Genomic DNA, 288,358 nt, shown 5'->3' on the forward strand with positions numbered 1-288,358 from the left:
AGAAACCAACAACAAATGAGGCATTTTTTATCAGTTTCAAATATGGTTGTGACATTAGTACAGTAATGAACCTGTTACAGAGACAGTTGTAGAACTTAAACCAGGGATCACTTGAACAAAGATGACATACTTTTTTCAAAAAGTTATTATGTAAACTTACATAACAAGTACTTCAGAAAGACTGTAAAACACTATTAACACCTTCACATTGCTTTCTCAGGATCTCAGGACCAACCAGATACAAGAGATTATGAAACATCCAGGCAAACAGACAAAATTTTTCCTTGGTTCATGAAAGAAGATGGACTAGTCCTTGGATGAAGTAATTTCCTCTCCCCCAATATGCTGCACACTAAAGCACAAATATAGTTTCAAACACTAAATTAATCTACAAAGCAGCTAAATTAATTAACAGCTTTGGTGTGGTCACCTTCACCAGAAAAGCATGGTTTGTCTTGGAAGAGAAGAAATGACCTTGGCAACAACTGTGTGTTACTATTACTGGAGCCACACACTGAGGTGAGATGAAATGAATTATTACAGTTATTAACTTAACGTAAGCTTCCAGATCAGTTACTGAATAATTGAATATGTTTGGGGATACTGATATACAGCACTCATGTTATTACAAGGATAATCATCATCAAGTAATTTACAGGTAAATGACATCAACACTGGTCTTGGAAAGCAGAAGGGAAAAGAAGAATTTACAGACCATACTGTAGCAGACTAATGGTCTAACAGATAAAAATAACACATCAAAAATATCTTTCCTGACAGCAAAGACTGGAGCTAACTGGCCAAGTTGCGAATTGCTTGGGAGAGATGAGATCATATGCACTTCTTAGTGTAGTTAAGTATCACCAGATTATATTTATGGATTAGGAAGAAAACTTCCATTACTGCATTTAACGTCAGAAGCGCAGGTGGTATTCATTGCAGCATGTCAACAAAGCATAAGTGAATATATTGCACACATTTCTGAAGAAATCTCACATGTGATACCAACTTAGTAAACAGTTACAGACTGTTCTTAACTTACATCAGTAACTGCTGAACGAAAATGAGAAGACTGTGCAGAATACTGCTCCAAGTGTGAGTAAGCCCCATATCATGGAAAAAATACTGAAATATTTGTTAAGTCCAAGTCAGAAAAATATGTTATTGTATGGTGTTGACAAAAATAGTGTTTGTTGAACTATGATGGAGTACCATGAAGTACTCAATAACAATCTTATGCTAAATTAATTTCTCTGCGTGGTTACAGATACATGTTTTCCTAGCTACTCTGAAATCACAGACCTCTTGTTTAGTTCAGGTTCATTGATATCTTCAAGATCTGGACCTTGGGCCAAGACACTATTCTCATTTCTCCACAACCTTATCATCATCTCTCCCATCTGCTTCAGCTGGTTCTCCTCAGCCCAGCATGACACCTTCCTTGACACTAACTTTTACCTCAGTGACAGTTCAGTAAAAACCTCTGTCCATATCAAGCACACCAAACATTGACATCACCCCCATTCTGATAAATGTACTCCCTTCCAGTGCCACATCCACAAATGCCCTTAATCCTCCAACAATCCAAGTGAACGAACTCTAAAAGGAGCAACCCCCTCATTATCCAATATCACCTCGGACTGGAACAGCTTAACCACATCTTATGTCTGGGTTCCGACTACGTACGTTCAGCTATCAACTCGAATGAATGACAACTGTCAAACTGTGGCCAAGAGCAGAGTTGACCAACCTGAACATGCTACTGAGCACAACACGATAAAACTTCAAATAAGGCTGCATTGCAGCACACACCATCTTTATGACCCCCCCCCCCCCCATAAACACTAGCTTCACTGAACTATTTAGAGGGGGATTGTCTTTGAAATACATTCACCAATCCCACAATTCTCCTTCTCTCAATCCCCCCCATTCTGAACCTCTCTCTGTCCTCGACTCCATGCTCACAACTTACTCTAAACTTACACCCTCCTCTGCAGTCTCCATCTTCCTCTGCTATATATCCATCCCCCTTCCCACCTACTTACATTCCTATCTATTGTGTTCGCTGCCTCTTGCTTGCAGCTGTGAGCCAGTTCCCTCCAACTGTGTCCTTACCCCTCTCAACTTTCTTTCTTCTCTCCCCAACTCCACTTGATACACACCTCTAGCTATACTGCCAGTAAAATGCAGTTGACCAGGACAATGCGGCAGCCAGCCATGTGTGTGTGTGTGTGTGTGTGTGTGTGTGGAGGGGGGTGAACTACCAGATACTCTAGCTATTGAATAATCATCAAAAAGTTTATCAATGTCTTTCTTATGTGTCCATCATCAAACACACAATGCTTCAGCTATATAGTGTCTTTAAATTTACTACTTTCATTTATATTTCGATTCTTCTGATTATACTGCTTAACTAACATGCATCCAACAAAAACTGGTGCACCAATAAAGAAAATGGTCAATGAAAACTTATTTATCAGTTGCTACACTGTTACTCTTCAAGGTTTTTTAAATCACCGTTCAATTTGTTTCACATAAAGATGATTTTATAAAATTTTAGATCTCTTTGACAAATATAAGAAAGCTATCAACATCAAATGCACAAACATTACTAGAGGAAAATGTCATCATAGATTTGTTTTATAAGTACCATAAAGATTTTACAGTAATCTAATACTGATGGTGATACAATGCCAGTAACAAAATTCAGCTAATATGAACAACATGCTGATAGAGAACAGTTTTAAAAGAAATAAGTTGTAAAAATAAAGTTGTAATATTTAATATACATTGAATACAGAAGGGAACAATGGCATATTTGCCAAAACTGGATTTGAAACATATTAAATGTTGTTTTATAATGCTCAGATCTTACAAAATTTTCTTCTGAGAAAATAAGATGTTGCTTTTTTTTGTTTCACATGACTGATAACCAGAGTTGTCAATCACTACATTGTTACAAATATACTGACCTGGCATTTTTTTTAAACATAGTAGTGTGGAAACATCTGTTGTATCTTAGTTGTGCATTTATTTTACCAAGCAATTACTTTTAGTTCTCCAGATTTCACTTTGTACTATTATACATTGACTAGAAAAATTTTGTAGAGTATTTCAGCAAACGAAATACCTGTATTACAAGGTCGTTTGTAATGCCTCCTTGAGGTCTGAAACCTTCTCCGTAATTATACTGAAATAATCACTTAGGTTAATATAAAAGACATCAAAGAAGAAACAGGATGATCACAAAGTAAAGTTTCAGTTACATGAGTAATCTAAAACACCTTGATTTTTGGGTAAAACATGAGTATTTCCTTTTGCAGTAGAAAAGCTACTGGTAACAGCCATCGCATACATACTTCCTCTGCTGGTTGCTGAAATGTCTCTAACAAATTTATTTGCTTCTCCTATGTACTATCCTTTAACTGAACAAGATGTTTGGAGACTATTACAAAATGAATCTTGAAAGTAGGACCAGTGTCATTTATACAACTGCAATGGTATTTCAGTTTACATTTGGCAAATTGTAGCATATAAATCTTTACTTATTATAAATTCCTAAATACCTAGTAGTAAACACATAGATCAATGGAAAAACAAGAATGTGAACGTTGCTTATACTTAATACTTTGTGATACACACACGTCCTTTGAAAGATATTGTGGTGTTTACAAAATTATTTCGCCCCATGCTAAATTTCTCCTTTGACAGTTGACCTTAATCTCTGCTAAGAAAATTCCATAGAAACAGAACTGAGTGTCTGCAATAAGCACCAAAATTTTACACAAAAGATTGGCCTAACACACACACTGATATTTGAGAAAATTAGTTCTCTGTCAATCCTTATCTGTAGAGAAGTAGCCACATGACAATATATAAGAAAACATACTGCAGTGAACAGCACACAATTCCATTACCACAAAAGTTCACAAATTATATAACAAATAAATGAAACACTGTTCACTATACTAATATCAGTGGCAGTCTAACATTTTGTTCAATAGGAAACGGGGAAAGAAAATCAATTTCATCATGACATTACTATAACCTGCTGCTCATTCCACATAAAATTATACAAAGTTAGACAGCATTGCTATTAGAGCAGAAGAGATCAACTACATTATGCTGAGCAAGACAATTTTTGATTTTATAAAAAGTTGTATAATACAATCTTTTGAAAAGTCATTGCATTTTTGTTTCATTTAGTCACATGTGAGGTAGGCAAGAGCTTAGGTACTTCACAGTCCTGCATGCAAAGCACTGGTAACTTATACATAAATTGAGAGATAAAATGGTAATGAGCATTTAAGTGTTATGAGCAGTTCGTGCTTGAAGACTAACTACCTGTCTATTTTCTCAGCAAGTACTCAATGTGCGTATTAACATTACTCTGACAGAGCTGGACGTTTTTGTGCATTGAAGCAATGACTACAAGGCCACTGACAGGTTCAGATCATTTGTGCTTCTACATATAAATACTTGGTTCAATTATAATAAACATAAATCTTGGAGGCAAAAACTCACAACCTAATTTTGTTAGAAAATTATGACTACTGGGTAATTACACAGAACTTTCACACACAAATTGCTCAAGCAAGAAAAACTGTAATTTTATTTGACCTACTTAGAACTACAAATCCTGTAGAACTTGCAATCAATGGCAGTGACTGATTACACAGAATTTGACTTATTTAAAAAGTCATCTGTTTGAGAGTTCATTACAAAACCTCACTAATGTAAGGAAACATTTCCATATTTATAAGCTGGAAAAGATGCAATTTTCGGTTCCATTGAATGGTACACTTATAGTGGGAAAAAGTTTAGAAAGAATAGTTGAGATTCAAATATTAAATTTATAACTAGTGGATAGACTCCAAACATGAGGCAACAACAAGCTGAATACTTTTTACAACAAGTAAAAAGAACAACTTATACATATTTCTCTTGGACATAATTTATATGTATCACAGAAAGATGAAATGAACTGCTAAAATTGCTTACAAAATTAAGCTCAAACAGTAAAACATTGGCAAATAAAAATGAAATCAGTCAACATGAAAATAACTATGGGTAGTTATTCATAAGATTTGTACAATCTGTATTAGGAGCAAGCCAAGAAATATGCTTTAGTAAAATGTCTTCAGCAGTCTCAGCAACAAACCAAATTAAAGCTCAACCATACAAGCTCCAATATGACTGGCATTCTACTATGCAACTGGCCCATTCTCAACTACAGGTGCAGCATCTGTGTTTGCTTTAACACAAATGTTACCAACACTTTCATGGATTGGATTGGAATATTGGGATGCCACCAGTAATCCTTCATCGTGCTCTGGTGCAGAACAGCCACTCTCAACAGTAACTTCCATCTTCTTCTGTGAAATATGTACACTGTCCTCTGTCCCTGAACACTCTACCAATTTTTCTGGTTCCCCATTGGCAAAAACATTATCTCCTGGTGGCAAGCACTCTGGAAGAGTAGGTGCAACTTCATCCTCTGGCAGTGAGGCACAGCTTCCAGCAGCTGTGTCACTACCTTGTTCTGCAACTGTTCTCAGAACGCCATCCACCAAACTATTGGCGAACTGTTGTACCGATTGTTGCTGATCAAGATCACGAGGACTCTGGGATGGACGTGATATAGGCAGTGATGAAGGGCGGTGTGGTCGACCATACGGGAAACCGGGAACACTGTCTGTCTGTGGTGTATGCACGGCTACAATGTCAGTCTGTGTACCGGCAGTGTCAGCAGAGAGGACCCGCCTTGGCTGCTGTGAAGCACAAAGGAGGGACATGCGTTGCATCATGCTCTGCATTGAGCCCTGCAGCTGCTCCACCTGTAACATGCCAACATATATTACTCATATAATATTTCTTCTTTATAACAAGAATATCCAGAATTCATTTACCAGGGACAAAACAAGATGGTAACGTGAACTTGTTTTTAATAACCAAGAACTGTTCATTAAGATGCCAGTTATGCAATATGATCCATTTTTGTGAGTTTCTTTATGAAAATGTTAAGGGAGGAACGTCTTTCTGCTCCTGATTAAATATTCTCTTTTGGCAAATATCTTTCTTTATCTGTTGGAATTGTGTACAGAAGTTTTCAGTGATTCATTATGTCTCTTCCATCACTCAAGCTCATTTTTGTGTGTTTTAAAGTGATTTAAAATTTGGCCGGCTGATCACTGGATTAAAAAAGAATAAGTCACTTTGCAACACACTAAAACTGAAAATATATTTGTCAGTCGTCCTGCTAGCATATGAAGCTACAATAGAGCCAAATTTGAAGGTGGTTCTGAATAATTTTGTCCCATCACAGTGACTAGTATGATGTACACCACTACCAGACAAATGGCTTAATTGATGCGGCTTCTTATCTCTCACTGTCTGCCACAACTCCTCCCGCAGGAGACAATACTCGGCAGGGGTGTTCCCACTGTACTTGTATTACCTGGCTTCCATATCTGCTTGCACATTCTCCTAGAGCTGTATGTGTGCACTGGGTACCTAGCAGAAGTGTATTCTGTATACTTTTGGTAATTTTTCAGCTGAATACATTTGTTGTGATGTTTTTAACGCAGAAAATTTTTATTTCTGCGATGGTCTATTTGCTCCATCGCCCCCATGACTACATACTCTGTCTGACAAAAGAAGGGAAACACCCAGAAGGGAAGGAGAAAACAGAAATGTAACTTCACAGACCAAGAGGTTATGTGATGTTATTCCAGTGATTACACATTGAGTGAAATTTCCACAGAACTTGGCAGTATGAGCCTATTTATCTGTATGACACTGCAATCCCTTTAGCCTGAATGGGTGTGCACCAATTCAGTTGGGAAGGGCATTTTAAAGTCACTATAATCCTGGGAGGCAAGCTGGCCTACAACTGTTTCAACTGGTCCTTCATATCCTAGATACTGGCACTGGGACACAGTTGACACCTAAGGTGGTCCAACACATGTTCCGTCAGAAACAGATGTTGCTGCCCAAAGAAATACCTCAACATCACACAGACATTTCAAAAAGAAGTGTGCCATGTGTGGATAAGCATTCTCCCATTGAAAAATGGCATTACAATTCTGTCACATGAAAGGTAACATGAGAATGCAGGATTTCTGTAATGTACTGCTGTGCTGTCAGAGTTCTGTCAATTGCTACCAGACAATTGCTCCTCACAGCATGATGCCAGGAGTAACACCACTGTACCTCTACAAAACATTGGAGGACTGTGACATCTCCCCACGTTGTCTCCACACTTGCAGATGATCATCTAGGTAGGAGAACTGCAATCCATCACTGAACTCAATGCGACACACATACAATGAAGGCTTTCATGATCAGGTGCCTTAGCTGCAAGCGAATCTTTGGAGCTGTATAGCTGTGATCCAGTTATCAGCAGTCTATGCTGTCATGAAATCACTTGAAACGTTCTCAGGTGGATGGTGCACAATACGGCGATCTGCCCTTGTGGTAGAAGTAGTCAACTGGAAAATTGTACAAGTATGACAGCCCTGATGTTCCTGTGCAATCCAACATCAAGCCACTGTTACTTCCAAATGCCCCACAAATCTGTAAATTACACAACTTAACCGATTGGCCAAATGGTACCCACAATGAGGCCTCTTTCAAATTGTCAGGTGCTGATAATGCTGTCTCACAGGAGTATACAGAAACACTGTGCCCTTCGCAGTGACCACTCAACATTTGAAGCTATTCATGCCCTTATATATCTTACCAGGGCTTGCAACAACACTAAACACAAACAAAACCCTTGCACTCTGCTGACCGTACTATTTGTCAAGGACAACTGCAATTCTTAATATTTTACAAAACCACCAATGATGTGTTCATATATGAAGTTACAGTGACAATCAACTGTGTTTGTCAGGCACTGTTATATACAGGAAATTCCTTAGGAAGGGGAATACTGATGGCACACTTATCAAACATTTTTGAAGAGCCAACCCAGTGCCCTTGTTTGGAACTACCATTACATTCTACAAAAAAATTGTGGGGCTTATCTCAAATATTACAAGTATAACATAAAGACTTAGAAGATGAGCAATGCACTGAATTCAATAGTTCGCACCCGACAAGTTCAGAATTATCTTTGCTAGTTAGAGGGTCTTTGGTGCTCTCTGGTGAAAGGAAGGAAGTGGGTTGCGCGAAAAGGAAGGGGGCAGTCGGAACTGGGCAGTTATGGTGGATGGTAGATCCAATGGAACATAGGGGCATCCTGGAGAGCAATAGGGCAGCATTGCCTGCACACCATTTTTCTGGTCTGATGGTAGTGATTGGTTGGTATTCTCCATGCAGGGCGATGTGGCTATTGATGTACTATGCTGGGCCAGCCTAATCCTGTCCTGGCTGTATTTGTTCATGCAGTACCCGAGTTCCTCCCAGGGAGTTTGAAGCAATTTGGCACAGCCCACCAGTTGTGACCCCTTCTGCACTAGACAAACGGAACGCCTTTACCACAGGATTCTGCAGGGCACTGGGTCAATGTCTTCTTTGGGTTCCGTGGTCAAGGAATGAGCCCAGTTCTGCTTTGTGGTGAGTGTCATTTGTATGTTCTCCAGTGACTTGTCTTCATTGCTGCTGTTGGTTGTGTTTGAAGCAGCTTGGTTCTGGCCTTCTGTTTGCTTTCTCAATTTTTTTTTGTGCTACGCTCCCCCATTTTCATTTAATGTGATTTTGAAATGGTTTTTGGCATATGTTCAACTCTCTCTCCCATTGGGATATTTACTTGTGTTTAGAGTAAATGTTTTAAACAATTTTGGGTGACCAATTTTAAGTAAAGTGCAAACAGATGTTTTCATGATTTAATTTTAAGACCTTGAGGCAGTGCCTAATTCTAAGTCACATCTTGTCACAATGTTGGCCTTTATAAAAGACGTTAGCTTTGTTTAGTAGCATTAACTTGTTTCTTGCAGTCACTAAGTTTTTTCTTTCTGCTTAGATTCATAACAACCTTTACAAAGAATACGAGGAATTTTTTTTTATATAATGCTTAAATGATGCTTGCCTCTATTAAATTATACATAAACTGTGCCAAACACAATTTCATGATAACAACAGTTCTTAAGAACATCTGATTTGACTGTGAAGCTAATAATTGGTCATTGGTGTATCTTGGGTTGTGAATGTTAGTTTGAAGGCTGCTTCTGCATTTATTAAGTGTGTGATGATATTGGTTCTACCTTTAAGATATCACTAATTTGATCATTGGCCAGTAGCAATTCCGGCTTTAATTTTGTATCTTACCTGACCCTGTTAAAGTTAACTAGCGTCACGAGGGGAGTTAACATTCAGTGCACTTTTATTTTAACTTTGTCTTAGTTTTTGGATTTCCTTAGAGCTGGGGCAGAGGCTTTGGTATAATTTAACCAGAAATTTGCTGTATATGTTGCAGTGCACTACCTATCATGCCTTGGCTTCTTGTCAGTAGGGGGCTGCTATCATGCCTTGGCTTCTTGTCAGTAGGGGGCTGGGTCCCGATGTTTATGCCTACAGTCTGTTGTGTCGTCTGTGAGTTTGTGCCCTGATCTGATGCGAGGGGCGGGCGGCTGTTCTATTACTTCATTGTAATTTTCAGGTTATGCTGTGCCTCGACATGACTTTCAATGTAAATTATAAATATTTAATGTTTTGATTAATTTTAACTTTTTGCAAAAAAAACTTTTTAATCGTTTTTTTAGCCTTGTATTGTTGGTTAATAAATAGTTTTAAAGAGTACTCAGTAACAAATGATGTCCAATGGTTTTCCCCAGCCCTTCCCCTAGGACCTGTTGGTTGGTGTCATCCTACGATACAAGGTTTTGTTGCCTGTGTCAGAAGTTAAGCATAAAGTGCATTTATTTTTAAACCTTGTCAAATGTAAAACAAATCTGAGGCTGTCAAGAACACAATGTGATCTTCTGCTTCATCTTGACCGTAAAAAATGAAATTAAGTTCAAATCTATTGATACTAGTAGTTTCTGTCGATATCAACAATTGAAAGCCTGTGTTTGTGAATTACTGCCACCAGAAAAATCATTTATAATTGTTACATTATATAGATTCCCACTGGGAAAATTTCACATATTCTTACAAAGCTTTGAGTCTTAATCATGACACCAGTCAGACACAATAAAGGAAATTATGGTATGTGGAAATTTAAATATGAACTTCCAGGAAGAGTACGATAAAAGGAACAACTTGGAAACTAAACAAAACAGCCAAATAATAAATTGTAGCCACCTGGTAGCCAACACATTTAATAATCACTTCCTAGAATTAGTTCAGAAAATTGGTACTGGCGTTTCAAGGCATAAAGAAATAGAATATATGCAAGAAGCAATGCCTCAGACATAAAGGCAAATTTCAATTACTCCATACTCTGTCAAAGAAATTAATATAAGTAACTCCCTCAAAACCATGAAGTCTATGGAACTTAAAATGAGCATTAAAATTCTGTGGCATGTCATTATCAGAGGGGATGCATCCACACATATTGAAATTAGCAACTGTCAAGACCCCTTTACAAGGAAGGCTGTAAAACACATTAGTAATTACCAACCAGTTTCACTACCTATCACCTCCTCAAAGTTACTGGACGCTATTATGTATGCAGGGATAACAACACACCACTACAGAACATTATTTTTAAATTCACAAATTAGATCCTACAAAATCTGAATGACAAAATACCACCAACTGGCATTTTCTATGACTTGTCAAAAGCATCTGATTGTGCAGTTCACAGTACTCTTGGAGAACCTCAAACGTGGCATCACATATCTCATTCATCGTTTCTCATCCAATTTAACTGAAAGAATGCATACAGAAACTTGAGAAGTGCACCCAATGAAACAGAATCTCCAGAATGGGGGGAAAAAATCTTTATAGGTGTACCACAGGGATCAACTTCTGGTCTGCTCTCGTCCCTGTTGTGTGTGAATGATCTTCCATGGCATATCCAAGAAGTAGAAATAGTTCTCTTTATCACAGATACAAGTACTATAATCAAGCCTAACTTCAATACATGAAAAATTTGTAAATGATTTTGCAAGTGGATTGAAACTGAATTTAGATGAAACAATATACATCCATTTCAATACTGCACAAGGTTCAGCACTTCATTAGAAATAACACATTAGGGTACATCAATAAACAAGTATAATGTGTGTTGTCCATTCTAGAACCTCTTTTAGACAGTTCTTAAAACAACCGTGATACTGGCAACAGCCCCATAGTACATTTTCTCCCCTCTGAAGGTTGTTGTCAGCAATCAATCACAGAATGACAGCAATAGTAACATTGATAAACATGACACAAGAAGGAGAAAGGGTTTATACTGACCTTCAATTTGCTGTGTCACAGAAAGGAGTGAGATACTTAGTCATAAAATCTTTGCCTAGCTACCCAGTGATATAAAGAATTTAATAGACAAGAAAATAAACTTCAAAGACTAGCTGAAATGTAACTTTGAATAACAAGTACATTGTCTTTGTTCTGCTGATGTTTGTTTATTTTAAACTAGGTTTTGGCTTATCAGGCCATTCAGGACTAGGTTCTGGCTTATTAGGCCATTCAGAAAATAATGACTAGTGTCTGAAAGGGGCAATGGTTCTTTAGTAACCAAACATTATAAGCAAAGAGACAGTCCACTTGCATACAATACTGTGCATCAAACTTGTTTCTCAAAGTTGAAATTACACTTTACACAATGGACATTATTAAGCACAATTAATACTTAAACTACACAATATTACAGGTTAAATGGATATAATGCTAAAGTTTGTGAGGTCTTGACATTGGCTGTAAAACTGTTAAACAGTGCACTCTTCGTTTATGTTTTTGCAACAAACATGATTTTAAACACTGTAAACTAAACTTTAAGCAATGGACAGTATTATACACAATAATCAAAATACACATCCTTACATTATTACAGGCTATAGGATTATGACACCACAGTTTGTGAGAAGGTGACATTGGTTGAGAACTTAAGTGAGCACTAATAACTTATGTTGTGCAACAAACATGTTTTACACATTGTCTTTTAATTTCCTCTTCACTGCCAGGAAATGGTTGTCACCAAAGGAGCTCCGCATTTCTCACTATGAGGTACAACAATACAGTTTAATGGATCCTGTAATGACCAGGTGATATGTAATAAGCTCTAGACAATGCAAATTCCAACTTCCACATGTAAGAGGTGAAGTACCACCCTGTCCTTTCTGTAACAACACACTGCATAATGTCAGAAGACTCAATCCTGATTGGTGGCAGTCGCAACTGAATTTATACATTCATATCTCTCTCTCTCTCTCTCTCTCTCTCTCTCTCTCTCTCTCAGTACAGCAACAATCAAGTGAAACCTCCTAGCAGATTAAAACTGTGTACCAGACAGGAACTCAGCTGAGGTACTGCCTGAAGTAAAGTTGTGAGGACAGGTCATGAGTCTAGCTCAGATAGCTCAGTTGATTAGCACTTGCCCATGAAAGGTAAAGGTCCCAGGCATGATTCCTAGTGTGAAAGGCAGTTTTAATCTGTTACAACATTTCAGTTCAGCACACACACTGCTGCAGAATGAAAATTCATTATGGAAATAATCAACGATCTTACACCTTTTCCTGAAAACATTGTAATGGTCTTACATTGTAGAACATGCAGTGCTGATTGGCAGTAGGCTGTTGCCCTGATTCCTTCTTGCTCTTTGTAATAATTCTGTGACATTTTGCCCCGACAAAGTGCTATGAAGTTGTTTGTACAATGAAGGATCAAAAAAGTTTCCATTTGAGGGTATTGCTACGCAGCAACACGTAAGCAAGAAATGTTAATTATGGCAACGTTATTAACGAATGTGTCCAAACAGAACCAATGTGCTGTTATTCTTTTCCTGTCTGCCAAAGGACACACCAGTAAGACATACATTAGAGAATGAAAAATGTGTATGGGGGCACTATGTCTGTTGAAAACTACTGCTGTGGAAAAGTAAGGAAAAACTGCAACAAGGAGTGCTGCTGCTTCATGATAATGCACAACCCCATAGGGCAAATGTTGTACCAATTGGCGTACCAATGCTCGACTGTACAGCCTTCGAACATAAACTTTTTGAGCACCCCTCATATATGGCGGGGGGTGTATACAGGGTGTTACAAAAAGGTACGGCCAAACTTTCAGGAAACATTCCTCACACACAAATAAAGAAAAGATGTTATGTGGACATGTGTCCGGAAACGCTTAATTTCCATGTTAGAGCTCATTTTAGTTTCGTCAGTATGTACTGTACTTCCTCAATTCACTGCCAGTTGGCCCAATTGAAGGAAGGTAATGTTGACTTCGGTGCTTGTGTTGACATGCGACTCATTGCTCTACAGTACTAGCATCAAGCACATCAGTACGTAGCACAAACAGGTTAGTGTTCATCATGAACGTGGTTTTGCAGTCAGTGCAATGTTTACAAAAGCGAAGTTGGCAGATGCTCATTTGATGTATTGATTAGCACGGGGCAATAGCCGTGGCGCGGTACGTTTGTATCGAGACAGATTTCCAGAACGAAGGTGTCCCGACAGGAAGACGTTCGAAGCAATTGATCGGCGTCTTCTGGAGCACGGAACATTCCAGCCTATGACTCGCGACTGGGGAAGACCTAGAACGACGAGGAAAACTGCAATGGACGGGGCAATTCTTTGTGCAGTTGACGATAACCCTAATGTCAGCGTCAGAGAAGTTGCTGCTGTACAAGGTAACGCTGACCACGTCACTATATGGAGAGTGCTACGGGAGAACCAGTTGTTTCCGTACCATGTACAGCGTGTGCAGGCCCTATCAGCAGCTGATTGGTCTCCACGGGTACACTTCTGCGAATGGTTCATCCAACAATGTGTCAATCCTCATTTCAGTGCAAATGTTCTCTTTACGGATGAGGCTTCATCCCAACGTGATCAAATTGTAAATTTTCACAATCAACATGTGTGGGCTGACAAGAATCCGCACGCAATTGGGCAATCACATCATCAACACAGATTTTCTGTGAACGTTTGGGCAGGCATTGTTGGTGATGTCTTGATTGGGCCCCATGTTCTTCCACCTACACTCAATGGAGAACGATATCATGATTTCATACGGGATACTCTACCTGCGCTGCTAGAACATGTGCCTTTACAAGTACGACACAACATGTGGTTCATGCACGATGGAGCTCCTGCACATTTCAGTCGAAGTGTTCGTACGCTTCTCAACAACAGATTCGGTGACCGATGGATTGGTAGAGGCGGACCAATTCCATGGCCTCCACGCTCTCCTGACCTCAACCCTCTTGACTTTCATTTATGGGGGAATTTGAAAGCTCTTGTCTACGCAACCCTGGTACCAAATGTAGAGACTCTTCGTGCTCGTATTGTGGATGGCTGTGATACAATACACCATTCTCCAGGGCTGCATCAGCGCATCAGGGATTCCATGCGACGGAGGGTGGATGCATGTATCCTCGCTAACGGAGGACATTTTGAACATTTCCTGTAACAAAGTGTTTGAAGCCACTCTGGTACGTTCTGTTGCTGTGTGTTTCCATTCCATGAGTAATGTGATTTGAAGAGAAGTAATAAAATGAGCTCTAACATGGAAAGTAAGCGTTTCCGGACACATGTCCACATAACATATTTTCTTTGTTTGTGTGTGAGGAATGTTTCCTGAAAGTTTGGCCGTATTGATTGGCAGGAGTGGCTGACTTTATGAAAACTTCCAATTTCTGTCAACTAGTTTCAAGAAGTCCGAGGGGTTCAAGTCTATAGGGGGGGGGGGGGGGGGGGGAAAGGATCCCACAAATGTTTTATGTGATTCGTGTTAGGTGATCTGGGTGGCCAAATCATTTGCTCAAATTGTCCAGAATGTTCTTCAAAACAATCCTGAACAATTGTGGCCTCGTGACACGACATCGCTGTTTCTTACATGAATGGCCACAATTGGTCTCCAAGTGCCAAACATAACCATTTCCTGTCAATGATCAGTTCAGCTGGACATGAGGACCCAGTCCATTTCATGAACACACAGTCCACACCATTAGAGAGCCACCACCAGATTGCCACAGTGCCTTGTTCACAACTTAGGTCCCTGGCTCTTGCCAATTGAAACTGGGACTCATCTGACCAGGCCACGGTTTTCCAGTCATCTAGGGTCCAAACGACATGGTCATGAGCACAGGAGAGGCACTGCAGGCAACATCGCGCTATCAGCAAAGGCATTTGTGTTAGCCATTTGCTGCCACAATCAATTAACGCGAAATTTTGCCAAGTCCTAATGGATACGTTGGTTGTACATGCCACATTGATATCTTGCAGTTATTTCACACACTACTGCTTGTCTGTTAGCTATGACAACTCTACGCAAACAATGCTGCTCTCGCTAGTTAAAAAGTTTGTTGGTCGCGGTGTTGTCTGTGGTGAGAGGTAATGCCTGAAATTTGGTATACCTGGCACACTCTTGACACTGGATTTTGGAATATTAAATTCCCTAACAATTTCCAAAACGGGATGTCCCACACATCTAGCTCCAACAAACATTTTGTGAGTCTGAATACCTGTTGAGTGGCCATAACCACATTGGAAACCTTTTTACATGAATCATATGAGTTCAAATGACAGCCCTGCCAACACGCTCTTCTTTTTATACCTTGTGTATATTAGACTATCACCATCTGTGCATGTGCTTATCACTATCCCATGACTTTTGTCAACGTAGTTTAATTGTTTACTATTTGTCTGTAAGGCATGTAAAAGTTTTAGTGAGCTCAGCCACACTAGTTCTAGATTGTGATAGCAGATGAATAGTAAGAAGTGTATGTTGTTAAAACTCAACAAAATGGCCAAAACTGCTTTCTTCTGCACCACCTGCCTCCTCATGGGAGTTTATGTGCTCTGAAACCTCTCCTCGCAAACCTCTAACAACCGAGTTCACTAAAACTTTTACAGACTATATAGCTCGCCCATCTTTCTTATCCCCTGCTTGGAATTCGGCAATACAATGTGGAAGCCTTCGTGTTGTTTTTAATTGCTGCCAACTTAGGCGATCTACTACTGTATGGCACGGCACTGCACAAGCCATTATGCTGTGGATAGCTTATTGTTCATCACTGAGTTGTGTGTTAGGCCACTTTAGAAAGGTGTTCACAAAATGTTGTTACTTCTGTGCATCACTTCCACTGCAGCAAGTGATTAGTATGAGCAATGTGAGTAGAGAGTGTTGCCAGCACAGCAGGAAATAATCTCACTGCACCATTCTTCAACTAGAGGTTCACCCAGTCATCTTCAGACCATTGATTAAGAACCTCCTTCTGGTAAATCGCAGTTTGAGTAACACATCGATCACTGTTCACTCCCACAATGTATTCAAAAGTAATTAACATGAAAAGAGTTTTCATACTGCAGCAGTGAGCCTTGAGGATCATAGCAAAAGTAAAACCAGGAACTTCTTGCAAACCCCTATTCATTAGACACAATATTCACTTAGTTTATGCCATGTATATACTAGAAACTATAATGCTAGTGAAAGAAGACACTAAAATCACAAAAAGAAATATGGATATTCACAATTATGAAACAAGGTGTAGAAAAGATTTTCATATGGTTAACAGAAGATTAACAGCGAAAAGCCCGTATGTCAAAGGAGCTGTTTTTAGTAACTTGTTACCAAATGAATTTAAGATATTGACAGGGGATACTTTTTAAAAGCCAGTCAAGCAGTGGATTACCCAAAAATGTCCTTATAACTTGAATTTATCATGAATTAAAATTTAATAGAAATAATATAAACTAAAAAAAAATTGTAATTGTAAAAACTTTATAATTAGATGAAAACGCACATACATGTACAATTACGTGTTGTGGGCAATAAATTGAATTGAACTGCACAACAAGAGTGAAAATTAGAGTACAATCTTACACCTCTTGTCACTTAGTACTATCCTGGTCTTGAATGTATTAATCAGCCACTTTGAAAAGGCTATGACTTCCCAAAATCATGCCCTGAATATGAGGTCCTTTTGTCTGACATTTTGCCTACCACGCCTAGAATAGCAGGGCCAGATGAAGAAAACGAACAAGAAGGTGTTGAGGTTCTGGAGGAATGCGGAATAGGGTATCCTCACCCTACCAAGTTCCTTAGTGGTCATCTTGAAGAACTATATCCTTGCCCATGATAGCATCACCTACGAACACATTCCTGGTATGGCAGTGGACACTCACAAGGCACCATCCTATGTCAACCCATTCATGGGCTATCTAGAGGAATCATTCCTATCCATCCAGAATCCCAAAACTCTCACCTGGTTCAGATTCAATGATGACATCTTTGTGATCTGGATCAAGGGTGAGGACACCTTATTCACATTTCTCAAGAATATGAACACAATCCTCCCCCATTTGTTTCACCTGGTCTTCCTCAACCTAAGGAGCCATCTTCCTCAAATACTGACCTCCATCTCAAAAGTGGCTACACACCAATCAACCATCAGCAATGCCTCCATTTTGACAGCTGATGTCCATCCCATACCATGAAGTCCCTTCCATACAGCCTAGTCATGCATGGTCATCATACCTGAAGTGATGAGCAGTCCCTTCCAAATAAAGCAATGATCTCAAAATGAGGCCTTCACATACTGTAATTACACTGCTAACCTTGTACAGAAACAAATCTCATATTCCTTCTCTCCTTTTCTGTTTTGTCGCCCCCTCCCTCTCCCTCCCATCCAACCTTCTGACTGCAGCAAGCTGCCTACCCTTCACCGCTACATCCCTGCATGCCCCCACAAGCAGCACTTTACTGTCACCCATCCCTACCCAATTACTGCTCCTGATAAAGATGAGTGTGTCACAGGCATATTTTTAGATCTTTCTAAGGCCTTAGATACAGTAGACCACAAGATTCTACTACATAAATTAGAAGCACTAGAAATAAGAAGGGTAGCTAATGACTGGTTTCGATCATACGTAGCAGATAGGGTACAAAGAGTACACATGCCACATACTCCACAAAGATCTAAACATTTAGTAAACCACTTATCAGAATCAAAATACATTAATATAGGGGTTCCGCAACGTAGAATATTAGGACGAATACTATTCTTGATATACGTCAATGACTTTCCCACTAGTGTTACTCATAGTGAAAAAATTTTCTTCACTGATGACAGCAATATTATAGTCACTGAGAAAACAAGAGAACTCCTTGCAGAGAAAACAAATGAAACTCTCTAGGAAGTTTATGATTGGTCAATAAGCAATAAAGTGACATTGAACATAAAGAAAATTAATGCCATGAATTTCAGTTTGAAGAGGAAAATGACAATGTTAATTAAATGTAGATGGCACCTTTATAGACTGTGTAACAAATGCAAAATTTCTAGGAATGAATATTGATTCTCAGTTGAAGTGGTGTGAACACACAAAGGTACATGCAAACAGAACGTCATCAGCTTGTTATGCCCTTAGAATACTATCATCAGTGTGTAACATGCAGTGTCTTTTAGTTACATACTACACTACTGGACATTAAAATTGCTACACCTCGAAGATGAAGTGCTACAGACGCGAAATTTAACCGACGTGAAGAAGACGTTGAGATATGCAAATGGTTAGCTTTTCAGAGCCTTCACACAAGGTTGGCTCCAGTGGTGACACCTACAACGTGCTGACATGAGGAAAGTTTCCAACCGATTTCTCATACACAAACAGCAGTTGACCGGTAATGCCTGGTGAAACACTGTTGTGATGCCTCATGTAAGGGGGAGAAATGCGTACCACCACGTTTCCGACTTTGATAAAGGTCAGATTGTAGCCTATCGCGATTGCGGTTTATCGTATCGAGACATTGTTGCCCGCGTTGGTCAAGATCCAATGAATCGTTGGGTTCAGGAGGGTTATACAGAATGCCATGCTGGATCCCAACGGCCTCGTATCACTAGCAGGCATCTTATCCGCATGGCTGTAACAGAGTCAAGAATGGGTTTGCAAGACAACAACCATATGCACAAACAGTTCGACAACATTTGCAGCAGCATGGACTATCAGCTCAGAGACCATGGCTGTGGTTACCCTCGACGCTGCATCACCGACAGGAGCGCCTGCGATGGTGAACTCAATGATGAACCTGGGTGCACGAATGGCAAAACGTCATTTTTTTGGATGAATCCAGGTTCTGTTTACAGCATCATGATGGTCGCATCCGTGTTTGGCGACATTGTGGTGAACGCACATTGGAAGTGTGTATTCGTCATCGCCATACTGTCGTATTACCCGGCGTGATGGCATGAGGTGCCATTGGTTACACGTCTCGTTCACCTCTTGTTCGCATTGACGGCCCTTTGAACAGTGGACATTACATTTCAGATGTGTTACGACCCGTGGCTCTACCCTTCATTCGATCCCTGCGAAACCCTACATTTCAGTAGGATAATGCACGACCGCATGTTGCAGGTCCTGTACGGGCCTTTCTGGATACAGAAAATGTACGACTGCTGCCCTGGCCAGCACATTATCCAGATCTCTCACCAACTGAAAAGTCTCGTCAAAGGTGGCCGAGCAACTGGCTCATCACAATATGCCAGTCACTACTCTTGAAGAACTGTGGTATCATGTTGAAGCTGCATGGGCAGCTGTACCTGTACATGCCATCCAAGCTCTGTTAGACTCAATGTCCAGGCGTATCAAGGCCGTTATTACGGCCAGAGGTGGTTGTTCTGGGTACTGATTTCTCAGGATCTATGCACCCAAATTGTGTGAAAATGTAATCACATGGCAGTTCTAGTATAATATGTTTGTCCATTGAATACCTGTTTATCATCTGCATTTCTTCTTGGTGTAGCAATTTTAATGGCCAGTAGTGTATCCATATGTACACTCAATTCTTTTTTAGGAAACAAATGCACAAAATATGAACCTAACTTTAACAGGATAATAACCAAAAATACTGGTCAAGCTCATTGCAAAGATCTATTTAAAACAATGGGGATTTTAACTGCTCCATGTGAATACATTTACCAGTCAGTTGTACACAGCAAAAATAAAATTAGTAATTACTGCACAGCTCTGTCCAAGACCATGCAACAAGAGCTAGATTCAACTTACATTTACCAAGAAAAAATAAACCTAAAACTCTAAACAGCATTTTCTACCATGGAATAAAACTATACAATAAATTACCAAACGAGAATAAAGAAATTGCAAAAATATACTTATTTAAAAAGGCAGCTAAAAAGTACCTGTTATGCAATACATTTTATACATTGAAGAAATACTTAGATAAAACAGAGTAGGTGTGTGATAAAAAATGTTATACAAATAAACAATAATTATGATCATAAAAAATTCGACATTCCACAAAAACACCTTCACATTATGTTTTTTCCTTCCTAAAACTACTTACCCCCAAGCTATGCATAGCACAATACTAACACCTCTTCCTCTTTCTGAGCTCAACACCTCACTCATTATAGACAGACACTGACTCTGCTTTTCAGGATAGCAAATGGGAAGTTGTGGTACAGAAAATGGCCCAGAGATCACCAGTGTGTGTGTGTGTGTGTGTGTGTGTGTGTGTGGGGGGGGGGGGGGGGGGGGGTAGTGAGTGAAGTGTTATGAAACAATGTGTGTATAGTGTGTGCAGTGACTAATAGAGCGATATGAGTGAACAGTGTGGCATTACATTATTTTAATAAGTTATTTGCAAAAAAAAGTATTGCATACCAGGAGTAAATCTAATGATTATTGATTATCATTAACTAGAAGTCTGTAAATGTACACTGTCCTCCATAAGTTTGGAAACACCATACTGCGTATTACAATAGAGTAAGGTGAAAGTAATCTATGTGAGTTATTGGTTAGAATACGGAATAGCAAGCTCAAATAACTGTTAATAATGACACGTACAGTATTGTACACTTCATTATTGTACATATACACACATATTGGAACATACTAGTATTGCTCCATATTATGTAAACTGACGTTATCTGTCCAAGCAGTTCTATTAAACACGCCAGGTGACATGAGTTGACTGCATGGCTATGTAGAGGTATGATGTTTACATTTCTGTTCACTTGTTGTTGCGTTTGCATAAAGATATAAGATGCCACGAAAGTAATTAAAAATGGCCCCAAAGTGCCAGACTGCTTATGAATCACAGGTAATGATAATCACTTTGCACCCAGAAAGCAATAGTGTCCGACAAATAGCAAAGAAACTGATGATTTCCATCAGTGGAGTTGTCAAAACCATACACCGGCATCGAGAAACAGGCTCCTATGGCGATCGTCCTTGCTCAGGAGCACCCAAGAAAATATCAGAATGCCAGGAAAAGTATTTGGTAGTGACCAGTAAACATAGCAGATTAAAAACTGTCCATGAATTGACTACTGAACTAAACGCAATGAGGGATACACTGGTGAGAGTCAACAGTGAGACGATGCCTGGCAGACAACAACCTCCGAGGTTATGTAGCAACTAAGAAACCCCTGTTGCGCCCTGTCGACAAGAAGAAAAGGATTCAGTGGGCTAAGAGACACCAACATTGGACAGCGAGGGATTGGGAAAGAGTCTTATTCACTGATGAATCCAAGTTCAAAACATTCAGAAGTAAACGCCGTCAATTTGTACGCCGTTTGCCCCATCAACGCTTGAATTCTCAGTGCGTAATTCCAACTGTAAAACATGGAGGGGGTTCTGTGATAGTATGGGGATCCTTTGGAGGGAATAAAGTTGGAGATTTGGTGAAAATAGATGGAAAACTGAACCAAAAGGATTATCATGCCATTCTCCAGTGACATGAGAGTTCTGGTTTGCATCTGATTTGGAAAGGGTTTGTCTTGCAGCAAGACAATGACCTGAAACATATGTCTCGCTTGTGTCAGAACTATGTGAAGTTTCTAGAGGTTCGTAAAATATTGGAAAACATGGAATGGCCACCCCAATCCCCCGATTGTAACCCAATCGAGCTGCTACGGGATGAATTGGACAGGAGGACCCGAAAATGGGAAATCATGAGTGGGTCACAATTGTGAGAGGACCTGCAGCAATAATGGAGATTAATTCCAACTGAAACCTTGGCAAAACTGACACAGCGCGTGCCAAGAGTGTGCAAGGCAGTGATGAAAGCAAAGGGTGGCTATTTTGAGAAATCTAAAATTTAATTGTTGCATCTTCCTGTGTATTATTTGAGCTTAATAAACATTTGGAAAACAACATAATGCACTTTTATACTGTATTTCCTTTCCATTGTCCTTAATTACTCAAAACTTATGGAGGATAGTGTATGTGTATATGAATTAGCTTATTTTAAATTGGTCTAAGCTTGTAAATATTTTGACATGTCCCATATCCTTGTAAATACTACTTATCAACCACCCTTTGACATTACGTGCTGTAGAATCCTGCATGGTGCTGTGTATGGCCCTATATAATGTACTCATGGCTTTACTTCTATCTATTTTGTGTGGTTGTGCTGAAATGTTACTCCCTTGCACATCAACTACTTCAACGGTCATTGCATCCTTCTTGAGGCAATTTTAATGGCCAGAAGTCTATTTTGCTGTTTCAGTGTACTGCACATCTTAAATGGAACCTATAACTATCTTGGGACTGGAATGTTGTACATTACTTCTTGTAATTAATGTTTTAGCCCACCATAGTTTATAACCTTGGAGTATAACGTAAGGTAATTCAAATTAAAATCCTATTTTCAAGCATAAATGTGCATGCTTCTTAATAAATTGAGATGAAATGTGTATGGGAAAATATAATCTACTTTTATTCAGTTGCACTTAGACATAACCTCAGTATCACAAACATAATACAGCTACCAACTGAGGAATGATAAGTAAACAACAGTTAATGTTTTAATTGAGTTTCTGTACATCATAATTTAATAGTCATAGATAATTCAATTTTAATTTTAATTTGATTATTACATTTGGATCTTGCTGTCAAACATCCAAATCCAATGAAACTATGCCTATAAATCTGTTACAAAAATAAAAAAACCATTCTTGTAAAGCATGAATTGTTGGTCAGTTTCTTTCTCAGTAATATAAACAAATAATTACCTGGCTATGCAGACGTGAACAAGTTTCAGTAAGTTCTTTCATTGTGTCTGCGTCTGCTCCTTTACTGCTCCCACTAGGTTCATTCTTAGGTGATGGCTGGAGATTAACCACCTGTTAAAAACAAAGTCTTGTTTTACAATATTTCATTTTATTGTGTTCCACAAGTTGTTTATTAGAATATATTTACTTTCCAAGCAGACGAAGTTAAATGAATCCTTTTGCAGCTTTATTGTAAATAAACATTTATCTTTGACAATTTTTTTTTATTTTACTTAGGATAAATTCTCTCTCTCTCTCTAAAATGACATAGCTCTAGAAACTGCTCATGGTATTGTCTGCAAGCTGTATTGAATGTAATAACCTGCAGAAACAAAGGATATTTTTTATGCTAACTAGTAGAACAGGATCTACATTAGATCTGTTTGACATACACTCACAAAACCAACACTAGCAGAATTGTACTACTTTCTACAATTTGTTACGAAGGACACAAAGCTTAGGTTGTTATAAAAAACTCACATGTTGCTTAACCTTACTGAAGTGACCTCTTTAGTTCTCCACTTATTACACAAAGTCAGGGTCGTAAAATGGTGTCTGTTCATTGAATTTGGACCTTGATGGATCCTAAATGTGCCTATTAGATATCCAGAAACAAATGTGGACAAAGAAGACCATTTAACACTTCCAAGTTTTCAAAGTACATACAAAATCTAAAAAGGAAAGAAATCCAGTGACCTAATCAGATGCATACAAATACGCTGTTAACTGATCATTCCAGCTGACTCTCGGAGATTTGATCAAAATTTCCAGTAGAAATGAAAGCTGTTGACATTGTTAACCAAATCTTCACAATGCAGTCCATTGTATGGACAACAGTGAACATTTTGCGTGAAATTACAACCAGAACATTGTGAAACAAAAATCTTGAGGTACAAAATTATGCCATTTTTGACCATCCAAATTGATGGATTATAATGTAACAATGGAAAGTCCAGGATGGAATAACAATATTGAATACATTCTACTCAACACACAGAGGTGGTGTTGAATCAACAACAGGCACAATGAAAAAGAACACTAGAAACATATTTAGCTTTTGGATAAAGATCATCTTCAGAAGCAGAACTCTCATGCATTCACACAACAGCAACAGCAACAACAATTACCCCCCCTCACACACACACACACACACACACACACACACACACACAAGTCTACTAAGACCCAATTGCGACTACATCTGACGTCAGCAGCGGTCTAGTTGGGGCGGGTAGTGAGGTGGCAGCATGTAGGGAGGGGGAGGGAGAGCAGGGTAGGGATGGGAGAAGATGTTGGTGCTGCTGTGCAGGTGTGGAGGGGCATGGTAGCAACAGAACAGGACTGCTACCTGCAACGGTGGCAGGCTGTGATGGGGGAGGAGGAAAACTGAAGAGAGGGGAGAAATACCGAAGGTAAAAGGTCTTGTAGGTGTGTAGGTGGGATAGATGGCAGGTCTGTACTGGAGTGGGTGCAAGAAAGGAGATAGGCAGGTGGAGGATAGGGATTAGCGAATGTTGAGCCCAGCGGAGTTAAGGGAACGAAGGATACATAGTGTTCCCACTTGCATAATTCAGGAATGCTAGTGTTGGTGGGAAAAATCAAAATGGCAAAGGCTTGAAAGCAGTCAATGAACTGAAGCACATCTTGTTGGGCAGCATGTCGAACAACTGGGTAGGTCGGCTGTGTCTTGGCCATTCTTGCAGACAGACAGTCTGTTAGTTGTCATTCACATGTGGAATGCAGCAGTGTTTACAGCTGCCTTAATGACGCACTGTCAGTGCAACTGAGAGCTAAGCTGGCAGTAGCATTTGTTCCGTTATGGTCAACCCTACCAGACAGGTCTCAGCTGAGGAGCCAGGCAAAGTGTTGCATATCAGTCTCTCTTCAAATACCTTTCCCATAATAACCCATCTCTATACCAACAGGAGCTAACAGGTGGACTGAGCAACTAAGATTATCAAAATTATCCTTTTTCCCTGTTCCCCCTTGATTAAAGTATGGTAACCCTAGCAGAAAACTCCCTTGTCATCTACGTTAGAGGTTGTCTGAAGGGCTGGTATCAAAATATTCTACATTACTCAGAACAGAAGCCAACAAATTATGTGATTACAAAGGAAACCATAAAGGCTAAATGATTTGGAATCTAAGATATACAGGCTGTTTCAAACCCGCTATTACAGACTTCTAATAGTTGTAGAGGGGACATAGTAGATAAATATTTGATAAAGAATCCATGTTCGGAAATGTGCTTATATATATGAAATAATTTTGAAGATCTAATCACTTTCAAATCTCCCACTTCACAGTAGGTACTGAGCACTACGTACTCTGCGAGAGGCCATGACAAGGGCAATATTTCAAGTACTCGTTGATGGTTCTCTTCTACATGGTGAAGGACATCATCTTCAAACGCGAGAGTGTGGTGCATCTATAAAGTGCCACAATCAACTCTCCTAGATGTGAACCTACTGCTTTCTCACATCTATTGTTGTAGTTAGGCGAAAATGATATGTTGTTTCATAATTATGAAAGTGACTGACGACACCTGTATCTCAGTTTGTGCATGTGCCGTGACATGGGAGATATGAAAGTGATCCAATCCTCAAACTCATTTTATACCCAAATGGTAAATTCCAGACATGGGTTCCCTACCAAAACTTTATCTACTATGTCCCCTCTACAATCATTGGACGCTTGTAATAGAAATTGTGAAATGCCCTGTATAGAAAGCAGGTATTTTGAATCTAAGAGCTGTAAAAAACAAGAAGGAAGAACTTGCTGGGAAGCTGTTTAGAAAGGAAATTGATATTACAATAATAATGAAGACAAAAAAGAAAATGAAAGGAACTAACGAAACACAAAAATAAACAATGTTTGACAGTGGAGCTGCCTAGTTAGAAAGAGCTGTTTCCATAGTGGCAATATCAGCAGAGAGAAAATGGAAAAATAAAATGTTTTTAAGTTTCACCAATCTAAGTGAACGGATTTTAACTCTTACATCAAGAACAGAGAGAGGAAGCCTAACTTTGACAGCCATACATGCCGCAGAGGAAAACAAACAAGAGAAAGCTAAGCAGTTCCAGGAGGATCTTCATTCAGTTATGGATAAAATTTGTAAGAATAATTTCCTTATTGCGTTGGAGATCTTGGTGCTCTTGCAGGAAACACGCCAATTCTCAAACTAATAAAAAATAAAAGTGGAAACACATTAAATGAAAAGCATTAATCATTGAGAGAAAGAATATTCACAAGTTTATGACAGGAGGACAATGATTGACTGTGTGATAGAAAGTAAAAAATTAAACCTACGTGTAGTAGACACCAGGGTACATAGAGGTAGTATTGTTTACATTGATCAGTTCCTAGTAGTTTCTAAAATGAGAATTTTTGCTGAAAGCAGTACAATGCTATATAAAATTACACAAAATGAATGAAAAATTTACAAGATATATTTACAACAAGTCAAAGTGATAAAATATCTGTATTAAAGCCAACTACAACTGTTGTAGAAATTGCTTGAAAATCCAATAAGTGGCGATATTAGCAAAGAATGGAAAATCGTAACGTTGGCAATACTGAAAGAAAATTCTGTCTAAAGCCCTACTAAACCGAGCAGAATCTCAGCTGGATTCAAAACTAGGCGAATACCAAGGTGGCTTCAGTAAAGGTCGATCATGCGTAGAACAAAGCCTTAACTTGAAAAACTCGATGAAATATTTGCATAGTACTTCAAACAAAAGCTATGTCATCATGTTTGTTCACTTTAAAAAAGCATATAACAGTATAGACCGAGAATCCCTTTTTGAAGTGTTAGCAGAATTTGGACTAGATCAAAAGACAACAAACATCATAAAAGAAACACTCACGGAGACCAAATCCAAAGTGAAATTTATGGGAGAATTGAGCATAGAATTTGAAATAGACACCGGAGTACGACAAGGGGATGGACTGTCCCAGTACTCTTCAATTGTGTTCTTGAAAAAGTTGTTCAAGAATGGAGAAAAGCAGGTGCATCAGCACACAGATTGGGACCAAATCATAAGGGCATAGAATTAGACTGTTCAGCATTTGGTGACAACATGGGACTGATGGCCCAAGACATTACCAATGCACAGAAACAGCTAGAATTATTACAAGAGCAGGCAGCAAAAATAGGATTACAAATTTCATTTGGGGGGGAAAAAAAAAGACTGACATCAAAGATGCACCTTCTAATCTCAAAATTGGTAATAACTACACCTCTTGAGTAAAATAATTTAAATATTTAGGTGAATGGATTGCAGAAAATTGTAATGAAAAGAAATCTGTCAGATCAAGAGCCTAGAAAATGGAGATGGTGTTTCAGTTAACAAAAATCATTTACAACAAAAAGTCTCTCTCGTGGAACTGCAAAATACAACACTACACAACAGTAATTAAAGCAGAAGCTCTCTACATATCTGAGACACTACATCTTCAACACAGAACACTAAAAGGGGAATTAGAAGTGAAAGAATGTAAAATAATGAGGAAAATCCTAGGACCAAGAACTCAAGATGGTGTGCATTATCCAAAACCCAATGAGGAAATTTTTAAAAATATCTCCAAAATAACAGACACAATGCGCATGATAAGAATCCAAATGGTTCAAATGGCTCTGAGCACTATGGGACTCAACTGCTGAGGTCATTAGTCCCCTAGAACTTAGAACTAGTTAAACCTAACTAACCTAAGGACATCACAAACATCCATGCCCAAGGCAGGATTCGAACCTGCGACCGTAGCGGTCTCGCGGTTCCAGACTGCAGCGCCTTTAACCGCACGGCCACTTCGGCCGGCCTGATAAGAATCCAATTCATGGGCATTTAGAAAGAATGGACTAAAACAAGTTAATGCACAAAACCCATACATTTTTAAAGAACAAAACTACAAGACCAAACTGGTACAAGCAGACAGAAAAAGACCTGAGAGAATTAGGGTCTCCAAATCTAAATGATAGAAATGAAATCAGAAAAATCACAAACACACAGGAATTTGAGGAAGAAGAGAGAAAAACTAATGAACATATGTGGTCTACACAATGAATGATAGCCCATTCGTTGCTTATGAAGGAATAGTGGGCGAAAAGGAAGGCCAACGAATGTTGATTACGCTTGGTCCTAAGTGATACATCCGTAAAGAAGAAGAAGAGGAAAGAAGATATGGAAATTCCAGAAAAAATTCGAACAGAACGATATATATATAAAAGGAGCATAGCGTCGTCAACAGGCACACACAAAAGAGAATGAAGACTTGTTAGCTTCTGGAACAAACCCTTTGACATGCTAGAGTAAAACACGTGCACACACACACACACACACACACACACACACACACACACACGTACGTACGTACCCCTACAATATGCTGGCTGAACACATTCTCACATGATATGGATACGAAATCTGTTATGTGCTTGGAAATATTGGCTGTGTTCTCAGGTTCCACTGTAATCACAACCTTGGAAATTGCAACATGTTCTGAGGAAACAGCCAAATATTTCTGATAACCAACATTAAATTTCACTGCTACTCGAATACAGAAATACATTGCCTCTTTCCTCATCTCCCATTCGTTAGTGAAACTATCATCCAAGATGATGATGATGATGATGAAAAATAGTGATACCACAGACAAATGGCTTAAATAGAAAGCAAAAATGGAAGTGAAAATAAAAAAAAAATGTAAACTATTTTTTATTTTTTGTTTATTTATTTATTTTCGCTCCTTTTATCAGAATGTAGACCATCAACAAAATTTAAAGTTATAAAGTATAACGTTAACTTTCTTATGCAGATACTTTACATCAATAAAACAGTTTGCAATTTTGATTAGTCAGAATATGTTAAAATAAAATTTTCACAAGCCTCTTAAAAATGAGGAGAGTAAATTTTATGTTCAGTGTATACTCGGATAAATGCAGTAATTATCGAGGAATAACTTTTTTTAAACTAATGTAAAATATATGTGAAAATAATATATAACAGGCTCAATATGATAGCACATGCTCTTTTACTGGAAGAACAATGTAGAGTTATAAAAGGTAGATCCTGTGTAGATGGTGTATTTAGACTCAAACAGATATTGTAGTAAAGACGAGAGTTTAACCTGAGAACGTACATTTCCTTTGTTGATTATGAAATGGCTTTTGATTAAGTAAATATGGAAGAGCTGTGGAGCATAATGCAAAAGAAAGGACGTTCAAAACATCTGATTTGTGTAATACGGAATTTATATAAATGTCAAAAATTGTGTTAGATCTGGGATACATAACTAACAGAAGAAATTTTCATTAACTGATGTGCGTGGCACAGTTGTAACTTCTCACCAATTCTCTTCGACATATATATGGATGAAGCAGTTAGAAAATGGAAAGAAAATGCTCATCGTAGAAAAGAAGTGTATAATACATGCATAATCACAATGCTATTTATGGATGTTCGAGTAATTCTACAGGAATATGAAAACAAATTTCAAAACTAATTTTGTTTTTAAATTTTGCACATGGCTATAAAGAAACCAAAAGTCGTGTCATGGGTAGGGAAATATAAAAGCTTAGGCTGGAGTCATCAGCTGAAACAGATAGCAGATCCCCACAGAAATTCTATTCCATGCACTCATCATCACAATATAAAATGGACTCAGTTAAAATGTGGTGTACAGTAATTTGCATGCCACAAGCATCACAGAGTGGGGGGAGGTTCGCTTTCCAGTGTACAGGGTGATTCAAAAAGAATACCACAACTTTAGGAATTTAAAACTCTGCAACGACAAAAGGCAGAGCTAAGCACTATCTGTCGGCGAATTAAGGGAGCTATAAAGTTTCATTTAGTTGTACATTTGTTCGCTTGAGGCGCTGTTGACTAGGCGTCAGCGTCAGTTGATGCTAAGATGGCGACCGCTCAACAGAAAGCTTTTTGTGTCATTGAGTACGGCAGAAGTGAATCGACGACAGTTGTTCAGCGTGCATTTCGAACGAAGTATGGTGTTAAACCTCCTGATAGGTGGTGTATTAAACGTTGGTATAAACAGTTTACAGAGAATGGGTGTTTGTGCAAAGGGAAAAGTTCTGGACGGCCGAGAACGAGTGACAGAGCACTTCATCACTGGCCTCCAAGAAGCCCTGATCTTACCCCCTGCGATTTTTTCTTATGGGGGTATGTTAAGGATATGGTGTTTCGGCCACCTCTCCCAGCCACCATTGATGATTTGAAACGAGAAATAACAGCAGCTATCCAAACTGTTACGCCTGATATGCTACAGAGAGTGTGGAACGAGTTGGAGTATTGGGTTGATATTGCTCGTGTGTCTGGAGGGGGCCATATTGAACATCTCTGAACTTGTTTTTGAGTGAAAAAAACCTTTTTAAATACTCTTTGTAATGATGTATAACAGAAGGTTATATTATGTTTCTTTCATTAAATACACAGTTTTAAAGTTGTGGTATTCTTTTTGAATCACCCTGTATAATGCCATACATTAGGGATCAGTGCCCATTTTAGAGACAGCACAGAGACGATTCAACCCACCACAGTGACTGGCAAGCCACAGCCAGGTAGTTGGCTTCAAGTGCAGCTTATTGTCCCTCACTGCCATCCACTCCTCCTCCCACAACTGTGTGGCTCTCTGACTCCCCAGTGAAATGATAACCTGTAGACGAAGGCACAATGTGTAATGACAAGATGTTCCCTGCAGGCCCCTTTGGCGGCTCTGTCTGTTTGTTTATTCTTCTAAAGTACCATGTGTTCTGGTGCCCAGACGTGGGAAGCAGGTATTATTCTGCTGAACACCACCTGCTTCCCATGTCACTATAGGACATAAAGTTGGTCGTAGATTAATCGGACCATTTTCTCTGCTGGTTACATGTCCCACAAAAAAAGGAATCTGAACAGAGAAGAAACTATTTGCCCGGACAATGACTCTTCTGCTTCAGAACTTTCAGGGTCGAACAGAGCCCTGCAGAAAATATAGTATAATCACAGGAAAGATGAATCCTGAAGACATGGTAGAGGAACACTACAGATCAGCTAAAAGAGTTCCCTTATTTGGATCCATCAAAGTACACAATTTTAAAACTGTCAAGCCAATTTAAAATGCGGAGATTTACATGTGAAATGTGGAGTGCAATTTTTATAAACATTTGTCTGTTGTTGTTGTTGTTGTGGTCTTCAGTCCTGAGACTGGTTTGATGCAGCTCTCCATGCTACTCTATCCTGTGCAAGCTTCTTCATCTCCCAGTACCTACTGCAACCTACATCCTTCTGAATCTGCTTAGTGTATTCATCTCTTGGTCTCCCTCTACGATTTTTACCCTCCACGCTGCCCTCAAATGCTAAATTTGTGATCCCTTGATGCCTCAAAACATGTCCTACCAACCGATCCCTTCTTCTAGTCAAGTTGTGCCACAAACTTCTCTTCTCCTCAATCCTATTCAATACCTCCTCATTAGTTACGTGATCTACCCACCTTATCTTCAGCATTCTTCTGTAGCACCACATTTCGAAAGCTTCTATTCTCTTCTTGTCCAAACTGGTTATCGTCCATGTTTCACTTCCATACATGGCTACACTCCATACAAATACTTTCAGAAACGACTTCCTCACACTTAAATCTATACTCGATGTTAACAAATTTCTCTTCTTCAGAAACGATTTCCTTGCCATTGCCAGTCTACATTTTATATCCTCTCTACTTCGACCATCATCAGTTATTTTGCTCCCCAAATAGCAAAACTCTTTTACTACTTTAAGTGTCTCATTTCCTAATCTAATACCCTCAGCATCACCCGATTTAATTTGACTACATTCCATTATCCTCGTTTTGCTTTTGTTGATGTTCATCTTATATCCTTCTTTCAAGACACTGTCCATTCCGTTCAACTGCTCTTCCAAGTCCTTTGCTGTCTCTGACAGAATTACAATGTCATCGGCGAACCTCAAAGTTTTTACTTCTTCTCCATGAATTTTAATACCTACTCCGAATTTTTCTTTTATTTCCTTTACTGCTTGCTCAATATACAGATTGAATAACATCGGGGAGAGGCTACAACCCTGTCTCACTCCTTTCCCAACCACTGCTTCCCTTTCATGCCCCTCGACTCTTATAACTGCCATCTGGTTTCTGTACAAATTGTAAATAGCCTTTCGCTCCCTGTATTTTACCCCTGCCACCTTCAGAATTTGAAAGAGAGTATTCCAGTTAACGTTGTCAAAAGCTTTCTCTAAGTCTACAAATGCTAGAAACGTAGGTTTGCCTTTTAGACATTTGTCTAGCCTAAAGTAATTCTGGGCTTCTATAGGAGCCAAGGTGAAGGTCTGCTCCAACCTTGGTGTAAAACATTAAAACCAGCAAAACCGATCTCTAAAGGCAACCTTGTGCACCAATTCTATACAGCCTCACCAGACAGTGTTGAGCACGAAAGACCATGCAACAGTATGGTATGCAGGTTTGTATGGCGTGGACAGTGTTCTATAGGACTTTCAAGTCAAGAGGAGTCATTGCCTGACATGAAATGGCGGCTCACTAATCTCAGTGGCAAAGGTTCAATATGGTGCTGGTATTAAAGGCCCCACTTGACCAGCGGAATTCCTTCATGGTCCAACACGTCCAGCATCATGCAGACCCATCCACTGTGCACCCACAATCAAGCCATGAGTACAAAATGATCCTGTAAAACTGGAGCAGACATGCTCGGTCTGCTACCCATGAATTTTCACTAAAATAGTGGTTGCTTGAAGAGACTGTCTTTCCATGTGCCTAAGGTGTGGTAACTATCCACGTTTAGAGTCAAATGTGAGACCAGAAACCTCACTATGTCATTAAAATTAAAAATAGTCCCTCTTCTTTGACTAAGGACAGTTTAAAATGGAATGCAGACATCTTACTTATGCGAAGTTTATTACTATGACAGGGCATATACGCGGGCAAGGAAAAAAAATTCCTGGATTTTTCCCGGATGGCCCGGTTAAAAATACACTTTCTCCCGGGTGAAAACACATTTTTTTCGTGTTAAGTGACAGTATATTTTCCCTCAAAACTGCAAAACTTCTTTGAATGGTTATGGTTTTATACACAGGCATAAAATTTCCCAGCACTTTAGAAAACGAAACTCAGGGAAAAAGACACATTTTGGAAATATCTTTGATATGCAGCAACGTGTATGCTGTGTATTTTCGTATTACAAAAGTATACATTGAAATTCCACCAAACACCACATGTTACTTTCCGAATCATTGAAATCGAGATTGCGATGCGCTTTTGTACGCCAGTCATAGCTCATGTAATGTGATCTCGCCAGGCGATGACAGCAGATATTCAGAGCATAGGACACGTAATGTAGTCAGCCAACAGCAACATCACTGTTCAGTAGAATAAACACACAAACAGGGAAAGTTAATAGTTTAAATTAATATACATAGTGGTTGCTACAAGAAAAGCAAAGCTTTTACATATAATATTGGTCTCTCAGGTTAATAAGCTGCAAGAGAAGCTAGGCTTTCGCATATAATGTTGATCTTTTTTGCGTGTGTTACACTAAGATATATCACACAAATGAGCCAGTAAAATTTTTAATAATGACGTAAATGTCTAATCTTCAGGGTTGTAAATTCTTCTAAATGGCTCATTATCAAAGAGTTGATTTTTAAATGAGAGTCAAACGCACTGTGATTTAAGAAATTCACGGTACATTCTCGCACATAGTCCACCTTACGTAAAAGGATATTTACTTTGAAAGTAACACTTTTCAAACCACCACTCACAATATTTTCTCACGACCTGTCAGTAATAGGTTCGTTTCAGCAGTTGCCAGAGAGCGCAGGTAACAGGCGACACCGCGCTTGTGCAGCTACCATGACGTAGGAGCCTGTATGTACGTATATGTAAAATGCTTGTGTCTGTGTATGTGCGGATGGATATGTGTGTGTGTGCGTGCGAGAGTGTATACCTGTCCTTTTTTCCCCCTAAGGTAAGTCTTTCCGCTCCCGGGATTGGAATGACTCCTTACCCTCTCCCCTAAAACCCACATCCTTTCGTCTTTCCCTCTCCTTCCCTCTTTCCTGATGAGGCAACAGTTTGTTGCGAAAGCTTGAATTTCGTGTGTATGTTTGTGTGTCTATCGACCTGCCAGCACTTTTGTTCGGTAAGTCACATCATCTGTGTTTTTAGATATATAAAACACTGAAAGATCGTACAATATGTCACAAAAGAAACAACACATCAGAGGATACTTCAAGAGCATTGGAATTTCATGAACCATACTAAAATGTGCACATTTAAAGTGCATACTTAAAGTGCACATTCATATGTCCATATTCCTGAAGTAGACCTCGACCTGATATTAAGCTTTTCAGTGTGGTTTTCAGGATGTAAATTTTCTTGGTGTGCCAGTACTGTATTATATCATGTTTGGTTCTTTATTATGGCGTAATGCCATGCGTGCTAGAAGATGAAAAAGTGCACTTGAAATGCAATGAACAGTTGAAACTAGCCAGTACTGTGGAATTAAACATTTGATTTCAAATACATTGACTGCCTCTGCAGAAAAGGTTAATAAAAGTCAAATTTCTTTAGCAGACAGACTAAAATAACTTCACTGTTCTGCAAGGTCATTAATGCTTGACTGTCAGGAAGGTGGAAATAAAACAAAATCTGAAACTAATAACATATTTTAGCCTTTCGTAATTATGTGAATGTATTTTAATTCACTTGATAGCTCCCAGCTGCAGATAACCATTTTGTTTTCATTTGATGTGAGAGTAAATGAAGGGGAAACAGCAAAATCACCAAATGTAAACACGGGTCACATGGAGACTACCCACTATAACTCAGACTGCTCAGCGCATCAGCCCCAGATCTACAATATTTACTAACTGGGTCAATACTAAAAAAAAATCGAATTTTCAAAAATATGTTCATCCTGTAGCGCACATCTTCCTGTAAAGTCTTAAATATAAAACATATACATTCAGGGAAACGTAAGGTATGTTATTTTGTCTCAAGTGTGCCAAAGTGCAGTGACATGCGTTTTCATACAGCATTGTTCTATCGCACGTCACTGTATTTCGTTCTGTGGAATTGAAACGTGTATATTTTGTAATGAGTGCCATCAAACTATATTCAGGACATGGGGAGAATAAGAACTCTTCAGAAAATTTGCACTCTTTAGTGTCTATTAGCTAATAACTTGCTGTTTTGTGTGGCATAAAATTAAATATAGGACACATAACACCAATAAAGACAAGAGACAAGCAAAAAAGTACACATTTCTTCAATCCTTAGTTCCTAGCATTTTTTCCTATCTAATCTTGCTACAACTTTACATAGCGTACTTTCCTTTCTGCGGAAGACTATATTACCTTATCTAAGTTTGTCAAACGTTTTGCTACACGAAAAATTGAAATGTTGTTATCTAATACTGAAAAAGCTGTTAATACAAATAATACCCAAGACTGGTGTGGTTTCTCAATCTGATTACATCTATTTTGTCACTGCCTGCAAGCTAAAATAAAATATTCTAATATTGCAGCAATTTTGTAACACACACCAAATAAACGAGACTGTTTTGGCACAAATGGTCATTTTTATAACACGACAGAATATAATTCACGAAGTACCAATATCAAATGCCTATTAGGCCTACTACAAGCAAAAAGCTTTATGTTTCACATTTCATTCATATGCATCAGTTTTTCAAGCATGAGATCAAAAAGTAGTATTATAAAATTTTTATATAAATTTGGAATCATCTTATTCTTCCATAATTTGCGTGATGTCCCCATTTCTTCTGCTTCCTCATTCTAACAAACAATCTTGTCATCACAAATTCCGTAGCTATTCCTGCCATTGCCAAAATTTGTTCGCCAATTAACTAACCATGCCAGAATCACAGGTTTAGTTATCCTGTGATTATTCTCCGGTTAGGTGTTGTTACATGTTTGTGCAACACGTTTTCCACGTTACTCCCCGACTAGAACTTAAGCGGCTGCTAGCCGGGGACTGTACAACTGGTCCTTACTAGTGTAGTGATCTGGCCAAAAATTTTCTGTCCAAATTTCATTTTCTTGGGTACACCGAGAAGATAATACGTAATCTGTCTCACCTGGTATTCCTGTTAGTCATTTATTTCCATTCTGTTGTCTGAATCTATGGATTTCGCTAGTAATTATAACAACGCTGATCATTCACAAACCCAATCAACCACATAACCAGACATCGATTGGCATCCATCCGTTTGGCTTTACTCTGTTCAGCTCATATAGCTCCGTACCCTTTTGTCTGCGGAAAGTTTGTTTCTAGATGCAACAAGGATTCTCCTGACAGAAACATCATGTACACTATGCAGGCATTCAAAAACCATTCAGAAATTAACTTAAAATGTGTTCAAAATGTTCAAAAACCAACAGGGATGCATTTCAAAATCATATGAATAATCGATAGACCAATGTGCGCTGGATTCTAGGCGGTTTGTGAAACAAGTTTTTTTCCTCAAGAATATGAATTTGGCGCCCCTTTTTCCCAGTAGAATCTAGCTGCGACTGCGTGCAAAGCCAACAGCCACAGCCACAGCCACATCCCTGTAGCCAGAAGTGGGAGAATCTGCTACTCAAACGTGACTCATCTGCGCATGTGCATGAGCCCGCTCATAACTGCTAAAACAAATCTAATATAAACAGCTGTGACTTCACACTCATCGGAGGCAATTTGTTGTTATGAAGGATTGCATAGTCTTCCTAAAGCCTTTGACACATTTTGCTGTTGGCAGACACTTGCATGAGCATTGTGTGTCATCGTAGTATACAGCGCGTTTCCTTTGCACAATTTAAGCTATTTTCATTTTTTTCCTCTCGTTTATGTTTTATTGTTGAAATATTATTCTGCAGTAGCGGGATACAGTAGCATCCTTTGATAAGAGTATCGGTTCTTACCAGTCAAAATTACAAAAGTTTAACAGAAAACTACAACAATGAAAAATTTCCGGAATTCTAAAAAATTCCCGGGTTTTTCCTGGATCTCCCAGGTCGTATACACCCTGTATGAGCAGTTGCGCACCAGATGTCATTCCACTTTTGGGCAAAGAGAGATTTACACAGATCCACATATCCACAGCTGGAATCATAAAAGGGAATGGGGGTAAGTATCTGCTTCTCTAGCCAATTGGTTAGCCAGTTCATTCCCTGGGATGCCCGCATGACTTGGGACTCAGAAAAAGACAAATGAGCAGGCGGCACAGACAAGGGCAGAGAGGTGGTCATAGATAGCAAGACCAAAGGGTGAAGAGAGTAGCATGGTTGATAGCCCGCAGGCTGCTCACTGTGTCGGTACAAATTAAAACACTGTGGAGGGATGCCTGAGAAACCAAATGGAGGACCCTGTGAATGGCTAGAAGCTCTGCTGTGAACACACTACATGATCCTGGCAGGAAATGGTATTCTAAGCCAGTAGGAGATGTGAAAGCATATCCCACCTTATCTATTGTTTTAGAACAATCAGTGAAGAAGTTGGTGGTTACAGGACTCCGGAACACCATAGGAGTGACAGAGACCTTAGGACCCTCAAATAGGTTGGTCTAAATCTGTGGTCTTGACACTATCCCAGGGGAGGTGTGGGAGAAAATACATGGAGTGCATTCCAGTGAATGGAGATGGAGATCCCGAAAGATGGAAGTGAGGTGCATGCTGACTGGCATTCCCACCCATGGGTGGTTGTCAGGAAGGAGACATCACTTGTTTGAAAAGAGGACGGGGTACACAGGATGGTGAGGGAATTGGCGAATGGCGATTGTGTAAGAAACCAGGAGTTGGCTCCATCATATATTGAAAATAGGAGTTGGCAGGCGCTGCAGTAAGTTGAAAGCGTAACATAGCATCGAACTTCCTGAGCTGGAATGTCTTTGTTTGTCCTTTTGAAGGTACACATTGTCTGCCTCAGTGCGATGAGCAGCTAACTCTGTGTCAAGTTGTTCTATAGAAGTATCTTTCACTGAAGCAAATTTATTTCTAGCATATAGAACACCACATTTTGTGATACATATCCATTTTAGGCGCTTTAAATGTAAGGTTCACCTTACATAATTCACTCTCGTGTATTCCTCTCGAAACTGGCCCATCCTTTCTATCACAGCAGAGCTTGTACATAGTTCACAAATTCAGATATGACGGTAGAGAAACTGTAGTAACATGGTTCACGTTTTCCGTTGCACTTCAGAGTAGACCGGGAACTGTCTCATAGGCATGCCCGATGTGAACTGACTGGGCACGGCCCGTGCTGCCTGAGTTGTTGTTGTTGTTGTTGTTCCACTGGCAGAGGTTGCGGCTGAATTCTCGCGTGCCCTCTGGTGGACGGGACTCTATTTGTGGCAACTACCGTCCGTGACGCACAGTGCCGATGTGCGCCTCCCGCGATCTTTCTGGTGACTACTGCACTCCTCCTCCTTCGGGGGGTGAAGTCACTGTGATCCACTGCGTTGGAAGGTGGAGCGTTGTGCAGGAGTGATGACCTCTACGTCCATCGGAAGGCTGGAGTCGAGGGGATCTGCCAACCCTCGAGCCGGAACCTTCAAATACGGCTGGAAGTGACCCACACGAAGAGGCCCCCGTCGTCCCACCACCGGAACCCAGGACAGAACGTGTAGCGGGACTTTGAATTTCGCCGCGCTGCACTCGTTCCCTCAGACATGAATTGTGTCGTCGCAGCGGTATGAGCGCTCGACGGCAGAGAAAATACTAAAATTGTAACTCTCTCTTTGTTTTTTCTATCCGTTTCTTGATTGTCTCTTGATAGCCGAAGCTTAAGGCAGACGTGATCTGATGAAGATGTTAAAAAAAACTTATTAGCTAGTCTTGATCTGATTTTAATGTGTAGACATATTGTGGAAGTTGTTAAGAAATTCGCCACAAGGACCATCCCAACAATAGCTTTTCCAAATCAGGAAGTCCGATAGCTTTTCTGTAACATGAAGTCCGATTTGCATTTCTTTCTTTCTTTCCCTTTTTTCACGGTCATTAACGATTTTTAAAAAAAAAAACCCATTTTCACTTACGATTTCTTCCCACATTTTCAACCTTTTTTCTTTTTCTTTTCTTCTCTCTTTTTCTTTTTTTATTAACCACTACAAACGGGAGACAGGCCGTCGAACTCTGGATCCTGATCCACCCCGGGAGGGGCAAGACCCAGTGGCGGGGACGATGGGGAAGGGACGACCACAGGTGAACCAGCCTGCTGAGAAACCGGGCCTGCGAGGGGGGCCGGCTCTCGCTGGGGCATCACGAACGATGACGATGCCAGTGCTGGAGCTACTGGAGGCTGCCAAGGCTAAGAGCCATCGCAGTGCGGTGGAATCGGGGTGGTAGCGTCCCCTGAGAAACCGACACAGGTGCCGGCAATGGGGAAGCCGGTGCCCGAGGGGTCGGAGGGTGGGTGCCCAAACGTGGACGTAGCTGATTTTGGTGACGGCGTACCTCCCGGTCCCCTGTCTGCAAGGTATAGAGCCGGCGGCCATTTCAGCGCAGGACCACTGCCGGTATCCAACGTGGATTGCGACCAAACCCACGTGCCCAGACCGACATACCCGGTGGAAAGCCGGGTACTCCGTTTTGCGAAGACTGGTGAGGACCGGGCCGAAGGAGGTGCAGCAGAGTCCTAGGTTGGCGCCCGTGGAGGAGCTCTGCAGGGCTGCGTTCTCCCATAGGTGTGGTCCGGTATGCCGTCAGGAAAAACGTCAATGCCTCCTCCGCAGGAAATTCGGGCACATACTTTTTCATCTGTGTCTTAAATGTGCGCACCATGCGCTCGGCTTCCCCATTCGATTGTGGATGAAAGGGGGGAGAGCAAACGTGCCGAATACTGAAGCGCCTACAAAAATCCTGGAAGGTCTGCGACATAAACTGAGGTCCATTGTCCGAGACCAGGGTGACTGGCAAACCTTCCACAGAAAAGATTTTTGTTAGTGCCTGGATTACAACCTCTGAAGAGGTTGAGGAGCAGCGAACCACATATGGAAATCGGGAATAGGCATCCATGACAATGAGCTAAAAGCCATTGAGAAACGGGTCCACAAAATCGATGTGAACACGTTCCCATGCCTGGGTTGCAGGCGGCCATGAAGAGAACGCTGACCTGCGAGATGCCTGTTGGCTCGCACACTGGGAACAGGCGGCCACCAAGTGCTCAATTTCTCTGTCAATACCGGGCTAGTACACATGTCTGCGAGCCAAGGTTTTAGCACAGGAAACACCCCAGTGCCCCTCATGTAATAATGTGAGGACTTCCCTTCGCAAACTTGCAGGAACAACCACGCGAGGAGCTGTATCATCGGTAGCCAGGAGAACTCCTTCCAAGACGGAGAGGCGGTCTCGTAGAACAAAATAATTATGAAGAGGGTCCGAGGCCCGGCCTGGAGGTCGGGATGACCACCCCTGCTGAATGAGGCGAACTACTTGCCGGAGAACTGGGTCAGCTGCCGTTTCCCTGGCGACTCTAGAACTAGTAATCGGGAAGCCATCAACCGCTTGGCGGGACGCCACATCCAAATGAAAACACATAATCTCCTCTCGATTGAACTTAGAATCCGGGCCCACCGGAAGACGGGAAAGAGCGTCTGCGTTGACATGCTGTCCGGTAGGGCGAAAATGAATGTCATAATGGTACTTAGAGAGGAACAAGGCCCAGTGCTGTTGTCTGTGGACCGCCCTATCCGGAATCTGAGAGGCGGGGCCAAATAACGATATTAACGGCTTATGGTCAGTGATTAACTGAAACTTCGTGCCATACAAGAAAGGGTGAAACTTGGTAACAGCGTAGACAATGGCCAAAGCCTCTTTTTCCACCTGGGAGTAATGGGCCTATGCGGGACTAAGAGTTTTAGACGCAAACGTCAGTGGCTGCTCGGAACCATCTGCGTTGCGATGGGCCAGGACCGCCTTCACCCCATACTGCGAAGCATCTGTAGCCAGGACCAACGGCTTGTGGGGGTCACGGCGCTGACGTGAGGAGGCCTTTCAACGAGGAGAACGCTCGCTCGCATGCAGGTGACCAATCAAAAGGAACACCCTTGCGCAGAAGGTAGTACAGGGGGCGGGCGATGGTGGAAGCCCTGGGAATGAACCGGTGGTAATAGGCAATCTTGCCTAAAAAACCTTGTAACTCCTTCAGTGAAGCGGGCCACGGAAGGTCGACGATACCTTGGACCAAACTTCCTAGCGGCTGGAGGCCGTACCGAGAGATTGTGTAGCCCACATACTCAATGGACGGTTGGAAGGAGTTTGAATTACGCAGTTTGAAACGCAAGCCCACGGACCTGAATTTGAGAAAGAGGGTGCGAAGGTTGTGCAAGTGTTCCTTCGTGCTGCGGCCCGTGACAATTATGTCGTCCAGGTAATTAATACAATGAGGGATTGTCAATGTGACGTGCTCAAGATAACGCTGGAATATCGGCGGGGCACTGGATATTCCGAAGGCCAACTGCTGGTATTGGTAAAGGCCAAACGGGGTGTTGACAACCGCCATCCGTTTGGAGTCCTCATCAAGAGGTATTTGATGATAAGCCTCCGAAAGATCGATTTTCGAAAAATATTGGCCTCCCGCTACGGCAGAGAACAATTCATCAGCACGAGGCAAAGGATAGGTGTCCACCACCAATTGGGAATTAATGGTGCCCTTGAAATAGCCACAAAGACGTAATTTTCTCGAGGGTTTCCTGACAATAACGAGGGGCGAAGCCCACTCACTAGAAGAAATGGGAAGAATGAGCCCTAGGGCTCTCAGCCGGTCGACCTCTTCTTTTACCTGAGGGCGGAGAGCCAAGGGGATCTGCCTCGCGCGTAGAAAACGCGGGCGAGCCGACGCCTTCAACGTTAAGTGAGCTTCAAAGTCTGAAACACGCCCCAGGCCCTCCTCAAAGATATCCGGAAAGTCAGAGACCTAATGATTGATAGGGAACATCTTCGGAGACCAACTGTATGGTGTCAGTGATAGAAAACCCGAAAGCTTGAAAGGCATCCAAGCCAAAAAGGTTATCGGAGCTCGCATCACTGACAACAATAAAAGTAATAGGCAGAGTGACTGATTTGTAAGTCATGTCGGTAGTGAATTGACCCAGTAGGGGAATGAACTGTTTACCATAACCGCGTAGACGCCGGTAAACTGGCGCCAACGGGGGCGACCCAAGGTCGGAGTAAGTTTGTGCATTCAACAGAGAAACTGCCGCGCCCGTATCTACTTGCAGTTGTAATCAGTGCGACCAAACCGACACCTCGATAAAGAGTTTGTGGGCCGATGCGTCGGGAGCCTGGCCCGATGAAACTTCCTGAATGTCAACGTCCATGTCCTCTGTAACTGCTTCCTTCGATTCTGTCGAGGCTGAGTGGCAAACTTCAGCAATGTGTCCTTTTTTATTACATTTGCGACAAACAGCCCAACGCTGGGGGCACTCCGACTGATCGTGATGTATATAGCACGACGCACAGGACGGTAACAGGGGCCGGCGGCTGGAACTCTGTTTACGCGCCATGTGGGAGCGGCCGTAAAGGCCAGATTGTACCGCTCGCACGTCGTCCACCCCGGACGCAGTGGACGCGGCCGCGCCGCCCTGAACCGCTGCGACGTCGCACCACGCTTCCAACTGTTGATCGGCGGCGTGAGAGACTTCATACGATTGAGCAATGGACAGGACTTCCTCGAGGGAAGGGTCTTCTAACTGCAGGGCCCGTTGCCGGACCTCCCTATCAGGGGCCGAACGAACAATGATGTCGCGCACCATAACGTGGGCATACGACTCTTGCGACTGTTCCGTGACAAAATGACACTTGCGACTAAGACCGTGCAGGGTAGCAGCCCACGCCCGGTAAGACTGATGGGGCTGCTTCTTGCATTGATAGAACTCGACCCTAACCGCCACAACATGCGTGCGGCGGCGATAATATGAAGACAGTAAGATAAACAATGCGTCAAAAGACAAGGACGAGGGTTCCTGCAACGGCGCTAGCTGCCGCAAAACTTGATACAGCGAGGGAGATATCCAAGACAAGAAAAGAGCACGACATACCTCCGCATCAGCAACATGAAATGCCTGGAAATGCTGCTGAAGGCGATGTTCATATGTGTCCCAATCCTCTGCCGTCTCGTCATACGGGGGAAAGGGAGAAGGGAACGGCACTGGAGCAGACGGCGTGGAGAGCAACGCCGGAAGCACTTGTTTCATGGTGGCCATGAGCTCCATCTGCTGCTCAACCAAAACCCGCACTAAATCCTCCATGCCGCAGATAAGCTGCGAAACCAGAACAACGACGCAACACGCGAAAGAACGACCCTACTCGTTGTGTAGTACCACGGTTCACGTTTTCCGTCGCACTTCAGAGTAGACCGGGAACTGTCTCATAGGCATGCCCGATGTGAACTGACTGGGCACAGCCCGTGCTGCCTGAGTTGTTGTTGTTCTGCTGGCAGAGGTCAAGGCCGAATTCTCGCGTGCCCTCTGGTGGACGGGACTCTATTTGCGGCAACTACCGTCCGTGACGCGCCATGTCGATGTGCGCCTCCCGCGATCTTTCTGGTGGCTACTGCAGAAACTTTATTACTTTCTTTACATGCGTAGTGTGATTTATAATGAGGATATAATGAAATGTGATGTTTTTCTTTCTTTTAGTTTCTCAGGAGAGTGTTTGTTACCAGGTGGCATTTTTCCCTGATATCACTTAAAGTTCCAGACACATTAACCTGTCAATTGGTATATGCAAGTTTAATGAACATCTGGGACTCATCAATGATATTCATGAAACATCTGCAAACACGAAATAATTCTCCTTTTTTTGGAAATGTAACAAATGAGTAACCATATGTAGTGATGTAAACCGCCCGGGCGCATATAAGTTGGGGCAGATGCCCAACATTCGTAAATGCACAAGCATTTACATATTTTGAAGATTATTGATAAGTGTCGCTTATAAAAAAAATTTAAAACTGATATTTTGCATTGGAAAAGGTATTTTGCAACACTGCGCCTGTAGTGGTTGGGTACACGAGTTGAAAAAGCTGTTTGATAGATAGGAAAGAGTTATTAGGGGAAATAAACTGGACTGTAAACGTAACTATACATTTTTATTGAGGTCAATTCTTGGGGTAGTGCGACCAAAAAAGAGAGAGAGAGAGAGAGAGAGAGAGAGAGAATTGTTTTAATAAGTACATAAAAAAGAGTAAAAAAAGTTTGTCCATAGTGATTTTAATTATGCACGAGTGGTGTCGATTCTGATTTCTCGAGTTCAAGAATTGCCGATTCTCTAGAAATTGACTAGTATCATAATCGAATGAGTACAGCATCTTGGGCATTCATTCTTAGTTAAATCTTTTTTATATTAGTGTTCTCATTTTATCTTCACAGCAGTGTAGTCATACCAAAGTAAGATAAAGAAAGGAGCAGAATAGAAAACCATAGTCTGTCTCAAACGTTGCTACATTTGGCAGTACCGTCTCCCCCCCCCCCCCCAAGTGAAAACAGTTTTTAACATTTAAGAATATATTTATTATTAAGAAACACATGCCACCTGTTTAATACATTCAGTAATAATTCTGCTATCAATAATCATTCTTCAGTGATATTCAGAGATTTGACAGGGATTATAAAGTGTGTTACATTACAAAGTGATGAACCAAGGAAAATTTTTTTTTATACTGGCTTATCATAACGCAACTGTTCAGTGTGGTGCACGCAAGAGAGATTGACCGAGTGTGAAGAGCAGAACTTGCAGAAATAAAAAAGGACATTGTAAATGATAAGCAGCTGTCAGTAGTAACTAGTAATATGTTCCATTCCTTGGTACAGCAAGTTGGAATGCAAGTCAAAAAACTGCTTCTCTCTTCTTTCCTTTCATTCTCAGTAATAAAGGCAATGAATGACATATGTATGTTTCATTGTAAACATTTATTAACTTTTAATATTGGAAGTATCCTTCCATCCCTTATTTTAATTAGTAAATTGTACATTCTAGCAGTAAAAACTTTAAAAAGTACTTTTTTATAAATGCCCTGATTTTGGACATTTTTATAAACGTCCTGTTTGTCGGGAACCTGGGTTCTTTTCTGTGATGTTGCAGGTGCTTTTGAGTCAAAGAGGCTGAAAACATAGTTTTCTCTCGTCTCACCTCCAAGAGCCCAATATTTATTAAACATTTGTGTCTAGTTTCTTTCTTTCTTTCTTTTTTTTAATGGCATATTTTCTGAAGTTTGGAGTTCTAGCTTTAACTTCTCCCCCTTCAGCTGTTAAATATTTTCGTCCTTTGTTCCACTTTTGTTTTTGTTCCAGTCTTTCTTTTCAAGAATGGGTACCTTTCACAGCATTTGATGCAGAAATTTTTTTCTGATTCTGCAGATACATTGCTAATTTCCTGTGAAACACTGTTAATTCTCTTCCTTTTTGAAGGTCTCCTGGCAGTTGTACACATTTGTATCTTCATCCCTACTTGACTCAGTCTCTTCCGGTACATGATCTTCATCAATATAACAATCAACAGATATGTCTGACAAAGGGTCACTATCATTGCCTATTGCACCCTCAACATCCTGGATTACTCCTAACTGCTCCTCAGTTAGCTCAAATGACTCATGTGAGAAAGTATCTTCCTGTTTTCTCACGTCAACTACCAGCTTTCTCCAAATAATTTCATTAAGAGCTGAAATACACAGAAACAAGTTCTAAATAACAGGAAATCCTGACTGTGAAACAGCTCCTTCATGTATTCATTATTTAACGTTATCAAGAGCACTTACCCGTTTCATAATTTTTGTCCAGTGTTAAGAATTTCTTTACATGTTTTAATGTTCTTAATGACCTAGCAGACATCTTCAAATGTATATTGTCTTTTGTTTTCTTTATTTTGTCTTATTTACATGATTGAACCACAACACATCACTATACTATACAAAAATTAATCTGTTTTCGTACTCTAAGCAAATGTTTACAATATTAAATAGTACTTAGAGTGGCAACTACATGTCACAGATATTGTATAATGGTAGAATGCATTGTGCCAATGAGATTAAGTCCTCACGTGCATCATTTTTCATGGCCAGGTCCAAAAACATAACAAAACTTTTACTATGTTGCACTGTGACCCTAATAGCATAAGTTGACTTGTACTATTTTTCCTCAGATAGATATCAACATGTTTACTTGCTCTATTAGGACCAAATGACATACAGAATATTCTATTCAATTCAGACTTAAAAAACTTGACGAAAATATCGCAACTCCTTCCAGGACTCCGGCTGGGGACTTGGCTTCTTTTGACAATTTTCTAACTTATACTCTTTTTCCCTGGCAGCCTAGATTTAAGACAGGAAAAATATTAGCTGCTAATGATTCACCATGTGAATCAGGAGGGTGACAGACAATGTGTCTGGGAGGTGCGGAGATCAACCTTCTATGGTACGTATGTATTACACTTCACACATTGGATGTAGACGACATTCAAGAAATGTTAAAAACACACTATTAACTTGTGCCATAAAAACCGAATGAAAAATGGGATACCACCATGATCACAAGATTGAAGGTGAACATCTTGAGTTACAAACCATTCAGGACACACAGCTAGGTGTCCACTCTAAAAGAATGCATACAGAATCACATTGGTGTAACAAGGTGATGACAACTGATGGAATGTGATGGCACGCAACCGAATGCAAAAAAGTCAGTAGTGGACCTTATCGTGAAGCTGGTTAGCCTTTAAGGTGTAGCTGCAGATAGTACGGTAATTGATTTTATAGGCATGGAAAAAAACAAACATCCAGAGATTAAATCTGTCCAGTGTTGAACTGCAATGTTATACACTTTCCTGAAGGAATATCACTTTTACACGCAGACCAGAAATCACGCAAAAGCACAGTATTTTGACAAGTTATTCGCCAAAAGCATTGCTCTTGCCATACTTGTAATTATCTTATGCCCATTTTGCCACTCATGCTTGCTGTGATTTAAATACTCCCATTACCCTTGCAATATCACGCACATGTGAAAGAATCTTAGGGACAGAGCACCTCCAACTTCTAGCACCATGACAAATACCTTTCCAGTCAATTTACCATCCAGATAACAGTTGGCGTAATTGTATATGAATGCGTTAAGGCATTGATGTTGATTTATCTTGATACAGTTCTCTTGGTACCTCTATATCCATAATTCCTTTCATATACATTTCCTCTTCAAATCCTGAAACACATTCTTTACTTGACAATGGGATAAAATTGTTTATCTCATCTACAAATTTTCGGGTCGATTCCGCAGTTTGCTGCGCATCAATAAGCTGACATTTTATTTGAAATTTCATTATTTTACTCCTCCCAATTCTGTAGCACTGTTTGAAGTTATGCGACCATCCGCAGCTTCTCCTGAAATCACTGTAATCTATGTCATCCACAGTTTGATGCACATAATGTAGTAGGTCACTATCGTGCATGTCCTGTAAGTTGTACACTACTGGCCATTAAAATTGCTACACCACAAAGATGACGTGCTACAGACACGAAATTTAACCAACAGGAACAAGATGCTGTGATATGCAAATGATTAGCTTTTCAGAGCATTCACACGAGGTTGGTGCCGGTGGTGATACGTATAACGTGCTGACATGAGGAAAGTTTCCAACCGATTTCTCATACACAAACAGCAGTTGACCGGCGTTGCCTGGTGAAACATTGTTGTGATGCCTCGTGTAAGGAGGAGAAATGCATACCATCACGTTTCAGACTTTGATAAAGGTCGGATTGTAGCCTATCACGATTGCGGTTTATCGTATCATGACATTGCTGCTCACGTTGGTCGAGATCCAATGACTGTTAGCAGAATATGGAATCGGTGGGTTCAGGAGGGTAATACGGAACGCCGTGCTGGATCCCAACGGCCTCATATCACTAGCAGTCGAGATGACAGGCATCTTATCCACATGGCTGTAATGGATCGTGCAGCCACGTCTCGATCCCTGAGTCAAGAGATGGGGACGTTTGCATGCACGAACAGTTCGACGACGTTTGCAGCAGCATGGACTATCAGCTCGAAGACCATAGCTGTGGTTACCCTTGATGCTGCATCACAGACAGGAGCGCCTACGATGATGTACTCGACGACAAACCTGGGTGCACGAATGGCAATACGTCATTTTTTTGGATGAATCCAGGTTCTGTTTACAGCATCATGATGGTCGTATCCATGTTTGGCAACACTGTGGTGAACACACATTGGAAGCATGTATTCGTCATCGCCATACTGGCGTATCACCCAACGTGATGGTATGGGGTGCCATTGGATACATGTCTCGGTCTTGTTCGCATTCACGGCACTTTGAACAGTGGACATTAAATTTCAGATGTGTTACAACCCGTGGCTCTACCCTTCATTCGATCCCTGCGAAATCCTACATTTCAGCTGGATAATGCACGATCGCATGTTGAAGGTCCTGTACGGGCCTTTCTGGATACAGAAAATGTTCGACTGCTGCCCTGGCCAGCACGTTCTCCAGATCTCTCACCAACTGAAAACGTCTGGTCAATGGTGGCCGAGCAACTGGCTCATCACAATACGCCGGACACTACTCTTGATGAACTGTGGTATCGTGTTGTAGCTGCATGGGCAGCTGTACCTGTACACGCCATCCAAGCTCTGTTTGACTCAATGCCCAGGCGTATCAAGGCCGTAGTTACGGCCAGAGGTGGTTGTTCTGGGTACTGATTTCTCAGGATCTATGCACCCAAACTGTGTGAAAATATAATCACATATCAGTTCCAGTATAACATATTTGTCCAATGAATACCCGTTTATCATCTGCATTTCTTCTTGGTGTAGCAATTTTAATGGCCAGTTGTGTATTAAGCATCTTTGAAACACACAAACACCCTGTTTTGTAATAAGTGCAACTCGTCCTCCCTCACATATCCGTAGTTTTTCCTATGTACATATGGTCATATTGCTGCAGATTTATTCGAAATCTGTTCATAACTGTTCTGTTACTAAGCTGCAAATGATCTTAAATGTACCTAATTGTGTTTACTATCTGCTCCTTGGGCAGTGATTGTCCTTTACTACATTTCACTGGAGACAGGATTCATTGCTCCCTGTCAGACAAGAATGATGAACTACATGTTTGACAACTGTTTCAATATCACTTTAGTTGTGAAGTGCATTTCGTTGTCACTGTGCTCCTCACGTACCCTGTCCACACATTTGAGTTTATACAACACCACGCACTCCACTGACTCATCTCGCAGAATAGTTATTCTTCCACATCTTTTTCATTCTGCAAAATTCCTTGGGTTCCTTTCTGGTGAAATGTCAACTTCCAGCAACTGTTGCAATAGATACAGCGCAGTGTTTGGTTTGTTTATTTTTGTCATTGATCTGCTCTGTATCAATGCTACTAGCACTGTAGCACTGTTGTGAGTTACTCATCAAATAAGCAGTTCATAGCCTCATGCTGTACTCACCATTGGATACTTCCAGTCCTGCCCCCTGTTGCCATTAGCAGCCAATATTGTGATTGCGTGGTACACTGTTGTGGGGCATCAAAAGCTGTAAACATCATTGGCCTTTTGCAATCTCACACTCAAGGGGTTCATTATTATTTGGATGGTTTATGGTGGTCAGGAACTGTTGCAACTATCTCCTTCTTGGTTTCTCTAGTAATTCAGCACCATTTTGCCCTTGCTACCTTAGTGGCTGTGAGGTTCTCTGCAGCAGGCTGACACTTGAGCCTACACAGTCACACTGGTCCTGATTGCAAAGTGGCAGTCTTCACTCCACCAAGGGACTGGCTGCTATTTCAGCTGGCCTGAAGACTGTTGAATGGTTGCTCCAGTGACATAGTGGATTATCTGGTTAATATGATCCACCCATTCTTGGATGCTGCAACGGTATTCAAACACAACAAGTTGGCTGTAAAGCACCCACATTGCCCTGCTGAGCATTCACTGTGGTAGCTCTCTTTCGGGCACCAAGGTGCCTGGAAGGTGAATCCAGATCAGGCAATTATCATCTGAATGCAGTTCATTGACCACTTCCCACAGAGAGGTGTGTGTGTGGTCTGGAGAGCATACTGAGGGACTGATAGCAGTGAATATCCCTGTTGTAGCACTGAAATGCATATATGTTGAACAAATATGCACTTGTTGACAGGAGAAGTCTCCATTGCTCTACTCCTGGGGCAGGTGGTTGCTCACCTCCAAAGCACATTATGTGAGTTACAATCATCACTGAGGACGAAGCGGTGGTGGAGCTGAGTAAGGTGGTCATGTAGAGCCTCCTCATCCAGCACCTCACATTGTCAACCTATGATGCACAACTGCTGTTACAGCAACTGCTTGTAGGCCGATTGTCGATTGTGTGGGAAAGAAACTGGAAGTGGTAGGAACCATTGAAGAAAACAGCTACTCCTCCTTTAACTAAGGTCACCTTTTTGTGGAGAATGTAGCCACATAGTAAGAGAATTTAAAATATGTCTCTTTAAGGCCAACACCCATGGGTCTTCCCAGAGCCAACAGACATAGCTTCTCCATGTGTCCTGAACCCACTCAAGTTCCACTAAAGTATGCAAACCATTTTAATGGTAAGCCTTTTCCTTTGTCTTTCCCCCTGTAATTCCTGTGTGGTAGAGACAGTTGTGTTACTTGATTGACTTGCCAGTTCTCTCAAGAAGATACCGACATCCATACAACGATATTACCATCACAGTCTGATCCGTAAGACACGATCAAGGTCACATCATCTGATGGCGTCGGACCTGATTGTTTTGGTTGTTGGTTTTCATACCCAGCTTGGATTTTGGGGATGTTGCCAAGACTGTTTTAATAGGAACGATTTGATGTGTCTGTTCTACTGTGTGTTACTCTTCTACTGTGTGTTACCGTTATTGACATTAGTTTCAGCAAACACCAGAATTTCATTGGTAGGAAGGCTTGGTTGTGGGACTAATGGTACCGATGCGTAGCTGCATTTACAAGTGCAGGTTAATATACTCTGCTCCGCTGTCAAAATCTGGCTGCCAATACTAGTCTTTTACATATGTTGCTTCACTGCTGAGGCAAACGACCTCACAAAAGTGAGTGCCTGTGAGGCCTTAAATGTCTTCCTCACATCTGAATAGGGGATATGTTGGGTGACTAATTTCCAAAGTTTCTTCTTTTCAATGAAGACAGAGAGTTTCTTGTTCCAAGCTGAATGGGCTTGGGAGCAATTGACTGACTTGAATTGACTCACTTGGGTCGAAGGAAGGAAAATTAGGATTTAATGTCCCATCTATATCGAGGTCATTAGAGACAGAGTGCACATTTGGAATGTTTCAAGAATGGGGAAGGAAATAGGCAGTGCCCTTTAAAAGGAATAACCCCAGCATTTGCCTGGAGTGATTTAGAGAAATTGTGGAATACCTAAGTTGGGATGAGTGGATGCAGATCTGAACCACTGTCCTCCCAAATGCGAGTCCAGTGTGCTAATCACTGCACTGCCTTGCCCAGGAAGTCAGTCAGCCACAGACAATGGGTAGACCAGTAAACTGAATACCTGGTTCATAGAGAGCAGAGTCAGATCTTCCATGTCTTGTCTGATCTTAGCCCATAGTGTTATGACTGAAGCAGTGACACATAAAGCAGTGTATTGTATTAGGTACACAGGCTCTAACTTTAAGGCAGAAAAAGCCTGCCGCAATATAGTTAGGCACCTTCTGGAAACTGAAGGTCAGGATAATGCATGATGACTTATGGAGCTCACCATCAACCTTTTTTACAAAATTCTGTACTTTTTCAGTGACACCTTGGATTTCTCATTCCTGTTGCAATTCTTTGGTATCTATGTCCATGTCTTGGCATGTCACAACTCCTTTACAAGGATTTAGCCATATGCAGCTCACTGTTACTAACATGTTTTCTATGTAGTTTAGCATGTAACACTTGTTCAATTGGTTAGCTTTCAGAATCTTGATCGATAATGTACCACTGCACAGCCTCTTGTTGGATTTACGTTGTCCTACAAGACCCTCTTGAGCTCTATGTCTGTAGAAAGGTATCAATTTTTCAAAGGAACATTCTACATATTTAACAATAAACAGATTATCTACCTCACAATGTGATCCATTACTATTACAGCTTTCTCATACATTCCCAGACATCTCAGGTGCATCAGCCATGAGGTCTCTCTGCGTTTGCATGCTAACACTGGCCAGCAGACCACTCTAACCACTGGGAGTAAAGGTAAGGATTTAAGCTTCATTAAAGTCTCAGGGGCAACTAGGGAAGTAATCGTCTACCCAGAGAGTGCCCTGCTCAGCTGGGTAAGCCTTATACAATTGAGATGTAGCAGGTTCCCCAGAAATTGCCCACTAATGACTGTTATGCCGTAACAGCCATGCATCTGCAGCATGCCTTAAGATTGACGGTTTCTTTACAGAGGTTTATCCTATCCTTGCAGTACGGGTGGTTAAGCCAAGATCCCTGTTCCCCATCATAACGCAATGTTCCACCTCCGCAACACATGGTGGTCGCTGAAGTACGCCCAGAGCTTATGGTTACAGAGGACTTGTGGTTCTCCAGCCCCCAGCTTAGTCTGTCAAGCCCATATCCAGCAAACAATTGCTGAGCTCCTTAAGATGCTTGCCATTAAGAGTGATCCAGGGGCAACATCTGGCTTTATTGAAAACATCACAGACATGGCAAGTATTACCGTATTTGCTCGAATCTAAGCAGCACTTTTTTCCGATTTTTGTTATCCAAAAAACCGCCTGCGGCTTAGAATCGAATGCAAAGTAAAAGGAAGTTCTGAAAAATGTTGGTAGGTGCCGCCACAACTAACTTCTGCTGTCGAATATATGTAGCGCTACACAGGCATGCTTTGCCGGCACAAAGATAAATACTGGGGCCAAAACCTCTGCGTCAGTAAATAAATTAAAAAAGGCTAGAAGACGAGCTTTTTTCTACGCCCCGAGTTTCGACTACTGCATTTTCGTACATTATCCAACGAAGTAAATAGAAATTCCATATTCTGCATCTTCGAATGTAGCAGCCTTTCAAATATTCACAGCAACAAAAATAAATTTCTTTACACAAAAATACCAACAATGCACAAGGCTTTAGGATATCTGCACGAGTTGATATGCTGGGGCTCATTAAGATTTCACGTAGCGGCACCTATTGCTTCGTGGGATTTTGTGAAGAACTTTCATTATAGTGCCAAATTCAAAAGGGGAGTTATTTCTTTTGCGGAATGAAGTTCTAATAGTGCTGCAGGTTTGCGATACAGGATTGATGAGACCAACATCAGGCGATGGCGACTGCAGAGAGACAAATTATTTTAATGTTCCAGTAGCAGGAAAGCATTTAGTGGGCCAAAGTGTGGCCGATATCATGCACTAGAAGTGATTTTAAATGAATTTGTCAAGGAACAGCATCAGAAATTCCTGCCTGTGAATGCCGAAATTTTAAAAATTAAGGCACATGAAATTGCTACGAAAATTTTAAGGCTAGTCGCAGCTGGATTGATCTGTTTATGAAGCACTGGGGTTTTTCACTTTGGAAGCAAACTTCAGTTGCACAGAAGCTGCCGAAAAATTATGAAGAAAAACTTGTGGAATTTCAGCGCTTCATAATTAGGCGGTGCACAGAAACGCAATACTTTCTTGGTCAGATAGGAAAGCTGACCAAACTCCCGTATATTTTGACATGCCGTCAAATTATACGGTTGACGCCATAGGAAAGAAAGACGTTAAGTGTTCTTACTTCAGTGGGTGAAAATCAGCGGATGTCCGCCATGCTTGCTTGCACAGCAGATGGACGTAAATTATCCCCATTCATAGTTTTCAAGCGAAAGGCTTTACCGATATCTGAAGTGTTTCTAAAAACTGTAATTGCACAAGCAAACGAAACTGGGTGGTTTTCGGACAACATGGTGCTGGAATGGATTGGGCGGGTGTGTGTGGAATCATCGTCCTGGCGCAATGCTTGGTTTACGCAGTCTTTTGGTATTAGATGCGTACGCAGGCCATACAACACCTGCAGTAAAACAAAAATTACAGGGAAGCAAAACGGACTTGCAGTAATTCCAGGCAGGATGACTTCAATTCTGCAACCACTTGACGTCTGTTTGAATAAACAATTTAAGGGCAAGCTTAAACGCATATACACAAACTGGCTCTCGAAAAGTGACAGACAACTGACACCAACAGGACGTGTAAAACACGCATGTTTGTCAATGGATTTATGATGCATGGAAGTGTGTTTCAAATCAGACTGTGCAACAAGCATTTACAAAATGTTCGATATACAATGCACTAGATGGTACGGAGGATGATGCTCTGTATGAAGAAATGAGCAACAAAGAATCTAGTGATAGTGACTCAGAATCATGACTGACATTTTAAACATTTCGTATAAGATGTATTACAAACCTAATAAAATTTTCTTTACGTTTCAGTGTTTAATTTCTAAGTTATTTACATTCTTATGGACAGGACAGAAAACCGCGGAGAGCTGCATCAAACCAGTCTACGGACTGAAGACAACAACACACTCTGCATTTAAACTCATCACTAAAAATCTACTACGAAAATCCGACTGGCAAGACTGTTTGGGACGTATGTCAATATGGCCAACTCTACATTCTGAATTGTTTCCTACCTGTTGCTAATAGGAACTTTTATGAATCATGAATCACATGCAGTACTATCTTCACCTTAAGAATAATACGAATGTAAACATTATGCCATGTATTCTTTTGTGTTTGCTGCTATCTCATTTAAATCCTGTCTGCCTAATAAACTACGAAACTAGAGTGAGACAACTGCAAACATGGAAGAATATACATATCATGTCATGTTTATAATCGTATTATTCTTATGCTGAATAGTGATATAGTCAGAAATGAAGCACGGCAACTGACTAGATTTTTAATTCTAATATGACTAATTTCTGTGCAGAATGTAATGTACTAAAGAGACGTCTGCAAAAATTATCAAACGGAGAAAAAATTTCCGCTAAACTCTCGTTCAGAACATCTTCTGTCATACGCAGTCCATTATTTGGTTCTTGTTTATCATTATCAAGAAAGCAGCAGTGTAAGTAACAAAAAATAGCAGTCTCTTGCCATTGTTTCGCTAATGAGACAATTCCTCCCCCTTTTTTTTATTGTAAGCAGCAGTATAGCGTGCACAAAAGCAAGTCATGCCGCGAGCGGCGACAGGTCATGAACACTCATTATCAGAATGCGACAAACAGTGCACGACACAGTACAATAATGCATTTTCAGCTTTGAGTTATGTAAGCCCTTATAACAATGAGAACGGCACTTAACAGATCAAAGCAAAATAAGCAATCGATTCAAACCAGACGAAGCACATGAAAAAGGAAGGGCACCCGTATAAATATAGACGGAGCGCCTGACATAGCAATGGTTACCTGGTAAAGCTTAACTGCGAAGCCTACGATTCGAACCAAACTACTGTAGCTGTATCTTCATCCATTCGACCTAAATTGTCTCTCATGTTACAATGGACCAACTTTGTTTCGATTTGGAGGTGCGGTCTAAAACTTCCCTCTCCCCTTGAATTTCGAGTCTCAAATTTCAGGTGCGGCTTAGATTCGGGAATTTTTTTCCCCCTTGATTTCACATCTCATTTTTCAGGTGCGGTTTACATTCGAATGCGGCTTAGATTTGAGTAAATACGGTACCCCCACAAACACTGTAAGGTAAAGAATAAGAGATTAAGTTCTGCAATACAATGGCTATACTGAGTCTGCTGTATATAAGTGAGATGCTGATGAATATAAATAACAGAAATAAAATACAGGCATCTGAAATGAGATTTCTGAAAACATTTAAAGATTACTCTATAAAGGTTAAGGATGGACAACAATAGGTTCTTGAAACTTGCTGTTGAATAGCCTCCCTGGGAGAAGAGACATTGGTTATACTGTGAAAAGATGGTTGTGAAATCTGAGGTCGAAACATGCTACAAGCCAATCCATAAAGGGGATGTAAGTACCTCATCAGACCAAGAAGTTTCAAGACTGGGAAAAAAATAGTTAAGACAGTGGTTTTAATGCTTCAGGTGTTCTATACAGTCTCCGCTCACTGGAGTACAAGGCACAGAATGTTCATAAAAATATCTGAAACTGACAGCAAAGTCATTCTTTGGGATGTTGTTTAATTTGTGCATTATATGGGCTTCAATATTGCTCATGTTGTCAAGGCATTGTCCCCTCATGTGTATTTCAGCACACTGTAATTCTGCCTTGGTTTGTACTGATTACACCAACTCTCATCACCCATGGTGATTTTTTTCCAGAAAACGACTGCCCAAATTTTGAATTTCAGTCAAGTGGCAGGAATCCACGTGCTGTATTTGTTTGGGAGTCAAGGTGTGCAGGCCTAACTTTGCACACATTTTTCACTTCTCTCAATCATTCTAGAGAACGTCTTGAAAACCTGATTTAGAGACTTTTCTCATTGTAATTGTGACACAGTACTGTTGACATACTATGCCCACACACCCACTATTTAATACTGCCTGCTCATAACAGATTTGTCAAACGCATATCTGTTGTTTACAGTTGTTAGTTAAAGCTGCCTCCATAGTTACTGTGCTCACATCACTTACAGAACAGGAATAAAATCAGTACTGGAACTATTTGGGCGGATGGTGTAAGCAAATAAGCAAGTAAGTAAATATGCAGCATTTACAGTGGCACCGACAACAGTCATAAGATGTCGTTGCCAAAGGTTGCCCAATAACATCAGCCGACAACTTTGTCACTGTGCTTCCGATCTCATTTGTCAGTTTTTGATGGGATTGAGGACGTTAGGTTAGGTTGGAATCTATTTTATGAATGAAGTAAGTTATATTTTAACCTCCACGGATGGGACGGATACCACGATGCCTCTGTGCTTGGAGGCAAGTGCTGCAGTGCACTTTTGCCATTAAAAAATGCATGTAAATGAGCTATATCTGTCTTGAAAAGAACATGGCGAGTACAGAAAGTATTGTCCTCAGTTACTGGAATTATCAGACAAATTTTACAAACATATGAGATTAAGGAAAAAACACCATCCAACAATAGTTAAAAATGCTTTAACTTTGTGATGCCACTTTCCTTCTCTCACCAGCAATTTGTGTCAGAATGGACAACTACCTTAGAAACTAACAGGCCATTATGGATGTTTTTCATGTTTAGACGTATGTATTATGAAAGTATGTAGTTTTAGTGATAAAATGCACTAATGATCTCTCCAAAACACATTGTTCAGAATGTGGTTTATTGTGGTACTGTGGCAGGATGTGCAACTGTGGTGTGTTAAGTTTTTGCCACTGAGGGTATGCACACATAATGGTTAATTTATGTGGTAAAAGTACATGTTTCTATTATATGGTACATGGATAAAAATGTGTGTGTAAGTAAGCAAATATCATCTAATTGAAAAAAGGTAGATCTGTGGTTTCGCAGCAGCTCACTTTATTCTAAAAATTGTGAAAATTAATGCAGTACTGGCAGGACATTCAGATAGTCTGATTGTAGTACACTTCTCTGCTCTCTAAACACTTACCCAGTGGATTTGAGATAGGAAATAATAATATAACTGGAGGCAATATTATTTCAGATTGAGTGTTGCTTTTAATTTAAAAAACCAACAATACTGCATTGTCTTTTAGTGCATCTTTAATGTGAGAATCTGATTTTTTAATAGATCTCTAATCACACTCCAAGTAGGGGCCTACTCGAAATCTGTTTTGCTGAATTTAACATTGTGCAGGCGTAGGTCACTTAACCTTCAATTACTGTCATTCATTAAACATATGAAAGACAAATATGAAGTTTAGTGTAAGATACTCTGAACATCTAAAGCACGGCAAAGTGGAAACATATACGTACACCACATATGCAAAGCACTTCATCTAGCAGAATCACCACCCTACTGCCATAAAAATTACGCCAGTAAGCAGCAACAATAATTTGTAGACAGCTGATGTCCACCTACCACAACCCAAAAAGATCCACTTCAGTAATTTTAAGCAAAGATAAGTCCTTTTCACTTGAACAAATTATTTTTTTAGGTTATAATCCACACCTAAAAATTTCTGATGAAGATTTTGCCCACTTGTGGTTTTCAATAAACCAGCAATTTCAGTCCATAGATCCCAAACTATATTCCGTTTATGATATTTTTTATGCTCAAGATTCCACAAACTCCGCCTTTGACTAAACTTATCAGCTTCTCATGAACAGTTCATGTTTTGTGTCGTGTTGGCTATTATGGGGGTGGGGGGAACTATTTGAATTTCACTGGTTGTAGTCTGAAATATGTAAATTCAGACGATGAGGTCAGCTACACTGTGACCACGTACAGGTAGTGGCAAACTGATTACAAATGATCAGCTGTCCTTGTCCGATGTCGGTCATTGGCAGAATCTACTGATACCGGTGCCACTGTGATGCAGCCTAAGTATAAATTTAGACAACATGCAGAAAACACACTATGAACCACTTTACTTACTTTTTTCCAAAGAGCATTAATTGCTTGCATCTGCAGGAGTTGTAACTTCCGCTCACTTTCCAAAGCAGCTCTTGTTGCTTGCATATCAGACGAAAGTTTTCTGTAAGTTGTAAAACATATTAAATCTTTGTTCCATAAGATTGTCCACAGGTTTTTATTTAAAAGCTTGTATTAGATGCACAAGAATAATGCATAAGACATAAGTGCAGTGACAAGCTAGCCAAGCCTGCAAATGACCCAGTAAACTCAGTTTGCAAGTGACACATTATATATCTGAATAATCCATAGTGATAACAGGATGTGAAATTATGAACCATCATTAGCTATGTTTTGTTCTTTGATGCTCCTTGACAAGAACTTTCCTTACCTTACATCACCAACTCTTTGTCTTACACAGTGAAGGACAGATCCATGACTTGTGATGTTTCACTTTCATGAACTTTTATCCATAATTTTTTGCCTGTTTCCCATCTACCTTTTCCTCATGACCTCTGTCCTAGCAGTTAAGCTATACACCAGCTAACCAGCAGATGCCTTTTACTGTCCTTAGGTTAGTTAGGTTTAAGTAGTTCTAAGTTCTAGGGGACTGATGACCTCAGATGTTGAGTCCCATAGTGCTCAGAGCCATTTGAACCACTTTTACTGTCCTACAATGTATTATTTTTCTAAGTCAAGGATAATGAAATGAACATTATACTGTGAGGGTACAGAGATGCAAATTAATAATTTGGGAGTGCCATGTATCGCATGATGGAGCCCCTCTATGACGAAGTTTCTTGATGATGGTCAACAATGATCTGTAAAATGGAGTAAAGAAGAATTTTGTCAATAGCCTTGGAACAGTTCATTGATGCTTGTATTACTAATGAGTTGTAACTTGAATTGTGATTAAAGTCTGTTTGTAATCTGGCAAATAAAACCAGATCATCTTCCAGAACACTTGAATATTTCTGCTTTCTAAAAAGCAATTTTAAAAAGAACTTATGGAAGAAGTGGGGAGTTCTGCCAGCTGAAGGTAAAAGTGAGCATAAAGATGGCGAAACCCTTATAAAACATTTTCCAAATCACAAGAATCAAGTAGCTGGTGATAAAAGAACTTTTGCTGGAAAATTTATGAAACAGGTTACACACATGAAAGGCCAAAGATAGCACAACTCAGCTTAAAAGCACAACATTCTACTGAGCTTCTAAATAATAATAATAATAATAATAATAATAATAATAATAATAAATAAATAAATAAATGTACACGCAGTAGAACAAATACAAAGCATGGGACTAATATAGAAAACAACAAAAAATCATTGCCTAAGAAAAATAAATGAAGTCGAGACGTTTGTTCGAATAAAAACTGATACATGGTTTCAATAAAATTGGCCTGGGTGTGTGAACACATCGCTATGTGATGAAAGTACTAACAGCTTGAATGCAGGACGCCTGTGAAAGCAGCTGGAATGTTAGTAGTTTTATCACATCATGATGTGGTCTCACACCAAAAAGAACTTTACTGAAACAGTTCCTGGTAATGAAAGATTCACTCTGGTATTAATTTACTGACCTCAAACTGCATAATGGGTACAGTACCACTGACAACAAAACCAACTTTTAATATTATTGCTCGAACAGTCCATGAGTGTACTGTCGATCCATAGTGTCCAACGGGCACAATATTTCGGTGATCAGACATGTCACCATCATCAGGTCCACTGACGAACTGAGCTCCTCAGGGTGGGCGGCCGTCCTAAATCCCCTTCCCCCGCGAGGCATTCTTCCCGAGGACCGCGTCTGCGGCCCACGTCGGCAGTCGCTGAGAGGCTGGCGTCGGCGTCTGTGGTGGCGTCGGTGTAACTGCCTCGTCTGCCCTGGTCGCTTGAACGACACCAACGCCAGCCTCTCAGCGACTGCCGATGTGCGGCCTGGGACCTCAGAGAGAACGCCTCGCAGGGGAAGGGGATTTAGGACGGCCGCCCACCCTCAGGAGCTCAGTTCGTCAGTGTACCTGATGATGGTGACATGTCTGATCACCGAAATAATGTGCCCGTTGGACACTATGGACCGACAGTACACCCGTGGACTGTTCGAGCAAGAAATACACCGGGAGAAGTTGAAGAATCACATTTAATATTATTCATCACAGTTGGTATACGAGACACAAATATATTAATTTTTTAACATACAGGGAAGAAATCTGCCTAGAGTAACAAATCATAATATCTGAGATGTTCGCAACTTTACGAGCTCAGCTGCTTAAAATCTGTATTTTGTCAATGTTTGTAAGCAACAGTTTTCATCTCTCTCTCTCTCTCTCTCTCTCACACACACACACACACACACACACACACACACACACACACACAGAGGTTAATTACAAATACCAAAGAAGGAATGTGACGAAATATTTACTGCTAAATCATCAGATTAATTAGTCATAGTTGTGAAATAGTAACATGACTCACCAGAAGAATGGCACAACAATTAGAGGCCACGCTGGGGGAAGACCAACTTCAGATGTAGAGAAATAGAGCATGTGAAGCCATAGTGACCCAACAACTCATTTTAACAGATAGGTTGGGGAAAAAAAGGAAAATCCAAATTTATACCATACGTAGATTTAAAAAAAAAAGGAAAGAAGAAGAAGAAGAAGAAGAAGACTGCTAGCGCGCATACAGTCTTTGAAATTCAGACAGTAGCATGAATAAAATACAGGGGACAAAAGATTATTTACAATTGCGAAACTGAGGCAGTAATTAAGAATGGAGTAACACTGGGTTGTAATGTATCACTCACATCGTTCCACCTGTCCTGAGAGCAAGCAGTAAAAGAAATCAAGGAAGCATCTTAATAGGGAAAATGTGAAATAACTGATGGCAGAAGTAAAGAAGACTGGCAATGCCAAGACAAGTTTTCCTGGAAGAGAAATATGTTGATGTCAAATGTAAATTTAATAGTGAGGAAGTGTTTTTTGAATGTATTTAATGTGTAGCTTTATATGGAAGTGACATGTTTATAATAAGCAAAACAGAAAAAAAAAATCTTTTCAAAGGTGGAGCCATAGAAGTACGCTGAAAACCAGGTACTGTAAGTAGATCAAGATACTAACAAAGATATACTGAATCAAAATGGGTATGAAAGAGCTTTATGGCACAATTTGATTAGGCATGAACACAGTAAGAGGGTTCAAATGTATATTACAAAGTGGATATTTCGGAACCCGATACCAGTTGCAGATTGCCCACTATCCAACAGCTTCCAGGGACAACAAAAATTTGTTTTGGATATTTCATGTAATTATTGCCCAAATTTAAACAGTCATAAACTGCTCATTAAGAGTTATAGTCTTACTACTTCCAACAAATATTACACGCAATTTCAAACTTTTATGAAACTTTTTCTCTCCAACACTCCCACAAAGTGATGAAAGGAAAAAGCTTCTCACTTAACTACATTTTCTAGACACAAAGGAATTAAAGACATTAGCCGTCGGTGGGCATTGATTTATACCAATGGGACAAGCTGAAAATTTGTGCCATGTCAGGATTTGAAACCAAACCTCCTGCTTACTAGGTAGCTGCGCTGATCACTATGCCATTCGGACACAATGGTCTCCACAACCACATGGACTACCCTACCATGTCATCCGTCAAACACAAGCACTTGCACAGGTCCTGAGTTCAAGTCCCAGTCCGGAACACAGTTTTAATCTGCCAGGAAGTTTCATATCAGCGCACACTCCGCTGTAGAGTGAAAATTTCATTCTAGAAACATCCCCCAGGCTGTGGCTAAGCCATGTCTCCACAATATCCTTTCTTCCAGGAGTGCTAGTTCTGCAAGGTTTGCAGGAGAGCTTCTGTGAAGTTTGGAAGGCAAGAGACGAGGTACTGGTGGAATTAAAGCTGTGAGGACGGGGTGTGAGTCGTGCTTGGGTACCTCAGTTGGTAGAGCACTTGCCCGCGAAAGGCAAAGGTCCCGAGTTCGAGTCTCGGTCTGGCACATAGTTCTAATCTCCCAGAAAGTTTCACAAATTATCAACTAATACCACACACTACTGATGTAGTGCCCCTGCTCACTGGCCTCATTACTTGCAGCATCTCGCCAATTGCCATTAAGAGTTCGAGCTTGGTATGCATCTGTACTGAAGGTATAACTGGCTGTCATCGCCTTAAATATATACATGTGGTGTCTGAAAGAATGGACACCACATATATACACTACATTTTGTCCTTTCATGCAGAAAATCTTCAGCATCAAACATGCTGTTTTAATTTATTAATTCTTTACTACAAACTCTATTTGCAACCTAGTTTACAGACAGTATCCACATATACCACTGACTGTAGCTGCACAATTACATCACTGTTTGATGCATAGTTCAGGAGATATGACGTGAAACACTGAGACTTGTGAAAAGTTTACTTCTGCTTAAAAAAGGAGTGCAAATTAGCCAGGCTATATTCACCCGGTGTTTTATAACGACTGTGCTCAGTGACTTCCAACAAACTTTAAATACAATTTCAAATCTCTTCTAAATTTTCTCTCTCTTACAGGCCTATGTTAAATATTTAACACGTTAACTGATTCGTTAATGTATAGTGCAATTGGACGTAACAGACTTCCACAAGACAAATTATCATGGAGAACAGCATCAAAAACCAGTCTTCTGACTGAAGGCAGAAGCAGCAGCAGCAACAACTAAACTATGACAAAAATGAGTACTTTTTATAAAAACCAGCTATCTGGAACTAGTAATGATTGCACAAAACTGAAGCACAGAGACTTAATGAAACACCGTTTTGCCTAGTACTGTAGTTTCCTTATGTGGACTGTGTTGTACATCACTACATCAAACACTGTTCCTTTAAACTTCCTGTGCGAGTGCATTCTGTCTTGAAACAACATTACCTATTTTGGGTGGAAAAAAATCCCCACTGTCATTGCAACAATTGCCATGAAATACTGGAAACTAATAAGTGCCACTTCCCCTAGGTTTGATTTCTAATTCTGAATCACAGATCCATGAGCCACAATCAAATTGTAATTCTGAAACACAGATAAAGCTCTTCTTACCAGTTTCTGGTCAAGTGATACTAAATGGATCATGTTGCAATGCTGGTTCACATAATCAGGTGTGCGCACGTATAAAGCAAAACACCTTCTTTCCTTCATATGTGGGCTGTGTGGTGTTTACAGACCTAATATTAAGTTGAGTGCTAGTTGGTTGGTTTGGGGAGTAAAGGGACCAAATTATGGGGTCACCAATTCCTCTTTTCTCATTTAAAAAGGTCTCGAGTTAAACAGTCCAAAAAGGAATAGCGGAAAGTAAAAGGTGTAAAACTAACGTTGAATCACATTGAAAGACAAAACTACATAATCTAACAGAAAGGGGATAATGTACACTAAAAGGAAAAGATAATGGAAGGTATTAAAGTAGCATAGCAGATGGCCTGGGCTGCTCGTTCACAAAAATAAAAAAGGATGAACCAGCCACCCTACAACACACTAAAATCTCAAGCTTGAAAGACAAGCTTAGAGGAACAAAGATAGGGAAAAGATGAACACCAAGGCGAACAAACAGCAAAGAAAGAGTGAGGAAGAGTTAAAATAGAGGGAGGTGGAGGCGTGGGAGCGAAGGCCAGATGCCCACCCTTAGATTGTGTGATAAGTGGGCAGTGAAGATCAGTCCCAAAAAGCACTAAGTCTTCAGTTCATAAAGTAGTTGGTCATTGAGGTAAAGTTCTGGATAGGGGTGGACACTATGACGACAACCGTGCATGACGCAAGTCTTGGCAGCTGAAAAATGAAAGCTGTGAGAGAGGGCCCACAACTGCTGCTTCCATATGGCTCCCTGCAACTGGAGTTCAGACACACCAATGGAAGCGGAACAGAAGGAAATACAAATATCATCAGCATATAAGAGAGAAGATACTGAGGACCCTACCTCTAGAGCGAGGCCATTAACGACAGTTAAAAAGAGTGGGACACTAAGAACAGAGCTCCGCGGGACCCCATACTCTTGTATATGGGGCGCACTGTGGGAAGCACTGCCGCGGAGACCCCACTCATGCAAAGTAGCAAGGATGTGGTGTCAAAAGGCCTATCGAATGGCAGACTCCAGGTGCACAAAGTTGTCAATAGTGAAGTGCCCCTGGCGAAAACTGCCCTTGGACTGAGCCAGAAGGTCCCAAACTCTAGGAGCCAACACAATCGCCAGCTCACCACACATTCAAGCAGCTTGCATTGATCGTTGGTGAGGTTGATAGGATAGCTATCCATATCTAGCGGGTTCTTACCTGGCTTTAGCACTAGAACAATGACACTTTCCCACCACTGCGATGGGAATTTGCCATCGCTCCAGATACGGATGAAGATGGCAAGGAGGTGGCATTGGTAATCCACTGACAGTTGTTTAATCATTTTGGAATCAATGTGGTCTGGGCTAGGGGATGTGTCAGGACATTTGGAAAGGGCACTGAGAAATTCCTGCTCACTGAACGGAGCATTATATGGCTCAGGGTAGCTTGGAGCAAAAGAGAGATGATGTCGTTCCACCTGCTGTTTGAGGAGACAAAAGGTAGGGCAGTAATTTGCAGGCGCAGAGGTGCAAGTATTATGTTCAGCAAGACACTCTGCAATTATGCCTCAATCGGCAGGTACACCTCCACGTGTGGAAATTCAAGGTACCAGGTACACTGCAGGGTCTGATAGCTGTCAAGTCATCTGAGCTTGGTAAAATTGGGAAGGAGAGGTTCGTGCTCCAATGGTGGAGAGATAACGTTCCCAACAGTCCTGCTTCCACCGTTTGATGAGTAGGCGCTTATGATGTTGGAGGACCCTCCTATGGTCTCTAATGGCTGCAGTGATTTCTGGCAACCACCAAGGTATGGACTTCAGCCAGGGACAACCTGGTGAACTAGGGACTGCCGATTCAGCTGCAGCAACAATGGTAGTAGTAGTGATGGTGCTGTTCACCTCATCGGTATTGCCATGCAATGGAGATTCAACAGTGGTAGCGGAGGTGAAAAAATCTGTCAGCTTTGGTAAGAGTCCACCAGAGTGGAAAGTGGTCACTACCAGACAAGTTGTCATGAGCTCCCCAGTGGATAGAGAGGGAGAAAGCCAAGACTGCAAACAGAGAGATCAATCGCCAAGTAACGTGCCAAGTGCCACACTGAAGTGAGTGGGGGCACCTGTATTTAGGAGGCAAAGGTTGAGTTGAGTTAGTGGGTCCTCAACATCTTTATCACAGCCAGTGACCTTGGTTTCACCCCACAAAGGGTTATGGGTGTTTAAATCGCCCAGAAGAAGAAAAGATGGGGGAGTTGGGAAATTAGTGCAGCCTATACATGGGGGTGGCACTTCACCATCTGGAGGGAGGTAGATGTTACAGATGGTAATTTCCTGCGTTTTCTTCATCCTGACAGCCACAGCTTCTAAAGGTGTTTGAAGGGGGCACAGGTTCGCTAAGACAGAGGTATGGACATAGATAAAAACTCCACCTGACAGTCTGTCACAGTCACTACAGTTTTTGTAGTACCCTCGATAGTCACAAAAAACGGAGGTGCGCACTGTGGGAAACCAGGTTTCCTTGAAGGGCAGAGCCAAAAGCAGGTGTAACGCTTAAAGAGTTGTCTTAACTCAGCCAGGTGGGAGAAGAAAACCACTGTAGTTCCACTGGAGGATACCACTTTTGGTAGTTGGGGAAGGCATGAAGCGGCCAAGAAGGCAGTTTATGCCTCAGCATCACCTGCTGCCACTGGTTGAGTATTTGTACCAATTTCCACTGTGGGTGAGGCGTCGGCAAGATCCAGGTTCTCAGGGGATGCTAAAATCTCCACCTCATCCTCCGGGACAGAACTTGTAGGGAGTGGCAGTGTTGGGGCCACCAGAGGGTCCCATTTCTTAAATTCTTATTAGACTACCTCTTCGTCTGCTTGTGCTCTCGCTTCTCTATAGGGGCTTGCTGGGAGGACTTCTCCAAAGTCACTTCAGGCATGGATGAAGACTGCGAAGCCCTTCATCCAGCAGCTTGTGGCTCCTTCAGCTACTGGTGAGTGTCCACTTTTGCATTAGTGGAGACCTTGGAAGGGAGAGAGGGAGAGTCTCAAGCGACCCCTTCAGTGCGAGAGGAGGCGGAGGAGACTGTAGTCTATCCAGCTGTGGGAAGTGGACTGATGTCCCCGGCACTTGGAGGCATATTGCTCCCAAAGTAGGTGCTTTGGGAGCAACAGAACAAGAGATGCACCCAACACCAAGGGGGCAGAAGTATTCAGGTGGTCTGGACGACCCGCTGTACAGGGCAAAGATGTCAGAGTGCAAGTGAAGGTGATGTCGACGTAGCTACAGCATACATAGATGTTGAGGGATGGAGTGCAACTGTTCAAATTTACATCTAGCCACTTGGTAAGTCAGCCGGTCCAGCATATTGTACTCTATAATTTTACACTCCTTTAGAAGTACCATGCAGTCTGGCAAGAAGGAGAGAGGTGCTCTGAACAGTTGACCCAAGTGGGAGGAGGCGCACAGGGAGTATTGGGACACAGTGGACGACCGCAGTCTCAACATGTGGCACTGGAATTGCAGCACGAAGAGATGTGCCCGACACTTAAAGCACAACATAGGGGGAGGGGTGTTTGGCTTTATGTAACATAAGTATACCATCACCTTGACCTTTTCAGGAAATTAATCATCCTCAAAGACCTAGATGAAAGCACCGGTAGCAACCCCATTTTCTTTGGGTCCCCTATAGACCCACCAGATGAAGTAAACACCTTGTCTAAATTGGTGTGGAGATTGTACTCAGACTGCAAGAGATCACAATGGAAAATAAGCCCCTGGACCATGTTGAGGCTTTTATGGGGGGTGACGGAAAAGGGAATATCACTCTGCTGGTCACAGGTGAGCAACGCCCGGGACTAGGCTGGAGATGCTGTCTGAATGAGGACTGCCTCACTTCTCATTTTTGACAGCGCAGCCACTTCCCCAAACTTGTCCTCAAGGTGTCTGACAAAAAATAGAGGCTTTGTAGCCAGAAAGGAGTCTCCATCCATTCTGCTCCAGATTAAATACCTTGGCAAATAAGGCTCACTCTTTTCCACAGTTCTACATTCCTCCAATGGTATGGCTAGGGAGGGGAACGATTTGGGGTAATATCTCTCAGCATTAAAATCGATTTTTCATTTTTAGAGACTGCTGGGGCCATTCAGTCCCCAGCAAAAGATGACTTGGTCCACTTCATTGTGGGTCATCCGCACTGATGGCACCCAGTCCGACCAGGGGCTCTCCCCACAGCCACCACCTGGCCACAGCAAAGGACACATGGCGTGATGGCCATTGCCGGGAGCCCCCATGCCCCAACAAGATGGGCATCTACTCCTTGGCATACGTAGGGAGTTTGCAGTTCAGGTATCAGCAATGTGATCCCTGTGTTGTCAACCAAAATGGACTGGCTACTGTGCTGGACATTGGATGCCAAGAAATCCAATATTGTCCTGGGGTTGAAAGAGGGCAGTGGACTAGGGAAGTAGATGATGTACCCTGTAAGCTGTCCTTTCCCAGATAACTGGATTGCACGTGGAGTTGCAGATCCAGGACAATATGAGGTGCAGAAGGTCTAATTGCACACTGGATATACGGTGCACCACATAAGGCGTCCTTCCCCAAATGGCCCGCACTTCACATAATTTTGAAACATGTAGGTCAAACCCTAAAAGGGGACAATAACTGTTTAGGCCAAAAAGTTTCTTTCGGAGGGTAACCTGAAACCCACTCCAAACAGACATTCTGTTCTTCTTGCATTCTTTAGGGAGTGTATACATCCTCAAGTGAGAATATTCCAACCAAAGATTCTTCTCTGAATGAAAAATAGCTATAGCAATTATTCAATCTCAGTGCAGTAGGTCAAGACACTGTCCATTGGGCTGTAACTTGTAATGAAAATGACAACTGCAAATGTAGCAATATCCACGCTGACAATGATGGAAGGCAAATAAATGTAAATGAAGAGATCCCATGCAGCATAATGTGCCTACTAATGATGTACAAAATAACATTCCTGAATCAGATAGAAATCAGTTATTTAAAAAAGGACAAAACGAAGATGGAAACATTAGTACGAAAACCACAACAGGGAGACCAGGAACAAATGTTGCATCCAAAACAAGGACTATTTTACTCAAAGAAATGTCTTCTGTCCCTGCAAATGTTTCAAAAGAGAGAAGACATTGCTAGGACAGAATGAGACAAATTTTTTAATGCTGAATCTCCTAATGCCCAGCAGGCATATTTGCTCATTGCTTTCCGAGTTCGAAAACATCAAGCAAAGAAAGTTTAGTAGGTTATATGGACTGGTCATATTTAAACCATTCTTTTTACGGACGTTAAGGATATCAAGTTGTAAAGTAAATAATGCTTTGCAAAAAACAAAATGTCCTGAAGGACTTTGTGATTGTCGTGGAGTAGGTGGTGGAAAAATAAAATTGGTGCTACTAGTCTACAGGAGATAATTTAATACATTAAGAAAGTCCCCAAATATAAATCTTTAATGTTATTTGCAGTGTTGAAATTGTTTTGTGTTTCATAAAAATCAATGAAAGATATTCCCATGCAACAATAATGACAGTTTTCTTACCTTCAGTATGTTTTTCAATAATGTTTAGGTTAGAAAACATTTACTATTTATTTAAACTTCGATTACAATATAGTGTACCTCATCAAGTTGTGAAAGCCATTGTTCACCACTAATGCCTTATTGTTACAATAGGCCTAATGCCGTGTTTGTTATGCATAACGAGACCGACGAACTTTGAAGTCTTTTAGTCTACTGATGCCTAACAGAAGCTTACAAGCAGCAGTTGAACATAAATAGGCTAACGATCATTTTCATTATTTTTTCGTGTTGTTTAGAATGTAATTACACCGAGGTTCCACTCCTAAGTGAAACAGTACTAAGCATGCTTCAGTATAAAAAAGGCTCAACAATAAATACATTTTGAAAGGAGTGGAAAATTTGGGCTCCACTATCTCACTCATGATATTTTGGCACTTGGTCCAGTGATCACTGTCCACATATGTTAACACTTTCAATACCTGTGCACATTAAAATATAAAAAAATTACAGAATAACGGTACACAAACATATTATACTCTTCTATGTACTACAAGGTCACTATTATTAAGATAATAGTTTCCTGTCAGTTTCAAATGAGATCTGTACATTGTAAGTGATATCAATTTTTAAACCGATTATTATCAAATAGTTTTTGAATGAGCTTTTTTTCTCATGTACTGGAACATCAGATACACTCACACACTGACTCATAAGAAAAGGAGTAAAAGGAAGATTGCAAAAGGTTGTGTGTGGGAGTTCTGGTACTTTTTCACCACCTGCGATAATTCTTTAATTTGAAATGATGAATAAATCAAAAATTATGGTACATTGTGTCATTGGCCACAATTTTACTCTGTGCAGTCTATGAAAGCATGTTTCTTTATTTCCCATTTTTCCTTTTCCTAGGGAATAGGAAGCAAAAAATTTGAATATTTTAAGGAAACAATAGTTATCTTCTGCTCATAATACAAATCAGCACATGTGCTGTGGCTGGGAGGTTTTTAACTAACTGAATAAATAAATATATTAAAAAAAGATGCTTTGACTTACCAAACGAGAAAGCACTGGTAGATAGACACAATTAAAAACACACAACACACACACAAATTTCAAGCTTTCACAACCCATGGTTGCTTCATCAGGAAAGAGGGAAGGAGAGGGAAAGACGAAAGGATGTGGGTTTTAAGGGAGAGGGTAAGGAGTAATTACAATCCCGGGAGCAGAAAGATTCACCTTAGGGGGAAAAAGGGACAGGTATACACTCGCGCGCACGCACACCCACAACCACACAACACATATCCATCTGCACATATACAGACACAAGCAGACATATATAAAGGCCAAAAAATAAATAACTGTGCAAAAAAATGGAGGTTACTGTCATAAAACAAAGCAGATTACAGACTTTTGTCTATACACGATCATATGGCTGAACACAAAGCTCCCCCCCCCCCCTCTCTCTCACTCTCACACACACACACACACACACACACACACACACACACACACGTGGTACCACAAATATAATACAGTTAATTTCACTGGTAAATGTGACAACTTACTGAATGTACTGGTGTGTTCTGGAATCATGAAGAGTGCGGTATATGGCCTGAACACTCTTATTAAGATTGCGAGTCTGGTAACCACGCCACATTCTTTGTATGCATGTTGCAGCTTTCTCTGTTAGGATACAAAAACTACAATTATTTTCTGCATTAAATCACACAAGATAAATATTCATGGATAAAACAAATGGTGCACACTGGTACAATCAGTTTCTCTCCTGGTATTTACTTCTAGTTATTTGAAGAGGCTGTTGTGTCATGAATTATGATTTGCTTTGTATAAAATCCTGATGTAACAGCAGGATTTTAGAAGATTACTAGAATAGTTCTGTATGTCTGTTGATCCTTTGCTCTACAAGGAGGCAATATTTCTTTCCTTCATTCCATGGCTTTAGCTACAAATCACTGCAGCCTAACATTCAGTAATACTCACTGATGAATTTTGCAGTAAATTCTTGTCTGTTCATATATTTCTTCAGAAATATACATAACAATGTCTCTGTATTAGTAAATATTTCATCGATCTTTCATTGTTATATTACAAACTGTGTTGATTTTAGCACACATTTTGTTGATTTCGATCTGAAACAAACTATTTTAGATTTCTTAATTATTTTGCTCAATATTTTGAAGACTTGTTTGTCAAGATTTAACTGAGTGGAGTTGTCAATGTTTTTGATTTAACATATCATTCTTATATTTACTTACTTATTTATTTGTCCTTTGAATCATTTTTTATAGGACATGCACATGGAGATGCACACATACATTTGTTATTGGACAATTCGTAGCATCTGTGATGGTTTGACAACATGAAGTGAAGTGATTGGAATGTGTGAGAGCTGTTCAAAAAGTAAGTTGACTTTTCAAATTGCGCAGCTAATGTACATTCGATTATCGATTTTTTTTGTTCTGTTGGTACACATGTTCTGAACATATGTTTACAGTTTCAAGTGCACAGCATACTTCGTTTGTTTTTGATAGATAGAAAGGTTAGACGTGTTTTGGTGTGCTCGGCGATTTTTGATTATTATAAAAAATGGAGCAAAGAACTTGCATCAAATTTTGCGTGAAAAATTGAATCAATTACTCTAAAACACTTGAAACTTTGACAGTGGCATATCGTGAGTCTGCTGTAAGTAAAAAAAAATGTTTACAAGTGGTAAAAGCTCTTCCAACATGGCTGAGAAGATGCCAATGACGAACCTTGCTCTGGACACTCCAGCATATCAACAACAGATAATAACATTGAAGCTGTGAAGAAAATTGTTTTGGAAAATTGTTGAATTACCATAAGAGAAGTTGCTGAGGATGTTGACATATTGGTCCGTTCATGTCATGCAATTTTTTCAGATGTTTTGGACATGAGACGTGTGTCAGTGAAGTTTGCTCCAAAACTTCTCAATTTTGATCAGCAGAACTGTCACATGAGCATCACTCAGGAGCTCTTGAATGATGTCAATGGCGATCCTGATTTGCTCAAAAGGGTCATAACTGATGACAAAACAGGGTTTTACAGTTACGACATCGAATGGAAGCAATGGAAGCATCTCTGAGAGCCACGACTGAAAAAAGAACGTCAAGTTCGATCACATGTCAAAGTTTTCAATTACTGCGGTCTAGTGGATCATGAATTTTTGCCTCAAGGTTGTACAGTCAATAAGGATTATTACCTTGATGTTATGCGCCATTTGTGAGAAGCAATATGCAAAAAAAGTCCGGAATTGTGAAAAAAACAATTCATGGCTTTTGCATCATGACAATGCACCTTCTCATTCATCGTTGCTTGTGAGAGATTTTTCGGCCAAAAATAATGCAACAATCATACCTTAGTCAGCATATTCACTGGATTTGGCACCCTGCGACATTTTCCTGTTCCCAAAACTGAAGAGAATGACTGAGGAAATAAAAGCTGCACTGCTGGAAGTACCAAAAATTGCTTATGAGAGTACCAAAAATTGCTTATGAGAAGTGCTTTGAGGATTGGAAGAAGTGTTGGCACAAGTGTATTCTATCTGAGGGGGTATTACTTTGAAGGGGACAACACATCTCATACACACGGGGATTTTACAAAGTTACTAATTATTTTTTTCCATTTCTTTCTCACATATATACAAAACACATGCCTTGTTGGCATAATTAAAGTACAGCATACATGTTGCATATTTTTAGATAGTATAAACACAAAAATATTTTGCATATACTTTTCATTAACATTTACTTCTTGTACAAAATTTCAGATGCTGTGTAAAAGCAATGATCTAGCAGGGGGGTTTTCAGAGTCTTATTAAACAAAGGCAGAAACTTCCTGTGCCTCATTTCTGGCGGCCGACTGTTGTACAGTTGGATGCCTTGGTTAAATGGTGAGTTTTTGAAGGTGGAAGTACACATATTTTGAACATGGAGTTTTTTTTAATTTTGTACTTCTTACTAACTTACATGTTTCTAATATATAGAGACTACCAAGAGAAAGAATGAGTGAACTTTGGAAGAGAGGTCTGCAGCTGTCAGTTGGCTTTGCCCTGTTCGTTATTCACACAGCGCTCTTCTGGGTGAGGAGAATGTCTTTTCTGTGTGCAGAGTGTCTCCAGAATACGATACCATACCATTTTACACTATGAAATTGTGCATAGCAAGCAGTGCAGACAGTCTCTGTACTTGTGCAGTGTATGAGGATATGTAGGAATAGCACACTTATTTCAGTTTATTATTTGTTTTGCTGATGTGTTTCCCACTTTAAATTGTCCTGAATCTAAAGGCCAAAAAACTTTTTTTCTCTGTTGTGGGGGATATAACAGAACCATGCATTCCATGTGAAGTATAAGTTTTGTGTTTCTTAGTTGGAAGTTTAGAAAGGTGGTTTTCTTTGTACTGACTATCAGATTACTTCTGTCAAACCAATCGCCCAGCTCATCTGCATTTTAAGTTACGGCCTCTTGCAGCTCATGGTCATTTCTACTGGTAAGGGGGATACTGGTGTCATCTGCAAAGAGTGTACTGGTAGTGGTACTTACATTCAATGGTAAGTCCTTAATGTAAAGAAGTAACAGAATTGGTCCAAGTACTGAACCTAGTGGAACACCTTTCGCGACATAGTCATTGTGTAGTTTCAATATATCCATGATCACTGTTTGTTACTGGTACTCTTTGTTTCCTGTTTGAGATATATGAACTGAACCAATTCAAAGGAATGCCTATGATGCCACATGATGGTAGTTTGAAAAGTAGAATATTGTGATCTATGACATCAAATCCCTTTGACAAATCTACGAAGATCCCAATTGCTTTTCGTTTTGTCTAGAGTGTCTAGGGTGGAGTGTATGTATTCATACCTGTTGTTGTGGATTTATTTTTCCTGAAGCCACACTGGGCATCTGTGAGGATTTCATTATTTTACAGAAAGTTTGTTAATCTTTGATAGATTAGTTTCTCCCGAAGTTTACCAAACACAAGTATCAATGATATACGTCTGTATTTTCCCCACATTATTTTTCTCATCTTTCTTAATGACTGGGATAATGTCTGCCACTTTCACACTATCAGGAAATGTATCTGTCATCAGCGATGAGTTGTACACATTACAGAGGGGGTGGGGGGGTGGGGGTGGGAGCATCTATTTTATTTGTGAAGTTCTATAAGAGGAAATCTGGAATGTTATCAATTCCACATGATAGATTGTTTTTAAGGCTCTTTTTGATTCATGTAATTTTGACAGTAGTAGTTTCCCAGAAGAATATAGAGTCTATGGACTTTTTAGTATATTTTGTCTATTGGGTGTGGGTGTGGGCCTGTTCATACTTTGTAGTAACTGCTTTACAATACGTCTGTAGTAATAGTTGAAAATAATTGCAACTTCTTGTGGATTAGCAACTCTGGAATTATTTTTGGTCAGTGTTGTATTTTCATGTTCAAAGGCAGTTGATTTGTTTAATTTCTTATGATAGTGAACACTGCCTTGGCTCTGTCTGAGGATGTTGCCACACAGTTGTCATTTGCCATTCATTTGGCTTGTGCTACAACTATTTAAAGGATTTTGACATATTGCTTGATATATCTCTCTCTTGGGAGAGGGTGGGGCTGTCATTTTTAAGTACTTCAGCAGGTCTCTCTTCCTTCTGCAGGAAATCCTTATGCCAGTTGTTATCCAAGGCTTCTTTTTGGGTTCTTTTGATTTAATATGTTTTAATCTGATAGTAAAAGCAACATTGGACTGATACAGCAACCTATTTAAGAAAAATTCCATTTTTTTGTCTGTATCATTTGCTTTGTGTACCATATTTCATTTTTCAGCTGCTAGGGAATCATAGAACATTTTCAAGGTATCTTCATTTCCACAGTAATCAATGACTTTCTGTGGATTCTTCGAGGGGATTCCTTTAAATGTTTTGAAAGACAGCTTCATTATTGTTCTGTTTAATTACTAAACAAGTAGCACTTGACTTGACATCTATTTGACTACAAGAGTTTCAGATTCTTCATTTTGGAGGGCTTGCATGGTATATCACATATTTAACATCTCATCATAACTGCAGCACAAGATCTCACCTATCTAGAATCTTTGCTGTACTAATCTAGAAAATCAAAATATTCTCACTGGTTGCATTAAGAATGGCGGAAGTACTTCCTAATGGCAGCTTCAGGAATTCTTCATATAAAATTAACACATATGTTGTCCAACAATGACGATTATACTTCTTGTTCCCATGTGACACGAACATTTATGTATAATGTACTTCTCACTATGTTAATAAGGGTAACATTACTCACATAATTCTGTTTAATCAACATTTTAACTTCCATTATTATTATTATTACCACTTGGTGTAACTAATTGTCTACACTCACTTTAACATTATCTGCAAAGAAAATACCTTGGAATGCCTCATAGTGACCTAAAAGAAAAGGTATGCCCCCAAAAAGGTTAACTCTTGTCTCTCCTTTAAACAAAACCACACTGTTAAAAATGTAGTGTGCAGTAATATGTATGGTGTTTAAGCACATATTTGATTTCAGACAATTTTTTTTTTAACAATGACTAAGTCACTGGACAGTACCAAAGAAGAATTGCCAAGTGGAAAGATAACGTATATATTGAAACAATAGCAGATATTTCTAGTTGCTTGTTAGTGTGGCAATTTATACATTTAAAATGTAAACAAAATTATGTATAAGCAGTGTGTATGTTTTTTCGTTAGCTGAATCATAGTTGGACCCAATTTCTGTTGAGTATCTAAGTGTTGAGAGATACAAAATTGTTAAGGCTTTCGTGGCCACTTGTTGACAAACTGCCTATTGGCTTCTGTCTCGGGTTCTTCAGCCGATGTTCATCTAATGATTTTACTGACATTTCGCCAGCACGAGTGGCTGGCATTGTCAAAGCTTCACCCTCCATTGCTGGTGATGAACTGGAGCCGAGCTCATGGCCACAGACTATATGTACCTGGCATGTCAACGTCCGAAGGCTTCTCCGCAGTCATTTCCGGTGTGGTTCTCCTCTTGCTACCTGCGACGGTCGTTCGCTTCAGTACGGGAAGCCAGGATGTGTTTACCTTAAGGCTTTCCTCTTTCTTGTTGAAACTGTTCGTGCGTTTTTGTATTTCTACAGCTTCTCTGAACAAGCACGTGTGATAGTGCTTCTCTACAGCCAGAAATTCCGTGTCGGCGAATTTTATTATTTGGTCGGTCTCACTTCAGTGCTTGCTCTGCCACGGTCGATTTCCCCACCTGCCCCAACCTGCAATGTCGCTTATGTTCTTTGATCCCGGTGTTAATTGATCGTCCAGTCATTCCGACATATAAACTTTTCCGCATGTGCATGGTATATGGTATATTCCCGACATTGCAAGTGGGTCCCTTTTCTCCTTCGCCAAACTAAGACACTCTTTGAACTTCCTTGTCGCTTTGAACATCGTCATCACGCCATGTTTGCACAATATATGGTTGATTCTGTCCGTCACTCTGGGAATGTATGGCAGAGAGGCCATACCCGACATTTCTTTTTCCGATTCCTTACTTCGCTCGAGTGTTTGGCTCTGTTTCACTTCTAATATAATTTGTGTAGTACCCATTGTTCCTCAGAACACTTTCCAGGTGTTGCATTTCTCGTTTGAGGTGCTGTGGCTCACATGTTCGTCCTGCTCTGTTACGAGCGTACTAATCATGCCTCTTTTTCTGGCTCGGGTGGCGGTTTGATAGTTTGTGCAGGTATCAGTCCATGTGTATCAGTTTTCAATACACGCTGTGCCCCAGGTTTTCACCGTCCCTTGTGACCAGCACATCTAGAAATGGCAGTTTCTTGTCGTTTTCTACTTCCATGGTAAATGTTATGTTGGCATGGAGGCTGTTCAAGTGTCTTAGGAAGTCACCGAGCTGTTCTTCACCATGGCTCCACACCACGAAAGTATCATTGACGTAACTGTACCACACCTTAGAATTGCAAGTCATCAAGTGCAGTGACTGTGCTTTGAATTGTTCCATGAAGAAGTTGGCCACCACTGGACTAAGAGGACTACCCATGGCGGCGCCTTCCAGCTGTTCATAGACATCGCAATTCCACGTGAAATAGCTCTTGGTGAGACATGCATGGAAGAGCTTTATGATGCCTTGCGGGAAAATGGAACCGATGTGCTCCAGAGCGTCACTGAGTGGCACTTTCGTAAACAACGAAACAACATCAAAGCTGACCAGGATGTCGTTTGGTGCAAGTTTCAGTTTCTTCAGGTTCTCAATGAAATGTCCTAAGTCCTTTATGTATGTGTAGGTCTTCCCCACATGTGGCTGGAGCATGGAGGCCAAGTGTTTTGCCTGTTCATGCGCCGGTGAGACAGGAGTGCTAACGATCGGTCTCAGTGGAACGTTGTTCTTATGGATCTCGGGTAATCCATAATGTTGGTTCAAATTAATGTTCATTTTGTTCTGAGTATTATAGTGATTTTTAAATATATGTTATGAATTCAGGGAGAAATACAATTCTCAGTTATATGAATACCTCATACGTGCTCCTTGATAATCTTTCATGAGTTTGAAAACTTCCGCCGTAGAGCACAAGGCAAACCTTAAGTATGAGACTGTTGGGTTCAATGTTAAACAAAACTGTCATCACTGATCATAGGTATAGAGACAAAAGCAACAGCATTTTTCAATTTGTGAAATGTCAGAATTCTTATCAATTACAGTAGCAAATAATGCTTAATGTTTTGCTGAATAACTGTGCCAACAAAGAAAGTGGAATGTTATCCATAATAAGAAGTTTGATGGGATATTGTATATAATAATTAAAATGGATTTAGTTTTTAACAGCTAAATATCTGTTCCTGTGGGACAACTTTCATTCATTTAATTTATCTACCGCATCACAGATTTCAGAGCTATTTCCCAATCACAGTTACAATAACATAAGTAATAAAAAGGTAGAAAAAATTGTGGCTAATGTCAGCAAATAATTTGATGCTGGAAACAAAAACATAAGTGCTGTTTGTAATGATAACTGTTAGTGGTGAAACAGAGAAGAATGAGATTAAGAAGTTATGTAACATATCAAAACAAGAAAGCCAAACAACTTTAATCACTGCATAACTTTCAGCAAAGCCTGTTTGTCTCACAAAATAAATAAATGTGTACCTGTGTCAAAATATGTTAAATATTACAATCAGAAACACCCTTCTGTTGACTTTCGATTAACCCTTCTGTTGACTTTCGATCATGCAAATCTTGTGCATGTCTTGCCAGTTATATGATTCTAATTAAGTACACAAGAGAGATTCAGTTTCTTCCCACACAAGAAAGAATTTCTTTCATGAGGACACATTTATGGGATATTCATTTACAAAATGCTATGATCTAGATTCCATAAGCTTGGTTTCTTCTTAGTGCTAAAAATTAAGGCATGAGCGAAATTACATTTTTGCATTTTCCTTTTTCACTGAGTTCACACACACTGTATACAGAGCTGAAACTAACCACAGAATAATAATGAAACATGTTTGTGTATTACTATAAATTATGGAGTATTGAGATGTCTTGCTTACCCTGTTGGATGTCAACTGTCATTCCTTGACTGACTTCTGTGTTTGACTGTACCCCATTGGTGTTCTTCCACTGGGTGCATTCAGTTGCTGGACCTAAAATGGATATGCAAATCAAAAAGAGTGTTACCAATACAGCATATTATTAAAAAACCACACAAAGAGGGGGGAGACAAGGAAGGAGGAATGGCAGAGGGGGGGGGGGGGAGGCAGGGATGATTTGGGACAGAGGGAGGATGTGGGTGGAGGGTGAGTTATGGGGAAAGGGTGAGTAGGGGGAGAATGGAGAGAAGGGAGTGAGGGACAGGGAAGGAGGAAGGGAGGGAGCGAGGGAAAAGGGAAAAGACAGTGAGGGAGAGAGGGAAGAGAGAGAATGGGAAGGTAGAGGTGAAAGTGTGAAGATGGGGGAGAGAGGAGAGTGGGACAGAGCAGTGGAGGAGGGGGGGGGGAGGGAGGGAGAGGCGGCATGCAGGCAGCACATGAAGCAGGGGAAGCAGGGAACAGGCAGAGAGTTTGGATGCGGATGACAAGGACAAAGGAGAAAAAATGAGAGAGAGAGAGAGAGAGATTATATGACCATTAATTACCAGTAGCTGAGAGATCTGCTGGAGGCACAGCGTCTTTTCTTTGCCAGCGCTCTTGTGCTCTGTGTCTTATTGTTTCTAGTTTGGATGCAGACATTTCACTATCATCATCGCTACTATTGCTAACACGAATGCGACGTGGTGAACCATGCCGCCCACTTCCAGCACCGCCCCTTCGCGGTCTTGCTCTTGGGCTAGAGTGCGCACTCTGACAACGTTCTGGAGATCCTTTCCCTCCAGGGGGTCGAACTCTATGTGGCCGACCAAGTATTGCTGCAGTCACAGGTCGATAGTCTGGGCTCATCAGAGATTCTGGTACAGGAACCAGCTTAGTTGCAGCTTGAAGTGGGCAACCACTGTTAGCATCAGCATCCACAACACCTTTAACAATAAAATTTATGGAAGTTAATGAGTGGAAAATAAGCCATTATAGATGAAAGGTTTACAGGGTGGGGGTGGGGGGGGGGGGGGTGGTAATCCGATATGTTGAGGTCTGATTTCTCATTGATCCTACAGTGATTATGCAAAATGCTATTTGAACTCTTTTTCCACATTACTCTTCATCTATATGACTGCCCTGCAGTTCACAGTTAAGGGCCTTGCAAATGGTTCATAAAACGATGTTCAAGCTATTTTTCTAGCATGCCACTCTAACAGCACACGGCAAAAACCAACACTTAAATCTTTCTGTGCGAGCTGTGTTTATTTTATAATGAAGCTCACTTCTCCCTGTGTAGGTGGGAGCTAACAAAATATTTTTACATTCGGTGGAGAAAGCTGGTGACTGAAATTTCAGGGAAAGATCCTGCCACAGCAAAAACTGCCTTTGTTTTAATGATAGCCACCCCAACTTGTGTATTATATCAGTGACACACACTCCCTATTTTGCAATAATAGAATATGAGCTCCCCTTCTGTGTACTCTTCTAATGGTCTCTCTCAATACTACCTTATGCGGATCACATACCACACAATACTCCACAAGAGGAAATATGGCATAGTGTAGGCAGTCTCTTTAGTAGATCTCTTGCGCCTTTAAAGTGATCTGTCAATAAAAGACAGTCTTCAGTTCACTTTCATCACAATATTATGTTCGTGACTGTTCCAGTTTAAGTAATTCAAAATTTTAATCCTTGAGTATCTAGTTGAATTTACAGCCTTTAGATTTGTGTAAGATGTCATGTAACAAAAAAATAAAGTGAATTCCTTGTAGTACTCATGTGGATGACTTCACCCTTTTTATTATTTAGTGTCAATGGCACCTTTTTGCATCATATACATACCCCATATAAATAATTTTGTAATTGGTTTTGATCTTCTGATGAGTAACTGTGATGGTAAATGACAGCATCACCTGCAAACAATCTAAGAGGCCTGCTCAGATTGTCTCCTAAACTGTGTATATACATTAGAGACAGCAGAGAGCATACAACACTTCCTTGGGGAACATCAGGTACCACTTCTGTTTTACTAAATGACTTTCCAACAGTTACTATGAAATGTGATTTTTTTCTGACAGGAAATTGCAAATACAGTTGCATAATTGAACTGATACTCAGTTGGCCCACAATTTGCTTAGAAGTTGCTTTAGAAGAATGGTGTCAAAAGCCTTCTGGAAATCTAGAAATATGGAATCAGTTTGAGATTATCTGTTGATAGCACTCATTACTTTGAATAAAGAGCTAGTAGTGTTTCAGAAGAATGATATTTACCAAATCCATGTTGATAATTTGTCAACAGATTGTTTTCACCCAGATAATTTGTAATTTTCGACCACATGATATGTTCCAAAACCCTACTACAAATCGACATCAGTAATATGAGTTTGTAATCCTGTGGATTACTCCTATTTCCTTTCCTAATTATTGGTGTACCTGTGCAACTTTCTAATCCTTAGCTATGGATCTTTCACCAAACGAATGGTTGTATATAATTGCTAAGTGCAATTGGTATACAATCTTGACTGGAGGACTTGCCTTTATTAAGTGATTTAAGCTACTGTGCTACACTGAGGATATCTACTTCAAAGTTAATCATATTGACAGCTGTTCTCGATTCAATACCTGTGTCAATATATATGACTATTCTATGCCTTATACATTGAACCAGTTGCCAAGTATGAGGAAAGAAATGGCATACACTTGCAATATAACATCATCTCAAGGGCTTTCGTGTTCAAAAATCAATATTCTTATTTAACTGCTTTTTGCTTTCACAGCTTCCAAAGCAAAACAAATAAGATGTTTTTTATACGAATTAAGTCTGGAAAGTGTTCTTTTCAGAATAAAAGAAACTTTTAACTGATCCTATGTGAAATGAAATTTTAACACACCATCTTAGATCAAATACATATTAAGTATTACTGTTTAAAAAAACTTACTGTGAGTAAAATAGTAAGCCTGCATATAGCTCTTGTGAGTTGGCATGATGGCACTTTTATGTTAATTGCCCTAATGTCAGGTCAAATATTGGAATCACACAATTAAATACTATTAATGCAAATAGCAGAAATGGAAGTAGCAAATAAATTATGTAACATAAAGAATTGAAGAACACACAAATATGAAGAATTTCACAAAAATACAGATGCTAGCTTGCAGATCTGTGGACCCAAAACTAGAATGTTGAAATAAATAGTAAACTCATCAACTGATACTGGTATTTGCATGTGAGTGTGTCGAAAGGTGTTGAGGTTCTGGAGAAAAGTGGATAGAGCATCATCACTCTTGATCCAGATGATGAAGATGTCATCGATGAATCTGAACCAAGTGAGAGGTTTGTGATTCTGGGTATTCACGAAGGATTCCTCTAGATGGCTCATAAATGGGTTGGCACAGGATAGTGCCATGCATGTGCCCATAGTCATACCCCAAATTTCTTTGTAGGTGATGCCATCAAAGGAGAAATAATAGTGGGTGCTTAGGAAGGATGGTGTAGGTTTGGAATACATTGGCACTGGGAAAGGTACTGTTCAACAGCGGTATGAACGTGAGCATTAGGAATGTTAGTGTAAAGGGAGATGGCATCAACAGTGACAAGCAGGGCACCATGTGATACAGGAACAGGAACTGTGGAGAGTCGGTGGAGGAAATAATTGGTACCTTTTATGTAGGATGGTGAGTTGCGGGTAACTGACTTAAGGTGTTGGTTTACAAGAGCAGAGATTATCTCAGTGGGGGTGCAATAACTGGCTACAATGGGGCACCCTGGGTGTTTGGACTTATGGACTTTGGGAAGCATGTAGAAGGTAGGGGAGTCGGGACTGGTAGGGGTAAGGAGAGAGATGGACTCCAGACTCCAGGGAGTGGTCCTGGGATGAGCCTAAGGATTTGAGGAGAGTCTGTAGATCTTGCTGGACTTCTAGAATGGGGTTACTGTGGGAGGGTTTGCAGGTAGATGAATCTGACAGCTGGCAGAGTCCTTCTGCCAGGTAATCCTTGCGGTTCAAAACAACAGTGATGGAGCCTTTGTCAGCAGGTAGGATTACGACATTGGGATCAGTTTTTAGGTGGTGGATTGCAGTTCTTTCTATGGATGCAAAGTTAGTTTGCATGTTCAGGGATTTGGAGAATGATGGTGAGACAAAGTTTGAGGTTTAGCAATTCTGGAAAGTTAACGGGGTGATTTGGAGGCAGGAGGGGTGGATCACCACCCAAGATGCTCCTTTGTGGCTGGTTACTATGCCCCCACTGAGAGAAATTTTGCCGTTGTAGACCAACACCTTCGGCCTATTACCTGCAACCACTTTCTTATATAAAAGATATCAATCATTTCCTCCGACTCTCCATAGTTCCTGTTCCTTTACGTGGTATCCTGTCACCTCCCTTTACACTAACATCCCTAATGCCTATGGCCTTACCGCCACTGAACACAACCTTTCCCAACACCCGGTGGATTCCAAACCTACAACTTCCTTCTTAGTCGCTGTGACCAACTATACACCTTCACCGACAATTACTTCTCCTTTGAAGGTATCACTTACCAACAAATCTGGAGTACAGCAATGGGCACATGTATGGCACCATCCAACCTATTCATGGGCCATCTAGAGGAATCCTTCCTAACTGCCCAGAATTCCAAATCCCTGGCGTGGTTCAGATGAATTGATGACATATTTGTGATCTGGACTGAGGGTGGGGACACCCTATCCACATTCCTCTAGAACCTCAACACCTTCTCCCCATTCGCTTCATCTGTTCCTACTCAATCCAACAAGCCACCATGCTGCACTTCAAAGATCGCTACATTAGTACCTCTGTCCATATCAAACGTACCAAGCACCAGTAATACATCCATTTCAATGGCTGCCACCCACTCCATATTAAGATGTCCCTCCCATACAGCCTTGTCACCTATGGTTGTCACATCTGTAGTAAAGAGCAGTCTACCTCAAAATATACGAAGGATCTCACTGAGGCCTTCACCGACTGCAATTGTCTCTCCAACCTTGTACAAAAGCAGATATCCCATGCCTTATCTCTCCAGACACCCACCACCTCCAAAATTGCCAATGTCTGCCCACAGAGGAGCATTTCCCTTGTGACTCAGTACCGCCCAGAACAGGAGCAATGGAATCACATTCTCTGCCACGTTTTCAACTAACTCTCATCATGCCCTGAAATGAGTACTGTCCTACCCACTATCCTTCCCACCCCTTCCACAGTTGTATTTTGCTTCCCTTCAAACCTACACAATATTCTTGTTCATCCCTACACATCTCCCGCTCCCAACCCCTTCCCTCACAGCACATATCCCAGTAAGAGACATAGATGCAAATCCTGACACATATATCCTCCCACTGCCGACTACTCCAGTCCAGTCATAAGCATAATCTATCCCATCAATGGCAGGACTACTTTTGAAACCAATCATGTGATCTACAAGCTAAGCTACAGCCACTGTGGTGCATTCAACGTGAGTACAACAACCAACAAGCTGTCCCTCTGCATGAATGGCCACCAAACTACTGTGGCCAAGAAACAGCTAGACCACCCAGTTGCTGAGTATGCCACCCAACACGACATTCTTCATTTCAATGACTGCTGTCTGTACCTTCTGGATCTTCCTACCAATGCCAGCTTTTCTGAAATGCACAGGTTGGAACTCTTCCCTGCAATATACGTTCCCGTAACGCTCTTAGCCTCAACCTTTGTTAGTCATTGTCCTTACCCGTCTAGCCCCTTCTGTGATCCCATTCCAGCACTACACAGGCCTCTGTTCCACCAACGCACCCACATTCTTTTTACTTCTCTCCTTTTCCGTGGCCACCCCACCCCACCTCCAACCCCTGCCCCCGTCTAATCTCCCGATTGCACCTTGCTCCCTACCCTCTCTGCACCTCGCCCCTGTATACTCACACAAGCAGCACTTTATCGTCTCCCTATTATCCCTCCCCTTTCCCACCCCAGGCTCCCCCTTATCCCCACTACCCAGCTGCTTCTCCCATCATGCACTGCTGCTCACAGTCTGGCCTCAGCGGTCGTGTGTGTGTGTGTGGGGGGGGGGAGGCACTCTATTTCTGATGAAGGCCTTGTTGGCCGACAGCTTACTCTGTGACAGTCTTTTTGTTGTGCCTATCTGTGACTCAGTATCTATACTACATGGTGAGTGGCAACTATCCTTTTCATAATACTGTCATATTCCATCCTGGATTTTCCACTGATTAAGGACAGATGTTTGTGTTACTGGTTCATCAATATATCCCTCTGATCAAATAACACACAGTTTTATTGATCAATACCTGTGGCTAAACATCACTTGAATGAATGAGTAGCCATACTGCTGACAAGAAGCAATTCTGACACACACTTCACTTAGCACCTTTACCATACAATAAGAAGCCGACATGCGAAAGATTGCTCACTATGGATTACTTCACCATAACAGCAGTCAAGATCCCTGTTCCACTTCCTTGGTAAATAGTGGTTGGTAAATAATGGTTGCTGAATAATGTCTGCAGTTTACAATTATAGGGAATAAATGAGTCTGAAGATTCACCAAACTAGCATGCCAAGACCGAGCGAGTGCCCTGAGGTGTTCACCATTAGTATGTCCCAGGGGTAGCTCGTAAAATGTTACAACACATGATACTTATTCCTCCTCCTCCCTCTTCATTGAATTTATTTTGTTTGCAAAATAGAATTTCCAACTTTTACTTAAAACAGTATCTCTTTAAATTAAAAAACTCAGTTTTAGGTAACAGTACATGCACTTCCTTTGTGTATACCCTCCCTTTGAATATCCAGGAATGAATCCCTTCACTGTTAAATTAATTTTTGGGAACATTGAGGAAACATCTGATATCCTATCATGCAAATACACAAAATTAACAAAACATGTGATCCTTTTTCTGCCCAATAATTATGTATTTACTTGGGTTCGTTGGTAGGGGCATTACTGTGGATGAGCAGCTAGATGCTTATACAGTGGAACCTCGCTTACCAAGCACCTCCCACAATGAGCAATTTGCATAACAAGCAAAATAAATTGTAAAGAAATGACTCGCTTAATGAGTGATGTTTTGCATAATGAGTAACGACAATGCATTGGACATCACTAGCCGTTCAGGCACGGCAGGGGGGATGTTCAACATTATGAACACTTTTCACTGTCAGCAGCAGTATTTCTTTATTATGTACTGCAGTCTGGGTTTAGGCCCTTTCTGCTACTGCCTTACTACAGCTTGTGATCACACGCTTTTTCTAAACTTGTGTTCAAACAGTGTTTTTTGTGTGCAAATTTTAATAACCTTCACAGAAATGTCCCCAAAGATAAAGCTGAAAGTAGGCGACCATAAGAGAAAGAAATTGACCTTAGAAATGAAATGTAAAATCATTGAAAAACGTGAAAGTGGAGTGAGCATTGCTAATTTAGCACACAAGTACATTCAGTCTACATCAACTACTGGCACTATCATCAATAAAAATAAGAAGATTAAAGAGCCAGGTGCTTCAAAGGGAGTGACAAGAGTATCTAAACAAAGGTTTTGTTTTCTGGACGATGTCGACAGTTTGCTCATTCTATGGATAAAGAAAAAGCAATTGCAAGATGACACTTAACGAGAACATCATTTGTGGGAAGGCGAGAATGATTTTCATTTACCTTGTTACAACGATGCCACGATCATCGGTAGCTGACGATGTGTTTAAGGGAAGTCGTGGGTGATTTGTGAAGTTTAAGGAATGAACCGACATCCACAGCATTGTGAGGCATGATGAAGCAGCCAGCTCTGACACAAAGGCAGAAGAGAACTTCATCAGCAACTTTAAGATGTTCACAGATTCTGAGAGTTATTTGCCATGGGTTACCTGTCACAACAGGTTTTTCATAGTGACGAGACGGATCTGTTCTGGAAAAAGATGCCAAAGAATATCTTTAAAATAGAAGAAGAGAATGCACTGTCCAGTCACAAGCCAATGAAAGACCATCTCACGCTGCTATTATGTGCCAATGGAAGCGGTGATTTGAAAATTAAACCACCGCTTGTTCACCATCGAAACTCCACGAGCCTCCAAGATGTGTAAAGTCCAGAAGAGCAGGTTAAATGTGATTTGGAGGTCCAGTGACAATGCATGGGTGACATATGATCTTTTTTGTGATTGGATCAATGCAGTGTTTGGTCCTTCGGTGAAAACATATTTGCCTGAGATGTATCTGCTACTCCATGTCTTGTTTGTTACAGACAATGTTCCTGCGTATTCTCCAGGCCTACAATACCACCACCTTGAATGGTTTCAATTCCTCAAGATCCAATTTCCGCCTTCCAACATCACTCCATTACTCGAGCCTATGGACCAGCAGATTATTTCTAACTTTAAGAAGATTTACATGAAAGCACTCGTTGAGCATTGCTTTGAGTTTGACTGAAGCTACCAATCTTACTCTCAGAGTTTTGGAAATATCACTTCAACATCACTGCCTGCATCTTGATGATCGAAAAGGCATGGAAAGGGGTCACCAAGAGAACTCTCACTTCAGCTTGGAAAAAGCTTTGGTTGGAGGGTGTTGTCAAATGTGACTGAGGCATCTGAGTCAGTACCTGTAGAGCCTGTAGTCAATGAGATTGTGTCTTTGGCCAAGAGCATGGAACTAGAAGTGGATAAAGATGATACTGATGAGATTATGGAAGGTCACAGCGAAGAAATGACCACCGAAGAGCTTATGGAGTTGTAGTGTGTTTCACAGAAGGAAGTTGTGGAGAGGAGTTCTTAGGAGGAGGAGGAAATCTTCTGGCACATTAAAATGCTGAAAGCATGGGAATCGATTGCATCGTACACTTGAAAATCATCACCTCAATAAAGCAGTCGCTACGTGCGCTACAAATTTATTTGACAATAATGCTGTATCACATTTTCACCAAGTGTTGCAGTGTCGGCAGAAACAAATGACTATAGACAGCTTCTTAGTAAAAAGGAACTAGTTATGTATTGTAACTAATAAAGTACATAATACTAGACATGTAATTTTCTTTGAATAAATGGCATGAATAAGATAAAACTTTCAGTACTTTTTCTGCGTGGAATACATTCTCATATTTTACATTCATTTATATGGGGTAAATTGTTTTGTTTAAAGAGTGTTTCGCACTATGAGGACGATTCTGGAACAAATTATGTTCACAATGCAAGGTTCCATTGAATCTTTTTTCACCTCAGTGAATGATTTTTAAAGTGAAAAAAGGCAAGATGCGCACTGGTATTGCGTCTACTTGAACTAAAGATCCCCACTATGAGTGGCTCGATTAGTTGGATGGACAGGAGACGGCAACAGCACGTCACCTCCAATACCATCATGTAGCTAAGCCCTGTGGTGTTCAAGCCATCCATCGTGTTAAAATAGCATTGTGTTACACTTGGGAAAACTTAGTTATGAGGGGACTTCAAAAAGTAAGTTACACAAGCTGTACATAACTAAGACCATTACACTATAAGAATGGCATATTATCATAAGAGAGTAAGTGGTGTTCTGGGTTTCCTACAGACAAAGTCCTGCTGCCGTACGGGTAACAGGTGCATCGCAGTGTGGGGGTGGAATGATGTGGCAACTAGAAATATACTCCATAGTTAAAATATGTGGGACAATACAAAACATGTTGCAAAATGTTTAAATTGAACACAGATTCGGCATGAAATTCTGGAGGTATATGGACCAAATGCAATGTCATGTCCAGCCATAGCAAATTCTGTCAAAAATTTGAGCAGTGCTGCACAGACATACGTGACCCTGATCAGCAAGGAAGAAGATTGACATAAACCATGGATGACAATATCCATGCAATTGAGGAACTGATTTGCAGAAATGACCACGTTCACACAACAGTTCCCACATCTCTCTGTAGGCAAAGAGCAGATTTCTATTGTTGAGGACTAACACCTGATAGAATGATCTGATCGCTGTTTACAGATACTTAATGACTGTTGAAAAATGGTGTCATGTATCTGTGTCACTCTGAATAGAAATGCTGCATTTAATAAAAGTTACTTGGCCTGTCATGATGATGTGCAACTTATTTTTTTAAGTCCTCTTGCAATAACATACATGTTATGGAGCTACTGTGCCATCTATTATCTTAATTGACAAAATGCCACATCTAGACAACTTACGTTTCTTTAGTTTTGTTCACAAAGGTATTTTTTCCAATTGTTTCCGATTACTCAAAAAAGTGAACTGTAGACTCGCTTGCAGTGGAACTAACTTGGTCATGTGACAAGATACAACCACATTACACTTCAAAGTAGTGCACATTATTTCTTCACAGTGTACTTGTGGACAGTGATTCCAGAAAATGTGTTTGTGGGCAGCCACATTGGTTTGTTGTTGATGTAATTAAATTTACAGACAATGAGAAGGAGAAATTGGTGACAGTACTAACAGAAAAGACGGCTGGACACATCAGCAAAACGTTAAATTATGTTGATGGCATGTAAACTAATGGAGTAGGGACACAAAATTGAGTGGAGTGTGATTCAAATATTTACCCTCGCGAAGAAAGAAAGGGCACAAAATAAATACTGCATTGACAATATGGATATATGTGTTATTTTCCAGCATTACTAACATGTTATGAACAATACAAAGAAATTCCAATTGTGTGAGAACTTCACAGGTTTTCTTACACAGAACTTACAGGCTAGCAAGGAAATTCTCAGAAAAAAATTTCCTGTCTTTGAGATTTGGTCTTAAAATGTGCCAGAATACACAAGTTAACATGAGTGAATGAGATGATGAAAGTTTTTTCGTGTGAAATGTCGATAAGACATATTACACAGTCAATATATTTTCTTTTTCAAAGTAGCTGTGAGGAAGGAATACTATCAAAAGTAGCAGCCAATGTTTAATCAGCTGTGTAGCATTTGACAGTTCCGCTTGGAAGGGAGATATACACTCCTGGAAATTGAAATAAGAACACCGTGAATTCATTGTCCCAGGAAGGGGAAACTTTATTGACACATTCCTGGGGTCAGATACATCACATGATCACACTGACAGAACCACAGGCACATAGACACAGGCAACAGAGCATGCACAATGTCGGCACTAGTACAGTGTATATCCACCTTTCGCAGCAATGCAGGCTGCTATTCTCCCATGGAGACGATCGTAGAGATGCTGGATGTAGTCCTGTGGAACGGCTTGCCATGCCATTTCCACCTGGCACCTCAGTTGGACCAGCGTTCGTGCTGGACGTGCAGACCGCGTGAGACGACGCTTCATCCAGTCCCAAACATGCTCAATGGGGGACAGATCCGGAGATCTTGCTGGCCAGGGTAGTTGACTTACACCTTCTAGAGCACGTTGGGTGGCACGGGATACATGCGGACGTGCATTGTCCTGTTGGAACAGCAAGTTCCCTTGCCGGTCTAGGAATGGTAGAACGATGGGTTCGATGGCGGTTTGAATGTACCGTGCACTATTCAGTGTCCCCTCGACGATCACCAGTGGTGTACGGCCAGTGTAGGAGATCGCTCCCCACACCATGATGCCGGGTGTTGGCCCTGTGTGCCTCGGTTGTATGCAGTCCTGATTGTGGCGCTCACCTGCACGGCGCCAAACACGCATACGACCATCATTGGCACCAAGGCAGAAGCGACTCTCATCGCTGAAGACGACACGTCTCCATTCGTCCCTCCATTCACGCCTGTCGCGACACCACTGGAGGCGGGCTGCACGATGTTGGGGCGTGAGCGGAAGACGGCCTAACGGTGTGCGGGACCGTAGCCCAGCTTCATGGAGACGGTTGCGAATGGTCCTCGCCGATACCCCAGGAGCAACAGTGTCCCTAATTTGCTGGGAAGTGGCGGTGCGGTCCCCTACGGCACTGCGTAGGATCCTACGGTCTTGGCGTGCATCCGTGCGTCGCTGCGGTCCGGTCCCAGGTCGACGGGCACGTGCACCTTCCGCCGACCACTGGCGACAACATCGATGTACTGTGGAGACCTCACGCTCCACGTGTTGAGCAATTCGGCGGTACGTCCACCCGGCCTCCCGCATGCCCACTATACGCCCTCGCTCAAAGTCCGTCAACTGCACATACGGTTCACGTCCATGCTGTCGCGGCATGCTACCAGTGTTAAAGACTGCGATGGAGCTCCGTATGCCACGGCAAACTGGCTGACACTGACAGCGGCGGTGCACAAATGCTGCGCAGCTAGCGCCATTCGACGGCCAACACCGCGGTTCATGGTGTGTCCGCTGTGCCGTGCGTGTGATCATTGCTTGTACAGCCCTCTCGCAGTGTCCGGAGCAAGTATGGTGGGTCTGACACACCGGTGTCAATGTGTTCTTTTTTCCATTTCCAGGAGTGTATGTTACAATCCAATACTCTTACCAGTTTCTCTGGTGTAAACGTGACACTGCTGTCATCCTCAGCAGATGCTGGCCTAACTTTGTTGAGGGGGAAAGAAAAAAAAAATAATAAATAAATAAATCATTATATTCCTCTAATACATCCGAAATTTTTCCAAATTATTTTGTGAAATTTTGCAAATTATTTCTTGTTGCTGTTATCATTTAACTGTAACTCTCGTCTTCTCTTTAATAGCTCATCCCATTCGACATTTATTTTCTTTTGCTTTCTTTCTACCTGTTTATTTGATGACTCTTTGCATTAAGTACCCCTTTTGTCCACATCTGTATGACATTTGCCTTTTAACATGTTGAACTCGTTTGTTAATTTGAACTGGTAAATCTTCCTGCTCTTGAATGCATTCTCACAATCTATATTTCTGAATTCCTGTTTGATATGTCCACTCTTTCTGCATTTGTATACTTCCCATTACAGTATTGGTTTAGGACAGTTAAGCCTACACAGTTTCACTGTCATTTGCTGAAGTATTATGTTCCATATTTAGTGCCTCTTTTAAAGTCTATTTTCTATTTGTTTTGTTATGGAATAAGCACAAAAAAGCTTTTCTTGGAAAATTCTACTAACATAAGACATCTGTCTTTTCTGGTATCATAACCAAGATTTCCAAATAAAAAATAAATATTTGGCTTTAGTCCTAATATTGGAGTATCTTTTAGTGAACTTTGCTGTATTTTAACGCTTATGGTGTTGGTGTCATAGGCAGATGACATTACCTGTGATCTCTCTAAAATATGTGGTTTTTGAAAATTATAACTTGTGTATAAATAAGTAGCTGAAATTTCTAGACTTTTACGGTTCATGGACTTTCTACTTTAAATAAACATATTCTGGTATCATTAGGGTTAAAACAGAATACACACATGAAACTTAAAATTTAATTGTAATCTCAAAGAAATAAAAATGAAAAGTAATTCTAGTATTCAGATACCTAAGATACCAAATGTCCTTTACAGCCAGTCTACATCTAAGGAAACACACAAAAATTAAATCAAAGCCAAATTTAGAATTCACAGAAAAACCTTGGCAGTATGTAGGCAGACCCACATGTTGCCAGGCTGTTTCAACTAAGCTGCAGATATTTCACTGGGAAGCCCTTACACATCCTCCATACTTTGTACAGTCCCAATCTCTCGTCATGCTACTTCCGTACTTTTGGAGCCCTGAAGAAAGATATCTGTGGCTGTCGATTTGCTTTAAATGAAGAGATGCATGCCTGGGAACAATTGTGGTTCTGTAGGCAACTGCAAACATTAATCCATGAAGGCACTGACCATCTTGTCTCACAGTGGAGTAAATATATTAACAGTTATGGTGATTAATTTTGAAATATTAAACTGTTCACTTACATATTTTCCACATGTACCTTTTTCCTTAAACTGTCATTTACAGCTTATACTTTGTATTTAGTTATGTAATCAGGTGTCATGTTCAAAACACTAAGTGCAATAATTACATTGCCACCCATGGCAAAATTTATACATACATAAAAATTTTGGCTAGGATTCAGAGATAGGACAGATGGACAGCAAAGTTTTGGTTATGCCACAGCTGTGGGTTTGTTAGACTGACATCTATTAGACATTATAACTGAGTACATGTAGAAGTGACAGACTGATAAGAAATTAAGAACTCTTAATAATATATGCAGATTTATGTACTCTCAGGCTGAAATGGGGTACAAATTATTGGTTTTGGAAGATATAATGAATATTGTGAGCTAGTCAAGATAATTGGTCATTTAGAAAATATAAAAAAACACGTAGATCATAAATAACTAAAACAATTCATAGTAAAAATGATAGGGAGGATGGATGCTGTGCGTGTGTGTGTGTGTGTGTGTGTGTGTGTGTGAGAGAGAGAGAGAGAGAGAGAGAGAGAGAGTGTAAAATTGAGTGTTGTTAAGATTACACCCATTGATTCAAGTAATACATTACATTAAATAATGCCTTAAAATAGTATGGAGATACAGATTTGTTGGGTTTTGAGAGTCAGGCCTTTCCATTGACAGCTGAATCTCTCCAACAACACAATTTCTACCAAAGATTTCTTTCAGCACTTATGTCAACCAATGCAATGTCTCAGACTGTCCAGAATGAATATTTGCAGTCATACAGTAGATTATGCAACTTGATGCAACTCATCGGTCAAATTTGGAGCATCATATATATTTTCTTCTCTCACCCAAACAGCCATATCAATAAAATTACCAGGTGGCTCATTCACAGTCCTGTCACTTTACAGCCCACTGAGATCACTCAATTCTGACAAACACAGTCAGCTTTCTTAATTTTTATAATCTTAATTCTTGTACTACATCAAGTGATTTCATTTGATCTCATGGTGAAGGATGACTTCCTATGCATAGCAGTCAGTAAGTTGGCAGACATTGGCTTAATAAGCTGTCTGTTGCAATGCAGTTTAGTGGGACATTATTCATATTTGTTCCCCACAAATTTGTTATCTTGAAATGAGCCAATCAGATCCATTCCATTTTGTAAATCACTCTCAGTATAATTATTCTAATTGATCAATACCCCTAGTTGTATGTATGTGATGGTAAAAATCCCTGGAAAATCAACAAGATGTGCACAGCTTTTTTTGCTTATAATTTTGTGTACTTATACTGCCACCTGTGAATGAACCCCAGAATGCATGACTGCTGATTGAGTTCCATTTGAAACAGGCAATTAAAACCTGTAGAATGGTGCGATAGCTCTGTCAACTTGATACACAGTAGAAAAAGTGCAGATAGGTTAGTCCACATCAACAGGGTATACCTGTTTCCACATTTGCACCATCAGGCTGGTCAGAGGCAGTTCAGATACTATGTCATTACCTCACTACCGTTACCTACAAAGAGCACTGATGTGAGCAAGTAATACCACTATTGGCAATGGTAAGCATAGACAGTTGGGTTCTCTTGAATCTTCTGTCTTGGTGATGGAATCAGGTATTTGAATGCCTCATCTCTGGGTTATTGCAATGCTTAATAATTTTCTTACAGCCATATTATGGTACAGAGATTTTATTGTAGTTGCTTTTCTTGTAATTGTTTCCATGTGTGCAAATGATTACAATTTCCATTAAGTTGCTTTGTTCTGGTCTCAACTACTGCCACATAGACTGGTAGAGCAAAGTGGTCATTCTATTCCTAAATTTGTGGATAACTAAATTTATCACAAGTTCCAGTAAGTCATGCAATATTAATTACATTTTTCCTACATATTGTTTGAACCAATTTATGGCATGTTAGAGACATGCATCTTTGTTCATCAAATTCCCACATGGCTTTGGGTGGTTTCTGAGCCTTCTGCTCTTTCAGTAAATATCAAATGCTCATGCCTTCAGTACTTGCCTGACAGTGTGTGTATTCATAATTGCTAATTGAGTTTTTGTGAATCTTCGTAACAGATGAGTTTTCTTTCATCCTTATGCTTTCCACGTCCTCAGATTCACTTTTGTCCTGAGATTGTTATCAAATGTTTCTATTCCTTGATTGGTTTTGGGGCAGAATAAACGAACTTTTACAGGACATTTTGATACTAAAACTGACCCCTCTTCATATGGAATCCACATGGAGAGAGTGCACATGTTCGTATCTTGCTAGCGAGTGTCTGAAACAACTTATTCAGTATATTATTCAGTGAATACTACACAGCTTTTCAAGTCGAGTGAATACTTATATGCTAGAGTAATTTCCACCCATTTGATTAAAGCTCCATTTACTGTATATTATTTCAAATCTGTCCATGAAATGTGGCCACACTCTCTCTGGTCAGTTCATTACAGTCATGTAACCGCTAGTGGTAGTGAAGAATGTTGCTCTCCTTTTATTGTTTGGACAAACAAGTGCATGAGGATTCTTTTGTGTCCATCCTTTCACTTCTCAATGTGTTCCCCAGACTTTTTTGCACCATGCAATGCAGTCACCAGTCACAAGTTTCCAGGCAAATTAGTGTGTGTTAATTCTTTTGCACCATGAGGATAAATATATCACATACGTAGGGGCTTCTTGATGGTCATATACTCCTTTGTATTCTTAATAATACACATTATAACAACAAAACAATCAATTTTTGACAATATAAGGTAATTGGATTGATAAAAAAAATCTACTCAACAAGTGGCAGCAGAACACACACATAAAAGATTACAATTAGGCAAGCTTTCGGAGTCAGTGGCTCCTTCTTCAGGCAGAAGGTTTGAAAGAGAAGAAAGAGGGGTGAAGGAAAAGAACTGGAGATGTCTAGGAAAAGAGGTCGATTTTGGGAAAGCTGCCCAGAACCATGGGTCAGGGGAGACTTACTGCATGGGATAAGAAGGAAAGACTGATATAACAATATACACTGTTTGTCCAAAACCATAATTGAAAGGTATTGTAACGTATTTGACAACACACAAAATTAATAACTATGTACGTTAAATGAATTCTATCTTTGAAACCATTCAGAATAGGGTGTACGTAAATATGAAGTATTTTTGCTTCAAATGATCATTCCCATCATATCCGTAGATATTAACTATTCCTCTTCAGACACCAAATCTGGACCTAATTAACATCACTTAACTTTTGAGCAGGCGCACCTACATATAAGGTGTGTCAACTGCAAATGAAATTGTTTTGCACCATTCCATTGTTGTTTCATAATTGCAAGCTCATTCCTATTTCTTCATTATTACTTCACCTAACACAGTGATAAATTGTGTTGTCGTATGTCCAAGTGAACAGCAGTAGTATAAAATAAACAGCAAGCTACACGAGAAAAAATTTATGTTCCGTGCAACAAAATGACTCAGATTATGAACCAGCAGTACAACCACTGCACCACTCGGACACAGTGTTTATTATAACTACGCAGACTATGTCAGTACATCTCCTGACTGATCCACATTTCCAACCAGCGCCACCTATCTGCAGCCTGTTCATGACCTCCATGCTCGTTACTTAGAGATTCCCGCACGAGGTCACATGTAGCTATGCACCCACACTGAAGAAGGTGGATTTGTTGCCCATTGAGGTGAATCAATAATATCAATGCATGCATCACTGATGATTCTACATACAGTCCCAGTGCAACAACACACTGATTCGCCTCGATTGACAATGAATCCATATTCAGTGTGGACGCACAAGTATGTTTGACCTCCTGTGGGAATCTCCAAGTAATGGGCATGGAGAACATGGGCAGGAACAGGGAGTGCAGGTAACTGGTGCTGGATGGGAATGTGGGTCAGCCAGGAGGCACGCCCGCATAGTCTGCACGGTTGCAATAAACACCATGACCCAGTGACAAAATGGTTAATGCAACTGCCTAGTAAGCAGGAGATCCTGGGTTCAGATCCTGGTCCAGCACACATTTTCACTTGTCGCCTTTCATTCCACATATAGACCCAAAGCAGCTGAAATCAAGAGCCCTCTTCCTGTCCTGTCCTGTCCAGTCCTTTCCTTCCCCTCCCCTCCAAATTCCATTTATATATAATAGAGACGGCCATTCTTTACATGTGTATGAAGTGTGGTGCTTGAGGGTTAAGGTGGTCAGTGACACACTAATAGTAGTACATGAAATTTGATATTTGGGCAGCAAAATAACTGATGGCCAAAGTATAGAAGATGGAAAATGCAAACTGTAGTATAGAAAGCATTTCTGAAGAGAATTTATTAAAATCAAATATAAATTTAAGTGTTAAGAAAGTCTTTTCCACAGGAATTTGAAGTGTAACCTCCTATGGCAATGAAACATGGATGATAAGCAGTTCCGACAAGAAGAGAACCTCTTGAAATGTGGTGCTACAAAGAATGCTGAAATGCTGAAGATTATATGGATAGATCGTGTAACTAATGGTGAGATACAGAAAATAACTGAGAAGAAAAGAAATTCGTGGTACAACTTGACTATGAGAAGCTATTGGTTAATATGATACATTCCGAGACATCAAGTAAAATGTTGAAGGGAAATGTGTGGAGGGGAAAAATTGTTGAGGGAGACTAAGAAATGAAAACATAAAAAGCTGCAAATGAGCTCAGGTTGCAGTACTTGTTCAGAAATGAACAGGCTTGCACAGGGTGTTCGAATTCTCACTGAAATTTTAAGACAGGCATAGACAGGACGTATGATTAATTATCTTGTTTCCATGAACCACACAATTCTAATTGTGTCCTATCACAGCATTGCTTTGAGGCATTGAATTACTGCTTGTTTTTTTTTTTTTTTTTTTTTTTTTTTGTGGTTTTCGGGCGCACAACTTCAATGGTCATTAGCGCCCTGACTACTCTAAGAATGCACCGCGAGGCACAAGTTGACAACAACAACTAAAAGGGAAAACACAATAAAAGACAGACTGACAGGCATAGGATTAAAAAACATCATCAAATGTCCTTAGCGAGGTTTGTCAAATTGATAAAACAAAGAACACGAGCAGCTGCTCGTGGGTCATCCGCTAAAATGGCATCTAAAGTAGTAGGCAGGTTAAGATCGAGGCGCAGTGTTTTAAGATCGGGACAGGACATTAAAATGTGACGAACCGTCAGCAAGTGCCCACATGGGCAGAACGGCGCCGGCGCAGCCGTCAGCAGATGGCGATGGCTGAACCGGCAGTGTCCAATTCTTAACCTTGCTAAAACGACCTCCTCCCGCCGAGAAAGGCGTGAGGAGGACGTCCAAGCCACGGGGAGAGGTTTTAAGGCCCGAAGCTTGTTGTCGGTAAGTGCAGCCCAATCGGCATGCCACAGCGACACAACGCGCCGACAAATGACCCTGCTAAAATCGGACGAAGGGACACAACAAGAAGCTGTCCGAGGCTGGAGGACCGCAGCCTTGGCCGCGGCATCTGCAGCTTCGTTCCCAGGGATACCGACATGGCCAGGAACCCACATAAAGCTAACCGGCGTACCGACGTCCACCAGCTGCTGAAGAGAGCGTTGGATCCGGTGTACGAAAGGGTGAACCGGGTACGGATCACTGAGGCTCTGGATGGCGCTCAGGGAATCTGAGCAGATGACATAAGCAGAATGTCGGTGGCGGCAGATGTACAGAACAGCCTGGTAGAGGGCAAAGAGCTCAGCTGTGAAGACCGAACAATGGCCATGGAGCCGGTATTGGAAACTTTGTGCCCCGACAATAAAGGAACACCCGACCCCGTCATTGGTCTTAGAGCCATCTGTATAAATGAAAGTCATGTTGTTGAACTTCGAACGAAGTTCCAAAAAACGGGAGTGGTAGACCGAACCGGGGGTGACCTCTTTTGGGAGCGAGCTGAGGTCGAGGTGAACGCGGACCTGAGCCTGGAGCCAAGGTGGCGTGCGGCTCTCGCCCACTCGAAAGGTTGCAGGGAGTGAAAAATGAAGGTGTTGAAGGAGGCGACGAAAGCGAACTCCAGGGGGTAGCAAGGCAGAGACATACAACCCGTATTGAAGGTCAAGAGAGTCGTCAAAAAAGGAACGATAAGAAGGATGGTCGGGCATTGACAGTAGCCGACAGGCATACCGACAAAGCAGTATATCGCGCCGGTAGGTGAGTGGCAATTCGCCAGCGTCAGCATGAAGACTCTCTACGGGACTGGTATAAAATGCTCCGATCGCAAGTCGTAAACCCCGATGTTGTATGGAGTTGAGGCGGCGTAAGATGGATGGCCGTGCAGAGGAGTATACGAAGCTCCCATAATCCAGCTTGGAGCGGACGATCGACCGATATAGACGAAGTAGGACGGTTCGATCCACTCCCCACGACATACCACTGAGAACACGGAGGACATGTAAAGAACGGGTACAACGGGCGGCCAAATATGACACATGTGGAGACCAGCTAAGTTTCCTGTCAAAGGTAAGGCCTAAAAATTTGATTGTCTCCACGAGTGGGAGAGCAACGGGACCGAGTCGTAAGGACGGTGGGAGAAACTCTTTGTAGCGCCAGAAGTTAATACAGACCGTCTTCTCGGCAGAAAAACGGAAGCCATTGGCGACACTCCAGGAGTAAAGACGGTCAAGAGAACGCTGAAGACAGCGCTCCAAGACACGTGGACACTGCGCGCTGCAATAGATGGTAAAATCGTCCACGAAAAGGGAGCCTGATACATCAGCTGGGAGGCAATCCATTATTGGATTGATCGCGATGGCGAAGAGAGCGACGCTCAAAACTGAGCCCTGTGGCACCCCATTCTCCTGGCGAAAGGTGTCGGACAGGACAGAACCCACACGTACCCGAAACTGTCGATCCATTAAAAAGGAACGAATAAAAAGAGGGAGGCGACCGCGAAAGCCCCACGTATGCATGGTGCGGAGAATGCCCGCCCTCCAACAGGTGTCGTAAGCCTTCTCCAAATCAAAGAACACAGCCGCGGTCGGGCGCTTCCGCAAGAAGTTATTCATGATGAAGGTCGACAAGGTAACCAGATGGTCGACAGCAGAGCGGCGCCTTCGAAATCCACATTGTACATTGGTAAGTAGGCGGCGAGACTCGAGCAGCCAAACCAATCGAGAGTTAACCATTCGCTCCATCACTTTACAGACACAGCTGGTAAGCGAGATAGGTCGATAACTGGAAGGCAAGTGCCTGTCCTTCCCCGGCTTAGGAATCGGGACAACAATAGACTCGCGCCAGCATGCGGGAACATGTCCCTCAATCCAGATGCGATTGTATGTACGAAGAAGAAAACCTTTACCCGCAGGAGAAAGGTTCTTCAGCATCTGAATATGAATAGAATCAGGCCCTGGAGCGGAGGACCGTGATCGGCCAAGTGCGGTTTCGAGTTCCCGCATGGTGAATGGGGCATTATAACTTTCACAATTCGAGGAGCGGAAGTCACGTGGCCTAGCCTCCTCGGCCTGTTTGCGGGGGAGGAAGGCAGGGTGGTAATGAGTGGAGCTCGAAACCTCGGCGAAAAAGCGGCCGAAGGCATTGGAGACAGCCTCAGGGGCCACAAGGACTTCATTCGCGACCTTCAAGCCAGAAATTGGGGAGTGGACCTTAGTGCCAGATAGCCGGCGCAGGCTACCCCAGACAACAGAAGAAGGAGTAGAACTGTTGAAGGTGCTGGTGAAAGCAGCCCAGCTGGCTTTCTTGCTTTCTTTAATAATACGACGACACTGAGCACGTAATCGTTTATAATTAATACAATTCGCCACTGTAGGGTGGCGTTGAAAGGTGCGTAAAGCACGTCGACGAGCACGTATAGCGTCCCTACATGCTGCGGTCCACCAGGGGACCGGTACGCGACGTGGAGAAGAGGTAGGGTGAGGGATGGAATATTCAGCAGCAGCGAGAATGACTTCCGTGAGGTGTGCGACCTGACGATCGCAGCTTGTGAAGGTTTGATCCTGAAAGGTCGCCCTGGAAGAGAAGAGCCCCCAGTCTGCCTTGGAGATGGTCCAACGAGAGGAGCACGGAGAGGGAGTATGCTGCAGGAGATGGATAATACACGGGAAGTGGTCGCTCGAATATGTATCAGCAAGGGCATACCACTCAAACCGGCGTGCAAGTTGGGGAGTACATATAGAGAGGTCTAAATGGGAATAGGTATGAGATGTGTCCGAAAGAAAAGTAGGGGCGCCAGTATTGAGGCAGACAAGATTGAGCTGGTTGAAAAGGTCTGCTAACAAGGAGCCCCTCGGGCAGGATGCTGGAGAGCCCCAAAGAGGATGGTGGGCATTGAAGTCTCCAGTTAACAAAAATGGTGCAGGTAGCTGAGCAACAAGTTGCGTCATGTCTGCCCTGGTAACGGTAGATGACGATGGAGCGTAAACGGTACAAAAGGAAAACGTAAAAGTGGGGAGAGTAATGCGGCTGGCAACTGCCTGCAGGCCGGTGTGCAACGTGATGGGATCGTAGTAAATATCATCCCGGACCAGCAACATAACCCCTCCATGAGCTGGGATACCTACCACAGGGGGTAGGTCAAAACGCACAGAGGTGTAGTGTGCCAAGGCAAGTTGATCGCATGGGCGTAGCTTCGTTTCCTGGAGGGCTACGACGAGCGGACGATGCGAGCGGAGCAGCAACTTCAAGTCCTCTCGGTTGGAGCGAACGCTGCGAATATTCCAGTTAATAAGTGCCATCGGAAGAAAAGGAAGATGAGAGAAGGGGTCACCTCGAAGGCCGCTGAGGGCCTGGCTTCGAGCGAGCACTGCCGCCGCTATCAGTAGGCGGACAGTCATCGTCCATTGGTTCTATAGGTTCATCGGCCATCTTGGGAAGATGGCCGGGAGGGGGAGCTTCCTCCGCCGGTGAACGGCCAGATGTTCGGCTACCAGCGGTGCGGCCAGGCGAAAGGGATGACGGCCTGGGGCGGCAACCGCTGGGTGGCGCAGGAGAAGAAATGCGCCGTGGCGGAGAAGGAGAACTGTGCTTCCTATTAGCCTTCTTGGATGGTCGTTTGGTGGAAGTACCGGAAGAAGGCTGGGAGGTCGAGGTACGTAGGAAGTCTGCACGGGACGGTTCCTTCTTGAAGGCCCGTGCATCTGACTTCTGGGTCTTCGTCTTAGCAGAAGCTGATGAAGAGGCTGGTGTCTGTGGGGTGATGGGACGAAGAGGAGACGTCGACCGCGCGATCTTAGCACTGGCCGAACGGACGACCGTCGTGCTGAAGGTCAGATCGCATGTCTGGGTTGCTACCTCCCGGGTAGTCCGAGGAGAGGCGAGGACAGTGCTGTATTTCCCCGCTGGGAGCAGCGTGGGCTTCCTACTAGCCAATAGCTTGCGAGCAGCCGAGGTGGACACTTTCTCTTTGACTCGAATTTCCTGGATACAGCATTCTTCCTTATAGACAGGACAGTCGCGGGAGGATGCGGCATGGTCACCCTGACAGTTCACACAACGAGGAGACGGAGGTGGACAGTCACCCTCATGGGCATCCCTGCCACAAGTGACACATTTAGCCGCATTGGAACAAGACTGTCGAGTGTGATTGAAACGCTGACACTGGTAGCAGCGCGTAGGTGTCGGGACATAGGGGCGTACAGAAATAACCTCGTAGCCCGCCTTGATGCGCGATGGCAGCTTAACACTATCGAAGGTTAAGAAAAGTGTCCGGGTCGGTACAAGGTCATTGTTGACCTTTTTCATGACCCGATGGACAGCCGTCACGCCCTGCTCAGCGAGGAAAGATTGAATCTCCTCGTCAGTCAAACCGTCGAGGGATCTAGTGTAGACCACACCACGAGATGAATTCAAAGTTCGGTGAGCCTCCACCCGGACAGAGAATGTGTACAGGAGTGTGGCCCGAAGCAGTTTTTGTGCCTGAAAGGCGCTCTCAGTTTCTAGTAATAAGGTACCGTTACGCAACCTGGTACAAGATTTGACAGATCCGGCTATGGCATCTACGCCCTTCTGGATAACGAAAGGGTTGACAGAGGAAAAATCCTTTCCGTCCTCAGATCGAGAAACTACGAGGAACTGTGGGGCAGGCGGTAGTATTTTTGTCACTGTTGGCTGGTCACGTTTCCGTTTGTGGGTCGAAGTCGAAAGCGATGGAGTAGAATCCATTGCGGAGGAATCCCCCATGATTGCCAGCGTCTCCGATGGCGCGCTCCTTCCTTGTGGGGACCCTCTCAGAGGGCACTCCCGCCTTAGGTGAATGTTTACACCTCTGGTCACACCTCCCGAGAAACAGACGGAGGGACCAATCGGCATGGTCAGAAGGTATCAGCTCAGGCAATCACCCCTCCCCGGGCCTGGCCTTTACCAGGGGGTACGCGCGTGCCTTACATGTCTACCCAGGGCGGGGACTTACGCGTTACCCCGTCACCGGCTACGCGTGCGAACGCGTGGGTCGGCCTTCAGACACGCACAGGGAGGAAGGAAGAAGAGGAAAAAGAAGAGAGAGGGAGAAAGAGGACAGACTGTCTCAAACGCCGAGGCGGAGACCAGAGAAGGCAAGGAGAAGAAGGCAATGAGAAAGCAAGGAGAAGGAGGCAAGGAGAAGGCAAGGAGAAGGAGGCAATGAGAAGGCAAGGAGAAAAAGGCAATGAGAAGGCAAGGAGGAGTCAAGGGAAAGAGTAAGGAAGACAGTGAAGTGGAGAAGAGCAAAGAAAGGAACCAACAAAAGGAAGGAAGAAACGAGAAGTGAAAAACCAAAAAGACCACGATTATAGGTCGTGAAACCGTCCGTCTCCGGACGCAGGCGCTAACTACCCCCGTGAGGGGGATGGACTCCTTTTAGTCGCCTCTTACGACAGGCAGGAATACCTCGGGCCTATTCTAATCCCCGGACCCGCAGGGGGGAAATTACTGCTTGTGTATTGCAGCTTTGTTTTGTACTAGTGGTAACTATTTGTGTTTGTGTGGCAAATTTTGTAAGGGTGAAAAAGATCCTCTTTACATTGTGAATCTTTCTTCCATGTTGCAAGCTGTTCGGCATGTCTGTTGCTTAGAACAAAATTGCCTGTGACATGCACAACAGTAGGGTAGCTGTTGAATAGAATGTGAATGAATTGCCTCATGGTGTAACTGAAGTAAAACAATCTCATCAACAGTGCAGACGAGTGGAAAGATGATTTAGGTGAACTAATGATGTCTGAGATAGCTTCGCTTCTGGAGTCAAGATGGACTAATTTGTGTGTGTGTGTGTGTGTGTGTGTGTGTGTGTGTGTGTGTGAGAGAGAGAGAGAGAGAGAGAGAGAGAGAGAGAGAGAGAGAGTGCGTGCGCGCGCACGCGTGTTTGTGGGCGTGTGCGCACGCATGTGCTTACCCAGAAGATAACGCTGTTGATGTGACACCACTGAGGGTAGTGTCAAATGCTCTGGGAAACACGCCAAGATGGGTGTATCAAAGCACACTAGTGTTGATCTTGCAGAAGCCCAGAAAACAAGGTAAGCTCAATAAGAAGAAAAGCAACTTGAAGAGAGTGCCAGCTTTGGTTAGTGATTTGATAAGACTGATGGACAAAATACTACACTTGGACATGGTTGATAAATGAAGTGCACATTTGGAACAAAAATTAGACTCCATAACTGCTGAAAGCAACAATGAGGCATGGTTAATTCTAAACAATTTAGCTGAAGTTAAGAGTAGAAGTTGAGAAAGAGCAGGAGATTTTGAATGTTAAAAAATGACTTCACCTAACGTTTCGAAGGAGCACCTGTTAATAGAGTAGAAAGAAGTCGAGCAATTGTATGCATAACAGAGACAGATCTTAGAACACAACAGTCAGAAGGTACATTGAAGTATTACAACAGCAAGGGTAGTCATGCTCATGAAAACAAAAATGCCATGACCTGACAAAGATGAGATTAGTAGCGTCACTAACAAATTGGATGTTCTTACAGTAGCTATACAACAGTTATTGCTAAGAAATGAAAATGATTTGGATTGCAACCTGTTGGTTGCTGTACACAACACCAATGAGGTTCAGTCCATGTTGCAATGCAAAGAAAATCAGTTAAAGGTTAACTACCACAATCACGATGCCCTGTTTGAACAACAGAGGTCAAATCGCATTGATGATGATACAGATAGGAAGCAATATCAGTGATGGCAAGATGATACAGAGGATCTAAAGGAACTCAAAGAAAGACTCCTAATTTGCATAGCTCCTCAGGAAACTCTTCACACACGCCAAGGCAGGAACAAAATAATATCGATGATGATGATGATCATCATGTATTATCTTCCCATATGAAGCAAATGAGCAGCATCTACACATGTGGATCGACCAGTCCAGCATTGCCACTCTGTTAGGGATTCCTATTAAAAATTAAATTTATTTGTAGCCATTTTCTGGACGAAATGGCAACTCTGATGACTGTAATCATGAGTTTGTGTCACTCACACAAAAAGTTCCAAAGTCCCTTCCTGTCAGAATATGGTCAAAGAGCATGTTGTTGTTGTTGTGGTCTTCAGTCCTGAGACTGGTTTGATGCAGCTCTCCATGCTACTCTATCCTGTGCAAGCTTCTTCATCTCCCAGTACCTACTGCAACCTACATCCTTCTGAATCTGCTTAGTGTATTCATCTCTTGGTCTCCCTCTACGATTTTTACCCTCCACGCTGCCCTCAAATGCTAAATTTGTGATCCCTTGATGCCTCAAAACATGTCCTACCAACCGATCCCTTCTTCTAGTCAAGTTGTGCCACAAACTTCTCTTCTCCCCAATCCTATTCAATACTTCCTCATTAGTTACGTGATCTACCCACCTTATCTTCAGCATTCTTCTGTAGCACCACATTTCGAAAGCTTCTATTCTCTTCTTGTCCAAACTGGTTATCGTCCATGTTTCACTTCCATACATGGCTACACTCCATACAAATACTTTCAGAAACCACTTCCTGACACTTAAATCTATACTCGATGTTAACAAATTTCTCTTCTTCAGAAACGATTTCCTTGCCATTGCCAGTCTACATTTTATATCCTCTCTACTTCGACCATCATTAGTTATTTTGCTCCCTAAATAGCAAAACTCCTTTACTACTTTAAGTGTCTCATTTCCTAATCTAATCCCCTCAGCATCACCCGATTTAATTTGACTACATTCCATTATCCTCGTTTTGCTTTTGTTGATGTTCATCTTATATCCTCCTATCAGACACTGTCCATTCCGTTCAACTGCTCTTCCAAGTCCTTTGCTGTCTCTGACAGAATTACAATGTCATTGGCGAACCTCAAAGTTTTTACTACTTCTCCATGAATTTTAATACCTACTCCGAATTTTTCTTTTGTTTCCTTTACTGCTTGCTCAATATACAGATTGAATATCATCGGGGAGAGGCTACAACCCTGTCTCACTCCTTTCCCAACCACTGCTTCCCTTTCATGCCCCTCGACTCTTATAACTGCCATCTGGTTTCTGTACAAATTTTAAATAGCCTTTCGCTCCCTGTATTTTACCCCTGCCACCTTCAGAATTTGAAAGAGAGTATTCCAGTTAACGTTGTCAAAAGCTTTCTCTAAGTCTACAAATGCTAGAAACGTAGGTTTGCCTTTTCTTAATCTTTCTTCTACCATAAGTCGTAAGGTTAGTATTGCCTCACGTGTTCCAACATTTCTACGGAATCCAAACTGATCTTCCCCGAGGTCCGCTTCTACCAGTTTTTCCATTCGTCTGTAAATAATTCGCGTTAGTATTTTGCAGCTGTGACTTATTAAACTGATAGTTCGGTAATTTTCACATCTGTCAACACCCGCTTTCTTTGGGATTGGAATTATTATATTCTTCTTGAAGTCTGTGGGTATTTCGCCTGTCTCATACATCTTGCTCACCAGATGGTAGAGTTTTGTCATGACTGGCTCTCCCAAGGTCATCAGTAGTTCTAATGGAATGTTGTCTACTCCCGGGGCCTTGTTTCGACTCAGGTCTTTCAGTGCTCTGTCAAACTCTTCACGCGGTATCTTATCTCCCATTTCATCTTCATCTACATCCTCTTCCATTTCCATAATATTGTCCTGAAGTACATTGCCCTTGTATAAACCCTCTATATACTCCTTCCACCTTTCTGCCTTCCCTTCTTTGCTTAGAACTGGGTTGCCATCTGAGCTCTTGATATTCATACAAGTGGTTCTCTTCTCTCCAAAGGTCTCTTTAATTTTCCTGTAGGCAGTATCTATCTTACCCCTAGTGAGACAAGCCTCTACATCCTTACATTTGTCCTCTAGCCATCCCTGCTTAGCCATTTTGCACTTCCTGTCGATCTCATTTTTGAGACATTTGTATTCCTTTTTGCCTGCTTCATTTACTGTATTTTTATATTTTCTCCTTTCATCAATTAAATTCAATATTTCTTCTGTTACCCAAGGATTTCTATTAGCCCTCGTCTTTTTACCTACTTGATCCTCTGCTGCAGGATTGAATTAAAGACAACATTCTGGTGATGTTGAACTACGCAAGTCTAACCACTGCAATCCAATCATCTACTTCAAGGGAATGGTGAAAGGAATTCAGTATTTAGGTAACACCTTAGGAACCCCTGGAACTGATAATTTGTCTCACGAAGTACCGAACTGGTTCCGCCAAGAAACTGTAATTGGTGAGTGCACCATGCAGACTATAAAATCCTTTAAGGAGCCACTGCAGCAGCTCAGATATGGTAGGAACATGAATATTGATGACCCAGTGAGATGGACAGGACTAATTTACAATTCAATCCACAGAATCATAAATCAAGACAACTGCATCCACATAATTCCAAGAGACAAGATAACTGCAGGTGGAACAGGAACCATGGACATGGTGCATAGAATTCCTAATACAGATGCGATGACCACAGTCATTTCAATACACATGCGCGGCCACTGAACTATAGATCACCTCCATGAATAGTAGCAATTCAATGTGCATCACAGATATAATGAGCAAGATATGAAAAGGAGGAGAATAGGTGAAATTAATTAACGGAAGTAGAAGAAGATTGTGAAGGTGACAGAGGAAAAACAGTACAGAAAGAGACATCAAATACATAAATTTCAAGGACATGGGAGACAGTCACCATGTGTCAAATATAAAATTTTTTGTTGAATAAAATTAGAAATAATCATCAACAAATGATAGTTCTCAAATTGTTTGTTTGCGACTGTGATTAAAGTATGACAGACTTTTATGTAAGAAAAATCGGGAACAGCAATGGGCAACACCAAGGACTAACCGTGGGTTCAGTTGTACTTCAGGAAGTGTAACAGTTGTAATAACTGGTCTATTCCTTGATATGTAAAATAGATTGTCAGGGTTCTTAAGTAGTATGAGGATGTATATTATGTCTTATGAATCATCATCATCATCAAGTGTGTCTTCTTTCCTACTTTTTGTGCATTATATGATAGCTGTTGGACATGTTTAAATGTGTAGATTATTTTATCAGGCTTCAGAGTGGTGAATATAGCTGAGACATATGTGTTTTACTGCAGTTTGGAGTGGTGTAAATTCTCAGTAAGGAGAGTCTTTCAATGGTTTCTGTATGTTGTGAGTGCATTTGTGTAGTGTTTGAGATTAAAAGCATTGTTAATTTTCTCCAAAACCACAGTGGAGGGCATCATTCAGTTGAGTGTCTACACTGAGAAGTAAGTTTTGGGGTGAGTAGTGGATTTACATAGGAGGTGTGGAGCAGGGAGAGGGAGTGATAGGATGAAGGTGGAGGAAGATGCTATGTTGCCTAAGGGAGCTTGCAAAAACACACTGGGGTCAGGACAATGAGTTGTTATCCCTTATGCAAGACCCACAATAAGAGTTACAAAACTACCACAGACTATCATAAGTAAGCCAGGCTACAGTAGCTTTTCCAGTACACCTGGCCTGTTAGATCCTACCCATATCACCCATAAATTAGGTATGTTGCATACCTATCGGGTGTTACCTCATTTCAATTGCTTTGTTTACATATGATATTAGTATCTACTAGATTCCCCTAGAAACTAGGAGTGCTGAACCAACTAGAAACTGAGTGAGAATATATAAATGGCTGTGTAATTTACAGAACATCAGTTGTGAACAGCGTTCATCACGTGTCGTCATTCAGAAGTGTGGGAACTGTACAATACCATTGAAAACAAGACAGAAGCCACTTGTAAGCACAACAGAACCATAGATCATAATGCAGTGGCTATTGGTCTACAACATCACCTTCAGAAGTGTAGACTCTGTCCACCACCTATCAAATGTGTGGCTCAGATTCATTTACAGAGATCTGAAACAACTAATGAAACATTAATGTCTACTATTTCTGTGGCCTCCCTAATAAGCAATCCAGTCTTTCCAACGCCACATCATCCGCTTCATCAGACACTCCTACACCAATTTCTGACAGAGACGTACACAAAGTCATTTTTAGAGCTGTTTATACTTCAGGAGTCTCATTATCAATGTTAGAGACCGATAATGGAAGAGAGCTTTTCATTTAATTTGTCCTGGCTACAAGCCACCTGACCACCATGCTATGGGTAGAACTTTGTTCAACACTGAATATCAAAGTGTTCAAATTCTTGTCACAGACAAGATTAAATGATCAGATGTTCTCGCTTTACTTTCTGTTGGAAGGACAGTTGTGTCCAGACACCAAATTATTAATTTCATTGACAACACCAGAACCAATTGTCTTCAGGAGTATTCGCCCTAGGGAGTGCAGAGTAACAGCATAATTTATTACATCAAGCTGTATCACAATAACTCAAATATAGGAGACAAAATGATCATAGCGGTGATCACCGACAATGCAAGAAATATGCAGGCTGCCTGGAGAATAGAGAGAGAAAAGTACGCACGTATAACATATAGGATGTGCTGCCCACAGCATCAACCTCCTCATCAAAGAGATCATGGCTGTACCCATACTCCAGGAACTGTTCCAGCTCAGTAAGAAAATAGTCAAAGCATTCAAATTCAGCCATATACCTCAATCTATTGAAATCCAAGCAGAATGAAAAATATGGGTGTTTGGCTGTATCTTTGTAACTTCCCTCACCAAATCGTTGGGCAGGAGCTTTAATAAATTTCAAGAGCCTGATAAAGAACAGAGCGTCTATTCTAGGATCCACTGTTTCCCCTTTGGTTTGTTTCGATAACACAGTAAGAAGTGCTGTCTTAAAGAACAACACACGAGAGAAACTTCAACAAGCAAGTTGCTTACTATGATTACTGTCTACTGTCATCATCCAACTTGAGACAGACACTGTCCTGTTGTCAGGTGTGCATCATCATTTTACACAAACTGCAGGCAAGGTGGACCTTTAAAAAATTATAGCTATCTCCAGAAGATCAGCTATGTGTTACATCTGCAAACACAAACAGAACAAACTCCACCTGCAAGCCTATCCCTGCTGCAGCATATCTGTTAGATACATGGTTTAAAGGCACTAGTCTGATTGTGAATATGAAAGCCATTGCATTGCAATTCACCAGTTCTTTGTGTCAGTTGTTGGGATATAAAAGAAGATATATGGTAGCTAATGTCACTGAATTTAGAACTTGTGATAGTTTCATCTCCTCAATGGTGTGTGGGCTGCTGCTGAACATGCTTCACCTTGTACCTGGTGGAAGGGATTGTGTAACATTCAGGCATTGAGCTATCTTGCTGTAAACTTCACAGTTTAAAACCATCAACAGCTGAAAGTGAGTGCAACTGGTCGCTGCAAGGGAGGATCCATGGTAAAATTAGAAACACACTTCCTCCAGTGACAACTGAAAGTTAGTTTCTGTGCAGTGGGACTTATATTAAGAGGGTTGACTGAAAAGTAATAACTCCACCTTCATAACTCTACAATAGTTTGCAGCATTTGTATGTGGCAGGTAGTGGCTTGTTTCGAAGCCTCTTCTCTACAGCTCCAGTTGGAAGCCTTAGCATTGAACGGTTGTGCTGTTACAGTGTGAAGAATGGAAACCTGCGCAGATGGTCGGTCAATGCTATTTAAGCAATGTGCAGTGATTGAATTCTTGACAGCTGAAGGTGTCACCCCAAAGGAGATTCACCAGAGAAAGAAAGCAGTTTATGGTGATTGTGTTGATGTGAATACTGTGCATCATTGGGCGAGAAGTTTAAAGATGTTGAGGCGGGAACATCTGAGCTTCGTGACGAACAAGTATTGGATGCTCTGTGACAGCAACCAATGAGTTTCACAAGCAAAATGTTGACAGATTGATTTACGATGATCGTCTTATCACTCAGAGAGAAATATCATGTGCAATCAGCATTTCACAAGGACGTGTGGGTCACATTATTGCTTTGCTTGGCTATCGGAAGATCTGTGCATGATTGGTACCTCAGATGCTGACTCCTGAAATGAAAGCACATAGACTTGAAATTTTCAAGGAATTCCTCTCGCATTGTGAGAATGAAGATGATGCCTTTCTCCATTCAATTGTGGCAGGAGACGAAACGTGGGTACACCATTATGACTGGATACTGTGGTTGTGGAAACAGAGTGTCGACTTCTTCTGTGACGGCATCAGAAAACTTGTTCATTGTTGACAGAAATGTATCCAATTGGTTGGTGATTATACGGAAAAGTTAATGTTGGAAATTAAAGATCACATTCTAAGGATTATTTCTGCATTTGATTTGTTAAAATACTCCCATCCAAATCTAATTAACAAAGGTGAAGGCACTATTTTTCATACGAATCTTGTATATGGAAGATAATGAATCTGTGCCTTGAAAAATTTCAGGAAGCTCCACTGAGTATATTACAGCAAGAAACTTAAAAGTTGGGTCATAAACCATCAAGAGAGTACAGATAATCCCTTTTCTGTACAGATGGCCCCAATGTCGATACTGCTTGGAGCCCTTCTGGTAAATAAGTGGACTACAACGACATCAGTACAGTATAATCAGGATGCTTACTGGCTGTAGGAGTTCCGCAACTCCCCGGGAATGTACTACAATGGGGAAGGAAAGGTACATATGACCAGCATCACATGGAAAATTGTGACCTACATAAAGAGGCTGGAGGAAAAAGTTGACAGAGGCATTGAGAAAAATGGACCTGGACAGCATGGTATGCACTATGGAAGAACACTCAACAGATAATGTGGTAGAACGGCCAAAAGACAGACTATGAGAATCACAGGTACAATGGCAGAAAGACAGACGATGAGAATCACAGGCATTGATTTAGTAGCTGATACGTCACGATCACGGCCTAAGCAAATCGTGAACTACATGGGTCCTGCGAGCAAACTTTTATTGAGGACCTTAAATGAGCAAGATGTCACAAGTACATCAAAACCAGAATAAACCAAGTGGAAGATGAACAGAAGCAACTACTGCACTTAAGACAGGAATAACTGACATTAGTGAAACCAGCAATAATGAACTGTAACAACACGCAAGAGGATCGATACACACACACACCAATATCCTGCAAGCCAGTAATGAGAACATCAAAAAACATGTCTCCTAATTCCAGAACGAAACAGACCAGAGGATGCAGTGGATTACCTTAGAGACCGTATTCAACAAGCAGACAATGTAACTGATCATAATATTTCGAGTTAAGAAAAGAATACCAATTACTGTTGGCAACCATTGAGTGCACAGAAGGGGCTAAAAGCCCCACATATCATTAATCCCACACAGATAACAAATACCTACAAATACCATCTAATAATCAGGGACGACGTTGGCGACAAGAAGTTCCGTGGTTCCTCTGAATAGTAGAAACTCGTGTATTCTTAACTGACGCATACCTGGCATATGTAGATATCAGGTCTTTAATTTATAAGGGTATTACCACTTCCCGTAAGAGGCAGGCCATCTGCTAATAGGTGATGCAAAGCATCAACACACAGCCATATGAAAGGATCAGTTAGATTGCAAATACGTAGCACAAGACCAAGAAACTTGTGTCGATAGCAAGCACCATTTGGACCCCAGTAGGAACGAATGAATGGATTTTATGTACCCAGAGAGGTAAGATTAACTTTGTTATGCAGTAGTCATGAACCAGTATATGTAATAATGAAAGGAACAGGAAAACTGAAATTCCTGAGAAAGTGTATGGGATATGGTGGTCAGACAGTATTACATACACAGTGGACTATACAGACTGAATGAGTGCTCCAATGTTAATATGACCATGAAAAAGTTTCCATCTGGGACTAGAACACAAAAAGATAGCAAGGAAGATGAAGAATGGAAGTTCCCCACACCTGCAAACAAAAGCCACTTGCGTGACCTAAAAGGAGTCAGGCAGCATTGGCACGAATTGGAAAATAAGTTAGGATTACATAAGAGAATAGTAGAAACTGATAGCTACAGTTGGGAAACACATGTTGTCATCTATGCATCAGCAACGGCTGCCACCCTTATAGCCATAGATTGCTTCTTCGGTACATCAAACCCAGCATCCAATGCCAGAAGTGGAAAGGATGAGGCAAAGTTACAACCAGGTGCACGTGAATTCTGATCCAGCTCAGGAGAAAATCTCACATTAAGTGCACCCCTCCACCCCCCAGTGAAGTTTCCCCTCACCCAGTGTTTCACCATCACATACACAATATAACAAATGAAGGACAAAATAAAAGTTGGCTATCACATATTGTACATGTTTGTGCTTCAAGGATGTAAATTGTACTAATAAAAAATCTCTTGTATAAACATTTATACATAAAAAAGAGAGAGAGAAATATATGTATTGTATGTATGTATGTTCATGTTCTGAGAGAAAAGAGAAATCTATGTATTCATATATGTAACTTGCATTAACACCATAATAATAATAATAATAATAATAATAATAATGTCCAAGGTTTGACAGGATGTATACAGGGACAGGGAAAAAAAATTCCCGGATTTCCCAGTTGAAAATACACTTTCTCCCAGGTAAAACTTATCAGTCCTTTTTGAATGTTTATGGTTTTATACGCCGACGTAGAATTCCCCGGCACTTTAGAAAATAACCGGGGGGGGATTCCACCATACACCGCACGTTACTTTCCAAAGCATTGAAATCAAGATTGCGACGCACTTTTGTAAGCCAGTCTTAAAGATTAATAAGCTGCAAGAGACGCTAAGCTTCCACATATAATGTTGATCTTTTTTGCGCTTGTTACACTTTCAGATATATCACACAAATGTGCCAGTAAAACTTTTAATAACGACGTAAATTTCTGATCTTCTGAGCTCGAAATTCTTCTAGATGGTCGTCCTCAAAGAGTTTATTTTTAATTGAGAGTCAAACGCTCTGTGATTTAAGAAATTCATCGCACATTGTTCATCTTGTGTAAAAGTAAATCTACTTTTAAAGTAACGCTTTTCAAACGTTCGCAATATTTTCCCGTGACCTGTTAGAAACTGATTCGTTTCAGCAGTTGCCAGAGAGCGCAAGATAACAGGCGCCACTGCTCATGCGCAGCTACGATGACGCAGGAAGCTCATATGTTTGTACGTGTAAAACATTAAAAGATCTTGCACTATGTAACAAAAGAAACAAGACATCAGAGGATACTTCGAGAGTATCTGAAGTTCGTGAACCATACTAAAATGCATAATTCGGCTTAAAGTGCACATTCGTATGTCCAGATTCAGATGTAAATTTTCTTGAGTACCAGTACTGTCTGTTACGTCACGCTCATCAGAAGCAATTCGTTGTTAGGAAGCATTGCATAGTCTTCCTGAAGCCTTTGATAGACTTCGCTGTTGGCAGACGCTTGTATGAACACTATGTTTTGCTGTTGTATATGGCGCATTTCCTTTGCGACTTAAGTTTTATTTTCGTTTTTTTCCCCCCGGGTTTTTTCCAGGTCTCCCGGTTGTCCCGGGTCGTAGACACCCTGGTTTGAGGACAAATAAAAGTCATCTTGGTAGGAATTTTAAGAAGTGGAGCCTGGAAACCTAGATGGAGGTTTACAGTGCTTGACACTTTCGCAAGAGCAATATGAGGTCTTGAGAATTAAGAAACCACTGATTTCAAGGTGGCGGATTGCAAATTGCAGGTAAAAATGTAATGCACTCATGTACCATCTATAAGCAAACAGCCTCAACACAGTATAAAGAGGCCACCAGTTGACGAGTGGGACAAGTTCAACAGTTCCTGCCAGCAGACGAGCCTTCAGTGTCTGTCAGCCAACAGCAGAAAATTATGTGAGCAAAAGAATCTATTCAGTTAAGCTTGTACACTAAGGAGAGAGTGCATTCTTGTCTGTATGTACCTCTGGACTGTGGGTAGTTAGTCTATCATGGCTTACTTGTACCTACAACTATGTTACTTACAGTGTGACATGTAACGGAGCCTGAGGGTTAGAATTAAGCAATAAGATACTGGCTCCTTTTTGTGATTTGAGTTAAGGTGACAGACCAGACAGGCTATTTCTTCTAATAATATGAGGATCTAGTAAGCCTCATCTATGGTATATGCTCACTAAAATTATGATCCAGTGTCTGCGCACTTTGACATGTTCATGTAATCTTGGAAAAAAGCAATAAATTCAGACCAAGGTACCAACCCAGAAGTTGGTTTCTTCATTTCTGCCTTCCTAACCTAATACTTGAGTCTTTCTGTACTGTCTCCTACCATATAGGCCTTATAAATCTCAGCTAGATCCTGTCACCAACTTATTCCCTTACACAAAGCCGCTCATGTGCCAAAGAGTCACTAGATCTGAAAAATTCCAAATCGCTTTCTATTCGACTGAGGGATCCACATAAGTATGTTGCAATCCCAGTGGGTTTCGATAGTAAGATTACATCTAGAAACAGGACTATCAACATTTCAACTTTTGGTCTTTGGAGCAGCAACAGAATGTGGGACCTTAGTTTTGATTGTGCAAAAGCATGTTTTTGAAATCCCATCACATACTACATTTGTTCCTTTCGAAAAGCAGATTTCCCAGACCATTGCATCCAATCCTGGTACTGCTGATCCCCCCAAAAATCAACTTTGGAGCACACCACTTGTCACTCTGTATTGTACTGGTCTTGATTGTATTAATCACCTACTTTGACAAGACTATGACATCCTTAAATAATGTCCTGAAATGATACCCATTCTGTCACAAATTTTGGCCATCACAGCTAGAATAGCTTTTCATCACCCTCCCAGTCTCTGCAGTATTCTTGTTAGACATGTGCACTTTCTGCACCCATTTCCCTAATCTGTGGCTCCTACCCCTGTGAGCTTACCCACTGCAGGACTTAGCCTATGCACCCTCCCTCCACCACCTATACCAGCCCTGTAACTGGCAAAATATATACTACCAATGAGTGAGCCACCTATGAAACAATATGTCATCTACCAGCTATTATGCAAACACTATTTCGCCTTTTACAGTGGCATGACTACCACCAAGGTATCAGTTAGGATGATAGAATATACGCAGATGGTGTATAGTGGTAACACACAATATCCAGTTGCAGAGAACGCTCTACAACACGACAATAATGACCCCACTTCCCGTTTCACCACCTATGCCATCTGGATTCTACTTCCAGATGTAAGTTCCTCAGAATTTGCAGGTGGGAACTAGGGTTACAACATGACCTTGGTTCTCACTCACTTGGCCTTAATTCAAGTTAATTTCTTTGGGCTCAATATTTATTTTCAGTAACTATTCCTTTCTTTGCCCCTTTTACTTTTCTACACCTTTTATTTTCTGACCTGTCCATTTTTCCCTGCCTGACAGTGGTAAATGATAAGAGTGGAATTTGTGTCAATGAAAGATACAAATGACATTCTTCTGGTTGATCCCACATTTCTTGGCAGGACATCTTGTACCACCATTCGCCATACCAAAGTGGTATGCCACACTTCTCCTCATTGGTGTAACTGTCTGAATACAAAGACTTTTGAAGCAGAAATGATCTGCCCATAGACGACACAGTATCTGCTAGTCCTGCAGTGCCATCAAGCAAACAGTCAAAAGGCTCGATACAACGACACAGCCTATCATGAGCGTGTTTACAATGCAACACCCAAATCCGGCCAATTTGCCTTTTAATTTTAGGATATTTCTCAGATTCTTTTGTGAAGAGGTTCAACATAACCACTGTGAAGAATTATATCACTGCACCGGACTTCTCAAGCTCTGATGCTGTTAATAAAAGTGTATTATTCTATCTAAAAAAAATCACACTTATTTCATTTCCATCGATACAAGAGTTAAGTAAATGTCCATTAGTGTACTAGGATTTGCCGATAAACTCGTTTCAATATCTGGAACTGTTCATGAGATAAAAGAGGCTTTCAGCAACTTCCACGTTTATCATTAATAGCAGGAAACTCTTGTCTTTTTATCATGGTGAAAAAAGGTCTATTGAGTAGAAATAACAGTACTTGTAGAGATTTTTTATGTTTCTGCATGTAAACTGCAGTTGAATCAAAATTGATTGATTTGGTTAAATAAAATCGCAAAGTTATCAATCAACATATTTTTTTTAAAATTGCTTATAAAATGCAATTTATATTCTGTAAGGATATGAAAGACACAATGAACTAACACTGAACCATGAGCAGTTCTAATTATGTGTAAAACAAACTAACAAATACATAAACAAAGAGAAGTTGTCAGCTCCCAGTTTCTCTCCTACACATTACTTTATGTTTCTTGCCATATCAATGTTACCAATACTAACGGCAAGCCTACCATTTACTATGTCATTTATGTACTGTACTAAAACCACCCAACTGTATTTTTGGTAGAGTGCAACACTACCCACAATCTTTTATCACCATCCATACCTGTACACCATTTTCTGCTGCAGTTCAGACACAAGTATTTCACACTCAGTGAAAGCTGCAGGCACAAATGAAAGCAGCCACATCATATTATGTGTGTTGCAATTACTGTATGCCATTCTGAGTGGCTATCTCAAGTAACCAGTTGACTAGCTATCTATTACTATTGTCAAAGTGGGGCTAGCTATTGACTTGACCAACCATTTGCTGCAAATGTTGCATACCACAACTTCAGTCACCTCTCAGCGACGTAAATTATAACCTCAATTGTCACATGTTTACATTCTGACATGGTTACGCCTGTTTGACTCTTTCTGGAAATGCACCCATGACGATTATGCCATAGTCGAATTCTAGATTTGCAATACATTACAGATTCTGCAACTGTCCACCTTAACATACTCAGGAATAATTTCAACAGTATAATATTTGTTATAGTTTGCAGTGATTTTTGTTTAATGTAGCTAGATAATTTTCAAAGTACAAGTTCCGATGCACTTGGCAAGAATTTGTGTTTCCTCTGCAACCCACCATTTTAGGCATTGATCCGAGCCCTGTGCAGTAATGTTTCCACCAGGAGGTGCATGCAATTTCAATTATCAATAACAATTTTCATTATCTACCTGCTTTTGTGAAAATTTCACTGAAAACTGTAACAGATATTATGTGACTGAAACTCTGGTTTCCTAGAGGTTTTATAAGCCACAGATTTCATTTAAGGACCATAGCAGCTTCAATATCTCGGTAAATAAAGGCACAGATATTATTAATACAGCAAATAACATACCAATTTTCACGCCATCATTTATAAGAAACTTTTTTCAATACATGAAACTGTGTATAAAATATCTGGAGCATCCAAGTTACATGGATCACTACGTATGTCGTAGTATCAGATGAAACAAATTTCTACAATGCAAAATTTTGGTTGCGCTCTATGTTTACCAATCACATGTTTGGTCCAAAGATGAGCACGGCAAGCAATGGACAACACATTTCATACATTCTGATTAAGCAGACATGTAAATAAAATTATGACACAGCAATAAACACAAAAAGGAACAACTTCCTGTTAGACAAGCTAAATAGATGGATTAAAAAGTAGGGAACAGGATACTTTATAAGCACAGCGTACAGGCAAATAATTGTACACACACACACACACACACACACACACACACACACACACACACACACACCACACAATATTGATTACCTTTTGGAATTAAATTTTCCTCCTTTGGCTGCCAAGACACAATGGTACAGGAAATAAGCTGAAAAGGAGAATCAATCCTTATTCCTTACATAACATAGCCATAAGGAAAAGACTATACCTTCCACAACCCCATTCACTTTACTCAACTCCTTGTCTATATACCATTCTTTCAAGTGAATAGCAAAAGTGTAGATCACAAAGAACTGAAATTATCTGAAAATGTAGGAAAGCTAAAGAAGAACGTATGAAGGAAAGAGACAGATGTAAGGGAAACAGAGCAATAAAGTCATTGCACACAGAGTAATAAACAATCATGTTAGGAACACAGAACAAAGACCACAATGATGAGTCATGGAAAAGGTAATTACATACTGGAAGGCAGTAAACATGTAAAAAGACGAAAACAACACTTGAAGAAAATTTCTCTTTTCCCCCCACAAGAAGTTAGGCCAGTTGAAAATTAGGACAATGTACAAAGACAATAGGAGTATTCCAATATTTATTTCCAAATTTCAAAAACCTATGCATGCAGTCTGCAGAAACAAATTGCCCAGGTTTTAATGAAATGCCATTGGGTCTGTTACAGGCATCAGTCCAAAATAATTCTTATGCTTTCAAAGGAAGTACAAGCAAACATATGTGAACATTGACTGCACAATCAGTCCAGAATCACATGTTTAAAAAATATTCAAGTGAATACTTTGTCGAAGAATGGAAAAGAGAACAAAGTAGATTACAAGAGGAGCTGTGTGATTTTAGAATAAGTAGTGACAGTTGAGAAACAGTTTTAGTGACAGTTGAGAAACAGTTTTAGCACTGTGGTTAATAAAAATGCGGATATTTTGACAAAGGGGGGGAAAAGGATTTTGATAATATGGAATGAAATAAAATGTTTTCCATTCTTAGGCAATGTGACAAATTCCCAGTATACTGTCAGTTGGTACAGAAAGCAACACAATCAGAAAGAAATAATTAATTTGGTTGATAGTAGCAATTTGATTTGCCTACTGACAAAGCACATCACCAGGTCATCCCCTGGCATACAGTTGTCAACCTTGCTTCCCAAGTGTCAAATCATATACTGTATAATTAACAACTGTACTGTTAGCCCCAAAAGTCCAAGACTTGCTTTGTTGGTGCTCCACAATTTTCGCAATTTTGACTGATTAACTAAAAAGGCTGACTTCCAAATTTTCCTTTGTGCGAGACCACGTTTATCAGATGTGTGTGCCAATTCAAATTTCGAAATTCTAATATTTTACTGTTCACATCACTTTTGTATAATATTTCAGCAATTGTGTCAATATTCATGCATATTGTGATATATTGTGTATTTTAAAACTTTTCCAAGTGGCGTAAAAAATCCATACTATACCGTCTATTGCATGGCTTAACAACTGGCCGGTTTTGAGCGCGAGTACTCGCGTCTGCTCAGGCACATGCTCGCGAGCAGGTGCAAGGTCGTGGAGTAGGGAGGGAGGGGAGGGAGGGGAAATACGCGCGCACGTTTGAATGTGATCTCGCGTTCTTAGCAGATTTAACTAGCCATCCGAATGCTTTGAACATTTTACTACAAAGTAAAGATCTGCTAATTACTTATTTCATAGATCGAATACGAGCTTTTAAAATGAAATTGACACTTTGGGTGAGTCAGCTGGAAACAGGAAACCTAGCTCATTTTCCTAAATTATCATCCATGCAAGATGTTCACAAAGACTGTGAACGTTATTCACATAGTTTAGTTTATCAGCGCTTTCAAGATCTGACAGCACTAGACAGTGATTTTGATCTGTTCTCTCCATATTCAGCAAATATTTAAGAGATTCGTCCTGAGCTGCAGCAAGAAATTGTTGACCTGCAGCGTGACAGAGAATACAGAGACAAATTTCAGAACAAGAAAAACATTTTGGAATTCTACAGACACTTCCCTCACGATAGATTTCCTCGTTTGCACAAACTGGCGGCTACAATAATATCAATGTTCGGTTCCACGTATGTTTGTGAACAACTGTTCTCTGCAATGAAATGTAACAAGACGCGCCTGAGAAACGCATTGTCTGATCGAAATTTAAACTGCACGTTGCGCCTAAAATGCACAAGAACAATTACTCCGAACATAGACGCAATTGTAAAGAGCAAAAAGTACAAGATAACCGAGAATCCCACACTTCAGTGACACCTTTTATTGTGTAACAGTTCACAAATTAATGCGAATGTAGAGGCATACACTAAGCTAATAAAATTATGTGGCATGTGTACATTATCCTTTATTTGTTTCATTTGTCGCAGTAATAATTCGCGAGTGATATCCCTGCAGGTGGCCGCGGATTTACATTGACTGGCGGCAGCTGTTGTGTGCCCCACGTGGCTCTCCCCACTCTCCGCTCTGGTCCGGTAGTGGGGGTAGCGTGCTCGCGCTGCTCTGTGCTCGCGCCTTGCTGCTCACAGCTTGCTCCGCGAGCACGTATGTTGTGAAGCCCTGGTCTATTGTAAACTTAAGTTCGGTTTTTAGAAACTTTTGGCAACACAATCCTCATTCAAAAACAAATGTTGCCTAAAAATATGTATGTTTTCGAGAATTTTCAGATGCATGCAAACGTTTATTTTTGAGAATTTTCACAAGTTATGGGTGTTCCACTTGATAGCTTGATAGCTTACTTGATAGTAAATCAGTGTTTGTGATCTATAGCTGCTGTCCAAAGAATCATTCAGCCTATATTTCAATATATGTCAACATCAATAAATGTAGATTTTTGACAATTTTTTGAAGTTACGAGTGTTGTGCACAATCTATTTTGTAGTAAATTGGAATTTGTAATTCTACTCATACAAATACCTAGTACTGTTCCCATAGCGACCTTGAGGACAAGAATAGGTTAATTGCAGTGTGCACAGAGGCTAAGAGTCATTCTTCCCGTATTCCACGTGTATGTAAAAGGGAAAAAGTCCTACAAGCTGGTGCAGTGGAAAGTACCCCCTGCTATGCACATCACAGTGGTTTTCAGAATATGGCTGTAGAGCTAGATACTTGATAAGCAAGGTTGACAATTGTGCACAAAGGGGGTGGCCTAATGATGGTACTAGGTACCATAATCGTTAGCCAGTAGGCAAATAAAACTGCAGCTATAGACCAAAGTAAATAATTTTTTTCGGGCAGTTTGACAGCACATACACATACAGGGATAAAAGGGCAATCTATTCTCTTTATGTGTAGCAGACTGGAATAGTCAGCACTAACAGAGTGATGCAAGAGCCCAAGAAACAATAAAATTGTAGGGTGGGTTTCTCATTGTCACCACTGATATTTAATTTGTCTATCAAAGAGATACATAACTAATGAGGAGGTATTGAATAGAATTGGGGAGAAGAGGAGTTTGTGGCACAACTTGACGAGAAGAAGGGATCGGTTAGTAGACATGTTCTGAGGCATCAAGGGATCACAAATTTAGCATTGGAGGGCAGCGTGGAGGGTAAAAATCGTAGAGGGATACCAAGAGATGAATACACTAAGCAGATTCAGAACGATGTAGGTTGCAGTAGGTACTGGGAGATGAAGAAACTTGCACAGGATAGGGTAGCATGGAGAGCTGCATCAAACCAGTCTCAGGACTGAAGACCACAACAACAAACAACAACATCAAAGAGATAATGAGTTACGTAAGAGTCTATCTTGAAATAAGAGCTGTTTATAGGAGACAGAAAAACAGAATGATATGGTTCACTGACTACATATTTAACCATTTAACAAAAAGTAAAGCAAGGTAATGGCGAGCACAAGTGGACATGCTGCATGGCTAAAAGTCTGACAAGTACTCTTGAAGAGGAACAAGTTTTCCTATCTAGGAAGGAGAATAGATAAAGAAGACGTAAGAAAAAGTAGCGAGAATTTTTCACATAAAGGGGGGGGGGGGAAGTTAAATATAAATCTTGAGACCAGAAAAATAATCATGAAGAGCTATGTTTGGACCACAGCTCTGTATGGCCACAACACGTGATTAGTGAGGACGACAGAAAAAAATTGATTGGAAATAAGGGACTACAACAGACTGCTGAATATCTGATGCACTGATATAGTTAGAAATGAAGAAGTCCAATAACGGGCCAATGAGGAAAAAATGTAATGAAGAATATAATGAAATAAAGAGACAGAATGGCTGGGCACATGTTTAGCCACAAGCCATTCCTGGACACTGCAGTCTAAGAGATGTTGGAAGGAAACAGTCACAGGGGCAGGCCTAGATATGAGTATGTGAGGCAGATTGTTGTTGATGCTGGATACAGTTATTATGCTGAAATGAAAAGAATAGCTAGCAAATTACAGGGAAGGTGATCTGCCTCAAACATACATCAGAATTTATGACCAAAAGAGCATATCATTCTTGTCATCTGATGGCAGGCTGATAAATCAGCTCATTTGACCAACTTTAATTATTTTTAAATTATTTTCTTCTCGTCTGATACTTCCACAATCTTTTAGTTTTATCATCATCTGCAAAATTTCACAGTTCATTACAAATTATGTTGTTACGAATACTAACCTGCTGAACTGTCCTCTACTGCTACAGCTGTATCAATGGAATCCTTATTGTTGTTATTATTTGAACTACTGTTAAGTAGCAAGCTAGGATCAAGGCTACGTGTCATCAGGTTTCCTGACATAGACACCGTCATCCCTGAATTTACTTCAGGTTTTGTCATCTGACAACTGACAACCATACGATCTGGAGAATGGTGTCGTTCAGTTACAGGCAGACGAGATGTATCTACGCAAAAGGAAAAACGGAAGGACAAATCAATATATTGTCAGTGTTGTTTTTATATAATAAAATGCCTTGAAACTTTTATGATGAACACAAAATTTAATTTTTGGTCACAATTAGTGTTTACATAACTTTGTAAGAACAGAAAATATAGGAGAACTTACTGCTGCGTAACGCAGTGGTGCGTTGTGGGAAAATACGTCTCCTTGCAGCAGGAGATGGAGCAGGTGAAGACTGGCTCCGATGAAAGCTGGATGCATTTCTCCTCAATCCACTACCTAAACAATGATCACAGTACAAATATACCAGCAAAAATTTTATTAAGATTTACACTAAAAAGCTAAAATATAATGATCAACTGCTTAATAGCATGGAGGTCCATCTTTAGAATGCAATTGAGCAACAATACTGTGTGGTATGGATTGGGAGGTTGAAATGCGTCAGCCTGTAGCCAGCCTCATGTTTCATTCTCAATTCAACACACTTAAGCCACCGATACAATAGGTCTAATTAATCAACAAATTCCAACATATATGCAAACAAAGGTGTGATCCTTGAGACTGGGCATGGATTGCAGAGGATTTCCTTTAATTTCTCTTAACTGTGAAGTGCATGCTTAATTCATTCTGGTAGTTAGTGGTAGTGGAAACATGATCATCACAGTTTCAGTTCTCCTAGGCCTGCCTCCAGCAAATGAGACAGCTGGCTGCTTGTATGTTAGGGGGTTGTGCGTCCTGCGAGTGCCTCCCACTGTCACAGTCACTGCGGCAGAGGGTGGTGTGCATCCTCAACAAATCGGCCACGCTTGGGAGAGAATGCATTTACATGCTGCATTCAGTGAACTCGCACTGTCCTTGACAATTGGCGAATATGAATACAGAGGTTTCTCAAAACAAATCACCCACGCAAATGGCATGTCCGGTGTGATAACATGCAATATTGTGCAGTAACCATGGGGTGGCTCTAAGGGTGAGTCTTTTGTCTAGTGCCAATAGGCAGGCCTTGAGCATAAATGCTGAGAAGAGAAAGACACAGAAAGTTTTTGCGAGATGCCTTCTGATAGGTTGGAACTCCGAATCTTTGGGGACAGCGCTGTGCCACAGGGCAGCACCTGCAAGTTGCTAGAAAGAGAAGTTTGGATAAGTTGGTGTTTGGAATCCTCCAAAACAATCAATGCCAAACCTTCCAGAACAAAACCATTAGGAGGATTCAGATTGGCAAAATAAAATATGCGGGCTCAGTTTAGCCAAAATGGGAGTTCTGGTGGACTCACATCAAGAAGGAGCAGGTGAATAAATCAGAGGACTTCCTTTGCTGGGAGATACATAAAGTGTTTCATCAGGAGTCATAGTGTACACTTCCTTGCTGGGAGACATAATAAATGGACTTTGTCACTGAGAGGCGCAGAGAACGGTTGTCTACACTGTGAGAGGAGAAGGCAATTCATGAGCTGACAGACAGTGCCACACTAGTGTCTGACCCTGCCTTCAACCTCACTGCGCCTTGCCTTCTGCAAATGATGTAAGTGTCATACCTACAGTGTCCGAAATTTGTGTGGGATGATAGGCGTTTTGGCTCACACTGATCAGTCAGTCACTGTGTGGTAATGTTTCACACATGATCTTACTCTTTGGGGGTCCTACTGCTCTTTACTCACTAACCTTCTGGTACAATCACCACCAACCCTCCAATTTCGCGATTAACGATTTCTTGTCCATTCAGTCAACTTTACTACCATAGCCCTTTCACTCTGAAGATCCACAGTTATCACAAGCTCATATGTATATATGCACTCATTCTCCCACAAATGAATATTTGATCATTGTTCTGAGCAATCAGAGATCATAACAATAAATGTCCACAATTTGTAACCCTGTTTCATTACAGTACCTAACAGTACCCATAACTACTCAGTAATTCTTAATGTTCAGTCAGGGTGCACAACTATGGTTCACATGTCAGGACCAATCCATTCCTTCTGTTTTTGTGTGCACCATTCCTGTATAGTCAGTTGGACAGTAGTGAGAGACCTGCACCTTGAGAGGGATACTCAGTCATGTAAGTGGCAAAACAGATTGACTCAAACCTTACCCCAGTGGCACCTTGCACTGTTTCTAGAGGTATGTGGCACTTGATGTCTATGCACAGGAGACACAATTCCCAAAAGATTATATGCCAGGGGTTTGTGGATGCAGAGTTGTCAACTGACGGCAACCCAGATATGTTCCTTGGGTTTAGATACTATATTCCTCAAACCACTATACCATGATTATGGCCTTGTGGGACAGTAGTTGTACTACTGGAAGATGCTATTACAGTCAGAGAAGGCATCAAGCCTGAATGGATGCATGTGATCGGAATGTTCATAAGGTCCACAGCTGTCACGGTGCCTATTATAGGTGTCGCAGGTGTCCATGGGAGGATGCATGTTTCAAGCAGCCATTTGTGTGGAAGACAGTATTTATGGACATAACTATCAACCCGTTATAACAACAAATGTAATTCATCCAGCCAGATGAAAGGTTTCCATTGATACATAGTCCAATTTCGATGATCCCTTGCCTGTTGCGGTCATACTTGGCAATGTCATTGGGTCACTATGGGTACACTTAAGGGACACCTGCTGCTAACCCCATGTTTAGCAGTAAGTGCTGAATGGAGTGCTCCAAAACCCTTGTGCCTGCATCAGCATTGTAGTCTGTCATCAGATCTGCCACAGGTTGCCATCTATCCTGCTTTACAGAGTGGGTAAACCATTGACCTCAACATTCTGTGATGAGGTGTGGAAATCCGGTACCTCAGAATTTTGTGATGTGGTGTGGAAATCCGGTAATTGTATTCTGCACATTGTCCTTCAAACATTTACCACAGATGCCCACAACAGATGCATGTTAACAACAACTAGCTTCGCCATTTCCAATATGTTCACTCCAGGTGCTGCGACATGAGAATCTGCCCTTTTTCAAGGTCATTATCCAACAGATTTCTCAATTTTCGGCCCATATCATAATTAGAACAATTCCCCATTCATCCCTGGTTCACTTACATACTTTCCTTACCACATTACATGCCTGAAATGGCACCAAGCTCATAGTGGGCGGTGGCAATAATACCTGGCCCATCAGTGTAAGTATATTCATTTCAGTAACACTGATGCAGCATTTTCATCAATTATTTTCTACCACAAAAGCTGTCTCATATGCAGTATATGACCAGTTGGCAAATACCTAGGAAAACTAATTTTTATCTTTGTCTTTCAGAGAACTACATTGAACATACCTGCCATAAGCTCAGAACTATCACTCCCAATCCAAAGGAGGGGGTAATGATGGGAACATAAAATCAATATACCTTGGGGATGGAAATCAGCCTGGGTACAATGAGGCCAAAGAAAATGATTAAGCAAATAATTGTTTCAAAAACGTTTCTTCTCATACACTGTCACATTATCAGAGATTAACTAAACAGCAATTTAGTGATAAAGGATTGGAACAGTATAAATATCATGTCTTGCTTGTACACACAAACATTCACTGTAATGGACTCAACTCTGACAGGGAAATGTGAGTAAACCAAAACTAGCCTTTCTAGGGGGGAGGTGGTGGGGAACAATTATTCACATGAAGGGATTTATGAACTTCGAGGAAATCCTCTAAAATATGGTGTAGAGCTTTTAACAACAGCCCAAATCTAAACCAATGATCACAAAAAGAGTACAAGTATCTAGAAATCAATTATAATAAGAACTGCAAATTACTATAGAAATATAGGCTCATTATTTTAATACACTAGCAAAGTCTGCAGTACATGTGTTTGGTAATTCCTTATAAGGGTATTAACTTACAAGAAGTTCCCTCTAATACTTTAAACAAAATATTTAGCTTAATATAGATAATAATAAATATTATTATTATATTATTATTATTATTATTATTATTATTTTACTTAGAGAGAATATTCTTGCTGATGTCAAAGAGCAAGTACTGGTTTTACTATGAACACGTGACTCTAATTTCTCGTTAGTCATAATTTTTCCAAACTAATGCCTATATAAAGTTATTTAACAACAGGTTAATATGCTGCTTCATAAAAAGTGCCCTTGAACTTGGGTGAAAAGTGAAAGCGCGCGCACGTGCACATTTCTGGCTGTCCTGTTGGTGGCACTATTCAGTTTCTCCACGTTTTTAAGATTGTGTCAGTAATCGATACACTGTGCTGAAAGCAGGAATCAACAATTAAAATGGACTCATATATTCTAGGTTGTTTGTGTTATAGAACAATGGAAGTGATAATGGTTTTTAAAATTTATTTGTCGTCTACTATATAAAGTACTGTTTTAAATACAGATCAAATGTTACTTTTAAATTCATTTGCTTCAGAAAACAATGAAAAAATGTGTTTTTAAGAAGAAAAAGGTTACATTTCTAGAGATGTGTTAATTGAACACTCTGCAATATAGTATAACAATGTGGATAACACAGTCAATTGCAATGCACAAAATATTACCATCATTAGTTGGTTAACATTACTGCCATTAGCGAGGCACTGTATTCCACTCTGCCAGAAGAAATAAACCACCAGTCATCAAAACACTTTCAAAATAATACATAATATTAATCTGTGAAACTACTTTTAGCATTAACGATCTTCCCTCATAACTAGCCAATGATAACGAAGAAGCACCACATATAAACTAACATAAGACTAAAATAATCATTGATAATTCTATAGGCATCTTTTTCTTATAAGCTGGATAACAGTCATTTGTTACTGCCTCTAAATACAAATTTTCTCTCTCCCAGTGACAATTTCATGTTCTCAGGTGTAATTTTTCTTGCTAAGGTAACATATAAAAATAACTCATGGATAAAATATGACATTATGAACTGAAACTACGACCAATGCAAAAATTTCTGATACAGGAGATGCTTACCATTAGTCAGCTGACTTCGCAGTTGCTGCTGATGCTGGTGGGCTTTGCTCAAGATTAAGCGCAGTTTACGGTCTTCTTCAGATTCTAGGTTATCTCCCGTAAGTGGGCATACAGATGCTAGGTACTGTGTAAGAGCTTCATGATCCCCAACATGAAACTGCCTTCCTCGCCCTTGGGAGTATAGCCATTCTGCTTTTAAACTGGCACAAAAATGATTATGTATAGTATCAATAATGCTTGTTACAAAACTTATAATGTGCTGAAATTGATCATTACTCTTCTTACGAATACTAAATGGACTGCAGCGTTGTTAGTTCCCAGCTACCACCTGTGATCGAACAGCAGAGCAGCAAGTTGCATAATTATTTTTTTGTAGTTTGATTCTTAATTTCCTTGTGTGCTTTTGTATTTAAGAAGTGTAATCTCGTGTTTTAATAACTCTTAAGTGTAGATTCATGCAGTCTGTGGCACAATTGTCATTTCTTTTGAACGGCCAGCTACACAGCTCAGTAAAATGCCTCCATTGGTGACACATCAGGAGTGTACCAAGTGACTTAATTAGCTTTCTCTGTGTGCTTCTATGGTTTACTACTTATGTCAGACCTGCTAAGATGGATAGGAAGTGAGTGTGTTGTAAGTGGGCACAGGAGAAGCTCGCCGCAGTTCACCAACAGCTGAAGACTCTTCTGGCCAATGTCAGCCATCTTCAGGTTGCTGAATTCGAGTGTCGTGGTGGCGGAGAGTATGACGCATCACATGGAATACCTCAGATGTCCCTTGTTTTTCTCAAAGACTCTGCTGCCCAGGCACCTTGCAGTGTATCTGCCAAGGGGATACGCCTTCACCACAGAGTGAGTGGAAGGTGGTAAAGCTTTCATGTTGCTTGAAGTGAAGAGTCAATGCGAAGGCTGGCCATCCGGCACTTCATGTTCACCCTGTGAGTGAGCAGGTGGCTGCTCACTCAGCAGGGTGCAAGCAGGCACAAAAGAGGAAAGATTTGTGAAGATGTGGATGAGACTCTGATTGTGGCTATCGAGCATCAGGATGCAGTCGTCTGCAAGTTGTGGCTCAAGTCAGCACAAATTACATTTATCACTTGGCTTCTGAGGCCATCCTCAGTTCGTATGGGTAAGTGGTGGAAGTGGTGATGACTGCTGGCCTTGCACACAGGGTAGAAGCTGAGCTCTCAATTTGCAGCACCACTCCCAAAACTGATGGGGATCCTTTGATTTGAAACCGAGTGGAGGGTCCCAGCTAAAGGCTGCAAAAATTCAGCAATAGGGCTGGCTGCCAATTTCTGGACCTGCTTTATGGGATGGAGAATTGTCATTGACAGGTCGGAGGTGCACCAAACAAAGGAAGCAGAAGCTTGGATATCACAGTATTTGTGGAATGTTCACATTATTATTATTATTATTTTGAGGCTAGATGGTAGTTTGAAGCCCTCTGACAAATGCTTGCCAGTGGATACACATAGAGCACTCAAAGTAAGGACACTAGTGATCCAAATTTTAACAGTAAATTGCCAAAGTATTTGTAATAATGTTCCTGAATTTATTGGCCTTCAGAAAAGATGTCGTGCTCAATTTTTCTCCTAACTGCTGACTGAAACTCAAAGTAGAAAGCTCTGAAACACTTAGCAAGGCATGAAACATATACCAAAAGGACAAATTATAGGATGAGGACAACTGGCAGATTTCATATTCCTAGACTCCTGAAAGCACTTTACACAGTGCCCCACTGCTGACAGTCAATGTAGGTACACGCATACAGACTAGGTTCCCAGACATGCGAGTGGCTCAAAGGCTTCGTAAGTTATAGAACCCAGTACATTGTCCTCGAGAGTGAGTGTTCATCAGAGACAAGTGTATCCGGAGTGCCCCAGAGAAGTATGACAGATCTGTCCTTATTCTCTGTATACATAAATGATCTGATGAAAAGGGTGAGCAGCCGTTTGCTGATGATGCTATGAAGGTGTTGATGCTGAGTGACTAGTAAGGTAACTGACGACTTGGGACAAAATTTCTAGTTGGCGTGATGAATGGAACCTCGTTCTAAATGTAAGTTAATGCAGATGAGTAGGAAAAACAATCCCGTAATGTTTGAATACTGCATTAGGAGTGTGCTGCTCGACACAGTCATGTGGATTACATATATAGGCATAATGCAGCAAAGCGATTAGAACTGGAACAAGCACGTAAAAACAGTAGTAGGGAAGCTGAATGGCTGACCTTTGTTTATTGGGTGAACTTCAGGAAAGTGTTTCATCTGTAAAGTGCTCTGTGTAGAAAACTTGTGCAACCCATTCTTGAGTACTATTGAAGTGTCTAGAAGCCCCATTATGTTGAATTATCGGAAGATATCAAAGCAATTTAGAAGCTTGCTGCTAGATTTCTTACTGGTTGGATTTATCAGTGTGCAAGTCTCCCAGTTTCTACACTGGAAGCACTTTTTTGTCACCAACGCTACCAGGTTGGATTTATCAGTGTGCAAGTCTCCCAGTTTCTACACTGGAAGCACTTTTTTGTCACCAACGCTACCAATCACACTCCATCTAAAACTAGTATTAAGGTACTGAAACCTACCTGACCCAGTTCACTTTTCCAATCAACCTTGACCCACTCCCACTGCCCCAAATCACTCCTTGTTAACATCCCAGAAATCACTAATCTCAAATCTTGCCTCACCGTCACTCCTCAAATCCTTCAATATGGAAACAAACTATGCATCTGAAGAAAGAACTGCACTCCACCACCTAAAAATGGATTCAGACTTCATAATCCTACCCACCAACGAAAGTTCCAGAACTGTGTTTGTGAACAGCATGGGTTTACCTCATGGAGGGTCTCCAACAGCTGCTAGATACATTCACCTATTTGTACAAACCCTGCCACAGTGATCCCTTTCCAGAAATTCAGCAGGGTCTCCAGTCTCTCTTCAAATCATTAGGTCAATCCCAGAACCTCTACACTGAGTCTCTCCCCCCCCCCCCCTCTCCCCTCAGCCCCACCACTCCTACCACCTATATGCTTCCTGAAGTCCATAAACCCAGCCACTCACAACACCACATTGTGGCCAGTTATTCTGCTCTAATGGACTATCACAATAAGCGTATTGCTCATGACATATACTACTACATAAAAGACACCAATCATTTCCTCCACTGTGTGTGTGTGTGTGTGTGTGTGTGTGTGTGTGTGTGTGTGTGTGTGTTTTCTGGAGGAGGACTTTTTGGGCCCAAAAACTAAAAGCAGTGTTTTCACTGTGTCTGTAACTTGATGCCTTCTCTATGTGATGTGTCACAATCTATTCTTTTCATACTGTTATTCCATCCTAGATTTTCTATTATTACATTACTTGTACAAATATGACTGATGCATGAATAGAACCATTAACTCACTGAATTTGCATTTTCCACTCTACAAATGTTCTACGAGTGCTCCTCTGGTCACATGAGACAAGTTTGTTCCATAACTTATGCAGACACATCTTGTTACTGGTGCTCATAGCGGCATCAATTAGATTCTCTGAGATGTTTCAGTGTTCTTGGCAGTTGGGATACATAAACATGGTCCCGAATGTACCCCCAACGAAAAAAGTCATAATTCAACCTGAGGTGCGAAGGGAATTGATCACATCATCTTCGCCACTATGTCCAATCCAACAATGCGGAAGTTTTCTTTTAGGCAGACACAAATGTCAATGTTCCAATGAACCAATTGGGAGGGGGGTCCCTCATCTTGTTGGAAGATGAAATTCTTGGAATCAGCAGGCAGTTGTGGAAACAACCACAACTGCAACTGCAACGAATCAGAGCAAGAGGTACCAAACACAGTCTTCTCACAGAACAAAAAGAGCTGTACTTTCTTCTTGCTTGGTCACCTTTTTGTGAAGGCTCTACACTCTTTAAAGCCAACTGATAGGCACGAGTTTACAGTTCTACTCATGCACCAATCGTTTTTACATGTAATACTTTGGAAAATACACTGTCCATCAACTACAAGTTCTATAAATCACTGAAAGTATGATAACAATCACTGAACCTTACGATTCCCAAAAATCTGTTCGGCTGCCACAGTCACACATGTAATAAATCACAAGTGATCTATACATCAAACTGGATGTAATTCTAAATCATCATCCAAAAATTAAGGGGTAACATGTTTTGTCAATCCTATAAAAATGGGGGGGATGCGCATGAGAAGGATGAGGGGTGCATGGCGAATGGGTAAAAATGCATAGGGGAGTAGGGGGTGGGAGCATGGTATTTTCTTATATGAAAAGAGGCATCAAAATAAAACCAACAAATATATCTGTTATATGTGTAACAGATGTAAGGATGTAAAGGCTTATCTCACTAGGGGTAAGATAGATAGATACTGCCTACAGGAAAATTAAAGAGACCTTTGGAGAAAGGAGAACCACTTCCATGAATATGAAGAGCTTTGATGGAAACCCAGTTCTAAGCAAAGAAGGGAAAGCAGAAAGGTGGAAGGAGTATATAGAGGGTCTATACAGGGGCGATGTACTTGAGGGCAATATTATGGAAATGGAAGAGGACGTAGATGAAGGTGAAATCGAAGATATGATACTGCATGAAGAATTTGACAGAGCACTTAAAGACGTAAGTCGAAACAAGGCCCCAGGAGTAGACAACATTCCATTGGAACTAATGATAGGCTTTGGTGAGCCAGCCACATCAAAACTCTGGTGAGCAAGATGTATGAGACAGGCGAAATACCCTCAGACTTCAAGAAGAATATAATAATTCCAATCCCAAAGAAAGCAGGTGTTGACAGATGTGAAAATTACCGAACTATCAGTTTAATAAGTCACAGCTGCAAAATACTAACACAAATTCTTTACAGATGAATGGAAAAACTGGTAGAAGCGGACCTCCGGGAAGATCAGTTTGGATTCCGTAGAAATGTTGGAACACGTGAGGCAATACTGACCCTACGACTTTTCTTAGAAGAAAGATTAAGGAAAGGCAAACCTACGTTTCTAGCATTTGTGGACTTAGAGAAAGCTTTTGACAATGTTGACTGGAATACTCTCTTTCAAATTCTGAAGGTGGCAGGGGTAAAACACAGGGAGGAAAGGCTATTTACAATTTGTACAGAAACCAGATGGCAGTTACAAGAGTCGAGGGGTATGAAAGGGAAGCAGTGGTTGGGAAGGGAGTGAGACAGGGTTGTAGCCTATCCCCAATGTTATTCAATCTGTATATTGAGCAAGCAATAAAGCAAACAAAAGAAAAGTTCGGAGTAGGTATTAAAATCCATGGAGAAGAAATAAAAACTTTTGAGGTTCACCGATGACATTGTAATTCTGTCAGAGACAGCAAAGGACTTGGAAGAGCAGCTGAACGGAATGGACAGTGTCTTGAAAGGAGGATACAAGATGAACTTCAACAAAAGCAAGACAAGGATAATGGAATGTAGTTGAATTAAGTCAGGTGATGCTGAGGGAATCAGATTAGGAAATGAGACACTTAAAGTAGTAAAGGAGTTTTGCTATTTGGGGAGCAAAATAACTGATGATGGTCAAAGTAGAGAGGATATAAAATGTAGACTGACAATGGCAAGGAAAGCGTTTCTGAAGAAGAAAAATTTGTTAACATCGAGTATAGATTTAAATGTCAGGAAGTCGTTTCTGAAAGTATTTGTACGGAGTGTAGCCATGTATGGAAGTGAAACATGGACGATAAATAGTTTTAGACAAGAAGAGAATACAAGCTTTCGAAATGTGGTGCTACAGAAGAATGCTGAAGATTAGATGGGTAGATCATATAACCAATGAGGAGGTATTGAACAGAATTGGGGAGAAGAGGAGTTTGTGGCACAACTTGACTAGAAGAAGGGATCGGTTGGTAGGACATGTTCCGAGACATTGAGGGATCACCAATTTAGTATTGGAGGGCAGTGTGGAGGGTAAAAATTGTAGAGGGAGACCAAGAGATGAATACACTAAGCAGATTCAGAAGGATGTAGGCTGTGGAAGGTACTGGGAGATGAAGAAGCTTGCACAGGATAGAGTAGCATGGAGAGCTTCATCAAACCAGTCTCAGGACTGAAGACCAGAACAACAATGTGTAACATTATTTTCAGACTCACTGAAAAAGACAATTTTGGTAGTATCCAAATGGAACAGTTTAACTTAAAATGAAATTGATGCACCAGCAAACATAAAGCAAATAAAACAAAACACTTTTTTAATATATTTTTCCCATGTGGAATGTTTCTTTCTATTGTATTCAAAACACTTTTTTATCTATACATAAATGTTTACAACTCATGTTGGGAGTATTAAAATTACAATGTAACACAACAATTTTATTCTTACCTTTCAATGGCATCCACTACAAAGCCATCAATAATTTTTAAGCTCATGCACCAGTTTATGACAAATGGACGGTAATCAAACCCACTTGGCTCCTGTTAAGGAAAACTTTTCAATATAAATTAAAATGTTGACAACTTTGCAACACTCCCATAAAGAACTCTTTAAATCTTCAACGTTTTGTGGTTCTGTCCTCCTCAGTTGCGCGTAATACTACGGTATATTGATAATTTTCACTTATGGACCGTCTGACAGCAACTGAATAAAACACAATTTTAGTGCCATACGCGTTTCGCCTTTATTTTCTGCAAGGCATCATCAGTGGCCTGGAATATGTACATATGTTAGCTATTTTATTTACATTTTTGTTACTGTGCCTATAGGTTATAAACAGTTTTGTGTGGTTGGTATTTCCTATTAAGTTGTAATGTTTTGAAGTGTACTTACAGGTTGCGTAGACAGTTTCTTACATATTACGTTCCTGTTGCATTTTTGGTGTTGTTCTTCTTCCTATGAACGCCAATTTGCTGTTTTTTCCGCATTCCACAGCACTATGCACTGAGCGCTTGTTTTAATGCAATGTTTTGGTTTCTGTTGCCGACTGTCAAATGTTTTTGCCAAAGATCGAATATTACTGCCAAACTTATGAGTGTAACTGTTGAAGTATCTGTGGTCTGTTCGTGTATGCATTTGTGTGTGCGTGCGTGTGTGTGTGTGTGTTTTTTGGTGTCGTATTAATTTAATTTAATTTTATTGTATTTATTTATTTATTTTTGTTTTTGTCCTATGTATGTGTGTGTGCGTGTTTTGGTGTAATATATATTTTTTTGTGCTGTGTGTGTGTCTTGTCTGTATTTTTAAATGGCTGATAAAACAGTTGTTTCATTATTACTAACGATAATTACAGAGTGATGTACAGTGTTCAGTAGACATACCAGGTCTCCAATTACTGTGAACAGTGCGAGTTCATACACTCGTATACCAAAATCTGACATTCCTGAAGATCATGACAGCTTCTATTTACCTCTTGATTGTATCTTTATTTACCAGCGTAGAGATATTTTTCATAATCAACACAAAAATGATGTCAAATTAAGTAAGCTATAATCTAATTAAAATTACTTTTTAGATGACATTAGCTATATTCCAGTGCAGTACTGTCAGCATAGATTGATCATCACTGCCCACTGCATCCTGTGGTAGTTGAACAGGTCACAGGCTAGGCCTTAATACCAGTTTACAATTGTACACAGCATTATTTGAACATAGCAAATAAGAGAAACTTTGTTGCAACACACTGACAGTGAGGGAAAATTTGTGTGTGGTGTTGACAGTTCTGATTGGAGCAACTTGGTTCCAAGAACTGAAGAGTCAACAAACAACTACATTTAAGCAGACTAGTAAAACACTTTTAAAAGGAAGAAAACGTCTGAGTGAGTGAGCCACAACTACTTTCTGAATGTTTTATTTTACTGCCATAACTGGTTTCAGTCGAGCGTGTCCATCTTCAGATGACTAACATTTTTCATTACATAGATGTTTCAGTTGTTATCATCTGTTCCACAATATATTCCAGTAGATAGTGGTTCATTTTGTAGTGCTCCGTGTGGATGTAAATGTCCTTGAATTGCACCACAGTACACATACTGTAAAAAAGTTACTGTTGCACACTCCATAATAATGTTAAAATGCGTGTTGAGCATTGCACAAGTGTTACACACTTGATGCTTTTCTTTACAACTGTAAAGTATGTCACCTACAATGAAGTGTCAAAGTGACACACAGGTAGATATCAATGATATGGTATTAATATTAATATACTCTTAAGCCACCAATCAGGCAGGTTGTGGAAGTGAGTGGAGAGGTGTTTGCATGAGGAGGATCGAAATCCTGAATAGGGATGACATGGTTCCTCATTTCTGAATGATACAGACCCTATTGTTTGATCATGTGCACCTATACGATTGTTTGCAGCATGATTCAAGCAACCTGCACTATCTGCATCTTAAATGTGTAAGGCAGATTTGAGGAATGCTCCATGGATGTGAGGCTCCTTTTATTGCCCACGAGGTCATTGACCCCAAATGTACTGAGGACCTCTGGGATGCCAGTATGCTTCAGCTCTGAGCGTCAATGAGTCACAGTTGAGCAGTCATTAGTAAGGATGATAGCCTAACACTGTGTCTCATGGAGTCCATGCCATGAAACACCTCCAGTTGAAGGGAAAGTATTGCCACAGGAAAATCATTGGTAAGGTATTCAAGATGAGTAATTAACATATGAAGAAACATATGAAGATGGGCACCCAGGAAACACTCAACCACCACTTTGGGAATATTGTTGGTTAGTGTATGACCCTCACCAAGTTGGAGTCAACAGCAGCATTGCTACGTCTTTATGAGGGGGAAAAATTAGAAAAACCAACACTGAAACCACATTAACACATGATTTTAAAAGCCTGCGTTCCAAGATGAGTACAGAAACATGTTATTTTGTGCTATATATATATATATATATATATATATATATATATGAATATAACAGAGGGAAACATTCCACGTGGAAAAATATATCTAAAAAGAAAGATGATGAGACTTACCAAACAAAAGCGCTGGCAGGTCGATAGACACACAAACAAACACAAATATACATACAAAATTCAAGCTTTCGCAACAAACTGTTGCCTCATCAGGAAAGAGGGGAAGGAGAGGGAAAGACGAAAGGATGTGGGTTTTAAGGGAGAGGATAAGGAGTCATTCCAATCCCGGGAGCGGAAAGACTTACCTTAGGGGGAAAAAAGGACAGGTATACACTCGCACACACACACACATATCCATCCACACATACAGACACAAGCAGACGGAGCGGAAAGACTTACCTTAGGGGGAAAAAAGGACAGGTATACACTCGCACACACACACATATCCATCCACACATACAGACACAAGCAGACATATGTCTGCTTGTGTCTGTATGTGTGGATGGATATGTGTGTGTGTGCGAGTGTATACCTGTCCTTTTTTCCCCCTAAGGTAAGTCTTTCCGCTCCCGGGATTGGAATGACTCCTTATCCTCTCCCTTAAAACCCACATCCTTTCGTCTTTCCCTCTCCTTCCCCTCTTTCCTGATGAGGCAACAGTTTGTTGCGAAAGCTTGAATTTTGTATGTATATTTGTGTTTGTTTGTGTGTCTATCGACCTGCCAGCGCTTTTGTTTGGTAAGTCTCATCATCTTTCTTTTTATATATAGGGATGACATGGTTCCTCATTTCTGAATGATACAGACCCTATTGTTTGATCATGTGCACCTATACGATTGTTTGCAGCATGATTCAAGCAACCTGCACTATCTGCATCTTAAATGTGTAAGGCAGATTTGAAGAATGCTCCATGGATGTGAGGCTCCTTTTATTGCCCACGAGGTCATTGACCCCAAATGTACTGAGGACCTCTGGGATGCCAGTATGCTTCAGCTCTGAGCGTCAATGAGTCACAGTTGAGCAGTCATTAGTAAGGATGATAGCCTAACACTGTGTCTCATGGAGTCCATGCCATGAAACACCTCCAGTTGAAGGGAAAGTATTGCCACAGGAAAATCATTGGTAAGGTATTCAAGATGAGTAATTAACATATGAAGAAACATATGAAGATGGGCACCCAGGAAACACTCAACCACCACTTTGGGAATATTGTTGGTTAGTGTACGACCCTCACCAAGTTGGAGTCAACAGCAGCATTGCTACGTCTTTATGAGGGGGAAAAATTAGAAAAACCAACACTGAAACCACATTAACACATGATTTTAAAAGCCTGCGTTCCAAGATGAGTACAGAAACATGTTATTTTGTGCTATATATATATATATATATATATATATATATATATATAACAGAGGGAAACATTCCACGTGGAAAAAATATATCTAAAAAGAAAGATGATGAGACTTACCAAACAAAAGCGCTGGCAGGTCGATAGACACACAAACAAACACAAATATACACACAAAATTCAAGCTTTCGCAACAAACTGTTGCCTCATCAGGAAAGAGGGAAGGAGAGGGAAAGACGAAAGGATGTGGGTTTTAAGGGAGAGGGTAAGGAGTCATTCCAATCCCGGGAGCGGAAAGACTTACCTTAGGGGGAAAAAAGGACAGGTATACACTCGCACACACACACATATCCATCCACACATACAGACACAAGCAGACATATTTAAATATGTCTGCTTGTGTCTGTATGTGTGGATGGATATGTGTGTGTGTGCGAGTGTATACCTGTCCTTTTTTCCCCCTAAGGTAAGTCTTTCCGCTCCCGGGATTGGAATGACTCCTTACCCTCTCCCTTAAAACCCACATCCTTTCGTCTTTCCCTCTCCTTCCCTCTTTCCTGATGAGGCAACAGTTTGTTGCGAAAGCTTGAATTTTGTGTGTATATTTGTGTTTGTTTGTGTGTCTATCGACCTGCCAGCGCTTTTGTTTGGTAAGTCTCATCATCTTTCTTTTTATATATATATATATATATATATATATATATATATATATATATATATATATATATATATATATATATATCCTACATGGTGGTAAAATTTGAGCAATTCGAGCTCAGGTAGATGACTACCGACAATCATCCTTTCTATATAACACGTGCATACAGAATAGGAAGGACATAACGTAATACTAATATCCTATGTTCTCTCCTTCATACACTACTCAATGGTTTTCAGATTACTACAGCAGATTGTCTAGGTTTGGTAAATACAATGTATTCCAAGCAGAGACCATGAATTTAGAAGGTCGTAATTTGTATTTAAAAAGGTGCAACATAATAATACAATGACATTTTTCCTATACATAACCCAATACTGGCAGCAAAGGGGTGTTAGGTTCAAGTAAAGTAAATGATAGTCTTGGCACTATCCCTTTTTGTAAAAGTGAAGCAAGAGTCCCCAATGAACAGAAGTTATCGTGATAGAACACCAGACACCAGAGTACAATGAATCTAAATATATGGATACAAACAACATTTATAAAAAGTGTGCAACATATGAACCAAAAGACTTGCATAATCAGTATCAAGAGGGCTTTAGTCATTAATGAACATTACAAGTACGTGGACAGTGTTCCTTCTGGATTAAGTAAAGTTTAAGTTGTGTGCCTCTGTAGAGTAATACCATTCAATTATGTATTTTTGTTCACCAACAGATATGATCAGATACTTTAATTTTTAATGTAATACAGTAAATGTCATCTGAATATATTGAGCTCATATTATCAACACATCTTTGAATACCTTTTGTGACTGCTATTTAATACAAAGTATGCCAACTTGCACAAACATTCTCTTGCAGGATAACATACTGCACTGTAGCCAGTAAATTAAAGGAAACTAGGAGTTTTAGATTTCATGAGATAAAGTCACCTTCTAATCAAAACACAACAAAAAACACTTGCCCGTCAGTTTCACACCCCCTGGAAAGTAGCCTCGTGTCATTCTCAAGCTATCCAATGTATGCTAACCTGTAATCTGACACTGAAGTCTTATCCAAAATAATAAGGCTCCACCAATAATTTTCTTGAGAAATTACAGCAGGTAAAAGTGTAGTGTCGGCAGACTTGCCAACACTACGCACACTAATTGAAAGAGGCGGTCAAGATGCACGCGCTAACTCACGTAGGATGGAGTGAGGTCTGAAACAGGAGACTTAATGAATGTGATAAAGAAAATACGTATCTTTGGAATATACTTAACTTTTAATACATCCTTGTATACATCGTTCTTGATGAGACATCTGGAGATTGTGGCGATACAAGTGACTCTTTATATACAAGCTATTTAAGGCTAATGGCGCCTTGCTAAGTCGTAGCCATTAACTTAGCTGAAGGCTATTCTAACTGTCTCTCGGCAAATGAGAGAAATAGCTTCGTCCGTATAGTCGCTAGCAACATCGTCGTACAACTGGGGCGAGTTCTCGTACGTCTCTCGAGACCTGCCGTGTGGTGGCGCTTGGTCTGCGATCACACAGTGGCGACACGCGGGTCCGATATGTACTAATGGACCGCGGCCGATTTAAGCTACCACCTAGCAAGTGTGGTGTCTGGCAGTGACACCACAAAAAGTACATAAAACACTGTTGAGAATATGAGAGATCACAATACAGAGATCATAAGAGCTACGGAAAGTATTAGGTCAAGACATTAATTGTGATTCTTATGTAATCTAAGCCTTTCAAACAAAGGAAAAATCCAGCATGGAATGTAACAATATTATGAAAATTATAGCTGCTACTCACCATACAAAGGAGATGCTGAGTCGCAGACAGGCACAACAAAAAGACTGTCAGAAAGTGAGAATTCGGCCAACAAGGCCTTCATCAAAAATAAAACCACACACACACACACACACACACACACACACACACACACACGACCACAATCTCTGGCTTCAACAGCCAAATACTATGGTTGCACGCACGCGCCCCGTGTGTGTGTTTGTTGTGTTATAAGTGTGTGTGCGTCTTGTCCATTTTCGACGAAGGCTTGTTGGCTGAAAGCTTACTGTCCCTTAGTCTTTTTCTTGAGCCTATCTGCGACTCAACATCTTCGCTATATGGCGAGTAGCAACTATCCTTTTCATAATATTGTTCTATGGTTCTTTGTTAGAACAATCTTGGTTATTCAGGGATCAAAGGTACTGAGAGTTAAACACTTTGATGGAGAATAGTGTATCCTGCTATTGCCTTCAAGGCTATTATCCTACACTTGGTGTAACTAACAAAGTACCGTTTCACAATATATTGATTCCAATAATAACACAGTTAATACAATTTAATAATTTTACACCTTTTGCATTCCATGTTGCCTTTTATGTTCTGGCAGGTGACCTGGGCCAAAATGTAGTAGCTTACACTCAGGATACACCTTGTTCGTATAGCATTGTCTGTGTGGGCAAGAGTATCTGTGTACTTACATGTGAGGAAGGCTATGCTGGTGGTAGCGTAGCTATTGGGAGGGGCACCCAAGCCAGAGGGGCTTCAGCAGAGGAGTCAGACGACGTGTGTCTCACAAAGCCCTTCCTTGCTTTATCCTTTCCTGATCCCAACCTCTTTGTTTCAGAGATATGGACTTTGTCAATGTGGATATAAAATTCATAGAGGGGACGAAAACTCCAAAGTAAATCCCAGAATTGGCATTTCCATTACAAATGAGTAAGGTGCAATCAGAAATGAGCGGCAAATGCCTGTAACCGACTTAACTCCACACATCACGTGTTTTTGCTCTTGTGGAAATGGTCAGCAAGGCCAAGAGAGTCGCACAAGTTATGGGCAAGCTCACTAGCACCTAAAATGCGTCCCAGGGCAGTAGCACCCAGAGAGAAGTGGAATTAACACTAGCAGCGGCAGTTGACCGGTCATAAGTCTGCACAAATGAATGTATGTGAGGGCAAAAAGGGTCGCTACTGACAGTGGTAGGGCCCACCATACGTCCATTGGCCAGTCACTGCTCGCTTCAAGCTGGGCAGACCCCATTCAGTTAGGTACTGGCATTTCCTGGCATCAATAGTTCCAGTTGGGTGTATGGAACACTAGCCTCACTAGAAGTTGTTGCCATAATTTTGACTCCTATTGAAACAAAAAAGAAGTATAAACTTACCTTTCCTCGCAGGAAACAACGCTACCAGATGAGGGTTCAGTTCTGTAGGAAAATTACATTTTTCTGGAAGGGAAAGGACATTGCCAGCCCCAGACAACATAGTACTCGCTTTGCCATTCACAGTGATCTATTACACACCACTGAAAGCCAGATGGGACCTCAGAATGTGTTATGACTTTGTGTTTGTCAACCAGCAGCGGACCAGTGACACTGACCTCTGCAACTGCGCCAATGCTGAACTCAAATCCAGACAAAGTGTCAGTTTCACGAACATCTCGGTCAAGTGGTGCAGGGAGTGCAAACTGCAGAACATTTGTGTTTTCTAGGTAACTTCAGTGCAAATATCGGATGTGATTCTGCTGCTTGGCCAGATCACCTAAGCACATATTGAGTGGGCAAGGTGAATAAGAACAGTTTACGTGCTTGAATTTTGTACAAAGTACCAACCGTGTGTCATTAACATGTATTTTATAGCCAAGACAAAGCACAAGGTTTCCTGGACGCACCCTCAATCAAGACGTCGGCATCAACTAGATCTTATTTTAAACAAAAGGAACGATTTCCACTATTTTTTTCACATGTACTCCTTCCACAGCGGTGATTGTAAAACAGATCATATACTATTAGTGACAAAAGTTGGCTTCGTAGCTACACAGATTCACTCTGCTAAAACACCTAGTGGCACCAAGATCAATTTTCGAAAAGTTAAGGACCCTTCAACTGTAGAAATATTCAGTAATAAGACTTCACAAAGAAGTTGACACCTGAGACCCAAATACACCCATCACTGAAGACTGGCTGAGAATCAAGTCACTTCTTACCGTCATGGCTGGCACTACGTTTGGTAATTTGAAAGTTAAATCCCAGGATTGGTTTCTCAGAGTATTGATGTCTTGAAACCCCTCCTCGATTTTAAGCACTATTGACTGACACTAACCCTTGCATCACTACCCACAGGGATCAAAGCAAAGCAAAGCAAAGCAAAGCAAAGACAGTCATTCAGCACACAGTCTGTACCTGCATTAACACATACTGGAAGAATCTTTGTGCAATTATACAGGGTTAGGTTGAGACTGGAAACAGCGGCAGAGTGTATTTGGGTATCAAAAGGGCCATTGGGTCCACCCGTAAAGAAGACTGCCCCACTTAAGGAGATCAATGGAACGGTCATCACAGACTGTAGTCAATAATTGGAACGATGAGTGTAACACTATTCCAACCTCTACATACATCTGCTCGACATCAGTCCAAGAGAAGTAGGAGACTTTTCCAACTGTCAACTTGCCACAAGCTGGATGTTGTGCCTACTAAGTAGGAGCTTCAGGCAGCTGCTGCATGGCTTAAATGCAGAAAATGCCCTGGTAAAGACAACACTGACAAAGAACTTATCAAACTGACACTGCTCCTCCCAGTGCTCTACATTTTATTGAAATGTTGGACTGAAGGGTATTATGCAGCAGGATGTGTGTGATGCTAACATCATTACTATACAACGGTAAAGACAATTGTGGTGATTGCAATTGCTAGCATGTAACTTAACTGCTCATATTATTGGAACAAGCTATTGACCTTATGGTGCTGGGCAGACTGGAGAAGCTGGCTGACTGATATGACCTTCACACTCCAACAAATTCAGGAAAACACCATGAGCACAAGACACCACTGTTCACTACTTTCACTGACCTAAATAAGGCATTTGATACAGTCAGGAGGAAGGGACTGTATACTAGTGAAGATGACCACAGTTTTTCGCAAGAATATGGAGGGTGCTGTGGTATTTAGAGGAAGTGCACCAGATCCTTTTCTTGTGCAAATAGGAGTCCTTCAAGACTGTGTACTGGGTCTAACCTTGTTTGTTATGTTCTTCTTATTAGTTCTCAAAGTCGCTTTCAGCAAAACAAACCAGGACATCCATCTACATACCACGACTGACTTAAAATTTTAAATCTTGTTACTCAGGAGATTTGAGATGAGGGGCACTCAACATCATGGTCATCAGTGTGCTGACAAAAAGTCAGCATGCCAATCTTATGGGTGGGGACGAAGGCTGTCCCTACATGCGGAGCAATTTATAGTGTATTAAAGTCTGCCTCCCTTCCCCATCAATTTTAGGGATGAGGCCTGACAGTTCACAAAATTTTACCACTCTAGTACAACTGGAACCAGTATTGGCAAGGATGGTGGACAGATCTCCATCGAGACAGAGATGCCCTAATATCAGTATATAGGACACACATTACCAAAATACGCTGAACTGAAAGTGGCACACCACAAACTTCACAGAGTGGTAGATTCTCCCGCCAGAGGAGGAAGTCATTTGTTGAAGGGCTATGTCCAATGTGCAGCCTGGCAAGCAGAACCTCCTGCCAGCAGTGAGGCTGGCATGAAGTCCACCATGCCTATGTGGTCAATTTGAGTGGCTGCAGCCATTCAGTCCCTCCCACTGACGCATGACATGTCTGTCAGGAAATGAGATGATGGCATATTATAGGATGGGACGTTGACACACAAAACCATCCCGACATGTTTCCTTGGCTGCTTTGTAAGCTATGTCGTTTCCCTGCATCCTGATGTGGTCAGGTACCCAGCAAAAGACCACCACCTTGTACAGTGTTGGAAGTGTTGTAAGGAGTCATGGATGAGCTGAATCAACTGGTCTGCTGGATAAATTTGGTGATATGCTGGTAGTGCACTAAGTGAGTCAGAACAGACTAGAAACCATGTAAAGTGATGTCTGTGAATTCTCACCAGTGCCATACAACTCTGCACTATAATTTGCAAATTGTTCCAAAGGATGCACTATGAAAACCCTATCATGGAAAATAGTGGAACAACCGAGGACATTCTCTTGCTGGGATCCATCTGTATAAACAATGATAAAACTGTGGTACATACTTAAAATTGACTAAAACAAAGTTGCGAAAGTTTAATCTGGAGTACAAGTTTAATTGCACTGTATCAAGCTTAAAATCCCTTTGGGCCTCTGAAGACACCAAGGTGGCAACATGTTCCAGAATCTTGAAACAGTCAGTAGCACTTATCCCAAACAGCTTGGCTGCATGGGGCCGATTCCTTAACAGCCTTCAAAGTTGGGTTGGACCACTACACTAAATGTCAATGACTGAGGTGACACTGAGTTTTTCAGTGCCTGTCGTCACAGGAGAACACATCGCCAAATCCAGAATGGTGGTTCACTAGCCTCTGCACACAGACTCTGAACTGGGCTGGTCCAAAAGGCTCCAGTCGATATCCGAATGCTCTCATGGTGGATAGTGTCCAACATCTCGATGTAAGAAATACAAGCTGATCCATAGACCACTCTGCCATAATCTAAATGTAATCAAACAAATACTCTATAAAACTGCAGGAGGCGGGACCTGCCAGTTCCCCATGTTCTTCCACTAAGGTATTTCAAAATATGCAATGGCTGGAAGCCCTTTGTTCAAAGGTCTTTCAGGTGTGGGAACCAAGTTAATTTTGAGTCAAATATTAAACCCAACAAGCGCTCAGTTTCCTGAAAACATAAAATATTGTCCGCCACTGTGAGCACTGGTTGCTTAAAACTTTGACAAGCACAGTTAAAACTGACCCATTTAGTCTTCTCTGGTGAGAACCGAAAACCATTTGTCCTCGTCCAGGATTCCAGCCTCCTCATAGTCAGCTGTAGCTGCCTCGTTATCATTGTAAGATCACAGGAAGAGGAGAAGATTGTGAAGTCGTCGACAAACAAAGAGCATTTGACAGAGCTCCTGACTGCAAAAGGAATGCCACTGATAGTGATGGTAAACAAGTGACAGTGAGTACACCGCCTTGGGGGGATCCCATTCTCCTGAACATAGTTGTCACACAGGTCATTGCCAATGTGACAGCAAAAACGCCGGTCCTCAAGAAAGGATTGGATAAGAAGTGGCAGACATCCACATAGTCCCCATTCATGAAGTTGCCGAAGGATGTTGTACCTCCAAGTAGTGTTGTATGGTTTCTGAGGTCAAAAAACTCACACACGAAATGGTTTCGGCATAAGAAGGACTCCTGTATAGCCGTCTCCAGTATAATTAAGTTGGCAAGGATGAAATGGTAGCGCACTGGGAGCGGCTCAGGTAACCTCGGGATTCAAGCAGCCAGATGAAGTGGTGGTTGACCATACATTCAAGAGTATTACCCATACAACTGGTAACGACTACAACCGTGTAATTGTTAAGAGGTGCTATGGTCCTTGCCTCGTTTCCAGAATGGAATTAATATTGCCTCCTTCCAAGTCGTGCGGTACTGTCCATCAAACCACATCTGAGTGAAACGAGAGAGGAGCTGTCCTTTCGCTTCAGGGCACAGATGAAGCATGGCATAAAGGATATCAAAAGGTCCTGGAGCAGCATCTGTGGCCACAGACAGAGCCAATTCTAGTTCCCACACGGGTAACGGAAGGTTGTAGAGTTCTTACGCGAGAAGAAATATAGCTTCCTGATAACCGCAGTCCAATGAAACAACTGAAAAGCAGGAGCTTGTCTGGATGATGCAGTGACAGTAGAAAAGTGGTCGGCCAAAAACTGAGCCACATCTTCTAGCACATCCACCAAGACCCCATTACTTGACAAGGCTACAAGGGACCTGTACTGCCCTTGCCTGAAATCCGTCTTATTAATTCCCAAGCTTGCGCACTGGCAGTGGACCAATTAATGGAAGTCGTGAATTCCTTCCTAGAATCACTCTTCTGTTCTTTTATCACTCACCTCACATGTGCTCTTGCAGATGTCTAGGCGTGAAGGTTTTCTGTAGTTGGATGGTGATTGAAGATCTGCAGAGCTGTATGTCTGGCTCTGCTTGCAAATTGACAGTCGTCATTCTACCCATGTACAGGCCATAGTCTGAGGTGGTTACTAGACTGGGGGATGGGCTCTGCGCCAGCCCACTGGACCTCTCATGCAATGTGGGCCACTGTCTCCTGTGCACAATCCTTTTGTTCAAAAATAGCCTGTCAACTGCACTGCAACCAATTTCCCTTTTGTATCATCCATATTCGAGGTCTCCTGTCAGCCACTGTCCAAAGTCAGCAGATGGATCCACACTGAGAAGTGGTCACTAGAATGTTGCTACTTCCCACTGAACTGAGTGTGCAATAGCTGCGGAACAAAAACAAAGGTCAATGGCTGAAAAACACCCTATAGCTGTGGAAAAGTATGTAATCTGACCTGAGTTCAGAAGGCAGATAATCTCACAATGGATGAGTCACTCAACACCTGGAGCAAGTGGTAGCCAAGCCCCACAGCATATTGTGTGCATTGAAGTCCACAACAAGGAGGAATAGGGGGGGGGGGAGGGGGGGGGGAGTTGCCTGAAGAGTTCTGTCAGTGTGCCTGCATCCAAAGTATCATGAGGTGGAAGATACAAAGGACACACTGTGATGCTAAATGGTGTTTGAACTTTCACGGTAACTGTGTGTATGGTCATGGTAAGAGGGACAGGATTAGATTAGATTAGTTTTCGTTCCATAGATCCATGCTGAGGAGATCCTCGTGGATGTGGAACATGTCAATTATTTTTTTTTTTTTAAAGCTGAAATAACAATACTAATAGTATGAATATATACAATACATCATTTGTTTCTATTAAAAAATTCATCAATGGAGTAGAAGGAGTTGGCCACTAGTAAGTCTTTCAGGCTCCTTTTAAACTGATCTTTATTTGTAACTAAATTTTTTATGTTTACTGGCAAATTATTGAAGATGAGTGTTCCTGAGCAGTGGACCCCTTTTTGAACTAAAGTAAGTGCTTTTAAGTCCTTGTGCAGATCATTTTTGTTCCTGGTATTGTATGTATGAACAGAGCTGTTTGTTGGAAAAAAGAGATTATTATTTAGGACAAATTTCATTAATGAGTAAATATACTGAGAGGCAGTAGTTACTATACCCAGTTCTTTGAAGAGGTTTCTACAGGACGTCTGTGAATTTACTCCACAAATAATACGTATTACACGCTTTTGGACTCTGAAAACTTTTGTTTGACTTGAAGAGTTACCCCAAAATATTATACCATATGACATTATGGAATGAAAGTAGGCAAAGTATGCAAGCTTTTTCATTTTTATGTCACCTATGTCTGCTAACACTAGAATTGCAAATACAGATTTGTTAAGGCGTTTCTGCAGTTCTGTGGTGTGCTCTTCCCAACTGAATTTATTATCAAGTTGTAATCCCAGGAATTTAAGACTGTCAACCTCTTCTATCTGCTCTTCTTCGTATTTTATTCATATGCCGGGTGGAAACCTCTTACAGGTTCTGAATTGCATGCAGTGAGTCTTTTCAAAGTTTAATGTCAGTGAGTTGGCTTTAAACCATTTATTAATATCCATGAAAATATTATTAGCAGATCTTTCTAGAACTACACTTGACATACTATTTATTGCAATACTTGTGTCATCCGCAAACAAAACGAACTCTGCTTCTGGCAGTGTAACTGATGAGAGATCATTAATGTACACAAGAAAAAGCAATGGCCCTAAGATGGATCCTTGTGGGACACCACATGTAATTTCTTCCCATTCTGATGATGACTTAATTCACTAGTCCCTTGCACTGATACCCTTTGTTTCCTGTTAGTGAGGTATGACTTGAACCATTTTGCAGCACTGCCCGTGACACCATAGAATTCTAATTTATTTAAAAGGATGTTGTGGTTCACACAATCAAATGCCTTTGACAAATCACAGAAAATACCTGCTGCTTGTAATTTGTTATTTAATGAATTAAGTACATTTTCACTGTAGGTGTACATAGCCTTCTCGATATCAGAACCCTTCAGAAATCCAAACTGTGTTCTTGATAATATGTTATTTGTGGTCAGATGGTTGAGCAGCTGCCTGTACATTACTTTTTCTAAAATTTTTGAGAATGCTGGCAAAAGTGAAATCGGTCTGTAGTTAGATGGTATCTCTTTATCCCCTTTCTTGAATAGAGACTTAACATCTGCATATTTTAGCCAGTCAGGAAATGTCCCAGTTATAATTGACTGGTTACACAAGTAACTTAGAATTGTACTAAACTCACGAGAACATGCCTTAATTAACTTTGTTGATATTTCATCGTACCCACTAGAATGCTTTGTTTTTAAAGATTTTATTATGGACGTTATTTCTTTTGGTGAAGTGAGTGATATATTCATGTACTTGAAGCTATTTGTGGAGGCTACTTTAAGATATTCAAGGGCATTATTTACTGATCCTGAAAGTCCCATTCTATCAGTAACGGATATAAAGTACTTGTTAAATAGATTTGCCACACTATGCCCATCAGTTACTAATGTGTCATCTACCCTTAGTGCTATTTGCTCCTGTTCCTTTCTGGTTCTACCAGTCTGCTCTTTCACTATATCCCATATTGTTTTTATTTTGTTCCCTGACATTGCTATCTTCTTCTCATAGTGCATTTGTTTGGACGTCCGAATTACTTTTTTAAATGTTTTACAGTATTCCTTGTATTTAGCTAAATCATCAGCATTGGAGCTATTCTTGGTCGACAGATACATTTTCCTTTTTGTCTTACAGGAAATCTTTATTCCTCGTGTAATCCATGGTTTTATTATAGACTTCTGTTTAATTTGAGTAACTTTTAGAGGAAAACAGTTTTCAAACATGGTACTGACATTGTTCATGAATGTGTTATATTTTTCATTCATGTCATGAGCACTATAAACATCTTTCCAGTTCATATCTTTGAGCAGTTTTCTAAAACACTCAATTTTTGGTTGATTGACTACTCTCCTGTACTCAGATTTAGCAGTCTTGATAATCTGCTTAGAATTTACATCTAAAACAAGGAGCTGCATGTCACGATCTGATAGTCCATTTATAACAGGTTTTATGATATGATTTTGTTCCTTTGATTTGTCTATAAAAATGTTATCAATGGCTGTCCTTGAGGATTTAGTGATCCTAGTTGGAAAGTTTACAGTGTGAGTTAGATTGAAAGACAACATTACTAACTGCAGTGAATGTTTAGTGGAAGATTGCATTAGAAAATCTGTATTAAAGTCACCAGCAATCAAAATTTCTTTGTTTCTTCCTGTTAAATAACCCAAAAGAGCTTCTAGATGATTTATGAATAGATTATAATTTCCTGCAGGTGCTCGGTAAATAGTTATTATTATATAGGATCTGTTATGGAACTCTACTTCTGTTGCACATGCTTCTAGATGCTGCTCTAAACAGAATTTATTAATGTCAATGTTCTTGAATTTATGGCAGTTTTTGATAAATGTGGCAACTCCTCCTCCATCCATTGGCATCTGAAAACAGCCACTCCACCCTTAGCTCTGTCTCTGTAGAGGTAGTAACCCCATAATACAGGTGCGTCGGTGACTTTAAAATGAGTTTCTTGTAACTTTAAAATGAGTTTCTTGTAAGCTGATGCAGGATGGTTTCTCCTGGACCAGGAGCTGTAATTCTTCCAAATGTAATAGGTATCCATTTCAATTCCACTGCAACACAGAAGTCCCTGAGGGAGCCATTGTTTAGCAATAGTTGGTCTTTTCTTTCTCCCTCGAAGGCAGCAATTTACTGGGGTGGTCATGGGCAACATTAGCCAGTTGCTGTCTCCCCAGTTCCTCTAATTGGAAGTCTATATCCTCAAGAGCATAGTCCCCATCTGAGAGGGAAAGAGCTCACCAATCTGAAGGTTTAACTGCTACTTTCTTTGACTGAACTACTTTTTAAAGGACTTTTTCCTTACTTATGGGAGAAGTAGGTTACTTGGGCTGAGGGGAGAGCTTCGTGGGCTTCTGATGGTGGGCAGTGGTATGTGGCTTAGGTGGTGAGCCTATCGCCAATGGCTTCCGAACGATTTCTTGTTCAAGCGTAGTGTTTCCCCCACAGACAAACTGACAAGTGCTTGTGTTTGTACTTTAATCTGTGGTCTGAGTTTGTTAGGAGGCATCACACTTGGCAATTGAATTCTTAAGGGCCGATGCAAAAGAAGTAGCAAAAACCGGAGGTTGCATAGCTTTGAGAGCTTTTCTAGCTTCACCATACGGTATGCATCTCTTGACTTTCAACTCCTGAATTTTCCTTTCCTCATTGTAATCCTCATACTTTCTGCTCCATACTGGGAGATACCTGCAGCAGTTTATACATTTTCCTTAGTGGTATGGCCAAATCTTTGACATTTGAAGCATCACATTGGATTAGGAACAAACAGGCAATCTTAAGACAATACACCCTGCAAGGATATGTTCAGGTAATTCTGGAATACTAAACATTAAAATAAATGTTGCAGATTTTTCCAATTTGCCTCATATACTTCTGCAATTCCATGACACCCATATTTTTCCATTCTTCACGTAACTCCACCGGGTACATCTCCATTATATTGGAGCAGGTAATCACGCCTTTACTAAAGTTAAGGGTATTATGCAACTCAGAGTCGATGGGTAGTCACCTAAGGCCTTACATCCCAGAAGCATAGATACTTGGTTTGAATTAGAAGTTTCATCAACTAGAAGTGTTGTTTTACGAAGTCATTTAAAACTTTTTAGGGACCCAGCAATACCTTCCAATGCCGTGTGAATATAAAAAGGGCAGACCTTCTCAAAAGGTTCCCATAGTTCTCTTTATTACAATGAAAGTGTTATAGCACACTAATGCCCTGTTACTTCTTTTCGGAAGGACAGACCAACCAAGCTCTCTCTGATGAGTGGGTGTTGGTACCACCTGAGGGTACACCCATCCAGCCAGTAGTACAGGGTGTATGAGAAGTCCGGAAAAACTTTCAATTATTTATTGCACAAGAACTAAACATTGTACAAATGTCATACATATTGCATTTTGAAGAGAAACTCTGAAAGTTTTTTTACAAACATTCGACATGCAAACCATTAGTGACCTGGCAGATGTCAATATGGTAATCAAATTCTTGCCATATCCGTCCCAGCATGGCATCATCGACTGTGGCAGCGGCTTCCCGTATTCTCTCCTGGAGCTCTGCTACATCACATGGTAGAGGCGGTACATACACCAGATCTTTAGTGTGTCCCCATTGATCTGTCCCCTTCTGTAGCAAGGCCTATCCACCGATGCAGCAGCTCCATGTTCAGGTACCCATGAGCTTCACAATGAATGGGATGGAGCCCCATCCTGCTGAAAGATGAACAGAGAGTCCGATTGCATTTCAGGCATCAGCCATTGCTGCAACATGTCCAAGTAGGAATATCCAGTGACAGTGCTCTCAGTGAAGAAGAATGGCCTGTACAGTTTTCGACATGACAAGGCACAAAAAACATTTATCTTTGGGGAATCACACTCAAATTCAATGCATTCATGTGGATGGTTTGTACCCCAGATTCAACAATTATGCCTGTTCACTTTCCCATTAGTGTGAAAAGTGGCTTCGTCACTAAAAATTAAGCGATCAACAATGCCATCCCCACCCTCATTCAATTGTTGCAAGTGCGGACAAAACTCAAAACACTTGTCTTTGTCGTCGTCATTGAGCTACTGCACTAGCTCCAATTTGAATGGTTTCATAGATAGCTTGTGTCACAGGACTTTCCACACTGTCATTGGAGCCATTTCGAGTTCACAGGGTGCACAACGCACCGATTTCTTTGGACTGATTAATGTCTCTCGTATGCACTCCACATTCACTTCACTCACACTGCGACATCCGCTTCTCTTTGCTGGGCACAAGCAACCCATTGTAACACATTTGTTATGCCAGTGGTAAATGGCCTTCCTTGTTGGTGGCTTCTTACCGTACTTGGTTCTGTAGTAGTTTGATTAGATTGTTAAACTGGGATCCCATGAGATGCTAGGGAAACAACTGTCCAACAACGCACAGCCCTGCATGCCTGAGCAAGCCTTATACAAACGGGGGTGGGGGGGGGGGGCTACAGTTTTTTTCATAGAGGTGTTTAACTGCCTTGTAGTCCTGGCGGTGAAATCAAGGCCCCCTTCTCAGAAACACATAACATTTCATTGCTGCACCACACGGTGCTCATTGAAGCATGCCCGGAGCTTACGGTAACAGATGACTTGCGGCACTTACCAGTCCCCAGAGCTCAAGAAGCCAGGTCATAAAACCTGTACCCAGCAATCGAAAGCTGAGCCCCCCCACAGAGTTGTTACTCAGATCCAAGTGCCATCACAAGGACTTATTTTCTAGCAAACTTTTATTCGCTGCCAATGTAACAGTCACAGCACATATCCAAGATGACCTCCTAAGGTTTACACACAAATCTGCTGCTGCCTGCAACATCTTCCCCATGCCTTCAATGTAAAGAACACTGATTATGGTGCAAGGATACACAGATATGTCTACATAAAATTAGATAGATCCTTGTTGAAAGCAATAGAAAAATTCTGCTAGCCTGGTTCACTAGTGTGACATGATCTTTCTCTGCACAACAAAAGAATTGGAACAGCACTTTCTAGAAGCTCTGCACAAGAGCACGGGACAACGAACATCTTCCAGTGACCACAGAAATGTTAATCAATCATGCAAGTATGCTGAGCACTTTCTTCCATGGTATTGAGACCTGGACATCATATGCCAAACAAGAACATAGCTGAACACCTTTCACCTGTGATGCTTACAAAACATCCTAAGCAAAACAATGAAGGACCATGTGACATATGAAATGGTTCTGAATGCTGTGAAACTACTGAGTATCACCCTACTCTCAAGGAACATCACCTGCAGTGGCAGGACACTTTAATCTCATGGGTCACTCCCATCTTTTGCAATACACACTACCAAGTGAGATAGTACCAGCCAAGAGACCCCCCACGACCTGCTTTACACTTTCAAGATCGCACCAAATGTGCTATGAATGTTTTTCATATTGACTGTAACAAATGGGTGGCATGATGACGATGACACTAAAGTTTATAAAGACAAACGATTAAGTCTCTTTCATTTCTTGAGTTTTTCATGTGAACAATTCACAACAATCCTGTGTTTTACTGTGATGTATTTCTGCTGGATTTTTCCACCAGTCCTCTGCAAACACCTCTTGCTGCTCCTACACTGTTAACAGCAGATCTGCAGAGGAGCTGGTGCAATACTTGAAAGCAGACAATTGCCATTATAGGTCATTATGATGGGTTACGCACAGCAGTTAAGTTTGATATAGAACTGGCTATATTTTCATTACTGGCCATAGTTTTCACAATGTTTCAAAATCAACTGATCCATCATACTTAATTCACAGTGTTTACAATTAAAATGTCAACAGTGCATATCTTAAATTTGGCACATTTTAAATCATGGATTGTTGCGTATGAAACATGATAAGCTAGAAAGGGCATGTAATCAATTACTAGCATCACAGTTAGAAAGTGAATGGACATCATTAGGTTTCAGTATGATGGACTTAGAAAAACTAAGGACAAAGTTTAAGAAGATTGTAAATCACACACTGGAGAATTATGTGCCGAGTTAGTTGATTAAGAACAGCAAAGACCCATCTAGGTTCAATAACAAAATTCAGAAACTGCTGGGGATGCAGACACTATTGCACTCAAGGTTAAAAAAAAAAAAAAAAAGAACATGAAAATGATGACAGACAAAAGTTAGTAGAAATTTTTACACCTTGTTAAAAAAAGAGCATGGTGTCATTTGACCATCATAGAGATTCTTCAATGGAAGACATAATAACTGAATTCCTAGCATAGAGAATCAACTGAAAGAGTTGAAAATAAGTAAGTCAACACATGTGCATTACATACACATTTGGTTTTACAGAGAATGCACCATGGAACTGGCCCCTTACCTAACTTGCTATTATCATGCATCTCTTATCAAGCACAAAGTGCCAAGTGACTGGAAAAAAATGCAGGAGATTCTCGTACGTAAGAAGTGTAAAAAGAAAGAATCGGTAAAATTACAGATTAATAGCCTTAATATTGATATGCCGCAGAATTCTTGAACATATTCTCAATTTGAATATAAAAAATTTCCTTGAGATGGAGGCACACCTGTCCTATCAATCAAGTGAAACTCAACTTGCCCTTTTCTCTCGATATCCTGTGAACTCTGGGTGAAGGACAACCGGCAGATTCCATACCCATAACTTTCCAGAAAGTGTGTGACAAGGTGCTCCACTGTAGACTGTGAATGAAGCTACAAGAATATAGAATAGATCCCAAGCTATGAGTGTGGCCTGAAGATTTCATACGAAACAGAACCCAGAACGTTGTAGTTGGTGGTGTTCATCAGAGACAAGGGCATCATCAGGAGTGCCCCAGAGAAGTGTGATAGAACAGCTCTTATTCCATATCACATAAATGATCTGATGGACAGGGTGAGCAGCAAATTGGGGCTGTTTGCTGATGATGCTATGTGTGCAGGAAGGTGTCCTCCTTTAATGACTGTAGGAGGAGAGTGACATAATTTTTAGTTTGTGTGATGAATGGTAGCTAGCTCTAATGAAGAAAAATGTAAGTTAACACAGAAGAGAAGGAAAAACAATCACAGAATGTTCGAATACAGCATTAGCAGTGTGCTGCTTGACACAGTCACACTGATTAAATACCTAGGTGTAATGTTGCAACACAATACGAAATGGAATAAGCACTTAAAGGACGGTAGTAATGAAGGCAAATGGTCGACTTTGGTTTATTGTAGCCCAAAGGAGATCACTTACACAACACTAGTATGGCCCATTCTTGAGTACTGCTCGAGTGTTTAGGATCACCACCAGGTTTGATTAAAGGAAAAAAATCAAAGCTAGAGTTGCTACTGGTAGGTTCATGTAACACTTGAATATTATAGAGATGCTTTGTGGGCTCAACTGGGCGTCCCCAGAGAGAAGATAATATTCTCTTCATGGAACACTATTGAGAAAATATTTTTTGTTTTTCTCTTCAGTCCAGAGACTTGTTTGATAGAGCTCTCCACACTACTCTATCCTGTGCAAACCTCTTCATCTCCGAACAACTACTGCAACCCACATCCTCCTGAATCTGCTTAGTGTATTCATCTCTTGGTCTCCCTCTACGACTTTTACCCTCCACACTTCCCTCAAATATTAAACTGGTGAGCCCTTGATGCCTCAGAATGTGTCCTACCAACTGATCCCTTGAAGAGTCAACTTGTGCCACAAATTCCTCTTTTCCACAATTCTATTCAGTACCTTCTCATTAGTTACACGATTTACCCATCTAATCTTCAGCATTCTTCGGTAGCACTGCATTTCAAAAGCTTCTGTTCTCTTCTTGTCTAAACTAGTTGCCGTCCGTGTTTCACTTCCATGCATGGCTACACTCAATACAAATACTTTCAGAAGAAACTTCCTGACACTTAAAACTATACTCGAGGTTAACAAATTTCTCTTCTTCAGAAACGCTTTCCTTGCCATAGACAGTGTACGCTTCATATCCTCTCTACTTCGACCATCATCAGTTATTTTGCTTCCCAAATAGCAAAACTCACTTACTGCTTTAAGTGTCTAATTTCCTGATCTAATTCCCTCAGCATCACCTGATTTAACTCAACTACATTCCATTTTGCCTTTGTTGATGTTTATCTTATATCCTCCTTTCAAGAGAGTGTCTACTCTGTTCAGCTGCTCCTCCAGGTCCTTTGTGCTTTCCCTGACAGAATTACAATGTCATGGGAAAACCTCAAAGTTTTTGTTTCTTCTCCATGTTTTTAATTCCTACTCCAAATTTTTCTTTTGTTTCCTTTACTGCTTGTTCAATAAACAGATTGAATAACATCGGGGATAGGCTACAACCCTGTCTCACGCCCTTTTCAACCATTGCTTCCCTTTCATGCCCCTCGACTCTTAACTGCAGTCTGGTTTATGTACAAATTGTAAACAGCCTTTTACAAATTGTAAATAGCCTTTCGCTCCCTGTATTTTACTCCTGACACCTTCAGAATTTGAAAGAGAGTACTCCAATCAACACTGCCAAAATGAGTCTACAAATGCTAGACACGTAGGTTTGCTTTTCCTTAACCTATCTTCTAAGATAAGTCATAGGGTCAGTATTGCCTCGCATTCTCCAACATTTCTACAAAATCCAAACCAATCTTCCCCGAGGTCGGCTTCTACCAGTTTTTCCATTCTTCTGTAAAGAATTCGTGTCAGTATTTTGCAGCTGCGACTTATTAAACTGATAGTTCGGTAATTTTCACACCTGTCAACACCTGCTTTCTTTACAGTTGGAATTATTATATTCTTCTTGAAGTCTGAGGGTATTTCACCTGTCTCCTACATCTTGCTCACCAGATGGTAGAGTTTTGACGTGGCTGGCTCACCTAGGTCTATCATTAGTTCCAATGGAATGTTGTCTACTCCTGGGGCCTTGTTTCGACTTACGTCTTTCAGTGCTCTGTCAAATTCTTCATGCCGTATCATATCTTCGATTTCACCTTCATCTACGTCCTCTTCCATTTCCATAATATTGCCCTCAAGTACACTGCCCTTGTCTAGACCCTCTACATACTCCTTCCACCTTTCTGCTTTCCCTTCTTTGCTTGGAATGGGTTTTCCATCTGAGTTCTTGATATTCATACAGTTGGTTCTCTTTTCTCCAAAGGTTTCTTTAATTTTCCTGTAGGCAGTATCTACTGTACCCCTAGTGATACATGCTCCTACATCCTTACATTTGTCCTCTAGCCATCCCTGCTTAGCCATTTTGCAATTCCCGTCAATTTCATTTTTGAGACATTTGTATTCCTTTTTGCCTGCTTCATGTACTGCATATTTGTATTTTCTCCTTTCATCAATTAAATCCAGTACGTCTTCTGTTACCCACGGATTTTTACTAGCCCTCATCTTTTTACCTACTTGATCCTGTTCTGCCTTCACTATTTCATCTCTCAAAGCTACCCATTCTTCTTCTACTATACTTCTTTCCCCCAGTTCTTGTCAATCTTTCCCTATTGCTCTCTCTGAAACTCTCTAGAGCCTATGGTTCTTTCAGTTTATCCAGGTCCCATCTCCTCAAATTCCTACCTTTTTATAATTTCTTCGGTTTTAGTCCACAGATCATAAGACCACATCCACCCCTGGAAATGTCTTTCAATTTAAAATCTGTTTCCTAAATCTCTGTCTGACCATCACATAATCTATCTGAAACATTCCAGTGTCTCCAGGTCTCTTCCACATACACATTAGAGAACCATAAATTGAATCTGATTGCAGAACAATTCTACTGCCACCAATGAACATTTTGTGTAATGACCATGAAGAAATTGGGGCTCATACAGAGGCATTCAGTCAGGCATTTTTTCCCTCGCTCTGTTTTTGAGTGGAACAGGAAAGGAAATGACTAGCAGTGGTACGAAGTACCCTCTGTTATGCACTATGACGCAGCTTGGGGAGTATGTATGTAAATGTAGATGCTTATCAACATTGTTTTTAAAGCTGGAATGAGAAAGAGAGCTCAAATTTGGAGCAAGCAAATTTTATATAGTGGTAGTACATGTTACGTACCATGCAGAAGGTCTCTCTCATGTTTCTCCCTCATGTGTGGTTTTATCAAGTCTATCATTATCAAAATTTACACAGCATTAATAGAAATTCTCATTATGCTTTGGAATCAGGTGCACACTATCATAGATCCAGCAGCACATTCATCTGTATCACCAGCAATTCCATTACATTTTATTCACAAAACACCATTCCTTTGTTAAAAAGTTGCAAACAGCTCCAATCTCATGTAGCTCGTGTGCATACATCTGTAGTATACCTTTGTTTGACATCATCCAAAATTTTTGAGTTAAAATATTACTTCACTATACAATGCTTTCATGGAAATTTGATTATTTTTATTTCGTCTGTCTCAGTTGCATTGATATAAAATTCAGCTGTAGTGGTTACTGGATTTGGGCTGACATGACAAATCTCAAACCACACACCTTCCTATTAACCGTAATTATTCATACAGTATGGTTCCAAGAGGCATAGCAAAGTACACAGTGGCCAAGAAGTACCCTCACTGATGTTAGCCTGGCATCCATTGCTACTGACTGACACAACCAAAGTGACAAATATAGTGCGATTGTGTCAATCTGCAGCAATTGACATACCGGCTAAGATCAGTGAGGGTGCTGCTTCCCCCTGTATACTTTGTTGTGCCTTTTGGCACTATACTGTATGAATAATTATGGTCAATAGCAAGGTGTGTGGTTTGAGAATTGGCATGTCAGACCGAAACCAGTAACCACTACAGCTGAATTTTATATCAAACTAACTGAGATGGACGAAATAATAAAAACCACGAGTGAGAACAATGTCAGCAGTCAATAAGTGCAATCGTTTTTGTTTGTGGTGGGCACATAAATGCTTAACATGCAATACTAGCACCTTGTGCCAACAGCCCGTCACTGGTGCCATCTAGCAATCACAATTTTAAGTGACCACAAATACACAACATTCTATGTTGTTCACAAAAGTATAACACTGAATTTGCTAGTTGAATGTCATGTTGCCGACAGACGATGAATATGAGATGACAATGACAATTTCATATATTTTGATGCAGACTGAAGAGAAGACAGTATGTTGTTAATGCAGCTATGACATACAAGTTGCTTGATAAATATGTAAGCTTGGAATCTAAATTGGTTGAGATCTCTGTAATGTTGTCCCCTCTGGAGCAGCTCTTGCAGGAATGAATCAACAAGAAAGAGAGAAAAGAGAGAGAAAATAGTGTACGAGGATTAATGTAGCTTTCTAAACAGCAAGATAAGCGGAGAACTAGCAACAAGGCCATGCTATTTCTGGATTAGACACGATACTCCCAAGTGCAAGTTGCATATAACTAGGGTGCTGTATATTTTAAGAAATGTGCTTCTATGCTACTTACTACTTATCACCTCAGCACCAATAAAGTGAACTAGACTTCTCCAAAGGAAACTGCTATGTGCAAAAGCAACATTTCTGCTCACTAATTTACTATGCTGCCAGCAGTTCAAATACCATTAATATCAGCATAAGTATCGGACACATTGATTGTAGAATCATCTTCTGTTAATCTCAATACATATAAAAAATAGGTAAAGGATACACAGAGCCACCAGTCATTGTTACACACGGATTTCCTACAATACTGAGTTCCTGAAGATTTTTTAAGTGTGACAGATAGGCCACTTCATTAAGGTCCGTAATATGGTTATCAGCGACTGACAACACAGTTAGACTTGTTGGAAGATTACGTTCACAAGGCCGCAACTGCGTGATACGGTTTCCGTAGAGCAGAAGTTGCTGAAAATGTTATTTTGGGTTAGAAATGTCTTCTTTAACTACAGGATACTGACAAAATTAATGGTTTACAAAAGACATTTGTACTTCAATCATTTAGGAGAACATGTAAAAACTCACCAAATAGTAAAGGCATTGAGTAGTCGATAGGCACATAAACGAGACTGATCACACACTTGTGCTTGCATAAATAATTGAATAAATACACAACTATTATGAAAGGAAGTTAATAGTTTGAATAAGCAGTTTGTTTCATTTGTGATTTACTAATACATAAAACAATTTAGTAAATTATGGGAATATGGTGATAAAATATGAAAAAGATAATTACAGATTAGCCAAACATGATGTGCTACTTCAATATTGTGTCTCCCTATGATTTGCGAGTGTCTACAGGAGAAGTGTACGTGGCAGCAAACTTTTACAATTCTAGCTTTGTGCTTCTCTATGCATTTGCACTTTACATTTCTTTTCATTTGGGAACATTTAGTGCCCATTCTCCCTGAAGTTTGATAAACTAGTTCACTTAGCCAAAAACACTAAAAGTAATCAGCCGTGGTTTCGCTAAAGGAAACATCATGAAATGTTTATGAATAGATTTGGCAAAAAGTTTAGAGAAACTAATCTAGATAAATTCTAGCTCTAGAGAAAACAAGTATAGTATATTAAGCACTTTCTATAAAAGGGGTAGGACAAAAATATGGAAAAACCTTGAGAAATGCATGCAGATGCAGACACTAGCCAAGTCTGCAAGTTATGCTGTTGTATCTGACCATCAACAGCAGCTGTGTAATGTCCTCGATACAATGCAAGTGTTATCAATGTTCAGAACTATTCTGCATAGTTGTGATGGCATTATGTCATAGCTCAGAGAATTCGAACATTGGCAAGTTGTCGGTGCTTGCATGGCGGGTGGTTTTGTAAGCAAGGAAGCCTAGCCAAATGAGTTTGGTGTGTATACAGGCATAGTTATCAAAGATTTGTACCTTACATAGGGAAAGTGGAAAAAAATCATCTGCTAAGTTACAACGTGGATGAAAGAGTATGTTGACTGATCATGACAGATGTTCCTTCAAAATAATCGAATTGCAACAAAAAATAACAGGAAAACAGTTGCAAAAGTTATTGTAGAACTGGATGTCGCACTCACCAACCCTGGCAGTACTAAAAACAACATGAACGGGGCTCCAGAAGTTGGGAATTGCGAGGCAAGCTGGAATTCCAAAACAACTCTTCAGTGGTGCAAATACCCATAACAGGAAAATATGGTGTTGAACCCGTAAAACTTGGACTATGGAGCAAAGGAAGGAAGTCACTTATTTGGATGAGTGTTTCAAACTATTTCCAAGATCTGGCCATGTTTATGTCCCAAGAGTGAAACATGGTGGGGATTGGGCAGCCATATTGTGATATTCAGTGGGCGCCACAGTTGCTTCGCAAGGTCGCATTAATGCCAAGGGTTACATGACCATTTAGGCTAAGCAGGTCCATCCCATGGTACAATGTTTGTTTGCCACTGGTGATGCTGTTTGAAGACGACAGGGCTCCTGCCCACACAGCTATCACCATTCAGCACTGGTTTTGTAAACACGAGGATGAAATAGCATGTTTCCCCTGCCACCACAGTCAACAGATCTAAATATGATTGAGCCTTTGTGATCTATTTTCTAGTATAATCACTGTCCGCCTCCATCATAATTATGTGAACTTGTCTTATTTTGGAGGAAGAACGGTACAAGATTCCCTTGAAAACCACATAGGGCCTATATTTATCTATTCCAAGATGGCTGAAAGCTGTTTTGAGTGACAACAGGTTTACTGCACCATATTAGGCATGGTAATGTGCTGTGTTTTTGGTGTTCTCATATTTTTCTCCCCCCCCCCCCCCCTTCCCATATGTATATGGACAGAAGTGGCCAACTATGGGGATCTCATACTTATACATTACTTAATCAAATTATTTGTTTTCTTTTGACTGTATCTAAATGCCAACATTTTAATCCACATCTCATATTTTTCGCTACTGCATTTGAATTTGCACTCGTCTTCATTAAATTAGCACCATAGTGAGAAAGTATTTCCATATGAGACTGTAAAAAAACCTCGTTGTGAAAAGTGGAATACAAACATTTCCAAGAAGAAACACATTTTAAAATTTTGTTACCTTAAGTCTTGGAAGATAAGACAAATCAGCAATATGCACAATGTTGTTGTCTGACAAATCCAAATGCTCCAAATTTGAATTAGTGTTCAGATGTTCAATTGTCTGTAGACAGAGGAAAAAGAAGTATTTAAATATACATACAAGTAAAAACAAACACGCAGCAGATTTCACTTACAAGATATTAAAAATTGGTAAGCAACAGAAAAACAATAATGAAGTCTTCTTCTACATTCTAACTATACTGAAGTACTGATGGATGTCCACACAGATAGTTGTTTGATTAAATGCATAATAATTTCCTTATTTCCGTTCTCATCAGCTTACTATTGGCAGAGGGTGGAGGGAGATAAGAATAATAAAAAATAACTCTGATACTATTCACAGACTGACCAAAAATGGAAGGAAGATTAGTGCATAACATTCCACCAACACCAAGAATATTAGATGTGTTGCTTGTACTGGAGTCTACTGAGAGTGACTCCTAGGCCGAGTTCGTATCAACATAAACACTTCAGAATTTGCGGGATTCAACTTCAATTACCAATTTACTCTCAGGCATTATTTCTAATGGCATGGTCACATCTTCTAAAGCCCTGAATTCCACGTACCGCATTTTATCTGAATTCAGTGACAGTCACGCATGTGTTGTGTTTTGTACTAATTCAGTGACAATCCATTTGCAGAGTAAAGCTATAAATTTTCAAGAAAGTATTTACTTTTTTAAGTGGTGAAGTTACTCTGTTAGACATGATACTAATAGTTGCATCGTTCCCTTATATACAAAGGCACATCATTTAAACAAGAACACAAGCGGATCAAATATAGATTTTTGTGGTACACCTGCAGTGATTATTTTTCCATTCCGAAGATGCTGTTTCACTGTGTACACTCCCTAGATTTCTTAAGGTGATGCACTACATCCCCAAACAGTATTAGGAAAAGGATAGTTGCTAGTCATCATATAGCAGAGATGATGAGTCACATAAGAGAACAACAAAAAGACTGAAGAAAAGTGAGCTTTCAGCCAACAAGGCCTTCGTCAGAAATACACTATACACACACAACTCGCATATGCGTGACAGTCTCTGGCTGCTGAGGCCAGACTGATAGCAACAGCGCATGATGGGAGAAGCAACCAGGTGGAGGGAGTAAGGATAAGGCTGGGGCGGGGAGGGGAAAGGATAGCAGGGTAGGGGTAGCAGACAGTAAAAGTGCTACTTATGGAAGCATAGAGGAACAAGGTGGAGTGAGGGTAGGTCAGCTACTTGCATTCGGGATGTTACACAGAGGGCAGTGGGAGAGGACGGGGTAGTGGAAAAGGAGAGAAGTGAAAAGGCTGTGGGTGTGTTGGTGGAATACGAGGTCTTTTCAAAAAACTACAGAACATTCTTAATTTCGAAACAATGGTTTGTTGGAGCAAAGTGCAGTTGGGATCCTTGCACATGCTTATGTTTAATGTGTAATTGCCAGAAGTTTCACTGTTGTATGTCTGTTAGTTATTGTTCAGTGCTGTATTAAGTAGAACACTGTGTCACACAGTTGCGAATTTAGAGATGGCAGAGTTAGACGAGCAATGCATCTGTGTTAAATTTTGTGCAGAACTCAAGAAAACCTTTACAGAGACACAACAAATGATGCAGGAAGCCTATGGAGATGAGTGTTTAAGGCGTACTCGGTGTTACAAATGGTTCATACAGTTTTAAAAGTAGCCGGACGGAAGTTAAAGATGACCCTTGTTCAGGACGTCCTTCGACGTCTACCGACGACACTCTTGTCAGGAATGCAATGAAAGTGTGTGCACAAATCTAAGACAGATTGACTGACAGATAGCAGAAGTATGTAAGATTTGAGTTGGATCATGTCATGAAATCCTGACACAGCATCTTGGGATGCACTGTATTGCTTCAAAGTTCGCTCCACGGTTCATAAGTCAAGACCACAAAGACCTTTGGTTCGCAATCTGTAAAGAGCTTTTGGATAGCACAAATGCGAACAAAATGTTCCTTATGAGAACCATAACTGGTGATGAGACGTGGGTCAACGGTTATGATGTTGAGGCCAAGATTCAAGCTTCACAATGGGTCAGGAAAGGTTCTTCAAGATCAAAGAAAGTTTGTCAGATCACATGTCAAAGCCATGCTGACTTTGAATAATTGGTTCATCTTGAATTCGTGTCACTAGACCAAACTGTTAATCGATGGTACGAGGTGCATTCAAGTTCTAAGGCCTCCGATTTTTTTTCTAATTAACTACTCACCCGAAATCGATGAAACTGGCGTTACTTCTCGACGTAATCGCCGTGCAGACATACACATTTTTCACAACGCTGACACCATGATTCCATGGCAGCGACGAAGGCTTCTTTAGGAGTCTGTTTTGACCACTGGAAAATCGCTGAGGCAATAGCAGCACGGCTGGTGAATGTGCAGCCACGGAGGGTGTCTTTCATTGTTGGAAAAAGCCAAAAGTCACTAGGAGCCAGGTCAGGTGAGTAGGGAGCATGAGGAATCACTTCAAAGTTGTTATCACGAAGAAACTGTTGCGTAACGTTAGCTCGATGTGCGGGTGCGTTGTCTTGGTGAAACAGCACACGCACAGCCCTTTCCGGACGTTTTTGTTGCAGTGCAGGAAGGAATTTGTTCTTCAAAACATTTTCGTAGGATGCACCTGTTACCGTAGTGCCCTTTGGAACGCAATGGGTAAGGATTACGCCCTCGCTGTCCCAGAACATGGACACCACCATTTTTTCAGCACTGGCGGTTACCCGAAATTTTTTTGGTGGCGGTGAATCTGTGTGCTTCCATTGAGCTGACTGGCGCTTTGTTTCTGGATTGAAAAATGGCATCCACGTCTCATCCATTGTCACAACCGACGAAAAGAAAGTCCCATTTATGCTGTTGTTACGCGTCAACATTGCTTGGCAACATTCCACACAGGCAGCCATGTGGTCGTCTGTCAGTATTCATGGCACCCACCTGGATGACACTTTTCGCATTTTCTGGTCGTCATGCAGGATTGTGTGCACAGAACACACAGAAATGCCAACTCTGGAGGCGATCTGTTCAACAGTCATTCGGCGATCCCCCAAAACAATTCTCTCCACTTTCTCGATCACGTCGTCAGACTGGCTTGTGCGATCCCGAGGTTGTTTCGGTTTGTTGTCACACGATGTTCTGCCTTCATTAAACTGTTGCACCCACGAACACACTTTCGACACATCCATAACTCCATCACCACATGTCTCCTTCAACTGTCGATGAATTTCAATTGGTTTCACACCATGCAAATTCAGAAAACGAATGATTGCACGCTGTTCAAGTAAGGAAAACGTTGCCATTTTAAGTATTTAAAACAGTTCTCATTCTCGCCGCTGGCAGTAGAATTCCATCTGCCGTATGGTGCTGCCATCTCTGGGATGTATTGACAATGAACGCAGCCTCATTTTAAAACAATGCGCATGTTTCTATCTCTTTCCAGTCCGGAGAAAAAAAAATCGGAGGCCTTAGAACTTGAATGCACCTCGTATATCGGAACATGTCGTGATGCCTGCGAGAAAGTGTGAGAAGGAAACGGCCTGAAATGTGGCACAACAAGTCATGGCTCTTGTATCACAATAACGCACCTGAACATTCATCCCTGTTGGTGCACAGCTATTGTACAAAAAACGAAATCACTGTGCTGCCTCTGCTCCGTACTCTCCAGACTGGTCCCTGCGGACTTTTTTTCTTTTTTAGCAAAGCTGAAAACCCTGCCGAAAGGATGAAGATTTGCAACAACAGACAAGATAAAAGAAATTCCGCATACAGCACTTTGCATGATCCAGCAAGAGACTGCTCCCAGAAATAGAAATAGAGTATCAATTATGGAAGACAGCATTTCGAAGGAGGCCATACACAATAAGTAAAGATGAGAGTAGAAAAATTTTGTAGACACAGTTCCAGAATTTTTTGATCAGACATCATAGAGGTCTGTGTAGTGCTGAAATGGGAACACTGAAGAGGTTGATGGGTAGGACAATGACTAATGAAGGTTGAGGCCAGGAGGCCAGATTCATGGGAACATAGGGTACACTGCAGGGGGAGTTCCCAGCTGTGCAATTCAGAAGAGCTGGTGTTGATGGGAAGATCCATTCTGCTCAGGCTGTGAAGCAATCACTGAAATGAAGAACATTGTGTTGGGTGGCATGCTCAGCAATGGTGTGGTCCAGGTGTTTCTTAGCCACAGTTTGTCAGTGGCCATTCATGTGGACAGACAGTTAGTTGGTTGTCATGCCCACGTAGAATGCAGCACAGTGGTTGCAGCTTACAAGGGAACCTCCCCATCGCACCCCCCTCAGATTTAGTTATAAGTTGGCACAGTGGATAGGCCTTGAAAAACTGAACATAGATCAATCGAGAAAACAGGAAGAAGTTGTGTGGAACCGTGAAAAAAATTAGTAAAATATACAAACTGAGTAGTCCATGCGCAAGATAGGCTACATCAAGGAGACTCTGAGCTCAGAAGCGCCATGGTTCCGTGGTTAGCGTGAGTAACTACACAACGAGAGGTCCTTGGTTCAAGCCTTCCCTCGACTGAAAATTTTACTTTCTTTATTTTCGCAAAGTTATGATCTATCCGTTCGTTCGTTGACGTCTCTGTTCACTGCAATAAGTTTAGTGTCTGTGTTTTGCGACCACACCGCAAAACCGTGCGATTAGTAGACGAAAGGGGAACCGAAAACATTTGATTGCAAGGTCATATGTCAACCGATTCCTCCACGGGAAAACACGTCTGATATATTCTATATGACACTGGTGACGGCATGTGCGTCACGTGACAGGAATATGTTGTCAACCCACCTAACTTGTACACTTAGCGAATGGTAAAAAGATTCTTCTACCTTGCCCGATTTAGGTTTTCTTGTGGATGTGATAATCACTCCCAAAAAAGTGATGAAAACATAAGAGTTTGTCACATAAACTGAAAATAAAAAATTAAACTTTTCACGCCACGGAAGACTTGAACCTAGGACCTTTGTTCCGTAGCTGCTCTCGCTAACCATGGGACCACGGCGCTCCTTGACTCCGAGTGTCCTTGATGTTGCCTGTTTTCTCGATTGATCTGTGTTCAGTTTTTCAAGGCCTATCCACTGTGCCAACTTATAACTAAATCTGAGGGGGGTGCAATGGGGAGGTTCCCTTGTTAGCTCGTAGACTGCGTGACTAGTTTCACATGTAATCTTCCGTTTTATGGAACAGGTGATGCTTGTGGCCGGACTGGAGTAAGTGGTGGTGGTGGTGGTGGTGGTGGTGGTGGTGGTGGTGGTGAGAGGGTGTATGGAACAGGTCCTGCATCTAAGTCTTTTACAGGGATATGAGCCACGAGGCAAGCGGTTGGGAGCAGATGTTGGGTATGGATGGACAAGGATATTGTGGGCAGTGGAATACCACTGTAGGAGGGGGTCAGAAGAATAGTGGGTAAGACATTCCTCATTTCAGGGTACAATGAGAGGTAGTCGAAAAGCTGTGGAGATTGTTAATCAGTTGCTCCAGTCCTGGGTGGTACGAAGTCGCGAGGGAAATGCTGCTCTATGGCCAGACAGTGGTAATTTTGGAGGTGCTGAGTCGCTGGGAAGATAAGGCACGGGAGATTTTTTTTGTACGAGGTTGGGAAGGTAATTACGGTCCATGAAGGCCTCAGTGAGAGCCTCAGTACATTTCGAGAGGGACTGCTCATTACTATAGATGCGTTGGCCACGGGTGGCTAGGCTGTATGGAAGAGACTCCTTGGTATGCAATGGATGGAAGTCATCGAAGTGGAAGTATTGTCGTGGTTGGTAGGTTTGATACGGATGGAGGTACTGATGTAGCCATCTTTGGGGTGGAGGTCAACATCGAGGAAGGTGGTTTGTTCTATAACCTATTGGGCTCAACCTTTGTTAGTCATGGTCCTACCAATCAACCCCTTCCCTGTTCCCATTCTAGCACTATACAGCACTCTACTCCACCAACACACACACAATCTTTTCAATTCTTTCCTTTTCTGCTAGCCCCCCCCCCCCCCCCCTCCCCCCAGTCAAACTTCCCAACTGCACCTAGCTGCCCTACCCTCTCTGCACTTCATCCCTGCAAGCTCCCACAAGTAGCACTTTACCATCTACTATCCCTACCCTGTTATCCCTCCCCCTCCCTGCCCCAGTCTCATCCTTAATCCAAACACCCAACTGCTTTCCCACATGCATTGCTGCTATCAGTCTGGCCTCAGTAGCCAGAGACTCTGTGTGTGTGTGTGTGTGTGTGTGTGTGTGTTGTGCCTATCCGCAATTCAGCATCTCTGCTATATGGTGAGTGGCAACTATCCTTTTCATAATACTGTTATATTCCATCTTAGATTTTCCACTGTTTGATACATCCCTTAATTTACGTAAGATAAAAACTATTTATCAGTGAGAAGTCTGATACAATAATATTTGAGCTTTTATAAGAGAATACAGTGAATTGCGAAATCAAATGCTTTTAACAAGTCACAAAAATTACCAGTTGGCAATGGTTGTTGTATACAGTGTGTATCCAGTACCTTTGAGAATGTAAGAAGCAAGACTGGCCTGTAATTATTAATGTGTCTTAAGCTCTTTTACAGTAAGGGAGACTGGTAACAGCGCATTTCAGTCTGCCTGGAAATATCCCCTGTGATAGTGATGCAGTGCTTATGTAACTGAAGACCTTGCATTCATGCCATGAGCATGATTTTAGTATTTTGCCAGAGATATTACCAACTCTGAGTTTTTGGTTTTAAAGACGTTAATTACAACCCTTTATGTGACAACGATAACTACATATAGTGCACGTCTGATTTGCTATTTATTACTTTATTTGCTACAATTGATTATATTAGCATTAATGTATTCACAATAGTTTCTCGGATAAGTATCTATACCATTTTTATGTTTTTAAGTCCGAACTGTCAAGTATCAGTGAACAAGTGAGTTACAGTACCAATATTTACCAATGATCTTTGGGGTACTCCTCTTCGGAGTTGGTTTTCGTGTTCAGCTAACATCTCTCACCTGTTGAAATGTGTCTAAAGCCTTCTGGAAATATAAAAAATATGGAATCAACCCAACACCCCATTGATGCGGCTCATTAAGTGAATAAGAGCCAGCTGTGTTTCACAAGAAGGAAGGAAGGAAGATTATAGTTCAATGGCCCACCAACATCAAGGTCCCTAGAAATGGAGCGCAACTGAATTGCAGGTGGAGATGCAAACCATGACAAGAGGTTAAGGAGATCGAATCTACGGGCATTACTACGAGTAACCCAGGAACCATGCAAGGCGTCATTCTCTATATGGCTCGCACTTTTGTAGAATTTGGAAAGTGGCAGGTCCAACCATAAAATGGGACCTCAACTTACAGGGTCGAAAAGTGAGAGACTTTTTAGTTGCCTCTTACGACAGGCAGGGATACCTCGGGCCTATTCTAATCCTCAGACCCGCAGGGGGTGTTTTTGTTGATCACTGTCTTGCACATCCTATTGATATGAACTTCAGAAATGTGCAGTTAGAATTTTTCCCAGCTAACAGCAGAAGCAAACTGAATCCTATTGATTTGGGAATTATGTACTTCAGGTCATTTTATAGGAAGAACCTTGTTCAAAGACTTTTGACCGTGATGGATTCTGGGATGGATCTCACATTTAGCAGGATTTCAAAGCTGAAAGCACTGCATTTCATTGCTAAGCCTTGGAGGGCAGAACAAGAAGAAGAAGAAGAAGAAGAAGAAGAAGAAGGCTTGCTTACAGCTGTACGAGAAACACTGCAGCCAAAGTGCACTTTTAATGAATTTCCACAGGTAGACAACATTACAACTGCAGAGAAAATAACTGTGAGGAATTCACTGCAGGAGAATTGTTTGCTAATTCCTCTTGATAATGGAGAAGAGTATCAGTGCCCACCAGTGCTCAGGCAACTCCAGCAGAGTAGTACTACAAAGCTAGTTTTTTCTGTTCTAGGTTGTGAAAATACCCTTGAGACTTACGAATTGATGCAAGAAAACTCTGCTATGGACTTCATTTGCAGAAAACAATAATTGTTAGAACTGTGATTTTTTTAAATTGTAAATATTAAGTTTTTATTAAAATTTGGATGTTTCTTAAAAAGACATAAGATTTCTACTATGAATTGGTCCATTTTTCATTTTATAAAATACAAACAAAACACAAGAATCAGTCCACAGAAAAGCTATTTCACAATGTTTCAGCTATTGACACCATTCTACTTGCCAGTGGCTCGTACGTAGAATTGGTAAGCAGAGCAACATCAGCAGATGTTTTTCACTGGATATCTGAAGTAAGTACTAGAAATAAGACCTATGCACAGTATTTATTTATATATCAACACACATTGTGAAACCTTCACCTGGCTTTTCTGGAGCATTTCTACCTTTGAATGCAATTTCCCCCTGTTTACATCACCAATCAATGTCAAATTTCATATATTTCTAACTGCTTTGCAAATAAATTTGATGTGAAATGAGTGAAGAGTTCATAATGAAGATTTCATTTATAACTAGAAACAGTAGATATCAATTACATATGTAGTATACTCCATGAAGAACAAAATTGTAATCAATTACACAAAGACAACATACAATATGTTCCAGCACCTGATAAATGAAATGTTATGGACAAGATATACCTTACTATTAACTGACACAATAAATAACACAGTACATCTGGAGGCAACAGCTACTGCTACTACCACCACCACCACCACCACCACCACCAACAACAACAACAACAACAACAACAACAAAAACAACAGACAAGTGGCCGCCAAGAGATAAGTGTGATTTTAGTGCTTGTCGAAACTGAAGTTTTGATTGTACTTTTTCATCATATCTTTTAAACAATTATGAAAAGATACATTGATACTCACCATAAAGATGACACACTGAGTAGCACTTAGGCACAATGAAAAGACTATTATAGACTATGCTTTCAGCCAGAGCCTTCTTCAGAAAAGAAACACACACAAGCACACACAAATGCTGTCTCTGACCACTTTAGGGGGAGGTATAGCAGATTACAGGTGGGGGAAAGAAGATTGATGTCTAGTGGAGTGTGCAGGGACTACAGTAGAAGGCAGCAGGACAAGACTCTGGCATCTGGCAGCATCAGGAGGCTGTGGGGGAGGGGGTGGGGCAGAAAAGAAGAGGAACAGAGAGCAGAAAAGGCTGGTGGATGCATTGGCAGAGAGTAAACAGAATGAGGGTGAGGGGATGTGAATTGGGAGTAGGTTATAGGACAGAGGGAGCAGAAACTGGGGTTATTGTAGGTTGAGGCTGGGACAAAGTCAGGAGCAGAGACTGTGTTGTAGAGATAACTCCCAGCTGCACAGTTCAGAAAAGCTGTTCATTGTTTTGTTTTGTCTTAGGGTGCAAAAACAACTAAGGAGTTGATCAGCCAAGCCACTGGAAAGATTTAATTTCCCAGAGCTTGTTAACATGAAGGAAAGACCAGTGATGATGCTGTATTCTGGTCCCTTCAACCCCCACAAACCAACCAACCAGTGATGAAGCCAAAGTGACACCACCTGCTGACAGACAGCAAAACAGAGATCATTGGAGAGAATGGAAGAACTACCGAGCAAAGGTATGAGGACTGCAGACTTAGCAGCAGTGTCAATAGCCTCGTTTCCCATCAGACCAACGTGACCATGTACCCACATAAACATCACAGTGGCTCCATCAAGAGTGGGCAAGTGAAAGCTTTCCTGGGCCCATTGCACTAAGGGGTGGTCAGTGTACAGAGCACAGACTCTCCAAAGGGCACAGAGATTCAGAGCAAAGACCACAATTGAACTGTGTGCCATGATACAGGGCAAAGAGCTCCACTGTAAATACTGAGGAGTGTTCCGCAAGCCTATAACAAAAATTGTCAGTGCCAATGCTGAAGGCACACCCAACACCATCCTCGGTGCAAGAGCCATCAGTGTACACAAAGGTATTATCATGAAGTTCTGTGCAAAGGTTGAGAAACTTACGCCGACTGAGTGACTGTGGAGTAGTGTGCTTAAGGAGCGAATGAAGTCCAAGGTGAACATGGGCTGCCATATGAAGCCAAGGTGGTGAAGGGTTCACACCCATCAGGAAAGTGGCAGGTAGCATGAAGTTAAGCTGCTGGAGCAATAGCCAAAAGTGAACTTCAGGAGGTAACATAAAAGATGGCTGTGCCCCATACTCGTGATCAACGGAGTCATCGAAGGAGGCATAGGATGGGTGGCTAGGCAAGGAGACAAACAGCGTGTGTATCTGCTGAGGAGAAAATCACAGCAGTATGACAGCAGTAGTTTGGCAGCTTCTGCATACAGACTCTCACCCAGGCTAGTGTAAAAGGCGCCAATGGCCGAACAGATGCCACGATCGTGGATGGTACAGAGGCAGTGTAAGAGCGATGAACATGCTGATGCATATACGAAACACTACTAGTCTAGTTTAGAACAGCCTAGGGACTGGTACAAACAAAGGGGGGTGGTCCAATCTGCTCCATGGACTGGTAAATACAAAGGAAGGTGGTCCGGTCTGCTCCCCACGGAGTACCGCTGAGGACACGTAGGACAATGAGAGACCGTGTACAGCAGGTGGCCAGGTAAGACACATGGGACCAAGAAAGTTTCCTATCAAGCTTGAGCACCAGGAATTTCATAGTTTCAATGAACAGAGGTGCAATAGGCCCAAGATGCAAAGACGGTGGAAGAAACCAATTGCGCCGCAAGAAATTCATACAAATGGTTTTGTCAGTGAAAAAGTGAAAGCCATTGTTGATGTTCCATGAGTAACTACAATCAAGACACCGCTGAACACGCTGCTTGAGGTGACAAGTCTGGAGAACTGCAATATATCGCAAAATTGTCAACAAAAAGGGAGCCAGAAATGCCCAGTGGGTGACAAGTCATAAGAGTGTTAATGCTGATAGCAAATAGGACAGCGCTCAGAATGGAACCCCGAGGCACATCATCTTCCTGGATAAAGGTTCCAACAAAGCAGAACCCACACGTAACCTGAAAACTCGGTCTTTTAAAAATTCCTGAAAGAAACGGGGCATAAGGCCACAGAAACATCACATGTAGAGAGTATGGAGGATACCAGTTCTCCATAAGGTGTCTTAGGCGTTCTCCAAATCAAAAAACATGGCCACAGTCTGGTATTTCTGCGGAAAACTGTTCATGACATGGGTTGACAAAGTGATGAGATGGTCAACAGCAAAATGGCATGCTCGAAATCCATACTGTGCTCTGGTTAATAAACTGTGAGATTCGAACCACTATACCATGCGGGCATGAATCATACATTCCATCACCTTGCAAACACAGCTGGTGAGAGAAATGGAAAGAAGGAAGGCGTTTCTCCTTACCAGGCTTAGGTATGGGTATGACAATGGCGTCACACCAGCATCTGGGAAACATGTCCTCTGCCCAGATGTGATTGTACGTATGAATGAGAAAGTGCTTGCCCGCAGGAGAACTGTTCTGCAACACCTGAATGTGAACATCGTTTGGGCCTGGAGGAGGAGGATCAGGATGAAGTGACAGCATGATCTAGCACCCTCATAAATAAGGGCAGCATTGTAGCACTCATGATTCTGAGAAGAGCAGGGTATTACCCGAGCTGTCTCCACTTGTTTCCGATGGAGAAAGGCAGGGCGATAGTGAGTGGAGCTTGATATCTCCGCAAGAAAGTGGCCCAAGGTGTTGGGGATAGCAGTAGAGCCACTATGACATCATCTGTTATGGTCAGGCCGGAAATTGGGAAATTCACCTTGGTCCCAGAGAGCCATTGGAGGCTGGTCCACACAACGGAAGAGGGAGTGGAACTGTTAAAAGAACTAGAAAAGGAAATCCAGCTAGCTTTTTTACTGTCCTGAAGAATGCGACAATGCTGTGCATGTAACTGTTTACAACAAATGCAGTTGGCCATCACAGCATGATGGTTAAAAACGCGGAGAGCACATCTCTGCACATGAATTGTGAAATGATATGCCTCAGTCCACTGAGGGATGGGAACACAGTATGTAAAGAGGAAGTGCAAGGAATGAAACTTTCTGCAGCGGTAAGGATAACATTTGTAAGATATTCCACCTAGTCATCACAACTGAGGAAATGTTAGTTGAAAGTCGCCAGGGAGGAGGAAACGCTCCAGTTGGCCTTAGAAAGGTGCCATTTGGTTGTGCATATAGGTGGGATAGGAGTCAGCAACTGGATAGTACACGGGAAATGGTTGCTCACGTACGTGTCAGAGAGAACAGAACACTCTAAACGATGGGCAAGCTGGGCAGTGCAAAAGCAGAGATCTGAATGGGAATAGATGCATCTAGAGTCCGAAAGAAACATGGATGCTTCTGTGTTAAGGCAGATGAGGTTAAGTTGATTGAGTAGGTCAGCCAAAATGGCACCTCTTTGACAGGTTCTGGGAGAACACCAAAGGGGATGGCGCGCATTAAGTCACCAAAGAAAGGGGTGAGGGAGTTGCCCAACAAGCTGGAGGAAGTCTACGCCAGTGACACTGAATGACACAGAGATATAAACAGTACAAAGGGAAAAAGTGAAGTGAGGAAGGAAAATCAGGACTGCAACAGCTTGCAGCTAGGTATTCAGGGAGATGGTGTAACTATGAACTTCTTCCCAGAGGAGAAGCACAACTCCCCCATGAGAGGGAATGCCGTCCTTTGGGGAAAGGTCAAAATGGACCAGAAAGAAATGTGAGAGGTCAAAGTGGTCATGATGATGCAATTTTGTTCCCTGGAGGCAGAGAACAAGTGGACATTGTGATTCCAAGAGCAGCTGTAATACCTCCTTGTTGGATCTAAGGTTGCAAACGTCCATTGGAGAAGAGTCATAACGAGGAAAGGGGAGGAGGGAAAAAATTAAGGTGTGTCACCTCGGTGGTTGTCAGTTGCTAGCCTTCGAAGACACACGGCTACAGGGTGCAGAGACTGGAGGATCCTGCTCCATGAGATTTACGGAGGCTACAGCATTATCCCTCAGTCAGTCTGCGGAGTCCAGGGCAGAAAAACAATTGACAATGCCCACCAGCAACACTGAGGTTGGCTGGGTGAGGGTATCACACGGCAACACCTTTGAAGAGGATCTCTGAGTCAGCAAAGGAGAGGACCATTTGCCTTTGCTTGATTTCTTGGAGCCTTTGCTGTTGGCAGATGATGATTCAGATGTTTTTTAGTAAAAAGTCTTCGTGGGAATATTCCTTCTGTCCTTTCCAGCCTGCTAGTTGTGAAGCAGGCAATTTCGCTGCATGAGGTGAAAATTTAGTGACTCGTTGCACAGCTGGAGTAGAAGGAGTCAAGGATGCTAGTGTGACATTGGGTGATTTTATTACCATGGTGCTGAATTTGAGATTGCATGTCTGATTGGCCACGTCCTTCGTGGAGAGAGATGTAGCAAGAACAGTAATGTCAGTGCCAGATGGTAAAACACAGGGTTTCCAACTAGCCAACAGCTTGCGAGCAACAGGTGAAGGCACTGCCTTCTTCACCCGGATCTCTTGGATGGACCGCTCATTGAGACACATGGCACAATCTCAGGAGAAGGCTGCATCGTTGCCGCTGCAACTAATACAGAGAAAGAGGAACATAATTACTCTTGTGAGCATTCCTACCTAGGTTATACATTTGGCCAGGTGTCGCAAGGGCAGTCTAGTGTTGTAAGAATGACAATGGTAGCAACGCATCAGGTTCGGAATGGATGTTCAGACTGTAATAACTTCGTAGCCTGCTTTGATCTTGGATGGAAGCACTAATCTATCAAATGTGAGAAAAAGAGTATGTGTGGGCACTAAGGGTGTGTCTACCTTTTTCATCACCTGATGGACTGCAATGACACCCTGATCAGAAAGGTAAGTTTGGATTTCTGCCTCGGTCGGACCATCAAATAGTCTAGTGCAAATAACACAATGCAAAGAATTCAGCATTTGATGGGCCTTGACATGAACAGGATAGCTGTGAAGGAGTGAAGCTGCAAGCAGTTGTGCTTGAGAATCAAAAGTAGTCCTCAAAAGCAAAGTTCCATTATGTAAACGACAGCAGCATGACACAGGGTCAGCAACTGCATCAACACCTTTCTGAAAAATAAACGGATTAACCGTAGCAAAGGCTGACCATCTTCAGTATGTAAACCACGAGGAACCAAGGTGCATCTGTGACAGTCTTTGATACCTCAGCCTCATTCCGTTTATGTTTAGTAGACATAGACTGAGAAGATGATGATTGACTCATTGCGAGAGAATCCCCCATGATTACCAGCGTCTCCGATGGCGCACTCCCTCCAACTGGGGGGGCCTCCCCTCAGAGAGGCACTCCTCCGCCTGAGGTGATTGTTCACACCTCCCGAACACCTGACAGAGGAACTAATTGGTAATTTGGGAAGGTAACTGCTAAGGCAATCAGTCCTCCCTGGGCCTGACCTGTACCTGGGGGTACGCGCAAAACCTACCTGTTGACCGGGGGCTGGGAATTACATGTTACCCAGTTATGTGTCAGACACGTGGGCCGCCCTTCGGGACTGCACGGCGAGAAAGAAGAAAAAGAGGAACCTCAAACACCTAGTGGAGGAAGGATATGGGAAGGGGAATGGAGAAAGAAGGAAAGGACGAAAAAACAGTGCAGGGACTGTTTTGATATCAGGCTACTGAAAATGTCACACACATTCCCAAAAACATTGCACACATTCCCCAAGAGAGGGGAAAAGATTAACAAGAGGATAGGCATGCAGTACGGAAACGAAAACATGCTGCAAACACTGTGGTCTCATAGTAGACAAGCACAAACTCGCCAAACAGTGGTGACCTGCCGGGGGGGGGGGGGGGGGGGGGTCAGGAAAGCTGGAGGTGGATGCAAGGATCCAGATGGCTCAGGTTGTGAAGCAGTCACTTAAATCAAGCGTGTGGAGAAGACACACAATTGACAAAGGCCTTCCACCAGGTAGTTACTGTGATTCATATTGACAATAGTAGGACCCTCGTCTGCAGGTAGGATGGCTGTGCAACAAGGTGGTCCTCTTTGTTCCTGACCACAATTCGGTGGTGGCCATTCCACCCAGTAGCTGGTTGGTACTCATTCTGTGCAATGATTGCACAACGGTTGGTGTTTGAAATTACTTCTTGCACAGGTAGCCCGTCCTCTGATGGAGTAGGAGAAGTCTCTGACGGGACTGTAATAGGAAGTGTTGAGTGGGCAGGTCTTGCAACTGAGTTTTCCACAGGGATGGACTGTGATGATGTGGGGTTTGGGTGGGCGATGGAACACCACTTTAGGAGGGGTGGGAAGGATCTTGGGTACAATGTCCCTCATTTCAGGGCAGCATGATAGATATTCAAAGCCTTGATGAGGGATGTGGTTCAGTTGTTCGTCAGGATGATATATGGTGATGAAGGGGGCACTCCTCTGTAGCTTGTTTTTGGGGTGGTGGTAGGGTTGGAAGGTGTGAGGACTTGGCATGGGAAATTGTGTTTGCACTGCAGGTTTAGGGGACACTGCCTGCCTGTGAAGGCCTTTGTGAGACCTTCAGCATACTGGGCAAGGGAGTTCATGTCACTGCAGAGACATTGCTCCAGATGGCCAGGCTGCGTGGGAGGGATGTTTTGGTGTGGAATGGATAGCAGGTGTCGAAATGCAGGTACTGTTGGTGGTTGGTGGATCTAATGTGGACAGGGGTGTGGACAGAGCCATCAGAGAGGAGAAGGTCAACGTCCAGAAATATTGAACACTGGGTTGAGGAAGACCAGATGAAGTCGACAGGACAGGGGGTGTAGAGGTCATCAAGGAATGAGGATAGGGTGTCTTGGACCTGAGTCCAGATCATGAAGATATCATCAATGAACCTGAACCAGACCTGGTCTTGGGGGTTTTGAGGGACTAGGAATGTTTCCTCTAAGTGGTCCATAAACAGATTGGCATAGGTAGGTGTTGATTTGCTTGTATACCTCCCTTCAAAGGAGAAGTAGTTGCGCATTCGGATAAACTTAGTAAAGTATATGAGGACAGAGGGTTTGGAGTCTGAAGGACATTGAGAGAGGTAATGTTCAATAGTGGCAAGACCATACGCATGAGAGATGTTGGTGTATAGGGAAGTGGTGCCAATAGTGATGACTAGGATCCTGCAGTTAGAGAGGGCGAGGATGATGGAGACACAGCAAAGAAAGTGGTTGGTGTCTCTGACATGGGAGGATAGATTTTAGGTAATTGGTTGGAAGTGTCGGTCAGTGAAGGCCAAAATTCTTGTGGGCACAATAACCAGCTACAATGGGGCGTCCAGGATTGTTGGGTTAGTGGATTTTGGGGAGCATGTAAATTGGTGGGTGCGCAGGGTGTCTTGAGGGTGATATGGGAAATGCATTCAGGGGAGATGTTCTGGGGAGGGCCTGAGGCTTTAGATAGGGATTGGAGGTTATGTTGGACCTCATAGGACCTTTGTCTTCAGGTAGGATGACTAGGTGTGGCTGTTTTGTGGCCGTCCTTTCTTCTGCTGAAAAGCTGGTATTCTTACAAAGGGACTTAGGGAAGGATGGTGGGACCACATTGAAGGTAAGTAATTCCTGGAATGTTATCAGGGGTTAATTAGGTAGGAGGCATCTTGGATCATGGTTGGATGGTGGGTGTGAACTGGGAGAGGCAGGGATCAATGTTCGAATTAGGTTGGATGAATTGGAGGCAAAGAACTGTGTCCATTGATGGGAGAGGAAAAGTAGGTCTTTGACAAGACCAACATGGTTAAATTTGGGTGTAGGGCTAAGGTGATGCCTTTGGCTATGACTGAAACCTCTGTGGGGCTGAGGATTTCGTTAGAAAAGTTAGTAACAGTGTTCCGAGGTAGTTTCAGCTCTAAATTTCATGGAGTGTTGGTAGGGAGTTACGGGTGATGTGACAAGTTGAAAAGGTCAGCAGGTCTGGGTGTTACAAGGAGTTGATGAGGAGGAATACTGTGGGTAGGTTAGGGGTTGGATTGTGATGCCCCAAGGAGGCTGTAGGATGACAGCAGGTTGTATAACTTATGGAGATAGTGTCTGTAATGCTCTCCCTGGTGCTGGAGAGCAAACAATTCCATTTCAGGTATGTATGTAGTAGAGACTGCACAGTAGCAGTAACCTGAGGAGGGAGCAGAGATGGCTCTGGGATACCTGTGCCATGAAGAAGTGTTTTTGCACCACTAGGACTTTTTGAGGATCAGGGACTGGTGGAATCTGAGAACGTGAGGGTTACTGTGAAGGAAGGGGCGAGATCCAGAGAAAGAAATTATTATGGTTTGACTGTGGGGGGGGATCCCACAGTTTAGGCAGCATTTCAGGAACAGGATGATGGACTAGGTTTTAGCCAGAGAAACGAATACTTTTCTGAACAGGTGCAGAGAAATGGAGCCTTGCCCATTTCCTACATCTTTTCCTTTTCCCCTAATTCCATCCCTGCTCCATCTTTCTGCACCCCTTTCATTGGCTAGAACCTAGTCCCACATCCTGTTTCTTAAATGCCGCTTAACCATAGAATTCCCTCCAACAGCCTAGCCATAAAAATTCCTTTCTTTGGGTCCCACCCATCATTTCACGGTGACCTTCACCTTTTCAGACTCTGCCAGTCCCTGTCCCTCACAATCCTAGTACTGCAAAAATACATCTGCCCAGCACAGGCATCACAAAACCACCTCTGCTCCCTCTGTAAGACACAGCTACTGTGCAACCCTTCGATATACATCTCTGAAATTGAATCCCTTGCTATCCAGCACAGGCAAGAACATTCCAGACACCATCTAGATAAGTTATACAATCTGCTCACATCCTACAGACTCCTTGGGGCACACTATCCATCCCCTATCCTACCCACCGTCTTCCTTCTCCTCATCAACCCCTCATAATAACCAGACTAACTGACCTTTTCAATTGGTCACATCACCCAAAGCTCTCTACCAACACTCCACTAGATTTGGAGCTGAAACAACCACAAAACACTGTTGCTAACCTTTACAACAAAATCTTCAGCCTCACAGAAGTTTCAGTCCTATCCAAAGGCCTCACGTTCAGCACTACACCCAAATTTAATCTCGTTGGACTTGTCAAAGACCTACTTTCCTCCTCCCAATCCCTGCAATGGAAACAGTTCTTTGCCAGCAATCCATCCAACCAAAGCCAAACTAATTCCAACACCGAACCCTGGTATTCCCAGTTCCCATCATCCACCATGATCCACCCAATCTCCATCTATTCAACTTCTGGTAACCTTCCAGGAATTCCTTATCTCCAACCTGACATCACCATCCTTCCCCAATCCCTTCCTAAGAACACTAACTTTTCATCAAAAGAAAGGGCACCCACACACAGCCACAAAACAGATCCTCACTTAATCATCCAGCCTGCAGAGAAAGTATAACTGCATATGCTCCAGCACCGGAGCCAGTCAATATAAAAGTTTCTTGGGAAAGGTACCACGTCATATAGTATAAAACTACTGCTGGAGAAAACCATTTTTTTTGCCACAGATGCAGCGGCCTTCTTCTGGGTCTACTGGTGCATTCTAGCTATGTAGTGTCCATTATATTTTGTTGTTTCTGTTCACTGCACAGGGGGAGGGGGAGGAAGGGGGGAGCAGAATATGGTCTGACAGTTTTGTTGTGCCTACCGGTAACATGTTCCAGCTGATAAGAGTTGAGAGTAGAGAAGCCTCCTGATGGTGTAGGAGAAGGAAATGTGCAGCAGACTCTGCATGTTAGCAGGAATGCAAGGAGCAAGACTTGTGTTAGAAAGAAAAGACTGCTGCTTGGCAGCAATTACAGAAAATGTGTAGGTCCTCAGTTACAGGGCAAATCAAGGGAAGAAATCAGGTAACCAGCACTTTCAAGCCAAGAGCTGGACTGAATCAGATGATTGAGGGTTTAGGGCCTTTGTGAAAGGACTGCACAAAAGATTATTGAACAGTGTTAGTGTGTGGGGGAGGGAACCGCTTATATAGGGACAGGGCATTGAATATACACAGTGTCATGAGCAAGATAGCTTTCCTAATCAGCAGCACCAACATGTGCATGGTTGTGCTCTTCTGGTAGTGTGATCACCCCACCTTGGCAATGCTGTCTGATGAGTCAATGCAGAGTTGGAAGTGGAACAGAAGACCGCTGACCACGTGCACACTGGTGCTACATTAGGCATGGTCAGCACCTCAACGGGAATGTTATGTGAGCCTCACTGCTTTTCTCGCAACAATAGTAGTTGTGAATCTTTGAGTATGGACTCTAAAAAGAAAAAAGAGAACTGTTAATCTGTATCTTGTGGAAAGAGGATGTGCTGCAGGCTGGCGCTCAGAACAAGTTGGTACATTTAATGAAAATTGATATTTTAGTGATAAAACCGAGTACAGTACGTGTAAGAGTTGCCAAACATTTATGTATACAAATTTTTTGGAAGTGAAGAATAGAAATATCTTGTTTTTGGAAGAGGTGAACTTCATTGTCATGGCCATCTATCAATCGACAGAATTGTAAGTGTACAAAGTTCACTAAAATACAGGAAAAGAAATGCATTCTCTATAGTTTTCATTCAATAAGTAACAACCTCTCATAATTTCTTAATTACAGTAATTAGATTATGTTCTTGTACAATAGTATGGTGATGAACTCCACTGACCAATTTTGATGTAGCAGGATGTGTAGTTTGAAGGAAGTTCGTGTGCCAAGCAATCTCCTTTTCTCATGAAAAGCAGACTGTAGTTTGATCTTATTTACTTACAACAGTGGTTCCTTAGGTATGAAAAGCTACAAAAACTTGAGCTAAAAGCTATCCGCAATACGGCCAAGTAACTAACAGAGTCGTATTTTAAACCTTAAAGAGCAATAACTTCCTCCCAATTGTAATGCATCACCAACTGATGCACAATCTGATCATTCAAGGAGGCAGCAACCAAAATTCAGGTACCAGTTATGACTTAAAGGAAAAACTCAATCAAAAATCAATCTCTCTCTTTATCCAAACACATACATAAATATTCATATTATTACGATAAAAGTCATTTTATATGTGGATTTAGTGAGAGCTCAGCATCGATTTTGCACCATGTAATTATGCACATCAGCAGTGAAAACTGTATATTATTTACAAAAGATCTTGACCTCTCTAATCATTATTGTCAGATAATGAAGCTAAAGACAGACTTTGTAGAGCCTGCAAAAATGTGAGCCTACAAGTCGATCTTCTTGGAACCCAAATTACATACTTTTTCTATGGCACTGGCAAAACAAACATCGGATGAAGTATACTTGGAAAATAATGTAAATGCTATGCTCTTTAATTCTGTACATGGTTTCAACTAATTTTTGAGGATATGTTTCCAAAAGTATCCCTTCAGCACCAGCACCAGCAGCTACTAGGGAAAACAGAGGGACAACTGCAGGTATTAAAGTCCTCCAGACACATTTCTCAGTTCTTTATAAAAGCACTACACTAATCCACAGCACCTAAATTATTACCACCAACGCAAAAAATATACAGGAGGATACAGCTTGCTGCAAAAATAATTATTCAATGACAATATAATATACAATATAGAAAAAGCAAAGTCATATGGGATGTCATAAAAGATGGGATTGGAAAAGGGAGACATAAGTAACATTGAATTTGAAGATGGGTGAAGAGTATTTCCCAGGAATTAACAAATTTTGTGAATGATTATCTCTCTGGTATTGTGGAGAAGTTTCAAAAAAATCTGCCCAAAGCACGTGTAGCACCCACAATGAATTACACTGCATCCACAATAATGTTTCCCACAACAGAGCTTGAACTTAGGAAGGTAAATCAAAATTAAAAACTAAGAAGTCAGCAGGCATGCATAAGGTTTCAATCTGTTCTAAAGGCACACAGACAGCAACCAACATCATAAACAAACATAACACATCTACAGCTTTCCTCTGCAGACCACTGTAACCTTATGACAGAAGCTACATATCACTGTGTGAGTTATTAGTGTTTTTCTCATTCCAGTTATCTACAGAGTGTGAGACGAACAGTTATTCAATGCCTCTGTGCATACTGCAATTGATGTAATATTGTCCTCATGATCCCTATGAGAACAATACATAGGGGGTTGTAGTATATTCCGAAATCTCTTCACTTAAAGCCGGTTATTGAAACCTTGTAAGTAGGCTTTCTCAGATTAGCTTATATCTATCTTCAGAATCTGCCATTTCAGTTTTTTCTGCATCTCTGTGACTGTGATACCCTCCCACAGATCAAACAAACCTGAGACCATTTGTGCTGCCCTTCCCTTTATTCATTCAATATTCCTTGTTAATCCTACTTGGCCAGGGTCCTTCACACTTGAGCAATATTCAAGGACAGCTCACACGATTGATGCTCACACGATTAATTTGTAAGCAATCTCTCTCTCTCTCTCTCTCTCTCTCTCTCTCTCAAACACACACACACACACACACACACACACACACACACACACACACACAAAGTTAAATGCCAGTTTACATCAGTCATCAGTGGAACAAGCTGATGAATATTTTGAAGAGGAAAGGAGTAGATTGGAAAGAGAGATGACTGATACGGGATCTATATTTACACCAGAAAGTAAGGATAACAGTTGGAAATGAAATGTCAAAAGGAAGCAGCATTGGATGAGGTGTTAAACAAGATTGTTGCCTTTCCCCACAGTTGTTTAACACATGCATTGAAGAGATTATTGTGAAAGGCTTAGATGGGGAAAGAGGAATATGTATTGGTGAAAAGAGAACAGCATGTATAAGATTTGCTGATGGCACAGTATTAGTGGCAGAAAGTGAGCAGACAGTGAATAACAAGCTGAAAAATCTGAATGAAGCTTGTGTGGAATATCGGATGGAAATAAACACAGCAAAAACGAAGAGTATAGTCATCAGTGCAAGATGCAGACTACCAAACACTGAAATAGGACAAGCTACCATTTGCCAAGTAAGTGCATTTAAATATCTTGGAAGCACAATAACTGAAGACTTGAGATGTGAAAACTCGAATTACCATAAGCGAAGGTGGCATTCAACACAAAGAGGAGACTTACATGGCAAATTACATAAAGGTCTACGGAAAAGGCTTGGCAATGTCTTATCTGGAGTGTGGCACTATATGGGGCAGAAACATGGACACTGACACAAGAAGATAAAAAAAAGGTAGAAGCATTTGAGACATGGAAGACAATGGAGAGGATAAGCTGGACGGAAAGAGTGAGTAATGAAAAAGTATTGGAAAGGGTTGGTGAGAGAAGCTGTATGTTGAAGGTTATAACAGAAAGAAAAAAGAACTAGTTAGGACATTCATTGAGAAGAGAGTGCTTGCTAGCAGATGCTTTGGAAGGACTGGTTTGTGGGAGAAGATCAACAGGAAGGAGGAGATACAAAATGATAGACAACATAAAGAGGAAATTATGTGGACCTGAAGAGGATGGCAGAAGACCAGTCAGCCTGGAGAACTACCACGTGAAAACTGCTTTTTGACAGAACGATGATGATGATTACATCAGTGGGTTTCAACATGACAAATCTGACCATTACCTAGACACATTCTACTCTTAGATATGAAATTCTTCTCTGGGGACCTATGACACAGAACATGGACACAGTTTTCAAACTGCTGAAAAGGTCAATAACGATAATAAAGTAGTAGTCACACAGACTATAAAGAACGATTTAAAAAAACTATATACATCCTGCACCAGGTGAGTATGGCTACCAATCTGCTGTGAATATCAGTAAAAATATTACAAAGTATTCCACTATTACTTCTATACACAATCATGGAACAAGTGCCAGTTTAGACTTTCATTTATCAAAAACAAACAAAATGCAAAACATTTTCAACCAGGGAATAAAATTATATAACAAACTGGCTAAGGAGGCGAAAAATCTTACTGAAACAGATGTAGATCTGTTTAAAAAAAATAGCTGAAACATACTTTGTAAGTAATGCACACTACACAATTAAAGATTACTTAGAGGATTCAGAGCAGAAGTTGAAAATGGAAGCACACAACAGCCTGTCACTTTACACTATATAATCACTGTGCAACGGTGTTATAAGTACTTGTGCTAAAATCTATAGTGTATGATAGTAAGGTCTCTCTATTCTCCTCAGCACAATGTCTTATTGATTGTCCACGGTGGGGGTGGGGGGGGGGGGGGGGGGGAGGGGGGGGGGGATGTCATGGAGGCACCAGTGGAAGACCATAGTGTGGGCAGTGGTGCAGCGCAATACTATATTTTTATTATAAGATGTTTGGTGCAAACTGTGTGTGATCAAGAGAACATTGTACAGCCAGGACCAACTGAATGAGGTAGGCATATATTAAATAACTGATTTCACATTTCGGAAGATGCAGCTTGCTCTGTTCAGCTATGCAGATTCCGGTTTTCTGTAGTTTTCCTAAATCACATCATTTCAGGCAAATGCCATGATGGTTCTGCAATTCCCAGTTGCCCACCTGCCTTATCTTCAAACATACTTATACACTGAAGCTATTCATTTTCATCACAATATAATGACAAATACTCCATCTTTGTGAAATGAGCCCCTTATCAGTGAATGACTAAGTACATAAGAAAGATGAGACTGGTAGAAGGACTCCACCAGCTGTCAGATACATCCACCTACAAACATTGATACAATGACCCCATTCCGGAAATCCAGCAGGATCTCGTGTCACTCCTCAAATCCTTAGGCCCACCCCAGAACCTCTCCTCGGAGTCCATTTCTCTGCTCACCCCTACCACTCCCTGCTCTCCTACTTTCTAATGCTTCCTAATGTCTGTAAATCCAACAACCCAGGAAGCCCCATTGTGGATGGTTACTGTGCCACCACTGAGATAATTTCTGCTCTCGTAGACCAACACCTTCAACCTATTACCCAGAACAGACCCTCCTATATAAAAGATACCAACCATTTCCTAAACTGACTCTCTGCAGTTCCTATCCCTTTATCACATGGTGCCATGCTCATCACTATTGATGCCACCTCCGTTTACACTAACATCCCTAATGCCCATGGCCTTATCGCTATTGAACACTTCCTATCCCAAAGCCCAGTGGATTCCAAACAAACAACCTCCTTCCTATTTGTTATGACCCACTATATCCTCACCCACAATTACTTCTCCTTTGAAGTTATTACCTACAAAGAGATCCAGGGTATGGCAATGGGCACCTGCATGGCACCACCCTCTGCCAACCTATTCATGGGAAATCTAGAGGAATCCTTCCTAAAGACCCAGAATCCTAAACCCCTCACCTGGTTCAGATTCAATGATGACATCTTTGTGATCTGGATCGAGGGTGAGGACACCCTATCCACAATCCCTCAACAAATTCTCCCCCATTTGCCTCACCTGGTCCTACTCAATCCAACAAGCCACCTACCTAGATGTTGGCCTCCACCTCAAAGATGCCTCAATCCATATCAAACCTACTAACCACAAGCAATACCTCCACTTCGACAGCTGCCACCCATTCCATACCAAGAAGTCCCTTCCATACAGCCTAGTCATCCATGGTCATCGCATCCACAGTGACAAGTGGTGCCTCTTGAAATATAAAGGGGTATCACAGAAGCCTTCACAGACCATAATTATCCTCCCAACTTTGTACGAAAACAAATCTCCAGTGCCTATCTTTCCAGTCTCCCACCACCTCCTAAAGTCCCACTGTCCAGCCACAGAGGAGCAGTCCCCTCATAACTCAGTACCACCCAGGACTGGAGCATCTGAATTACCATCTCTGCAGGGTTTCAACTACCTCTCATTGTGCCCTGAAATGAGAAATGTCCTGCCCACTATCCTTCCCACTCTTCCCACAGTGGTATCCCACCATCCACCGAACCCACACAATATACTCGTCCATCCCTACACAATCCCTGCTCCCAACCACTTCCCTCATGGCTCATACCCCTGTAATAGACCTAGATGCAAGAGCTGTCCCATATAACCTCCCACCACCCTACTACAGTCCAGTCACAAACATCATGTATCCTATCAAAGGCAGGGCTACTGTGAAACCAGTCATGTGATCTACAAGCTAAGCTGCAACCACTGTGCTGCATTCTATGTAGGTACGGCAACCAACAAGCTGTCTGTCCGCATGAATGGACACTGACAAACTGTGGCCAAGACACAAGTGGACGACCCTGTTGCTGAGTACACTGTCAAACATGACATCCTTCACTTCAATTACTGCTTCACAGCCTGTGCCACACGGATCCTTCCCACTAGCATCAGCTTTTCTGAATTGCGCAGGTGGAAACTTTCCCTGCAATATATCCTACTGTCCCATAACCCTCCTGGCCTCAACCTACATTAGTCATTGTCTTCAACCATCCACCCCCTTCCCTGTTGCCATTCCAGCACTACACAGCACTCATTCCACCATCGCACCCAGTCCTTTTTACTTCTCTCCTTTTCCACTACCCCCGCCCCTCACCCCCACGTCACCCCTGCCTTCTGTCTAACCTTCCGACTGCACGTAGATGCTCTAACCTCTCTCCACCTAGTCCCTTTGCGCTCCCCAACAGCGCTTCACTGCCCGCCACCCCTAACCTACTATCCCTCCCCGCCCCAGCCACCTCCTTACTCCCACCAAGTCACCACTCCCATCATGCACTGGTGCTGCTGTTTGCAGTGTGGCTTCAGTTACCTGAGTCTGTATCGTGTGAGCGAGTTGCATTTATTTGTGTGTGTGTGTGTGTGTGTGTGTGTGTGTGTGTGTGCGTGTGTGTGCGTGTTGCGTGCGTGCGTGTTGCGTGCGTGTGTGTGTGTGTGTGTGTGCGTGCGTGCGTGTGTGTGTGTGTGTGTTGCGTGCGTGCGTGGTGCTTGTGTTGCGTGCGTGTGTGTTGCGTGCGTGCGTGTTGCGTGCGTGCGTCACCAACTTTTGATGAAGGCCTTACTAGCTGAAAGCTTTATTTGCAACAATCTTTTTGTTGTGTCTATCTGCAACTCAGCATCTTCACTATATTGTGTGTGGTAACTTTCCTTTACATAATATTCTTACATTCCAACCTGGAGTTCCCACTGTTTGAACGATGAGAAATATGTTACACAGTGTCCAAACTATTGAAACAACATCTAAATAAGAAAGTCAAAACAAGAAATCTAAAAGCTGACAAATTACAGACACAATGTTCAAACAAAAAAATACAACAAAGTGTTTTTGAAAATATGTATGATTCAGATTTTTTTTACAATGAGCCACTTGTCTAATGGAAAATGGCATTAGACGGCAAGGATGACCTCAATCAGAGAGTTGATTTTAATGCTGTATTCTTTTGCTACACATTGTTCCTTTGTAGGCACTGCGCCCTAGCCTTCCTTTGAACTGACTTACCAAGCCAATTATAGAGGATCTACACTTTACTGTCAATTCCAAACCATAGGGCAATTAGGCATTTTTCACAAACACAAATCATTATAGATACAGAAAAAAATCTAGGACCAACTCGAATTAACACCAAATCTTTGAAATTGTAGTCTGTATTTCCCACTGAGGCACAAGCTCACAATAAGTGGAAAATAATTTAGATCACTGTTTGACGATCTGTGTAAGACAATACTTTTAATGCATAAGAATATGAATCAAATGCTATAAAATTATATTTAAATATTATAAGTAAGTTCACGGTCTAATATAAACACAACAACTTAAGTTCACTTTTCTGTGATACTTTATAAAGTTGTTTCATCTTTACCTACATCTACTTTCTTTCATAGTGCACTCGCGAATAGAGTAAGGCAAAAACAATTACTTATATATCTCAGTATGAGTCACAATTTCTCGTATCTTCTCTTTGTTGTCCTTACTCAACATACATGTTGGTGGCAGTAGTATTGTTCTGCAGTCAGCTTCAAAATGCCAGTTCCATTAATTTTCTCAATAGAGTTCCTCAAAAAGAATGTCGCCTTCTCTCCAACGACTCCTGTTCGCGTTCCCAAATACTTCCACAGTACCTGTGTGTTGTTCAAAACTACGAGTAACAAATCTAGCAGCCTGCCTCTGAACAGCTTTGATGTCTTCCTTTAATTTGACGTGGTGGATATCCCAAACAGTCTAGCAGTACACAAGAATAGGTTGCACTAGCATCCTATGTTCAGTATCCTTTACAGATGAGCCACAGAGTTTCCAAAAATTCTTCCAACTAACCAAAGTCGACCATTCACCTTCCCCACCAAAATCCTCACATGCTCATTCTACTTCACACTGCTTAGCAACATTATGCTCAGATGATTGTTGATGCTCTTCATGGTATGCAGTTGGATTTCATCGTACTGATGACAATATTTTGACAGTCCAACTGGATGCTATCTTCAGGTGAGACTGCAGGTGTACAATCACACCAAAACTGATGGAACATAATATACGGTGGCCCCTTTATACCCCAGGAGCAGACTGCTGCATGTGCGCGAGAAGTGAAAGAGCTGCCCCCTGTGAAGCGAAGAACTGCAGCACTGCCAGTAATAGAAACAAAAGTGATGAATCGCAAATTAAGCTGCAGCCAGTTTAAAACCAGACCATTGTCGTTTTATATCTGCTAAAATAGGATGCTATATATTGCTTAAACAAAAACTTTTACCTCTATTGATAATGTCGTCAGATAATCTTATTTCAATGGATTCCTTCAGTGCATAATTCCACTAACTAGAAGCTTGGACAACAATTTAAATCTCTTTAAATGACATTTTATGCCCTTCATTGAGAAAATGTTCAGCGGCGGTAGATTTTTCAGGCTGGAGCGAATGTGTATGCCATGTATGTTCCACACACAGTTCATGAACCGTGTGAATAGTCTGTCCAATGTAAGTCTTTCCACAATGATACTGGACAGACTATTTGTACTGTTCATGGTAGATGTGTGGAACATCAGCATCACTCATATTTGACCCAGCCTGAAAAATTTGCCATCACTGAACGTTGGCTCAACGAAGAGTGTAATATGTCATTTAAAGAGACACAAATTAGTGATGTAACTTTCCGTTACTGGGTTGTGTACTTGAGGAATCCATCAAAATAAGATTATCCGATGACATTATTAGTAGAAGCACGATGTGGCATCACATTCTCTCTCTCTCTCTCTCTCTCTCTCTCTCTCTCTCTCTCTCTCACACACACACACACACACACACACACACACACAAAAACCAACAACAACAACAACTGCCCGGTTTCAACTGCATCTTAATTATTGATTTATTGCTTTTGTTAGTTTATAATGCCAGTGCACTGTAATTCTTCACTTCACAGGAGGCAGCCCTTTCGCTTCTTGCGCATGGATGGCAGCTTGTTCCCAGGGTATAAAGGAGCCACTGAATCTGATGTTATCGCAGATCTGGTGTGGTTGTGCACCTGTTGTATCACCTGAAGATGGTGGCCAGTTGGACCATTGAAATATCATGTTGTTAGGACGATGAAATCAGGCGGCAAACCCATGAAGAGCACCAATAAGCATTACATCAAAAAAATCTATGTAACTACGTTACACCCAGATATTCAAATGATGAGACTGTGTCGAGCACACAACACAACTAACAATGTGTCTGAACATTATGGGTTTGCTTTTCCTACTCATCTGTATTAACTTACATTTTTATACATTTGAGCTATCTGCCATTCATCACACCAATTAGAAATTTTGTCTCATTCACTGAATGAGGACTCATTCCTATAAACCACACCACAATCAGCAAACAACTGCAGATTGCTGCTCACTCTCTCTGTAAGATCATTTATGTATATAGAAAGTAATATTGGTCCTATCATATTTCCCTGGAGCACTCCTGATGATACCCTTGTCTCTGATGAACACTCACTATCAAGGACAACATACTTGGATCTATTATGGAAGAAGTCCTCGAGCCACCACATATCTGGGAATGTTTTCCATGTGCCCATACCTTTGTTAACAGTCTACAGTAGGGTACCACGTCAAAGGCTTTTTGGAAATCTAGAAATTGGAGTCAGTGGGGAAACAATGCTCTGGTGGGCAGTTTGTGGGTTTAAATCACCTCGGTGTTTGACCATGCAGTGCATCTGACCTGCAGTCGTTGCACGGTGGCACTGGCAGCAGTCCACAAACGCAGAGGTGTGTTGGTGCATGTCAAGAGTACAGTGCAGCGAATAAGTGTGCAGACATTTTCAGACATGCTAACGGTGACTGTGTGTTGAAAATGGCTCAAAGAACACATATTGATGATGTTATTAGGGGTAGAATACTTGGGCGACTGGAGGCTGGTCAAACACAGCAGGTCCTAGCAGGGGCCCTCCGTGTGCCACAAAGTGTGATCTCAAGATTATGGCAATGATTCCAGCAGACAGGAAATGTGTCCAGGCGCTACAGTACAAGATGTCCACAGTGTACAACGCTACAAGAAGACCGATATCTCACCATCAGTGCCTACAGACGTCCACGGAGTACTGCAGGTAGCGTTGCTCGGGACCTTACTGCAGCCACTGGAACAGTTGTCTCCAGTCACACAGTCTGCAGACGACTGAACAGCCACGATTTATTCACTCTGAGACCTGCAAGGTGCATTCCACTGACCCCTGGTCACAGGAGAGCCCGTAAAGCCTGGTGTCAAGAACACAGTACATAGTCATTGGAACAGTGGTCCCAGGTTATGTTCATGGACGAGTCCAGGTATAGTCTGAACAGTGATTCTCGCCGGGTTTTCATCTGGCATGACCCAGGAACTAGATACCAACCCCTTAATGTCCTTGAAAGAGACCTGTATGAGGTCGTGGTTTGATGATGTGGAGTGGGATTGTGATTGGTGCACGTACACCCCTACATGTCTTTGACAGAGGAACTGTCAAAGGTCAGGTGTATCGGGACGTCATTTTGCATCAGTATGTCCGCCTTTTCAGGGGTGCAATGGGTCCCACCTTCCTCCTGATGGATGACAATGCACAGCCCCACCGAGCGGCCATCGTGGAGGAGTACCTTGAAACAGAAGATATCAGACAAATGGAGTGGCCTCCCTGTTCTCCAGACCTAAACCCCATCGAATATGTCTGGGATGCTCTCGCTCGACGTATCACTGCACATCTTCAAACCCCTAGGACACTTCAGGAGCTCCGACAGGCACTGGTGCAAGAATGGGAGGCTATACCCCAGCAGCTGCTTGACCACCTGATCCAGAGTCTGCCAACCCGTTGTGTCTCCTGTGTACATGTGCATGGTGATCACATCCCATATTGATGTCGAGGTACATGTGCAGGAAACAGTGGCATTTTGTAGCATGTGCTTCAGGACGGTTTTCTCAACTTATCACCAATACCGTGGACTTACAGATCTGTGTCGTGTGTGTTCCCTATGTGCCTATGCTATTAGCGACAGTTTTGTGTAGTGTCACATTGTGTGGCACCACATTCTGCAATTATCCTTAATTTATGAGCATGAGTGTAGAATAGTGCCAGTGGCGTACTTATGTGTTTCATGCAGCAACATTGTCAGTGATTGCCATGAGGTGTGATGGGAACAAAAAAAGATGTATAAGCTGTTTACATTATGCAACCAATGAGAGAGCAGGAGGCAGATGACATATTTCAAAGCAATACATTCAGAAGAAAAGGTGAGACACTGGTGTAAATGAGGCTTATAAATTTCATTGCTCCTTGTTTGAATCACAGCTATTTAAACTGTGCTAGTACCTGCAAACCAAGGACAGCGTTGCAACCCATGATATATCGGGAAAAGCAGTGAAATATTTCTCTGGTATTTGTTGCTATTGAATCGTACTGTGCGAGCACACTGGGTAAGTGGATCAATGTGTTTTAATTAAATCATGGGAGAAGGCAGTGGGTCAATGTTTATTAATAAACTGAACATGTGAATTTCTTAGTAATAAAAATCGAACCATCTGCCTTCTCCCCTCACTGAATTAAAAAATATTGCTCCATTTACTGACAATGGTAGATTTTGCCACACTACCAGATAATTCCATCCACAAAAACTTTTGAGACTAAGTCAATTTACTGCCACATGTGATACATTTTCGTGTCTCTGCAATTAATCCATGAGACATGCACCAATGTAAGATCTTGCAGTGCTGAACTAAATCACTTATATTTGTCCTTTATAGTACTCCCTGTCAAACACAAAATATTTCTCTCTAAACTCACTAATACGATGAAAAATGGCAAACAAGACAATGACTTCAATTTTGGCACTAGAAACACATTGCCTCTGTTCTAGCCACTAATTAGTGATGTCAAATAACCATCCCACTGGCTACCAAAACTGAATTGCTGCCAACCTATAAGCAGTAGATAAGCACAATCATGGCTGGCCCTGATCTAGGCTTTAACCCTTCTTATATATAGGAGTCACCTGCACTTTTTTTCCAGTTGCTTGGGACTTAGCAACAGGTGAGAGATTTTCAATAAACGCAAACAAGGGCCAATGCCACAGGGTGCTCTGTAACCGGATGGTGATTCCACACAGACCAGACAACTTATTTCTTTCCAACTCTTTCAGTTGTTTCTCTACCCCAATGATGCTAATTACTATGTCACCCATATGAGAGTCTGTTCAATAATCACACAAGTGTGTTTGTACAATTCTCTCATGTGAACGATTTGTTAAAATACAAATTTCGGATCTATTCTAGTGTCCAATACCACTCATCGGCTTTGAGCAATGATGTCATACCAAAGGCAGAGACGCTACATAGAGGCAATTTTCGAAAGCAACTGATCATAATCGTAAACAAAAAAATGTAGCATACAATAAAATTACAAACACAGTTCATGTGATTAATTTCTTAGTTACTGATTCCAATCACTCCATGGTTCGTTATTTAGACCATTTTAATAACAAGTGTGTGCACTAACGTGTTACAGGATTTGTACATACGGTATTACGCTCTTCACTAGTATGAGAAAGAGAAAAATTTGGAAGCTGTACCTACAATATTTATCTGTTTTTCGTAGTAGTTCGGAGATCAATAAGAAATCTAGAAATCCTACAAAACAGTCCACAAATTTACTGCAAATATGTTCAAAATTACAAATCATTGAGTAGTTGGAATCAATAATTAGAATTGACCTCCTATGTAGGTCAATAGCAGTTTTCTAAGATTTCCTTCCAGTTTTAGTTTCCCTCCTCTTCGAGTTTTACTCACATTGCTGCTCATTTGAAATTTGGTTTTTTACCTTTCACTAAGCCACAGAATTGGTTCTTATGACTGTAGCAGTTTTTCACCCTATTAAAAAAAAAAAAAAAAAAGAGCAGCAGCTCATGGTGTCAGCCTCAAGAAGTAACTTATAGGAAATTCTATCTCCTAAATAGAAAACAAAGGTAGTTCGTGAAGCTGTGGTCTTCAAATTTTGTCTAAAAGTTGCAATACCACCTATAAAGGTCAATTCTAGTTACCGATTCCAGCCATTCGATGATTTTACAGATTCCAGCCATTCGATGATGCATTAATTATATCATTTTTTCAGCTAATACTATTTCTGCACTTGTAATTTTTCTCTTAACTACTGCAAAAAAGTTACTAATTTTGGAATCAGTAAGTAGAAGTGACCTACGAGGGTGAGTCAAATGAAAACCTTAAATTTGTAATAACAAATAGAAATTTCGCACCGTTATCCTTTAAGTTGGTAAGCGTGCTACAAACAGCGTGCAGAATGGCCTGTAGGTGGCAGCATAGTGCAGATGCACACATACCGTCGCAATATCAGTGTAAAGATGACCGACCCACTTGCGACTTGCATCAGGGAAGAACAGCGTTCTGTCATTAGGTTTTGTGTACTGAAGGTGTGAAACCTATTGAAATTCATCGACGAATGAAGGTTCAGTAGGGTGATTCATGTTTGTCACAGCAGCAAGTCCACGAATGGAGTAGGAAGTTCACAAATGGTATGACTTCAGTGGAAGATGCTCCTCGACCAGGTCAGCCACAATGAGTTGTGACTCCACAGAACATTGCAGCAGTTGAAGCCATAGTGAAGGAAAACTGCCGAGAGACACTGAATGACATTGCAGCAAGTTTACAGATTAGTCATCGGTCAGCACACCACATTCTGCATGATGTTCTCCAGTTTCACAAAGTATCTGCAAGATGGGTGCCACAGCAGCTGACTCCTGAAATGAGAGAACTTCTTCGGCACTTTGAACGAGAAGGTGATGGCTTCCTTGCAAGAATCGTTACTGGGGACGACACTTGAGTTCAGTTCCACCAACCAGAAACGAAGAGAGTGAGCAGGGAATGGCGCCATTCCTCATCATCCTCATCACCAAAACCAAAGAAGTTTCGAACAGAACCATCAGCAGGGAAGGTTATGCTGACTCTGTTTTGGGATGTAAAAGGCGTCATTTTGGAGCATTACATGCCTAGAGGGACCACTGTCACCAATGCATCATACACAGATCTGCAGCCTGCAATCAAATCAAAGTGACGTGGATTGCTGTCAGCAGGTGTCCTTTTGCAACATGATAATGCAAGGCCCCACACTGCCTGTACAACAGTTGCAACAATCACACACCTGCATTTTGAGTGTCCTCCTCATCCAACATACTCACCAGACCTTGCCCCAATGATTTCTATATGTGTGGACCACTCAAAGACGCAATGGGAGGAAAGAAAGAAGTTCCGTTCTGATGAAGAGGTACGCCACGCCGGCCTTGCACGAGTGGTTGCGTGGACCACGAAATGAATTTTTTTCTAAAGGAATTTATGCACTATGCAAGTGCTGGAGGACTTACATTGAGCATGGGGGAGATTATGTTGAAAAGTGATACAGCTTTGTACCACTTCTGCGCAATAAATAATATTTTAAAAAATATTTAATGTTTTCATTTGACTCACCCTCTAGTTACCAACACAAATTTTTGTTATACACCACAGACGCTTTAGAGAGCAATTACAAATGTAGAAATGCTTTACGTTTTGAGTGCATACAACTGCAAAAATAATTTACACATGAATCACGGAGCAGATGGAATCTGTAATTGGAATTTATCTACGTAGGTTAATTCTAGTTATCTATTCCAACATACTTTATTTTTTGTAGATATTCATTAGTCATTTACTGGTTTTTATTTTAGAATATAGTGTGACTATTTCTCCACATCTGATGCTACTGTTTCGTATTTGCTGTCATTCACTCCATTTTCCCGTTTTTCTGTTACATTTTAGTTTCTCCCCGCCCAAAACCCCAACTTTTCTGGGCTTCTCCCATTAGATTCAAAAATTAATAGTAAAATTAATGCTATTTTATAACAGTGTGACTTCACCATGTGCTTTACAGTAATGCAATTTAAAGGTTCTCATGCTTTTCCACTCATGTAAATAACGAGAATACTTCTTATGAGATGTGGAAGTTTGTTTTTAATTCTTGTTCTTAATTATTTTCATTATCTTCAGTTTGTTTAGATATAATTCATGGCTAAGTAAATAACTGCGTGAATGTGATTGTAATTTTATCATATGCTACATTCATTTGTTTTCGAGTATGATACGTTGCTTTCATAGACTGCCTATACATAGTGTCTTTGCCTTACGTATGACATAATTCCTCAAAGCCGACGAGTGGTATCAGGCACTAGAATTTATCCCAAAATTCCCCTGAATCCTTTTTGGATGTGTAAAATTTAGAGGCTTCCTGCTGAGATTGGCTGGAAGAGTATTAACAATAAACCCACTCTGGTACTTCGACAATAAATAATTATGTGAGATCAACAACAAAAAATTTATCATCTGCAAAATATTACAGTATTAATTTTATTAATGTAAACCAAACAGAAAACAAAGGACAGAGCACTGAGAGATTCCTGGCACACAATCCCCCCTGGTGTTGCAAACTGAGGGACCAATCAGCACGTTCGAAAGGTACCAGCATGGGTAATCACCCCTCCCTGGGCCTAGCCTTTACCGGTGGGTACGTAGGTGTCCTACTTGTCTACCAGGGGCGGGGAGTTATGCGTTACCCCGTCACCGGCCATGTAAGGGAACGAGTGGGTCAGCCATCAGACACACACACACACGGAAGAAAGAAAGAGAAAGGGAGGAACAAAGAAAAGGAAAGAAGAGAGGAGGTCTCAAATACCGCAGTGGAGATGAAGGGTAAGAGAAGAATCAAGGAAAAGAGGAGAACGAAGTGAGAACAGAGACTTTCCAGTATAGAGAGAAAAAAAGAAAATCCACATCTTACAGTCATAAGTGTCTGTCTCGGGATGTAGGCACAAAACAAGAGGGGTGGAAAAGAAAGGAAGGGGCAGGGAGGGGGGGGGGAAGGATCGGGGACAGGGAGGGATGTGGGACGGGAAGTTATGCAGCCCGGAAAGGAAAGAGAGTTGCACTAGCTCTATGTCCCATGTTCACCACGCTCGTATCCACAAAAGAGATGTGGACCCCCTGGGGTATGACACCATGGTGCGAGCTCTCTAAAACCAATTAAAGTGTAATACATTCGTAAGCATTTAGAAGTTACAGAGGGACCCAGCAACATATGCTTGTGCTTTGGGACTTCATTTTCACTAGCTCTGGCTGCTCACAATCAGTCCATCACCTTCCAGGCTACAGGTCAGTCTGTCACAACTTACATTCCAAAAACTTAATACAAACAAACAATAAATAAAGGAATAAAAGCAAATAAATAAATAATCAATTTTTGTCCGAGTCCTGTTCTCTTCCTTTTCGTGTATGTATGATGTCATAAACCACATTATCGTTGCATTCTGAGGCAAAGTCAATGTTTGGTACTGGTAGATTCAACTGACCTGATGAACGTGGCTAAGAAATCTTAGCTATGGTGATACTGGTCTGAAAGATAGCCCAAGATCTAGATTAGGTTAAAAAGTGACAGTCTGATTGTGAATTGGCAAAGCAGTCTCAAATGCTTCAGTGTAAAACCTACAGCCAAAGTCTTACACTTATTAATGGCGAGATGGGGGAAAAAAAAGTGCAAATTAAGTACATTTCTGTCACATTCATTTGACTGAAAATTTGGTCACCTGGTTCACTAAAAAGCTGATCAGCATCAACTGTAGAATGTAACACAGAAAACTATGGAAATTTCTCCATAAAGCTTTCGTGAATTTTGTTTGGTGAAGAGTAAACTACCAATATGTTACTTTTACATTATCTTAAATATAAATTTAAAAAACCAAAAATGTATTAATCTACTCTTTTTCATCCTACAATCTTTGTTATCCATTATGCATCCGGTGTGACAGAGAAATTTAGGCACTCAATATGCAAGCCAAAGTACTCTACAACATTGCAATTCTTCATATGAAACAATGGAAAATCCAGAAGAGAATCACAATACCAATTAGGAGAGATTGCTACTTACCACACAGAAGTGGCACTGAGCAGTAGACAGGCACATTTAAAGATACACAAAAGTAGACTAACCCGTCAAAGCCATGCAGATTCTTTTTTTCTTATCACACACACACACACACACACACACACACACACACACGTCGAGGACCAACTGTAGTGCCTGTACATGACAGACGTGCGCATGCACGTGCATGTGTTTTTTATACTCAATCTGAAGGAGGACTTTGTCAAGCAGCTTAGTCTACTTTCAAACATGCTGGCCTGCCACTCACTGCTTCGTCTATGAGTTGAGTAGCTGTCTACCATAATTCATATTGTTCTTTGTATCATTTATCAGTAGCAACAAGAGAAAAGATTTCTGTTTAACGAAATTTTTATCAGTTAGATCCCCCTGTGACTGTTTCTCACCAAACAAACATACAGAACCCAGGTACTCAACTGAAGGAAGTTGACAAACATGATTGATGCTGTCACTGAAGCATTACAACTTAATTAAAAACTATTTCTATTAATGCTATTATGACTGTTTCCCAACCCTCCACCTCCTCCCCTCCGCAAACACTGGTGGTTAACAGAAACTAGAGTCAAAAGCGTTCAGCCCTCAGGCATGTGAATTTGGTATTGTTGGTATATGATAAATGACTGAGTAACATAAGTAGAGAGAACTGATCGTCTTCAACTTACCTTAATGTTATTGCTCGCTAAACACAACCACCTTAAATGAAGTAAATCTTTAAGTCCTTCAATAGTCAGAATCCCATTGTGCGACAGATCCAGCCAACACAAATGATGCAAACGACCAACACTATACATCCGAAGAAACTGATTGTATGATGCTGATAGCTGAAAGAGAAACAACAAAATAAGAAACTTTGTACACTGAAAGTTGGCGAAATAAATCTCCAGCAGCTACCTCACCCTCGTCACTGCATGGTATGAATCAATGTTGTCCCATTTTTGCAGTTCATTTCTGTCCAAAATCAGTTCTGTAACTCTTTGAGAATCCTGACTTTGAGCTTTAGGAATTTTCTTCAAACCTTTGTTCGACAGATCGAGGGTATTTTGTGCTTCTGAAACATACATAACATGCAGGATCAACAAAGTACATTGACACGGCAAAATAAATGGCTAATAACAAAATGTAAAGAATCGAAGACGTAACTGAAAATGATTCAAAATTTCTAATGGTCATCTTTTTTTCTTTAATCATGCCCTTAAAATATGTAACGTGAAGATAGTTTATAAATTAAACAATGTCACTTCGTTTCCGATTCAACCTGTCAGTGGTGTAAACTAAGCTAACTCTCCTTAAAATGTCAAGGGCAGACTTAATTATAAGGGTATCGTTCCAATTACGCACACGCAAATCCATTAACAGAAAGAAACTATGATTTACACAACACAACACTAATGTTATATTTCACATCCATCATACTTACCCGGCTCTGCCATTTTCCGTAGTCAAAGTTCATAGAAAATACAGATCTCCTGCATATCTGTCAAACGTGACAGTAGGACCAACTATTAATCGATTGACTTGGTCGGAGAATTTGCTCTCTGAATCAGTGATTTATTAAGTAATGTATGTTGTTTTCTTGTCGTTTACTCTAGACATGGTATGACAACTATCTTCATCACGGGGTAGAAGTGATACTCTTATCATATAGTACATTGGAATTGCACAGATTATCTTCATCTCAGAAAGCGCATTGTAATCACTAATCAGCAGACACTCAGAAGTCTGAAGACTGAAGGGGACACAGGACTGAGGATAGTGTGCAAGTGCACTGTGCGGTCGTACAGATTAGGGGTGTGTGACGTCCTTTACGAAAATGTGGTTGTAGAATTTTTGTTGTTGTTCCTTGGAGGGGTAATGAATGTGAAAGTAGTGTCATTGGTGTCCCGTATCAGTTTACGTTTTGCGAATTCCATTCACTCGAGAAGTATGGTGAAGTTTATTGGCCAAGATGAAGCAATCAACATCGATCAAGAACTGTTTAATGACTATAAATTTAGCGTTGACCAGTTAATGGAACTGGCGGGATTAAGTTGTGCCGTTTCAATCGCGAAGTGTTATCCGTTAGAACGAATCCAGACGAATACCGTCTTAGTTTGTTGTGGTCCCGGAAACAACGGCGGTGATGGTCTTGTTTGTGCAAGGCACTTGAAACTTTTTGGTTACTGCCCGTCCATCTTCTACCCGAAGAGAACTGAAAAACAGTTGTATCAGAATTTAGTGGCTCAATGCCAGTCCATGTCGATACCATTCTTAGAGTCCATGCCACCTACGAAGACAGTTGATGAATATGCAGCTGTTGTTGATGCATTATTTGGATTTAGCTACAAGCCACCCACAAGAGCAGAGTTTGTGCCAGTTCTAGAAACTTTAAAGCAGACAAAAGCACCAATTTGTAGTGTGGACATCCCAAGTGGTTGGAATGTCGAAACTGGTTGCCCGACTGACGGCGGTATACAGCCTGAACTTCTAATTTCCTTGACAGCTCCGAAGAAATGCGCCCAGCATTTCTGTGGAAAATATCATTATCTCGGCGGTCGATTTGTTCCTCCACCTTTAGAAAAAAAATACCAACTCGATTTACCAAAATATCCGGGAACAGAGTGTTGTGTTAAAATTGAGTGAATTGTGTTTCTTGTTTTCTGATAGGGTTCAAGTTGGAGGGTAAATGTGATGCTAGATAAGAAAAGGTCATCATTTTCACATTTGGCCTTTTGTGTGAAAACTGGCAGTGGAACTGAATTTATTGTATGTTTATGAAATGCTTCAAAAAATTTATTACATACTTGCTATTAAATGACATACATACAGAATGAAAGTGAAGTTTGATTTATGTGTAACTATTCTATACCTGCTATATTAACTATTATAGATTATAGACAGTATCTTTCTTTGTTAGTTCAGGCCACTCTGTGGTAATGTTTTCGCCATACTGTTTACAGTACGGTCTAGAATTTGTATTTGTAACTTTTGAAGAAGATTATTATTATAGGGTCATTCCATGTCAAGTGTCCCAGTTTAGATGATGATCCCAGTGGGTATATTTTGATACATTCATGTTTTTTAGCAATTTTACAGGATGGTAGCACATTAATTAAACACACAAGCCAGGCCAAAATTTGTGATATGCTAAACAGCCAAACAGACAGTAGTTTGGCAAAAGACCATGTCCATAGCGCACTTTCTCCGCTACTTATGCCTCGTTAAACTATGGGGCGAATTTCTCATGACATGATTTGTTGCCCACTTTGAACTAAGATTATGCCAAATGCATTGCTTTCTGAACTATACCCAGAAGCAAGAGACTAGCTCTTTTACATTAGGCATAGTGGAATGCCAAACTTAACAATTTCTTCATGACTTTTCAGTCTCTGTAAAAGTGATCTTCATGAAAATGGCTCTAGCACCTCAACCAAGCTACAGGTGAGCCTGAAACTGTGCAGAAGTTCATGTAGGCCACTCGGGTACATCCTGTACAAATTTCATCAAAATTGAAGAGGGTCGAGCTGGGAGCCTAGGTCATTTCACGTGGAATGACCCTATAGGAAATGAGCATAAGCCATATGATGTGTACTACCATTGGTAATAGTTGCTGAGAAACATGGAATACTTTACAGTGCACATAAAATACACCCTTTGTGTTGTTCACCCATGTAATGTTTCCCATGAAATTTTTTTTTATTGAACTGTAAATGTAGCCATTGAAACTCATCCTCAAACAATTGCAGAATATCCTCTCTGTCAGTGTATTGGACATCAGTGAATTTAAACATATTTTAATTTTTTTTTTTACTTGTCCCACATAAATGAAGACCACTTGCAACTGTGATGTTGTCACTGACCTGTGTAGAGTTGGGGAGGAGGTGGGGTGGTGCTGGTGAATGTGGCATCTTATAGCTTTCTATTCTTGACAGCATGTTGTAAAGCTGCGTAACTTTCTTGTAGTCACTGATGGAATTAATGAATTACTAGAAAGTTATTGCAATTATCTCACCCATAAATGTGTTACATGTAGACTGCATAAATCTCTTCCACTCAAGAATTGCTGGCACTTGTAGAATAGGCTGCATTGAGTGGAATCAGTATTGTTTGACTTACGTGTTGAAATATCTGTAGTTCCATAATATCTTGGTTATCTACTTCTATAGAAGAGGGAGACAATTTAAACTTCTTTGCATATTCAGGAGTTGGGGGATCTGAGGCTAGGGTGATGCATTTGATATCCATTCTGCTGTGAAAAAGTATTCCAGCCATTGATAGTGGAGACTATGAAACTGGATTGGATTAGATTAGATTAGATTAATACTTGTTCCATAGGTCATGAATACGACTCTTCGTAATGATGTAGAACGTGTCAGGTTAATAAAAGATGTCTGTACAAGATATTACATTACACAAAATATTGCATGACACTAATGTTTTTGTTGTTGTTGTGTTTTTTTTCCCTTAATTTAGATCTAAAAATTCAGCCAATGAGTAGGAGTAGTTGTCATCTAGAAATTCTTTTAATTTATTTTTAAATGTTAGTTGGCTATCTGTCAGGCTTTTGATGCTGTTTGGTAGGTGACCAAAGACTTTTGTGGCAGCATAATTTACCCCTTTCTGTGCCAAAGTCAGATTTAACCCTGCATAGTGAAGATCATCCTTTCTCCTGGTGTTATAGCTATGCACACTGCTATTACTTTTGAACTCGGTTGGATTATTAACAACAAATTTCATAAGTGAATATATATACTGTGAGGATCCCTAGATCCTTAAATAGATGTCTGCAGGATGACCGTGGGTGGGCTCCAGCAATTATTCTGATTACACGTTTTTGAGGGTTCAATCCCGTCTCCGGCCATCCTGATTTAGGTTTTCCGTGATTTCCCTAAATCGCTTCAGGCAAATGCCGGGATGGTTCCTTTGAAAGGGCACGGCCGATTTCCTTCCCTCACCCGAGCTTGCGCTCCGTCTCTAATGACATCGTTGTCGACGGGACGTTAAACACTAACCACCACCACCACGTTTTTGAGCAATGAATACTTTTCTACTCAACGATGAATTACTCCAGAATATGATGCCATATGAAAGCAGTGAATGAAAGTAGGCATAGTAAGCTAATTTACTGAGATTCTTATCACCAAAATTTGCAATAACCCTAATAGCATACGTAGCTGAACTCAGACGTTTCTGCAGACCATCAATGTGTTGCTTCCAGTTTAACCTTTCGTCAATGGACACACCTAAAAAATTTTGAAAATTCTACCTTAGCTACAGACTTCTGTTCAATATCTATATTTATTACTGGAGTTGTGCCATTTACTGTACGGAACTGTATATACTGTGTTTTATCAAAATTTAAAGAGTCAGTTTGCTGAGAACCACTTAATAATTTTGTGAAAAACATCATTTACAATTACATCACTTAGTTCTTGGTTTTTGGATGTTATTACTATACTTGTATCTTCAGCAAAAAGAACTAACTTTGCATCTTCATCAATGTGGAATGGTAAGTCATTAATGTATATCAAGAACAGTAAAGGACCTAAGACCGAACCCTGTTGGACCCCGTACTTAATAGCCCCCCCCAGTTTGAGGAATCAGCTGTTTTAACATTACATGAACCACTTATTTCAACTTTTTGCATTCTTCCAGTTAAGTATGAATTAAACAATTTGTGTGCTGCCCCGCTCAAACCATAATGATTTAGCTTATCTAAAAGAATTCCATGATTTACACAGTCAAAGGCCTTTGAGAGATCACAAAAAATACCAATGGGTGATGTCCGGTTATTCAGAGCATTTAATATTTGATCAGTGAAAGCGTATATAGCATTTTCTGTTGAAAAGCCTTTCTGAAAACCAAACTGACATTTTGTTAGTACTTTATTTTTACAAATATGTGAGGCTACTCTTGAATACATTACTTTCTCAAAATTTTTTGATAGAGCTGTCAGAAGAGAGATTGGGCGGTAGTTGTTGACATCTGATGTATCCCCCTTTTTATGCAATGGTTTTACAATGACATATTTCAGTCTATCTGGGAAAACACTCTGCTCCATAGAGCTATTACATATGTGGCTGAGAATCCTACTTATCTGTGGGGAACAAGCTTTAAGTACCTTGCTGGAAATGCCATCAATTCCGGAAAAGCTTTTACTTTTCAGTGAGTTTATTATTTTACTGATTTCAGAGGGAGAGGTTGGTGGAACTACAGTTGTTTCAAACTACACAGGTATGGCCTCTTCTATTAGTAGCCTTGCCTCTTCTAGTGAAGATCTAGATCCTATTTTCTCCACAACATTTAAAAAATGATTATTGAAAATATTTTCCATTTCTGATTGTTTGTTAGTACACTTGTCATTCAGTTTTATGGCACTAAAGTCTTCCTGTGCTCTTGGTTGCCTTGTTTCCCTTTCAATAATATTCCAAATTGCTTTAATTTTATTATCAGAGTTACTGATCTCAGACATGATACACATGCTTCTGGACTTTTTAATAACTTTTCTTTGTACCGCACAATAGTTTTTATAATATTGAACAAATTTCAGAGTAAGTACTCCCTCTCACTGTTAGATTCAGTTTTCTTTTACGTTTGCAAGATATTCTTATTCCTTTAGTTAGCCAAGGTTTTTTATATGTTGTCTTGGAATTATGTTTAACTATTTCCTTGGGGAAAAAAATTTCAAATACCCTTAAAAATGTATCGTGAAATAAGTTATATTTCAAGTTTGCATCGGGTTCCTTATACATTTCATCCCAGTCTAGCTGCTGTAGGCTTTCCGTAAAGTTTGCACTATTTATATTGTTAATTGAACACACTGCTTTGAAAGTCTGATTTGATATACTGCATGGAGCTATTTCATGTACTGTAACTAGCTGTGCACCATGATCTGAAAGACCATTCTCAACAGGATAAGCATTTATGTCCCTAAACTTATCTTGGTCTATAAAAAAGTTATCAATCAATGTACTGCTGTTCTTTGTTATCCGAGTAGGAAAATCAATGATGCAGCTCAAATTGAAAGAACCGAGTAATCTTCCTATTACACTCTTTCAGGGAATCAACATTGAAATCCCCACAAATGATAATTTGCTTCCCCCTGTCTGACAGATAGCACAAAAAAGCATCCAAGTTTTCTAGAAATAGCTGGAAGTTCCCTGAGGGGGACCTATACACTGTTACAATTATGAAAGTGCCATCATTTAGTTTAAGTTCAGTGGCACATGCTTCCATATGTTGCTCTACACAAAATTTTTTAGTTTCTAAATTTTTTACACTGTGGAAGCTTTTGACATATATGGCAACTCCTCCTCTCATCATATTATCTCTACTTACATGTGCAGCTAATTTGTACCCATTGATGCTAACCTTTTGCATATCAGTGACAGTGTGATGCTCAGACAGGCATAGCACATCTATAACATTCTCAGTTTCTATATCTTCTAAACAAAGCAGAAGCTCATCAATTTTATTCTTCAATTCCCCAATATTTTGATGAAATATACTGACATTATTTTTCACTTTACTTTTGTGAGTATCTTGAACTTTTTTAACATCTTTAGTACTTGCCTGGCTGAGTTTCCCACTGGACACTAATCTTACACTAAAAAAGAGTGCCCAATGTATATTGACAACATGTTAATTTGGAACAGGATGTTAAGTATGGTAGACAGATGACAGCTCAAGCTGTTGAGCTTTTTTACATATTATTTCACTTAATCACTGCAAATAGGTACTCACATACTACACTGAAAGTACTCCACTACACAAACACAAGCTCACAATCAGTGAAGCTGTTTTTCTAGTCATGTAAGAGAACTGGACAGGAAATGTAGGGGAGGTATAGTTTGTCTGTAAACAGAAAAATGAGCAACATTCTTTGTTGGAAAAAACTGCTTTTCATGGAAGAATGCAACAGCTGCTGTACAGGATGACCGAGAATCAATTTCCCCTCTAGCAACGTAGAAGACCGTGCAGAGGTTTTGTGGGTTCTGTCCATATGCGTTTCTTGCATTGGTGGTGTTAGTAACTTCCATCCATGTGTAGTTTCAGTGCATTTTGGGAAAATAAACAGGTCTCTGACATGTCTGGCGGTTATTCCTAAGCATGCTGCAGGGGCTTTGCTCGGGCCATAGCATAATGTTGGTCAATCACTCTGCGTCTGAAGTGCAGTGGTGCACATTTTAAAGTAGCTGTTTGGTGACAAGGCTATTGACACAGTGTAACAATATGATTCATCCCACCAGACAACCAGTTTCTATTGATCAATGGTGCAATCTTGATCCTCTTGTGCCCACTGCATTCATAATTTACAGTGTCATTGGGTCAACAAGAGAACGTGTAGGTGTCTTGTGAGCCAGTGTTCAACAGTGCGCTCTGATAATAATGATACATGATCATCCAACACCTTGTTGCCTACTCATGGTTTCATTGTCCTTCAATCAATTTCCATAAATGTTCACGATAGTAACACCCAAATAACTAACCAGCTTTAGTGCTTCAGATATATATTCCCAGATGGCAGGTCGTAACTATCTGCTATTTGTCAATGTTGTTTCCCCCACTTGTGGCCCATGTCATCACCGGAATGATTCATCTATGCTCCTCATAAACTTTCGTTAATACATCACGTGCAAAAATGCAGAATTGAGTCTTGTGGCCGGTAGTTGCCATATTGAAGTACTGAGAAACAATGTCAAACAACACTTTTCCGGTGGTTAGAACAGATTCAAAAAAGCAAAGCTGCCTGGTTACTACCTCACTGTGGCTGAATTGCTCAAAACTGAGCAAAATGGCACATTGGGTTGAGACAGAATTTTAGTCTGGGTGGAGCACAGTTGAAACCTCCATCCAATTGCCCAGATTTAGGCTTTCCAAGATTTCTTCAAATTGCTTGAGATGATTCATTTAAAGAGGACACATGATTTCCTGTAAACATGTTGTCGAACCTGCACTTCTGCTTGATTTCTTATAACTACATGATCAATGGAATGTTAAATCGTAATCATCCTTTACCTCCAGATTCCACAAAAGCCTCATTTCTAACCATGAGTTGACTAACCATTTGATCAAGAGGCTTTTTCACTGTCAGGTGTCTATTAATCATTGGCAGTTCAAACATACGGTGAATGGTGGTACCACTTAGAGAAATGGCAGCAAGAGACTCTAACATTCTGATGACTTACAGTGTGAGTGTGGGTGTGGGTGTGGGTTGTACTGATTTATTTCCCCAAACCACATTCCACTTCTTTACGAGGTGACTTACTTGGAATTTTGCAGTCCCTCTTTTTTACGGGGTAGTCAGCTGCTGGAAAATCTCTTGACTTCTTCTCCATTGAATAGAGCTAGGTACAGGAACTTTTAAGCCTCTTTCTGCTTATGAAATGAGTAGACATACAACTTTCCTTTTTGTCAGTTAACGATTTATTTGACTTTCATGCACAACATAATTCACACTTTCAACACACATATGCGACTTTCTGTAAGTACCATCGAACATTAAAAACAGAATGAGTTACACTTAAAAGAAAGTTGGCTTGACTACCATGACTTCCTTAAAATGAATCAGAAAATATGTCTTGCCTCTACCAAGGCTGAGTCAAGAGCCTACAAGAGTTCTTTTTCAACTGTTCTTGTTTCACATAACAATAGTCAATGGCACAATAAGCACAGAGCGGCATGTAGACTCCATGGTTCTTCATTACACACTCACTAACACATCTATGGATTGTCGGACAGGTACTTGCTGGTGCCGTTCGACCGCTGCGTCTACTTTCTTCCCGCGACTGGTTTTAAACCTGCACACACACACAAACATGTGATGTGCAGTAGGTAGGATTTTACCATCCCATGCTCATACAGGGTGTTTCAAAAATGACCGGTATATTTGAAATGGCAATAAAAACTAAACGAGCAGCGATAGAAATACACCGTTTGTTGTAATATGCTTGGGACAACAGTACATTTTCAGGCAGACAAACTTTCGAAATTACAGTAGTTACAATTTTCAACAACAGATGGCGCTGCGGTCTGGGAAACTCTATAGTACGATATTTTCCACATATCCACCATGCGTAGCAATAATATGGCATAGTCTCTGAATGAAATTACCCGAAACCTTTGACAACGTGTCTGGCGGAATGGCTTCACATGCAGATGAGATGTACGGCTTCAGCTGTTCAATTGTTTCTGGATTCTGGCGGTACACCTGGTCTTTCAAGTGTCCCCACAGAAAGAAGTCACAGGGGTTCATGTCTGGCGAATAGGGAGGCCAATCCATGCCGCCTCCTGTATGTTTCGGATAGCCCAAAGCAATCACACGATCATCGAAATATTCATTCAGGAAATTAAAGACGTCGGCCGTGCGATGTAGCCGGGCACCATCTTGCATAAACCACGAGGTGTTCGCAGTGTCGTCTAAGGCAGTTTGTACTGCCACAAATTCATGAAGAATGTCCAGATAGCGTGATGCAGTAATCGTTTAGGATCTGAAAAATGGGCCAATGATTCCTTTGGAAGAAATGGCGGCCCAGACCAGTACTTTTTGAGGATGCAGGGACGATGGGACTGCAACATGGGGCTTTTCGGTTCCCCATATGCGCCAGTTCTGTTTATTGATGAAGCCGTCCAGGTAAAAATAAGCTTCGTCAGTAAATCAAATGCTGCCCACATGCATATCGCCGTCATCAATCCTGTGCACTATATCGTTAGCGAATGTCTCTCGTGCAGCAATGGTAGCGGCGCTGAGGGGTTGCCGCGTTTGAATTTTGTATGGATAGAGGTGTAAACTCTGGCGCATGAGACGATACGTGGACGTTGGCGTCATTTGGACCGCAGCTGCAACACGGCGAACGGAAACCCGAGGCCGCTGTTGGATCACCTGCTGCATTAGCTGCGCGTTGCCCTCTGTGGTTGCCGTACGCGGTCACCCTACCTTTCCAGCACGTTCATCCGTCACATTCCCAGTCCGTTGAAATTTTTCAAACAGATCCTTTATTGTATCGCTTTTCGGTCCTTTGGTTACATTAAACCTCCATTGAAAACTTCGTCTTGTTGCAACAACACTGTGTTCTAGGCGGTGGAATTCCAACACCAGAAAAATCCTCTGTTCTAAGGAATAAACCATGTTGTCTACAGCACACTTGCACGTTGTGAACAGCACACGCTTACAGCAGAAAGACGACGTACAGAATGGCGCACCCACAGACTGCGTTGTCTTCTATATCTTTCACATCACTTGCAGCGCCATCTGTTGTTGAAAATTGTAACTACTGTAATTTCGAAAGTTTGTCCGCCTGAAAATGTACTGTTGTCCCAAGTATATTGCAACAAACGGTGTATTTCTATCGCTGCTCGTTTAGTTTTTATTGCTGTTTCAAATATACCGGTCATTTTTGAAACACCCTGTATCTAGAATATAGGGTCAGTGGTTCTAGAATTTACACAGAAATTCTCAAATCACTACAGGACAGGAAAGGTCACCAGGTGTACTCAGTGTGTAAGGCTGGGGACCTCATTCAACATGTTGAATAGGCTGTTCCAGAAACCATTGAGGGAACGAGGTGCAACGAACTACAGATTGTGCTGCATGTCGGAACAAATGATGTGTGTTGTCTGGGCACCAAGGTCATTCTTGGGTCATTCCAGCAACTGGCGGAGTAGGTTGAGAAGACCAGCCTTGTGCATGGAGCTTCAATGAAGCTCTCAGTTTCCGGCATCGCCCCTAGAAGTGAACATGGCCCTTTGGTCCTGAGTCAAGTGAAAGGACTGAACCAGAGACTTCAAGGGTTCTGTGAGAATCTAGGCTGTGACTTCCTGGACTTTTGCCTTAGGGTTGAGAACTGTAGGGTACCCCTTAATAGGCCAGGTGTGCACTACACATCAGAGGCTGCTACTCAGGTAGCTGATCGTGTGGGGTGCACATAACGGTTTTTTGGATTAGGTGACGCTCCATCCTAACCAGATAATGATACTCTAGGAAATCAAGAAGTGTTGGTATAAGATTGAAAGAAATGCCTCCCACAGGTGAGAGTATTAAAATCCTAAAGGTAAACTGCTGAAGCAGTCACAACAAAGTGCCAGCATTTTAACTGCTCATGAAAATCAGCAAAGCTCACATAATACATGGTACAGAAAGCTGGCTGAAACCTGAAATTGATAGCAGTGAGATTTTTGGGGAAAATTTAAGTGTGTATCGAAAGGATAGTCAAATGGGAAATGGAGGTGGTGTACTTGTTGCAGTAGACACTGGGATAGAAATTGAAGCTGCACATGAGATTGTTTGTGCAATCCTAAGCATCAGGGGTGGGTATAAAACGATAACTGGATCCTTCTATCGCCCACCTGACTCATTTCCTGTAGTAACTAAAAATTAAGAGAAAATCTCAGTTCACTTGTATCGTATCGTAATAGGTGGAGACTTTATAATCATCCATCACAAAAATATTGTGATATCACTTGATGGTAAGAATGTCACTGACCCTAGGGCAGTTGCAAACAGTTTCAATTCTTATTATGCAACTGTTGCTGGAAAATTAGTGAAGGTAAAATTTAGAAATCCACCTAATACAACATGGAAAGAACTTTCATCTATTGAAATAAATATATCCATGTTCCTCAGTACAACAAGCCCAACAGAGCTCCTAAATACCATTAATTCACTGAAGAGTAAGTATGCAACTGGTATTGATGATATTCCAGATTATAATATAAAAATAACAGCAAGACAAATACTTTCGCCTGTATTTGAAATATGCAATTCATCCTTATGTGGTGTCTTCCCTCAGCAACTGAAAATGGCAAAACTAATACCCCTATATATGTCTGCTTGTGAGATGTCTGCTTGTGTCTGTATATGTGTGGATGGATATGTGTGTGTGTGAGTGTATACCCGTCCTTTTTTCCCCCCTGAGGTAAGTCTTTCCGCTCCCGGGATTGGAATGACTCCTTAACCTCTCCCCTAAAACCCACATCCTTTCGTCTTTCCCTCTCCTTCCCTCTTTCCTGATGAGGCAACAGTTTGTTGCAAAAGCTTGAATTTTGTGTGTGTGTTTGTGTTTGTTTGTATGTCTATCGACCTGCCAGCGCTTTCGTTCGGTAAGTCACATCATCTTTGTTTTTAGATATATTTTTCCCACGTGGAATGTTTCCCTCTATTATATTGAAAAAGAGATTTATATGGACAAATAAATAAATTGGGAAAATTGCAGTTTTGTTAGTGATGAAACTTTGCTAAATGCCTTCTCTGAAAACAACGTAGAACACATAGCTAGGAACCCCGCTTATGCTGCAAATGTATTGGATCTAATGGCAACAAATATACCTAATGTCTTTGGGGTAATCCACGTCAAAACTGGCATCAGTGATCACGACACGGTTGGTAAACAGTCAGTGTAAAGAAACTCCTAACATTACTGCATGATAGGTATAAAACAAAGTGTAGAGCTATAGGTAGGGAGAAGCTGAATGAAATGCGTTTGGCTGTCAAGAAAGCAATGGTGGTGTCTTCAGTGACTACTGTAGCTTAATATTATTAAGTGATCTTTCACAGAACCCAAAGAAATTCTGTTCATATGTAAAGGCTGTTTGTGGCACCAAAGTTAGTGTTCAGTCCCTATCAAATGAGACACGATCTGAAATTGAGGGTACCAAAGCTAAAGCTGAAATGCTTAACTCCATTTTCCAATGGAAACCCAGCAGAATTACCCCAATTTAATCCTTGTACCATTGAAGAGATGAATGAAATAAGTATTAGTGTCAGTGGTGTTGAGAAACAGCTGAAATCGTTAAAACTGAACAAAGCTCCAAGCCCCAATGGAATCCCTGTAAGATTCTTTACTGAATTTATGGCTGAGTTAGCCCCTCTTCTAACTATAATGTATCCTAGATCCCTTGAACAAAAAATAGTGCCCAGTTCTTGAAAATAGACACAGTACACACACGTCTGCAACAAGGGTAGCAGAAGTGATTCACAAAACCACCGTCCAGTATCCTTGACATTGATTCATTGTAGAATCTTGAACATATTCTGATCTCTCAAACATAATTATGTACCTTGAATAGAATGACCTTCTCAATGCCAACCAGCACAGATTTCGAAAGCATCGCTCATGTGAAACTCAACTCGCACTTTTCTCACGTAACATACCGAAAGCTTTTGATTGAGGCAGCCAGGTAGATTCAGTGTTTCTTGATTTCTGAACAGCATTTTATTCAGTATCACAGCTACGCTTATTGTCAAAAGTACATATCAACTGAAATTTGTGACTGGATTGAGGACACAGCATGTTATTTTGGATGGAGAGTCATTGTCAGATGTGGAATTAATTTTGGGTATTCACCAGGGAAATGTGTTGGGACCCTTGCTGTTAATGTTGTATATTAATAACCTTGCAGACAAGGTTAATAGTAACCTCAGGATTTTTGCAGTTGATGCAGTAACTATAACGAAATTCTACCTGAAAGAAGCTGCAGAAACATTCGGTCAGATCTTGCTAAGACTTCAACATGGTGCAGAGATTGGCAGCTCACTCTAAAGGTTCAGAAATGTACAATTTTGCTCTTCACAAAATGAAAAGAAGGTAGTATCCTGTGACTAATTCCAATGAGTCACTGTTGGAATTGGCCAACTCATACAAATACCTAGGTGTAACTCTTTGTAGGGATATGAAATGGAATGATCACTTAGCTGCAGTTGTTGGTAAAGTAGGTTGTAGACTTCGTTTTACTGGTAGAATACTGAGGAAGTGCAATCAGTCCGCAAAAGAGATTGCTTACAAATCACTCGTGCAACCCATCCTAGAATGTTGCTCAAGTGTGTGGGACCTCTACTAGATGTGACTAACAGGGGATATTGAACATGTACAGAAAATGGCAGAACGATTGGTCACAGGTTTGTTTAATCCCTGATAGAGTGCCACAGATATACCAAAGGAACTGAACTGGCACTCTTGAAGACTGACGTAAACCATCCCTAGAAAGTCTATTAACAAAGTTTCAAGAACCAGCTTTAAATGATTACTCTAGGGGTCTACTACAACCCGCTACATATCGCTCACCTAGGGATCGTGAGGATAAGATTAGAATAATTACTGCACACACAGAAGCATTTAAACAATCGTTTTTCTCATGCTCCATTTATGAATAGAACAGGAAGAAACCCTAATAACTGGTACACTTGGGCATACCCTCTGCCACGCACCTCACAGTGGTTTGCAGAGTATAGATGTAGATGTTGTTGTTGTTGTTGTTGTTGTTGTTGTTGTTGTTGTTGTTGTTCTCTTCATGCTATTCTATCCTGTGCTAGCTTCTTCATCTCTAAGTACTGCAACCTACATCCTTCTGAATCTGCTTAGTGTATTCATCTCTTCGTCTCCCTCTACAATTTTTACCCTCCATGCTTCCCTCCAATACTAAATTGGTGATCCCTTGATACCTTATAATGTGTCCTACCTACCGATCCCCGCTTCTCCTCATTAGTTACATGACCTACCCATCTACTCTTCAGCATTCTTCTGTAGCACCACATATCGAAAGCTTCTATTCTCTTCTTGTCGAAACTAGTTATTGTCCATATTTCACTTCCATACATGGCTACACTCCATACAAATACTTTGAGAAAAGCCTTTCTGACACTTAACTCTATAAACGATGTTAACAAATTTCTCTTCTTCAGAAACACTTGCCTTACCATAGCCAGTGTACATTTCATATCCTCTCTAGTTCAACTATCAGCAGTTATTTTGCTCCCCAGATAGCAAAACACATGTACTACTTTAATTGTCTCATTTCCTAATCTAATTCCATCAGCATCACTTGATGTAATTCCACTATATTCCATTATCCTCATTTTTCTCTTGTTGATGTTCATCTTATATCCTCCTTTCAAGACCCTGTCCGTTCCGTTCAGCTGCTCTTACAGGTCTTATATTCAATTATGATTCTAACTGCAATTCTAGATGTGTAAATTTTTACTAAGGCCTAAAATTTTATTCTTTTAACTATAACTTTGAAGGTTCCTTTGACAGAATTACAATGTCATCAGCAAATCTCAAAGTTTTTATTCCTTCTCCATGAATTTTAATTCCACCTCCAAATTTTTCTTTTGTTTACTTTACTGCTTGTTGAATATGCAGATTGAATAACATCGGGGATGTGCTACAACCCTGTCCCACTCCTTTCTCAACCACTGCTTCCCTTTCATGACCCTGACTCGTACAACTGCCATTTGGTTTCTGTACACATTATAAATAGCCTTTCGCTCCCTGTATTTTACCCCTGTCACCTTGAGAATTTGAAAGAGAGTACTCCAGTCAACATTGTCGAAAGCTTTCTCTAAGTCTACCAGTGCTTTCCTTATCTATCTTCTAAGGTAAGTCATAGGGTCAATATTGTCTCGTGTGTTCGAACATTTGTATGGAATCCAAACTGATCTTCCCCGAGGTTGGCTGCTACAAGTTTTTTCATTCGTCTGTAAAGAATTCATGTTAGTATTTTGCAGCTGTGACTTATTAAAGTGATAGTTCGGTAATTTTCACACCTATCAAACCTGCTTTCTTTGGGACTGGAATTATTATATTCTTCTTGAAGTCTGAGGGTATTTCACCTGTCTCATACATCTTGCTCATCAGATGGTAGAGTTTTGACATGACTGGCTCACCTAAGCCTATCATTAGTTCCATTGGAATTCTGTCTACTCCCGGGGCCTTGTTTCGACTTACCTCTTTCAGTGCTCTGTCAAATTCTTCATGCAGTATCATATCTTCGATTTCACCTTCATCTACGTCCTCTTCCATTTCCATAGTATTGCCCTCAAGTACATCACCCTTGTATAGACCCTCTATATACTCCTTCCACCTTTCTGCTTTCCCTTATTTGCTTAGGGCTGGTTTTCATTTGAGCTCTTGATATTTGTACAGATGGTTCTCTTTTCTCCAATGGTCTCTCTAACTTTCCTGTAGGCAGTATCTATCGTACCCCTAGTGATATATGCCTCTACATCCTTACATTTGTCCTCTAGCCATTGGCTTCTTAGCCATTTTGCATTTCCTGTTGATCTCATTTTTGAGATGTTTGTATTCCTTTTCGTCTGCTTCATTTACTGCAATTTTATATTTTCTCCTTTCATCAATTAAATTCAGTATCTCTTCTGTTACCCAAGGATTTCTACTAGCCATCATCTTTTCACCAACTTGATCCTCTGCTCTCTTTACTATTTCATCTCTCAAAGCTACCCATTGTTCTTCTACAGTATTTTACCTCTGGAATATTTTAACTCTGGAATATTTTACCCGAGAGGATGTCATCATCATTTAACCATGCAGTAAAGCTGCATGTCCTTGGAAAAAGTTACAGCTGTAGTTTCCTCTTGCTTTCAGCCGTTCACAGTACCAGCACAGCAAGACTGTTTTGGTTAATGTTACAAGGCCAGATCAGTCAATCATCCAGACTGTTGCCCCTGCAACTACTGAAAAGGCTGCTGCCCTTTTTCAGGAACTACACATGTGTCTGGCCTCTCAACAGATACCCCTCCATTGTGGTAGATGTAGATATCCTCACATATTCCCTTCAACCAGTCCTTTTCTGCGACAAACAGTATTCAATGGGAGCTCTGCTACCACCTACCACTAGGATTCAGATATGTTGACAACTCTTGTTCTGAACATGGTGGGAGGAGGAGGAAGCGGGAAGAGGGGTGGGGAGAGGGATGTGCACAGTATGCAATCCAGCATTGCTTAGGGATCTTTATGCTGCTGATGTTTCATTAATTTCTTTTGACCACCAGCTGTAGATGTGTGCATACATTTAAAGGCAACCATACCACCTCCACCATTTTATCTACTACCCAACTCTGCACAGAGCCACCAAGCTACTAAAACAAGTGCCCATTTAAAAGCCACCATCCAGCTTGTTTCACTATCATGGAGAACCAGAATTATATAAATTATATATGTGATGCCTCTGTGGCAGCCTCCTACTCTGAAAGAGGTCTAGGTAATCTAGGTGAAACTATTTGGCCCAGTTAACCTGGAAAACCTTCTGACAAACCCAGGTCCCCCATGGCTAGTATTGAGCTCAGGTTTATCACCTTCCCACACCCAGAATGACATCAGAGTTTCCCCCTGTGGGTCCGGGGATAAGAATAGGCCCAAAGTATTCCTGCCTGTCGTAAGAGGTGACTAAAAGGAGTCTCTCACGTTTCGGCCTTTATGTGATGGTCCTCTGTAGGGTTTGACCTCCATTTATCAAAATTTTTCCAAAGAGCGAGCCAACTGGGGAAGGGCACCTTACAAGGTGCATCGTGTCCATCCTGCCTTGAGATCTGTAGCCCGGTTTCTCGTCGTAGCATTGCAGTCCCACTCATTCTCCATCTCTTGGGTGAGGACACCTTCCTGGGTGCGTTTTCCACAATGCACTATGCAGTGTCACTTTCTGTGCCAATGATGACCATGGACTTGTTTGCACCTGATATCCAGCATGGTAGCCAGTCCGTTGTGGTGGGGCCACCATGTACTCTGTTGGTTGTAGCCCCCAGGCAACACAGGGATCACTCTGCTGATGCCTGCGCTGTTAACTCCCCTCATATGTCAAGGAGTAGATGCCTGTTACCTTGGGGCAGTGGGACTCCCGGCAATGGCCATCCTGCCAGGTGGCCCTTGCTGCGGCTGGCTGGCGCCTGTGGGGAAGGTCCCTGGTTGGAGTGGGTGGCATCAGGGTGGATGACGCGCGATGAAACGTACCACGTCATCACTTGCTGGTGATCAAATGCCAGTAGTCTCTAAGCATTCTAAATCATTCCCCTCCCTGGCCACACCTTGGGAGGAATGCCAGGCTAAGGATGGCAGCGAACCTTATTCACCCCAGTACCTCATATGTACGAGAACTGATTGGGACTCCTTTGTTTCAATGAAGCCACAGTTTTTTTGTAGACCATTTATAGGACAAGTTTGGGGAGGTGAAGGGCTTGTCCAAAATACAGTCAGGGTCAGTCTTGATAAAAACAGCATCCTCTGCCCAGTCACTCGCTTGTGACAAGCTGGGGGATGTTTCCATTACCATCAGGCCCCATAAGAGCTTAAATATGGTTCAGGGTATTATAGTCCACAGGGACCTTCTTTTGTAGTATGACGACGGGCTGCGCGTCAACTTAGAGCAACGAGGTGTTCATTTTGTCCGGTGTATCCATCGGGGTCCGAAGGATAATCAGGTTGCCACCGTTGCCTTCGTCTCGGCCTTCGAGGCTGACGCATTGCCCGAGAAGGTCAAAGTGATGGTCTACCGCTGTGGCATAAAGCCATACATCCCACCCCGTGTGCGGTGCTTTAAGTGCTGGAAGATCTGCCATATATCTTCCCACTGTACTTCCAGCATGACATGTTGAGATCGTGGACGTACATCACATTCCAATACTCCATATGGCCCACCCCCCATCTGTGTCAACAGCAGAGAGCGTCATTCCCCTTGCTTGCCACACTGCAGGATTTTACAGGAGCTGACCTACACTTTGGCTAAGAGGAAATTTGAGCATCTACATCCTGTGGCTATGGCCACCTCTTATGCTGCCGCTACGAGAACAGTTGTAGACCCATCTGTTCTGCGAATTCCGATCGGTTCTTAGAGCCGAAAGACTACACCTGCTCCCTTGATGGTGGGGGCCACTTCCCTCCCTGTTGCTCCCACACAACATACTTCAGGAGCACTGCCCCCCCCTCCCCCCCTCCCAACCATTGGGGACACAAGCCCCCACTTATCAGCCGGAGAAGCGTAAGTCTTCTTCGGCATCTCTCGCTAGGAAGGGTCATTCCCTACCCAGGTTTCTGCTAGTGGGAAAGATGACTCCCACCAGTGGCTAAAGTGCCCAAAAGTAGCTGGTCGTAGGGCTTCACGATCATCCTCAGTCCTGGAGACTGAATCAGTCAAGCCCTCCCAGCCACAGAAACCCAAGGAGCAGTGAGAGAAATGGAAAAAGAAGACCTCCAAGACCAAGGGACTTGCAGTGGCACCCACACCACCGCTACCTACAAACTTTGCTTCTGAGGATAAGGTGGAGATGCTGGCATCCGCTGAGGACCTAGATATCGCCAGACCCTCAGACACCATGGATACAGACTGCTCAGGAAATAAATTGGTGGCAGCAGGTGACCCTGAGGCGTAAACTGCCTCACTGAATGATCCATGCTTTCCCAGCCTCACAATCACGTCATCCTCCAGTGGAATTGTGGCGGTTTTTTCCACCACATAGCTGAGCTATGGCAACTGTTAGGCTTTACACCTGCTTTCTGCATTGCCCTGCAGGAAACATGATTCCCTGCAATGCAGAACCCTGCCTCCGCGGCTATAAAGGATATTACAGAAACCATAGCGACTATAACTGAGTGTCAGGTGGAGTCTGTGTCTATGTCCTGAACTCAGTCTGTAGTGAACCTGTGCCCCTTCAAACCCCTCTTGAAGCAGTGGCTGTGAGGATAAGGAAGACGCAGGAAATAACTGTCTGTAACGTATATCTTCCTCCAGATGGTGCAGTACCCCTGAATGCATTGGCTGCACTGATTGATCAACTCCCTAAACCTTTCCTACTTTTAACGCTCATAACCTCTTGTGGGGTGGCACAGCTCTTACTGGCTGAGGCAGAGATGTCGAAAATTTACTTTCTCAGATTGAACTCTGCCTCTTAAATACTTGGGCCACCACACATTTCAGTGTGGCACATGGCACATAATCAGCCATTGATCTCTCAGTTTGCAGTCCTGGCCTTCTCCCATCTATCCACTGGAGAGCACATGACAACTTATGTAGTAGTGACCATTTCCCCATCTTCTTGTCACTGCCCCAGCATCAGGCCCACAGACACCTGCCCAGGTGGGCTTTAAACAAGGTGGACTCGGAAACTTTCACCTCTGCTGTCACATCAATGCGGTGGTTGAGCAGGTAACTACAATGATCATTTCTGTGCCGGAAAACGTGATCCCTCATTCTTTAGGGTGCTCCTGCCAAAAGACAGCCCCTTGGTGGTCGCCGGAAGTCGCTGAGGCAATTAAGGAGCATCAGCAAGCTGTATAGCAGCATAAGTGGCACCCTTCGCTGGAGCACCTATAGCCTTTAAATGGCTCCGTGCCCACGTTTGCCAGCTTATCAAAAGGCGGAAACAGGAGTGTTGGGAGCAGTACGAATTGACCATTGGGTACATACGTCACCTTCCCAAGTCTGGGCAAAGATCAAATGGGTTTTGCGTACCAGACCCTAACAGGTGTTCCCAGTGTTATCTACTGATGCAAATGCAATTGCTGAGCACTTTGCTGAGCACTATGCTCACGCCTCTGCATCGGAATATTAACCCACAGCCTTTCAGATAGAAGGGAAAGTACTCTCGTTCACTACACGCCACAGTGAATCCTATAATGCCCCATTTACAGTGTGGAAGCTCCTCAGTACTCTTGCACATTGCCCTGACACAGCTCCTGGGCCCCATCAGACCCACAGTCAGATGATTAAATATCTGCCATCTTACTACAAGCAATATCTCCTCATGATCTTCAACCAGATCTAGTGTGATGGCATCTTTCCATCGCACTGGTGGGAGAGCACCATCATACCAGTGCTCAAACGCAGTGAAAACCCACCTGATATGGATAGCTATTAGGCCATCAGCCTCGCCAATGTTCTTTGTAAGCTGCTGGAACATAAGGTGCGTCGGTGGTTGGGTTGGGTCCTGGAGTCACGTGACCTACTGGCTCCGTGCCAGGGTGGATTCTGCCTACCACTGATAATCTTGTGTCCCTCGAGTCTGCCATCTGAACAGCCTTTTCCAGATGCCAACACCTTGTTGCCGTCTTTTTTATTTACAAAAAGCATATGACACCACCTGGTGACATCATATCCACAGCATATTATACGAGTGGGGTATTTGAGGCCCACTCTCAATTTTTATCCAGAATTTCCTATCACTTTGTACTTTCTGCGTCTAAGCTGGTGCCTCCCATAGTTCCTCCCATATCCATGAGAATGGGGTTCTGCAGGGCTCTGTAATGAGTGTATCTCTATTTTTAGTGGCCATTAACGGTCTAGCAGCAGCTGTAGGGCCGTCTGTTCACCCTCTGTGTATGCAGACGACTTATGCATTTTGTACTGCTCCACCAGTACTGGTGTTGCTGAGCGGCACCTACAGGTAACCATCCACAAGGCGCAGTCATGAGCTCTAGCCCACAGCTTTCAGTTTTTGGCCACAAAGTCTTATGGTATGCACTTCTGTCAGCACCGTACCGTTCATCCGGAACCAGACCTTTACCTTATTGACGATCCCCTCACTGTAGTAGAGACGTATTAATTTCTAGGACTGGTTTTTGATGCCTGATTGACTAGAGTTTCCTCACCTTCGTGAGCTTAAGTGGAAGTGCTGGCAGCATCTCAATGCCCTCCGCTGCCTGAGCAACACCAACTGGGGTTCAGATTGCTCTACGCTGCTGCAGCTATACTGAACCCTGGTTCAATCCTGCCTTGACTACGGGAGTCTGGTTTATGGTTCAGCAGCACTCGCAGCATTGCGTTTACTCGATCCAGTGCACTGTTGTGGCATTCAACTAGCGACGGGAGCTTTTAGGATCAGTCTGGTGACCAGTGTCCTTGTGGAGGCTGGAGTCCTTCCACTGCAGGTCAGGTGTGCACAACTGCTTGCCAGTTATGTTGTACATGTTCGTAGTTCTCCTGCGCATCCGAATTACTGTCTCCTTTTCCCACCCAAGGTGGCTCATCTACCCCATCAGCGGCTCAGGCCAGGGCTTACAATTGCAGTTCGTGACCGATCCCTTCTATCTGAACTGGAGTCCTCACCTTTACCACCTATACTCAATGTCCAATCGCGTACACCTCTATGGTGTACACCTAGGCAGTGGCTTCTCCTGGACCTTTCACTTGGCCCAAAGGACTCAGTTCACCGTGTGGCTCTCCACTGTCACTTCATCTCAATTCTTGACATTTACCGAGGCCATGAAGTGGTTTACGACGGCTCAATGGCTGATGGTCACGTTGGCTTCGCGTATGTCCATGGAGGACATAATGAACAGCATTCCTTGCCAGATGGCTGCAGTGTTTTCACTACAGAGCTGGTGGCTATTCTTGTGCTCTTGAGCACATCTGTTCATTCCCTAGGGAGTTGTTTCTTCTATGTACTGACTCCTTGAGCAGCCTACAAGCTATCGACCAGTGCTACCATCATCATCCTTTGGTAGCAACCATTCAGGAGTCCATCTATGCCCTGGAACAGTCCGGTCATTCAGTGGTGTTTGTGTGGACCCCAGGACATGTCAGGATCCAAGGCAATGAACTTGCGGACAGGCTGGCCAAACAGACTACATGGAAACCACTTATGGAGGTCGGCATTTCAATAACTGACGTGCGTTCGTTTTTATGTCGCCAGGTGTTTCGGCTCTGGGAGATGGAATGGTATAGTCTCACTACACATAACAAACTGCATGCTATTAAGGAGACTACGAATGTGTGTCAGTCCTGCATACGGGCCTCTCACAGGGATTCTGTGGTTCTCTGCCAGCTCTGCATTGGCCACGCTTGGGCAACCCACGGCTACCTCCTGCACCGTGAAGACCCGCCTCAGTGTCGGTGCAGCACCTGGTTGACAGTGGCCCATATCGTGGTACACTGTCCCACTTTGACTGCGCCACAATGAAATCTTCGGTTACAAGACTCGTTGCTGCTAATTTTATCTGATAATGCCCCATCGGCTGATTTAGTTATGTTTTATTTGTGAGGGTGGGTTTTATCATTTTATCTAAATTTTAACTCATGTCCTTAGTCCCTCTGTGTCCTCCACCCTAGTGCTTTTAGGGTGGAGGTTTTAATGTGTTGCAGAGAGGCTGGCTTCTCCTTTTTATTCTCATGGTCAGCCAGCCATGATAATCTGTTTTGTCATTTTAATCTCTTCTACCATTTCTTGCATTTCTGTGGTTTCCTTCTCCCTTTTTTTCCATTGAAATGTTTGTCGCCCTTCCATTGTTCTTGTGGTTTTTCCTTTCTCTCCATTTTGTGTTGTCAGCCCCTCTTGTTTTATTCTTACCCTTGTGGCATTGTTTTATTCTGAACAGAGGACTGATGACCTAGCAGTTTGGTCCCTTCCTCCCTCTTTTAAACCAACCAACCAACCAACATCAGGGTTTCTCAGTTTCATAGCCTGATATTTGTGCCTTCCTTTTGGTGAGGCTAGTGCCCCTGCTATTTTCCATTGATGTTGAGAACAATTGACTATGCCGGTCACAGGCTGCATTAATTGTCTATATGATGATGCTGTCAAGGGCTCCTTCACAGCCAATCACTTAAAAAATTTGCGCACTTTGTTTTCTGTCTTACTGTCTGCAAGCTCATGGTGTAACCTCACAAAATCTCAGTTTTTTCAACCTTCTATCATTATTTTGGGATTTGGGGTCTTCTGGGATGGTATTTGCCCTCTGCCAGACAACATCTCTGTTGTCACGTCTATGCCTCGCCCCTCGCTCACAAAGGAGCTTCAGGCATGCCTAGGGAAGACAGTGTACTACCAGAAATTCCTGCTGAGGGTGGCCACATTGGTCCACCCGTTGCATGTCTTGTTGAGCAAGAATGTACATTTTTGCTGGAGCCTGGATCGCAAACATGCTTTTCAAAATATCCACACCACTCTTGGCCCATTGTTTAGCTACACTCTCTCTGGACCAGCACACCGATATGTTGATGGCTTTGAATCACCTGTTGCTGTTGCCTCTAAAGCTCTCATCTGGCCCAGCAGTGTTATTCTCAGGTAGAAAAAGAGGCTCTTGACAAACTCCATGCTCTGGAAATTTGAAGTATTTTTTTAATTGCTCCAAGTTTCACCTTATTATTGACCATAAACCCTTGGGTTCCTTGTTTAACCCTCACACTTTCTTCCTTGACAAGGCAGCATACTGCGTACAATGCTGGGCACTTTTCTTGTCTCACTACAATTACGAAATCGATTTTCGATGTACATCTAAGCATGCCAATAAGGGCACCTTGTTCTACCTCCCAGGCGGTCCTGATCCTTACTTTGATCATGAAGAATTGTTTTGTTTCCATCTTGATACTGAAAAGCAGGCAGTGTTCAAGGGTTTCCCAATTACAAGCTAGCGCATAGCAACCGCCATTGCTGCCGACTCATTTCTCCACCAGGTGGTTTAGTTTGTTCAACAGGGTTGGCCAGATAAACCCCAGGTTGGGCTTCAGATGCCCTGCACCACTATTTTTCCTTATGGTACTGCCTTTCTGCTTTTGACAGTGTTTTGCTGTTGCCCATGGAAGACCTCTCTCCCAGAGTAGTCACCCCCACTGCATTACAGTGTGAAGTTCTACACCTTCTCCACCATGGCTATTGGGGAGCTTAGCATCCACACTGTTAGCTGGGAGACGGTTTTTGGTCAGGGATTGATGGCAAAATTGTTTCTTTTGTCACGGCTTGTGAGCAGTGTGCCCAAAAATGCGCCTCTTTCCCTGAGGCCTGCTCCATGCCAGCTATGGGAACGCATTCATGTAGAGTTTGCAATTCCTTTCTTTTTGATCCCTATTGGCTCTTAGTTGTGGATGCATTTTCTCAATTTCCTTACATTCTCTGGTGTGTGTATTGTTGTTGGCTGAGGTACATTTTTGAGAGTTTTTTCTATTGAGGGACTGCCTTATACTTTAGTTTCCAATAATGGGCTCTAGTTTGTTTCTCACACCTGCCAATTGTTTTGTTTCCATCATAGCATTCATTATGTTATGTTTCTGTTGCTGCAGCCTGCTGTTCTGGCCAGGCCACCTCCACTGGCATTGCCGTAATCGCCTGAGGCATCGTCACTGGTGGGTCCAGCCCCATGTCCTCCACAGTGGAACCTGTGTGCTGATGATGACTCAGAGATGGTGATGGCACTCTCCCCCAGTACTGTCACCAGCCACTGCATAGTATCACTGTCCTCGGGCATGCCCGTGTCTCTGCGTGTTCTGGCCCTATGCTCCTGTGCCCATCCAGCACATTGTCCTACCCCCACTGTCAGCACCAACCACCTCCTCTGCTCTGGATCCAATGGATGTGTGTCTCATCAGGTCACCAGCATCTCCTCTGTCACTTGGGCACCCTCTATGCACGAGTGAGAACTGTGAGGTCTCCTGCTACTAGTGTGTGGGAATGTGAGTGCCGCCACTGCAAGTGTGTACTTGAATCAACCACCAACTGTACCAGCGTGAGCTGGCCACTAGAGGCTGCCTGTAGAAAGCATGCACACAGCACAGTTTCTGCTGTGATGTCTACTGGTGACTCATAGCTATACAAGTGCGGAGCAGTGTTGACTCACTCTCACAATGTTCTTTTAATTTGTACCACTCACATCAGTTGTTCTGTGTATCACTTATGCTGCACTTTCTGTATGATTTTTTTGTGTTGGTACATGTGGAGTCACAAGAGGCTTATTTCCATTATTGTTCAGAGGTTTATGAATAAAGCCATATTTGTGTTATTTGGATCGACTTCGTGTATTATTTGGTTACTACATGTTGTGCTTCCACTACTAATTAGTATGAGGTTCTATATGTCTGTCCTTCTGATTGAAGGTTTGTGAGACTTCGGCCAGTCACTTGTGTAATGAAATGAAACATCTGCAGCTGTTCTTTTGATGTTATTTACTATATAGCAACCAGTTTTGCTGATTCAGTACACCACTTCAGGTCTTAACTGATCTCGAGGGGGCAAACAAGATCCCATCAGTGACCAGCATCTATGAACTAGACTACTGTAACTGTGTGTTGTGTCTGCAACTGTCACACACACACACACACACACACTCTCTCTCTCTCTCTCTCTCTCTCTCTCTCTCTCTCTCTCTCTCTCTCTCTCTCTCTCTCCCCCCCCCCCCCCTCTCCCTCCCCCCTCTCCCTAAGTTAAAAGTTACATAAAATGGAAAATGCATACGGCCCCTTACATTATTCATTATTCACAGTAATTGTTATATAGCATAGTTTAGTACAATTTTAAATAATGCAGTGAAGTGTGCTTAATTAGTACTCAGTAATTACATTTTAATACTAGTTTAAAGAACCACCTTATTAAACCAAGTGCAGTTGAGATACAGTCGACAATATGAATAGCAGTAAAATAAAATTCATTTCCATATGTTCCCTTAGGAATATCATCATGAAAATCAGCACACACACTAACAAATAGTGTACGACTAATGTACAGTTTTTTCAAAACAAAAATGTCAGATTTTGAAATTTTCAAAGTTTAAAAAAGTTTTGGTTTGGGAAAACTTTGCATATTATTGAATTTGGCCAGACAGCACTTATTTTTAAAGCCTTTAATAAACAGAATAAAATGGTATGAATTTCAGGTCTGTATGTCAAATACTTTTTGAGATATGGCAATTTTAAGGTTTTAACACATGGCAAAAATTGCACAATTTGTGAAACTTTAAATATTAATTACTCAAAAACAAAATGAACAAAAAATTTTGTTTTATGAATGACCTGGCACTCCCAGTGTTTCTTTAGTGACCAGCCAGTCAAGGATATCTTTTGGTGTAATTTTTCATTTTATAGTTCTTTAAATACAGTTGTTTCATTGATTTTATCATTATGGCCAGCATGCAACTCACTAAAATTACCGAGACATTAGATCAGAAAACAAATTTAAGAGTGCAGGTTTATTTTATTTGTTGCTTCACTCTTGTCTGAAACCAGAACAGTGGCTAAATCTGGTTCACTTAAATTTAAGTTCTATAGGTACCACAAACACATATTGTCTTTCACTGGAGTAGAGAACAGTAGGTCTGAGAGCCACACCCTGCGCAGATGCAGATTGATGTCACTTCTTCCCATCTCTATGATCAGAAGATGGACGGCATGCCAGCATTGTTTTCACTGACTGGAACTTGTTGCCCATCACTTCCAGTCAATCTCTTCCTTCCCCCTCCCACCCTTTCCTGCACCACTGGGATATGCCCTTATGACTCAACAGTGGTATAACTGTTTGGAAGAGCTTTTTGTCTCCCTGACAAGACTCATAGGTTGCTGTGTCCGCTCGCCTATTCCCAGATCAAAAGATACCTGTATAGTCATCAGAACCCTAAATTCTTACCTTGTTTTATAGCAGGAAAAAGCAGTAGTGACTAATCAGAATTATTTTCTCTGCTACGTTCATCTTTTTAATTGCTTGGATAGCACTAATGGAATCAGAATAGATGAGAAAAACTATGGATCAGCTAATGACCGATTGAATCCCTCACTGTACACCCCAATAAAATTCCGAGGGTTGTTCAATAAGTAATGCCCCACATTTTTTTTTCACAGAACATGTTTATTGTTAAGAGTCAGAATTTGGTGAGAATATACATCAACATGTCTTGTCCACGTCCTATTTTTCTACGTAGTCTCCATCATGTTCTACAGCCATATGCCAACATTGTGAAAGAGCATATATTCCCTGCTGGTAAAAGCTCTTGTTCTGTAGGTGTAACCATGTTTTCACTGCATGACTGCCACTCTTGTCATCTTCAAAGTGTGTTCCCCATAGAGAATCTTTATGTGGCCCAAAGAGATGGAAGTCGGAGGGTGCACGATTCAGTATGTCTGGAGCAATGGCTGTGACAGGATGTTCCGAGCATGGGTGACCATGGAGCTCTGTTTCTTCGTTTCCTGAGGTTGTAACTGTCTTCACCCATCACCCAACTGTTCTCCTATCAAGTGGAGCATCACCATACACTGCATACAAATGTGTATGGGTGTTCTCCACGGTTTCTTTTTCTGCATACAAGACTTCAATAACAGCATGCTGCTTATAACACGAGTCATATGTAGACGCCATTTTGACACTATACTATGGCTCTGCCATCTGCCAGAACAGTTTGGAAGTACACTGGCACATAAAACAAATATCAAATGTGAAGAACCAATAAGGATGTTTGTCTATGTATATTAATGGCTTTTAAAAAAAATGTGGGGTGTTACTTATTGAACGACCCTCATACATTGTTTGCATAAAATACTGTGAAATGATAATCCACAAACTACATGTAGAATGCTTTCCTTTTTAAAATATGTCAGATCTAAAATAATTTAGGTCCCCTAAAGAGCCAACTTTAGTGAGTATTTACCACACTCATATCTTTAACTCAGCTCTTTGCATGAAATCCAAGAGACCTTGTCACAAATTATTGTTAAAATTTGCCCTGTAGGTAGAAAAATAACAGGAAGGTTTGCTGTTGCCTGTGGGATCCCACAAATTTAATAATCCTGTTGCATCACAAGAAGCTGCAACTCGATCCAGAGATGGAATCGTAAGCCTCTGTGCAGAGCCTAGGAAACATGGTGCTAAAAGACCCTGCAACCAGGCTGCAACAAATGTCTTCACATAAGATGGCATAGCAGACCAGCATACTAAACACTCGTAATCTGCCAGGACCATAAAACTACTGTATAAAGCTGGGAATTTTATATGCACCCTATGTCACAGGGCTAACAATTTTTAAAAATATTAACAGATTTGAAGAACCATGTTTTCAGATACCTTGCTTGTGGCAACCAGATAAACTTATTAATTATGGGACCCAGAACCTTCACTATTTAGTGGCTGGGTATATAATAGACACTGAACTGTGCTGCTCTTAAATGTCAGTCATAGTTATTTACCATGATAGATACTAGTCTCATGCTTAAAGCAGTCTAGCAGGCCATCACCAATTCAACATTGAAAATTAAATGGGGAGAGGAAGGACTGGAAGACATAGCCAGAAGCCACATTAGTGGAGCACTGTCAGAGGATATTATGCCTCTGAGCACTATCATAATGTCTGTTTATAGCAGAAGAAAGCACCCATTGGGTGATGACTATACTGGAAGAACTGTTATGAAGCCACCACCACCAGCCAAGTCACTAAGGTGTATAAATGCTGAGATTTCTATTTCACTTTGGTTTACAAACCCATTCTGTCTCTCAGAGCTAGTGAAGACATCACTGTGGTAAGTAGTTACGCAGGTATGGCCTTACAAAGGTTTGGGGGAAGGGGTAGTGAATTTTGACTTGAGCTGATGTAATGAGCCACAGACAAACCAAATCCAACTCTTATAGTGAGAAAGGGAGACTGTACACCTGATTTTTGGCAAACCTGAAGTTCTTCAGCAATTTCTCCACAGTGGTGGAAAGTTTTATGCAGGTATTCATTGGTAATCACGCAAGAAAAATGCACCACTGAAGTTTGGACAATGTAAGCTCCTCTTTTTGTTTCACATACAACAATCCCTTCTAGCTCACTGAAATTCCTGTGGAATTCTGAACAACAGTGTGCATTTGAACATCTGCAGAATATGTGTTGCCTCTGAAAACATCCTAGTACTCCACACATTAATAAGGAAGAGGCTGGCATTAAGCTCTTGAACAGATATGACACCAAGGCAGTCAATTGTGGTAGTGAGGTTATATACTAATTCTAGGACACTATCTATGAGATCAAACAAAACCAGTTGACTGTACAGCACACAGATTTCCTTGCAGAGCAACCAACTGAGCAGTTTACTTTGAGACAGTGCTGTGCTTGGCAAGAGTATTAACACATTCAGGTTTGCACATGAGTCTCACTAGTGCACTGTCTGTGAGACTCAGGTGCTGCCTCAAAAGGGTTAACATTATAGCAAAATGAATCATTCACAAGAACAGAATCAGCTTCATTGCTACTGTCAGAATCACCTGAAAACACTAATAACTAACACTTATTCATAGGCCAAATGATGTCACTGTCACTGAAATTGTCCTCAGAGGAGAGGACGAATCATTCACAGTCATCCGGCACTTTGTTTCAATAGGAACATGAATAATTACCATCAAAATCTCCAAGAGGATTTCAGGTCAACATCTACATATGTACTCCACAAGCCATGTATGGTGCGTGGCAGAGGGTACCCTGTACCTTGACTAGACGTTTCCTTTCCTGTTCCACCCACAGATAGAGCGAGGGAAAAACGACAGTCCATGTGCCTCCGTATGAGCCCTAATTCCTTGTATTTTATCTTTGTGGTCCTATGTGAAATGTATACTGGTGGCAGTAGGATCATTCTGCAGTCAGCTTCAAATATCAAATCTCTAAACTTGCTCTGCAGTGTTCTTTGAAATGCATGCCTTCTTTGCTCCAGGGATTCCCACTGGAGCTCCTGAAACATATCCATAACACTTGCAAGCTGATCGAACCTACCGGTAACACATCTAGCAGCTCACCTCTCAACTGCTTCGATGCTTTCTTTCAATCCAACCTGGTCTGGATCCCAAGCACTTGAGCAATATTCAAGAATAGGTCACACAAGCATCCCAAATGCAGTCTCCTTTACAGACTATACTTTCCTAAAATTCTCCCAACAAACCGAAGTCAACCATTTGCCTTCCCTACCACAATCCTCACATGCTCGCTCAACTTCATATCGCTTTGTGACATTGTGCCCAGATATTTAAATGACATGTATTGTGTCAAGCAGGATACTACTAAAGCTGTATCCGAACAATACAGGTTTGTTTTTGCTACTCATCTGCATTAACTTACATTTTTCTACATTAAGAGCCAGCAACCATTCATCTTGCCAACTAGCAACTTTGTGTAGGTCATCTTGTGTCAACCTACAGTCACTTATCTTTGACATCTTTCTGTACACCACAGCATCATCAGTGAACAACTGCAGATTGCTGCCCACCATGTCTGCCAGATCATTTATGTATATAGAAAATAGCAACAGTCCTGTTACACTTTTCTGGGCACTCCTGATGTTACCTGTCTCTGATGAACACTCGCCATTGAGGACAACATACTGGTTTCTTCTACTTAAAATTCGTTCATTTCCTTCTGTTTTTTGAATAGGGCCATCTCTAAAAGCAGGAGGCATTTCAAGATAAAATTTTAACTATTTGAAATATCAAATTACAATAAAATGCTGAATAAGCAAAAGTACAATCAAGTTTTATACATTGGCTACAGCTGTAAACACCTAAATTGACAAAGTAGTTAAAATGTATTACAGCAGATGGCATCTACAGCCAGCATTTAGAAAACATGAGTTTTCTTGAGATTCATCCATAACAGACAGCACGCAATACACTATGTGTTGAGATTAAGAAGTAGTCACACGAATAAAAGTCATCAACGAGTTCCATCTGAGCAGTGTTTTTGAGCAAAAGCAGCAGCATTTGTGAGCAAAAAGATGGAAGGAGGACTTAAGAGGTATATATCCTGTTGAGATCAAGGACATTAATAAATACAGTATGAGCTTGGATGGGACAAAGATATTGGTCATCCCACTTCAAAGGATCCATTCCAACAGAATTTGTCTTGATTCAGGAAAACATAAATCTGGATGGCCAGTTCCTCTGTATCATGAGTCCTGTAAGAGCATACTGAACATACTGAACATATGGATGTGTCTGCCTCTGTCCAAAATGCAGCTTGGGGAAGGCCTTCTGTTCTGTTCTGGGTTCTGGCTTCCATCTACTTGGAGGATGAATCAGCCCACACCATCAAGCAGTTCTCAAGTGGTGGACTGTGATCGCCTCTTGGTGCTTCCACCTTGAGTGATAGTTGAACATTAAGTCTTTCTCTTGATTCCCAAATAAATGGCTCTAGACAATGCAGCCCTCAGGGAAGAGCACTCAACTGCTCTGCCTTATCATTTGCAATGAAGGTCTATAATGCATGGGGACTAGACACTCCCTCTGCATTGGGCAGATGTTGCACAGTCTGTTTTGCTCCATCAATCCTTCAGTTGGTTGACCGATTCTGCTATTTTCAAAGCTGCTAACTTCTCAATCAAAAGTAAGAGCTGTTGGTTCTTGTAAAGGGGCAATCTGACACGGTAATTGATACACTTTAGGTGGAATCCACAAGAGGAAAAAGGCTTTGCACACATTTGAGTCTGTCACATCGAAAGCCAAAATATGCTGTCTGCGTCTTTTATCATAAGCTTCTCAATCCTTGGATGACTCATCATATGGGGGAAAAGTGGGTGGCTAGACTGGTGGAATGGTACCCTGTCTGTTAATGGAAGCCCACAAAGTGACTAGTGCCGAAGTACCGGTAAGCTGTTCAATCAGTGCCAATGGCACAGCATCCATAATGACTAAACCTGATGAAACCACACTTAAAGACTGCACACACAGAAACTGTTGCACATTCTTCACCTATTATGTAGTAACCAAGTAGTACACAAAACTGATCCAACTAACACAAATAAAGCTCTGTCCATGAACATCTGAACAATAATGGAAATAAGCCTCTTGCAACCACACATAACAAGACAAAAGAATCATACAGAACATGCAAAATAAGTGATACACAGAGGAACTGATGTGACCAGTACAAATTAAAAGAACATAATGAGAGAACAGACAGTCTACTGGCCAGCCCATGCTGATACAGTTGGTGGTTGATTTAAGTACACACGTGTGGCGCCGCTACACTCAGTGCACTCATTTGCCCTTGTAGCAGGATACAGCACAAAATGATTAAATATTAACTTTGTTCCAATTGTTTGAGTGGGGTAAACCACATATGCTATCAATCACTCCAATGTGAAAATGATAAGCATGCAGCATAAAAAAGGGGCTTGGGAAAAAGTTTTTACAAAGCCACAACAGTCACAGGGCCACAGAAATATATCATGCATGTAGTCTTATAAGCAAAGAAACAATTGTTTCCAATTTAAAGGATTTTGATTCTCATAAAATTCAATGCTTCTGAACACATTACAGGACTTGTTGCTTGTCTATGACAATGAATGGCGGATGGCCGCTTTGCTATCCAGAGATGAAGAAAGAGAAGTAAACCTTTTATTTACGTGTCATTGTGGACCAGCTCTTTATTTTTCATGACCAAGAAGACCACATCAATTGATTTTGTACTAAAAAGCTTCTGACTTTGTAAATTAAATCCTTCAGCTGCCATTGGAAGAACATACATTGACAGATGAAGAGCTGCTACTAGCCTCAGATTATGTTGGAAAAGAACATGTTGTTACATCTATTGTCTTATCATTGCTTGAGAGAACTAGGTTATATAATTCAAATGAAATGTGCACTACATCATTTTAGGCTCTAGTAAGATTGCTTGTGAATCCCCATAACATCTTTCTTGTTCAAGATGAGTAAAAAATTTCTCTTTGTGAGGCACTCAGATAACACATTGTTAAATAACAACAGCTACAGCATTGTTTAATTACTATTGATAAATATTAATGCATGTGTAAAATGAAAGTATAATTGAGTAAATTGTTCATAGTCTTTTTTGAGCGTGAATTGTTATGGTGTGTGTTGAAACAACTTCACAATTAACATGGGAAAACCAACTGTGAACTTAAATTTAAGTCTGCTGCTGCTGTGGTCTTCAGTCCTGAGACTGGTTTGATGGAGCTCTCCATGCTACTCTATCCTGTGCAAGCTTGTTCATCTCCCAGTACCTACTGCAACCTACATCCTTCTGAATCTGCTTGGTGTATTCATCTCTTGGTCTCCCTCTACGATTTTTACCCTCCACGCTGCCCTCCAACGCTAAATTTGTGATCCCTTCATGCCTCAAAACATGTCCTACCAACCGATCCCTTCTTCTAGTCAAGTTGTGCCACAAACTTCTCTTCTCCCCAATCCTATTCAATACCTCCTCATTAGTTACGTGATCCACCCACCTTATCTTCAGCATTCTTCTGTAGCACCACATTTCGAAAGCTTCTATTCTCTTCTTGTCCAAACTAGTTATCGTCCATGTTTCACTTCCATACATGGCTACACTCCATACAAATACTTTCAGAAACGACTTCCTGACACTTAAATCTATACTCGATGTTAACAAATTTCTCTTCTTCAGAAACGATTTCCTTGCCATTTCCAGTCTACATTTTATATCATCTCTACTTCGACCATCATCAGTTATTTTACTCCCTAAATAGCAAAACTCCTTTACTACTTTAAGTGTCTCATTTCCTAATCTAATTCCCTCAGCATCACCCGATTTAATTTGACTACATTCCATTATCCTCATTTTGCTTTTGTTGATGTTCATCTTATATCCTCCTTTCAAGACACTGTCCATTCCGTTCAACTGCCCTTCCAAGTCCTTTGCTGTCTCTGACAGAATTACAATGTCATCGGCGAACCTCAAAGTTTTTATCTCTTCTCCATGGATTTTAATACCTACTCCGAATTTTTCTTTTGTTTCCTTTACTGCTTGCTCAATATACAGATTGAATAACATTGGGGAGAGGCTACAACCCTGTCTCACTCCTTTCCCAACCACTGTTTCCCTTTCATGCCCCTCGACTCTTATAGCTGCCATCTGGTTTCTATACAAATTGTAAATAGGCTTTCGCTCCCTGTATTTTACCTCTGCCACCTTCAGAATTTGAAAGAGAGTATTCCAGTTAACATTGTCAAAAGCTTTCTCTAAGTCTACAAATGCTAGAAACGTAGGTTTGCCTTTTCTTAATCTTTCTTCTAAGATAAGTCGTAAGGTTAGTATTGCCTCACGTGTTCCAACATTTCTACGGAATCCAAACTGATCTTCCCCGAGGTCCGCTTCTACACTAATAATGTAATAAACTGACTGACCCTAAATAAAAGATAATGATTTAATAGCCTTATTTGGTTTTACACATATTACATCTTAGTAACAAGTCCAAAGCTCTACAGACTATGCACAAGGTGCTGTGCTTACCAGTAAAACAAAATGTATTTTAATATGTTCCCACTGGAACACCAGCATGAAATTTGGCACACGCATTAACAAAAAATGTACGAACAACATACATTTTTTCAAAACAAAAAAATTATGATTCTGAAATTTTCAAAATTAAAAAATAATTTCATCTTGCAAAATTTGGTATTGTTACAAATATTGTCAATTAGCACACATTTTCAAGCTTATAAGAAACTGAATAAAATGGTGCAAATTTTATGTCTGTAAGTCAAATTGTTTTTGAGATATAGCGATTTTAAGGTTCCAAAATGCAATAAAAAAATCGCATAATTTTGGAAGTTTTAAAAATTAATAACTCAAAAATGAAAGGTCCAAAAAATTTTTGGTATAGGATTTGTCATATGAACAAGTATTACGATAAGTGTACAAAAAATTATCGAAGTCTGAGATGTCAAGAACTGGACCATTGGTTGATTTCACATGGACTGACCCACCAGCCAGCCATATGCAGTGCCCTATCAAGAAACAAATCTTCCTGCAGCATCCTTTCCTGTTGTACAGTTTTTGTCCCACTTTATTTTTAAGATAAATAAGCTGGAAATAAAAAAAAATTCTATGTAGGTAAGATTTATTAAAAAATTGAAATAAAGAAATTATATATTGAAAGATCATAAAAATCATTTATGGATGTTTGTTTTTAAGATAGTTTTGAATACTTCTCTATTTCTCTCATAACACTCTTTAGCAACTCAGAAATGATAAATTCTTCAAAAATGCTGAATGAACTTGCACATCATTCACAGTATTTTTAAAGTTAGTATATGCCAGATTACTTATACTGCCAAGACTGTAACTAAAATTTGAGCATGTGTCAGTTCTTCGACATCAGGTGATAATGCAATCATGTTGGTGTCTATTTGCTGAGAAAATGAGTTTTCTACAGCTTCTTCAAGTGATTTCAATGTTTTTTGCACATTCATGTTAGAATTCTCAGAAGAAATGGAAATCAGGCTCAGGTATTGTAACACCCCACCATTTTAAATACAAATCTTTGTAGCATAAGATTATAGGTTTTCATCAGGAATTTCATGCAGCTAGTCTCAATATTTAATACAAAGTAAAGTAATATGGATGCCCTTCTCATATGACTTTTAGCAGAGTGGAAAATAAATTACATGCACAGAAGCAAATTCACAAATGTTTAAAAGTATTGCACACAAGGAAGCACATTCGTGTGCGCCCCCCCCCCTCCCCCCCCCCCCACACACACACATACAAACACTGGGCTTGCTTGTGTGAATGTGTGTGCTTTTTTTTGGCCAAAAAGCTTATATGTAACAGTCTTTTCGTCATGCCTGTCTGTAACTCAACACCTCATCTCTTTAGTGAATAGCACTGTATCCTTTTCATAATATCTATGTCTACATCTATATTCCACAAACCACTGTGAAGTTGTATGGTAGAGGGTGGGTCCCATTGCACTAATTGTTAGGGTTTCTTCCCATTCCACTCACGTATAGGGCATGGGCAGAATGATTGTTTGACTGCCTCTGTGTGTGCTGTAATTATTCTAACCTTATCCTCATGAACCCTATGTGAATGATATGTAGGAGTTTGTAGTATATTCCCAGAGTCATCATTTAAAGCTGGTTTTTGAAACTTTGTTAGTAGGCTTTCTTGGAACAGTTTATGTCTATCTTCAAGAGACTGCCAAGTTTAGCTTCTTCAGAATCTCTGTGATACTTTCCCATGAGTAAAACAATCCTGTAACCATTTGTGCTGCTCTTCTCTGCATACATTCAATATCCCCTGTTAGTCCTATTTGGTATGGGTCCCACAAACTTGAGCAATATTCTAGAATAGGTCTCATGAGTGATTTGTAAGCAATCTCCTTTGTAGACTGTTAGCTCTTCCATAGTATTCTACCAATTCACCAAAGACTACCATCTGCTTTATCCACGACTGAGCCTATGCGATCATTTCATTTCATACCTGCATCTGCACCTAAATCTATATCTATATAGATACTCTGCAAGCCACTGTTCAGTATGTGGCGGAGGGTACCCTGTACCATTACTTGTCATTTCCTTTTCTGTTCCACTTGCAAATAGAGCGAGGGAAAAATGACTGTCTGTATGCCTCCATATAAGCCCTAATTTCTTGTATCATATCTTCATGGTCCTTACATGAAATATATATTGGCAACAGTAGAATAGTTTGGCAGTCAGCTTCAAACCTGCAGTGAAAAATCATCCAAATCAAAATGTAAGTGTGTAACATGTGAAGTTCATCCTGACAAAGCAAAACTAGTTGAAACTATTAATTCGTTGCAAGAAATTGTGTGCAGATCCTTGGCAGAAAACAGAGTGTTAGCTGATAGACTCAAATGTCTTGAAAATGATCATGGAAAACTAAAAACCGCCGAGCAGGGCGTAAGTGAATTCGACAGAAATAAAGTGTACACAGTAACCGATGATTCCGTCGCCATTTCAAGTTTTCCAACACATTCTGGGTGTACCGGTAACGCAAACCATAGTGCAATCATTTCGTCGTCTTCAGTAATAAATTCTCCTGCCGTGCTTCAAAAAACGGTAGGCCTATCTACAAAAGATCAAATCGTGCACCATCTGAAAGAAAAGCCTGTTATTAAGCAAAATGTGGAACCCACACAACAGAGTCCATGTAAAATAAAGTGTGCAGATATCGTAAATACTGTGTCTTCTTCAGTAATAGCTCAAAAAAACAAATTCGATATCCCACTACAAAACGGTGGTCATTGTGAAAAACAAACTTCTGCTGCATACAATAAATTTGCTCCCAAGACCGCAAAGTTAACACAGGTTCATAGTTATCAAAAAAGGTTACCGAATGTGCAAAAACAGAATATATCTACACAGCAAAAACACGTTTCAAAACCTTCTAGCCCCAAAACTGTGATAAACAAAAAAATTTGTGTGCTTGGTGACAGTCATGGACGTGGAATTTCAGCACTATTGAAAGATAAATGTAATTTAATGGTAACAGGTTTTGTGAAGCCAGGAGCGCAGTATTGTGAGGTAAATAAACTAACAAACTCTACTGATGTATCTCACTTAAGTAATTGTGATTTTGTCGTGCTTCTAGGTGGTTCAAACGATATATATAGGAATGAAACAAAAGGGTTTGCAAAAGAAATGAAGCAATGTTTAAACAACCTATTACATACAAATGTACTCGTTGTTAACATTCCTCCTCGTTATGATTTGCCTTCCTGGTCCTGTGTCAACCAATAAATTTACATTGCAAACAAACTGATATCAGAAATATGTTCTACATTTCATAACGTAGATATAATTGATACATACAATTTAGGAAGAAGATTTGATACAGCTCATGGACTACATTTAAATATGTTAGGAAAAGACCAAATAGTAGAAAAACTCCAAAATCATATCCTGAAGAAATCAGCCCCAAGTATCAAGATCGCCAAACAACCACAAATTACAAAATGGTTTAGGCCAAAAGCAGAAGCTTTGATGGAAGCAGAACTGAACTCTGATACTGAAAATTGCGTGCAAGAAGCCACACACAAAAATAAAATCTTGGCCAATTTTTTAGGGTAAGTGCTGTGTCAGAAATACCTTTAGAAAAGAAATTAATTAAACCCTTAACTGAAAAGTCACAAAGTCCATCATTTCTTGTATTACACCATAATGTCCAGTCATTCAGAAATAAGATTCAAATGCTGGAAGTGTTACTTCAGTCTCAAATAAATCCAGATGTAATATGTATTACCGAACACTGGCTGTCTAAAGAAGAAATTCAGTCAACCTCTATTCCAAGGTACTCATTAACAAGCTTTTATTGTAGGAATTTCTCCACACATGGCGGTACTGCTATATTTGTAAAGGACCAGATAAAATTCAGTGAGGTAGACCTAAATGAACAGATTGCATTATCTGAAGATAAGGAATTTGAGCTTTCTATGGTTAAGCTGCCTGAACTAAACTATATAATTATAAATGTATACAGAGCACCAAGTAGTATTATTCCAAATTTTATGACCAAATTAGAAGTTCTGCTGAATAGTGTCAGCTCATTAAATATGAGAATAATACTTTGTGGCGATTTTAACATTGATTTATCAAAAAACAGTAATGCTAAACTTGATTTGTTAAACATGACCAAATCCTTTAACATGATCCCCACAATAAACTCTCCAACAAGATCAACAGAGCATACTGATTCAATAATTGATCAAATCTTCATAACTGATACTGGTTACAAATTCACTGGCGAAGTACTGAGCATGGGATACAGTGACCATGATGCTCAGCTACTGAGTGTTGACATGGAAAATAGTAAAATCAGCCCCAAAAAAGTATTTCAAAGAAGAAACTTTTCAGATGACAATATTAGGATTTTTAACTTCCTTTTAGCTAAGGAAAATTGGGACAGTGTTTACATGCAAACAACTGTTGATAATATGTTCTTAAGCTTCCATAACACCTTCCTTTATTACTTTAATACAGCATTTCCTTTTGAAACAAAAACTTCAAGCAATCAAAATAGAAAGTCGTGGGTAACAAAAGGAATCAAAATTTCTAGTGAGAGAAACAGATTTCTCCAATATTGCTCCAAAAAATACATAGTCACTGAAGAATTTTCTGACTATTGTAAAGCCTACAAAAAACTTATCTTAGAGTGATTAGACAGGCAAAACTTTTATGGAATGACAATTTCATAAAAAACTCTTCAAACAAAATGAAAGCTATGTGGAAAGTTATTAAAAAAGAAACTTGTAGTTCAACACCTAAAAAGGAAAACATTTCTCTAACACTTAATGACTCTAAGGTCACAGATCCATACACAGTTGTAAACAAGTTCAATGAATATTTCACCTCACTAGCAGAAGATCTCATTCAGGCAAACTGCAAGGTATCGTTCTTCAATTCCACCAATACGTCAAACAGCACTAATGCTACAATGTTTGTTTATGAAACAAACCCTGATGAAATAAGGAACATAATAAAATTGTTACCCAATAAAATCTCTAGTGGCTATGATGAAGTACCTGACCTCATATTAAAGGTGTGTGCTCCCCATATAGTAAAGCCATTATCAACCATCTACAACCAATCATTAAAAACTGGCATTTTTCCAGATGCTCTCAAAATAGCTAAAGTCTCACCATTACTAAAGAAAGGTTCCCCTGATTTAGTATCCAATTATAGACCATTATCCATATTAAGCATCTTTTCAAAAATCCTGGAAAAACTTTTTTATGACAGGCTTATAAATTTCATAAAAAACCACGCACCAATCAGTATTCAACAACATGGTTTTAGTAAATCTTTATCCACCCAGACAGCAATTTTTGAACTGTTGGACCACATACTGAAATCAATTGACCAACATAATATAGCTGCAGGTATCTTCTTAGACCTCTCTAAAGCCTTTGACGTACTAGATCATAAAATACTGCTTGCTAAATTGGAAAGAAGAGGAATAAGAGGTGTGGCTCGGTGGCACACAACTGGCTATGCTCTTACCTACAAAACCGCAGACAGAAGGTATCACTTCAATACGATATTAATGTACAGAATAAAATAAATAATACAGTTTTCCTATCGGAGGAAAGAACAATAAGATATGGTGTTCCCCAGGGTTCTGTTCTAGGGCCATTACTTTTCCTCATTTACATAGATGATCTTGTTGAACATATGAGCCCACAAAAAACTATCCTGTTTGCTGATGATACATGCATAGTGTTGACTGGATCTAGCCCTGAATCCCTTCAGACAATATCTGATAACTCCATGAAAAAACTTTCTGAGTGGTTTAACAAAAATGGCCTAATTGTTAATAGTGGGAAAACTGTATGTATCAACTTCCATCTAATTCCCACATCCAATCAAAAAACTATCCAAGTAAAGTTAAATAATGATAAAATTGAAAATGTAAATGCAACAAAATTTTTGGGTCTATGGGTCCAACAAAATTTAAAATGGGACACACATATAAACAACTTATCAAAGAAACTCTCATCATTGTGCTATGGACTAAGAATACTAAAATCTACTACAAGTAAATCCACACTAATGCAAGCATACCATGCGCAGTTCCACACATTGCTCCGCTATGGAATCATCTTTTGGGGAAATTCAACTCACAGCACAAATATATTTAAACTACAAAAAAGAGCACTGAGGATAATCTGTGGCCACAAAAAGCTGGAATCCTGTAAATGTCAATTTATAAAACTTAATGTTCTAAGCATCCCATCCCTATTCATTCAAGAAACAATCCTATTCACCAGGGAATACCTTTCAAGAACAGGCAAATTAATCCAAAACAATGATATACACGCTCATTATACCAGAGGGCAATCTAATATCCATCAAATTTTTTCAAGGACATCATCATACCAAAAATATATAACTCATCTGGGTGTCGTATTACACAATAAAATTCCAGAACAAATAAAAACTGCTCCAGATCCAATATTTAAAAATAAACTAAAGGCATTTCGACAAAGCACTGTTTCTATTCAGTACAAGAATTCCTGGAAATGAAAAATTATAAAGTTCCTTTGTAAACACTGTGATTAGAGTAAAACATTCTGTAGGCAAAATAATAACCTAATTTCTACTATACACAACTATGTTTCAGTTTCACTTCCCCAAATTTTTTAACTCGCTTTTTGAATGTACAAGTACACATTCTATTAGTATTAAAACTTAATTGTCTGTGAAATCTCAATGTTAATTTCATGTTTAATGTAGTTTTTAAATGACATTGTCCTTCTGTTGTGTTTCCAGCTGACATTTTCACTATTCTGTAATCTCAGTGATTATTTGTGTAAATTTAAAGTAGCACTACATTGCCTACATGTTTCTGTTGTGTTTCCAGTTGACATTTTCACTATTCTGTAATCTCAGTGATTATTTGTGTAAATTTAAAGTAGCATTACATTGCCTACATGTTTCTTAGTTCCCCATGTAAATTGTTTGTATTCTCTGTATGTGAAGTTACTATATTCATCAATGAACAATTTTGTGTACATTTTTTTAAATGGCAGTCCTTTGCCTATTTTTTTTCTCCAAACTACATATTTGTTAAGAAAAATGACTTGTCCTATATCATGTGTACTTTGTACAATATGTGATCCACAGGATAAATAAATAAATACAAATACAAATACAAATACAAATGCTGGTTCTTTCCTGAAGCACCTCTGTAACACTTGTGTTGATTGAGCCTACCGGTAACAAATCTAGCAGCCTGCCTCTGAATTGCTTTGATGTCTTCCTTCAACCTGACCTGTTACAGATTCCAAACACTCAAGCACTTCTCAAGAATAGGTCGCACAATTGTCCTATATGCAGTCTCCTTTACAGGTGAACCACTCTTTCCTAAAATTCTCCCAGTAAACCAAAGTCGACCATTTGCTTTCCTTACAACAGTTCTCACATGCTCATTCCACCTCATATTCCTTTGGAACATTATGCCCAGATATTTAAACAACTTGGCTGTGCCAAGCAGGACACTAGTAATACTGTATCCAATCATTACAGGTTTGATCTTCCTATTCATCCGCATTAGCTTACATTTATCAGTATTTAGGGCTAGCTGTCATTCATTGTACCAACTGGAAATTTTGTATAAGTCATATCTTCCTACAGTCACTCAACTTTGACACCTTACCGTACACCACAGCGTCATCAGCAAACAACTGCAGATTGATGCCCACCCTGTCAGCCAGACCGGAAGCCTTGGACCCACTTAGCAATTTTACATATGACCAGAATTTGCTTGGGTTCTGAGCCAGACCTTTTTCTAAGATGTGACAGTGGTAGTTGTTGTATGCTTTGTGCATAGATCTTTTCACAGATACATGAATCTCTACTAACCTTTGCTTCTCGTCATTTATGCATTCCCTTTTCAACATAGACTGCAACAGCCTCTGCTTCCTCAGCATCTGCCGAATTTCATTATTAAACCATGGTGGGTCTTTTACATTCTTTATCCAGATACTAGGCACATAACTCTCCAGACCATGATTTACAATCTGCTTAAACATTGCCCATAATTCCTCCATATCCATCTTATTGCAACTAAGTGATGCCAATTCACTATCTACATGAGATGTTAATAACTGCTTATCTGCTATATCTAGCAGAAACTCTCTCCTAGCCTTTTTGACTAATTTATTAACTTTTTTAATCATAGTTGCTATAATGACATCATGATCACTAATCCCCATTTCTGTACTGACATTGTCAATAAGGTCCAGCCTACTTTTAGCAAGAAAGTTGAAGATATTTGCATTGTGTTTGGGTTGCCAAGCTAGCTGCCCAAGACAATTTTCAGAAAATGTTTTCATGTTTTCAAAAGTACTTCACATGACTGTCTGTCTGTATCTCCCCCCCCCCCCTCCTCCTCCTCCTCCATTGAATCTATAGGCATCCCAGTCTATACTCAGCAGGTTAAAGTCGCCTCCAATAGTCTTGCACGACCTGGGTATTTATGCACTACTGACTGTAGAGTTTCTTTGAATGACTAGAATTGTCATAGTGAATCAGGTGGCCAGTAAAAACATCCAGCAATTAATTTGGTTTCAGCTACACCTGTTATACGTGACTAGATGACTTCACTGTCACAAAATTCTGACCTCAATAGAGACAATGCTTTTGTCAACTGCAATGAACACTCCCCCTCCTTTGGCCTCTAATCTGTCTTTCTGATATACATTCCATGACTTGCTAAATATCTCAGAGCCTTCCATTTCGGGTTTCAGGCAGCCTTTGGCCCCAAGAATAATTTTAGCGTGAGAACTTTTCTGGACGGCAGTAAATTCAGGAACTTCATTATGAATACTTTGACAGTTTACTGATAAAATTGTGACAGTTGAAGTGTCTGTACTCTGAACACCATTTGACTTCCTTTGCTGCATATCAAATAGTGAATGTTCATCAGAGTCCCTCGAACTACTGCCTAGCCTAAAAATCCCTCATGTGCAAACCACAAGTACACTGCTACCCAAGTAGCTGCTTTCTTTGTGTAGTGCACCCCTGACTTGTGGAGGGGAGTCCTACAAAACCCTTCACAATAACACAGGTTTAGACATCTGCACTCAAGATGATCACAGAGTCAATGAAGACTTTGGATGAAACCCTCCACTTGGCTCCAAACCAAAGGACCCCGATCAGCTCTCAGAACAATGCTGCAAATTGTGAGCTCTGCTTGCACCCCATGCGTGAGGCTAGCAGTCTTCACCATCTCCCCCAGCTGCCTTTGCGAACTGAGGATCGCCTCAGAACCCATGCGACAAGCATTGTTGGTGCTGACGTGAACCACAACTTGCAGACAACTGCACCCTGCACGCTCAATAGCCACCAGCAAAGCCACCTCCACATCTTGCATGAGACCCCCCTCACCGGCAAACATACCAAGTGCACTTTGACTTTCTTTCCAGCCCTGAATGCTACCTGCCTAAGGGGCTCCATAATGCATCTAAAATGGGAGCTCCCAGTAACTAGTAAACACTTCCCCCTGTGTGCCTGCTGCAATCCTGTTGAGGGAGTAGTCACCTGTCTACTCACAGGGTGAATTGGTGAGGCCAGGTGACTAGTTTTGACATTGGCTGTCTGCCTCAGGCGATGCAAACGCGTTACCAACTACCACTCACCCCATTTTGAGGGCAGATCCATCATATCAGGTGCACTAGGAAGTGCCTCAGAGGCAGGGCCCATGGGATAAACCATTGACACCTGAGCTGTCCCATGCAAAGTGACAGATTCTCTGACACCGCTACACCCCAAAGCAGCAATGTGAAGACGACTGATCGTAGCCAAAAGTACATTCAGCTGTTTTGGAACTGTAGCCAGCTCGTCCTGCATCTGCACATAGCATGCACACATCCTAGCCATCCTACAAAGTGTTACACCCAGATATTTGTATGAGTCAGTTGATTCCAACTAAGACTTGTTGATATTATAGTCATAGGATACTATGTTTTTACATTTTTTGAGGTGCACAATTTTGCATTTTTGAACTTTTAAAGCAACTTGCCAGTCTTCACACAACTTTGAAATCTTGTCGAGATCTGACTGAATATTTATGCAGCTTCTTTTAGAAAGTACCTCATTACAGATAACTGCATCATGTGCAAAAGCCTGAGTTTACTATCAATATTGTCAAACAGGAAGGATACCAATACACTTCACTGGTGAACACCTGAAATTACTTCTACATTTGACAATGCCTCCCCATCCAATATAACATGCAGCATCCTCCCTACCAAAAAGTCTTTAGTCCAGTCACAAATTTCACTTGATACCCTATATGATTGCACTTTTGACAATAAGCATAGATGTGGTACTGACTCAAATGCTATTTGAAAATCAGGAAAGACTGCATCAACATGACTACCTTGAGCCAAAGCTTTCAGTAAGTAATGTGAGAAAGTGAGATTTGGGTTTCAAATGATCAAAGCTTTTCGAATCAATGCTCATTGGTTGGAGGAGATCATTCTGATCAAGATACTTCATTATGTTTGAGCTCAGAATATATTCTATGATCCTACAACAAATCAGTGTCAAGGATATTGGACAGTAGTTTTCTCGATCACTTCTACTACCGTTCTTGTAGATGGGTGTGACATGTGCCTTTTTCCAAGAACTGGACACCATTTTTTGTTCAAGGGATCTACAATAGATTATAGTTAGAAGAAGGGCTCACACAGCTGTAAATTCAGTATAGATACTGACAGGTATTCCATTGGGGCTGGGAACTTTGTTCGGTTCTCACAATTTCAGCTGTTTCTCAATACCACTGACACTAATATTTATTTCATTTATCTTTTCAGTGGTACAAGGATTAAATTCTGGCAATTCTCCAGGGTTTTCTTTTGTAAATGAACATTTTAAAATGGAGTTAAGCATTTCAGCTTTTGCTTTGCTAGCCTCAATTTCAGTTCCCATCTAACTTGCTAGGGACTGGACACTAACTTGGTGCCACTAACAGACTTTATACACGAGCAGAATTTCTTCAGGTTTTTAAAATAACATTTGTCAATATTTTGCTAAGGTAGCAATTGAAGGATTCACACATTGCTCTCTAGACAGTCAAACGTGTTTCATTCAGCATCTCTATAGCCATAGTCTTATGCTTTGTTTTACACCTATTATGCAGTAGTCCCTGTTTCTTTAGTAGTTTCTTAACAGTGTTTGTGTATGATGGAGGGTCCTTTCCATAAATAACTGTTCTACTGTGTGAATACCTACTTCAATTTTCCAGTTGACTGTGAATTATTAGTCTCATAACATACACTTACAAATCATGTGATTATGGTACAGGAGACATGTCAAAAATTACAAACTAGAGTCTAATATTAATTTTTAAAACTATATTTAGTCTATGTAGCAGTATCTATATTTTCTTATTTTCCAGCATAGATAAATATCTTTCTTGATAATGGACATTTTTTTTTCACACAATGTAATGCTAAATTATCAGATCATCTTCCATGAACTCTTCTAATGAGTAACAACATTTGTGTATAAGAATTTCATGTAACTTATTTTTTACTATCCCTAGTTTCATGTTTAGAATGTTTTTGTCTTTAAGTTTGTTGTAAACTTTCATGCCCGTATATTGTGGGGACTGAGCATATAATTTCAATCTATGGGCAGGAAGCATAAAATTATCTTTATTCCTTGTACTGTATGGATGATCAAAATGGTTTCTAATGAACAATTCTGGTTTGTTGTGTAAAAATATCATTAGCTCGTATATGTATAGGGAGGGGACAGTCAAGATTTTTAGTTTCTGTAATAATGGACAACATGATTCTCTTTGCTACGCAGTGCACATATTTCTGATAATTTTCTTCTGGAGCTTCGGTACACGAGATATATTATTGGAGCTCCCCCAGAAAATAATGCCATATCATATCACTGATTCAAAGTAACTTAGATATGCTACTTTGCGAGTGAACGTGTTAGTAGCACTTGATAATATAGGCATGGCATATGCAAAGCTACCCAGTTTGCTGCACAGGTACTCAATATGTGTGTTCCAGTTTAAATTCTTATCGAGGTGTAGACTTAGAAATTTGGCAGAAAGCACTTCTGTTAATTCTTCACTTTCATGATTTATACCAATTTCCTGGTCTCTTGACTGTTTGGTTCAGAATTCAATCAAGTTTGTTTTTGATATGTTAAGCTTCAGACCATTTAACTGGAACCATGGCTCTAGCCTGTATAATGTACCAGTGACTTTATCAGGAATCATTTCTGTTTTTTCGCTTTCTATCAAGGCAGAGGTGTCATCAGCAAACAGAATGGATGGTGAATTTATGTTTAATGGTAAGTCATTGACATACAATAGAAAGAGAATTGGACTGAGGATCGGACCTTGCGGGACACCCTGTGTTATTGTTTTCCAGTCTGAATGATAGTTTACACCATTTGAAGAGATAATGTTCTTTGTTTTCTATTAGGTAAGTAATAAGTAAGCCATTGAAGTACTGCACCCTTAATCCCATATTTTTCTAGTTTGTGGATTAGCAAGGAATGATTTATGGAATCAAAAGCCTTTGTCAGGTTGCAGAAAATTCCGGCTACTTTACTTTTTTGTCTAGAGCTGTGCTAATTTATTCTATGAAATTATTTATGGCATGTGTTGTATTTTTCCCTTGCTGGAAGCCAAACCGATTGCACAAAATAATCCCCTGTGATACAATAAAGTTTTGGATTTGGATAGCAGCTACTTTCTTGAAAATTTTTGACAGCACTGGAAGGAGGGAGATAGGACGATAATTCCCCATATCTTCTTTTGACCCTTTCTTAAAAAGTGGTTTTATTTCTGCATATTTTAATGATTCTGGAAAACAACCTTCTTCAAATGATTTGTTGATTACTTCAACTAGTGGAGGACTTACTATTTTGTACACTGATTTAATTACTTTCACAGGTATCCCATCCCAACCCGCCGAATTTTTATTTTTTAGTGACAATATAATGTCTTCTATTTCTTTCATTGTAATATTTCTAAATTTCATCGGAGATATCTTTTTTTGATGATTCCCATATGGACATAGATTTTTATTGTAATCTGTAACATTGACATTTGATATTTGTCACATTGATAAAGAATTCATTAAACTGTTCCGACATTTGAGCAGGATTTACAATGATGGTGTTTTCATGCTTTATTTTACAAATTTCATGGCTGCCAACTTTGACGCCCAATTCTGATTTAACAACAGACCACACTGCTTTTAATTTATTCTTATGATTTGAGATTAGTTCGCTGTTGGTCATTTGTTTTGCTGCCTTTACAACATTTTTTAAAACATTTTTATAATGCTTCACATATTCAATAAGAGCTAGACCATTGTTATATTTCAGCTCTTTGTGCAGCTGCCGTTTCCTAGTACTAGAAATTTTTATTCCTTCTGTTATTCAAGTTAGTTTACTTGTCATTTTGGTTTGGCACACTTAGGTGGAAAGGTTTCATTGAATACAAGAAGGAAGCTGTTTACGAATTTTTGAAAGTTTTCATTAATTTACTTGTTACTGTTACATTGCCAGTCTATCTCTTTTAATCTGTCCTGGAATACAGTTAAATTTTCTGAGTTGAAATTTCTTTTAAAGTACTTAGGCTTATTTTTAGGTGAGGTTTCTGTGTTTGTTTTTGCCAGTTCAATAAATAGTGCTTTATGATCAGACATTCCTATATCTAAGCAGAATTTATGAACATCTTGAAACTCATAATTTGTCAGAATGTTATCAATGCTGGTTGCTGACTGGGCATTTTCTCTGGTGTATTCTAAGAAGTTTAGTTTGAAGGTGGATTTTTTTAATTAGATCAGTGAATTTGTCAGCTTCATGGCATTCACTTACGACATTGATGTTGAAGTCAGCTGCTATTACTACTTTTTTCTTCAATTAGGCTTTTGAACATATTTTCTAATTTGTATAGGAAGTGGTTCATTTCTAATGGATGGATGATTAAAGTCTACCTCAATGATTACAGTATAACTGGGGAACTTGCGTACAAGTGAACTGAGGTTTTCTCTAATGTTTTCGATTATATCAGGAGATGAGTCTGGTGGCCAATAGGAGGCTCCAGTTACCATTTTATGATTATCTCAAACACAGAGTCTTGACCTAACAATCTCACATGCAGCTTAAATTTCTACCTTGGCAGATTTGAGTTTCTTGTCTACTGCGACAAATACACCACCTCCATTTTTCCATTAGCTAATCCTAAAATCTCACTACTTTCAATTGCAGGTTTCAACCAACTTTCTGAGACATTTCGTTTGATTTTACACTGATACTTCTGGGTTTCCTAAAGCTATCATTATCTGGACTGGATGGAGAGTTAACCAACCTAAAAAAAAACATTGTGTATACACCACACATAGTCAGCTACATGGGTAGCAGCCTCTGATGTCTAGTACAAATCTGACCCATTTGTGGGGTCCCTACAGTTCTCAACCCTATGGCACAAGTCCACGAAGTCGCAACCTAGCTTGTCACAGAACCTTTGAAGTTGCTGGTTCCGTCCTTCCACTTGACTCGGGACCAACTGGCCACAATCAGTTCTGGGGACAATGCTGCAAACTGTGAGGTCCATTGAATGTGATTTATAAACACCGACTAGAAAGCTTAGTTTTCAAATGGAACTATACACGAATTAAGAAAAGTGACTGGTGAAACCAGCATGTATATAATAGGTTGTCTAAATACCAATAAATGTGACAGTCAGCATCTGAAATTGGTCATATAATCACTGATTAAGAAACTAACAAAACTGTTTGGTATGTGGACAGATGCACCTTGCAATGGGATACACACAAGAAGTAACTGTTATGCAAATTGAATAGCTTTTACTATGGTTTCAGTTTCCTCGGCAAAATGTGACACATTGAAACATTCAGAACAATGTAATTTAAATGTGTGCACTTGCCCACGTCATATTCATTACACAGAATATGATTATTAAAACAATCAACCATGTTTCACTATGCTCTAGCTAAAAAAAAACTCTGTTCCATGAATTAATACCTGACTAGTTATCCTCCTACGTAGCTACTTTTAGTGATTTTGTGTATGTTTTTATGTCCTACATTGGCACATGGAGACACACAAAACTGTTTTATGGGACAAATTAAATAAACAAACATCACTTGGTAGGTGGTCAAAGATTTCTATGGATGAATATCACACTCCTTTCTGCAAAGCGGACAAATACCTGCCCAGGATAAGATTTGAAAACCTGAGAGCTTAAAGGTGGAAGATAGGGCAATAAGAAAGACAGAGATCACTCTTTCGGCTACAAAACCTTATTTTTCAACCTAATCTTCATTCAATGCAATGGCCTTATGCCACGTTACTGGAAGGGCTTGTATTCCTGCATGTTACCACTCTACTGGTTGATGCTGGAGCCAGCATCTTGCTGTATCAATAACCTTACCATCACTAATGTACTGCTTCCCGTAAAGTGCATCCTTCCTTGAGACAATCTAGTTGTTCTTTAAGGTATACTGTTATGTAGCGAGTAACCCAGCAGGCACACACCTGTGAGTTCCGCAACTGGTGGACAAGGGTGTCAGCACTCAAACGGAGACGTCCAATTGTGCAGCAAAGTGTTTAATCCAGCAATCACCTTGAATGAAAGTATCTACATGTTCCACACTGCAAGAGTCACGGTTGTGTGTGGCTGGCTGGCACACAGGAGATTGGGCATGTTTGCGCAATCTTGTTGTGATGATGACAGACACCTCACCCAACAACACAGAGTGCTTTCGTTCACCACCAGATCTGCATAGACATTCTGAAAGTGCCTATCAATATCTGTGATGCCCCGGTTTTCTGCAAAAAAAAAAAAAAAAAAAAAAAAAAAAACTCAGTGGTATCTGTCTACTTGGAATGCACCTCGGTTACAGGTGTGATTCTGAAGACCATGTATAGTGTCTACACCTATTATAGTTTCACGAAACTATAGGGGTTGAAGCAGGAATACTTCATGATGCCTAACACAAATTCTGCATTTTTTTGAACGAAAACTGGGCAAGGAAAAAATGTGTTGTGCTTCTTATTGAATGTCCCTTGCGCAGGGTAGTCAGATGAGCAGGGAAAGGGGGGGGGGGGCTGGGTGAATAGACTGGTCAGGTCAGAAAATGAAAGATATAGATATAGAAAAAGAAAAGATAGCAAAGAAAATAAACAGTTACAGACAAAAAATGCTGAGATTCAGAGATCACAGAAATCAATATAAATTAAGGCCAGTTGGGTGGCAAGAAATGAGCACATTCTGTAATGCTAGTTCCCACTTGCAGAGTCCTGAGAAACTGGTGTCAGGAGGGAGAATCCAGATGGCACGGTCACAGCTGTCATGTCACAGAAAATGATCTGCCACAGGATACTGTGTGTTGCTTACATACTCCCTCTGTCTTCTGTCTCTGCCCATTCATCCTAACTTATAACTTGGTGGTAGTCATACCAATGTAGAAGGCTGAACAGTGTTTACATAACAGCTAGTACACAAGTTGTTTCACAGTTTGCTCTCTCTTCAATAGTTTACAGGGTGAGCACAAAGTCTTGCCCTGATTATAACAATTTATAGAATAACTGTTTGACTTAATAATTTACATTTGATGCTGTTACATAGGTTAGTGTTACTACTGTTTCTTTTCTTTTCTTTTTTTTTTTTTTTTTTAAAAAAAAGACCACTTATGTTCATAAATCTCATCGTGTGCTCCCTTGGTAGCTCGGAGAATGTCGAAGCGGTATTCCAGTTCCCGCCAGGTGTTTCATAACATGTGTTCTGTCTCAGTACCCACAGCAACTTGTATCCTAGCCTCCAGTTATGACCACTTATGTTCATAAATCTCAACGTGTGCTCCCTTGGTAGCTCGGAGAATGTCGAAGCGGTATTCCAGTTCCCGCCAGGTGTTTCGTAACATGTGTTCTGTCTCAGTACCCACAGCAACTTGTATCCTAGCCTCCAGTTCATTGACATCACCAACTGGTGTGACGAAGACTCTGTCCTTGATAAAGTCCAGAAAAACAATGTTAGTGGTAATGGATTTTTCTGCAAATAAAAATGGTCCAAAAACCTTGTTATGCATGAGGCTGCATCAAACATTCACTTTTTTGCTGTCTTGCTGTAACTGTACAGTAGCATGTGGAGACTCTGAACCCCATATAGGGACATTATGCATATTTACCATTCCACTGACATGAAAGGTGGATTCATCGGTAAAGCATAAGCAATTTAAGTAATCATTAGTGCAATCAATCCTGTTGAGAATCTCAGTTGCAAATTCAGCATGTGTCAGCAAATCATTCAGTTGCAAGGCCTGCATGATTTTTGCTTTGTAAGCATGCAACCTAAGCCTTTCATGAGGAATCTTCACGACACTTGCTTGTGGTATTTGAAGTTCACGTGATGCTTCACGAGTTGATTTAGACGGACTCAGTTGAAACAATTGCCGAACACGATCAACAGTTGCATCACTCACACGAGGCCTGTTTCATTAAACTTTGCATACCATCGCTTTATTGGTTTAACATCAGGAGGGCTGCATCCATAAGAAGCCTGAAATTTACGCTGAACACTGATGGGCAATTTCGTTTCGTGAAACCAAAGCACACATTGCGCTTTCTCCTACTTCGACGCCATTTTGCCAGTGACTAAAGTGACCTAACAGACTGTCTCTGTGTTGTGGAGCACTAGTGCCATCTATTGGTCACAAAAACTAGTAACACTAACCTATGTAATGGCATAAAATGTAGCTTATTATGTAAAATGGTTATTCTGTTATAAATTTTTATAATCAAGGCAAGACTTTGTGCTCACCCTGTATGTTTTGCCAGTTACAGGGCTGGTAGATGTGATGGTAGGAGGGAGCATAGGGCAAGTCTTACAGTGGGGATGGGCACAGTGGTAGAAGCTGTAGGGTAGGAAAATGGGAGCAGAAGGAGCTTAAGGTCTCACCAGCATATTGTGGTGATCTGGGGAGGGGGGAGGGTGAATAAAAAGCTATTCTAGGAGTGCTGGGCAAAACCTCTGACAGAATGGACCTCATTTCAGGACATGATCAATATATTAATCCTTTCTATGTCACACTAAGGCTGTGTGGTGGTTGGTGTAAATCAGGGCTTCACAACATACGTGCTCGCGGAGCAAGCTGTGAGCAGCAGGCGCGAGCACGGAGCAGCGCGAGCACGCTACCCCCCACTACCGGACCAGAGCGGAGAGTGGGGAGAGTCGCATGGGGCACACAACAGCTGCTGCCAGTCAATGTAAATCCGCGGCCACCTGCAGGGATTTCACTCATGAATTATTACTGCGACAAATGAAACACATAAAGGAGAATGTACATGTGCCACATAATTTTATTAGCTTAGTGTATGCCTCTACATTCGTATTAATTTGTGAACTGTTACGCAAAAAAAGGTGTCACTGAAGTGTGGGATTCTCGGTTATCTAGTACTTTTTGCCCTTTACAACTGCGTCTATATTCGGAGTAATTGTTCTTGTGCATTGTGGGCGCAGCGTGCAGTTTAAATTTCGATCAGATAATGTGTTTCTCAGGCGCGTCTTGTTAAATTTCATTGCAGAGAACAGTTGTTCACAAACATACGTGGCACCGAACATTGATATTATTGTAGCCGCCAGTTTGTGCAAACGAGGAAATCTATCCTGAGGGAAGTGTCTGTAGAATTCCAAAATGTTTTTCTTGTTCTGAAATTTGCCTCTGTATTCTCTGTCACGCTGCAGGTCAATAATTTCTAGTTGGAGCTCAGGATGAATCTCTTCAATATTCGCTGAATATGGAGAGAACAGATCAAAATCACTGTCTAGTGCTGTCAGATCTTGAAAGCGTTGATCAAATTCTTCCTTAACCCTTTGTTGCCTGACGGTACTTAAAAGTACCAGTAAGTTTTGACTCTCATTATTTTATCGTGGTGCAGTTTCGTGATCTGAGAGCCTGTCAGTACGTAACAGTAACTCTGCTCTACTGTTTCATAGATGTTATTGTGCAATACATAGACCTCTCTGGCGGTCAGAGCTTGAAATTGTTTTTCGCGCGCTGCTGTGAAAACAGAAGATTGTATGTGCTTGTTTCCATGGTGTTGCCTGAATTTGTGCGCAATTTATTGAAACTTCCATTGAGTTTTCCATTGTACGTACTTATCTTCTTTGTTTTCTTATAATAGTTTGAAGCATTACGTTACATGTGAATGAGATAAAGTGGAAAATATAAGGCGGACTTATTAGTACCGTCAGGTTGTGTGAACACTTTATTGTAGCAACAATGCGTTACCTCTCACTAGTTGTTCTGTCCACTTTTTCTCACATAGAAATCGGTAAATACATTTGCCTGTGGAACAATTAGAACACACAGGAAAGGTTTGCCAGGCAATTTTTAAAGAAAAATGTCTAAATCAAATCACAGAGAGTCATCTTTAGACCTAACAGTATTTCAATGGAAGGAAAATAAAGTAGTGTATTTTGCCTCAAACTTCCATGGCACTGAACAGAGCGTAGTGACAAGAAAACAGAAAGATGGAACTAGTATGACTATACCATGTCCAGTTATTGTATGTGATTACAATAAAAACATGGGTGGTGTGGATCATGCAGACAAATTACGTTCAACTTATGGTCTTGACAAGCGATCAAAGAAATGGTGGCACCATCTCTTCTGGGGAGCAATAGAAATTGCTTTTGTCAATGCTTATGTCATTTTCAGTGATCTACATGGGGCACTGCCACTGCTGGAATTCAGGCGTGCTGTGGCACTAGGGCTAATGAATGAACAGCAAGTGCCAAATCTCAAAAAGAAAAACTCTGGTAAAGGTGAAATAACTCTCCCAAAGAGAAGGAAGGATAACTTTTCTGTTCCAAAGGATGTACGTCTTGGCAACAGAGGAAACCATTTTGTAGTGTTCAGTTGTAAAAGAGGACGATGCGAAATGTGTGCGAAAAATAAAATTCAGTCGAGACCACATTCACAATGTAGTACATGTAAAGTGTATTTGTGCTGCAATGAGAAAAAGAACTGTTTCCTACAATTTCATGAGGTATCACTAAATATGTGATATGTATATACTGTCAAAAATGTATAGCTAAGTTACTATGTATTGTGAAGTTGCTCTAGAATAAATTTATGTGAAATTAAAAAAAAATTCAGAAATATCATATTTCTGTTAATTAATGTTCTAATATAAAAATATCTAATATTTATGTGGAATAAAGTACAACTTATAAAAATTGGAGCATTTTTCTGCGCCTGTTGTGATTCTGTCCATGGAGTCTGACGGTACTTCAGAGTACCAGGAGAGAAAAAAGTTGTGAAAAATAAAATAAAATTTTACAAAAAATCCTACCGTCATTTGAGGCCACAGTAGCATAAATTCTGCAAAGAAAATGTTAAAAAGTAAATTTTTTCTTATGTCAGGAAACAAAGGGTTAAGGGCAACTGAACTATGTGAATAACGTTCACAGTCATTGTGAACATCTTGCATGGATGATAATTTAGGAAAATGAGCTAGATTTCCTGTTTCCAGCTGACTCACCCAAAGTGTCAATTTCATTTTAAAAGCTCGTATTCGATCTATGAAATGAGTAATTACCAGATCTTTACCTTGTAGTGAAATGTTCAAAGCATTCAGACGGCTAGTTAAATCTGCTAAGAACGCGAGATCACATTTCCATGAAGGCTCTTTCATTCCAGGAACATGTTATTTATTTCCATGAACATATTTATCTCATCTAATAGGCAAAAAAATCGATTTAATAATTCGCCACGACTAAGCCAGCGGATCTTGCTATAATAAGGCAGGCTACCATACTGGCTTTCTACATCTTCAAGAAAACTTTGAAATTGCCTGTGTTGTAGCCCATGCTTCCTTATATAATTGGTTTTACTAACAACAACACTCATCACATTTTTTAGAGTGATACTCTTTGCACATAAGTTATCCTGGTGGATCACACAATGAACGCCCCTTATTTCATTTGGCACGGTCAGTTTTTGCATTTTCTCCTTCAACAGCGCAACGAAACCTGATTTTTTTCCCTGTCATTGCTGGTGCACCGTCTGTAGACACTGAAACTAAAGAATTCCACGAAAATCCTATATTTTCAACACTTTCTTCAACACTACTTAAAATTTCACCTCCGGTTGTAGTGTTCTTCATGGCTACTACATCGTGGAGTTCCTCCCTCACCTTAAGATCTCTATTAACACCTCTAATAAATATGGCAAGCTGTGATGTTCCAGTGATATCAACACTTTTGTCCAGAGCTAGACAATACGCCATAAAATCTTTACAGATATTTGCAAGCTGGCTCTGGACGTCATCTGCCATGTCCTGTATGCGACGCATAATGGTCATTTTAGATAATGGCACAATCCGAAACTGTTCAACTGGAGATGGACACAAATGTTCCGCTGCAACTACCAAATATTCTTTTATTAAATCGCCATCAGTGAAGGGGCGCAGGGAGTTTGCTAAAAGTAAAGCAATTTTGTAACTCACTCAGAGCTGCCTCAGTTGATTTTTCTTCGTCGTTCAGATCTTCTTCGGATAGCTTCCTTTTAAGTTTAATAACTTCCTGTGCACGATCTGGTCCATCACATTTTCCACTTCCGTAGACTTTCGCGTGGTACGACATATAATGTCGCTGCAAATTAAATTTCATAAAAGAATTCAGCGTTTTGTGACATACTAAACATTTTGCAACACCATCTTTTTCTGTTAACAGATACAATTCCTCCCAGTGGGGGCTGAACTGCAAAAGCATGGTTGGGGTTACACAACGGCGACTTGACATGATTCTTAACCAGCGAAGTGACTGTTAGAGCTGATCGTAGTACTTTAAACGTTACACAGTCGGCGCGAATTCAATAGGAACGCTGCGGCCCTATTCAAACGTGCGCGCGCATTTCCCCTCCCTCCCTACTCCGCGACCTTGCACCTGCTCGCGAGCACATGCCTGAGCAGACGCGAGTACTCGCGCTCAAAACCGGCCAGTTGTTAAGCCCTGGTGTAAATCATATTTCCTTCTAGATTATATTTATGAATTTTACTGTAGGTTTCAAACTGTGATTAATTGTTGACAAAAATTCCTAAGGGAGTAAATTTACTATGAAGCCGTTGTCAGCACATCCAACCACATGTCCTTATTACCAGTGCTTTTTTTCTAAAAAAAAGTTTGATGGTACTCCGACAGGATATAATGCAGCGAAAATTAGTTATAACTGAAGCATGGGATACCACTTGTCTGCTTTTAGCCATGACGTCATCAATATGTCGAACTACAAAATAAATGGTATTGGACTCTTCAATTGACTTTACAGCTCAAATGAAGCAGGCGATACCAAGAAATACACAAGCGAAAGTGGTATCGAACACTTCAGTTTACATCACCTCAAATGAAGCATGCGATTTGAGTGCACGCATATCTGTTTAGCACTACCATCGCCCACTATTAGCGGGCGAAGGCACTACATGCTTGTCGAACTGGCTGCCAGCGATTCAGTTGTCGAGAACGGTTGTCGCAGCTTCGAAATGCTTGAAACAGTCAATGACGTCAATTTTCCCACCAAAAACTGCACTGGTATCATTCGTATTGCAATTACCAACACGAAAATATGAAATAAAAAATTTATGTCCGCGAAATAAATCTTTGGCACTCTTAAAAGTTCTCAACATTGTAAAAAAATTACTTTGTCGATGAAGAAGTTTAGGTGTACACATCCCCCAACATTCCCCCCGAAAAACAGCACTGCTTATTACACGCTTCTGTACAACAAACACTTTTTCCTCAATGGCATGTTAGCCACAATAAGATGCCATAAGATATTAGAGAATGAAAATAGGAAACATAGGTAAACTTCCAGACAGTTTTGTTTCCAAAATCTGATATTAACCATAACACAAGTTGCAGTGCTTAACACATTCAGGAATATTTGTTACATGACTTCCTGTTCTATTCTTATCAGTATAAACACTTAATAATTCAGAATACTTCGCACTGTTTATTGATTTACCCTCATGCCATTTCAAACAGCATGGTTGGCCAGACCTCGTGCAGTACCAAATTGCATGTATGGTAATCATTATTTAGATTTGCAAGTATTAAAGTTTTTTCATTAGGTTTAATTATAATCGTTGCATTCTTGGCAAAGAGAACTGTTTCTGCATCTTGGATGTCTGATGGAAGATCATTTACACAAAACAAGAACAAGAGTGGACTAAATATCAAACCCATTGGTACTTCTGCAGCGATTAGTCCCCTCCTAAAGATGCTATTTCATTGTGTATACTCCCTGAGTGTACATCCTGTTACTGAGGATGAGAACCATATACCAGCAACATCTCTGATACCATAATATTTAAGCATCTGTAGAAGAATGCTGCAAATTGTATAATCCAATGGTTGAGACTTTCTAAGTGGTCATCCAGCATGATGTAGATCAGTTAAACTTGTTCTGCTTCATTTAAAGTGTTCACTACATATGCTACAAGAACTAAATTTTATAGATGACAGTTACTGATGATTACCCATGACGTACGAGAATTCTGTAATGAATAAAGATTGTATCACAGGTTTCAGGTTAGGAGCAGAGGGAAGTGTTCCCTCTTGCAGATACATATGGGCTGTAGTATAGTCCTAGATTCTTTACTTCATGCTGGTTCTTGAAACTTTGTAAGTAGACGTTCATGGATAATTGGCATCCACCTTCAAATGTCTGCCTATTCAGTTTTTTCAGCTTTTCCAAAGCTCCCCTGTGGGTTAAACAAATGCTGCCCTAATTCGTTCCATTTGTGTCACACATGTAAGCAATATTATAAGATGCCTTAATCAGGCATTTTATAAGCAGTCTCCTTTATAGACTGACTACATTTTTTCTGTACTCTACCAAAATCTACCACCACCTTTACTTACAATTATGACTATGCTCTCAATTCCGCCAGTATCTCGTCTCCTACTTTTCATACTTCACAGAAGCTCTCCCTGGAATGTAGGAGACGATGTGCTGGCAGAATTGAAGCTCAGTCAGTAGAGCACTTGCCCGCAAAAGGCAAAGGTCCTGAGTTTCAGTCTCGGTATGGCACACAGTTTTAATCTGCCAGGAAGTTTTAGAGAGCACACATTCTGCTGCAGAGTGAAAATTTCATTCTGGAAACATCACCCACGTTGTGACTAAGCCATGTCTCTGCGATATCCTATCCTCCAAGAGTGCAAGTTCTGCAAGGTAGGCAGGAGAGCTTCTGTCAAGTTTGGAAGGTAGGAGATGAGGTACTTGTGGAATTGAAGCTGTGAGGACGGGTCGTGAGTCATGCTTGGGTAGCACAGTTGGCAGAGCACTTGCCCACAAAAGGCAGTTTAAAGGTAGAAGTTGAAAAATATGTTGCATATTGCAATAAGTCTGCATAGTGGCAAATGCAAACAGCACTTGATTATGAACACTACACAAGTGAAACTTAATAAACAACTGTCAAGAAGATTTCGTGTTGAAGAAGAAAGGAAGAAATGCTATTAACAGGGTGTGTACGACCCGGAACAACTGGGAAAAACCCAGGATTTTTTTCATTCGGGAGAAACTCGGGAAATTTTTAGAATTCCAGGAATTTTCATTGTTTTAGTTTTCAGTTAAATTTTTGTGATTTTGACTGGTAAGAACCAATACTCTAACAAAGGGTATTACTGTATCCCACTTCTGCAGAATAATACTGCAGCAACAAAACGTGAACGAGAGGAAAAAAAAACTAAAATAAAACTTAAGTTGCAAAGGAAGTGCGCCATATACAACATCAAAACACAGTGCTCATACAAGTGTCTGCCAACAGCAAAGTGTGTCAAAGGGTTTATGAAGACTATGCAATGCTTCCTAACAACAATTTCCTCTGATGAGCGTGACATGACAGCCGTTTACATTAGATACGTTTGAACAGTTGTGTCGCATATGAGTAGTGCTTTCTTCCACTTCTAGTGTGGCTGGGCACCACTATCTAAAAATAGTTTGGAAATATTGTAGATCTGGGGCTGATGCACAGAGCAGTCTGAGTTGTAGTGGGGAGGTGGGTAGTCTCCACGTGACCTGTGTTTACATTTAGTGATTTTGATGTTTCCTCTTCATTTATTGCTCTCACATAAAATGAAAACAAAACAGATTTCTGTGTTCTGAAGCTATCAAATGAATTAAAATATGTTCGCATAGTTACGGAAGGCTAAAATATTTTATTAGTGTCAGGTTTTATTTCCACCTTTCTGACAGTCAAGCATTAATCGCCATGCAGCACAATGAAGTTATTTTTGTCCGTTTGGTAAAGAGATTTGGCTTTTATTAATCTTTTGCACGGATGTAGTCAATTTATTTGAAAGGAAATGTTTAATTTCACACTGTTGCCTAGTTTCAACTGTTCGCTGCATTTCAAGTGCGTGTTTTCCATCTTCTAGCTCGTATGGCATTATGCTATAATAAAGAACCAAACATGAGATAATACAGTACTGGAATTCAAAAAAATTTACATCCAAGTTTGGACATACGAATATGCACTTTAAGCCGAATTATGCATTTTAGTGTGGTCCACGAAATTCCGATGGTCTTGAAGTCTCCTCTGATGTCTTGTTTCTTTCATGGCATAATGCAAGATCTTTTAATATTTTACACGTACGAACAAATGGGCTTCCCGCATCTTCGTAGCTGTGCAAGCACAGTGACACCTGTTATCTGGCGCTCCCTGGCAACTGCTCAAACGAACCAATTTCTAACATGTCACAGGAAAATATTGCGAATGGTGGTTTGAAAAGCATTACCTTCAAGTAAATTTCCTTTTACGCAAAATGAACTATGTGTGAGAATGTACAATGAATTTCTTAAATCACAGAGCGTATGAGTCACATTTAAAAATCAACTCTTTGAGGACGACCATCTAGAAGAATTTTAAGCCCAGAAGATCAGACATTTACGTCGTTATTAAAAATTTTACTGGCACATTTGTGTGATGTATCTTAAAGTGTAACACGCCTAAAAAAGATCAACATTATATGTGTAAGCTTAGCTTCTCTTGCAGCTTATTAATCTTAGAGACCAATATTATATGTGAAATCTTTGTTTTTCTTATAGCAACACTATGTATATTAATTTAAACCATTAACTTTTCTTAATTGTGTGTTCACACTACTTAAGACTGCTCTTGCTATTGGCTGACTACATCACGTGTCCTATGCTGTCATCAGCTGGCGAGATCACATGACATGAGCTATGACTGGCGTACAAAAGCGCGTCGCAATCTCGATTTCAATGCTTTGGAAAGTAACATGCGGTGTTTTATGGAATTCGAATTTATACCTTCATAACAAGAAAATATGCATGTACATGTTGCTGCACATCAAAGATCTTTCCAAAATGTGTTCGGCCCGCCCCTGAGTTTCATTTTCTAAAGTGCCGGGAAATTCTACGTTGGTGTATAAAACCATAAACATCTAAAGGATTGATGTTTTACAGTGCTGAGGAAAAGTATACTGTCACTTAACACAGAAAAAGTGTTTTTTCACTCAGAAGAAAATGTATTTTCAAATGGGAAATCCGGGAATTTTTTTCCTTGTCCATGTATACCGTACACCCTGTATACATGTATACACCATGACAAGGGTAGCCGCATACCCAGAAGATACCACAGAGCACTAGGATCATGTGGGAAGCAGCACAGTAACAGGGAAGGGGTGCAAAGGAGGGGCACGCACAGAGGTCTGGGGTTCAACACATGGTGGGGAGTTGGAGCACTACTTTGACCATACTTAAAATAAGTTAAAGTTTATTTCAAATGTAACAAGAAGTTGTATTAGTGGAAATGTGATGTTGTTTAGAAGTGCAGAGTAAGTAAAATCATTAGAATCTCTGCCTCTCTGCTCTGCTGTGGTTTGCTGCAAGATGCAGGTCTTTCTATGTATTTGATGCCATTTAGGAGGCATGTTGGTGGTGATGAAATGATGATGAGGACAACAGAATACCCAGCCCCCAAGCAGAGGAAATCTCTGACCCCACCACAAATCAGGTCCATGCCCTTTTGGGTGGCAGTCAGCCACACTGACCACACTACTACTATGGCAGACACCCTGTTAGACTGAGTAACATAAATGAAAGGTGTGGAGCAAAATATGGCTCAAGAAAATGTATATTTCTTAAAGGATGGAGATATGTTTTCATTGGCGAAATCTAAGGAAGAAATGTGTGATATAATACAAAACAAAAGAAAACACTTTTAGGGACTTTAGAATCAGCACAAAACATGACTAAGGCAAACACTCAGGCAATAGTTAATGATTGTATGACCACAGGAGATGAAGCTAAGAAAAGTAAGGATACAGAATTTAATATGCAGGAAATGTTTCTAATAAAGAATATAGAAGAAACTGCTAGGATACTAAACCACCGCTAGAGGATATTACACAACAAATAAATACAAAAATGGAAGAAACAGCTAGGGGTACTAACCAACAGCTAAGGAATACCAACCAACAACTAATGAATATCATTCAAGAAACTAACAAAAAACTGCTGATAAATTAAGAGGAATGTATCAGAAATGTTACCAAAAGATGTAAAGAAATGAATGAGGGAATATCCAGGATAATGAAAATGGTATTAATATTTTGCAAGCTACAGCCAATGATGAGACCGAAGAATGTAACAGGATGATGATGATGATGATGACGATGATGTTTGGTATGTGGGGCGCTCAACAGTGCATTCATCAGCACCCGTACAAAGTCCCAGTCTTTGCACAGTCTAATTTTTTTCACAGTCCAGTCTAAACACTGTCACAAAAGATGGTGGTGGTGGTGGTGGTGGTGGTGGTGATGATGATGATGATGATGATGATGATGATGATGATGACAACACAAACACCCAGTCCTTGAGCAGAGGAAATCCCCAATCCGAAAGTAATAGGACAGTCTCTGATGTAAACAATAAGTTAGTCGCAAATAGACATGATCAGTCAATACTACATTTTACAGTAAACTCTGATTTAAATTACAATGTGAATAATAACTTACTTGCGAAAAAGGAAATCCAAAATAAACTAGAGTTGAAGTATATTATGTTTGTCAGTAATGAGACTGCAAACTATGAGGTGTCAATTTCCAATTCAAACAAAAAATTCAATGAAACTGGGTTAGCATTGTCTAATAGAATAGTGTCAGCACAGAATTTTGCAAAAACTAATACTAAAGAGATATTTGACAATGTAGCTGATATTAAGCAGGAAGTCAGTGATTTTCCTGTCAGAGGCAAGAAAAGTAGAGAAAAAGTGAGATTCAAAAGTAAGAAATTATATAGCAGTTAATAACAGTAGTAGAAATGCTAATAAAGAAGACCACTATGCAGAAATAGTTACTTTTCACAAATTTGCTACTAAGAGAAAAGTACACAATACAAGTAGCCATAAGAGGAAAAATGGAAATGCTGTTAATGAAATAGGGAGGTTAATAAAGTAGGTAGGATACACAAGATTGTTACAAAGAGAAACGTATGGCATATTGGGACTCATAGTGAGAAACCTGGGAATGTTTAGAAGCCTTCATGCCAGTCATTTGCTTTGCTAAAGAAAGCAACAAAGGGTAATGGTTGGAAGCACATAAAATGGAAATCAAAAAATAAAGGGAACAAAAACAGTAATAAAGTATGTACCATCCCATAAATGAAAATAAAGATACGGTCATGATCTTCCCAGTGAAGGAATAAATAGGAAATGAAGAGGCTCATGTTTTAATGGTAGTATACAAAATAATGATCGTGACAGAAACACTAACAAGAACTTACATTTTCATGATTGTGGACAGAATGACGATTTTGACTGAGAGAACCTTCATGGGATTTTAATATTTCATCATAAAAAATGATGTAATAATAATGCTGAAGAAAATATGTTTAATAGGAAAGAGTCAAGGAATGAGAATAGCGACAATTGTGATAGCTAGCCAGTTATGTACCATTGTAAAAGGAGGATCTTACGAGCAAATAATAGGCAGAGAGAGAGAACCAGTATTACCAGTGCAAGGATTTGAGGTTGTCCATGCCAGGAATCAAGAAGCAAATAATGTTGAAATTGAGATACAGAGAAAAAGTAGTAAGAATTATTGACATGGTGGTTCCAGATGAATGTACCAGGTTTGTTATGGGAAAAAATCTGTCAGTACACCATGCTGATGATGTGAATTTTGGAGAAGGGCAATATGAACATTAGTACAGAGACTACAATGTAATTTGCAAATATAGATGTGCAAAATACAAAAATGCAGAAAGTGAAGCAGGCAAAGAGGAAAACAAACGTCTCAAAAATGAGATCGACAGGAAGTGCGCAATGGCTAAGCAGGGATGGCTAGAGGACAAACGTAAGGATGTAGAGGCTTATCTCATGAGGGGTAAGATAGATACTGCCTACAGGAAAATTAAAGAGACCTTTGGAGAAAAGAGAACCACTTGCATGAATATCAAGAGCTCAGATGGAAAGCAAAGAAGGGAAAGCAAAAAGGTGGAAGGAGAATATAGAGGGTCTATACAGGGGTGATGTACTTGAGGACAATATTATGGAAATGGAAGAGGAGGTAGATGAAGATGAAATGGGAGATATGATACTGCGTGAAGAGTTTGACAGAGAACTGAAAGACGTAAGTCGAAACAAGGCCCCGGGAGTGGACAACATTCCATTCGAACTACAGATAACTCTACCATTTGGTGAGCAAGATGTATGAGACAGGCGAAATTCCCTCAGACTTCAAGAACAATATATTAATTCCAATCCCAAAGAAAGCAGGTGTTGACAGATGTGAAAATTACTGAACTATCAGTTTAATAAGTCACAGCTGCAAAATACTAACGCGAATTCTTTACAGACGAATGGAAAAACTAGTAGAAGCCGACCTCGGGGATGATCAGTTTGGATTCCGTAGAAATGTTGGAACACGTGAGGCAATACTGACCCTACGACTTATCTTAGAAGAAAGATTAAGGAAAGGCAAACCTACATTTCTAGCATTTGTAGACTTAGAGAAAGCTTTTGACAATGTTGCCTGGAATACTCTCTTTCAAATTCTGAAGGTGGCAGGGGTAAAATACAGGGAGCGAAAGGCTATTTACAATTTGTTCAGAAAACAGATGACAGTTATAAGAGTCGAGGGACATGAAAGGGAAGCAGTGGTTGGGAAGGGAGTGAGACAGGGTTGTAGCCTCTCTCTGATGCTATTCAATCTGTATATTGAGCAAGCAGTAAAGGAAATGAAAGAAAAGTTTGGAGTAGGTATTAAAATTCATGGAGAAGAAATAAAAACTTTGAGGTTCGCCGATGACATTGTAATTCTGTCAGAGACAGCAAAGGAGTTTTGAATGGAATGAACAGTGTTTTGAAAGGAGGGTATAAGATGAACATCAACAAAAGCAAAACGAGGATAATGGAATGTAGTCGAATTAAATCAGGTGATGCTGCGGGAATTAGATTAGGAAATGAGACACTTAAAGTAGTAAAGGAGTTTTGCTATTTGGGGAGCAAAATAACTGATGATGGTCGAAGTAGAGAGGATATAAAATGTAGAGTGGCAATGGCAAGGAAAGCATTTCTGAAGAAGAGAAATTTGTTAACATCGAGTATAGATTTAAGTGTCAGGAAGTCGTTTCTGAAAGTATTTGTATGGAGTGCAGCCATGTATGGAAGTGAAACATGGACGATAAATAGTTTAGACAAGAAGAGAATAGAAGCTTTCGAAATGTGGTGCTACAGAAGAATGCTGAAGATTAGATGGGTAGATCACATAACTAATGAGGAGGTATTGAATAGACTTGGGGAGAAGAGGAGCTTGTTGCACAACTTGACTAGAAGAAGGGATCGGTTGGTAGGACATGTTCTGAGGCATCAAGGGATTACCAATTTAGTACTGGAGGGCAGCGTGGAGGGTAAAAATCGTAGAGGGAGACCAAGAGATGAATACACTAAGCAGATTCAGAAGGATGTAGGCTGCAGTAGGTACTGGGAGATAAAGAGGCTTGCACAGGATAGAGTAGCATGGAGAGCTGCATCAGACCAGTCTCAGGACTGAAGACCACAACAACAGATGTTTCTCACAGAGAAGTGTTAAAGTGATCACATGGGGATGGTGATCTGTGAATATTTTCAATACAAATCCAGTAAAGGTAAAATTAAAGCATAGTCAGAACTTTAGTGGAACAGAACTAGTAAACTATGAAATGAGAGTTAAAGTAAATAAATAAAATGGTGAAAGTAACAGTAAAGAATTTGATTTTGAAGTACATGAATGTATTTTTAAAGAGAACAGATGCAATGGAAGTTGATAATGTTACTGGCAGAATAAAAATAGTACAAGAAACTGTAAAAGGAGGGCCACAGAATTTATTTTCATGGAAACAGAACGTATCTTTGAAAAGTACAATAATGACGGCAATTGACGAGAAATCATTTACTATTAAGGAATCTTGAAGAGCAGTATGTTACGAGCAGGATATCACATACAAACCCAGTAGATGTGGCACTTTGTGAATCCGAAGTAATAAGAGGTACATAGAATGTAGCTGATGTTATGAGATACTGTGGTAGTTAAGGTGAAGCCTGCTGGTTCTGACAAGTTTGAATATGAGTTACCAGTGAGAACAACTCTTTAGTAAGCAAACATATGAAATGCATTTAAAAGATGCAGATACAATGCATAATTCATTGTACATAGTAGCACTGTAAAAGTATGAGGTTGTTAAGAGAAACAACAGTTCTAAGAATTTTGAGATGTGTGTTTATTTCCATGTTTGTATCCAATAAGGACCTGGAGCTGAATGGGCTTCACAAGAGCCAAGGGTAAGGCATGTTGTGACATCGGCAACGCATTTAAAGGGTCAGTATGGCTGGAGAAGTGCTAATAGCCTCTGAGTGGTGCAGCCGGCAGCTGATGTGGCCAGAATGCAAGGATGAATGAATGCAGACATGACATAAGCAAGGACATATGTCAATATATCTGTTAGTAAACAAACGAGGTGAAACGTACTGACCTCAAGAAATAGGGATAAATGATCTGCATACATACAGGGTGTTACAAAAAGGTACGGCCAAACTTTCAGGAAACATTCCTCACACACAAAGAAGGAAAATACACTCCTGGAAATGGAAAAAAGAACACATTGACACCAGTGTGTCAGACCCACCATACTTGCTCCGGACACTGCGAGAGGGCTGTACAAGCAATGATCACACGCACGGCACAGCGGACACACCAGGAACCGCGGTGTTGGCCGTCGAATGGCGCTAGCTGCGCAGCATTTGTGCACCGCCGCCGTCAGTGTCAGCCAGTTTGCCGTGGCATACGGAGTTCCATCGCAGTCTTTAACACTGGTAGCATGCCGCGACAGCGTGGACGTCAACCGTATGTGCAGTTGACGGACTTTGAGCGAGGGCGTATAGTGGGCATGCGGGAGGCCGGGTGGACGTACCGCCGAATTGCTCAACACGTGGGGCGTGAGGTCTCCACAGTACATCGATGTTGTCGCCAGTGGTCGGCGGAAGGTGCACGTGCCCGTCGACCTGGGACCGGACCGCAGCGAAGCACGGATGCACGCCAAGACCGTAGGATCCTACGCAGTGCCGTAGGGGACCGCACCACCACTTCCCAGCAAATTAGGGACACTGTTGCTCCTGGGGTATCGGCGAGGACCATTCGCAACCGTCTCCATGAAGCTGGGCTACGGTCCCGCACACCGTTAGGCCGTCTTCCGCTCACGCCCCAACATCGTGCAGCCCGCCTCCAGTGGTGTCGCGACAGGCGTGAATGGAGGGACGAATGGAGACGTGTCGTCTTCAGCGATGAGAGTCGCTTCTGCCTTGGTGCCAATGATGGTCGTATGCGTGTTTGGCGCCGTGCAGGTGAGCGCCACAATCAGGACTGCATACGACCGAGGCACACAGGGCCAACACCCGGCATCATGGTGTGGGGAGCGATCTCCTACACTGGCCGTACACCACTGGTGATCGTCGAGGGGACACTGAATAGTGCACGGTACATCCAAACCGCCATCGAACCCATCGTTCTACCATTCCTAGACCGGCAAGGGAACTTGCTGTTCCAACAGGACAATGCACGTCCGCATGTATCCCGTGCCACCCAACGTGCTCTAGAAGGTGTAAGTCAACTACCCTGGCCAGCAAGAACTCCGGATCTGTCCCCCATTGAGCATGTTTGGGACTGGATGAAGCGTCGTCTCACGCGGTCTGCACGTCCAGCACGAACGCTGGTCCAACTGAGGCGCCAGGTGGAAATGGCATGGCAAGCCGTTCCACAGGACTACATCCAGCATCTCTACGATCGTCTCCATGGGAGAATAGCAGCCTGCATTGCTGCGAAAGGTGGATATACACTGTACTAGTGCCGACATTGTGCATGCTCTGTTGCCTGTGTCTATGTGCCTGTGGTTCTGTCAGTGTGATCATGTGATGTATCTGACCCCAGGAATGTGTCAATAAAGTTTCCCCTTCCTGGGACAATGAATTCACGGTGTTCTTATTTCAATTTCCAGGAGTGTATGTTATGTGGACATGTGTCCGGAAACGCTTACTTTCCATGTTAGAGCTCATTTTATTACTTCTCTTCAAATCACATTAATCATGGAATGGAAACACACAGCAACAGAACGTACCAGTGTGACTTCAAACACTTTGTTACAGGAAATGTTCAAAATGTCCTCCGTTAGCGAGGATACATGCATCCACCCTCCGTCACATGGAATCCCTGATACGCTGATGCAGCCCTGGAGAATGGCGTATTGTATCACAGCCGTCCATATTACGAGCATGAAGAGTCTCTACATTTGGTACCGGGGTTGCGTAGACAAGAGCTTTCAGATGCCCCCATAAATGAAAGTCAAGAGGGTTGAGGTCAGGAGAGCATGGAGGCCATGGAATTGGTCCGCCTCTACCAATCCATCGGTCACCGAATCTGTTGTTGAGAAGTTTACGAACACTTCGACTGAAATGTGCAGGAGCTCCATCGTGCATGAACCACATGTTGTGTCGTACTTGTAAAGGCACATGTTCTAGCAGCACAGGTGAAGTATCCCGTATGAAATCATTATAACGTGCTCCATTGAGCGTAAGTGGAAGAATATGGGGCCCAATCAAGACATCACCAACAATGCCTGCCCAAACGTTCACAGAAAATCTGTGTTGTTGACGTGATTGCACAATTGCGTGCGGATTCTCGTCAGCCCACACATGTTGATTGTGAAAATTTACAATTTGATCATGTTGGAAAGAAGTGTCATCCATAAAGAGAATATTTGCACTGAAATGAGGATTGACACATTGTTGGATGAACCATTCACAGAAGTGTACCCGTGGAGGTCAATCAGCTGCTGATAGTGCCTTCACATGCTGTACATGGTACAGAAACAACTGGTCCTCCCGTAGCCCTCTCCGTACAGTGACGTGGTCAGCGTTACCTTGTACAGCAACAACTTCTCTGACGCTGACATTAGGGTTATCGTCAACTGCGCGAAGGATTGTCTCATCCATTGCAGGTGTCCTCGTCGTTCTAGGTCTTCCCCAGTCGCGAATCATAGGCTGGAATGTTCGATGCTCCCTAAGACGCTGATCAATTGCTTCGAACGTCTTCCTGTCCGGACACCTTTGTTCTGGAAATCTGTCTCGATACAAACGTACCGTGCCAAGGCTTTTGCCCCATGCTAATCCATACATCAAATGGGCATCTGCCAACTCCACATTTGTAAACATTGCACTGACTGCAAAACCACGTTCGTGATGAACACTAACCTGTTGATGCTACGTACTGATGTGCTTGATGCTAGTACTGTGGAGTAATGAGTCGCATGTCAACACAAGCACTGAAGTCAACATTACCTTCCTTCAATTGGGCCAACTGGCGGTGAATTGAGGAAGTACAGTACATACTGGCGAAACTAAAATGACCTCTAACATGGAAATTAAGCGTTTCTGGACACATGTCCACATAACATCTTTTCTTTATTTGTGTGTGAGGAATGTTTCCTGAAAGTTTGGCCGTACCTTTTTGTAACACCCTGTATAATTGTTTCCATGTAGGGGATTGTTATTTATGGTTACGTGATCAAGTAAATAAATAAAATAGTGGCCTCATTAGTTAGTTAGTTGGTTGCGTGTTCCATTGATCAATAGCACAGTATGGTAGCCGTTATGATGTGGAATGTGTCAAGTGCACAAGAAATGCACATATTAAACAAGATTCTATAATATATTTATATATACAATACAGAGTTATGGATTAATATTTCTATTATTGACCCCATTCCCTTAAATGCATATACTATATTTATAGATTTATTTACACCTATCCAACAGTTCATCTATGGTATAGAAGGAGTTGTCAAGGAGATAGATTTCAATTTATTTTTGAAGCTATTACTGCTGTCTGTCAGACATTATTTCATCTGGTAATTTGATGAAAATTTTTATAGCAGCATATTTTACCCCTTTCTGTGCCAAAGATAGGTTGAGTAAAGGATAGTGTAAGTCTTTCTTTTTTCTGGTATTATAATAACGAATGACACTGTTGTTTTTAAACTGGTCCATGTTCTTGAGAACAAATTTCATTAGTGAGTAAATGTACTTTGAGGCTGTTGTAAGCATTCCCAATCTTTTAAAAAGATACCTACAAGATGTGCATCTATGAACCCCACACATTACTCTAACCACTTTCTTTTGAGCAGTGAATAATATTTGTCTAAATGTTGAGTTACCCCAAAATATTATTCCGTATGACATCAGAGAGTGAAAGTATACAAAGTATGTTAGCTTACTAATTTCTGTATCCTCAAAATTCACAATTATTCTGATTGCAAAATTTGCTGAACCTAGTCGCTTTAGAAGATTGAAAATATGAATTTTCCAATTAAGATTCTCATCTATGTGTATACCCAAAAACTTAGTATGCTCTACTGTGTCTACTGACTTCTGTTGATATGTTATATTTATTGAATGAACTGTACTTTTTGCAGCAGAAAACTGGATGTACTGTGTCTTTTCGAAGTTTAGAGTAAGCCCATTTCCAGAAAACCAATTAATGACTTTTCCAAAGACCTTATTTGCATCATTTTCAATTGGAGTTTCTTTTACCAGATTAATAATGATGCTTGTATCATCAACAAACAGTGTCAGTTCAGCTTCTTGTTTCAGATAGGAAGGGAGGTCGTTCACATATATCAAGAACAGAAGGGGACCCATGATTGAACCCTGTGGAACACCTATTTCCTAGGTAGATGAAGCAGCGAACTTATTTAAATCACTTGACCCATATAAGGAAACTTTTTTCTTCCTGTTCTGTAGGTATGACTTAAACCACTCATATGCTATTCCATTTATACCAAAGAACTGTAATTTCCGTAACATAATGTCATGGTTCACACAATCAAATGCTTTGGACAAGTCACAGAAAATTCCTACTGGTGACATTTTACTATTTAAAGACTCTATTATGTGGACAGTGAAACTGTGTATTGCTGTCTCAGTGGAACAGCATTTTTGAAATCCGAACTGTGATTTACTAAGTATCCCATTACTGTTGAGATGGCTAACCACTCTTGAGTACATTAATTTCTCAAAGATTTTTGAAAATGCTATAAGCAAGGATACTGACCGATAATTATTGACATCTGTGGTGTTCCTCATTTTGTAGAGCAGCCTGACAATGGCATATTTTAACCTGTCTGGGAAAATACCTTGAGTTAATGATGCATTAATATGTGACTCAAAACATCAGATGTAATTTCTCCACATTGTTTTAATATCTTATTAGAGATGTCATCTACTCCAACAGAACATTTATTTTTCAAAGATTTAATAATTTTACTTATTGCACAAGAGGTTTCTAGGTGAAACTTAATCTGACTAATTTTTTTGCAAAACAGACTCTTCCATGTACTGCCTGGCTTTTTCTTTTGAACTGTTCTCGCCAATTTTTTCTCCTACACTTAAGAAATGGTTGTTAAATACATTAGCTACATGTGTACTGTTGGTTAGGATGGTTTCGTTCTCCTTAATAGTAAAACTACCTACCCCAGTGTTTACTTTTCCTGTCTCTCTTCTAACAACATTCCATATTGATTTGATTTTATTGCAGAGTTCTTAATTTCTTCTCTAATATACATATATTTCTTGATTTCCTTAAAACTTTTCTCAGTATGTTACAATAATTTTTATAGTGTAAAACTACTTCTGGATCTTTACTAGTTCTTGCTGTCTCATAAAGTTTTCTTTTTCTTTCTGAAGACACTTTAATACCTGTAGTAATCCAAGGTTTCTTTGTAAAGTGTGCAGTGTTACATTTAGTAATTTTCTTTGGGAAACAATGTTCAAAAAGGGATATAAATTTATCAAGAAATATGTTACATTTATCATTAGCATTTGGCTCATTATATCCATCTCCACAATTAACATTTCTTAAGCTTTCTTTGAAGTGCTCTATAGATACAGGGTTGAGTGACCTTACACTTTTACTTAATGGTTTCTGAACTTTACACCCTGTTAGGTTTTGTAAGTTAATCAGTTGTGCATCATGGTCTGCCGATCCATTTACCACAGAGAAAGCATATGTTTGTTTTACATCCTCTTTCTGTACAAATACATTATCTATTAGTGTGCTACTGTCTTGAGCTATATGTGTAGGGAAATTGATCACTGATTCTAAGTCATATGTTTTTAATAACACTTCTAGTTAACTTTTCCTCTCAGAATTATTTAGAAAGTTTACACTGAAATCATAATACCATAATAGTGTGATCTTAATACATCCAAAATTGCAATTTTGTTTTAAAAAAATTTGAAATGAAATTACCGAGAAAGACAGTTATGCCAGTACATGGTACATAGGGAAACCAAAGACATTCTGGCAAGAAGCAAGTAATTTTGCAAGTAATTTTGTTTAATGAATATTTTCTAATGAAACCTCTTTTTCCAGTACAGAAATTAGGAGAAGCCTACTGATCATAAACACTTCCATACAACAATAGTTTGATGCAGGAAAGTTGTCATTTTAATAGATGAATAATTTTTAATATAACAAAGTTTTAAGAACAGCTTCAAAGTTTCACAAATATAACTTCAAGATATAGACAGCTCACCATAGTTAGCAATTGCTGATAGGATACCTTTCTATATAGTTCTGTCATAAGACTATGCTTTCAGAAAATAGTTTTGAGTTAATAAGTAACATATTATTTCATTTATTATCAGATTCTGGTGTCATCATAAATCAGCACATCTTAAGTGCATCCACCAATATTACGAGGCTAAGTCAATTATTATCCGCAATTTAGTTATATTTTTGTTAATTTTGGTAGTACTGTCATTTTGCGTTGATGACACATGCTCTGTTTATTTGTTGTTATATCTTTGCAATTTTCAAGTTGCTAGGTTAGTTTCGTTTTCACTGTTGTGCTGTTAATCATGGCTGCTCCACTGTTTATTTGCACCAAAGAAGAGCAATGTTTAGCAATCCGTTTTTTATGATTGGAAGGCATATCAGGGGCAAATTCATCAAAGACTTTTGGTACAGTATGGGAACAGTGTTTTGTGACAACAGAGTATCTACGAATGGACTGAAAAATTCGGAAATGGTTGCACAAGTGATACGCACGATACAGGAGCCGTACAACCATTTACCGCCACAAATGAAGAAACCATTGAGTGTTCATGTGAAATGATTCTCTTAGATAGATGATTAACTATTAATGAAGTGGCACATTGTCTGCAAATTAGTCATGGTTCTGCCTATGAAATCATCCACAACAGATTTCGGTTTTTTACAGTTTGTGCAAGATGGGTCCCAAAACAACTCACACAGTTGCATAAACACACACACTTGGACATCTGCAAGAAACATTTGGATCGCTATGGTAACAAAGGGGACGATTTCTTAGGCAGGATCATTACTGGTGACGAAACACAGATCCATCATTATGAGCCAGAGAGTAAACAGCAGAGTATGGAGTGGAAACATCCAAATTCGCCAAGCAGGAAAAAGTTCAAGACCCGACCGTTCGCAGGAAAACTGATGCTTATGGTTTTTGGGATGCACAAGGTCCAGTACTGGAACATTATGGGGAAAGAGGCACAACAATAAATAGTGTACATTACAGTGAGTTGCTTATGCTAGGCTAAAGCCTGCAATTCGAAGCAAATGCCAAGGATTGCTGTCAAAAGGTGTTGTGTTGTTGCACGACAATGTCTGTCTGCATACTGCTGCCAACACTGCTGAAACACTCCATAAACTCAAATTTGAAGTACTGGATCATCTTCCATATAGTCCCAATCTTGCCCCTTCTGACTATCACTTGTTTGGTCCATTCAAGCATTAAGAGGTCGTTGATTTGCCTCGGACGAAGCAGTGAAAGACGTGCTGCATTCCTGGCTCGCAGCTCAACCAAGAACTTTCTTTTATGAGGGCATCAGGAAGCTTGTACAATGATGAACCAAGTGCGTTGAAACACAAGGAGACTATGTCAAAAAATGATGTTCTTGTAAGTTTCCTATTTGATTGCAATAAAATTTTATAACTACTTTGCAGATAATAATTGACTTACCCTCGTATTTCAACTACTACAGCTTTCCATTTCATCACTTAGGAATTACAGGATACTGAATTGCTCTTTCCAGAGAATCTGATGTTACTGATACTGCTTCTGCGAGGGACATCAATGATCAGAGGTTTGTGGCAAAACTGTAGGAGGAAATTCTATGTGACAACTTATTAATATACCAACAATTACGTTTGTTATTATATTGACAACTTATTAAGATAGTCCAAGGATGCATTGTCTTAATCTCTGTAACTCTCGGATGGAAGAGCAGGGGGAGTCATATTGTATGTCTCTTATGCCATCTTCCATGGACTGTACAAAAAAGGGGATGGGGACCTTACAGCTTCCTGGTACAGAAAGGTAGCTGTCGAAATAGAGGTATTGCTGGTGCTTGGTAGGTTTCATATGGACAGAGGTAATGATGTAGTCATCTTTGAGATGGAGGTCAACACCATCACATTCCTAATGTCTGGCCACTCCCCTCGTGATTTACAAGGAGAGGGCCCCAGCGGTGGGATTGACTTTTTGAAACCGTCTTTACTGTGATGTAGGTTAAAATCTCAGCTATCACACCCTGTAGCTATTCACTCTGATAGGCTCTCATTTGTGAGTTATTGATGAAGCAGCAATTTTGGAATTTTGCATTGTGCTCAATACCATTAATTTAGTATCGTCATGCTGACTGATTGTGTGGCGTAATGGATAGGGTATGGCCCTGACATGGATAACGTCATGGGTTTGAATCTCACCAAGTACTTTAATTTTTTTATTTTTAAATTTTATCTGTATATTGAGCAAGCAGTAAAGGAAACAAAAGAAAAATTCGGAGTAGGTATTAAAGACCATGGAGAAGAAATAAAAACGTTGAGGTTCACCGATGACATTGTAATTCTGTCAGAGACAGCAAAGGACTTGGAAGAGCAGTTGAACGGAATGGACAGTGTCTTGAAAGGAGGATATAAGATGAACATCAACAAAAGCAAAACGAGGATAATGAAATGTAGTCGAATTATGTCGGGTGATGATGAGGGAATTAGATTAGGAAATGAGACACTTAAAGTAGTAAAGGAGTTTTGCTATTTGGGGAGCAAAATAACTGATGATGGTCGAAGTAGAGAGGATATAAAATGAAGACTGGCAATGGCAAGGAAATCGTTTCTGAAGAAGAGAAATTTGTTAACATCGAGTATAGATTTAAGTGTCAGGAAGTCGTTTCTGAAAGTATTTGTATGGAGTGCAGCCATGTATGGAAGTGAAACATGGACGATAAATAGTTTGGACAAGAAGAGACTAGAACCTTTTGAAATGTGGTGCTACAGAAGAATGCAGAAGATTAGATGGGTAGATCACATAACTAATGAGGAGGTACTGAATAGAATTGGGGAGGAGTTTGTGGCACAAATTGACAAGAAGAAAGGACTGGTTGGTAGGACATGTTCTGAGGCATCAAGGGATCACAAATTTAGCATTGGAGGTCAGTGTGGAGGGTAAAAATCGTAGAGGGAGACCAAGAGATGAATACACTAAGCAGATTCAGAAGGATGTAGGTTGCAGTATGTACTGGGAGATGAAGGAGCTTGCACAGGATAGAGTAGCATGGAGAGCTGCATCAAACCAGTCTCAGGACTGAAGACAACAACAACAAAATTTCTTTGATCATTATCATTATTCAATTAATTGGTTTAAATATAATTTTATTTATTTTTTTGTTCCTCTGACACATCATTTTAATCATCATATCAGCTTCTTCATTTGCTCTCATTTTTCTCCCTATCATTCTTTTTCCACTTGAAATCTATGTTCATTTGATTTTAATTAATTTTATGTATTATTTTTGATTTAATTTCTTTTGTTTTATTATCCTATTTTTTCATCCATGGTATTGGAGTAATTATTTCTGTTCCTCATTTTCCTTGAATTTTGTTTTACTTATAATCCCTTATTTCATTTAAATCTTCATCTCCTTTACTTTGTCCATAGTGCAATAGGAATTTAGGCTGTGTTTTAAATGTTTGTACAATGATAACCATAAAAAATGTACATCTTGTAATGAAAAATACATTTTTGACACTATTTCACAGTCAATATAAATGGAAATTTTGTTTTTTAATCAAAAGATGAGAATTTTTCGAATATTTAAATATTGTGATAGCTAAATAGAATTAAATTCACATTCACAAATTTCCAAGTGGAAAATGTGACAAAGGAATAGAAAAAAATTACATTTAAAACAATTAATTGAATAAAAATAGCGATCAAAGTCCTTTTTAGTAAATATTTAAAAATAAAAAAAAAAATAAGTCACTGGATGGGATTCGAACCCACGACTTTAAGCAGGTGAAGACCTTACACCACGCAACCAGTCTACATTAACCTTCTCTTTTAAAGCTATTGAGTGTCACATAAAATTCTGCATTTATTTCCATAGATTACTCACAAACCAGGGCCCAACAGAGTGAATGGCTGTAGGAATCTTAAACTATATCTCTATATAGATGGTTTCAAAAAGTTGGTCCCACTGCTGGGGACCTCTCGTTGTCAGTACCACTGAAGACTGGAGCAAATGAGTGATATTCTCTGCCAGTGTTTTGACAACCTCTCATCATTCCCTGAAATGTAGAATATCCTACTCTCTATCCTTCCTATCCATCCCACAGTGATATTCCACTGCTCACCAAAACTACAGTATCCATTTCCATCCCTACTCCACCCTGTTCCTAACCCCTTGTCTCATGACTCATATCACTGTAATAGACCAAGATGCAAGATTATCCCTTACATCTTCCCACTTGTCCCTACCCAGTCCTGTCAATGGCATAACCTATCCCATCAAAAGTAGGACTACCATGAAGTCAGTAATGTGACCTACAAACTAAGCTGCAACTACTATGCTGCATTCTATGTGGGCATGACAACCAACACGCTGTCTGTCTGCAAGAATGGCCACCAACAAACTGTAGCCCAGAGACAGCTGGAGCACCCAATTACTGAATGTGCTGACGAACACAACATGCTTCACTTCAAAGACTGCTTCACAGGCTGTGCCAGATCTTTCCTGTCAAGACCTGCTTTTCTGAACTGCACAGGTGGGAACTCTCACTGCAATATATCCCACATTCCTGTAACCCCCCTGGGTTCAACATTCACTAAATCCACCTCTTCCCTTCCCTGTTTCCACTCCAACACTACATAGCCTTCTATTCCATCACCACACTCACTAGTCTTTTTCCTCTGCCCTACTACCCCCCCCCCCTCCCTCCCCAATTCTCAAACCTCTTGAATGCACCTTGCACCTAGCAGCCCTACCCTGTCCCCATCAAATCCTTGCATGCTCCCACAAGCAGCACTAATCCCTCCTGCACCCCTGCCCTGCTATCTCTTCCCCTCCCAGCCCCAACCACCTCTTTACCCCCACCACGCATGGATTGCTTCCCTCATTGGGCGCAGGGCTCACAGTAAGCCTCAGTAGCCAGAGACAGAGGCAGCGGTCAGGTGTGAGTGAGTTGTGCTTGCGTGAATATGTGAGAATTTTCTACTTTAAAAGAAAGCCTTTTGGATGAAAGGTCAAATGTATGGCAATCTTTTTGTTATAGTTGAGATGACTCAATACCTCATCTACGAGGGTTGCCCAGAAAGTAATGTACCACATTCCCCCAGCCGAAAACCATGCTACGAATGTGAAACATTATCCTTGTATTATTTGAAGTCTCCTGAGTGAGTGCGCCAAGTTTCTGTTGCTTCTGACAGATAGCTAGCTGCAGGACAGTTTCAAAATGGCATCTGTAGATAATGTACATTACAAGCAATGGGCCATCATTGAATTTCTCACTTCAGAGAAAGAAACTGAGGGGAATATTCACAAATGCTTGTACAAAGTCTACGGAGCATCTGCTGTCGACAGAAGTACAGTTAGCCACTGGGCACTGAGGATGAGGTCATCTGAAGGCAGTTTGGCGGAGCTCCATGATTTGCAGCAGTAGACATCCATGGCAGTCACACCTGACATACCTGACCTAGCCCCATCAGACTTCCATTTGTGAGGCCATTAAAGGATGCCATTTATGGAAGACATTTTGAGGATGATGAGAAGGTGATTCACACAGTGGAGCACTGGCTCTGCCACCAAGACAAGGATTGGTACTGACAGGGCATACACGCCCTTGTTTCGCACAGGAGAGACACAGAAAATACCAAATGTTCAAATGTGTGTGAGTTCCTATGGGACCAAACTGCTAAGGTCATGGTTCCCTAGACTTACACACTACTTAAACAAACTTATTCTAAGAACAACACACACACCCATGCCTGAGGGAGGGCTCTGGTGGGAGGAGCCAGAAAATAACACTGAAAACAATTAGCTTATTTAAGAACTAAAAGATTTTCTTTATTACTTAGGAAAAACATATATTATAATGTTTATTTGACACTACAATAGTGAAACCATTGTCACAGTACATATATTTTTCTTTAAAAAGAAAAGGTTACATTACCAGTTTGAATGAACTACGTCGTCATTTTCAAATGTAAAATATCAGTTGGAGAATTTGTAATGGAAATTATGACCATACATCTGACAAAAATTAAGAGAAGTGATGAGACCAGGCATCTGAGGCAGTGGTGGCACAACCAAGTCACTACAAGTTATTCCCATGCTTGCCGAAACATTCATTCCATATCCTGATGTAGAATAGATAAAAACTACACCTTGGTGAAAATTGCCAAGAATTCTTGCAATGTTTCCTGCTGTGACACAACGATCATATGGCTGATATAAAGGCTTGTGAATGGTAACTTATCGAAAAATTTTATGCTCAAGTATTCACAAACATTATGGACTATTGAGGAAGGCAAATCCAACAAATCTGTTATGATGTACATCAGCTCTTGTGATGAATTTTTCCTGATTTTTTTTCTTACATATATTAAATAGTTATATACATACAAACTAGGTACTGTCATTATGACAAGACATTTGAAGTTGTTTCTGCAGGATACTCTGGGTGGTAATTGATTCAGATTTTCTTCTTCTACCACCTGAAAATACATTTAGCTTCTGGGAATTGCCCCAGAGCAATCTTCCATACTGCACATGGGAATGAAAGAGAGCAAAGTATGAGTGGAGCAACAACTGTTTGCTTACACTGCTCCTTAATTTGTACAATGAAAAAGTACATGAACTAGTTTGCTGCACAGATTATTAGTATGTTCTTCCAAAGAGAGGTTTTGATTTATGGATAGTTCAAGTAGTTTTGCTGTTTTATTTTCATTTTTAGTAACCTTTATATTAAAAATTATTTATCTCTTTTTGTTTGATTTATGCACAGCTGATTGGCCCGACACCAGTGACTAGTCATTTGCATAATTTCTTTGTTGTAAGCTAGAACACTGTAAATTCTCACCCGTGGTCATTACTGTCATGTCACCAGCATATTATATATTCTTACATGACATATAATTCAAAAAGTCATTAATGTAGACAATAAATGGGACAGGCCCAAGGACAGGGCCTTAAGGTGTTCCTCTTTTTAATTGAAGTATTCCTAATCTCTGCTTATTTGCATATACAAACTGTAACCTATTGCTTAAATAAGATATGAATAAACTGAGTGATTTATCTTCTACGCCATAATAGTCTAACTTTTTGGTGATAATGTCAGATTTTTGTTTGAATCAATAAATGCTCCAGATATAGATAGCCTTTTTCATATCCTTCACAAACATCATTCAGCAAAGCTTCAATTACTTGCACAGTTGAAAGGTGAGACCTAAATGCAAGCTGCTGTTCATTTAAAAAATTTTTGCTTTCAAAACAGCCATATATCTACTTATGCATACAATTTTCTATCTTAGATGTGGTTGGTACTACTGAAATGGGTCTGCTGTTATTTAGAAGATTTCAATTACCTTTTTTGAACACAGGTAATGTAACTGTGAGCTAATGACGTCCTGAGAAAATTCCTTATCTAATACCCCAAACAATGGAAAATCCAGGTTGGAATAATGACAATATTATGAAAAAGATAGTTGCTACCCACCATATAGCAGAGATGCTGAGTCACAGATAGGCACAACAAAAAGACTGTCATACAAGTAAGATTCCAATGAAGGCCTTTTTCGTTGAAAACTTACTTGTTTGACAATCTTTTTGTTGTGCCTACCTGTGACTCAGTATCTCCATTGTATGGTGAGTAGTAATCTATACTTTATCTAGTACTTACATTAGGCAGCGAGACAAGTAGCATTTTGATCTTCTTTGTTATGTACTTTATGCTGAAATTGCTGAGTCCAAAATTTTCTATTTTGGAATTGCTTAGTTTGTGTATACTGCTTTGTGAGTGGCAATGGTGCACATGGTACAATGGTATACATGAATTTCATTAAACTTATAAAAAAGGATTTTTTCCAAATATTCAGACAATTTCTTTACAGATAAAAGTTAGCTTATTATGAAATCTCATTACAGTACTGCCCAAACTATATGTAATTTAATGCACTACCCTTAGACTACAGCATTGTGACACACCAGTGCCAAACTGGGGTGACTTGCAGAATCAGTGCTTACAAAACACTCAGAGAATCAAAATGAAACATATTTGTGTTTGTGGCGACGTTCACAGAAGTAGTTACACATTGACCGTCACCAGCTATGAAGGTTTGGTTTCTCTTTGCCATGTTCTTGGGAGCGTCAAGCAGAGACCCACGTCTTGGCGCCTTTTTCTTTGTCTTTGTGCTGTATACATTGTGCCATCAAATACAATAAATCAGAGTTTTTAGTAATGGGTGTATTATTCGGTATTATAGTACGTACTTATACCCCATATTGGTGACCCCGAGTTTGTTATCCCACCATTTCACATGATTTAAGTGTTCGGAACTACCACATTGCGAAAAACGCTATTTACATCCATCAACTCAACAGCATCACGGAGACCATGACCACGGGCAACACACGCCTGGAATTCAGTGTCGACCAGCACAATGAAGAAAGCGTGTTTAACCTGCTGGATTTCCAACACCCTACTACAGTGAAATCAGCTCATGCTACATTGCCGGAACCTTCTTCCACACCACTTCGAGTACATAACCTAGAGAACAATCTGAGTGACTCTGGTTTTGTGATGCCATGCTTCCCCCACGTTACATCGAAATATGAATCCCACCAGCGGAACAACCCCTTCGCATCTGCTACATCTACAGCAGTGCAACGAAACATTAATTACAGTGTGCAAGCAGACAGCGTTAATTCCGTAGATGGACCTGCTTCTTTCCATGTAGGCTTTCGCGGCCGGCGTCTTCATCAGTAAACACTTCTGGGCTAAGTTGCCGTGGTCGATCTGTAGAACTTCTTCTCCCTGACGTTTCGTTCTCAACTACGGAGAACATCTTCCGAGGTGAGTCAACGACAGTCGTTGACTCACCTCGGAAGATGTTCTCCGTAGTTGAGAACGAAACGTCAGGGAGAAGAAGTTCTACAGATCGACCACGGCAACTTAGCCCGGAAGTGTTTACGGACCTGCTTCTGTCCCGTATAGACTTCCAACAGTATCCTTCCACGAACATGGCACAGCAACAAGTTGTACAGTTCACGAACGCCTATGTTGACTTGTCAGGCAGCTACTCTAATAATGTGAGTGCTACCATACCTTCGCCAGTGAATGTACCTCAGAACTTTTTTGTACCAGTTCATGGAACCTCTTTTTATACGCACCATGTGAACACTGTAAACAATGCACCCTGGTCACGTAGTACCGCACCACTCCAGTCGAGCACAGTGAACTATTCCACCAGGGGACCAGATAACATTGATTGTGAACGCTGGCCAAATGCTCAGCCATGTACCACAACACGTGTTGTACCACGGTTGACTGCTTCGTTACGCTGAGCAACCCTACTGCCCAACTGCCCGTTTTTACAGTGCCACTGAGCACGCCGGCCACGCCGCGAAGGCTCGAAGATACAGCAACCTCCCCCACATGGGACCTGACATCCGCGCCTGCACCTAACCTATCGGCTGCTTCCAAACCGCCGCCACCCGAGAGGCTACCAAAACTACCAGCGTTCACACTAGAGCACCCCGAATTCTGGGTTGCTCTTGCAGAACAAACTTTTTAGTACTATTCGCTCAATGATGACTCAACATTCATCTGTCTGTTGACCAACCTCCATGACCATGTAGACCTAATCCATGATTTAGTAAGCACACCCCCACAGGTAGACAAATACACAACAGCGAAGGAGATAATATTGGAACGCGTCACCCAGACGTCAACGGAAAAGGTTCAGAACCTCATCTACGAGGAGCACCTCGGTGACAAAACTCCATCACAGTTGTGGCGACGTTTACGACTCCTCATCAACGAACGGGCCATACCCAATGACACCCTCATGTCGATATGGATTGGGAAACTGCCTCTCTCCGTCCAAACTGCCATCACCAGTCACGAAGATCAATCAACTGAAGAACGCATCCGCGCTGCTGACTGATCACATCACACTCCGCTCTCCAGGGGAACTCCACATACAGCAAACCCCCGAGCACTACAAACCCCCCCCCCCCCTCCCCCAGCGACAGGCCGCAGATGATGCCACAACTTAGACGCTGGGCACAACTCACTGGGCCAGCCGAACCAGCTACAAGCCGCACAAACAGCAGCGATTACACCACCTCCGCCCCTTCCCCCTAGTCTCAACACTTCTGATGATCCAGAGCCCCAAGAGCACCCACAACACTACCCATTCTGCTACTACCATGTCAAGTTAGGATCAGGCACTAAGAGATGCAGCCCTCCTTGCTTCCAGCCAAACGCACTGCGCAGGTCGGTCTAGGCACTGCCACCTGCAACGAAAAAGCCAGGTGCCAGCTATCCCTCCACTCAGTAGAGGAGCTGCTCCCTAAGTGCACTCGCATGTACATCAAAGACTGTGTAACAGGCATTCGTTTCCTCATCGACACGGGTGTGAATGTGTCTTTGCTACCACTGTCGATGAAACCGACAAACATCCGACCACACCATACGCAGTTACGAGCGGTCAACGCTATGTGTCTAAAGTGTGTAGGCTCGATGTCATTTTCCGTACACCTTTCCCCCAAGTGCGTGCTTAATTGGACTTTTCTGCTGGCAGACATTCCAGAACCGATTCTGGGCATTGACTTTCTTGAACACTACGTACTTTTGCCTAACATAGGGCGCAATACTGTTTCTCATGAACCCTCAGGCGAACATTTCCAGTGCGCCACTGCGAGTGCGTGTGATACCGACCTGAGTTCGTATTTCCACCTAATAAGTTTTTGTGACTCGCTCTCAACCACTTTACGACAAAATAGTGACAAACTGTTCGCCGAGACAGACGAGAGGACACGTTTACAACAGGAACAGCACGAGATCAAACGTCGCATGGAAAAGGTCATGCTCGAGCTTACGGCAGCCAGACACCACATCGAGATGCGATAGCAATGCATCACAGAGCACGATACTAAGGTTAGTAGCAGTGCCTCGATTCAGTGCGCAAACAGCGATTCTCCACCCACACACAGTGCCAATCTTCCCTCAGCAGACTCCGCACAACTGCAACCCACAGACAAGGATGTTTGTAAACATTCAGCTGTTACCATGGTAACCGTGTGCACAAACAGGGATGTCTCACGCAAGGCAGTCGTCATGTCCCACCATTAGCACCAATTTCCAACACCGCGGTTGAGGCTCCTACTACCTCACCTCCAGCGACGCCTCCTGTGCTAACTAAAGACAAGGCCGCCATTACACGCAAGCATAACGCACTTTTTTCGCCGACTCCGGAAGCGTTTGTCACCCCTGTGTGGCAGACATGACCCTAGAAACGCCCGTCGCGCCACCAACTCAGATTATGGCCACACAGCACACTACGTCAGCAAGGACACAAACAGCTGACCCGAAGACAACCGAACAGCACCCTTGGAATACTTCAGACCTGCCGAACCACACCACACTGTGCGCATTGACCTCGCGCCACTCCAACAGGCTGCTGCACAACACACGAGTGCTCACAAGTACGCAGCCGCACGCATCGACCCAACAGTCTTGGTCATTACAAACGGAACCGTCCACAAACTGCGCCTAACAGATGGACCTCCAATCTCTTGTAGAACTAGACGCTTAAAACCTGAACTCAAGCAGACCACGAAGGAGCAAATTACTGAGATTTTACAAGCCAAAGTTCTGGAGCCCTCCTCCAGCACATGGTCTACACTGATACATTTCGTAGATAAGAAAGACGGAAGCAAGAGAATGTGCGGAGACTACAGACTACTCAACACCCGCGCTATTCTTGACAAATACTCTGTACCCAACATAGCCGATTTTACACACACCTTGTCTGGCTGTAGTTATTTTTCAGTCATCAACTGCAAACGTGCGTATCATCAGATACCTATGGCACCCGAAGACGTTGAAAAGACAGCCATTACCACACGTTTTGACCTCTTTGCATACCGTTCCGTTACATGCCTTTTGGTCTTTGTAACGCAGCCCAGAATTGGCAGAAATTCATAAATGTGGTTCTCTTTCACCTCGATTTCTGTTTTGCCTATTTAGACGACATCCTCGTGTTCAGCCCTTCACTAGAGGACAACAAGACCCATGTACAAACTGTACTCGATACCTTGCAGGCAGCAGGTATTGAAACAAACAATAAGAAGCTGCAGTTACACCTGACCTCCGTTGACTTCCTACGGTTCGTGGTGTCATCAGCAGACATAACCCCCTCCCCTGCTAAAGCGCGCAACCAGTATTAGAGATGCAACGCCTGACTACTTACAAGGAATTGCGCCGTTTCTTAGGAACAATAAACTATTACAGGAAGCGCCTACCTGCTGCGGCAGAAGTCCAGGCTCCGCTTATGGATGCGCTCACAGGACGGTTAACTTCAAGCACATGACCCATCCATTGGACAGAAGAAATGAACTCTGCTTTCGAGAAATTAAAAAAACTTTTGGCCTCAGCGGTTACCATAGCACACCCTCACCTGGAGGCAGAACTATTCATAACTACACACGCTAGTGAAAACTCAGTAGGCGCCGTCCTGAGCCAAACGGTCGGCGACTCTACCTCCCCACTGAGTTTCTTCTCGAAGAAATTGAACAGCGCGCAAAAGAAGTACTCTGCCTTCGATCGTGAACTATTAGCAGTCTACGAGGACATAAAACATTTTCGTCCAGTGATCAAGGGCCAAGGACTCTACGTACTCACGGACCACAAACCTTTAGCTGCTGGCATACAGAACCCCCGAAAGACCCGCCCCCACGCCGTTTTCGATATTTCGACTTCATATCACAGTTTACCACTGATGTGCAGTATATCAGGGGCGCCCAGTATATCAGGGGCGCCGACAATGTCGTCGCAGACTTCCTATCATGAGTGGACGCGGTGACATCACTTTTCGGTATACCAAACCTCACTACCTTGCAAGTAGCAGATGGCGAACTCTTGACACTGATTTCCAACCAAAACTCGTCACTCAAATCAGTACGCAATACTTACCCGGGTGTAGTTGGCGAGATGTGGTGCAACGAATCCACCAGGACCCTACGACCATTCATCCCGCGTGCTTTACAGTGCGAAGTGTTTCTCAAGCTCCACAATTTAGCACACCCTGGCATCTGTGCATCCACAAGACTCGTGATGGAACATTTTGTTTGGCACAACATGAAGCGTAACTGCCAAGAGTGGGCCCGCAACTGTACACCATGCCAACAGAACAAAATATCACGCCACACCATATCCCCACTGCATAGTTTCCCTACACCCACAACCCGGTTTCAACATGTCCATACAGACTTAGTGGGCCCACTCCCCCCCCCCCCCCCCATCCAAGGGCTACAGGTATATCCTTTCAGTAATTGACAGGGCGACACAGTGGGTGGAATCAGCACCCCTGCCGAACATTACCGCAGAGACTGTAGTACGAGAATTCTTCTCCATGTGGATCACTTGTTTTGGTTCCCCTGCAACCGTCACCACCAACCAAGGTCGCCAGTTGAAGTCCACATTGTTCAACTCGCTCTGCCCTCTTTGCGGTGTTGCCTGTGTTCACACTACAGCCTACCACCCCAAATCCAATGGATTAGTTGAGCGATGGCACGGGACGCTAAATACGGTGATTTGATGCCACGGAAACCTATGGACAGAGGCACTGCCATTCATACTGCTTGGCCTCTGCGCCACCTACAAAGAAGACTTGAAGGGCACAACTGCCGAGTTTGTGTATGGACAGACACTCGTTTTACCTGGTGAACTGGTCAATCCCTCACCTGAACCCATTCTCTCCGAGCTACCCACCTTACTCGAACGTGTCTAACTGCATTGCTCTAAACACCTACACCCCCTTTCCAGCCACACTTCCCCGCACATATACATCCCACGAACATTGTAAACCTGCACACACGTAATGCTCCGCGACGGCACAGTGTGGACTCCCCTAAAGCCTCCCAATACTGGCCCACACAAAATTATTAAACGCACAGACCAGACGGTAGACATCGAGGTCAAAGGCAACCCAATCACCGGATCACTTCACCGGGTAAAACCAGCCGACATCCCCGCCCCCTCCTGTCGAGGATGCAAATTCCTTTAATCACGTTCACAGCTCACAATTGAGCTCCCTTATTTCGCCCCCAGCCGCTCCCACTTCTAGGCCCCCTGCAACTTGCAGCACTCCTGGCTCACCCTTCAGAGGTTTCTCGCCCTGACCTTCACTGTCCAATTCATCCCAAGCCAAGTCCAGTGACACCAACAGCTCTCCGTCAAGCTTTTTACCCCCCCCCCCCCTCTCAGACCTCTCCCCCCACACCGGGAACATCCAGGTACTCCCAACCAAGCACATATTATCCCCACAGTCCTGTGGCCCCATCGCCGGGTCGGCACAAACCCCTGACCCCTCCTGGTTCCCCATTCAGAGGCTTCTCAGCACCCCGACCCAGAACTGACCAGGGCCTTCCACCGGAGACCCGCACGATTAAACTGCGGGCGGACATTTCCCCAGAGGATGTCACGAACCTCTCTATCACCATCCGAGGTGATTCTGCTTACATACTTTTGGTAAAACCGAGTGCGTCCCCCCCTACTTCCACACCAGCCACTTCAGCAGTACGACGATTCCCGCCCTCCACATCCATCGACGCTATCAGAGCATTCGTGTGCCCTAACGGGTTCGTGTTCGTGCGTGTGTTGTGTGCGTCACAGATCTCCTCACCACACCCACACTCCAGGGCCGGCCGACGCCTTTGCCACCTACTCAGAGATTCGACGACTACACCGTCCAGTGGCCCCCCCTTGAGCTGCGAGCACAGCCATCGCCGCCGATCCCAGACGATGCCAAGAAGTTACCAATCACGCATCTGCCTGTCGGCCCGCTGCCCTTGCCCACCAATGAGTACTCAATATTGCAAGTGGGGGCGGGGGGAGGGGGGGGGCTGTGTAGCAACGTTCACAGAAGTAGTTAAACATCGACCTTCACCAGCTATGAAGGTTTGATTTCTCTTTGCTATGTTCTTTGGAGTGTCAAGCAGAGACCCAAGTCTTGGCACCCTTTTCTTTGTCTTTGTGCTGTATACATTGTGCCATCAAGTACAATAAATCAGTTTTTTTAGTAATGGGTGTATTATTCGGTATTATAGTACCTACTTATACCCCATATGTTGTTATAAAGTTGACTGGGTTGGCTGAATCCAATTCATTGACACAAACAAGTAACTGGGACAATGCTGCAGTGAAGGTGTGTATAATCTGCCCAATTAAACATAACACAATCTTTAATATACTTTAATATAGATTACCAATTTACATGTGCAGGGAAGCAGAGTAAAAAGGCAAAAATGAGTTTCAAATATTTATTTGTAATGTGAAAAATGTGACATACACAAAGTGCAATGAAGTCTACAAATTGAATGTATACTTCACAAGGTGTGAGTAATATAATTATTCACCCAACAGCTGTATTCAAAGAGTAATTTCTGTACATGCCACCTTGCCCCTGGACTCTAGTGAATTTTCGGTTATTTGGGAAAAAAGAGGTGGGTACT

General features: G+C 41.0%; 2 protein-coding genes across 3 annotated transcripts; one reads left to right on the forward strand and one right to left on the reverse strand.

Annotated features, from left to right (window-relative positions):
• Positions 1 to 2,791: 2,791 nt before the first annotated feature.
• Positions 2,792 to 200,522, reverse strand: LOC126198601 (uncharacterized). Of its 2 annotated transcripts, XM_049935051.1 has the most exons (15): positions 200,414 to 200,522; positions 199,893 to 200,044; positions 199,659 to 199,817; positions 162,648 to 162,749; positions 160,290 to 160,486; positions 134,636 to 134,719; positions 128,291 to 128,490; positions 123,522 to 123,635; positions 123,136 to 123,360; positions 79,435 to 79,812; positions 78,851 to 78,943; positions 70,821 to 70,938; positions 58,656 to 58,755; positions 23,087 to 23,197; positions 2,792 to 5,837 (listed from the first exon to the last, which is right to left on the reverse strand). In XM_049935051.1, exons 1-15 carry the CDS (start codon positions 200,424 to 200,426, stop codon positions 5,208 to 5,210), a joined length of 2,676 nt encoding a protein of 891 aa, XP_049791008.1. In that variant the 5' UTR covers positions 200,427 to 200,522; the 3' UTR covers positions 2,792 to 5,207. The 2 variants fall into 2 exon arrangements, with proteins under 2 accessions (XP_049791008.1, XP_049791010.1); XM_049935053.1 differs by lacking the exons at positions 199,659 to 199,817; positions 199,893 to 200,044; positions 200,414 to 200,522 and adding an exon at positions 169,632 to 169,718.
• Positions 200,523 to 200,525: 3 nt separating this feature from the next.
• On the forward strand, positions 200,526 to 201,808 carry LOC126198602 (NAD(P)H-hydrate epimerase). Its single transcript, XM_049935054.1, has one exon. The coding sequence runs from the start codon at positions 200,848 to 200,850 to the stop codon at positions 201,613 to 201,615; it is 768 nt and encodes a 255-aa protein (XP_049791011.1). The 5' UTR covers positions 200,526 to 200,847; the 3' UTR covers positions 201,616 to 201,808.
• Positions 201,809 to 288,358: the final 86,550 nt, after the last annotated feature.

Source organism: Schistocerca nitens, chromosome 8 (assembly GCF_023898315.1).
Source record: "Schistocerca nitens isolate TAMUIC-IGC-003100 chromosome 8, iqSchNite1.1, whole genome shotgun sequence".
NCBI classification, from domain to species: Eukaryota; Metazoa; Arthropoda; class Insecta; order Orthoptera; family Acrididae; genus Schistocerca; species Schistocerca nitens.

Coding starts and splice junctions, on each gene's coding strand:
- LOC126198601 (XM_049935051.1), bottom strand. Junction 79,813..123,135: donor AGTAGAGGACAGTTCAGCAG/GTTAGTATTCGT, acceptor TTATTGTTAAAG/GTGTTGTGGATGCTGATGCT. Junction 5,838..23,086: donor GTTCACGTCTGCATAGCCAG/GTAATTATTTGT, acceptor GGCATGTTACAG/GTGGAGCAGCTGCAGGGCTC.
- LOC126198602 (XM_049935054.1), top strand. CDS start 200,848: ATGAATGTGAAAGTAGTGTCATTGGTGTCCCGTATCAGTTTACGTTTT.